This window comes from Pinus tabuliformis, chromosome 9, assembly GCF_031772625.1.
Source record: "Pinus tabuliformis cultivar Carrire ecotype Pingquan chromosome 9, CPIR1, whole genome shotgun sequence".
In the NCBI taxonomy this organism is placed as follows: Eukaryota; Viridiplantae; Streptophyta; class Pinopsida; order Pinales; family Pinaceae; genus Pinus; species Pinus tabuliformis.
Window position 1 is genome coordinate 1,162,316,978 of NC_142307.1, and position 288,358 is coordinate 1,162,605,335.

Consider the following 288,358-nt stretch of genomic DNA (forward strand, 5'->3'; position numbering starts at 1 on the left):
AGTGTGGGTGCGGACTGCTAGAGATAGAAGACTCCAGAATGGGAGTATGGAGGCGGATCAGTTGACAGACTAAAAAAGTATCTGATGATAAGACAGAGCAGGACAAGTTAACATTCCCCTAGTCAAGAGGGGTGTGTACTGAAACTGGACGTAGGTATCACCAATAAAGATAGACAGAGACTGATAACTATTCGGGAAGATTTTGAATTTTCCGGTCACTGGAAAGATAGGAGAGCCATAACCCGATTCTGGTATACCGGCAGTCATTTGAAACCACTTTTGGAACCAGAAGGGAGATTGAAACTCTATGCAGAAGGATAATCATGACAGTCTATACAACAACAAATAGGCTGAAAAACGCACCACAATTCCCCTATTCTAATGCGGAAATCAGTACAGGGCCTGTAAAAAACTATGGAGTTCTTTATCTTTGTAAGGATTGCCTTCAGCATTTTTATATCATGAACCACTGCTTAGCCTATATCTATACCATATATTGTTAAAACAGATTGCTACCATCCCTGAAAACAAACATCATCATTTCAGAAATTATTTACAGAAAACTATGATGAGAATAGAATAACTAACCTCCTTGAGCTATGACCGGAGCAGCGGGAGAGAGCGTCCAAACCGGTCCAGAGAGAGCCATGCAAGAGTGGACGAGAGCCCCGAAGAATCTGAGACCCAAAGAGGCCCGAATTTTGCACACAGGAAAAAATCAGGTGCAGATTCCTTTTTTTCGAGATTTTGCTTCCAATGACTACGATTTTTGGTGAGTTGAAGCATAAAGGCACTACCAACAAGCCCACCAACTTTCATGGAAACCCAATTTGTAATTTGAGAGAAAATGGATGATCAATTCTATTATATAAAATCTTACAAAGATCTCGTAACCATTTATTCATTTGCATACTAGCACAACATTAAACAAAAATTCACCACATGGGTTTTTTGTGCAAACTTCATAATATGGTTCAGTACCTACTGGACTTGTTTGAAATTCAATAAGGAGGGTGTTAGCTCATGGTCAAATTGGAAGTCAACAACATGCTAGTGACAAGCAATTTGAAAGGTACTTCATAAATTTGGTTTAAGGATTGATGTGATGGATCAAATTATGAGGAGGGAACAAGAAATTTGGTTGATGTACAAACTATTTGGTCATAATTTTGAATTCATGTACATGATTAAATTTTCAAGTTTATATTTTTGCTATTGACTAAAAAAGGGGAGATTCTTTTGGTGCAATGGGAAAGAGGACAAGTCCAAGAGGTAGTTGTTGTTACACAAGAACCGATACTTCCAAAAATTGTGGTTGTCATACAAAAACCAACTTCAAGAAACTTAAATGCCACTCAAATACTTTTAAGAGAAGCAAGACCCCATAACATAGTTCAAGAAATTAGTTGCAAGATTGCATGAGGACATGCACCATCTTTAGTTGGGGGCCATGTTGAGTCATGAAAATGACCATATTTTCACATCATTTTACTCTCTTTTCATATCTTTTCCCTTAACTTTCATCCTTTCCTACCTTCCATAATCTTGTTTTACTCCATTTTTATGTTGATATGTGGGATTAAGTTCAATATTTTTCAATGCATTTATTTTAGTATTTTAAGTGAGTTTATAATTAGATCTTACAAAAATAACCTATTTTCACTTATCTTTGAAAGTTGGGTGATGATTATAGGTATATTTGGAGATTCAAACAACACAAATTTTTACCATGGAGGTCCAAATTCAAATTTGTTTTTCAACACGTGAATATCTAATGAAGATTTGGGAGGATCACTTAAGTATCTTAGATGCAGAAGAATAATGGAATATTTGTTATCAAATATTTTAGAGAGATTTGTGGGAATATTTTTAGAGATATCACTTGCTAATTATTAGCAAATGGTTGTTACCATATGACAGGTAGGTAGATATAAATTTATTGTTAATTGTCTTAGTTCTTGTATAAATAAGAGTAATCACTCTATTCCAAAGGGAGGACTCCTTGGACATATGTCCAATTTATGATGGGATAGAATAAACTTTTTGATATATCCTTTCAGATAGATTATTGTTTTCTTTAGTTTTAGATGTAGTGTGTTTAGTTTAGTTTATGATATTATATAGTAGTTTGCTATTAAACTTACTCCAAACCTCCTCTCTCTCTCTAATGCAATCTCATTTCATAGTTAGTTTTTACATTGATGCAAATGTGGTGTGTTTCCTTTTATCAAAGCTTGTTTAACAACATGATCAATAGTTCATGGAAAATAATGCAAGGAGATAACCTTGTGAAAACAAGATCCCCACTTAGTAGCATAATCGGTGATAAGTACATGAACATTGCCCATAGTGACTAAGCTTTCTCTCCTTTTATCATTTTCTTTGAACTTTTCTCTTATACATTTCATATTCTCCTTAGTTTAGAATTTGAATTAAATGCATTGTTTTAAATTATGATTTTATTTTGCATGACTTATGATTACTTAGGTAAATTCTTCTAATCATTGGTTGAAGTAGTGAAAAGAGTATTGCTACAAGAGACATCTAACCACAAAGTTAGATGAAACCCTATGACCTACATTGATATTATTGAAGCTACAATAGACCTCAATTAGAAGATTAAATTTCATTTTACATTGGCATTATGATAGAATTTATGTTTATGCAAACATATAGATTTAAAAAGATAAATCATATTACAAATAATCTAATTCTGCACATACACTATTTGCCATTTACAAGTTTATGAACCCCTGATTGATTATTAAATGTTACACAACCTTTATGCAAATACATTGCTTGATAGAAGGCCTTGTCCAATAGTCTGATTTATAATTATAATAACGAATACCATTGTGTTTGTGCCACTTTGGTGATAGTTTCTCTACCATTATCAAGACCCCCTTGGCTAGTCAAAATTAAAGCAATATCCATCTATCAATATTTAGATTTATTTATTTTTTAAAACATCACCTTCAAAATAGAGATTATTAGCCATTTCATATCTTTTGCGCAATCATAAGAGTCTTTTCAAATTTCAAGAAAATATGAAAAAATCCATTTAAAAATTAGGGTCTCAAAACAAAAACACAAACACAAACACAAACTTCCAACTTAAAATAATTAAAATAACTAACATAACCATAACTTAAAATAATTAAAATAACTAGCATAGCCATAAATTAAATGATTAGTAAATAGACATCAATCCATGATAGACATCAACACACTTACCTCATGATATATTTCATATTGAAAAAAAAAATCATAAAAATTAACTAAGACACACACACACACACATAACGTGACAAAATTCTTAACCATAGAGATTCACTCCACTTTATCGCAAAGATCAACCTCCCTCTAAGCTCGAGGGGCTCATCATATCACTAGTGAAGATTTGAACCTGGGTAGGGAAAATAACAACCATTCCATCCAACCACTCAAGATAGCCCCATCTAACATGGAAATTATTAATTTGCAAATTGACTTTATTACAATACCATGACTTATCAATAACACATGCCCAAAAAACCATAACTCATTTCATAGTCAAAGTAGTTTATTACCCGTGTGTATTTTGGAATAGGGCTTCAAAAAGTTTAATTTAATTATCAATTGACAATATTATTGGGTGGATGATAAGGTATAACCTACATGGTATCTTCTAGAATATTCTTAGTAATAGTTGTAAATCAAAGGTTAAGATGTATCTCAAAAATAGTTATGCCCTTTGTGCCCTTTTAATTAAATTGATTAATTAAAAAAATGTCACATGAACATGAATTATGGTTATGGTTTTTTGGGCATGCAATGTTAGTAGGCCATGATAATAGCATATGGTATTGTAACAAAGTCTATTTACAGGTTAAGAATCTCTATCCTACAGTGGGGGTGAATCTCTACTTAAGAATCTTGTTATATGTTTTGTTAAATGTATATATATTCAACTCATAATTTAAAGTTTTTTTTAATAATAATGTAATAATGATAACTTAAAATAAAGTTATAATTTAGTTAGTTTTTATGTTGTTTTTAATCTTGACAATGTGAGATGTATAATAAGGTAAATGTTTTGATGCTTATTGTTTAACTTATATGACAACATTAGTATATATTTTATTTTTATTTAATTTAATAACATTTTTTAATTAAATTGAAAAGGAAAAGGGCATAACTATCTTTGAAATAAATCTGAACCCTCTATCCTTGAATACCATTAAAAATATTTTGTAAATATTCCATAAGGTTAAATCCCTATCATTTGCCTATTAATTATTGATAATTAAATGAAATTCTTGAAGCTCTATTCCAAAATAAACATACTTAATAAAAAGTTGAATCCCTACCATCCACCTGTTAATTATTGATAATTAAATGAAAATTTATGGAAACTTATTCTAAAATAGAGATGTAAAAATTTTAATTAAAAAAATAAAATATTTTAATAATAAAATTATAAAAATCATTATAAAACTTTGTCAATTTCTGGAAAACTTAGATCAAATATTTTTGAAAACTAATTTCTATGATGATGATGATGATGGTTAACGTCCACTGAGACCAAATTGGTCTATCAGACCTACAATTTTCTTAATTTTTACTTGTCTGGCTCCTCGTCTTTCTTGGCGAGATTGGTGTTGTAGCTTTCTTTCTTTTCTCTACGGTCTTCCAACTTCCTTTGTCCTGCATCTCCTTCATCTCTTCTGGTTCTTGGGACATTGGTGTCTTAGCTTCGCGATCTATAGTCGGAGAAGTTTGGTTTAGGAGATCTGCTTTGCTGTTAAATGAAGATTTATTTTCTGCGGTATTCAAATCCTCATAACTGTTGATTTGTTGGGGCGGGCTTTCTCCTTGCTTGCTTTGAGAGTTGTTTCCTTCTTCCTTGATTTCTTGTGACTCAGAGTTTTCGCTAGAATATTCTTCTTTGATGACAGTGTAGTGTTCTTTTTGTGCTCCTTCCCACCATGTAGATCTGTGGAGGTTTTTCCTAGCAAAATTTTTCTCAGAGGCTTTTGGGCAATTTTTGGCTAGATGCCCCGTCTCAAAGCACGATCGACATCTGAAAAGGACACTTTCATAATCAAGCTTCTGGTTCCACACATAGTCTTTACTTGTTAGGTTTATTTCAGCTGGGAATCCGGCGCTGAAATCCATTTCCACACAGATGCGTGCATAGGTGGTTCTGGCATATTCCTCTGTTTCTGGGCACCTACAGTAAAATTTCCCAATTGCATTTCCGATGGCTTTTAGTGAGGGGAGATTCCAGAGATGCAAGGGTAGGCTTGGCAATCTCACCCAAACTGGTGCTGAGGTTATCACTGCTGTAGAGGGGTCGAATGATGGGTTCCATGGCTTCATGAATAGGCCTGATTTTTCCCAAAACCAAGGGCCGGAATCTAGAATACATTGTCTGCTTTCAGGATTTTCAAAATCTACTATAAAGAAACCTCTAGCACAGGGGTAGATATTAATGTCATCAGAAATGATAGGCTTCCATACCTCCGAGATCCAATTGTGGAGTGCTATCAGCCGCGGCCAAAAGCCATTGAACCGGCAAATTAGGGCACTTTCGGAGAACTTCGAAGCTTCATCGAGTGAGTCCTGGACCACTTGGATAGTGGGAGCTGGGGCTTCACTCACGATATGGGCGGGAGATTGCCCTCCAGAGGCGGATGAGCCACCAGTTATTTTTGCGAAGCTCGGAGCCATATTTTACGCAGATCTGCACCAGATCGAAAGAATGCTGGAACAACAGCAAATATTTGAACCGCAGACCCTAAGAATGCTGGATATTCAGATCTGCGAAAAAACTGCGAGAAACTGCGAGAGATCTGCGAGATATACCATGCAACCCTACTGCAAGATCGAAGATCAGAAGAGATCTGCCGGATCCCCTATATAATTCTAGGGGATGTGTAACTTGTACAATCACTTGGGCAAGACCCAAGTTCAAATCCGACACCATAAATCTTAGGTTAGGCCAACCCACAAGTGCCTAATAGATAACTTAAGACTTACCAAGAGCTAAAACTGAGCATGGTGAGAAAGTCTAATTTTTGAGTCTTATCACAATGAACATCTTAGGTTAATGCCAACCCATAACTGCCTAGTAAATAACTTATGACTTACCAAGAGCTAAAACTGAACAACTGAACATGGTGAGAAAGTCTATTTTTGAATCTTATCACAAAAGCCTAATTTTTTAAGTCTTATCACAATGAACATCTTAGATTAATGCCAACCCATAAATACCTAATAAATAACTTATGACTTACCATATGGTGAAAAAGTCTATTTTTAAATCTTATCACAATAAACCAACACATCCCTAGTAAAAAATTAAAACAAATGAATTAACCTACCCCTCCCACCATTAAAAAAAAACTTCATATTAAAACAAAATATAAATTAAACTTCATATTCATATTTACAAAAGCATAATTCCATAATAAACCAACATATCCTCGTAAAAATTGAAACAAGTGAATTAACCTACCTCTCCAAACCGACAAAACTTCATATTAAAACAAAATATAAAATGAACTTCATATTCATATTTACAAAAGCATAAAGAAAACTTTGATGAGAAGACCACACTACCATCCTTAAAACATTATATATCCTTAAGATTGAATTAACCATCTGTATAGTCTAATCGTCATTGGACCGCTCCCTGTGGGCGATAACCCTCCACATACGATATATAATAAACATGCACAATATATTTGGGGGCTCTATTACATCAATTAATGTGCTTGGAAGGAAAGAATGGCTGCATCTCTTCCGGCAGGACTGAACTCTTCAGCTCAGCCTTCTCCACCACCTCGGAGCTCTTCATCAATGCACGCTCCTCCTCCTCCATCCCCTTTGGCTACGTTGCGTCCTTCACGTACGCATACTCTTTTTTTCCCTCTCGTTTTTGAGGTTCTTCATATTTTCCAAGTCTCTCTGTTATTTCTTTTCTCGTTCTCATGATGTCGATATTTCAACTGCAGAAGAAAATATAAGGAAGGAAGTCGAAGATGAGATTAGAAATTTGCATTCGGAGGTAGTTATGAAGCCAATTATGTGTACTTTGCAATATTGCAGGCTTTCATCAGCATATGTTTATTAGAGAATATATTTTAAATTGTTACAGAATCAGGTTACAGTGGCGAAAGCAGCAGCTGCTTTAGTAATGGTGGCCACGTTGCCCAGCGCAGAACCTTATTTGCTACCAGCGGTGAGCCGATTTTCTGCTATTTATTTTGAATGGTTTTTTGATTCACCTGCAAGCGGCACCTCCCGAATATCATAATTTAAATTTTATTGCAATGAAGCTAGTACGTCTTATCATTTACCATTAAGGGATGAGTCTTTTTGCTAAGATACAACAAATGGGCTAAAAAATAGCAATTGGGTAATCCATTCAGCCAATTTGTCCGAAATTGGGTAATCCATTCAACTAATTTGTCCAGGACTTGCACTTGGGGCACTTTGCCCATGAGAGCCGAGCATACTCAAACCCTGGTGGAGGAAATATCAACATCCTTGTTTTACCAACCAACCCAGCCGTTTTGACATTTTTGTGAATTTTGAAGGTTTACGGATTTTTTTATATCTTGGATGTAACAACATCCTTATCATTTTAAGAGACATGAAGGGCTAGCATGTTTGAACCTTGGAGGGAAATATCTGTACCCTTATTTTATGGAACCAACCAAGACCCTTTGGCATTTTTGAATTTGGAACGTCTATAAATTATGTTAAACCTTTGACATAGTAATATTTTGTTATTTTAATATAATTTCAATAATATCAAGACCTCCTTGCATAACAACATATGCATTAAGAGTCTAACATCATGAACGGTATCAGTGTCATGCTTTGCGTATTGTCTTTTGCTTGTGGCTATTATCTAAGGGATGTAGAGACTGTCTTGTTACAGGGACATATTGTTATTTTGGGATTTCACTCGACCTGCAAATAGCTCTTCTAAATTATTGTGTGTGTTGACGTTGCTGTTGGGTGTATGTGTTATGAATAATTCCACATACATACATAACCCTGTAAGATGGAAATGGTTTATAAAATTATAAGGGATTACTTGTACCAAACGCTTTCTTAATCTGGAAGTTGGTTTTGTGGTTTAATTCTCTCACTTGGTACCATCATTATTGGCGGTTTTGCTGTCATGCTTTGTGGGCTTTCTTTGGCTCATGGTTGTTATCTATGTAATGTTACAAGTAATCTTATTACAATGGCATAACTCTAAATTGGTATTTCATTCCACATTGATACTTGTCTTTTAAATTGCATGTGTGTTAAGATTAACACACATTGCTATTGGGTATGCATGTTGTGAATAATTCTATTTACATAACAATTGCAAGACAAAGTTGGTTTATAAGACATTACTTGCACTAGAAGCTTTGTCAATCTAGGAGTTGGCTTTAGGGTGCAAGTCAAGGTTGATGGGATAACATTCTCCCTCATTCCTATACTAATATCATTGATAATTTTCGTGTCATGCCTTTTGGTTGTTATCTATGAGATGCTTTAGGCTATCTTTTTACAATGGCATATTCCTATGATGGAATTTTGCTCCACATGAATATTCCTCTATTAATTTTTATGCATGTTAACATCATCATTGGGTATGTGTTGTGAAAAATACGACACACATAACAATTGTGAGATTGTTTACAGTGCTGGACCTGCCAACATTCAAGGGGTCTCCCCAATATGTGGTCTCAATTAGACCTCACACCGTTTGGGATAGGATCTTCATTTGGAATATGGCTTGGTTGTAAGTTTCTTAAAGATTTTCCTTGGCTCTAACTATCAACAAGAGAGAGGAATGCAAATGTGCCTTCAAAAAGCAAGTGAGTGTGCCTGGTGAGTGTTCGGTTGTAAGTGTGTCAAGGTTCTTCTACTGCGGAGGGAGAAAAGAAAGTGAGCCTCTAAGAGAGAGGTAATAGTACCACCCTAGTAGAGACACATGTAACCAAGAAGGATCCGTCTAACATCTAGCGGAATAGTCCACAAAGATGCGATGGTCAATACAACCAATCAATAAGAGAGATCTGTCTAATATCTAGCAGAATAATCCACAAGGATGTGACAACAATAGTAACCATTACAACACATTCTCAATATGATAAGTATTAAAATAACCAAAATAGTTCAACTACTTTAGCAAAGATGAAAGCAAACATGAATTACAAACATTCACAGAATAGTCTTACAAATATTCACAATCCATGCATGAAGATCCTGCTAGCCATGAGGCTTCTTATATTAAGTAAAAGTTCCAAGACATGTGTATAATGAACACCACTAGCTGCAATAATAGAGCATTGGAGCCACTCCTTGCTCCCCAAAAGAACTAGTTTGTCTCTCTAATGCCTTGCGTGAGGAGCCAAGGTGAAGAGTCCTTTGCTTATACAATGAGGGTGTATATATAACCAATGAGGTGATGCTTCACCTTCTTTGTGACTCTTTGACTACCCTCATGACTCTTTGACTTCCTATGACTTTAAATTTACATGACTCTTCATATTTTGAATGTGTCCTTTGGACTTCCACTTTACAATACATTTTGAATAGATAATTACATAACCCACAATGATGATGTGGCATATGACAACTCATGACATGACACTGCTGACATGGACTGCTTGATGACATGGCAATGTCAAGCCACTTCTGCTGTTGCTTGCTACATGTCTTCTTGAGGATGCTCTTCTATCTACCTCCTTATGGTCTTTAATGATATTAAGTCTTGAGCCGTGACCACAGATTGGTGTCCCGTTTGTCTTCTCTTGATTGATCAGCTTGCATAATCAGCTACACAAGTGTCTTTCAACATGTTTCCCTTGTCCATTTCCTCTTCCATCATCTTGTCATGGTATGATAGAGTACCTGCATTTGCAATTCACTCGTGACGAGACAACATCAATCCGATAAAACCCCTAGTCTAAGATGGCACATGTTGATCCACTGGCTGAGCCGAAACCAAGTTGCAGGGTGGGAGAGAGGCTTAGTGACTGCGCAATTGCACAACTTAGGAGCTTAGGGGTGAAGGTTGAGCCTTGAGACTGCACCATGCGCAGTCTAGGCTGGACTAAGGAAGGAAATTGCGCAGTATAGGGGGTCAATGACACAGGTTGAGGGGATGGGCACTGGTTCAGCCCATTGCGCAGTTCTAGGAGGCAAAGGAGGCTAGGTGATTGCGCAATTACGCAACTCAAGAGCTCAAGGCCTGAGCTTGAGCTCAGCGACTGCACAATGTGTAATTGAGGCTAGGTTGGGGTCTGGATTGCGCAATTCTGGGGGCTAGGGTTGAAGCTTGAGCACTGGAACTGCGCAGTGCGCTGTCTTGGGAGGCAAGAACTGTGCATTGCGCATTGTTAAGGGACAAGGTTGCAACTTGAGGGTTGGAATTGTGCAATGCGCAGTTGGGGAAGGTCGGATGAGGCTAAGTTGCTGGGAAATTTCTGAAAATTGGCTAAGTGTGGGATCAGTGAACTGATGTGATCAGTGACATGACTTGATTGTGACCACACACTTAGAACACTTGACGACACAACAACATAGATCATCCATGACACATAAACCACACATTTTCCTCAGTGCGACAACTCTGTGATGAGTTACGACAAGTGCGATACCAAAGATACACTTTGCGACGACCGTGACGACACTTGTGCGACAATGCTTAAATGTTAAAATTGGCAACTAGGGTCAAAATCCATGTGGGTCATCTTATTTATGGCAGCTAATATTTTTCTTGGATTCCTCTCGTCGAGAGGTGTAGGATTGATCTAAAGATCATCCGATTCCGACAAGTATTCATGGAGATATGAATTTATTTGTGTTATGGGACAATTCGTCAAGGTCGGCTAGCAACCAAATTGCCCCCACTTGTGCTCAACGTTTTAGTATGAATAGAGGTGCCTTGAAGGTCATTTGTACACACACTTCTTGTTATCTCTTCCTCTCCACTTGTCTTGGGTTGTGGTGGGAGGAGAGATCCTAAGAAGACAATGCTGCCCTAATGGAGATGATGCCCTAAAACATAGTCATGGAGATGATGCCCTAAAAAGCAGTCATGGAGATGATGCCCTAAAATGCTGTTTAAAATGACACATAAACCACACATTTTCCTCAGTGCGACAACTCTGTGATGAGTTACGACAAGTGCGATAACAAAGATACACTTTGCGACGATCGTGACGACAATTGTGTGACAATGCTTAAATGTTAAAATTGGCAACTAGGGCCAAACTCCATGTGGGTCATCTTATTTATGGCAGCTGATATTTTTCTTAGATTCCTCTCGTCGAGAGGTGTAGGATTGATCTAAAGATCATCCGATTCTGACAAGTATTCATGGAGATATGAATTTATTTGTGTTATGGGACAATTCGTCAAGGTCGGCTAGCAACCAAATTGCCCCCACTTGTGCTCAACGTTTTAGTATAAATAGAGGTGCCTTGAAGGTCATTTGTACACACACTTCTTGTGATCTCTTCCTCTCCACTTGTCTTGGGTTTTGGTGGGAGGAGAGATCCTAAGAAGACAATGCTGCCCTAATGGAGATGATGCCCTAAAACGCAGTCATGGAGATGATGCCCTAAAACGCTGTTCAAAATGAAGCTGCCCTAAATGCTGTCCACAATAAATCTGCCCTAAATGCTGTCCATAATGAAGCTGCCCTAAACGCTGTCCACAATGAAGCTGCCCTAAACACTGTTCATGATGAAGCTGCCCTAAACGCAGTTATGGTGAAGTCCTAAACGCAGGTCTAAGAGACCCTATGACGCTGATCTATGAGACCCTAAATTTGTTGTCAATGTGCCCTAGCCGCAGGCTTGTGAGAAGATTTATTAACAGAAAGAGGAGACATATATACAACCTATCTAACGCTGAAAGCAAGTCTAATAAGAGACCTTAAGACACTGTCAAAAGGAAGGCTATTTGTTGTCCTAGTTATCTACAACAATCCTATATTACTATTCTGAAGAGTTATCTACAACAATCTGAAGACACCTAGCCGCAGCAAGATGATCTCTCGGAGGAAAGACTTCAGACGAGGACAGTATATGGATCTGCCTTCTTGCAATGTATATCAGTTATATGTGTGTGTGTGTACTCTTCCATGGTTTGATGAAAGTAAAGTTTGAAGACAGCATGATGATGAATGCTGCAACATAATAAGGTGTTGCATAATGCAAAGAGGTGTAGCATGATGTGATGGATGCAGCAACATGGTATATTGCAACAACATGGTTTATTGCTGCAACATGGTGCAACACTATGGTACAGCATGATGATGGGCATGGATGTATAGCAGCAGCTCGATATTGCAATAGCTTGTTGGTGTTGGGTACAACAGTGATGGAATGGTGCAGCAATATGATATGATGGGACAACATAGTGATAGGGTGCAACAATATGATATGATGGGACAACATAGTAATAGGGTACAACAACATGAATGTATTGAAGTGTAGCATGAAGGATGCAACGTGTGTATGATGGGTGCAACATAGTGCACAGTGATGGGTACACCAATCATTGGTGCAACATAGTGCACAGTGATGGGTACAACAGTGAATAGGTGCAGCATAGTGCACAATATAGTGATGCATAGTGCAGCATGATGATGAAGAGCAGCATGTTGGGTACAACATGATGAGGTACAACTCAGTGATGGTGCAGCACAGTGATGATGGACATGGTATGATGGTGCAACATGGTGCAACACAGTGATAGGTACAACAAGGTGATGGAATCACCTGTGCTTGGATCAACTACCTCATGTGTCATCTTCTTAGAGAAGATCTCTGTTCTTATTATGACAAGTCAAAATGTTGACTTCTGATGTATACATACTATCTCTCTCTCTCTGTGTTGAACTATTGAAGAACATATAAGAAGAATTGATCAAGGATTTCCCCACATTGGGGTTTGTCCCTGGCTGGCGCCACATCTTGTGTCCTCTTGTCTTGGCTTGTCTTCTGCGATTTATGTTTATGTTCTATCTGCATTTTACTATCATGCTAAATGTGATTGCTAATCTAGAATTGATATTGAGTTAATGTGAAAAATTGAAGTAAATTGCTCTCAGCATAGAACATACCTAAAATTAACATGGTATCAGAGCTGAGGTGAAGACAAAGCCCAAGCAAGAGTGAAAGAGCAATCACCGAAGATAGTTGGGAAAGGACAAAATGATCAATGGATTCCTCATCCCTCTTCAAATTCACCAAGGGTGAAGTCGAAGCAGAGAATATTATCCGAGTGGCACAGCGGAAGCTTCTGATGGCCTACCTAAAGATCACTTCAATGGGAAGTCCAGGTCTAAGGATGGAAGGAAAGGCAGATGCCTTGTTTGTAATAAGTTCGGCCATTATGCAAAGGAGTGTCCGAATGGCAGGGACACATCACTTGATGATGATAACAATCATTCCAGGGACATCTTCAATGATCAGAGGAATGACAGGTAATGCGGGTCATCAAGGAAATAGCCGACTCTTCAAAGAAAGCAAGGAACCCCATGTATGGAGAATCAAATGTTGTTTCTAATAAGATAAAGAAGTATTATCTTATATTGGCCCTCTCCTAGACTCTTTGGGAATCTGGCTTATTGATTGTAGTGCATCAAGACACTTCATCAGATAGAAGGGTGCTCTCTCTAATTTGGTAGAGATGGAAACAATCGTGGGAATATACTTGGAGTTAATGCCACCTATCCCGGAAAGGGTGTAGGGAATGTTACCCCTCAATTGAATGAGGATAACTCGATTCATTTACAAGAATCTATTTTATGTACCTGATCGCAAGAAGAACCTGGTGTCCATTTCGACAATGGAAGTCAAAGGTTTCAAGGTGGCATTCATCAATGGAAAGGTACGTGTTTGAAAATGGAATTTTCAAAGATGCTTTTATTCAGGGTTGTCAATTTGTATCAAGTTGCAGGAAGTCCATTGGGGACCATGTCAGTTGACACATCTCATCTATAGCACCAAAGGTATGCTTATTAGGGGCCCTACTCGATGTGAGTCAGATGGTGTCAGGGATGCCTGAATTCAAGAAGAGCATGAAGGTACATGTCCGAGATGTACCAAAGGAAAATCTTACAAGGGGACTATTCCCCTCATGTAGCAGGTTGACAGGTTTGGAACAACATGAGGGGTTTGAGATTCATGATCGGGAATCTCATGTATGCAGGTGGAAGAAAGCCCTCTATGGCTTGAAGCAAAACACCCCGGGCATAGTATGAGAGTATTGATAGCTGTCTGATGAAGCTGAGATTCACTAGGAGTCAAGTCGATCCAAACCATTTCTTGAAGGTTGTGGATGATAGACCTCTCATACCGGCACCTTCTGAGGACGACCTCTTTCTGACAAGTGCAGACCCTCTCATTTGCAAAAGTAATAGGGAGTTGGATTTCGGATTTGGAATGATAAACTACAAGCCCGTGACTACCTCGATGGAGCCTAACTTTCAGAAGTTATGTGGTAGTAACGCCGGACCAGATTTGGGAAATGCCTCCGAGTTTCATAAACTCATGAGCATTGATGTTCTTGGTGAACTTCCGTCCGGACATATGTTTTGAAGTTAGCATGGTGAGCTCATATATGGTTGAGCCTCACTAGATTGGTGCCAAGGGTCTTCTGAGATATCTTCAGGGCATAATCACTCATAGATTGAGATACACTACCGGAAATATGAAGCTGCATGATTATTCGACCACTGATTGGGCAGGCAGTGTGGAGGATCACAAGTGCACTTTTGAGTGTTGTTTCTCTTTGGGTTTTGCTTCGATATCCTGAATGAGTAGGAAACAAAAGTTGGTTGCTTTAAGCACCGCTGAGATCGAATACATAGCTACGAGTATGATCTCGTGTGAAGCTGCCTGGTTGAAGAAGCTCTTAAGTGAGTTGTTTGACACATGATGGATACCACCGCGATCTTCTTTGTCAACCAGGGGGGGATTCGATTGTTGAAGAATCTCGTATTCTATGATTGCTCCAACATATAGACATCAAATACTACCTTATCTAGGATATGGTATGTCGATGAGTGAGGAGGCTCCATCGCATTGAGACTGATGTACAGGTCGTAGACATTCTGTCAAAGCCCCGATAAAAGATCAAATTTGTGACTTTCCAAGAACGACTTGGAGTACTTCTTGGAGCAACAAGCGATCATAGGGCGACTCACCCTCCCCTAATGGTGCACTGTGTATAGGGTGAATGGTTCAGCCTTCCCCTGTGATACCCTGTGGCGACTTATGGACAGGATGAGTGGTTCTCCTGTCGAGGCATCTTACCCATGCAGTCTGGAACTCATGGGAAGTACCTCTCATCTGAACAATGAGTAGGGAAATGGGGTTAGGGACCATAGTAGTACTATCGATGGATGCATCGTTGTATCTACCGTACTCCCTATGCTAGGATGACCTCCATTGATTTGGGATCAATGAAACTGATCTGGGATCAGAATGAGTGGTTTGAGACACTCTCTTTTGATATTGATTTGGGATCAACGAAATTGACTTCGGGTCAGTAAGAGTGACATAACTCACTCTCTTTTGGAACTGATCTGGGATTAGTAAGAGTGGTATGACACACTCTCTTCATATGGAACTGACTTCGGGTCAGTAGAGAATGGTATGAGACATTCTCGATCAATTCTTCTTCTTCATGGTTCAGCAGAGCAGAGTAGAGCAGTGCAGGGCACTGATGGCAGAGATAGTACAGTCTGGCAGATGGATCAGCAGATGGAGTTCTCCCTAGTTGAGAGGGAGTGTTAAAATTGGCAACTAGGGCCAAACTCCATGTGGGTCATCTTATTTGTGGCAGCTGATATTTTTCTTGGATTCCTCTCGTCGAGAGGTGTAGGATTGATCTAAAGATCATCCAATTTCGACAAGTATTCATGGTGATATGAATTTATTTGTGTTATGGGACAATTCGTCAAGGTCTGCCAACAACCAAATTGCCCCCACTTGTGCTCAACATTTTAGTATAAATAGAGTTGCCTTGAAGGTCATTTGTACACACACTTCTTGTGATCTCTTCTCTCCACTTGTCTTGGGTTTTGGTGGGAGGAGAGATCCTAAGAAGACAATGCTGCCCTAAAACATAGTCATGGAGGTGACACCTTAAAACGCAGTCATGGAGATGATGCCCTAAAACGCTGTTCAAAATGAAGCTGCCCTAAACGCTGTCCACAATAAATCTGCCATAAATGCTATCCATAATGAAGATGCCCTAAACGCTCTCCACAATGAAGCTGCCCTAAACGCTTTCCACAATGAAGCTGCCCTAAACGCAGTTATTGTGAAGTCCTAAACGCAGGTTTAAGAGACCCTATGACGCTGATCTATGATACCCTAAATCTGCTGTCAATGTGCCCTAGCCGCATGCTTGTGAGAAGATTTATTAACAGAAAGAGGAGACATATATACAACCTATCTAACGCTGAAAGCAGGTCTAATAAAAGACCTTAAGACGCTGTCAAAAGAAAGTCTATTTGTTGTCCTAGTTATATACAACAATCCTATATTACTGTTCTGAAGAGTTATTTGCAGCAATTTGAAGACCCTAGCCGCAACAAGATGTTCTCTCGGAGGAAAGACTTCAGACGAGGACAATATATGGATCTGCCTTCTTGCAATGTATATCAGTTATATATATATGTGTGTGTGTGTGTATGTCTGTACTCTTCCATGGTTTGATGAAAGTAAAGTTTGAAGACAGCATGATGATGAATGCTGCAACATAATAAGGTGCTGCATAATGTAAAGAGGTGCAACATGATGTGATGGATGCAACAACATGGTATATTGCAGCAACATGGTTTATTGCTGCAGCATGGTGCATCACTATGGTACAACATGGTGATGGCATGGATGTATAGCAACAACTCGATATTGAAGCAACTTGTTGGTGTTGGGTACAGCAGTGATGGAATGGTGCAACAATATGATATGATGGGACAACATAGTGATAGGGTGCAACAATATGATATGATGGGACAACATAGTAATAGGGTACAACATCATGACTGCATTGAAGTGCAACATGAAGGATGTAGCATGTGTATGATGGGTGCAGCATAGTGCACAGTGATGGGTACAACAATCATTGGTGCAGCATAGTGAATAGTGATGGGTACAACAGTGGATAGGTGCAGCATAGTGCACAATACAGTGATGCATAGTGCAACATGATGATGAAGAGCAGCATTTTGGGTACAACATGATCAGGTACAACTCAGTGATGGTGCAGCACAATGATGATGGACATGGTATGATGGTGCAGCATGGTGCAGCACAGTGATAGGTACAGCAAGGTGATGGAATCACCTGTGTTCGGATCAACTACCTCATGTGTCATCTTCTTAGAGAAGATCTCTGCTCTTATTATGACAAGTCAAAATGTTGACTTTTGATGTATACATACTATCTCTCTCTCTCTGTTGAACTATTGAAGAACATATAAGAAGAATTGATCAAGGGTTTCCCCACATTGGGGTTTGTCCCTGGCTGGCGCCACATCTTGTGTCCTCTTGTCTTGGCTTGTCTTCTGCGATTTATGTTTATATTCTATCTGCATTTTACTATCATGCTAAATGTGATTGCTAATCTAGAATTGATATTGAGTTAATGTGAAAAATTAAAGTAAATTGCTCTCAGCATAGAACATACCTAAAATTAACATGGTATAAGAGCTGAGGTGAAGCCCAAGCCCAAGCAAGAGTGAAGGAGCAATCACCGAAGACAGTTGGGAAAGGACAAAAGGATCAATGGATTCCTCATCCCTCTTCAAATTCACCAAGGGTGAAGTCGAAGCAGAGAATATTATCCAAGTGGCGCAGTGGAAGCTTCTGATGGCCTACCTAAAGATCACTTCAATGGGAAGTCCAGGTCTAAGGGTGGAAGGAAAGGCTGATGCCTTGTTTGTAATAAGTTCGACAATTATGCAAAGGAGTGCCCGAATGGCAGGGACACAACACTTGATGATGATAACAATCATTCCAGGGACATCTTCAATGATCAGAGGAATGACAGGTAATGCGGGTCATCAAGGAAATAGCCGACTCTTCAAAGAAAGCAAGGAACCCCAGGTATGGAGAATCGAATGTTGTTTCTAATAAGATAAAGAAGCATTATCTTATATTGGCCCTCTCCTTCGGACTCTTTGGGAATCTGGCTTATTGATTGTAGTGCATCAAGGCACTTCATCGGATAGAAGGGTGCTCTCTCTAATTTGGTAGAGATGGAAACAATCGTGGGATTATACTTGGAGTCAATGCCACCTATCTCGGAAAGGGTGTAGGGAATGTTACCCCTCAATTGAATGAGGATAACTCGATTCATTTACAAGAATCTATTTTATGTACCTGATCGTAAGAAGAACCTGGTGTCCATTTCGGCAATGGAAGTCAAAGGTTTCAAGGTGGCATTCATTGATGGAAAGGTACGTGCTTGAAAATGGAATTTTCAAAGATGCTTTTATTCAGGGTTGGAAATTTGTATCAAGTTGCAGGAAGTCCATTGGGGACCATGTCAGTTGACACATCTCATCTATAGCACCGAAGGTATGCTTATTATGGGGCCCTACTCGATGTGAGTCAGATGGTGTCAGGGATGCCTGAATTCAAGAAGAGCATGAAGGTACATGTCCGAGATGTACGAAAGGAAAATCTTACAAGGGGATCATTCCCCTCATGTAGTAGGTCGACATGTTTGGAACAACTCGAGGGGTTTGAGATTCATGATCGGGAATCTCATGTATGCAGGTGGAAGAAAGCCCTCTATGGCTTGAAGCAAAACACCCCGGGCATAGTATGAGAGGATTGATAGCTGTCTGATGAAGCTGAGATTCACTAGGAGTCAAGTCGATCCAAACCATTGCTTGAAGGTTGTGGATGATAGACCTCTCATATCGGTGCCTTCTGAGGACGACCTCTTTCTGACAAGTGCAGACCCTCTCATTTGCAAAAGTAAGAGGGAGTTGGATTCCAGATTTGGAATGATAAACTACAAGCCCATGACTACCTCGATGGAGCCTAACTTTCAGAAGTTATGTGGTAGTAATGTTGGACCAGATTTGGGAAAGGCCTCTGAGTTTCATAAACTCATTAGCATTGATGTTCTTGGCGAACTTCCGTCTAGACATATGTTTTGCAGTTAGCATGGTGAGCTCATATATGGTTGAGCCTCACTAGATTGGTGCCAAGGATCTTCTGAGATATCTTCGGGCACAATCACTCATAGATTAAGATACATTGTCGGAAATATGAAGCTGCATGATTATTCGAATGTTGATTGGGCAGGCATTGTGGAGGATCACAAGAGCACTTCTAAGTGTTGTTTCTCTTTGGGTTCTTCTTCAATATCCTGAATGAGCAGGAAGCAGAAGTCGATTGCTTTAAGCACCGCTGAGACCAAATACATAGCTACGAGTATGATCTCATGTGAAGCTGCCTGGTTGAGGAAGCTCTTAAGTGAGCTGTTTGACACATGATGGATACCACCGTGATTTTCTGTGTCAACCAGGGGGGATTCAATTGTTGAGGAATCTCGTATTCTATGATTGTTCCAACATATAGACATCAGATACTACCTTATCTGCGATATGGTATGTTGATGAGTGAGGAGGCTCCATCGCATTGAGATTGATGTACAAGTCGCAGACATTCTGTCAAAGCCCCAAGGAAAGATCAAATTTGTGACTTTCCAAGAACGACTTGGAGTTATTGAGAGACCCTCTTATGAGGGTCCTGCATGTTGCATGCATTGAGCTCTCGGAATGTCGGGGGGCTTGGGGTACTTCTTGGAGCAACAAGCGACCATAAGGTGACTCACCCTCCCCTAATGGTGCATTGTGTATAGGGTGAATGGTTCAGCCTTCTCCTGTGATACCCCGTGGCGACTTATGGACAAGATGAGTGGTTCTCCTGTCGAGGCATCCTACCCATGTAGTGTGGGACTCTTGGGAAGTACCTCTCATCTGGCCAATGAGTAGGGAAATGGGGTTAGGGACCATAGTAGTACTATCGATGGACACATCGTTGTATCTATCGTACTCCCTATGCTAGGATGACCTCCATTGATCTGGGATCAATGAAACTGATCTGGGATCAGTATGAGTGGTTTGAGACACTCTTTTGATATTGATCTGGGATCAATGAAATTGACTTCGGGTCAGTAAGAGTGACATAACTCACTCTCTTTTGGAACTGATCTGGGATCAGTAAGAGTGGTATGACACACTCTCTTCATATGGAACTGACTTCGGGTCAGTAGAGAATGGTATGAGACATTCTCGATCAATTCTTCTTCTTCATGGTTCAGCAGAGCAGAGTAGTGCAGGGCACTGATGGCAGAGATAGTACAGTCTGGTAGATGGATCAGCGGATGGAGTTCTCCCTAGTTGAGAGGGAGTGTTAAAATTGGCAACTAGGGCCAAACTCCATGTGGGTCATCTTATTTATGGCAGCTGATATTTTTCTTGGATTCTTGTCATCGAGAGGTGTAGGATTGATCTAAAGATCATCCGATTCCGACAAGTATTCATGGAGATATGAATTTATTTGTGTTATGGGACAATTCGTCAAGGTCGGCCAGCAACCAAATTGCCCCCACTTGTGCTCAACGTTTTAGTATAAATAGAGGTGCCTTGAAGGTCATTTGTACACACACTTCTTGTGATCTCTTCCTCTCCACTTGTCTTGGGTTTTGGTGGGAGGAGAGATCCTAAGAAGACAATGCTGCCCTAATGGAGATGATGCCCTAAAACATAGTCATGGAGATGATGCCCTAAAACGCAGTCATGGAGATGATGCCATAAAACACAATCATGGAGATGATGCCCATAAATCGCAATCATGGAGATGATGCCCTAAAATGCTTTTCAAAATGAAGCTGCCCTAAATGCTGTCCACAATAAATCTGCCCTAAATGTTGTCCATAATGAAGATGCCCTAAACACTGTCCACAATGAAGCTGCCCTAAACGTTGTTCATGATGAAGCTGCCCTAAATGCAGTTATGGTGAAGTCCTAAACGTAGGTCTAAGAGACCCTATGATGCTGATCTATGAGATCCTAAATCTGCTGTCAATGTGCCCTAGCCGCAGGCTTGTGAGAAGATTTATTAACAGAAAGAGGAGACATATATACAGCCTATCTAACGCTGAAAGCAGGTCTAATAAGAGACCTTAGGACACTATCAAAAGGAAGGCTATTCGTTGTCCTAGTTATATACAAAATCCTATATTACTGTTTTGAAGAGTTATCTACAACAATCTGAAGACACCTAGCCGCAGCAAGATGATCTCTCGGAGGAAAGACTTCAGACGAGGACAGTATATGGATCTGCCTTCTTGCAATGTATATCAGTTATATATATGTGTGTGTGTGTATGTCTGTACTCTTTCATGGTTTGATGAAAGTAAAGTTTGAAGACAACATGATGATGAATGCTGCAACATAATAAGGTGCTGCATAATGCAAAGAGGTGCAACATGATGTGATGGATGCAGCAGCATGGTATATAGCAGCAGCATGGTTTATTGTTGCAACATGGTGCAACACTATGGTAGAACATGATGATAGGCATGGATGTATAGAAACAGCTTGATATTGCAACAACTTGTTGGTGTTGGGTATAATAGTGATGGAATGGTGCAACAATATTATATGATGGGACAACATAGTGATGGGGTGTAGCAATATGATATGAATGGACAACATAGTAATAGGGTACAACAACATGAATGTATTGAAGTGCAACATGAAGGATGCAACATGTGTATGATGGGTGCAACATAGTGCACAGTGATGGGTACAACAGTGAATAGGTGCAGCATAGTTCATAGTGCAGCATAGTGCATAGTGCAACATGATGATGAAGAGCAGCATGTTGGGTACAACATGATGAGGTACAACTCAGTGATGGTGCAACACAGTGATGATGAACATGGTATGATGGCGCAGCATGGTGCAACACAATGATAGGTACAGCAAGGTGATTGAATCACCTGTGCTCGGATCAGCTACCTCATGTGTCATCTTCTTAGAGAAGATCTCTGCACTTATTATGACAAGTCAAAATGTTGACTTCTGATGTATACATACTATCTCTCTCTCTCCGCTGAACTATTGAAGAACATATAAGAAGAATTGATCAAGGGTTTCCCCACATTGGGGTTTGTCCCTGGCTGGCGCCACATCTTGTGTCCTCTTGTCTTGGCTTGTCTTCTGCGATTTATGTTTATGTTCTATTTGCATTTTACTATCATGCTAAATGTGATTGCTAATCTAGATTTGATATTGAGTTAATGTGAAAAATCGAAGTAAATTGCTCTCAACATAGAACATACCTAAAATTAACATAAAAACTTTGGGAATGAGTGCGACGAATGTTTACATGGTTAGATCAACTCATTCACACAAAGATAACCCCTTGAAACCACCAAAACAAGCTTCCACACATTATGCGACAACTAACATGCGAAAAAACGACTTTTTGCCTTTCTTGCAAAAGGGACCAAAACACTTAAAGAAAACACATGAAATGGACTTCAATGTTTGCGATGACAAAATGCAAGACCGAGGTAGGCTCCGAAATTTGGTGCAGGTCAAAATTTTGGAGGGTGTTGTAGCAGCGACAACAGAGACAAAGATGGTTTATAAGGTGTCACCTACACCAAAAGGTTTGCAAATATAGATGTTGGCTTTGAGATGCAAGTCCTTGAGTTGATGTGATAACATCCTATCTCACTTCAGTACTAACATCACTAAAAGTATTGGTGTCATGCCTTGTGGGCTGTCTTTTGTTTGTGGTTGTTATCTATGTGAGATTCCAATCTTGCTACAATAACATATACCTCTGTTGGGATTTCATTATACATTTATACTTCTCTTCTAAATTGTGTGTGTGTTAACATTGTTGTTAGTTGTGTGTGCTGTGAATGGATCCCTCATACATAAAAATTGTAATATCCTTAGGGATTTTTTTCCTTTAAGGGTTTCTCTTTTGGCTAGGGTTTCCAATAAATCTGAAGACATACAAAGCAATGCACATTCATTTAATCATCAAAATAGGCATTCATCTATGTAACGCATGAACATAAAGGATCTTTAACACAGTAATATAATTCTTCCACAACTTCAGGAGATTAGGGCTGATGTGCCCAATGAAATAGAGCACATACTCAACCAAGATGCACAATATAGTTTTGACTATATCAGACAGTAGTTATGATTCTTCAACAAATCCACAGATGGTAGGGTTGGCTGCCCACAACAACAAATCTATCCAAGATCCACCAATACAACACTGTTTGCAATCTTTGCAATTTAGAAAACTAGACCCCATTGCAACTATGCTATTAAATCAAATCCAGGTGAGCTAATTTAAATCTAATATACTAGTTAGGTTTACTGCATAGTAGTCTTATTGTCTTGAAAATAATCCACAGAATAGGTCCCCGAATTGTCTTTCCTGAGGCTACTGCAGCTTAGAAAGTATCTTGTTCACAGTTCAACTCACTGTCCAGGATGTTCGAAATAGGGTGGATATACCAAAACATTTGGCCCTGTGGCCCTTGGGCTTGTGGCTGTGGCCCTGTGGCATGCGGCTGTGGTCCTGTGGCTGCAGCCCTGCGATCTCCAAATCTATGCCCATTGCCACCATTAGCACCAATACCAACCACTGTGTTTGGGCTCTTAATGTCAGCCTCAGGGGACTTCAATGTGATTACAATGGCTTAATTGAGTGTGTTTCCACAAAGGATGTTTTCTTCCTTGTGCTTGTCGAATAAAACCGAGATTGTTTAAGAAAATAAGTTGTGACGGACCAATCCAAGCTATTCAAGAAGAAACACTGTGCCAAAACAAGGAAAAATCGTCAATCCTCAAAACCAAACTAGAACTGCTCCAATGCTGTGCTAGAACAAGGAAAATAGGTGTCTAGTTAGTGTGGGATCAACTCCACCAAAAATAGACAAAAGGATTAGATATAATGGGATCACCTTTACCAAAGCTAATCAAGAAGAAAGGGGTCTTAAACCCTCAAAGCCTTAGCTCAAGAAAACAAAGATATCAAATCCAAATAGATGATGAAAATGTGATTCCAACTCTCCTTTATTTATAGATTCCCTTATGGGGTTTCTCAAATGTGAGGGGTTGCAATTACCACCCCAATTTGGGATTTTTGCCCCATCCAACTCAAAATTTACCCAATGTTGCGCCAACCATTGGATAATTGGGTTTTCTCCCTTTATCAAGACTATAGCTTACAAGGTTGGATAGACTACTTCGTCCTCCCATTGGCAATTAATCCATTGGGGACATTACAGTCCCCCCTTCTTGGTTTAGGTGCCTCACAATTGTCATATTGAGCATACAAGCACACCCTTTTTCCTCCTGCAATCTGATTACCATAATGCTGGTGGAACATATCATCATGCAATAGTTTCCGCTCCCTCTTACTGAATCATACGTGGAAAAAGCTCAATTGTGTATTGCTACTGATGTATATTTTAATTCTCTTGGTGTAGCAACAATCTTCCATAGTTCTAACAATAAATGGTGTAAAATGGATCTCTTTACTGGAGATTAAAAAACTCATATTACTTTCCCCATGTTGCTTCTGTTTTACTGCTCTCTTCACATTACTTGTAGGTGACCTGTTTTCTTTTTTGTTCTCATTCTTATGGACTAGACCTTCCTCCTCCATAGTATTTATTATCCAAAGATAATTTGCAGTATAACGAAATGCAGAAACATTGTAGGCATTGAGTGCAAGACTAAGTTGCACGAAACGGGGAAACGGGGAAGCGAAACGAAACGCGGAAGCGAAACGAAACGCGACCTCCCCAAATTTTGGAAACGGGGAAACGCGAATATATATAATAATATATATATATATATAACTATAACTTTAGAAATGGTTGGACAGATATGAGGCGCAGACTTTTACTATGGTACTGGGGTTAGCACTGCTCTTTTATAACTTTAGAAATGGTTTCTAGAACAGCTTAGAAACCCTAAAAAAATTTAAAAACTAATTAGAAAAAAAAATAAAAATTAAAAAACAAGTCATTTTTTTGGGGAAACGGGGCCCGTACGGCCTGGAAACGCGTTTCCGGCCGTACGGGCACGTTTCCATTTCGGGAAACGTGCCCGTACGGCCGGAAACGCGTTTCCAGGCCGTACGGTACGCGGAAATGCGTTTCCGTTTCGTTTCCGGCCGGAAACGGACCCTGTACCTGCGTTTCCTGCAACTTAGGTGCAAGACCAACCCCATAACATAATTTGGCACATAGTTCAAGGGCATGGGACCCTCCTAGAAATTCAACAACCTTCACTACCAAATTCTATAAACAGTGACTTTTACCCAAAATAGAGTACTTGTGCAGATGAAACTTAGCATTTTCCTTATTTATTTCTATTGCCACATACCTTTATCCATGTTTTTTCGGTGTTTCTTACAGCCAATATGTTTTGTGTTCCTCCTTTTTATATGACTTCCTTCAACTTCAGGAGAATCTGCTGCCGCGATAATATTTTCTTCAGGTTTTTTTCCATCCATCTTTGACCTGTTTTTGCCAACTTTCCGTTCCATATTTGTGAAATTACTGATTTGAGGGCGAAGCTCCAATGTGCCTTCAATTGGTCTGTCATGTGAAACTCTAATGAACTTTTTGCTGAGTGTCGATCTGGGGACAAAATATATCTCATTTCCATAGAAGATGATCTCATCTTCTACCTTGTACTTATCATCATGAATGAGTTCGTCCAACAACTTGTAGGCGAACTTATTTTTGGAGTACACTACTAAGAGGTGGGATCTCCAATCTCTTAAGAATGTGCATGTATTTGGGGTTTGTACTTCTATGAGCTGCCATGCAAATTACCTCACCTTGCTTGGGTGTGACCTCCATTTGCTTGGCTATTACAACTCGGGGGCCACCATTGGTAATGCCTCATAGTACTACCTTGCTACCATTTGGGTCTCAAAATTCCATTTCCATCGCTTGGTAGTTCATTACGAATCTTCCTAGCGAGTACAACCATTGTACTCCCAACACCACATTAGTATCTGCCAATTCTATCACATAAAAATCATCAGTAAGTGTATACTACCTAATGTGATGCTCAAACGTGGAACTACCCGTGTGCATGTCATATGATACCCTTCAACTGCCCATACCTCAAAATCTTTGAATTCTTAGGTAGGGATGCCTCTCCTTACCACTATAGCTGCATCAATGAAGTTATGAGTTGCTCCACATCAATCAATGCTATGATTCATTTCCCTCATATGGCACCCTTGATTTTGAAGGTGTGATATTTAGGGACTCCTGAGAGAGTGGTGATAGTACCTCCTTCAATTCTTGGACATGGCTTCCTAGCCTCTTATAGGGATGGTGCTTCTTTGGAAATGCTACGCTCCTTGCTTGGTGCTTGTGTTGTATAACTCTCATTGTTGCTATCGGGCAATACTTCAATGTAGTGAATCTTTCCCTTTCCCAATCATCGGTGACCAGGTTCCCATGGCTCTTTGCAAGTAAAATTGAGCTTCTTTCTTCTATGCTCGTTTCGAGCTTCTTCATCGAATCGATCCTTCTTGGTTTTGTCCTTTTCAGATGTCTTCTTGTTCTTGTCCTTAAGAGGGATTTGTGATATGAGTGGAGTCTTCAAGTCTTGGTGCTGGACCTACCATATCTCAAGTCTTGGTGAAGGCCTCTTGTATGGTAGTGGCCCTGAAGGCCTTGACCCACCCATGTTGGGGTTTGGCTAACCTTTTGTGAAAAGCATAATTAACCTCTGTTTGGATATGTCCATCACCATGACTGCTATTCGTTTAAATTTTGCGATGTAGGCCTTTGGTGATCCGCTCTGTTTGAGTTGTGTTTGTTGGAAATACTAAGAGGGGGGTGAATCAATATTTCACTTCAATTAGTTAATTTTAACTTCCCAGAGCATTAATTATCATTAGCATTAGATTAAAAACATAACTTAGCATCACATCACATGAACAAATAACAAAACCATTCAACAATGCACAACATCCAAGACAGTAGACACAAGATTTTTAGGTGGAAACCCTTTCAGGAGAAAAACCACCAAACACTTCTTAATATAGGTCTTCAAAATTTAAATCAATAGGAAACTCCAACTTCCAAATTTATTAGATTTAACTGAAGGGATGCTCCAACACCCTGATTCACTAGCTCCAACTGGAAGGATGATCCAATGCCCTGCTTTACCAACTCCAACTGGAAGGACGCTCCAACGCCTTGGTTTACCATATCCATTGGAAGGACGCTCCAACGCCCTAGTTTACCGACTCCAACTGGAAGGATGCTCCAATGCCATGGTTTACTACCTCTAATTGGAAGGACGCTCTAATGCCCTGCACAGGCTCCAACCTGCCCTAGCACCACTTTGCCGCCCTAAAGTGTTCTCATGCTCCAACCTGAAGGAGACTTCAATCTTTGCCTTGCACCACCCTGCTTCCCTGAAGATAGAAGATGAAAGAGATAAGGTAGATCACGCTAGTTTCATTGCTCAGTCACTGCATGTGATCAACAGTACTCTCTGCTCAACATGCACATCAAGCTGTTAAACCCTAGTGTCACTCTTGTCAATATCACGTATTGTCACTGTACTATATCTGCTTCAATTCAACTGTCATAATACTGTCACAAATCTATTGTCATTGCCACTGCTGTCTCAACACATGTTCAATCAATTCAGGTTTCTGCAGACTCTGTCCTCATAAGAGCTCATAGTCATGCCCTAGGAGCAACATGCACAATTGTTCAACAATTATTGACAACTCCAACCTTTGTAGTAGCAGCATGTCGTGCCGAACCCTAACAATACATCCAACCCTAGGAACAATATCCTCACAATATTGTGCTCAACAATGATACGACCAACAGTAGCAAAACACTAAACAATATCTTTGGCAATGTTCTGTTCCTCATAGCCTTTGCTATATAATTCATGCCATCTACTTTGTCTCTTGCTCCAATATATTTACTAGCAAGACTAACAACAACATGCACATAGCGATGCTTGCATACAAATCCTAGCAATATATTTGACAGCAACAGTACTCTCAAGGCACAATAGTAATGTAAACATCATATACATAGCAGCACTACAATACCTCTGTCTTTTGACTTCAACCAACGTCTTAGCACTCAACAAGCAGCAACCTCACTCTCAAAACTCTCTGCTCAAACACTGCTGTCAATAACCCTGGAAGACTTCAACAACTTTGTCTTCTCAACATCCAACAATACTCAATAACGCATCCTGGCAGTAGCGTATGATGAAAATATGGACATTACATAGGCTTAAGACAATACAGGGAGGCTATGTAACTCTCTGCGTTAAACTCACTAACAAACCCTGCATCAACAAACAACTTTACCCAAAAGACCATACTGCCAAAGACTAGCAGCACACTTAGACTTGTTTGACACTCGTCCGCCTGCAAACTCAGCCATAACCCTAGCAACGACATAGATTTTTGGTGTCCCCAATCTTTGGTATGCCAATTATCAATGTGCCTAGTGGCCGGAAATTCTTGGCATTTTCAAAATGATTTGCATATGAAGTTCATTTTCTTCCAGTCTGCCAGTTGTCACAATAGACTTCAACATATCAAGCCTCCTGAACTACAGAAAATGATTCCATCTCCCCAAACCAAAAAAAAACTCTATCCTTGAAGCGGAGAGGAATTCTCAAGATATTTCACTACAAAATTCTCTGTTTATCCTCCAGAACAACTCTAACAAATAGCATTAACAATGAATACTCAACCGTAACCAATACCCCTTTAGGGCTCATACAATGCGGCATATTAGTAACTACTTCCAATCATTACGTAAATACAAATACTCCCTCTGTCTATTTATTTGTATGTGTCTGCAACTGTTTATTTTATTATCTCGATTGGATATACAGGGCTAGAATACTGACTTCAGTTGACTAACGAAACCTTTGGCTAAAGTGTGGCTTGCATTTTCTCAATCGTTGGTAATTGCATATGGTCTTTTATTGTAAGATTGCAGATACCAACGTCCTCTAGAGATGTCCGATGGTCAGCAGGAGCATGGATCATAAAAGGTTGGATTCCATTTGTTTTTTTTAATAGTAGATAGTAAGATACCACCTTGGCTGTGACTGTGGATCAACATTCTCTGTATATGAAATTGAATGGGAATGTCCGTGCTAGGTAAATTAAACTATGGCCGGTCTACTAAACATAGTGCCCAACAATACTCAAACCAATTTGCAAATCAAGCTCTTTTAGCCTCGTTTGCAATGATGTGCTGTCCACCACAGGAGCCACAGATCTGGTGCGAAAAACCTCAAGAAAGGAGCTGAGATCTGATCATAATTCTCCACAGAAAATGACTTCAGTCCAGAACTCAAATACGCCTTAAGGCTACCATAATTTGACTCAGTAAAGGTCTGCGTTAGAGATTAGAAGGTGCTCAGAAAAAGCCAGCGAAGTCCCTCCGTAAAAAAAACAAGGAAACAATCCCCAGAAAACTCTCTGCTGAAACTCGGCCTCCTGATTTGTGTGACAGCTGGCCTCAGAGATCTCAGAGATAAAAACATTTTCAAGATTGATCGAATGAGGGCTAAACGAGCCATACTTATACTTGTTGAGGATGCTTCTAGAGGGGGCTGACATGCCCTTAATGCTGGAGCCAACCTTAGTAAAATTTGAATTTTCAAAATGTTTTGGAGCCAAAACCAAATTCCTTTGAGGTCGACTTAAATTCAAATTTTTGGTTAATTGCCCTTGATAAAAGTCTTTTTTGTAATAAGACTTTGACTAGGATAGGCCCATCAAAATTTTAAATTAATTTTCTTGAATGATTTCACTAATAACCAATCAATATGTTGTCCTTATCATCTCGTTGAGGGGCTTCTGAACCAAACTTTGGGGCTTCAACTTTGAACATCGATATCTCCTCAATCGTGAGGAGTTGTGAGGTGTGCTACATACCGTGGGAATCGTCACGACGAGGAGAATCAAGTGATGATGGTCTCACAATCAAAATCATTGTCCTTTACATTCATTTTCCTCAACAAGTGTGGGGTATCTAGGGCGTCCCTTCCTTTCTTCCAGGGCTTCTTGTCATTTGTAACTTCCAATCAATGCAAACTAGATGAATATTAAGAGCGTTCAAGGACCGACGACATCAATGACAACACCATTCAATAGTGCCAACTCTCTAAAACGTATATTAGGATCCTTCCGATCAAAACATTCTATCAACCTCTGGGTGAAGTCCACATAAGAGGTTATGTTGGAACTTGGAGTGCCCCAGGGTGACCAGTCCATGGTACCACCATTCATGTGCTTCCCCTTTGAAATGCAATGTGGCAAATTGGATAGCGTTCACTTGCTGCATTGGATTAAGTCAGAAATAGGTGTCCAACTTTTGTACCGAAGCCCTAGCTGAACTTTTGGTTGATTCATCGAAGGATTGAATGGAAAATTTCCCCATCTTGCACAATAGATCATGATTATGCTATGCCTTGGCCTTGCTCCTGTACTTAATGCTGTTGTATTCCTTGAACGTCATGTGTGCTGAAACATCTTCTCCCAAAGCTGCATATTCTTGGAAATACTTTGTAAAGTTGTTTTGTTCTGCTGTTCCTTGGTTGGCTGCTGCTTGGCTGTCCAAAAAATGAGGAAGGGTCTATGATTACTTCCATTGGTTGTCCTTTAGACTAAGTAGGAGTATTGAAAGGGCCAGGATTATGGCTATTGCTCCCTTCGGCACTAGTCTTGTTGCTAACATTCAGACCATTAGTAACAATGCTACCTAGATTGTTTAAGGCCTGGACAATGAGATGCGTCATCTGCTGTTGTCCTTGAATTAGCATATTAGTCATTTGTTGTTGCCCATGGATTAGTGCCTATAAGAGATCATTGGGTTCGTGTACTCCTTGGCCTCCCCTATCTCCCATAGCTGAATGGTGGGTGATCCTCTTTCTTCTTATTGTAACATTGCTTGTATCTTCTAGAAGCTTACAAGGTTCATTCCCTCACAAGCTGGTTGGATGCACAACTTTGATAGCATTGTAATATCCTTAGGGAATTTTTTTTGCCCTTAGGGTTTCTATTTTGGCTAGGTTTTCCAATAAATCAGAGAAAGACATACACAACAGTGCACATTCATTTAATCATCAAACAATAGGCATTCATCTATGTAACATATGAACATAAAGGATCTTTAACAATAATATAATTCTTCCACAACTTCAGTAGATTAGGGCAGTGTTGGCGGTTTTTAGGCTCAAGGTTTTGAGTCTTGACAACCCATGGTTTTGCCAATGGTATTATTATGTAAGAAGATATATATATATATATATATATATATATATATCTACCAACCTAGATCCATCTTAACTTCGGATCTGCCAAGTGCTAAGAGGGATCAAATCTTAGGTGAAAATCTCTTTTAGAGTGAAAAGAGATTTGATCCTTCTCAGTGCTTGGTAGATCCAAAGTTAAGATGGATCTAGGCTGGTTGTAAATATGGGAAAACATTGGAAGGCATAAACTTAAAATAAAAAACTTGGAAATATTGACACCTTAAAAAAATAAAAAAAAAGATATTGAGAGAAATTATAGATATTTGCAACATCGGTCCACATACCACCCCACATGAGAAACAATGCTTTTTTTTGGTAACTGGAGGAATCAACAACTTGGTTGGGCTTGTACTTGCATGACACGGGGTCAATCCTTGTTGATGTTTGTAGCTTTGGCAGGTACTTTTGCACAGGCCTAAGTGTTTAGGCATGCAAAAGTCGCCCCAGGTCTGCTTAGGGCACTTGCTTGAGTATGAGTAAGTTGTTATTGTAACTTAGCCCAAGTCTAAGTTAAGAAAAACACATAATCAATTATGTTAACTATTGAGCTAAAAAACTAAACAAATGTAAAGTATTTACTTTAGTGATTAAGTTTTAATCTCAACCATTGATCTCAAGTGAGGTGAGATCTAATTTCAACAGTCGATCACTTTGGAGATTAGAGTTAAGGATTTAGTTCAATGTGAAGCTATAAAAGCAAAGCTAAGGAGAGAAGAAAGACACCATACAATGGAACAAGCCATTGTGAGAGGGATTTTCTCAAGTGAAGAGTGTGATAATTGTGTTGGGTCCGAGAAAGGTGCAAGGGTGCAACATAGGATATCTAGATCAACCAAGGATATTAGAGATAGATTAGATGGATTGGATCTAGGGTACATCGCAATGTTATTAGAACTGGACCGGTAGACCCCCCGAACTGGGAACCAGTTAGAACCATTCCGGAACCAGTAAGAAAACAACACCAAAAAACTGGTCAACCGAAAACGCGTAAAATATTCAAATTTTAAAGAAATACATATATATTCATGTGCATCCCAATGAATCCAAACCATTTATACCCAAATAAACAAAAGTTTTCATTTAAATAGCATGTAAGGGTGAACATAACCAAAATAAAACTGAGTGCAATCCACCCCTAGATCGAAAATACATCAACAAACAGGTCCTAGATGGCCTCTAACATCCAAAAAAAAATCATGCTACGACAAATACCTATATATCATAAAAATCTTTGCTTATATTGGGATTTCCATCATCAATATTAGTCTCTAAGCATTAAAATAAGATAGAAAAAGCTTAGCATGTCAAGTCAAGATTTTGTTTTGAGTGATGGGTACATTTTTAGTAGGATCATGATAAAGGAGTTCAACAATCAATGCCACTAATGTCAAGGTACATAGAGGGTTGGTGCTCTTGATTAAATGCTAGTTCCATACCTTCGTACATGACAAAATCCAATGGAAACATTGCAATCCCCCTAATCTTGAAATTCTAAAAAACTATTAAGTCTGCTAAATTTTGAGTGGGATCTAAAATTCTATTTTCACCATATGAAATCCAATGAGTTTGCAACTACTTTTAAACATCCTGAGTCAATTAATGGTAATGTTAAAAATTTAAGTAAAAGGTCACTTTTACTTTAAGAATTTAACATTACCATTAATTGCATAGCATTAACAGGGCAATATGGTCAAATACTAGGCTTCTCTAGTCATAAATCATTGCTTCAAAAAAAAAATTGTTCAAAGGGTCCTTGGCGGTTTAGTGAAAAAAGGCCGGTTCGGTAGCGAACTGATCGAGAACGATTTGATTCAACGGTTCGAACCAATTTTGCCATCAAGTCGGTCGATCCAAGCAATTTTGACTGATCGGTCAGGTTTTGATAACATTGCAAATACCTTTGTCAAATGGTTCCCATGAAGTTGGGAAACCATTTAGTACCATATTCACTAGCTCCGTAGTTGCATCCTTCTCCCCAATCTCTACAAGTTGATCATGAATTTGTGTGATCTTCATAAAGTAATTGATGATTGTGATTGATTTGGTCATATCTATGGATTTGAGTTTGTTCTGCAATATCATCCTCTTGTTTATGTTTTGACTTTGGAAAATATTAACTAGGTTATCAAACATGTCCTTTGTTGTATTTTTCTTGGACACTCGAGGGATCAGATCATCCTTTATGGCATCCAAGATCATTTGCTTGGCCTTTACTTCCTTTTTGTTGTGAGTTGCCAAACCCTGTGGATCTGTAGACAGAGTCAACATCCTTGATAACATCCGATAGATCATTCTCTTTTAGTAAGAGTGTAACTCCCACTTTCCATGCTACAAAGTTTGTGGTACCATCCAATCTATCCTCAAACCAGAGGTTTGTTGCTGCCATATCTGACATCTATTGCACAAACTCTCATATCAAAAAAACAAAACTTCACAAAATTCTCTTACTCTTGGTCCTCCTTCCTTGCAATAGATTTATTAGAGTAGTTCCTTGAAAATCTCTATCAGAGATCATGCTTTGATACCATGTTAGAAGTTCAATCCCTAGGTGGCTAAGGTCCTTATGATCTCCATCAAACAAATAGATTGTTGAATTTAATTAATGTTGAATTCAAATTGCAGACCATAGCATCAATCACACAATAGCTAGAAATTAAATAGTAGAAGCATAAAAGTTGAATTTCTGACACACGTAGGTAATTACTCCTTCAAGTCAGATTTTCATGCTCAAATCTAAAGCGTTTTTTGGTATTTATGCATTTTTTTTGTTTTTATTCCTTTGAAAAATCTTACAAGAAAATCTATACATGGTGCCTTGTTACTACAAAATCTAGCACTCTAGGTTAAGGGCAACAATGAGATCAACCACCACTGACACCCTAGTAACTATTCCCCTACTACTTTGTATATGGGTAATATCTCCTCAAGGGAGGGTTCCCTAGTGGATCTCGGAGATGAGGTATCTCAACATTTTTTAGGCTAATTACCCTCCAAGGATTCCACTAAATAAAACACCCAAGGATAATGTTCAATAAAGAAGGGCGCTGGGTGAGATGATGTAATGAATTCAAAGGACCTATGGCTAAATATAGAGGGTTAGGATAGTTGTGGAGAGGCTCAAATAGATTCCAAACACATGTTACCTTTAAATTAATGGTTGTTGTTATAAATTAGGGTTTTTAACAAGCACAATGTATAACATGCAAAATTCTGACAACAATAACGAAACAACCTAGAATTAATGATAAATGATAAATAAGCAAAGGATATTGAACGAGTAAACAAAGAAAAATGTTGCAACAATTTTTCAATGGCTGAAAATGCATAAAACAACTACAAAAACCCCGGATGTCAACCCTAAATGGGTGTTTGAAAGATGCATATAAACTAATATTTTGCTTTTTCAATCTAATAGATGCAAAGCCTAACCCTATGAATATGAGGTCTAAGATATTTTAGCTATTAAATGTATATTTTTCCGTAACTTAACCCTAATTTACCCCAAAAAAGGAAAAATTAGGTTTTACTTTTTTTATGAGGATTGACACACTAAATAGACTAGTGCCTTTCTCAATCCTGGGCACATGGAGTCAAAGGGTGAGGTCAATGGCAGAAGACTTGATTGGAGCAAGTGAAGAGAGAGAAACCTCTCAATTAAAACCTTGGTGGCTTTCAATCAATTGGAGAATTAAGGTCAATGAAGCTATTCTAAGGTTCCTTGATGGATACATTGGTGAATTTTGCAAAAGGAGATGTTAGAGCTGTAAAAGATTCAATACATTAAGATGAAATTATTAGTGAAACCCTAATTCTACAACACTTGCAAAATGGAAGAAGATTATTCACAATAAAGTTGCACAAATTACCATAGAATCACTTCATTAATCCTAAAGAAAATCCCTCCAAGCATAATATCCCCCCCAAGACAATTTGCTGTTGAAGTGTGTAGCTTGGGAGGTATTCCACAAAACTCGACGAGTTGGGTTTGTGTCAATTTGCACCTCAAAAGGGTTTGTGGGCAAAGAACCCAAGTGAAGGGGTTTAAAATCTAAAAGGACAATTAAAAGGAAAAAATAATTCCCAAGTCTAGAGGACCAAAACCCTAAGATCTAGAGGGTTCCTAAGAGGCTAAGGAAGATCTATTTAAAGAGGCCTAGATCTAGCCTAAGGAAATCACGAAAAAGGGAGATCATCTTGATCAAGTAGGCTTGTGGAGATGTAGTCCTAAAGGAGGCCGAGCTGGCCTCGTAGGGCTACAAGGAGAGACTGAGTAATCCATCAAGGGTACTTTTAGTCAAGAGGAGGATCATATCTGAGATAGCCACATTCTATTGGGAGGCAACCGAGTTTGTGATTTGTTCTGGGCATAGTTTATGGGCAACATATCTCTGTGTAATAGGCCGCAGCTGTAGAAGAATCAAGGTAAGGGCCGAGACCCTTGTGCATGGAAGATTAGAGGGCCGTAATGCCTAATCTTGGACAGGAAAGAAGGTGGCACAACTTTATGGGCTAGCACAGGTGTATGAGGCCTTGTTGAAGGGATGCCGAAGTCTGAAGAGGAACTGAATAGGCTGGGGTTTAGGGCTATCTTGTAGGAGCCCTAATGGAGGATTGTTGTACCTCAGTAATGCACGTAACAATGAGTTACTTTAGACAAATCTAAACGTCTAGATGAAGTAAACTTGATCTGTTCCTCAAGTTGATTGAATGCCAAGAGATGGAGGGTTGGTCTTAAAGTATTTAGGACAACAGATATCAAGCTCAAGTTTAGGGTAACATGGAAGAAGAACCAATTAAAGGAGGCCACAAACCTATTGGAGCTTAACTGAAGTTGAGAAAAGGACTGTTTGTATCCTATCTTGTGATTGGTTGAAGGCTTAGTTAGCTAGAGTGTTGGCCGTGTGGAATAGAAGTAGATTTGGGCATGCATTTGGGCTTGAGTCCTCTTAGAACAATGCCGAGATTTCCTGTGTTGATTGCAGGTAGGGCCAAGCCCTGAAGCATCTTGTTTGGAAGGCCGAAAGGTCTAGTTTGGAAGTTCAAACAACCAAGTAAGTAGTTGGGAAAGGGCTGAGCAATAGAGCTGGAAAGGAAGGTTGGTAGGGTGGGTTGAGCGCAAAGGTTGCAGAGGTGTTGAGGCCAAGATGTGGGCTGGTTCGGTGCCCTAACTAGGGCCGAAATATCTCAGACCTGTAATATGCACAAAGCCAAGTATGGTGGTAGGTTGTGACGCCCTATTTCAGAGGTATGAGTCTTCCATGTATGTTGATATTGCCAAGTGGATGAGGTCTAGATTGGGACATAGGTTGGCAGTTCGTGTACAAATGGGAGGACTGTTAGAGGGCTACCAAAAGGGAAGGTGTATTCAAGGCCTAGGAACAATCATTTGAGAAGGAATACAAGACTGTTAGGAGGGAAAACTTGAAGGCCTATGGAGCTGAGCTTTGAAGGACTAAAGAGCAGCCAAGAGGGCTAGTGAATTAGCCCTAGTTCACTGAGTTACAGAGGTATTCTCCAGTGGAAAGAGGGTAGCCTCCATAGTGCTAGACTTGTCATCTTGTAGCAGCTGAGGGGCAGAAGTGGACAAACCAAAGAGCTGTTCACAAACAGAGTTGTGAACAGTTGATCGAAGACCCTATGTGCTGGTGACCTTGAAGGACAAAGGAGAGAAGCTAGAGGGTAGATTGACTTAGCCGATGTTCAGTGACCTAAAGTAGTTGTGATCACTAATAGAGGTAGATTGAGGAGCTGCAAATCAGGAGACAAAGGACAACCAATTATGTTCAAGGCACATGCACTGAAAGGATTGAGCGTGGCCACCATTAACAAGTAGGTCAAGTGTTGTCTTGTTAAAGGTAGATTGGTAGTCAAAGTGTCTGACACCAAACCCTAGTTGTATTCTTGTATCATGTTGATTGTATGAGGGCCATGATCCTTGGTACGAGAGTCCTAAGATTGTTGTATTATAGTTTGTAATATAATGAAGAAGGGTTGAAAATGTTAAAATAGTGTCATGTTCACTAGTTGATTCACTGATGTGTGTTTATTCCACTGTGCAGAGTAGTTTGTTGTGGCATTTGAGTGAGTTTGTGTCAGAGATTTTAAGACCCAAATCAGATTCTCGTGCCTTGAAAAATCAACATGGGATCAAAGTGACTTTGAAGGGCTAGTGGATTAGAGTGTGCACAGTGGAAGCGTGTGAGCTAGTGGAGATTGTGTAGACTCATAGGGAGTCCAGCGTTAGATGGAGCAACCCTATGGAAGTTTGAGATCTTCAGGTTTAGAGAAGGCAAAGACATTACTGAGATTGCATGATCCAATTTACAGGGTATGCTGCAGAGGTGGATGCTTGCTGGGCTAGTGTTGCTGGTGATGATGTTGGATACTTCAGTGGAAGTACCTCCCTCATTAAGTGCGAGTGCTGAATTGTGTAGCTCGGGAGGTATTCCACAAAACCGAAGGAGTTGGGTTTGTGGGCAAATAACCCAAGCGAAGGGGTATTAGACCCAAGAAGGGGTTTAAAATCTAAAAAGAAAATTAAAAGGAAAAATTAATTCTTAAGTCTAGAGGACCAAAACCTGAAGATCTAGAGGGTTCCTATGAGGCAAAGGAAGATCTATTTAAAGAGGGCTAGATCTAGCCTAAGGAAATCAAGGAAGTGGGAAATCATCTTGATCAAGTAGGCTCGTGGAGATGTAGTTTTAAAGGAGGCCGAGTTGGCCTAGTCGGGCTATAAGGAGACGCTGAGTAATCCATCAAGGGTATTTTCAGTCAAGAGGAGGATTAGATCTAAGGCAACCGCATTCTATTGGGAGGCAACCAAGTTTGTGATGTGTTATGGGCATAGTTTATGGGCAACATATCTCTTTGTAACAAGTTGCAGTTCTACAAGACTCAAGGTAAGGGCCGAGACCCTTGTGCATGGAATATTAGAGGGCCGTAAGGCCTAATCTTGGACAGGAAAGAAGGCCGCACACCTTGATGGGCTAGCACAAGTGTATGAGGTCTTGTTGAAGGGATGACGAAGTCTGAAGAGGAGCTGGACAAGCTAAGGTTTAGGGCTATCCTATAGGAGCCCTAAGGGAGGAATGTTGTACCTCAATAATGCACAAAACAATGAGTTACTTCAGACAGATATGGACATCTAGATGAAGTAATCTTGATCTGCTCCTCAAGTTGATTGAATGCCAAGAGATGGAGGGATGGTCCTAAAGTATTTAGGGCAATAGATATTAAGCCCTAGTTCAGGGAAACATGGAAGAAGAACCATCTAAAGGAGGCTGCAGACCTATTGGAGCCTAATCGAAGTTGAGAAAAGGACTATTTGTATCCTATCTTGTGTTTGCTTGAAGGCCGAGTTAGGTAGAGTATTGGTTGTGTGGAATAGACGCAGATCTAGGCATGCGTTTGGGATTGAATCCTCTTAGAACAGTGTTGAGATTTCCTGTTTCGATTGTAGGTAGGGCCAAGCCCTGAAGCATCTTGTTTGGAAGCCCGAAAGGTCCGGTTGGGGGTTCAAACAACCAGGAAAGCAGTTGGGAAAGGGCCGAGTAGTAGAGCTGGAAAGAAAGGCTGATAGAGAGGGTTGAGTGTAAATATTGCAGAGGTATTGAGGCCAAGACGTGGGTTGGTTTGGTGCCCTAACGAGGGCTGAAATACCTTAGACTTGTAGCATGCAGAGAGCCAAGTATGGTGGCAGGTTGTGATGCCCTATTTCAAAGGTATGCGTCTTCCATGTATGATGATATTGCTAAGTGGATGAGGACCAGATTGGGACGAAGGTTGGCTGTTCGTGTACAGATGGGAGGACTGTTAGAGGTTTGCCAAAAGTGCCCTAAGTCCAACAATTGTGAAGGACAACAAGTTTGGTAGAAGGGAAGGTGTATTCAAGCCCTAGGAACAACCATTTGAGAAGGAATACAAGACTATTAGGTGGGCAGACTTGAATGCCTATGGAGCTGATCTTTGAAGGACTAAAGAGCAACCAAGAGGGCTATTGAATCAACCCTTGTTCACTGAGTTACAGAGGTATTCTTTAGTGGAAAGAGGGAAATTTCCATTGCTCTAGACTTGTCATCTTGTAGCAGTTGAATGGCAGAAATGGGCAAAACAAAGAGCTGTTCACAAATGGAGTTGTGAATAGCTGATCAAAGACCCTATGTGCTGGTGACCTTGAAGGACAAAGAAGAGGAGCTAGAGGGTAGATTGACTTAGCGGATGTTCAGTGACCTGAAGGAGCTATGATCACTGATAGAGGCAAATTGAGGAGCTGCAGACTGGGAGGCAAAGGACAATCAGTTGTGTTCAGGGCACGTGGACTAAAAGGGCTATGTGTGGCCACCACCAGCAAGTAGGTCAAGTGTTGTCTTGTTCAGGGTAAATTGGTAGTCAAAGTGACTGACACGAAACCCTAGTTGTATTCTTGTATCAGGTTGATTATATGAGGGCCATGATCCCTGGTATGGGAGCCCTAAGACTGTTGTATTATAGTTTGTAATATAACGAAGAAGGGTTGAAAAAGTTAAAAAAAAAATTGTGTCATGTGCACTAGTTGATTCACTGATATGTGTTTATTCCACTGTACAAAGTAGCTTGTTGTGGCATTTGAGTTAGTTTGTGTCAGAGATTTTAAGACCCAAACCAGATTCTCATGTGTTGTGGAAAATCAACATTTGCTACATGAATGCTCCATTGTGTCCAAGAGAAAACTAGGCTACTTCTCTATTTCATAAGTGAGCGTCTTACAATGAATCCTCCTAAATTGACTTCCCTCTATTTATATGAGGGCGACCAAGTCGATTTAGGTCTAAAATTGACTAAAAGCCCTAAAAATAATAAATTCAGTAGTTACAAGTTAAGTAGTTCACAAACCTACCTAATAGATAGCTTTGTAAATGATAAAACATAACAAAAAGCCTCGTTTTAGACCACACGTGAACAAAAGGTCCTCCAAGGGTGATGTCATTCTCTAAAGATAAAATTCTCAATCAAAATGTGCCATGGATGGGCCAAAAGAGTGCTCCTCACTCAAAATCCATCTCCTCATCAACAAGTTCACTCATCAAGCAAAACCCTCATTGCCATGTCATCATCAACCAAGCCCATGTCATCACTCTAAGCCATATGAGAGTGATGTCACAAGGCTAGGGCATGATGTCATCATCTAGAAATGTGTACCATTGCTTCAAGAGGGATCTCCAATCATCATCGTCATCATCAAATTAGCCTAGAAATAGGACAATGTCCATCAAAAAGGTACAATGCCAGCTTGGGGGCATCCACTTTGGGTAACATCTTCCTTCTAAGCAATTTCTAGTCATTAGTGTCCAATGTTCTAGGCTTTGGATGTTGAGAAATGTAACTAGTTTCGGTCTTCATAATTGTTCTACTCATTTCAATATGTATCCTATGTAACAAACAAGAAAAAAAAGAGAAAAAGTATTGTTATTAAAGCATAGATTTCATGCTCATTATTTATGGTCTTTTAGGTAAAAGCATGTTCTTCGTGCTTCTAGGGTTTGTTAGATCTTAGGATTTATTGTCATGAGTCAAAGGAGTCAACATCATGTTTATAAGATCCTTTCGGGCAATTTGTAATCGTAAATTGAATTATTTTTGAGTCTAGAAAGTCTTGGAATCTCCAGAAGTACAAGTCGGCCTTGGGATCTTCAAGTCGGCCTAAGGGAGAGAATTCGACCCCTTGACAAGGCTATAAAAGGAAGTAGCTCGATCTCATTTGGACACAATCACTCACAAGTTTGATCTGTCAAGGAAAGAGTTCGATTTGTAGCTGGGAAGCTGGGAAAAGGAGAGCGAAAGTCTAGGAGAAGCTGAAAGGATGAAATTTGTTGTTTCTGGGATCTATCTCTCTCACACATGCGAAGAAGCTAGGGTTTCTACGACCAGAAAGAGGCTGAAGTTGCAAGTTCAAATTGCTAGGGAGAAAAGTTGTTGCGAGGGTGCAGAATTGCAGGAACAAGTTGCTGGATAGAGAAAAATCCTTCTCTTGACCTTGTTGACCTTGGGGAGAGCTGTTTTGCTCCAGGAAGGTCTCAAAAGGAAGATAGATTAGGGTTTCTGTAGCAGTTGTTGGGACAAAGTTGCCGGAGGACGAAGTTGCTGGGTCAAGTAGCTGGGCAGTTGCTGGCAGGTTGAAGTTGCAAGGAAGAAGCAATTTGAGGGAAGGTCTTGAGGAAGGGTTGACTTGGTACTAGGAGAAGGACTTGGTCTAGGGATTGGGTCACTGTATCTCATTTGAAGCAGATTCTAAGAAGAGAAGAGTTTTCAGGTTTTCCCCTTGGAGGGGTTTTTCCCTGGCTGAGAGCCTATATCTGTGTCCTCTTTTGTTGTTACTGTTTCTTGATATTGTTTGATGAAAAGATCTAACTAAAGAACATAAAGAAGATAACTAAGTTTCACAAGCAAGTATCAAGGTTGAAGAAATAAGTTATAATTGCTGCCACTTTACATTTTCTAACATGGTATTAGAGCTAAGGTGAGCAAGGAAGGCAACCAGAAGGACACTAGAAAGAATTGTTGATCAAGGGATAGGAAGCTCTCAAGGCCTAAAAGAAGAAGATTGTCTCTTGAAGGGATTTGGTTAAAGACTTGTTGGTAGAAGACCCTTCGGATCTAGGGTTTCTACATTGAAGAAAATCAAGAACTACCACAATCTCGAAAGAAGGGTGTTGATCTCACAAAAGGAAGTTTACTGGGAAGGCATCAATCTTGGAAGTTGTTCGTGGAAGAATCCCAAGGAACATCTTTCAAGGGCATCATCAAGAACTCTCTGAAGGTCTTGAATACATCAAGAAGGTTGGAAATACTATTCAGGTAAGTGCTGTACTATCTCATAATGGTTGAATCTTCATGTCATGTAAGTTCTTTCTGCAAGATGAGCAACAAGCTCATTGGGGTAGTAAACTATCTAGCATGGAAGAAGAGCATTGGTTTGATACTCACATAACAAGATGTAATGGGATATGTTACTGGAGAAATTACTGCACTTTGGAAAGACAAGGCACAAGAACTTACAAGATACAAGATAGGGGAAATGAGAGCTTAAGGGATCATGGTAGAATCAATCAAGGATTCTCTTGTTCCATTTGTGGCAAACTTGAAGACTTCCAAGCTCGTGTGCGACAAGCTAGTGAATTTGTACTCTGTAAGTACAGCAGGTCGAAAGATGTCTTTGGGGAACAAGCTATATATAATGAAGAAATCGAAGGATGAAGATATGACATCCTTCCTTATGAGAGTCTTTTAGTTAAGGGACCATTTACAATGACTTGGGGAGCCGATCATTGATTCAGAGGTGGCCATATGTGTTCTCAATGCATTGCCACCAGAATGGAGCAGCTTTGCAACAAGTCTCTACTCGAAGAAAGATTCAACTCCCTTTGATGAGTTGTGGGCACAATGCATTCTAGAAGAATCAAGGATCAAGGTCAAGGACGACATTGGATCCGATGAGCAGTCTCAAGCCTTTCTAGCTCGAGTCAAGAAGATGAAGAAGGGAAAGTTTGGCAAGTCCAAGAAGAAAGATATGTCCAAGGTGCAATGCTTCAAGTGTCAAGAATTTGGATATTACAAAAGGGTCTATCCGAATCAACAGAACAAAAAGAGAAAGGATAGGAGTGAAGCTCATGTAGTCGAAGCCGTGGGAGAAACTGAGAAGAAGGCAAAGAAGGAAGAAGTGAAAGATCCTTATTACTAAAGAAGGTTCACTAACTTCTAGGTTCTTTATGAGTGTTTTTCTTTTGGATGATATGTTTTACATAAGCATCATAGGATATAAGCATATGAGTAGCATGTCTTGAAATTATATGATTATGTTACACAATAGAGATCATCTAGGATAAAATGTTAGAACTTTTTGCACAATGACCATCCATATATTATCTAACATTAGGTTAGAGGTTGTCATCTTGCTTATGATTCAAGAAGGACCTTCATCTTGGAAAGTCCTTGGGAAGAGCATCATGACAAGAATAGTATGTATTCTATGTAATGTGGAAACATGCTGGTAAAGTGGGATGAAGGATTGCAATGGGTCAAGATACAAGATTTTTGTGAAATATATGAATAGCTAGATGATTGGATGAAAGCATGGGAATGCATGTTGTAAAGAAAACTTTGGATAAGATTCATGTATAAGAATCTTGTGGAATGAAGTTGGCTAGAAAGATATGCTTAAGTATTTATGATGTTGAACTTGCTTACTTGAGAATGTATAAAAGATTCGGACTTTGTCTAGAATATGTATGTGATATTGATTAACATCTAGTATAATCTTCGAAAGAAAAGTTGCAACTTGGTAATCAAGTTCTATCCTTGGGCACTCCGATGCAAGAAGGAAAGTTTGAGTGGAGATGGTTAATGAAGATGTTGATGAAAAGAGAAGGTCATTGTTACACAGTAATTTGTCACTGTCTTCACTCCAGTCTTCCTACTGTGTCATGTGTCCAAGTCATACATGTTCATGTTAGACTAATGCTCTCTGATGTTGCCAAATGACCCACTTTTCCAAAGGTTTCTACATCATCGCGTCTATTGGCTAAATAAACGCGCTGATGGGCGCTCCAAAACAGTCCAGAAGCGCTGCCATCGCGGAAGTACACGTGATTCCTGCGATGGTCGAATTTCATGTGCCAGCGCAACTGTCGCTTGTAGTTTCCCGCGATGACATGACTAGCTACGTTATTCAATAGCGATGTCAGCGCGACAGACCAGTTATGTGCCCGCGATGATCCAGATTGGGCGAATTTGTTCCAACAGTCGGCCTTCTAGATGACTCCAGACCTGGTTGTTGGCCTAGTTTATGTCGCCCTCCTTTCTCTGGCGTGGCTGTTCCGTCATTTGTGCTACCTTCCTTGGAGATAAGCTCATCCTCCCACCTTTCATGGAGACTCCTTCTCCTATTTAAACTCTCACCATTGCTATGTGCTGCTAGTTTTTAGATAGTTTGGAATTCTTAGTCCTTGGCATAGTTGCTGATAGTGCTGTTAGTGCTTGTGAGTTTGCTAGATAGCTGGTGTGAGTGTGACAAGTGTGGGATTGTTGATAGCTTGAGGAAGGTTGTGAAGTGCCCTTAATCTTGTGTAAAACTTGTGAGTGAGAGAGACTTGTGTATTGGGAGATCCATCTTCAAAGAGTGAATGCTTGAGGAACATGCTGGCTGGATCCCTCTGAGAAGGCTTGCGACGTCAAGACTTTGATTGTAAGCTTACTCTTATTTCATTATTAATGCAATCAATGATGTTTTCCTATGTCTTGTATGCAATGTACTTGATAGCTCATGACTTCTTGACTTTGTGAGTAAATAGATCATTTGTTGTTCCGGTTACGTGCTTTGTTGTATTTCCTTTGCAGTGTTTCAGGTTGATCACTCATTAGGAGAAGGAAGCGGAAGCTGAAGCAGCGCAACGGAACTCCATCGACCACCGATTGAGGTAGGCCTCCAACTATGACTGTTTAAGGAAAGCTATTGTTGATCTGTCCTTGTTTGTGACTAGACCCACTCTAGGGCTAGAGGGGTTGCCTCTGTCCACAGAGGGAACACTTTCCTGCATCACAGTCATCATGGTAAGGCAAGTCTATTTCATCTTGGTTTGTTTATTTGGTTAACATATTATATTGCTACCTAGTAGAATGGTGCAAGAATACATGATGACAGTTGAGGCAAAGACAACTGTATGAATGAAAAGTATTGAGGGAAGCTCAATATCTGGCACTTGACAATTATGAAGTCTAAGATGTGTTCATCTTGGAGGGTAGCAATGTGAGGAAGATCACTTTCATGAGGAAGCCGTGATCAGATAGAAGTTTGGGAAGGCTCAATACAATGCCTTCATGTCAAAGATGGAAAGTGATGAGCAAGAAATATGACCTGGATCCTGTCACAAGAATGAAGAGTGGAGATGGTTCCATGATACCTTGGAAAGAATCAGGCTCGGTACAAGAGATGCGAAGGAAAGAGGGATCCATGTAGCTATGGAAAATTGGTAGCTGATACTCTGATGAAGACAAGCTATAAGGCTTGTGGTGTTGGCTTCCATTATTGGAAGGAAGTCCGAAATCTCCTCTGGTTTTGAGAGGGAGCAAAAGGAGTCTCCTTGAATAAGGAGCAAGGATCTATTCTCAAGATTAAGGGAGAATAGGGATGTCCTCTTGGTTTGAGAGGGAGTGATATTTGATATCACATGTGCATTCTTCTCTTCAGGTGATGAAGAGAGAATGACGGAGGATTGGATAAGCATTTGTGGTTTCCTTGAGGATAGACCATCCAAGAAAGGAAAGGGGACCGATACTCCTTGAGGATTTGAATCCAGGAGAGGTAGTAATCCCAAGGATATACACTCTTTGTGGATAGGGTAGGAATCCAAGAGAAGAGTGGTTGAAGAGAACCGATATTCTTTGATGACTCAGGTATGGAGATCCAAGATAAGAATAGTCTTGAAAGGACATACCTTGTGGACATTCGGATGGGGTATGTAACTTAGAGAGGTAGTGCGGTATCACACATAAAACCTCCTAGCATAATGCTCTTGAATTAAAGAAGAGCTTGTCCAGTTAGGCCTCAGGGATAGTGTTGGTCATAATGATGATGCTTACAGTATGGCTTATCAATCCGACTCTTCTTGAGAACTCTTCTGTTCAAGAAATGTGATGTTGTGATGGTTGTACAATTATGAAGACCTCCCTAGTTAAGAGGGAGTGTTGAGAAATGTAACTAGTTTCGGTCTTCATAATTGTTGTACTAATTTCAATATGTATCCTATGTAACAAATAAGAAAAAGAATCCTATGGGTTTCTTGCTCATTATTGATGGTCTTTTAGGTAAAAGCATGTTCTTCATGCTTTTAGGGTTTGTTAGATCTTAGGATTTATTGTCACGAGTCAAAGGAATCAACATCATGTTTAAAGACCCTTTCGGGCAATTTGTAATTGTAAAAATAATTGTTTTTGAGTCTAGAAAGTCCTGGAATCTCCAAAAGTACAAGTCGCCCCTAGGAACCTCAAGTCGGCCTAAAGGAGGGAATTTGACCCCTTGAGAAGGCTATAAAAGGAAGCAACTTGACCTCATTTGGACACTCACTCACGAGTTCGATCTATCAAGGAAAGAGTTCGATCTATAGTTGGGAAGCTGGGAAAAGGAGAGTGAAAGTCGAGGAGAAGCTGGGAGGACGAAATTTGTTGTTTATGGGCTTTATCTCTCTCACACATGTGAAGAAGTTAGGGTGTCTGCAAATAGAAAGAGGCCGAAGTTGCAGGTCCGAATTGTTGGGGAGCGAAGTTGTTGCTAGGGAGCAGAATTGCAGGAACAAGTTGCTGGATAGAGTGAAATCCTTCTCTTGACCTTGTTGACCTTGGGGAGAGATGTTTTGCTCCAGGAAGGTCTCAAAAGGAAAATAGATTAGGGTTTCTGCAGTGGTTGCTAGGACGAAGTTGCTGGGTCAAGTAGCTGGGCAGTTGCTGGCAGGTCGAAGTTGCAAGGAAGAAGCAGTTTGAGGGAAGATTGTGAGGAAGGACTGACTTGGTACTAGGAGAAGGACTTGGTCTAAGGATTGGGTCACTATATCTCATTTGAAGTAGATTCTAAGAAGAGAAGAGTTTAAGGATTTCCCCTTGGAGGGGTTTTGCCTTGGCTGATAGTCTATATCTGTGTCCTATTTTGTTGTTACTGTTTCTTGATATTGTTTGATGAAAAGATCTAACTAAATAACACAAAGAAGATAACTAAGTTTCACAAGAAAGTATCAAGGGTGAAGAAATAAGATATAATTGCTACCACTTTACACTTTCTAACACTGGAGGGGGAGGAGAAGGTCATTATTAATGCAGGAAACATCCTAAGGTCAACGCTCCTCATAAAGTGGTCAACACAATGGCTCTAATGCCCAGAAGGGTCATCAAGTGGGGCTAGACGTTCTTTTTGAAGTGCTAGAGAAGTCTCAATCAATTCCTCAAAGAATGGTAGCTGTACTCAAGAGCAAGCATCTAAAACATACCCTCAAAATCAAGTGAGATCATCATCATAGGTAAAGTTACCATAAGCGTATCAAAGCGGGCCATATCGGGAAAAGGCACCAAAGTACTTCAAACAAGCATTATCTTCAAATGTCTTCCTAGCTTAGGGTTTGTAAACAAGTTACCATGCTTAGATATGGGAGGGTTATCAGAGGGCTCTATTAGGTGCTTCCAACCTAGGGGGAGGAACATTTCCTAGGCCGACCCCTCACTTAGTAGGCGCAAGTTATTAATGATATGGTAGGGGTTTACTTCATGGAGGATGCCACCATCTTTATATTGGCTATGAAATTCCATCATTCTTGAGCATTATAATGTGAAGAGGGAGCAATTGTGGTACTTGAGTTATCCCTTGGCTTATTTTTATGACCCCTCTTGTGCACCTTCATTGATTTTTTTTATTGCATGGTTTGTGTTACAAGCTTTATTTATGCTTCATTGACCCCTTAAATATGAAGTGGTTTACAGTTCATTGAGGTTGGAATATTCAAAGTTCTAGTTATTTTAATGGTTCATGCATTTGGTAGGAGCTCAATGAGGGCTAATGAGGCGGTAGAGCTTAGGCTAGGCTTTTTTCCATGCACTTTATTATATCCCAACCAATTTTTTACATCTTATCATCATGGCTTATGCTCTTTCCTTAATTTTTTGTTGCATCAACCTCTTAGGGCAAAGTTTTCAGGCCCTTACTCAAGAATGAGGAAAATAGGGAACCAATATTAGTGATAGATAGTAATCAACTTGAAGATGGGATGTGGATATAGAGGATATGTGGAAAATGTTAAGTATGGATTACTATTTATATGCAACATCAATCAATGCTTCCTATTTGTGCCCCTCTTGGACAACGGAAGTAAATGCCTCAACAAAGGTCACATTGGACTAGGGACAAGGGATAACCACCAAGGTGAAGCATGGGAACAAGAATACAACCAAAAGCGGTCTATCATCCAATTCAACCCATGATCCATACCATAATGCACTCAAACATGAAATGAAAGCACTTGATTACAAAAATGGTTAATGTACCTTATAATAGATAATGCACTTTCATTTAATGAGCAAGCTAGATGAAATAAAGTACTGACCAATTGAGGGACTTTGAAACTAGCTATTTGTGGATCATCATAGGGCTACTGGTTGGCAAGCTGAACACATGGATTTTTTTTTCTCCTAGGGGTTACTCACTTGGGTGAGTGACATCCCCCCAAAAAAACATGCACAAATACCAACTATGTCTTGGATTTGAGGTTCTACAAGCTATTTGAGAGGTACAATTGTTGGAAAATCAATAATAACAATTATCTGTTATACAACACTGCTATATAGATTGTACGACCACTGTATGACGTTGTTGTATGGATTTTGTACGATTGTATGAATCTATATGGTACCATCCATATGACTATACAAAATTGTTGTCTTGAATTGTGTGCTGCCAAGGAATGCCTCTTCCATAGCTTCCTTCTCTCTCTCTCTTTCTCACTCAAGGTAACTGTGAAAATTCCAAACTGGAATCCTATTGTAGCAACTGGAAATTATTCTCCTAATTGGTAATTTAATTTAACAATTTATTCGCTGTTTGCTACTGCAAATACTAAATAAATGACACTATAGTCTACACAAATAAAACTGTGGAAGAATAACATTGGAAGAAATGCTAGCACACACATAAAAATAACACAGTTATTTTTGGACAAAAGTCCCGAGAAAAACCCAACTTGGGAAAACCGATGCAACAACTGAGGGTTTTATTATTAAGCAACAGTGAAATAATCTGAGTACAATCTAGATGCCGAATATTGGCAATCCTGCAGAGAAAATACTGGCAAAAATCTTGTGAGGAATTTTCCTCACCCCACAGGGAAATCAGGGCTCTGACTGCAGCTCAAAGTGAGTCGTCCACACTACCTCTGCATTGGCTCTGCGTCACCCTATTGCAATCCCTTTTGCTCTAAGTCTGGATCAGCCTCTCCTCAAGCCGTCTAGTCTGCTATTGTCTAGGAAAATATTTCTCTCGGCCCTTCGAACCTCTGTCTAACCTCTGGCATTAAAACTCGGCTTTTCCCTAGCATAATCGAAACTGCCTGTAGAGGCTACTGCGCTGCCCCAACATCAACCTCTTTGTGGCTCTTCTTCCTCTCTGCAAATGCACTCACTGAATCTGGAAATCTTCCTCCGACTTTGCTGTCTCTTCCCCTCTTTCACTGCTTCGATCTCTAGCTCTCTCTCCGACAATTGACTGCTGTTACTTTGGAAATCGATCTACTCAGAAATCGAATTTCTCAAGTGTATTCTCCATCACCACATCGACCTCCTTTTATAATAGTTTGTTGGAGCACCAATGACTAAGATTAAAACATAATCGATGGCTAGGATCATCTCTGGATTAATCCGTGTGAGCTTTTAGATGATTCTCGCCTTGACTTAATTAATACTGATTAATTAACCATATTCCCTAAGTTTAGACTTTGGAAATATTTAAAAACTGGTTAATAATCTAATTAAGTCATTTCTAGGTGGAATTTCTAGAAACGATTTCTGGGTTTTGGAGATCTCATGTATTCTAGCCTCTCCACAAAATTTCAAGTCTAGAACAGATTTGATGCTACACAAAATAACTCTCCCTCTTAGCGAGGAATGTGCTCTAGTGCTACTGCATACCCTATAGCAACACCCTGTCTCTGCATCATCTCCTCTCATGCTATTGATGTCTGGCCATATTGCCCACCAACCACTACGCAACTCTGATATATGCTGCATCTGTTCTGCTACTGACCCTACTGTACTGCTGCCAACACTGCATCTGCACTGCAACTTCCTTCATCTATTACTGCTACAACTGCAACATCTGCAACTGAAAAGCATCCAAAATATTGAATCAACTTTGATCAGTATAATGCATTTGTCATTCGAGGCTTTGGCTGCTGCCAGTTTCTGCATTGTCACTGAAGAATCTGCGCTGCTGCTGACTCTGCACTGTGCCAGCCGCACTGCTGCCAACTCTATACTGCGCTCCCCAGCATCAGACTACTACTAGTCTATGCAACTGTCACTCTGGCATCTGACTGCATCCACTGTCACTGATCCATCCTGCTACTGAATATTGTGGGCCCCCATAGCAAGGTATTGATCCAAGAGGTGGAATCCTCAAGGATCTTGCCCAATCTCTGTAGCTCTCTGGGGCTACAACACCAAATCTCCCCACCTCACTCCTGGAGGTATATCAACAAACATGGCGAAGTCTTCCTCCAGCCTGGAGGAAAGCCTATCGATCTTTGCTGAAGCTGCCTGTTGGTCTTGCTTCTCCTTGTCCTTCTTCCTGAGAGGACACTGGGTACTGTAGTGACCAAGCTCACCACATCTGAAGCACTTGACCTTTGACAAGTCCTTCTTCTTCTTTCTTTACTCCCCCTATCCCTGACTGGGACCCTTTGATGCGAGGGCCACATTCTCCTCCTCCTTTACCTGCTTCTGTTTGTTGTTGCTGCCACCGATGGAGCTCTTTAGCAGAGCTCGCCTCAATTCTTCTTGTTGCAAGTCAACCCACATCCTATCCCAATCTGGTAACTTGTCTCTACCCAATATGCTTTGGACAAAAACTTGCTAGCCCTCGGAGACACTGTTGAGTGCCAATCTCACAAGCTCAGTGGGTTGAGGCTGTTGTAGCTCCCAGAGACAACCTAGGATTTCTTACAAGATCAGTGCCTGGGCACATATAGATTTGTGTGTCTCAAATGATTTACAGGAAACTGGAGACATCGCTTCTATGCTATAGATACATATATTTATAGGAAATGGGTTGGTTCATTTATGCAAAGAATTAAGACATGGATTTCTGGTACTTCTTCACAGGTTCAGATCTCAGAAATATGCATAAAAATAGTGGAGGCCGAGTATTTCAAGGGCTTACAGCTTAATAAGATTTTGCAGAGCAGATGAGAGAGGACAAAGAGAAGGAGCAACTCATCACATAGAGCATAAGGCTTCAAGACATCTACACTTAACACATAGAGCTTGAGGTATTAAGGATTTCTATACTTATTTGAGTTACAAGTAGAAATACTGGATGAAGGAGGAGGGGCTGATTGCTATGATTCATGTGTTGCGGATTTAAAGATATGATTTCAATAGTCCACACAGGTATATGCATTAACAATATTGAGACAGGTGAATCTGTGATATAATTACAGGCACTTGCATTCACATATCAATACAAATAAATCTATGAGGAAGTTTGAAATATTTCTAGCAGCTATAATTGCATGCATACAAAGAAGAAATATGAACACAAAATGGGTTTCAACCAATGTTTTAAAACTCCGAATTCGACTCCGACTCCGACTCGGCCAAGGGTCGACTCCGACTCCGACTCGGTATTGACTCGGCCGATTTGATTTCAATGACTCGGTCGTTGTAAACAATACATTAAATATTTATTTATTTTATTAAAAAAACATAATTTTAAAGATTTTCATTCATGTTTCCAAACACAAAGCCTTAGAATATAGATAGAAGACAACATATGATCAAAGTAGGCTCATGAATATATCCATTATATCAAAATGGCTCCCAGTGCACTGTCCATTACATACATGATGATGATATAGAGATCAAAACAAAAACACATAACCAAGGAGGCTAGAAATGGTCTCTACAACAAAAATAAACTGTGAAACATCACTAGTCACCACTGATCAGTACTACTGGCTACTGCTAGAGGAGCCAACATCATCTGGCTCAACCTCTGAATCAGAGTTAGACAGGGAAGCCCATGGCTCCTCCTCCTCATCATCTCCAACTGCAACTGTAGAAGTGGTAGCACTAGTAGGTTGTGCAGCTGGTGGCTGCTGAGATAGACGAGATATGCGCTTCCATCGTGGTTGAGCAGAGGAAGCGCCTGCAACTGGAGGACTTGGGGCTGGCCCTGAGGCTGGTACAAGTGGATCTGCATTCAACTGAACATTATGTTCGAGTGATGCCACTATCTGTAAATCCAAATCAAGTTCCTCATCAGAATCAAACTCTGCTGGATGACTCTCCACTACCCAATCTGATGTTGGATCAATATCTTCCAACACAATGGGATCTGAATCGGGTCTTTTGTTTAGCAATTGCTTGTGTTTGAGCCGGAGGTTGTATTGAACATAGACTAGATCATTTAACCGTTTTTGATCCAAACGGTTTCTCTTCTTCGTGTGAATCCTCTCAAAGACAGACCAATTGCGCTCACACCCAGTAGCACTGCAAGTTTGACTCAAAATACAAATTGCAAACTTTTGCAATTGAGGACAATGGCTACCAAAAGCCTCCCACCATTGTGTTGCAAAAAACATAGTAGTGTAATGAGTTAGCTCAACAAAATTACAAATTATATCCAACTTTCAAATTATAAACGATTTAACAAAATAAGTATTAAGAATTTGAAAATTGAAATTTTTGTTTACCTGGCTCATCTACTTCCCTTGCAATCTTTGCTAGGTTCTTCCCAAAGGTACCTGTGGCTTTGCTGAAGGTTGTGACCTGTCGGTGTATCTCCAGCTGATCACACTCCAATGGGATCATGCGATCAATGCAGTCAATCAATCCATCTCTAACCTCCCCACTCAAAGCTCCTGCCGCCAGAGCTTTATAATGATACCGTGGGTTCAAAAAATACCCAGCTACATGTATAGGGCGATGGAGTTGATTGTTCCATCTTTCATCAATGATTGCCCAAATGGGCCCATACTTAGCCACTTTATCCTTGTATGCCCTCTTTATTTGCTCCTTTGCTTGATTCATAGCATCATAAATGAAGCCCATAGCCAATCTTTCCCCATCCACCAATTGCAACACCTTAACCAGTGGCTCAGCAACCTTCACAATCTTTGCTGCCTTTCTTCAAAATATTTCTTCATTAACTTTCTTTTTCAATTCTTTGCCTTCCTGTTTGAGAGACCACTGGCTTTGATTCCATTCATCACTGGAAAATATCTTTTGCAAATTTCTATGTTGTGAAAGCATAGATTGCAATGTCAAAAAATGAGTAGCAAATCTAGTGATGGCAGGTCTAATAATATTCCTGCCCCCTGTGTGTCTCCTCGTAAGGCTCAAAATTCATGAATGATTGTAGATAAATTTTGTTATGCTTTTGGCATGATCTAGAGTGTTTTTGACCCAATCTAATTTGCCACTATCCTCAAGCATGAGGTCTATGCAATGTGCATCACATGGAGTCCAAAATATTGTTTTGTGTTTTTCCTCTAACAATTTACTAGCAAGAACATAGTTAGAGGCATTATCTGTGATGAGTTGAACAACATTAGCCACCCCCACCTCCTCAACAACCTCATCCAATAGCTGAAACAACAATTGTCCATTTTTCACCCTATCAGATGCATCAACTGATTTTAGAAACATGGTTCCCTGTGGGCAGAAGATAAGAAAGTTTATGATGGTACGGTTCCTTTGACTAGTCCATCCATTTGACATGATGGTACATCCTGTTCTTGCCCATGAGTCTTTGAAATCTTTCAAATACTCATTAATGGAGGAAATTTCTTTCTGCAAACGATACCCCCTTATCTCATGCATAGTAGGGCCTTTGAAGCCTTTTCCAGTAGCAAATATGGCATCAAACATAGGCTCATAATATGGTGAACGGGAAGCATTGAAGGGGATATCAACATCATACCACCATCTACATATGTAATCACAAGCAGTCTCCCTCAATTCTTTCTTCCAATGGTCATCTAAAGTGGGTTGCAAAGTTCTACTAGCTTCAGGACCATGTGCATTTGATGGAGAGGAGGGTGTGACAATGAAATAACTTTTGATATTCATATCACCCTTCTTTTTCATTTTACCCTTACCCTTTTTTTGAATAGACTCCAAAGAGGGAGGAACATATCGAAAGGGGTTGGATGCATCGGAACAAGGGATAGAAGAAGAACCCTCAAAATCAAAATGGGTGTTGGTAGCCATCATTTTTTGTGTACTTCTCTTCCTCCCAATTTCAGCTTGTATTTCTTTTTGCCTAGCCTTTTCTTCTTTAAACTTCTCAAGGCTATTTAACAACTCCTTCCTAATCTCCCCAATTTCTGGCGATTCACATGGAGTAATTTGGCCTCTAATCCCTGCCAAGTGTTGTTTCAGCCTATTAATGCCCCCAGGACCATCTTTAATTTTTCTATGGCAAAATTTGCAATGCATTTGACTATCAACCATTTCAATATATGCCCAAGCAACATCTTTCACTCTAGGTGCCATTTTTTGACTTGGAAATGAAAGGAAATAAATCTGAAAATGAAAACAAAAAAATAGCATTGCTTCAATGTTCATTTCTTTAACAAAAAACACTCTTTTCAATTTCCAGATTTGCACAAAAATATAAATAAGCAAAAACAGATTTTTAGAAGTGAAAAAAAATACCTCTAGACACACACTGCCTCTTCAAAGTTGATCCAACAAACCAACTCCTCAATGCTGCTCCAATGGTTGCCCAAGAAGCTCCTCACTCTTGCTACAATGCTTGCCTAAGACTCCTCACTGCTGCTCCAAAAACAAACTCCACAACTCTTCACAAACTTCTCACAAATTCTCACTCAAATGCAATGAGATGGCTGTGAGGAAATGAGAGGGGTTGGATAGGTTATATAGGGTTTAGGAGAGGGAAATGGACCCCAAAAAACCCAAAGGCACATTAGAATGGGCTTTGGGGTCCCCAAAATCCAAAGTTAAAAAAAGGACGCATTACGACCACTCCCACCAAGCCGACCGGGTTGTATCCGATTCGGCCAGCTCGGTAAAACCCGGCTGGCTGAACTGAGTTGCCCACCGTTTCGACCCGGTCACCCTTCAACTTAGACTGACTTGGTCGTTTCAGAGTCGATTCGGCTTGGTTTTAAAACAATAGTTTTAACCAATGTTGGGAAAATCGCGATTGGGATTAAATCGACGAGGGGAAAAAATCAGAAAAAATCGGGAAAAAATCGGGAAAAAATCGTAAAATACAAAAGTATTCATTTTTTTTCAATTTTTTTAACATCTAAAGCATCTACAACATAAAATAAATACATTGACACATAAATATGATAAAACAACTAATATATAAGATGTGTAATATCATTTCTAGTGCTACATCACACATAACAGTGAATCATGTCTTGAATAGTAAGTCCTGACTTCTGAGTCCCAACTCAGCCTCAAAATATCAACAAAAAATATAATAATGTATCTCATATCATGATACATAATGTCATATAAAATGAAATGAACCAAATAACTAATACTACTGATTTCCTCTGCCCCTCTTGCGAGAAAATGCAATAGCTTTCCCTTTCCCTCTAGATGTAGATGCCGGTGGAGTTGGTAGTGGACTCTACTGTGCTCTAGAAGCTGAAGAACTAGGAGCTACAGGAGGTAGACCACGTCCTCTACTAGTGGCAGGGGTAGCCTAGGTAGGTGGTGTCACCTCCTCCTGTTGTTGCTCCTCCTCCTCCTCCTCCTCCCCCTCTACGCCTTCCACTACCTCCTGCTCTAACCAATCATTGGCAGACTCCATGAGAGGCCTCTCGACCTCAACCCTCCATGCAACAGTGGTGTCAATCCCATCCAATGAGATGGCCTCCATATCAGGTATCCTCTCAAGTTGCCTCACCCACAATCGAAGATTGTAGTAGACGTAGACCATGTCATTAAGTCGCTGGGACTCCAACCTGTACAAAGATCATAAGATAATAATTATAAAAAAAAATATTATTTTATGAATTCAAAAAATTAACTGGAAATTTGGAATATTTTAAGTTTTAAGTTTAACTTGTTGTGCTTCTTGTTGTGTATTTTTTCAAATACACTCTGGTTGCGCTTGCATCCTGAGGAGCTACATGTTTGGATGAGGATTTGAATGGCAAGCTTTCGCAGATGGGGTACTTTGGCACCATAGCGAGTCCACCATGCATCTACAACAAAATTACAAATAAGATAAACATAAGAAAAAAAATGAAATTTGAAAGTTGAAGCAAAGTATGAAGTTATGAACTTGAAGAGGTAATGAAATTTGAAACAAACTAAAAAATACCTGGCATTTTAGTCTTCCTATCAACCACAACCATCTCAAAGCTAAATGTGCCACCTGCCATCCTGTGTATCTCCATTTCTTTGGAGATTTCCACACGTTTTGCTGGAGATCATACCATCCTCTGAACACAGGTTAAGAATCCATCCTTGATCTCAACATCAAATAAGAACCCACATGGATAAGAAAATGCGGGGTTCAGGTAGATCCCTGCAACATGAATGGGACAATGGAGTGTGTTGTTCCATCGTTCATCGATTACTTCCCATAGGAGGAGTTGTTTCTGAAACCCCTCATCTCCCTTATCATCATAGTAGGCCCGAATGGATTCTTTGACCTTGTCCATGGCCTCATACAAATAGCCCATTGCGGGCTTCTCACCATCAACTAATCGAAGAACCTTTAAGAAAGGTTTAGTAACGCTGCACACCTCCTGCACTCCCGCCCAAAAGTTTTCCCGGTATGAAACTAATCTGCATATGGCCTCTCCCTCTGGTTTGCGGCTAAATGTCAAAGCACGCCACTCATCTGAAAGAAACATTCTCTTCACATCCCACATAGAATTCAAGAGGGATTGAAGAGATATGAAACTGGTGGCAAACCGTGTAATGGCGGGGCGCACCAACTCCTTGTTGTTGGTGAATTTTCTCATCAAGCTAAGCACAGATGCATGATTATATATAAATTTTGTAATGCTTTTTGATGAGTCAACAATATCTTTGACAAAGGAAATTTTTCCTATGTCCTCCAACATCAAATCAATACAATGTGCAACACAAGGTGTTCAAAATAAAGTAGGATGCCTTTCCATAAGCATCTTGCCAGCAGCAACATAATTTGCAGCATTGTCCGTTATGACTTGGACAACATGTTCTGCACCCACCTCCAAAATAAACACATCCAGCAAATCACATAATAATTTTGCATCTTTGATATGTGAAGATGCATCAACAGATTTCATAAACATTGTGCCCTTGAGACAATTAACCAAGAAGTTTACAAGGGTTCTCCCCTTTTGGTCGGTCCAACCATCTGACATCACAGTGCATCCTGTTTGTGCCCATGATGCCCTAAACTCCTCCAATCTTTTGGTGCAGTCAACCTTTTCATCTTGAAGAATGCGGCCTCTAAAGTCATCATAAGAAGGGATTTTGTACCCTGGGCCAACAATTGCAATAGCATCAACAACAGGCTGGAAAAATGGATTATTCCTTGCAACGCTGAAAGGAATATCACTCCAAAGGAGAAACTTGCCCAACAACTTGTCAGCTTGTTCTTTCTCATTTTTTTTAAGCATTGAAGTGATAGATGGTTGTGAACCAACCGTGGTTCTAGGAACAAAAAATGATGAGATAGCTACAGGGTTGGTTGTAGACATTGATGCTGAAGTAGAACGAGTGCCATTTCCATATTCACATCCTAACACACTCCCTGCTAGTTGCTTCTTCAGATCTGCTTTGGTCACTTTGTCTTGCTTTAATTCTTCCAATGATCTCATAGCTCTTTGGATGATTTCCGCATTTGTATTGGTACAAGGCTCTACATCACGTCCAGGGATTTGTGTAAGGTGATACTTCAATCTATAAACTCCCCTTGACATATGCTGCCCACACAACTTGCAAGACAAGTTTATTCTATTAAACCCTCCATCAGGTTCACCAAATTCCCACAGAGGGTCCAATTTTCTTGGCATATTTGTAACTTGGTTGAACTCGAGTTTTAATATAAGATGAAGTTTGAAGTTGAACCTATGGCACAATAAGAATTGCAAGTTAAAAAAATAAAAATAAAAATTACATATATGACACAACACATTGAATTTTTGACAAACAAAAAAAAAAACTCAACTCAATCCAACAATAATAGAAAAATGCACATTCAAACCCAATAAAAAATGATGAAAAAAATAGAGCACAAGAAAAAATTAAATTAATAAATCTAACAATCAAGTTTTTGCATTTTTGACCAAAATGAACCCTCTCCACTCTATGCAACAAAAATGAAAAAAAACACCATCAAATCCACTCAAAATCATTGATAATCAATGGGTTACAGAAACCCAAGCAAAAACAAGAAAAAATCAAAACAAAATGGCCAAATTTGGTGCCCATACCTGGAAACCTAAGTCACATGACACGAGGACACGAGACATGTAGGACACGTAAATACGAGTATTCAATACGAAACGCAGTGACTTGGAAACAGGACACGGGGGACATGTTTTATATATATATATATATATATATATATATATACACCGAAATATAGTTTTTTATCCATATTAAATTGCAGGTTGCAGCTTATCTAATCAAATTAAAATATAATTACTTCTCAAAGTTCATAGTTCACTTTAAAAAAATAAATAGAATCAAAATTTACTATTTAGAAATTAGAATGTGATATGCTTGGTCTTGATTCTTGAATATTCAATGTTCATTGTTCATGTACAACTTACAAGCACATAAGAAACTACTAAGTACTTACTACTAACTATAAATTGAGAACTTAGATATTAAAACCATAAAATGCAGATTTTCCATTAAGTCATCAAAATCAAAATGTATCACTGTTCAATGTTTACAACAATGTTGCATTAATCGTTATTGGGATAATATCGGCGTGAGGAAAAAATTGTAATTATCGGGAAATAATCGGGAAAAAAATCGTTTGGTACAAAAATATTCATTTTTTTTTTCATTTTTTTTCAATTTTTTTAATCTCTAAACCATCTACAACATAAAATAAATACATTGACACATAAATATGATAAAAGAACTAATATATAAGATGTTTAATATAATTTCTAGTGCTAAAATCACACATAACATTGAATCTTGTCTTGAATAGTAAGGCCTGACTCCTAAGTCCCAACTCAGCCTCAAAATATCAACAAAAAATATAATAATGTATCTCATCGTGTCATAATGTCATATACAATAAAATGAAGAAAATAACTAAAGTCTAATCCTATTGATTTCCTCTGCCCCTCTTGCGAGAAAATGCCACAGCTTTCCCTTTCCCTCTAGATGTAGATGCTGGTGCTGGTGGAGTTGGCAGTGGAGTTTGCTATGCTCTAGAAGCTGAAGAACTAGAAGTAGGAGCTATAGGAGGTAGACCACGTCCTCTACTGGTGGCAGGGGTAGCCCGGGCAGGTGGTGTCACCTGGAAACATTACAATCCCCCAATCCTGAAACCTTGAAAAACTGATAAGTCTGTTGCATTTTGAATGAAATCCAAAATTCTACTTTCTCCATATGAAATCCAATGAGGCCGGAACCACTCTCAAACATCCTGAGTCATTTCATGGTAATGTTAAAAATTTAAGTAAAAGGATGAAAATGAAGATTAAGGAGAATGTCACTTTTACTTTAAGAATTTAACATTACCATGAATAGCATATCAATACTAGGGCCTAGACTTGATCATTAAGCTGCCCCACTCAAAATTATTTGTTTCTTTCAAAAAAAATTGCAGCGTATGCAGGCAACGTTTTCTATCAACGGAATACGCGTTTTCTAGATGCAGGACACGACGAAAACTGGCGAATACATTTTACAGGACACGATGAAAAACGTTTTCGACACGTTTTAGGGCCGTTTTCGTGTCCGGCATGTAAAATACGGGACACAGGACCTTGGAGGACGTGTCCTGTGACTTAGCTGGAAACCACTGTTTGCCGAAAAAATTTGGTCCAAACACGAAGTTCTTTTGCTTGGGATGCTAAAATCTCCGTTTTTCTCCTCCTCTGCGCTAGTAGCTGTCTTCCTCTCCTCCTTAGCTCTCAAACAAGTTCGCTCTCTGCGAAAATGAGAAATAAAAATCATCAATTTGCTTATAAAACGCGTTGTCTCGAAGGGTCACGATTTTTTTCCGTTCGAATCACGATTTTTTGGAGAAAATTGCAATTTTTTTCGAAAAAAAACTTTGTAAAAATCAGGCGATAATATCGGCGGAGTCAAAAAATCGCAATTAAATCGCGATTTTTGCAACACTGGTTTTAACAAAGGGAACACATACTGTAATTCTTGAAGAGGGAATCACCACCATTCCCTTGATATTCTGAAAAATCTGTGTTACAAAGAGATACAGTCTGAAAATAGCATGTAGTTTTTTCTATAGAATTTTTGAATCTTTTCTAAGTCTTGCTTTCCCCTATTTATCTGAAGAGGGGAGTAAGAAAATTCATAACAACAAAATATCTTTAGTCTAGACTCAGCTGTCGGGTCGACTAGCTGTCTCAGTCATAAATGGCTCTGTGGCCCAAAATATTATAGAATTAAATGCCTCAGGAAAGGAGGCACGTTACAATACAACAAATAAATAACCATAAGATGAAAAATATACAAAGATCTCCTTTCCCATCCTGTGATCATCTATGCTGCAGGAGTTGTTCTACTTAAGGCATGGCTTCCTGCACTGCTTCACCAACCTTTGTCTTTTCTGCCTTTATTTCCTTCAGCGCTAGCTCCCGGACCCATGTCACAGTGGGCTTCTTCTGGATCAGCCCATCCCGTGCTTTGAATGCACCACCTGTTCTTCTTAAAACCATAGTTGCCGACCCATCACGCCCTTTAAACCTCTGTCCTGCACTATCGGTGCCTTGATGTAGTGTAACAATGAAGTCTCTCAGCTGCGAGCTTTTTACCTCTAAAACAGGCGAAATGGGCACTTTTTGATTTCCCCCTTAGCCCCTCTTTATTATAGCCCCTTGCGTGACTCTACTCATATGACCAGGGGCTGGAACCGGGAGATTAGCCCTTTGGGCGCTAAGGCTTTCAACCATTGCTCAGGGGCCTTTTTCCTTTGTAACTTGAAACACCTTTGATAGCCCCTTACACTGCATTGGTCGATATCCCGGACGCGAAGACCTTATCAAATAGATCGCAATAACTTATCGCATCCGGGGTCCTTTTTCTTTGTTACTTAGAATCCCACATCTCGACGCTAAATGCACTTTTCCTTAAGTTTCTCCCCTAGGCAGCTGCAATCGCCGATATGCGGGATGATGTCATTGTTGCTACGTGTCACCCTGTGAGTGGTGACACATGTCATCCAAAAATGCACGTATAGGACTCTTGAAAACGTCGGAACTACTTGACATGTGTCCACCCGTACTGCCATGTCACTGACGATGTCAGCTGCCATGTGGCCCCCTGGAGGAGAGAGAAAAAGGCCTGCCCGACCTTGTTTTCACATACATTTCCTTTGTTAATGAGTTTTGGGCCTTCTCGGCAACTTTGCATTAAATCACAAGATCGACGTTTTTCCATGGTTTAGAGTGGTGATCCCGCCGATCGCCAATAATGCGGGATGTGGGATTTCCCATCGCCGATATGCCAGACCGCCACGTGGAGGAGAGGGAAGGGGCGGCACGGTCCTGTGTTTTCATGAACTTCCTTTGTATTTGGTTTTCGACCTTTGTTGGAACTTTTGCACTGTATCGCAGAATCGGCCCCCGCACGGTCTTTAAGGTGGCAACCCTTTGCTCTGCCGATATGCCAATGCGCCGATGCCACGTGGAGGAGAGAGAAGGGGCGGCCCTGCCTTGGTTTTACCATGCTTTTCCTTTGTAAATGAATTTCGGCCTTTCCTCGACGATCTAACATTGTATCGCAAATCGGCGATATCACAAGGTTCTTAAATTTAGAACCTCACCGCCACGTCGATCGCCAATATGCGGGATTTACTGTGATACTGCACGACTGCGGGATTGCAGGACTGCGAGACTGCGGGATCACAGTACTATTGGATTGCGGGACTTGCGAGATTGCGATATCGCGGGAATGCATGATGCGATATGGACAATATGCGGGATTGTGGGAATACGGGATTTGCTATGATGTTGTGGGATGCGGGATTACGAGACTGCGGGACTTGTCCACCGCCGATATGTGAGATTTACTGTGCCCGGGGCCCTTGACCTCCGATATGCAATTTGCCTTTGTATTTGGTCCTTTCCTCCTTGCTTTCCAAGTTTTCCAAGGTTATCTTTAATCTGCTTTAACTTCTGATCCAGAAGTCCATTTTTTGACTTCCATATACCGTTGGAAAGCTCTTTCCGAGCACTGTGCAATGGAGGGGGTCCGATTAAGCTCTGATAGCATTCTGTGGCTTGGGAAATGGCTTCAACTTCACTGCCCTTTTGCACTCTTTTCATAGTTGCAAGCATATTTAGCAGTGAGTGACAACATTGGCTCCTACTGGGGACAGTGCCTTGCTGGCAAGGTGCTGAGAACCTGTAGACCAGTATCCTTCACCATTGGGCATGGAGTCAGAAATATATGAACTTTGTAACCAGCAAAATCTCCATGGGACTTTCCTCATCAATCTAAAAAATGCAGAAATAAAAATTCTAACAAGCTGAAAAGAAAATGCTCAGCTGGTGAGCTTATTTATGTACATTCCTACTTATGCACCAGAGCTTAATTCACCTAGGTGAGTTCAACCCTCCAATGGAGCCAGACTAGCATTTGGGTGTTGGACCTAGTGCCTTCATGCTGCTGAAAAATAAAAATAAAAACAAGCATGCACCATGAAAAGTCTTCAAACAAGGAACCTGATACATGTTGCTAAAACAACCTCTGCTGCTGGCTTAAAAATATGCTCATGTACTCAGCCACAGGGTCATGGAATTCACAAGGAAAATTTGCAGCTGCCTCCTTTTCATGAGCAGTTTGCTGACCAATATCCTCTTGGCCAGGGCAGCCACAAACACTTCTCAGCTCCACAGCTTTAGACTTTTCGAGAAAAGCTTGTTGCTGATCATTTGTTACCCATTTGTTGACGGGCCAACCTTCTTGGAAATCTGTAGTAGAATCTTTAATTTTTGAGTTGCAAGAGTCAGAGACGAGAGGGCCTACTAAGACTTCCCGGTAGGGACCTTTCTGCAATAAGTAATCACAGACACTGCTTGGTCCTTCGACTTTGGGCTCTTCTTGAAAGTTTTGCTGCTGGGAGCCTTCTCCCCACTTGCTGGTAAACAACCCCTTTTTGACCCCAACGACCATCTCTTCCTCCTCTGAATAATATGAATCATGCTTTGGAGGAGGGTCTTGGTCTTGTTCTCCAGGTGAAAGATGAGCATTGCGAACTGGAGGCTCTTCGCTGACTTCCTGGTGGGCTTCCTCTTCTTGCGCAACTTCCCCTGACTGGAAGCGTTGTGGCTCTGCATCACTTGACTCTTCACCAGAGTCGTATTCATCATAGGAAGGGGAAACATCACATTCGGCCGAATCAGACCCCTGAGGGTTTGTTGGCAGCTCAATGATGTTTCCTTCTTCACTTTCTCGCTCAGTGGGTGATGCTTCTTGATGCGAGTAGATGTTTTCTTGGAGTGGAGCTCCACAAACATCTTCAGCAGAGTCATCAACCTCGAGAATGTCTTCATCATTAGAAATATGCACAACAATCTTCAAATAGAGCATTCAGTGGATATAATCCTTTGTAATAGTGATTGAACGCTGTATGAAAACTTCTTAGGGAAGATATGCTGCCACAAGGTATTGTTCTGTACCAGACTCTAGCATCCTCATCTAAAGACAATTTGAACAACTTCATTTGTACATCTTCAAGAAGAATACCTTGTTGCTCCATGCATTCATGAAAGTCTTTGAGGTGCTGGTCAGGTCTTCTCTCTGTGTTCCCACTAAATCTAGGCAAATAGGTATTCCACTCATGAAATGCAGGGACATGATTGGGATAACCAGCAATAGAAGAGAAATCCAGTGGGGCAAATTGGTTGGCCCGAAATGCAGGAAGGCCATCTCGAAAACCTCCTTATGTGAGTGATTTCAGTTTCAAAAGTAGGGAAAGTTTTCCGCTGCTATCGCATCAGAGTGGGTATGGCGCTGCTTGAAAGCCAGGATGATCAACTAGAGAAATGGACAGTGGAATCGCCAGGATGTTTACCATAGAATGAAACAGTGGAGTCGCCAAGGTGAGAGATCTTCAACCCACACTTCCCCTGCTCACCTAACAGAGGGAATCTAAATTTTTGTCGTACCCAGGGAAAAATATTCTAATCCGTTCCCCGACAACGGTGCCAAAAGATGTTGTAGCTCCCAGAAACAACCTTGGACTGCTTACAAGACCAGTGCCTGGGCACATCTAGATTTGTGTGTCGCAAATGATTTACATGAAATTGGAGACATCACTTTTATGCTATAGATACATATATTTATAGGAAATGGGTTGGTTCATTTATCCAAAGAAATAAGACATGGATTTCTGGTACTTCACAGGTCCAAATCTAAGAAATATGCATAAAAATAGTGGAGGCTGACTATTTCAAGGGCTTACAACTTAATAAGCTTTTGCAGAGCAGATGAGAGAGCACAAAGAGAAGGAGCAACTCATCACATAGAGCATAAGGCTTCAAGAATTCTACACTTAACACATAGAGCTTGAGGTATTAAGGATTTCTATACTTATATTTGAGTTACAAGTAGAAATACTGGATGAAGGAGGGGCTGAATGCTATGATTCATGTGTTGCGGATTTAAAGATATGATTTCAAAAGTCCACACAAGTATTGAGACAAGTGAATTTGTGATATAATTACAAGCACTTGCATTCACATATCAATACAAATAAACCTACGAGGAAGTTTGAAATATTTATAGCTACTATAATTGCATGAATACAGAGAAGAAATATGAACACAAAATGGGTTTTAACAGAGGGAACACATACCGTAATTATTGAAGAGGGAATCAACACCATTCCAATGATATTTTGAAAAATCTGTGTTACAAAGAGATACAGTCAGAAAATAGCATGTAGTTTTTTCTATAGAATTTTTGAACCTTTTCTAAGTCTTTCTTTCCCCTATTTATCTGGAGAGGGGAGCAAGAACATTCATTACAACAAAATATCTCTAGTCTAGACTCAGCTGTCGGGTCGACTAGCTGTCTCAGTCATAAATGGCTCTGTGGCCCAAAATATTACATAATTAAATGCCTCAGGAAAGGAGGCACGTTACAGTACAACAAATAAATAACCATAAGATGCAAAATATATAAAGATCTCCTTGCCCATCTTGTGATCATCTCTGTTGCAGGAGCTGTTCTACTTAAGGTATGGATTCCTGCACTGCTTCACCAACCTCTGTCTTTTCTGCCTTTATTTCCTTCGGCACTGACTCTCGGACCCGTGTCACAGTGGGCTTCTTCTGGATTAGCCCATCCCGTGCTTTGAATGCACCACTTGTTCTTCTTAAAACCATAGCTGCCGACCCATCACACCCTTTAAACCTTTGTCCTGCACTATTGATGCCTTGATGTAGTGTAACAACGAAGTCTCTTAGCTGCGGGCTTTTTACCTCTAAAACAGGCGAAACAGGCACTTTTTGATTTCCCCCTTAGCCCCTCTTTATTATAGCCCCTTGTGTGACTCTCCTCATATGACCGGGGGTTGGAACCAGGGGCTTAGCCCTTTGGGCGCTAAGGCTTTCAACCACTGCTCGGGGGCCTTTTCCTTTGTAACTTGAAACGCCTTTGATAGCCCCTTACACCGCATCGGCCGATATCCCAGACGCGAAGACCTTATCAAATAGATCGCAATAACTTATCGCATCCGGGGTCCTTTTTCTTTGTTACTTAGAATCCCGCATCCTGGTGCTAAATGCACTTTTCCTTAAGTTTCTCCCCTAGGCAGTTGCGATCACCGATATGCGGGATGACATCATCGTTGCCACGTGTCACCTTGTGAGTGGTGACACGTGTCACCCGGAAATGCGCCTATAGGACCCCTAAAAATGTCGAAACTGCTTGACACGTGTCCACCCGTATTGCGACGTCAGCGTCCGTACTGCGACATCAGCATCTGTATTGCCATGTGAGCATTTGTACTACCATGTCACTGACGACGTCAGCTTCCATGTCAGCTCTGAGGACCAATCATATGCCGCCACGTGGCCCCCTGGAGGAGAGAGAAAAAGGCCTGCCCGACCCTGTTTTCGCATGCATTTCCTTTGTTAATGAATTTTGGCCCTCCTCGGCAACTTTGCATTAAATTGCAAGATCAACGTTTTTCCATGGTTTAGAGTGGTGACCCCGCCATCGTTGATAATGCGGGATTGCGGGATTGCCCATCGTCGATATGTCGTACCACCACGTGGAGGAGAGAGAAGGGGGCGACCCAGTCCTGTTTTTTCATGAAATTCCTTTGTATTTGGTTTTCGGCCTTTCCTAGAACTTTTACACTGTATCACAGAATCGACCCCCGCACGGTCTTTAAAGTGGCAACCCTTTGCTTCGCCGATATGCCGATGCGCCAATCGCCGATATGCCGATATGTCGATGCGCCGATGCCACATGGAGGACAGAGAAGGGGGCGACCTTGCCTTGGTTTTACCATGCTTTTCCTTTGTAAATGAATTTCGGCCTTTCCCCGACGATCTAACATTGTATCGCAAATTGGCGATATCACAAGGTTCTTAAAGTTAGAACCTCACCGCCACGCTGATCGCCAATATGCGGGATTTACTGTGATACTGCGGGATTGTGGTACTGCGGGATCACGGTACTGCGGGACTGCGGTACTGTGGGACTGCGCTATCGCGGGAATCCGGGATGTGATATGGCTGATATGTGGGATTGCAGGAATGCGGGATTTGCTGTGATGTTGTGGGATGCGGGATTACGGGACTTGTCCACCACCAATATGCGAGATTTACTGTGCTCGGGGCCCCTGACCTCTGATATGCAATTTGCCTTTGTATTTGGTCCTTTCCTTCTTGCTTTATAGGTTTTCCAAGGTTATCTTTAATTTGCTTTAACTTCTGATCCAGAAGTCCATTTTTGGACTCCCATATACCGTTGGAAATCTCTTTCCAAGCACTATGCAATGGAGGGGATTCGATTAAGCTCTGATAGCATTCTATGGCTTGGGAAATGGCTTCAACTTCATTGCCCTTTTGCACTCTTTTCACAACTTTAAGCATATTTAGCAGTGAGTGACAACAGAGGCGTTACCCCAACAACTGACAATTGGTCCCGAACCTTCTGAATCCTGGTGAGGAAGGGGTCTATGCCTTCCCCCTTCTGCATTTGGATGAGCCTCAGCTTCTCCTCGGGGTACATCTTTTGCTGCTCGGAACTACCCAGATATAATGTGGTGAGAGCATCCCACATCTGCTTGGCAGTTTCTTTGGCAGCTATATGTGAAACAACATGACCCTAGACTCCATTTAGGATCAACCATTTCGTCCGTGTCATCTCCTTATTGTACTCTTTCAACTGATCTGAATCCATGGGAATTGCTACCATTGCATCAATATATGCTTTCAGGCCATATTCATCTAGAAGGAAGGACATCCTTGCCTTCCAGATGACGTAGTTGGAAGCTCCATCCAACCTGTCCTAATCACAAAGCCCAGTAGTGGCCATCTCAATGAATTGTCAAAAATTTCCTCTTTTCTTCTGCTCGATTGCTGCTCCGCTATTCGCACTCCCCTCTAGAGTGAGAAAATCTGCTCACATATACTGCCGATCTGCAAGAAAAAAAAACAAACTTCTTGAGACTAGAAGTTCCCTAAGGAAAATTTTCTCTTTGTATGTGCTCTTCTCTCTTCCACCACAACGCTGCCTTTGCTCTAACAAACTGCTGCAAAAACCACTACGTCCAGCTGGAGATTTGCTCAACGAAAAATCTGGGCTGCTCCCTCTGCCTCTAGAGTCTCTCGATCTGGTAGGATCGAATTTTTTTGCCCCACTCAGAAAAATCGAACCTCCACAAGTAACTCTGCCTCTTGACAGAATGACTGCGCTGCCCCTGGGAATTTCGGCCTGCTGCCCTTGCTGAATGGCGAAATTCCTTTCCTTATTTTTCTTGAGCTCTCTGGCTGATCAACTGCGCTCTAATACCATGTGAAAATTCCGAATTGGAATCCTATTGCAGCAACATGAAACTATTCTCCTAATTGTTAATTTAATTTAACAATTTATTTGCTGTTTGCTACGACAAATACTGAATAAATCACACTACAATCTACACAAATAAAACTGTGGAAGAATAAACGCTAGAAGAAATGCTAGCACACACACATAAAAATAACACGGTTATTTTTGGACAAAAGTCCTCGGAAAAACCCAACTTGTGAAACCAGTGCAGCAGTTGAGGGTTTTATTATTAAGCAAGAGTGAAATAATATGAGTACAATCTGGATGCCAAACACTGGCAATTCTGCAGAGAAAATACTGGCAAAAATATAGTGAGGAATTTTCCTTACCCCACAAGGAAATCCGGACTCTGACTGCAGCTCCAAGTGAGCCATCCAAATTGCCTCTGCGCTAGCTTTGCGTCACCCTAGCGCAGTCCCTTCTGCGCTTAGTTTGGATCAGCCTCTCCTCAAGCCGTCTAGTCTACTGTTGTCTTGGAAAATGTTTCTCCTGGCCCCTGGAACCTCTGTCCAGCCTCTGGCACTAAAACTCAACTTTTCCCTAACAGAATCGAAACTGCCTCTAGAGGCTACTGCGTTGCCCCAGCGTCAGCCTCTCTGTGGCTCTTTTGCCTCTTTGCAAATGCACTCACCAGATCTGGAAATCTTCCTCTGGCTTCACTGTCTCTACCCCTCTCTCACTGCTTCGATCTCTAGCTCTCTCTCCGGCAACTGACTGCTGCTACTCTGGAAATTGATCTGCTTAGAAATCGAACCTCTCAAGTGTATTCTCCATCACCACATCGACCTCCTCTTATAATCCTCTATTGGAGCACCAACGACCAAAATTAAAACATAATCGATGGCTAGGATCATTTCTGGATTGATCGGTTTGAGTTTTTAGATGATTCTCACCTTGACTTAATTAATACTAATTAATTAACCATATTCCATAAGTTTAGACTTAGGAAATATTTAAAAATTGGTTAATAATCTAATAAAGTCATTTCTACGCAGAATTTTCAGAAACGATTTTGGGTTTTGAAGATCTCATGTATTCTAGCATCTCCACAAAATTTCAAGGCTAGAACACATCCGATGCTACAATAATTAATAGTAACCAGCAAGCTGAATACATGTAATTTTTTCCTCCTAGGGGTCACTCAATTGGGTGAGTGACCCGCCCCAGAAAAACAACATGCACAAATACCAACTACGCCTTGGATTTGAGGTTCTACAAGCTGTTTGAGAGGTACAATTGTTGGAAAATCAATAATAACAATTATTTATTATACAACACTGCTATATAGATTGTGCGACCACTGTATGACGTTGCTGTATGGATTTTGTATGATTGTACGAATTTGTATGGTACCATCCATATGACTACACAAAATTGTTGTCTTGAATTGTGTACTGCCTAGGAATGCTTCTTCCATAGCTTCCTTCTTTCACTCTTTCTCACTCAAAGTATGTGAGAAAGCCTCTACCTTGCCTTATCTTTATAGTTTTGGGGATTTTATTCAAAATTACTCCCATTCTAAGTGCAATTTTAGACTCAACTACTAAATATAAGACTTTCACTTTTTTATTAAAGTAGATTACAAAATAGAATACTTTTTCCAAAACTAGAATTGCTTTCAATTTTTTTGAAATATCTCGAACTACTTTTCGCATGTTCACATTTAACATGTGCGAAAGTTCTTGTTTGGGCTATAATTCTCAACATATTTGTGGTATAGGGGGGATCAAGAAGAGCTTGGTTGCTTGACCTTCAACAAGAACCACATCACCATTCTTTTGTTCTAAGAGTAGAACGTGGGCACTCCCTTCAATTTATTATGTCCCTAAACTATAGAAACGAATGAGGTGGACAGGTTTGTGGGCAAGGATTAGTGGAGTTACAAACCCTTTAGCATTGCCAAGAACAATCTATGCAACCAAACAATGTGCGATGTTGTTGTTGGCCTAGGATCATAGGGAGAGTTTGTAAGCTTTCTCAGATTGTCTCCTCATGAATTCAATGACGAGCTTTTGTAGTTCTTGTTGGAGCGAAGCAAATAAAGATGAAAATAAGTTTTGTCGATTGAAGTTCCAGTTGGTGTAGTAGGAAGGAGAAATACAAGTTTATTTGTGGTAGTGGGGGGATAGAAAAGGGCTTGGTTGCTTTACCTTTAACAAGAACCACATCACCATTCTTTTGTTTTAAGAGTAGAACATGGGCACTTCCTTCAATTCATTCGGTCCCAAAAATATGGAAATGGATGAGGTGGATAAGGTTGTGGGCAAGGATTAATGGAGTGTCATGCCCTTTAAAATTCCCAAGAACGATCTATTCAACCAAACAATGTGGGATGCTGTTGCTATCGCTGGCACAGGATATAAGGGCCCTACTTATGATAGGTTTGTTGCTGCAAAATCTAACAAGCCTTGGAGAGGGAAACCCTACAAGGTATAAACTAGACCTATAAGTAACAATGGGGTAGTGGCCCACTATCACCATAGCCAAAACTCCTTGCTCTTTACAGACTTTCACCGATGGGAGGAGTCCTGGTAGGAAAGAGATCACTTATAATAGATATTCTAGGGTTAGAGTATGAAATGATCTCGCTAGGATGTCTTCAAGAAAGACACAATCTTGGTTTGAGGCTTCACTATGAAGTAATTTGCTTTCTATGAAGATACCTAGAAATGAAGGCACAAGACCTAGGGTTTGGTTGATTTGACAAGTGTGGGAGTAACTCAAAGTCAAGGCAAAGAGAAAATGTTTCTTACAATGAATATTAGCTAAGCCAAGGCTCATGAAACCTTCAATAAAGTCCTTAAGTTGAGGGGAGAAAAGCTAGGGTTTCCCTCTTAGGGCAAACACCTAGGGCAAGAGAATTTATGGATGAAATTGAAGTGGATGCCCACAAAATTGATAGGTTTTGTGGCAAACCCTACCTACTTAATGTTTAGGCTCTCCAACCACCAAAATCTTCTCTCCCTAGAAATTTGCACCAAGCCCTAGATTTTTTCTCTAGCCTTGAAAGGACCGAAATTAAGAGATAGAAAAGATGGATAAAAGATGTGATTGATGACCAACAAGTTGGGCTAGTGCCTTCTTTGGGGGAATGGAGTCTACGATGATTTAGGTTAGCTAAACTTGTTTTCAAGGAGGTTGAAATTTGATGCCCTAGCAAGCAAATTTTGAGCATTTACCCACTCTACAAAAAATGGATTTTTATTGGAGAGCTATAATGAGTTCACCACTAGGACTATTCTTCACATGTTATACATGAGTAATGTATGCAAAGCTCATCTAGAAATTAATTCAATTAATTTTCAACAAATTAGGGCACAATTTTACCATGATCTAGAATCAATAATTCCATGCATTAGACATAGAAAATAGATTTTCAACAATAAATAACACTTACAAGATAACGTGCAAAATTTCCTTCCATTCTCCAAAGAATATCTCCAAGAAATATCTAAGAATAAGCTCCAAATGTCAAAATGCATCCAATAGATCCAAATCTTCCACAAAGAGAACAAGTGCGAATTCAGTAGATAGGTTGAATTCTCCAAAGAGGCTGAATTTCCAAGTGTGATGATGTTGAGAGATCAAATGAAATGATCTCTAATATATACATGTCCTACTAACTTTAATTTTAGCCTATAAGCTCCATAAATCATAAAATATTGGGCTAAAACTAGCCAAGGTCACATGTTGACCATGTAGCCAATGTAAAAATAAAATAAATGTCCAAAAGGAGGGCCAAAATCCCGACTTCATGCTGTCGTAGGCCCTTCTAGGGCATGCATTGAGCTCCTCTAGTGCCATGATGAGTGTAGAGGTCTCCTAAAATCAAGGTCTAGGGGTTGGCCCCTAGATTTCTCTGCAAATCATCCTGTAGCCCTCAAATAAGGGTTTGGGACACAAAACTGGGTCTCATGGGTCTCCAAGTGATGAATAAGCCTGAATTTGCGCCAACGTTGAGGGCACTGAAGATGGTGCTAGCCCTCCCATGTCTCCAGGCACGAGACAAACCTCATCTGGGACCCGGATCAATTTGCTAAGCTGGCTCGGGCATACTGGTCTAGGTGCATCAACCCATGAGTAACAAGGCAAATGCAGGAACACTGTGGGTGTTGAAGGTGCCCATGGCTATAAATGATGCTCTATAACTTCGCGGAGTCCCGTGGCTCTCAACGCATCACCTGTAGGTGTCAATATGTCCCTCTAGAGGATCTAGACCCTAGTTAAGTTGCCAAGATCTATAGATGGAACCACCTGCCAATCACACACACTATCCAATGCTGCAACTTTCATCATCAGGTACATCAATCATTATTGCATCTAAGTGAACCAAGCTTGAAAGAAATGGGCATAATAATACTTCATATGTGGCTTCTCTTCCAAAATTGGGGCATCGTTCTAGGCCCTACCCAAAGTGTGGACAAGGGGAGGCTCACACCTTGTGGACCCAATGGACAAATGTGGACCTAGATGGGAAAAATGTAAAAGGGCTTGTAATGAGCGGAGGGGGTGAAATATATGGTGTTGGGAAGCAGGACCACACAACCAAAATTAGGGCTTCCCATGTAGTGCCACTCTTAAAGCTAGTAGCTAATAGAGGAGATCCCATGGGACTAGGATACAAGATTAACCCTAGGTTGGGACAAGGGAACAAGAGTACAATCCAAGCCCATTCTTTTCGCCGAATCCCCCCACTAATCCATGTCCAAATGTGCCCAAGAAAAGCAAGCATAAACACCCAATTACATAATGAAAAGTCATACCTTCGGGGTTGGAAGACCCACCTTCAAACATACAATCATAACAGATGAGCGAGGGCACAATGGTTGGCTCAGGTGGCAAGGAATAATGGCACATCGAGCTATCTGGTGACTGCAAGTGGCTGCTTGCTGAAGACAAATCTAGGAGAAATTTTCTCCTATAGGGGTCACCCACTGGTGGTGGGTAACAATGTGCTTACATGGTCTCCTAAGTTTCACAAATTAGTATGGTTTATTATTTGATTGATTGCACCTTGAGTGAGGGTGCCAACACTCATGGCACACATATATAAAGTGCTAAACTTGGATTGGTTATTTGATTCCTAATAATTGCTTTGTCCAAGGAGCCTCTCACATCCTCTTGTTGTCGACTCTTTCATGAGTTTTGGCGCATTTATTGAAGGTGTCGCCCTTTTTCTTTGATGGCCTTTGGTGGTTGAATTGTCAAGATCCTATGTGTTGGGACAATTTTCTAGAGCACTCTAGCTTTGTTTATGATTTTGAGTATTTTTAGGTGCTAGATTCCTTAAAATAGTGGATCATGTTGGAAATATTGAGAGGGGGCTGAATCAATATTTCTCTTCAATTAGTATTTTTAACTTCACAGAACATTAATTATCATTAACATTAAATCAACATAATTCAACATCACATTAACAGTAAACAACACCATTCAACAATGCACAAACATCAAGACAATAGACAACAAGTTTTTTAGGTGGAAACCTTCTAGGATAAAACCGATCGAACACTTCTTAATATTTTGTCTTCAATAAAATGTACATCAATATTTTCAACTCCAACTGAGGGAGACTCCAACCCCCTGATTTACAGGCTCCAATTGGAAGGACGCTCCAATGCCCTAGTTCACCAGTTGCAACTAGAAGGACACTTCAACGCCCTAGTTTATAGGCTCCAACCTAAAGGATGCTCCAACACCCTATTTACTAGCTGCAATCCGAAGGACGCTTTGACGCCCTATGCAAGCTCCTACCTACCTCCCTAATCAACAGGTGGACCATGTTTCACAATTTTACTATGTTGCACGGGTTCCCAAACCCAGGGTGGGGTTCTCGAATCCGTCCCGGGTTCCCGTCCCCACGTTCTGGGTGCTGGAACGGGTACCTCTGAGAAGAACCCTGAAGAACCCGGTTCTTCTTGAAAGAACCCGAGACTTTGAAATCATAAACCGGGTTCTTTTGATACATCAGAAAGGATTGCAAAGTGTCGATATAGATGTAATATTCCCAACTCAAATATACTCAATTTTCTCTTAAAATTTCTGAGTTTTTAATTGAGTTTCAATGAGTCTAAATTGAGGTATTTTATCAAATAGTTGAAGGACAACTATTGTCGATGTTGGTTTTATATTTTCTCTCAAGTGACACGAACAGGGGTCATTGCAGCAATGGGAAAATGCTTCAAATAACTAGACAACTTATTTATAAACTTAGAATTATACTTTCGCTGCTGTTACAACTTAAAATGATGAAAATTTCTGAGCATAAACAACCATGCAATTAATTAGACACCAATAGATGTAGTGAACAGTGTTTATAGACTGTCCCCCCCCCAAGGATCCAAAGGCAGATCCGCGTCCCGTACAGATCCGCCACCGATCATTTAGCGGAACCGCGGATCAAAAAATCGGATCCGCGGATCGTCTTTTTTTTGGCGGTTCTTGCAAAATTGGATTCGTGGGGCCCCGATCCGCGGATCTGGAAAGGATCGGGTGTGGATCTGTGGAGGTTTGGACGTGTATCCACCACGGATAGCGAGTGGATCCAAGAGAAGGTGGACGGTTCTGCGGGGTTTTTTTTGTTTTTGGAAATTTCGAACTATTTTGTGAGGAACTACACTTTCCAAATACTCCCAAGGTGCTCCCTAATGGTAATGTTAAATTCTTAAAGTAAAAGTGACATTCTCCTTTATCTTTCATTTCCATCCTTTTACTTAAATTTTTAACATTACCATGAAATGACTCAGGATGTTTGAGAGTGGTTCCAACCTCATCAGACTTCATATGGAGAAAATAGAATTTCATATCCCATTCAAAATTCAGTAGACTTAATAGTTTTCAGGATGGGATTGTGGCGTTTCATTGGATTATATCATGTATGAGGGCATGTGATTGGCATTTAATCAAGAGCAACAAGCCCTATATGTACCCCACCAGTGTTGGTGTTATTGATTGTTGAACTCCTTTGTCATGGCCTTAGCAATTATGTAACCTTCACTCAAGTCAAAATCATTGATTAGGCATGTTAAACTTTCTCTACCATATTATAAGGCTTGGATTATGCTGTTTGATCAAAATTAGGCAATATTGACTAAAATCCCTATAGAATTGAAGTAGAGGCAAAGGCTAGACAAGAGAAGAGGAATCTAGATTGTAGATGGTTGATGCTGGAATAATTAATCATTGATGTACAATGGATGCCATATCTATCTTGATTTATGTAAAAATATGCATGTTTTCATGACTTCTACAACCAATTTGGTATTTTGGATGTTTTTTTAATATAAATGCAAAAAAATATAAAATATATATATATATATATATATATATAGTAGATGCTTCCGAGACGCTTCGCTTCCTAGATTTTTGGAAAATGACGCTTCCACGTCCCTGCTTCCAAAAAACGTCCCCGTTTCATCCCCGCTTCGTGCAACATTGGTAGTGAAGGTCAAAACAGTTGAACCTAGTAGCATTACAACAGTATATAAATGGAATATCAGCCTTTAAATAGTAGATCTTCAGCCATTAAAATCAGTGTTCTGTAGCAGAGATGGATCAGCGATAAACATAGCTTGTTCTCTGAAAAATCGTTGTTTAACAAGGCAAAGTCAGATATTGTTTAAGAGAAAATTTCCCAAATTTTACAATGCCATTGCGAAGGACATTCCTGAAACATGCTCCATGTCATAAGAAATTAAACTTGCTGATTGCCAGAGCTTCTGCAATTTTTCTAGAGTAGGCAAGTTGCTACAGGATTTGGCAAAAATCTTGAAATCTGGACAGTGAATAAGGATACATAAATTGGGCTCTATTATCTCTTGAAAGAGGATATTCGATCAACCTTTAACCTCTGAAATCAATACGGCTAAATCATAAATATTTTAGTTTTCTTGTTTAAAGTTGAAAAATATACAAATTCATATATATTATTATTTATAATTTATAAATTATAATATTTATATATTATATATATAAATTATAATATACCCCGACGAACCCACACACCCTGTTTCAAAAAATGACCTACTCGTCCCCGTCCCCGTCCCTGTCCCCACGTTTCCTAGCAACATAGCAATTTTAAGACTGGATCCACCTGTGTTCAGAATCAACACAAAATAACTGCAATATAAGAAACTACTATACAATCTCTATCAACCAATTTTGCCTCTTCTCAATCTGCATATCAAACCCTAGCTGCACCAAACATCAAACTCAATCAATTTGCTGCCACAATGTACTTGACATACAATCCCATAACACTGCTATACTGCGCTTGTGCTTTCACTTCTGCGAATGTACCACTTCACTGCCTCTGCTTCTGCACCAAACATCAAACTCTATCAATTCACTGCTTAGCATCAGTGTTCCAAGGGGTCACGTCCGCCCACTTGGGGGTCGAGTTTCCTAGCTCCCTCGCGCTTCGGGGACTTGGGGACGATTGGGGGTCGTTTCCCCATGCTCCCAAAAAGCAGGGTACGCGTGGAAACTTGTAAGGGCATGTTTCCTCGATTTTCGGGGTCGAATCCTCCAAATGGGGTCGTTTCCTAGGCGAAAGGGGTCATGTGGGGTCATGAGGGGTCGTTTCCTAGGTGAAAGGGGTCATGTGGGGTCATGAGGGCTTGTTTCCCTATACAAAAATCACAATTTTTTTTAATGACACAAAAAATCCTATTTTTTATGAACTGGGAAGGGTTTAAATTTTATTTTCAATGTTCATTTCACATTGTTTCATCTTTTTATGATATCACTCTGCTCAGTCGTCCTCTCGCTGAATGGTGCGTGCCATCGCCAAGACACATCCTCTCGCTGAAGTTCGAACCTCTGCCTGCTGACTCGGTGAACCTCTGCCTTGACTTGACTTTTATTTCAATATTCATTATTCATAGTTGGAACTTCAACATGGTTTAAACTTTAAATTTTAAAACTTTAAACATTTATTTTCATTGTACATTGTTAGTAGTTACACTGTACAGTTACAAACTTACATGTATGATGTATGATTATATGATATCATGCTTTTGGTTTTAAATTTGTTTCAGAATTCAGTTATATGATTCATCAATTTATCATTTATCCTTCATGATGTAAGTGTTATATATTATATAATGATAAAGAGAATTACAATATAAATATTAAATTTTCAATGATATATCATATATATGTAAGTTTTTAAGACCCCGCTCCCTCACCCCCATGTCCTGGAAACTTGGTGGAACATTGCTTAGCATCAAACTGTCATCAAACATTCGACCATATAAACTTGGTTCAAACAAGCAAGTTAGAGGCACTAAAAACCATGGCATTCATCAGCTATCCACACATTGCAACCATCATGCTATCATATACTCTAAAACTTGTGCCATACTGCAACCACTGTCTTACAACCTCTATCAATGTTACTGCTAGCTCTGTCACTGTTGACTAATGCTCCCATGCACAATCTAATGTGCCACAAGTATATCCTATGCCCAGCTTGAGCTGTCTCAACTGTTACACCAAAATCATGAAAGTACTCGCTGTTGTCTCAAACCTTAAATGCTTAGATTAGCAATATTCAAGTAAACTAACAACACCACAATCAGCCCTGCAACGTTATTGTCACAACTTGCAAGCACTATCATTGCTATTACTATAACTACTTCAAATGCTTCAACAAGGTTTGTACTTGAGTTTTGATCACAATGCTTTTTCTGATTTTTAATTTGAATCAAAATTGGCTCCACTAATACATAAAACATATAATGAATTAATCGTTCTATAGTTTCATAATTTCCAGACATTGTTCTACAAATCATACAAGTTATGGTGCTGGTGCTACAAAGTGGCTATTTTCTGGCTAACTATTTATTCGACAAAATGAAACTTCATAAAATAAAGTTTAATTTTTATGAAACTTCGTAAAAATTAAATAACTCGGATCCCTCAATGTCTGTTATGAATATAATTTATATAAAAGTAAAATAAATATAAACAAATATAAATCATAAATAATCATAATGATTAATTAAATAGGCGTTAGTTAAATGGGGAGGTATGTCTAAAGGACATGACCAATCATGAAGGGGCACTTGCCCAGGTATATAAGCAGGCCCTCATTGTAACATTCAACATACTTGTACATTCATCTTATTAGTAAAAAATATTACTTGCAATACATTGTGTCTTTTACATTTAAAAGCACAAACAACTATAAATTTTGTCGCTTCAGTGGTATCAGATCCATTCGAGCCTTCAGATGTTATCCGCTGCACAATCTGCGATTAAATTTAGATCCTGAAATCATAGAATTAAGTGAATATCATGAATCTAAACTGTTAAATGAAATTGGAGATCATGGAATTAAGTGAATATCATGAATCTAAACTGTTAAATAAAATTGGAGAAGCATTACAACAAATACAACAAATAAAAAAAATCATTTGCAGTGACATTAAAGGCTTTCAAAACACCAGATTCAACACCTACAATGGAAGAGGACATTGGCATGAAAGAGACTAACAATGAAAGATGTTCTAACCAGGAAAAAGGTTGTGTCATAGAGAAGGAAAGTGATTTTGACAGTGATTCAAATGCATAATTATCCGATGATGATTTTGAAGATGGCGATTATATAGATCAAGTTGATGATGCAGATGAAGTTGATCTTGATGTGGATGAGGATTCTGTGAAAATTTGGAAGCCCAAATTTCTACTGCAACAACTGATTATGTTTCTTCTATTTGTTAATTACTAAACAAAATTATGAACACCGAAAGTAATACACTGTAGCCTTCACCATTTAAATAAAATGCGGAAACAAGAAACTGAACAAGAAAGAAATACACCACATCTACACAGTTATTTTTGGACAAACATCCCCGGAAAAACCCAATGCAGGAAAACTGGTGCAGCAGCCGAGGGTTATATTATTATGTAGTAGTAATTCTGAATACAATCTCTGGATGCCCTGCCGGCTATCCAAAACAGAGAATATCACTAATACAGAGATAAGTGAGATTACCTCACACTATCACAGGAGATCCTGGCTGATCCAGCCACTAAATGGACTGCCCCTGGTTGCTGTTTTGCCTTTGTGCAGTCACTGCGTCTGCCCAGCGTCACAGCCTCTAGGGACAACGTCACCCCTTTTGTTGATCGATTTGCTGCCCAGGAACCTCGAATTTCACCTCTCGATCTCACACCCCGACTTCCGGCTTTTGATATTGATTCCTCCAGCAAATTTTCGGACCTCCTCAAGGCTCTGCGCTGCCTCTGCATCAACCTATGCTGGTCAGCTTAGCCACAATGCTGCCTCTCCCGGATCTCTCTTTGCCTTCTCTGCTAAGTATTCTCAGATCAGGAGAAATCTCCAACCGGAACCATCCCTGCCCCTCACTGCAAAAGATCACTTTGAATTCTCTTCCTGGCAACTGCGGTGCTTTAGAAATTCAATCCTCTGATCTCCCCCTCAATATCTTTTCCAAATGCCCATCAAGCCTCGTCTCATAATCCTTTTGTTGAGAACCAACGACCCAGATTAGATCCTAATCAATGGCTCAGATCATTTTGGCTTGATCCTCGTCTTCTTCTAGAAGTTTCACCCGCAGTTAGATTATACCCTTTAATTATTTTAATTTCCTAAGATTAGACTTAGGTACCCATTAAAAATAATTAATTATTTTAATAAAACTGTCTCCAAGCGGAATTTACCAAAACGATTTCTGGGTATTGTGAAATACATGTGTTCAAGCCTCCCTGCAAATTTTGAGGCTTAGAGCACATCCGATGCTACCAGAAATCAACACTCCCTCTTAGCAAGGAATGTGCTCTAATAATGAAACTTGCTGAAGCATCACCCTGTTTTGTAACATCTCTCTCTGCGCTGTTGATGTCTGACATCATTGCTCACCAACTACTGCGCAAATGCTGTAGGATGCATCTGTACTGCTGTTGACACTACCACTGCCAACACTGCATCCGTATTGCAACTCCCTCTCAATTCTGCATCCGTGCTGCTGGCACTGCCACTGCCAACACTGCATCTGCACTGCTACCTTCTCCCACTGCCTCTGCTACTGCGTCAACAACGGAAAAGCATCCAAAATTACTGAACTGGTGTTCAACATGATGCATCTGTTGTTGGAGTTCTGACTACTGCTAGTCTCTACGCTGACCCTCTAAATGCTCTGCGTTGCTGCTGACTCTGCTCTGTGCCAACTACAATGCTGCCAGCTCTAGCTCTGCACTGCTAAGTCTCTGGCGCTCCTAGCCATTGCAACTATCACTTCGACACTCCTCTGCACCAACTGACACTAGTCCATCCTGCTACTTTTGATCTGGGCTCCTATAGCAAGGTATTGATAAGAGAGGTGGACTCCTCAAGGATCCTTCCCATCTGCAGTTCTTTCGAACTATAGTTCTATATCACCCCACCTCTGGGCGATCATGGCAAACTCATTCTCCTCGATCTGTGCGGATGCAGCCTTCAGATCATGCTTCATGTCCTTGTCCTTCTTCTTGAGAGGACACTGTGTAGCGTAATGATCAAGTTTTCCACACCTGAAGCACTTGATCTTCGAAATATCTTTCTTCTTCTTCAGCTGCTCCCACTGCCCCTTAGATGCAAGGGCTGCATTCTCATCCTCCTCCTTGGGCTTCGACCCACTGCTACTGCTGCCATCAAGTTTACACTTGACCAAGTCTCTCCTCATCTCTTCTTGCTGAAGAGCGACCCACATTCCTTCCCAGTCTGGCAATTTCTCCTTGCCCAGGATGCTCTGGACAAATACTTGCCATTCTTTTGAGACTGAATTTAGAGCCAACCTCACCATCTCGGTAGGCTAAGGTGTTGACCCCACAGCTGCCAACTCATCTCGGGTCTCCTGAAGCTTTGCAAGGAACGGATCAATGCATTCCCCCTTCTGCATCTGCGTGGATCTCATCTTTTGCTCCAAGTACATCTTCTGCTGCTCGGAAGATCCCTGATATAGCATGGACAAGGCATCCCACATCTCCTTGGATGTCCCTTTGCCTGAGATGTGACAAACTACATGATCCTTCACTTTGTCGAGGATCATCCGCTTGGCCTTTGCCATCTCTCCCTTGTACTTTTGAGCAGATCTAGATCTGCGGGCTCAACTACCACACTGTCGACATAGATCTTGAGAAAATGTTCATCCAGAAGGCATGACATCCTTGCCTTCCAGATCACATAGTTGGATGCACCATCCAACCGATTCTGCTCTCGCAATCCACTGGCTGCCATCTCTGCCAATCGAAAAAGTCGAATGGCCTCCTCTCTCCTCTGCACTGCTACTAGGCTAGCCTACACACTCCCTACTGGAGTTAGTAGATCCGTTGCCCCTTGCTGCTGCTCAACAAATGAGAATTTGAATTCCTGGCTAGGAATTCTCTGAGGGAGAAATTCCCTCAAGTGTCTCTTCTTCCTTTTGACGTCTTTCTGCATAGCAACTGCCTGCAGAAAATTGCGCCACACCAGAAACCCCTCTTCGCTAAAGCTACTGCTGTGCTGCTCCCTCTGTCGCTGACAAATTTCGATATGGAAATCCTTCCTCCCTGTCGACTCACTTAGATATTTTCCACGAAGATCTTGCCCTCTTGGCCTGGACTGCGCAAACCCTCTAGGGATTCGATTTGCTACTTACGCAACACTTCGATTTCCCTTCTTCCTTCAGTGCTGGGCTCTTTCGGCTTTGTTCCATTGTTTCACCTGCAGCTCTGATACCATGTGAAAATTCGGAAGCCCAAATTTCTACTGCAACAATTGATTACGTTTCTTCTATTTGTTAATTATTGAACAAAATTATTTACTGTTTCCTATAGTAAACACCGAAACTAATACACTGTAGCCTTCACCATTTAAATAAAATGCAGAAACAAGAAACTGAACAAGAAAGAAATACACAACACATCTACACAGTTATTTTTGGACAAATGTCCCCGGAAAAACCCAATGCGGGAAAACCGGTGCAACAGCTGAGGGTTTTATTATTATGCAGTAGTAATTCTGAATACAATCTCTGGATGCCCTGCTGGCTATCAAATGCAGATAATATCACTGACAGAGAGATAAGTGAGATTACCTCACACTATCATAGGAGATCCTGGCTGATCCAGCCATTGAATGGACTGCCCCTCGCTGCCTCTATGCTGCCTTTTTGCAGTCACATCATCTGCCTAGCGTCACAGCCTCTAGGGACAACGTCACCCTTTCTGCTGATCGATTTGCTTCCTAGGAACTTCGAATTTCACCTCCCAGTCTCGGGTAAAGGAACCCAAGCATTTTTTGACTTAGGAACTTAGGAGCAAGGAAGGCTGAATTAGATTGCTAGTGAAAGGTGGGGGCCACCCATGTGGGAAAACGCGCTTGGGAAATTCGAATTGCCTTGGAGGGGAATCGAATGGCTTGGAGAAGGGTCCACATGGGGAAAGGAAGGCCCACGAAGTTATAAGGAGGAGGAGCTCCCCAACTCAAGGTATTCATTTGCACATCGAATTCATTTGTGTTGCTCGAGCTGCCTAGCCGAGTTACCTGGTTGTTTAGCATCAAGTTTCTTAGGCGGGAGACTAACCTTTCCTTCGGGGGACTTCAAGTGCCACCCTAGGAAGGAATCTCACAGTACCTTGGAGGAGAACTGGAGGAGATTTGTGGCCACACCACTTAGCCTTCGATCCAGCAGAGCATATATTTTTGGAACACGCAGAAGGGGAACATGCTATAAGGTGATTGGGAGTTCATTTGGGCAGCGCTTGCTGGCAAAGTTTGGGGTGTTGGAGTACAACAGAGGATCAACCTTTGGGAGGAGTTTTGGAGCAGGAGGTTGCTGCATTTGGGTAGCTCGACTTACAACTATTGTGGACTGCGCAGAGGGCCATTCTGGGGCTCACATGGCGGTTGGTGGAGAGAGCTACGGAGCTGGGGTCAAATGGGAAAAGGGAGGAAAGCCATAGGGGATAGCATCTCAATATTTGGGGCAGATTTGGAGGGCTTTCCCATCCATTTCCAGATAGGCCGAGATTGCCAACATAAGGAGGAGGATGTGGTCCTTGGAGGTCGATTTTCAGAGGTTTGAACTAGGCCAAACCCTTTTTGGGTTTTGGTGGGTTTTTGTTGAGGAGCCGGGAGTTGAAGTTGTTGAATTTTCTCCGCATAGGAAGTGGGGTTTCCAGCACATCCTTTTCAGCAGGCAGCACAATTTTCTAGGTAGCGTAGATCATATTTGGAGAAGCAGTTGGGCGACACTAGGATCACCATTTGCTCACCTAGGTTTTGCTTGTCCTTGGAGACAAGCCCAGGTGCACCATTCCATCACGATTGTATTTGCTCTAGAGAGATTTAATAAAAATGGCTCAGATGTTCTCTATTTCCAGTGTTTTCCTGGGTGTTTATTGATTGTATCTCATTTCTGGATGTTGGTTTGTCTATTTGCTTTGTGTATCACTGAATTTCCTAGTTAGGAACATTATAGTGGTATCAGAGCCCAATTCTTGGCTCTGTCATGGGGAGTTTCTCCTATGAGTGAGGAGGTCTAAAAAAATATTACGTACAAGAGGCAGAGGTACCAAAGCAGAGAAAGAGAGATGGAAATCACTCCAGACACGGAGGATAGGGGAAAGGCAGTAGTAGTAGAAGACATGGGAGAGCCCAAGAGCAGGGAAGAGATGGCCTTTGATAGCCTCTTGAAGGCTCTGAATGATTTAGCAAAGGGTTAGAAGGAAATGCTAGAGGAGATCAAAACGCAGAACCGGGAGAGAAGCACTCCTAGGGGGTTTCTATTTGGAGAGACTTCGGGGGCCTCTCAACAATTCGACCATCCTTCACCCGCTGCACAACCTCCATCAGCGAGTGGGCCAACTCGAGCTACACTGCCCTCTTTCGTGCCTTTGGCACAGAATGAACCAGCAGGGGTCAAAGATCCTTCACAGATGGGAGAGCACTTCAGGGAATGGCAGTCCATGGGAGCAGACTTCAGGGAAGCACTCTCTTTTAGAGATTTCTGCAAGCTCAAGCAGAATGAGAAGAGCAAGGGCTATGGAGGACATGGCACACAGAGCTATGAGTTGCAACGGACTATTGGGAGGATGTACTTCCCCACATACGATGGCACTGCCAAGTGCACACCACGGGCTTGGGTAGAGAAGATGGACACTTATTTCCAGTTCAATCGGATGACGAAGCCGGAGGCCATCAAGATGGCCACGCTGCACTTGGAAGGGGAAGCCCACGACTGGTGGTTTCATGGCTTGGCTACCTTGGGGCATGCCATTGTGACTTCATATGAGGATTTCACCCGGAGGGTGGTGGAGCGTTTTGATCAGAGGGATCCAGGGGCTCACTTCAGGGAGCTAACCCAACTTCGACAAACAAGTAACCCAAAGCAGTACATATTGGAGTTCTTAAGAGTCTCAGTGATGGTGCCGGACTTATTAGATGCTCAGAGGGTGTACACTTTCATAGAGGGCCTACTCAAGCCCCTGTGTGGACTGGTGAAGTCACACAGACCCTCCACGTTGCAGGAAGCACTGACATGTGCTAGAGATTTATAGGAGGTCATCCCCAAGTCACGAGCACCCTTTCCTGCACGTACTCCCTACCCCCAGAAGGGGAGTGATGCTAGGCCACCACCACAGAGAGTAGCCTAAGGGTGTGGGTAGCTGGATGATGAGACTCGGAGGGACCTCAAGAGGAGGAAGTTGTGCTTTATGTGTCAGGAGCCGTGGGCAACAGGCCATCAGTGCACAGCTAGCAAAGGCCACTACATTGAGGTCTTCTCAGATAGTGATCAGGAGGACGAGGTGGAGTTTGAGTGTGGTGTGGGAGATGGTGAGAGTCCGACAAAGAGGGTACCTCCACCACCAACTCCACAGGGAGGGGCATCCTTTGCTCCATTCGGGGGAGTCCTTGCTTCTTTATGCGGGGTCCCAAAATTTCTGACATTGAGGATTAGAGGTACGATACAGGGGTAGCGGGTCTTAGTTTTAGTTGACATTGGGGCTACCCACAACTTCATAGATGCCCAGTTGGTTCAGAGGAGGGGCCTCACCACGACCGAGTTTGAGGGCTTTTCAGTCTTGGTGCCAGGTGACCGAACTATGTAGTGCACTCGGTATGTGCTTGCCTTGACGGTGACCATGGGGAACTACTCCATGATGAACCATTTCTTTGTGGTTGATGTGCCAGACACCAATGTGGTGATGGGTGTCCAGTGGTTGTACTCCCTTGGATGAGTTACCATTGATTGGAAGAAGCTGGAGATGGAGTTCGCCAGCTCGGATGACAAGCTGGTGGTCCTCAGAGGCATGCGTTTGTATGTGCCACAGACAGTCTCAACGCATAGGATGGAGGCAGATCTGCGACATGGTGACATAGCGTGGGTAGTAGAGCTGAGGGTTTCAGAGGTTGGGGGACAAACCCAGTCACCACCTCTGGACATACAGGCTTTGTTAGACAGATACTTAGTAGTATTTGGAGATATTCCACTAGGGCAGCCACCAGACAAGGGATTCGAGCACACCATCGAGTTGGAGCCTGGTGTGCAGGCAGTGATTACCACCCCTTATAGGCACCCTAAGGCCTATAAGGACGAGATTGAGCGGGCCATCAAAGAGCTGTTGGCGTTGGGCCACATCAGGCCGAGTTCCAATCCCTTTGCTTCTTTAGTAGTGCTGGTGAAGAAGAAGGATGGAACCTTGTGCATGTGCATTGACTACCGGGCGCTCAATAGGAAGACATTGAAGAACTGATACCCCTTACCTCGCATCGATGAGTTGATGGATGAGCTTAAAAGAGCCAAGTACTTCTCTAAGATAGATCTGAGTTCAAGGTACCATTAGATCAGGGCGAGGGATCAGGACATCCCCAAGACAGCCTTTCGATGCCATTATGGGCACTTCGAGTTTTTGGTCATGCCCGTTGGGTTGACCAATTCCCCGACTACCTTCCAGTCATGTATGAACCATGTGTTTCGTAGGCAGTTGAGGAGGTTTGTATTGGTGTTTTTTGATGACATACTGGTATACAACAGAACTTGGGAGGAGCATCTCCAACACCTAGAGGAGGTGCTGCGTATTTTGGAGGAACAACAGTTCTCTGCCAAGCTATCTAAGTGTGAGTTTGGCTTGACTGAGATGCTTTACTTGGGGCACATTATTGGTGCAAATTGGGTGAAGGTACATGAGGAGAAAATACAAGCTATCCGTGATTGGTCGGTACCCAGAGATGTGACAACGCATAGGGGCTTCTTGGGCATTTGCACGTATTACCGGAAGTTTGTCAAGGGGTTTTCGCAGTTAGCAACTCCTCTCACAGATTTGACTAATAAAGGGGCCTTCGCATGGATAGATGGGGCACAGTCAGCTCTTGACCGCCTTAAGGAGGTGATGAGCAATTGTCCAGTATTGGCACTTCCGGACTTCTTCCAGCCCTTCAACATGGAGTGTGATGCATCCAGAGAGGGAATCAGGGCAGTGTTATCTCAGGATGGGCACCCCATTGCTTTCGAGAGTCGGAAACTCTTACCCCATGAGAGGTCATATTCTATATATGACAAGGAGATGTTGGCCATCATGCATACCTTGGCCAAATTTCGACAGTATTTGGTGGGTAACAGATTTCGAGTGAAGACTGATCACAACACTCTTCGTCACTTCATGGGGCAGGAGGGCCTCAACGAAAAACATCAGGTATGGGTCAGCAAGGTGCAAGCCTATGATTTTGACGTGGAGTATGTGCAGGGGAAACACAATGTAGTGGTCGATGACCTATCTAGGAGACCCGTAGGCCTTTCACTCATGAGCATTTGCTATGATTGGAAGGCCCAGTTGTTGGTAGAGTATTCCAAAGACAGGAGGGCATGTGAGATTCTGGAGGGGACCCACACAGATGAGCGCTACTGGGTGATGGACGAGGTCATCTACTACAAGGGGCGCATATTTCTGGTTCCCAGCTTGCAGTTGAGGGAGAGAGTGCTCTAGGCAGCACATGACTCGCCATTGTCAGGGCATCAGGGGTTCAAAAGAACATACATGGCAGTCACGGAGCGTTTCACATGGAAGGCCCTCAAGGGGGACGTGTTGAGGCACGCACAGGAGTGTGAGGCATGTCAAAGGAACAAAGGGGAACTGATTCACCCCGTCGGGTTATTGCAGTCGCTCTCCATCCCTGAGTGGAAATGGGAGAGTATCTCCATGGATTTCATCACTAGGCTCCCCACAGTACAGGGCAAGGATTACATCTATGTGGTAGTTGATCGATTGATGAAGTATACCCACTTCTTCGCCATCCCAACCGGGTATTCAACTTCACAGGTTGCAGAGCTGTTCTTTAGGGAAGTCTTCTGGTTGCGCGGGCTTCCTAAGAACATAGTGAGTGACCAGGAGAACAGGTTCAAAGGGAAGATTCTGGCAGGAGCTCTTCAGATTGGTTGGTACTGAGCTCACCCCTAGCACGAGCTACCACCCCAGACAGATGGCCAGATCGAGCGAGTTAATCAGTGGCTGGAAGGTTATCTTAGGAACTACGTGACTGGGCAACAGAGGGCTTGGATTCGATGGCTGCACTTAGGCAAGTATTACTACAACACCACCCATCACATGTCCATCGGTATGACTCCTTTCCATGCTTTGTATGGTTATGATGCATTATCTTTTGCTCACATTGTTTTTGGAGACAGCAGGGCCCCAAAGGCCAAAGACTGGATCGTAGAGAGCCAAGACATTCTCAAGGTTCTCAAGGACAACTTAGTAACATCACAAGATCAACAGAAGATGTATGCTGACAGGCATCGGACTGAGAGACACTTTGAGGAGGGGGATTTGGTGTATCTCCGGTTATAGCCATATAGACAGCTCACCTTGAAGCAAAAGGGGGCCGAGAAACTACAACCACGTTTTAATGGGCCGTACAGGTTGGTCAGACGAGTTGGAGAGGTGGCCTACAAGCTGGAGCTGCCTCAGGGAGTAGGATTCACAACATCTTTCATGTCTCATGCCTCAAAAAGGTGTTGGGACAACAGGTGACAACAACAGTAGAGTTACCCCCACTGGATGATGAGGGACATCTGGTTTTGGAGCTTGAGGCCATTTTGGAGACTAGCAAAATCATTAAGGAGTTTTTGGTGCGATGGAAGAACCTGCCGGATGAGGATGCCACATGGGAGGGTGAGCACATTTTGGAGCACCTAGCGCTGGAGTTGCATGAGGGCAAGCAACAGTTGGGAGGGGAGGTCTTTCATGTCCCTTCCCAATTAAATTTGTAACAGGTTTTGGTCTCCAACAATTTTGCATAAATTTTGACGAGTAAAGGAACCAAACATTTTTGACTTAGGAACTTAGGAGAAAGGAAAGCTGAATTAGATTGCTAGTTGAAGGTGGGGGCCACCCACGTGGGAAAACGCACTTGGGAAATTCAAATTGCCTTGGAGGGGAATCAAATGGCTTGGAGAGGGGCCCACATGGGGAAAGGAAGGCCCACGAAGATATAAGGAGGAGGAGCTCCCCAACTCAAGGTATCCATTTGCACATCGAATTCATTTGTGTTGCTCGCACTGCTTAGCCAAGTTACCTAGTTGTTTAGCATCGAGTTTCTCAAGTGGGAGACTCAACCTTTCCTTCGGGGGACTTCGAGTGCCACCCTAGGAAGGCATCTCACACTACCTTGGAGGAGAACTGGAGAAGATTTGTGGCCACACCACTCAATCTTCGATCCAACAGAGCGTATTTTTGGAACACGCAGAAGGGGAACACGCATAGGTGATTGGGAGTTCATTCAGGCAACACTTGCTGGGAAAGTTTTGGGGAGTTGGAGTACAACAAAGGATCAACCTTTGGGAGGAGTCTTGGAGCAGGATGTTGCTGTGTTTGGGCAGCTCAATTGACAGCTATTGTGGATTGCGCAGAGGGTCATTTTGGGGCTTACATGGGAGTTGGTGGAGAGAGCTACGGAGTTGGGGTCAGCGGGGAAAAGGGAGGAAAGCCATAGGGGATAACATCTTAGTATTTGGGGCAGATTTGGAGGGCCTTCCCAGCCATGTCCAGACAGGTCGAGATTGCCAGCATAAGGAGGAGGACATGGTCCTTGGAGGCCAATTTTCAGAGGTCTAAACTAGGCCAAACCCTTTCTGGGTTTTGATGGGTTTTGTTGAGGATCTAGGCGCTGAAGTTGCAGAATTTTCTGAGCATAGGAAGCAGGGTTTCCAACACATCATTTTCAGCAGGCAATGCAGTTTTCTGCGCAGCATAGATCACATTTGGAGAAGTAGTTGGGCAGCACTAGGATCACCATTTTCTCACCTAGGTTTTGTCACTCTTGTCCTTAGAGACAAGCCCAGGTGCACCATTCCATCACTATTGTATTTGCTCTAGAGAGATTTAATAAAATGGCTCAGATGTTCTCTATTTCCAGTGTTTTCCCGGGTGTTTATTGATTGTATCTCATTTCTGGATGTTGGTATGTCTATTTGCTCTGTGTATCACTGAATTTCCCAGTTTGGAACATTACATTTTGATATCGATTCCTCTAGAAAATTTTCAGACCTCCTCAAGGCTCTGCGTTGCCTTTGCGTCAGCCTACGCTGGCTAGCTTAGCCACAGTGCTGCCTCTCCCGGATCTCTCTCTGCCTTCTCTGCTAAGTATTTCCAGATCAGGAGAAATCTCTAACCGAACCTATCCCTGTCCCTCACTGCAAAAGATCACTTCGAATTCTCTTCCCGGCAATTGTTGTGCTTCAAAAATTCGATCTTCTGATCTCCCCGCCGATATCTTTTCCAAATGCCCATCAAGCCTCCTCTTATAGTCCTTCTGTTGAGAACCAACAACCCAGATTAGATCCTAATAAATGGCTCAGATCATTTTGGCTTGATCCTCGTCTTCTTCTAGAAGATCCACCCACAGTTAGATTAATACCTTTTAATTATTTTAATTTTCTAAGTTTAGACTTAGGCACCCATTAAAAATAATTAATTATTTTAATAAAACTGTTTCCAGGTGGAATTTTCCAAAATGATTTCTGGGTATTGTGAAATACATGTGTCCAAGCCTCCCTGCAAATTTTGAGGCTTAGAGCACATCTGATGCTACCAAAAATCAACAGATTCATCATATGATAGTCCATCTTCAAATGATGATAATAACTTAGAAGAAGTTGGAATCTGCAAAATAGACGAACTATATGCATCTAGATGTTTTGTGTATGATCCTTTGAAAGGAAAATCTGGCATAAGTTACACAATTCACAATCATATGGGATACTCCCACCATTCTCGAGAAGTTATAGACAAGAGATCAAAAACATAATGAGAAGTTGGTCCACCATAGTTCTTTTCATACAAAGAGCGTGTTGCTTACTGCCAGAAAAATGAGAAAAAACGATTTCGATTTGGGGAATCTGGAGTTCATGGAAATGGTCTTTTTAATGTCAAACCCATTCGAAGAGGGGAGACAACTGCTCTAGATGTTGCTGAATAGAGCATTTTGCAAGTTGCATTTGGTTCGAACAATGAATCTAAGAGAAAAAACATAACGATGGAGGGAATGCTTAATCATAGAAGAGCATGGGAAAACCCAATAAACAATTCCTTCAAATGGCCACTTATTAAAGGTGATCTGTGTTTAAGTAGTAGTATTAATTTAGGGTACAATGAGCAAAGTAAATTTCCTAAGTTGAGAAATTTCACAGATGCACACCTTCTAAGAGAGGCCTATAATGTGCTGCCTGTGGGCTTGTCATCATACAAAGAATATATAGTTGAAATTCATGATTCTTCTAGGAAATCATGGAGGGTCGCTGCAACACTATCCCAGAATGTTTCAGTGTGGTCTCTGTGCGAGGGGTTCATATTTTGCAATGACTTCTTCTATTTGCCTATGTTCCGCCGAAACCACCCGCGTTTGGGCATCACGAGATTCAATATGCAAGAAGGGACTCACTTGGCCGCGGTCATTTTTGTGCCCATCAGTGAACTTATTTACAAAATACGTGGTTCACAACGCAAACGTTTTCTGGGGGGAAAGGCTCCTCACAAGGGGAAGGACAAGAGGAAAAAAACAACAATAAGTGTTGTATTCTCTTCTTCCTATGACGATTTAGGGTTCGAATCCCTCTTCATTTCATTAGCGACACCTTTCTCCACAAGCCTTTTCCATATAACATTGGATTCCTCAGCCGGTTAGCCCTAGTTTCAATACACGTAGTCTTCGTCGAAAGTTTTGCACCTCATAAATCTTTCTTGGGAATGTACTGAGGGGGAGCTTATTGAGCTGTGCAAGCCATTCGGTAAAATCGTAAATATCGAGTGCAATATGGGAGCCAACCATAATCGAGCTTTTGTTGAATTTGCAGATTTGAATGAAGCCATTGCGATGGTTTCATATGATGCTTCATCATCAGAACCTGCTCAGGTACGAGGCAAAAGTCTTTACCTGCAATGCTCAAATAGGCAAGATATCGTAAACAATAAAAACACTGGAGATATTGCCAACAATATATTATTGGTGACAATGGAGGGAGTCGATTCGGGGGTGTTATCTAATTATATGTTAAACAAGGCGGCGACTTTTGAACCTAGTCCCAATATGAAAGTCGAGAGAAGCACAAACCAATTTTCTCGATGGCATGTACCGATATAGACACATACACTGCTATACATGAATGATGAACCTGCTGTTAGGTTCCTATACCAATAGGAGTCATAATTTTTGAATGACTGAGATTGAACCTGTAATATGTACATACCTTTGCTTTTTGTAAATGTTTTCCATATTCAAAAAATTAAAAAATGTAAAGAGGGTATGTCCTAAAAGAAAAATCAAATAACAAAAACAATAAAAAGGTCAAAAAAGATGAAAAGTATGAGCCCCAAGAAAAGAAAAAGACCATGATAGTAAAAATGTTTAAGCTTGTCTATTTCATGTTTCAATTTCATGTCTATAGGTAGAGAATAAAAATCTGGCCAAACAGTGTAACCTTGGCAGATAAGTAGATAGGTAGAGTAAATAAAAGGAGCTCAATTGTTTAATTTGAGCGCTTGGATGTAATAAGGTTAGATTTAGTTAGTTTACTATTGTAAAAAGAAAGAAAAATGATTGATGAGGGTTTGCTAGCTCAAATGCACCCTAATAAAGAAAAGTGAAAATGGTAGGATGAGTAGGTGGGTAAGTAGAAGAAAGGTTGCAGAAGTATGATGATTGATTAGACCAAAGCATATATATTATTGTCATCATAAGTTCCAAATGTGAATGTGCACTCAAGCATGCAGATGGATATCAAAGTCAATTAGTTAACTTCCCTCATTCATTTCATCTTTCACTTAACTAATTTCCCACAATAAATTTCAAAGTGCTTAAAAACCCTAAGTCAATGAGGCTCAGAGCATTTCTTTGACTTTTGGAGGGACCGGACCCTCGGCTCAATGACTTATAGGCAATAAGTACTAAAACCCCCTCACAAAAATTCATCCCCCCTTCAGTTCATTCATTTTCCTAATAATTCTCTTTTCCTAAGGTTAAAATACTTTTACCTAGGAAAAGTATTTATTCCCCCACATAACTCATTTTCATATCAAAAACCCACACAAAAACTATATCCTAAGTTTTTATGTTATTATCGGAAAAGCATTAAAACATGAAGTATCATATACTTAGGGTATTGTGCCCCTTTTCGCTTATTTTATTAATTACTAATTTATTTATTAAATCCAAACAAAAAACCGTTTCCCGTATATATTTAACTCCCGCAATATTAATTAACCCTACCCTAGTTTAATTATATAAACTATGATTTTTTACCCAAACCCGCTAACTAATCGATTCGCGATTAAGTTAGTCAAAAACCCAATTAAAACCCTTCGCTAATGACCCCGACGCCTTAACCCTGCCTTAATCCCTCATTAACTTAAAACCGCTGCACTTAATTACCTGTTGGGCCCCCCCCACTACCCTCCGTGCAACTCCATTGCCCGATCACCGCACGATCGTTCCCCTCCACATCGGGCGACCCTCATCCATTTTGAATGGGCCCCGACGTCCAAACATTACCCGCCCGAAAAGAGTTGTTTTCCGCTGGGCCCCTGAGGCTACGTGTCGCTCAATGTATGGAATCAGGCGGCCTCCCCCCAATACCACCAAGCACCCAAAAGCGGTGTGATGGAAACCACTTACTGCCCGCTCGCTACGCGCCAAAAAAGCCACTGTTCACCCTGCTACACGACAAACGACCACTGTTCACCTGTACCTGCCAAAATTGACTTTTGCACATAAAGCCAAAAAAGCCCCAAATCATTTGTTTTATCGTTTTTTCAACTGAAAAGCTCCATGCACGCACCTGCGAACGTCGAAGTTGTCAACCTACATCCAATTGCACCCTAAAGACGCCACAGAGCACCCAGTTTGCTCTCCAGCCTACTCAGAACCTTTTCAACCATTCACAGTTGCCAGTTTCCCTGTTCAGAGCCAGTTCTCCTAAATTCCAGGTATTTAAGCCATAATTCATTGGAAAACCTCTCAATTTCAGAACCAATTACTGAGTTTGTTAGTTAAAGTAAAAAATTAATTAAAGAAACTCAAGTGACTTAAGCTTACTCTGACTCAACCACCATTGCCCTAAAAAACTGAAAATCACCTCCCCATTCTCAAATCCACAAGAACTGAGAATGGCTGCCCCAATTGCCATGGATGTGAGACCTATTTCCACTCGTCATCGAGACCTAGACCATCTCCCCCTGGCAGACAAGGATTTCCAGTTAAAGAACACCTCTGTACATGAATCCCCTCTCAAACTCTACTGCCGATACAGAGACCAATACCTGAACCATGCTGACAAAATAGCTTTTTGGAAGTCCAATTTTCCCAAGTACCAATTCCCTGAAGTTCACATTTTCTCATAAATTGTCCATTACTGCCATGCAAACTATATCCCCAGCCAAAGAGCAGTGATGTCTCCTAACCAGACTATACTTTTCACCATCACTGCTAAATCAATAAATGAGATGCTGCAACTTCAACCTGGCCAAAACTTGACTCCCCTCTCCATTGGAGATCTATTGGACTTATTTCCCAAGCTTAACCCTGCAAGATTGGCCCAAATAATCCAAACCTACATTGTAGAAGAGAAGTATACCCCCAAAGAACCTCCTCCATATGTGTATACCATATTTTCCCCATTTGGCCAAGACATTGTAGCAATGATATCCAGTGTCCTAGGTTATACCATCAGTGAGTATATAGATGAGATCATCTTGGCTTTCATGTCCATATACACTCCAGGACAACCTCCTGCTGTTATTTATGACTATGCCAAGTTTATCGCTGATAGGATGCATGACCAGTTCTTTAAGATGAGTAATGAGCGAGTCTTCAAGTACTCCTCTGTTTTGTATCACCTCTTTCTATACTACCAAGCTGATAAGTTCCCATTTACTCTTCAGAAGCTTGACATAAAAGGTCACCCTAGATCAGTAATTTTCTGGACTCCATTGATCCACAAATATGATTCCCCATATTCATATACAGACTTCATAGACCTATTTGTGCATCACCTATTTGTGCATCCCATTGTGACAATGCTGATAGGCAACCCTCCTCCAAGAATCAGTTTAGATATAAGAAGGATCTTGCAACTCTCAAAACAATCCAAAGTGGGGGATTGGTACTTGTACCAAAACCACACTGAGATTAGAATTTATGGCTATGAGCTGGCCCCATACAAACTACCTAAATACCTCTCAATGAGGTTATTTGCTCTGGAGTACTGCAGGCAGATAATCAATTTAGATGAGGTACACTTTGTCAAAGCCAAAAAGAAGGCCCAACTCAGGATCAAAGACCAATTAGGTCCCTTTATTTGTAATAGCCGAGAAGCTGGAAAGGAGGCAGACCAAATCCTTCAAAGGTTAAATCTAAAACAGAGCTTCATATGGAGGTATGATCCCTTGGATTTGATCTGCAACAGAAGACAGAAAAAAAGATGGCTCCCTACATTCATCACCGTATCCCTGAAATAGAAAAGTATGCCAATCAACTGGAATGGGTGGAAAACACTTTAGAAGACAGGGATAGCACTGAAGTTGCTGTGGAAAACACTTTAATTGATCTAGAGAAATAGCTTGATGAGGGTTCTTTCCTGCAGGTCCAAGAAGAATCTGATGGGGTGTAAATCACTCTAAGGCAATAAACCCCTCATTTACCGTCACTCAAGCGTAGACTTGTGGTTATAAACCCACATTCTATTGGAAGTGTTAATTATATGCTTTTGCCTTAAAACCTCGGGACCACACATCTTATAGGAATACACGGAAAATATACGAAATCTTACCTTTTTCAACAGCCCTTGCACATTTCTCGATATATACCTTTATCGCTATCGCAATCGGGCGATAACGTGCCTTCCCTTCTTTCTACCGATATGCGATAATACACAAAATACATATAGGAAACATGGAAACCCCGCAGTCAACGCCTAAGCCGGACTTCAAATATTATACACCCGCATTTAGAACTCCGTCGGGTCCGCTCTCGGCTTCAATCCTTTCCGCCTTCTCCGATCACCGATCGCGCCTCATCGCATATCAGCGATATCGCTTAATCGCATATCGGCATTCCACCTGCCCGCCAGCCTTAACTCCTCCAGTTTGCGATTAGCGATTAAATCGCGACCGTCGATCTGGCACTTGATCCGACGGTCTACACTTAATCACCTGATCGCAATCGCTTGCTCCTATGGCCGGGTCCGATAACGCATAAAGGTTCCGCCGATGCGATATATCGGCAATCGCTCATTGGCATTTCTTGAAGCCTGAGGTCCGCCCTTTATAAACCATATTTGCCGATGCGATATCAATTGACTCTGTCCTCAGCGATATGATCCTGTCCGTTGATCATATCGATCCAACGGATCCTGTGCATCACTCTTCACTTCTCGTTCTATTGATGGACTTACGCTACACTCGGGTTTCCTCTGCCATACTTTGGTTTTAAACACGATATCCATATAACAATCATTCATTTAATCAATGGATCGCCATCGATCCTTCTAGTGATCGATGGTCGATCAACATGCCTACTAATGGGATTTTAGTCATCAACGCATATATACAACATAATTACTTGAAAAGGCAAAATACACAGTTCCTCTGCCTGCACACTCCTCTCTGTGTTTGCCGAATTCCGCCTGGATACATATGCTAAACAGAATCACTAATACAAACAGAATTTATCATTTCATAATGAATCACACTATTCCACACGCAGAATCAACTCTCTGTATATTAACATACAAACACATGATTGCATATTGAGGCTCTCCGTCCCTCTTTGGCCTGATTCTTCTAATTAGAGCCTTTGTTTCCTAAACTGCCCGTAGGCTTACGATTCCATTGTGAATCCTCTCAAATCCCCTCTCTCTCTCTCTGTCTCTTCAGAAAAGACAGGAAAATACATATATGCTCTATCTAACAGTCTCCTTCCACATATGAAGGAATTCACTATATATTTAGAAATCATATCCTACCCTAACTAATCAATATAACTACTTGGCTTGATCTCCACGCAGGGAGGATCACTTGCCACTTATTCTCTAATTTCTTTAGTATTTGCAACAATATAACTACTTACATACTTTGAAATTAATAAAAATTAAATAACCAATTCTTCCTCCAATTCTCATTAGCCACAACATGTGACCACACCATCACATTGCTGGCTAGGCCAAGATGCTCCTACATTAGAATCACAGGCACAAGAATAATCAAAAGCACCAGACCAATCAGATATACCAGAACAATCAGAGAAAACAGACAGACTAGAGGCCACCATGAGTACCCCCCCAGTCTTACAGACTCCTCTAAATGAGGAGAAAAACCTCAAGAGAAACAGGGAAGGGGCCACTCCTTCAGGAAGAACAACATCTCAAGCCTATGCAGAGACAAGCCAGGCAAAGAGACAAAGAATGAATCATGTCTCTGAACAGGAATATACAGAGGAGATAGCTGAGGTTACCAGCACAGAAAGAGATAGGAGTAGGCATGCCACTCCATCTGGAGGCATCCTAGAACCTTCCACATCACACACTCAGATGTTGGAAAGGCAACAAAGTGTTGAGGTATCCTCTTTCAGAATGCCAACAGATAAAGACCAAGACATCAAAGAGAGATACAAAGAGATAAAGGCCAGGAATGAGAGGTTGAAAGCCCAAACTTATGCACAGTATTTGAAGATGACCCTTACCAATCAAACAAGGCTCAGGTCAGCCTATGATGTTAAAGAGGGGAAAATGCAAATGACCTTCATCAAGCCGACCACTCAGCAGCCAAGGCCGGCGATAGATTTCAAAAGAGTGGATTTTGAAAAATTGAAGTACTGGCAAGGGATATTCATCCCATTGACCAGATTGAGCTACATAAGCAAACTGGTGAAATGATTTATTCTACATTGACAGGGAAAGCCATAGCAGCCCACCAGTTGCAGAACTCTTTAAACAATATGTCAGCTCAGTTTTAGTTGGAGAAGGCCTCTTCATAGGCCAAAGATACAAGAATCAAGTCCTTAGAGGACTTAGTGATAGGATTGGGACATGATCCCAAGGATGTGAAAGCAACAGAGCAGCTGATAAAAAAGAAGAATGATGACATTGTTGCACTGAAGAAGCAGCTCAAAATTCCTCAGCTGCATCACCCTCAAACAATGGAAGTCCTAGAAGCACAAAAAGGACATGAAGAGCTTATGGACCTAGTCCTAAAGCTAAATGATCAGCTTAAAGAAACAAAGAAGGAGTTGGACATTTTGATTTAGTCCAAACAAAGTGACCTGGCAACAACTTCCACAACTGCCATTCCCACAGTGACAACAACAGTTCCTTCCACAATGGCAGCATTGTTGGCACCTACAGCTCCACTTGCCACAACATTGCCAATTTCAACTGAGTCCACTACAGCAGCAGGCACTTCAATTGAAAAAATAGCAGAACTGGTAAAGGCTATGGAGGAGATGTCCATTCAAGCTACAGAGCTCAAAAGATTAAAGGAAAAAGTGGTAAGTTTGGAAATTCGCTGTAAACTTGCCCAAATTCAGCAAAGAGAAGAAACACAGAAATCCCTAAGGATGGGTGAGAAAATCAAAGTCCTAGAGAAAGATTTGACACTGCAGAAGCCATTAGGATAGACTAAAGAAATGCTCTAGGCCAATATCATTGACTCTGTCAATGATATTTGGCCATCAATTCAAGTTATATTTGAGCAAACTGAATTGGTGAAGGTAGCCACTGAGGCTATCTAGAAAGTAAGGGAAGAGTTAGGAGACCAACCTGAGGATGCAAATCGACTCATCCACTTCCTAAACAGTAAGAATAGGTATGAGCTCCATGAGCTTGGTGTAGAGGATAGGACTGAAGCCATCCTAGAGATTAAAAAGGTTCTTTCCAAAAGAAACTTTATGCTTAACTTAGAAGAAAAGTGCCACAACATGCAGGTGGCCATTGACAGGTTTATGGCCAAATTTCAATTTTTGAGGGACAAAGGCCTTCCGAGTCCTATGGTCATCAATGATAAACTCATGACCCAATTGGACTATAGTGATAGACTTAGGAGGCTGGCCAAGGAACAAGCCAGCTCTTCAGGCATTAAAGCTTTGCCTATTGGAAAAGTACTGTATGATACATTAGAGAACCTCTTTTTCTTAGAACATGAGGTGAAGCATTTGTTTCTCACCAAGCCCAATTTTGCAAAATACACAGAGGTAGACGAAATTTACAGGAGAATGTTAAAGGTGAGATTGCCTGAAGCAGAATGGTGGGAAAAAATGACAGATTTACTTTGAAAAAGTTTTACATCAGAAATTTACCACAGTAAATTTGAAGGCAACAAGGTGAAACAGGTGAAAGACAGATAAGCAGGGTAAAAGAGTAACAGAGTCAGAGTATCAGTGAAAGATCAAAGTAAAGAAGACTCCAACGTGGAAATACCACAACCATCAGCCAACTTAAAGGGCTTAAAACTCAATAGAAACAGCCAGCAACACCACAATAAAAGGGATAGCAAGAAGCAGTTTCACATCTGTCTCTATCTTCATGCATGAAGATATTTTATTTCCTAGATTAAATCTCAAACTGTTATGAGATATTTTGTAATTATTTTTTGTATAAATACTTCATATTTTGAAGTATGTAGGGTGGATTCCATGACATTTCTATAGACTTTTTCTCTCAAATCAAAATTCTATTGTATCAATGACTGGATTGGCTTGCTGGATCAAGGAATAAAGATCAGATATTTTACAGGATTCTTGTGTAAAGCGAAATACAAATAAGTATTCTCTCATGTTTATTGTTGTTTTTTCTTATGTTTCTTCATAATCTTGTTTGTTTCTCTAAAATCTAAATGTATAACAAGGAATGATATTTCAGAAATTGCTTGAATGCACTCTGTCTTGACTGTTTACATTCTAAATGTTTTCTGCTAAACTATCTTAGTTAGGGAATTCTTAACTGCTCCTTAGCTTCTGTAGTTTCTCCCATGGTCTATAGAAAAGGATTTTTAATTGCCCTTTGTTCATGATCAGCCTCTGTTTTCCATTCTGATCCCGGTCCAAGGATTCTTCATTGCCTTTTCACTTTGGTTAGAATCATTTCATCCATTAGACCTGAAGATTTGCCTTTTGTTTTGCTAGCCTGCCCTGTGAACATTTCCTTTAATGATCTGGTCCAGTTAAGCTATCCATTGATTGACTCCATAGCCCAATGGTTTGAAGACCTAGCTCGATCCATCTGCGCTAAGAATTCCACCACCCAACCTTCAATTCAAAACAAAACCCTATGAACACTAAGAACTAGCCTAAAATCCCATAAAACAAAGCTAAATTATAAAGAGAGAGCCCTCTCTGGACTTAGGTTGGCTAGAACCTAAGCCTAAAAGATTGGTTTGTGGTTACCTCGGATGATTCCTTCTTTTGATAACTTCTAGGGAAAACTTCTAAGTGATAACATAGTGGCGACCATACTGGGGACTCAAATCCTCAGTCTTAATAAACCTTTGAGAAAATTTCAAATCTTTATTTCAAGCCTCTTGAAGGGTTTATTAGAAGTTATTTACAAAATTTCATAAAAAGAAAGTAACTAGAAAAGCTCGAAACTCTGGCTTCAAGGAGAACTCACTATACTAGGGCCAATCCAGATCCAAATCCTGCCCCAGTAGTGGATAATCCCAACCTGATTTCGAGAAGATCCAAAAAACAAGAAAGTTCAGTAAGTCCAACACCTTCAATCAAAGCAAATTCATGCCCTGATGAGTGGTTGTTTTTAGAAGACCTCCCCTTTGATGAGTCATTTGACCTTTCCCTATTTAGAACCAGGTCTGAAAGTGCACTTGATGACATAGTTCTAGATCTAGAGTTTATTGCAGACCTCGAAGTCCAAAAGGAAAACCAATCAATTGATGAGTATATTCTAAATTCCCCTCAGTCATCCCTTACTACTGCTAAGATCCCTGAGCTTTCTGAACCAGTGTCAACTACCCTTAGTTCACCATTATTCCCTTCCACCTCTGAAGTTCATTCCTCACCTCCATTTATACCTTCACTTCCCTACCAACCTATCATTACACATCAATCACCTATTACTCCCAGTTCTCCATCAACTACTGTATCATCTCCTGGTACCCCAACCCCACTTCTTAGCCCTGCCCAACTTAGAGCCATGGCAAATAGATATGCTCCTCTTGTGTTACCTGCCCCACTTGGTCCCATGCCACAAGATTACCAGAACAAAATTGTCCAATTTGATGGCATAGGACCTTATACAACACAACATCATGTAAACAAAATGACAAACTACTTTGAATTACATGAAATTGATATTGGAGATGTTCAGATGAGACTTTTTGCTCAGACTCTAGCTGGCGATGTTAGGAAATGGTTTAGAGCTTTACCTGCTAATAGCATAGATAGTTTAGAAATATTTTATCAACAATTTTTAAATAGATGGGAAAAGAAAAAGAACCCTCTGCAGATCCTTTCAGAATATGAAAACATCAGGAGAGGACCAAATGAAACAGTCCAAGATTACTGTACCAGATTTAACAATATATACAATGCAATACCAGTCAATCTTAGACCCCCACCTGGCTTAGCTCTGATAAAGTTTCCTGATGGGTTTGATACTGATATGGCCTTCCAACTCAGAGAGAGAAATCCTCCAACTTTAGAAGACATGCAGAGTGTAGCAGTTAGTGTAGAAGCTAACTTGCTAGCAAAAAGAGCTAGGGTTAGGAATGAAAGAAGAGGACCCGTGAAAGATGAAGCCTCACCCTCTGACCTTAAAATAGATGTTCTAACCAAGGGTATGGAAAAACTGATGGATAGGATAGAGAACATTGAGAGGAAGCCTCAATGGGATAATCAACAGGCACCTCCAGTGAGAAATCCAAACTTTAGAAAGAATCAAAATCAAAATACTAGAAAGAATGGACCTGATCAGAATATTAGGCCTCCCTTTCAAGAAAACTATGCTGAAACATCCCATCCAGATGACCCTGAACAAGATACACACATTAACTTGATGGGATTGGATGATGAGGAAACTGTCTTCTTGACCCAAGATGAGCAAGAACTGCATATGCTGCAGTAATTGCAGACCCAATCTGGAGAATCATTTGATTATAAGCAAGGGTATGATTCTGCCATTTTTGAAGTACATAAACAATACAACCTAAGGAGTAAAAAGAATTCTGATACTCCTGACCAGGCCAAGAAAACAGTGCCAAATCAACCCAAAAAGATCAAAGCAGCTCCAGTTACTAAGACTCTCCAAATCCTCCCTATACCAAATCAGAACCCTTCTGGCCCCACCATTGTAGATATAACCCATGACCGACCCCCTAATGATCAACCATCCACTTCAATCCCCTCCAAGGAGACAATGGAGAAATCTCCAGACACCATATTAGAAAATCCATAGAAAAAGAACTCAAATGCAGAAAAAGAAGAGCAACCTACCCCAATTCCTGCTACAAAAATTCCAAGCACTCAAACAGAAAAAGCCCCTTTACCTTTCAATTTGGGAGTACAGGTGGCTAAACTAAAAATTTCAGTTCCCTTAACAGAGTTGATCAAAAGTGAAACTTATAAGTCTCAAATAAACAAAACCTTAAACTTTGTTGAGAACGGAGACATTGTCAATTTGTTTGATGATCAACCTGAGCTTATATTCGATCTTGATGTTAATGGCAAACCATTAGAAGGAGGGATACCACCCTTTTATATTAGCATTAACATTCATGATAAAATCTTACACAATGCAATGTTAAATTCAGGAGCTTCACACAATTTAATGCCTAAATCAGTTATGGAAAAATTAAACTTGGAAATTACTAGACCTTACAAGGATTTATTTTCATTTGATTCAAGTCAAGTGAAATGTCTAGGGTTAATCAAAGACTTGTGTGTTTCCTTAGTACAATATCCTGCTAAGACTATTCTCATGGATATAGTAGTAGCTGACATCCCACCTAAATATGGCATGCTATTGTCTAGATCATGGGGGGCTAAACTCCAAGGATCTTTGCAACTTGACATGTCATATGCCACAATCTTAGTCTTTGGACAACCTAAAAAGCTGTACAGAGAAACCCTAATGAAATATGTGGTGAGTAGCCGGGATAGACCTCAAAACTTCCCTATCTACTCCCTGCATTTGGACATTGATTCTTTTATTTTGTATAATGCTGAACAAACACAACAAACCACTTCAAACAGTATTAGTTTAGAACCAAAAGAAATTGCAGTTACAACTAAAAATGAAACTGTCCAAACTCAAGGGATTTCCAATAAACAAGATAATCAAAATGCAACAAACAAGGAAAATTTTCTTCCCCCTGACAGTGAAAATTATGAACATGAAATATTATTGCACCTTGAATTTGATGGATCAGTGAACAAGTTAGGAGCAGGAGCAGGAGTGTGGATATATAATCTGGAGAATGATCACTCAGAGGGCCATGCTTACAGACTAAATTTCAAATGCACTAATGACATGGTTGAGTATGAAACACTTCTTTTAGGTCTTAAATTAGATAGAAAGTTAGGAGCTATAAGAGTTTTTATCATGGGAGACTCTGAATTATTGATGAATCAGATCAAAGCTGTATATATGACCAAAGACCCTAGATTAAGTTGTTACAGAGGAACCATTATAGAAATACTAAACACTTTCCTAGAAACCAAAGTTGCTGTAATTCCTAGGAAGCATAATATGCAGGCTCATAGTTTAGCAATGTTTGCCAGCACTTGTAAGTTACCATTTCAACCTAACCATCAGTACACTGCTGAGGTCAGGCACAGACCTGCTATCCCAGATAACTTGAAAAACTGGCAAGTATTTGCTAATGACCAACAGATAAACAATTTTTTAACCTTAGAGGAGGAATTTGTAAATAGCAATATAGATACTGACATAACATTAGATCCTGATTTCAAAGATGAAATAGAAATTAATGAGATAGAAGATGAAGAGATAGATAGATTTCATCCCACTAAATTTACAAAATTAGATGTACAAAACCTAAAGCAAGTTGAAATTGATGAGATAATTAACGAAGACTCTGAAATCATTAATCTCAAAGACAACTTTTTGCCCAAAGGATTAACCCCTTTGGAAGACTTGTTTGATTCAAATGATGTCCCTAGAAAACCAAAGATGGAACCCTTAAAATCTGATATAGAGGAGTGTAATATAGGCACTAAGGAAAATCCAAAATTGATCAAACTTTCAAAGTCCTTACCTCCTACCGAAAAAGTGAAATACATTGAACTATTAAAGGAATTCCAAGATGTCTTTGCTTGGAGTTATGAGGACCTCAAATCCTATGACACCAGCATCATACAACACACTATCCCCATAAAAGAAAACCAGAAACCTTTCAGGCAGAAGCTTAGGAGGATCAATCCCATCCTATTGCCTTCTATTGAAAAGGAAATCCGAAGGATGTATGAGGCCAAGATAATAACACCAATTAGATTCTCTGATTGGGTTTCAAATTTGGTGCCAACAAGGAAGAAAATTGGTGAGATCAGACTTTGTGTTGATCTCAAGAACCTTAATAAAGTTTCACTCAGACAATTACCCTCTCCCTAAAATGGATCATATATTACAAAGGGTAGTAGGGTCAACTAGAATCTCATTGTTGGATGGGTTTTCTGGTTACAATCAGATTTTAGTTCACCCAGATGACCAGGCTAAAACTGCGTTTACTACTCCTTGGGACATATTCATGTATGTGAAGATGCTTTTTGGATTAAAGAATGCAGGGGCCACTTTCCAAAGAGCCATGGACATAGCTTTTGCTAAGGAAATTCATGACTTCCTAGTAATATACTTAGATGACATCACTGTATTCTCAAAATCTGATAAACAACACTTAGATCATCTAAGGCAGGTTTTCATCAAATGTAGGAAGTATGGAATTTCTTTGAATCCTAAAAATTCTTTATTTGGGTTAGAAGAGGGAAAATTATTAGGCCATATAATCTCTAAAGATGGTATCAGAATAGATCCTACAAGAATTGAAGCCATTTTACAGATACAACATCCTAGGAGCATCAGGGAATTACAAGCCTTTTTAGGGAAAATTAACTTTCTTAGGAGATTTATTTCTAACTTAGCAGAATTAATTAGATCATTAAACAATATGTTGAAAAAAGATTCGACCATAAAATGGACTGTTGAGGCTAAGAAATCCTTTGAAGACATTAAGCTAGCCTTAACTAAAACACCAATTTTGATCAGTCCAAAATTTGACAGGGACTTCATTTTATTTTCCTTTGCCTCAGAACATACAATTGCTGCAGTTCTACTGCAGAAGAATGATGAGGGTTATGAACAACCTATTGCTTTTTTTAGCAAAGCCCTGAGAGATGCCCCCTTAAAATATAACATAATGGAAAAGCAAGCCTTTGCTTTGGTCAAAGCTATCAAAGATTTTAGAGTTTACATTTTATATTCTCATATAATAGCCTATGTCCCCAATTCAGTAGTCAAGGATATCCTAACTCAGGATGGTCCAGATGGAAAGAGAGGGAAATGGATTGCTACTATATTAGAATATGACCTAGAAATCAAACCAACAAAGTTAATCAAAGGCCAAGGTTTAGCCAAGCTCATGGCTGAATCGAACTGTCAAGCCTTAGATATAAATTTTATTGCAGAAATGGATAATGGAGAGGAGATGGCGACTCCACCAATCAGCCAGGCCTTTATTGAATCACCATGGTATGCTAACATCATATATGTTTTACAAAATCTACAAGCTCCTCTTGAATTATCCAGGACCAAAAGCAGATTTTTAAAAATGAAATCTTTAAAATTTTGCATAATTGACAATGCTTTGTTTTGGAGGAATCATGAAGGTATCCTTCTTAACTGTTTATTGAAAGAAGAATCTGACAAGGTGTTACAAGAGTTTCATGTAGGTGACTGTGGAGGACATCTTTACTGGAAAACCACTGCTGACAAGATTCTTAGAGCCGGTTTCTATTGGCCTACTTTGTTTTCTGATGTAAAGAAATTTGTAACCTCATGTCATAAATGTCAAATTTTTGAAGGAAAGAAAAAGCTTTTACCCCTGCCCCTAAAACCAATCTCTGCTGAAGCACCTTTTCAACAATGGGGTCTTGACTTCATTGGTGAAATCCACCCACCTTCCTCTGCCCAACACAAATGGATCCTCACTGCTACAGATTATTTTACCAAATGGATAGAAGCCATACCATCAAGGCAAGCCACTGACATTGTTATAATAACCTTCCTTGAGGCCAACATCCTATCAAGATTTGGGTGCCCAACCAAAATCATCATTGATAATGCAACAACTTTCAAATCTAGGAGAATGATTGATTTCTGTAATAAGTATCATATAACCCTGGGCCACTCCACAACTTATTACCCTCAAGGAAATGGACTAGCAGAGTCCTCAAACAAAAGTCTGGTAAATATCATCAAAAAACTGTTAGAAGATAACAAGAAAACATGGAACAAAAAGCTAATAAATGCCTTGTGGGCAGACAGGCTAACCACAAAGAAATCCATTGGTATTAGTCTTTATCAATTAGTTTATGGAATGGAAGTTGTTTTCCCATCTTCCTTGGGAACACCAATGATGAAGCTGCTCCAAGAGTTGTGGGTTGAACCAAATGAAATCCAAAGAATAATCAACCAAACAATTCTTTTACAACAGACCAGGGAAGAAGTGTACATCAGATCTCAAGTTGTGCAGGAAAGGATCAAGAAGACTTTTGATAAAAGGACTAAGGCAGAAGATTTTTACCTAGGGGACAAAGTTCTAAAATGGGATTCAAGAAGAGAGGATAAAGGCAAACATATGAAATTTGATTTTCTTTGGAAAGGCCCATATATCATTTATGCTTTTAGAGGTAATAATGCTTTCTTCTTCAAAGAAATGGATGGCATAGAAGCAAAAGGAGGACCAGTTAATGGTCGAATGCTCAAACACTATATTGAGATTAGTTACTGATTTTACTAATCATTTGTACATACTTTACTTTCAAAAGTCTAGAGTGGATTGGATGGTGATTTTTGAAGTTGAAGCCCGAAGAGAAGGCCCTAAGCTTCAAAAGTTTTACTGTCATAAATAGTAATAATGCAGGAACATGAAAATTAAAAGTTGCAGGATAACATCACAGTAATTCAGAAGGCCATTGGTCTACAAAGTTCTTGACATTTCACCAGGAAATGCCATCCCCAAGTGGAGCCACTATTAGGTTCCTATACCAATAAGAGTCATAATTTTTAAATGACTGAGATTGAACCTGTAATATGTACATACCTTTGCTTTCTGCAAATGTTTTCCATATTCAAAAAATTAAAAAATGTAAAGAGGATATGTCCTAAAAGAAAAATCAAAGGACAAAAACAGTAAAAAGGTAAAAAAAGATTAAAAATATGAACCCCAAGAAAAGAAAAGGACCATGAAAGTGAGCAAGCCAAAATGCCACTACTATTTATAAGCATAATAAATGATTGTGTGCAGTTTGTAACTTTTGCCACAATCCATGATAGTCAAAATGTTTAAACTTGGCTATTTCATGTTTCAATTTCATGTCTATAGGTAGAGAATAAAAATCTGGCCAAACAATGTAACCTTGGCGGATAAGTAGATAGGTAGAGTAAATAAAAGGAGCTCAACTGTTTAATTTGAGCCCTTGGATGTAATAAGGTTAGATTTAGTCAGTTTACTATTGTAAAAAGAAAGAAAAATGATTGATGAGGGTTTACTAGCTCAAATGCACCCTAATAAAGTGAAAATGGTAGGATGAGTAGGTGGGTAAGTAGAATAAAGGTTGCAGAAGTATGATGATTGATTAGACCAAAGCATATTTATTATTCTCATCATAAAAGTTCCAAATGTGAATGGGCACTCAAGCATGCAGATGGATATCAAAGTCAATTAATTAACTTCCCTCATTCATTTCACCTTTCACTTAACTAATTTCCCACAATAAATTTCAAAGTGCTTAAAAACCCTAAGTCAATAAGGCTTAGAGCATTTCTCTGACTTTTGGAGGGACCGGACTCTTGGCTCAACGACTTATAGGCAATAAGCACTAAAACCCCTTCATAAAAATTCATCCCCCCTTCAGTTCATTCATTTTCCTAATAATTCTCTTTTCCTAAGGTTAAAATACTTTAACCTAAGAAAAGTATTTATTCCTTCACATAACTCAATTTCATATCAAAAACCCACACAAAAACTATATCCTAAGTTTTTATGTTATTATCGGAAAAGCATTAAAACATGAAATATCATATACTTAAGGTATTGTGCCCCTTTCCGCTCATTTTGTTAATTACTAATTTATTTATTAAATCCCAAACAAAAACCTGTTTCCCGTATATATTTAACTCCCGCAATATTAATTAACCCTACCCTAGTTTAATTATATAAACTATGATTTTCTACCCAAACCCGCTAACTAATTGATCCGCGATTAAGTTAGTCAAAAGCCCAATTAAAACCCTTCGCTAATGACCCCGACGCCTTAACCCCGCCTTAATCCCTCATTAACTAAAAACCGCTGCACTTAATTACCCGTCGGCCCCCCCCACTACCCTCCGTGCAACTCCATTGCCCGATCACCGCACGATCGCTCCCCTCCACATCGGACGACCCTCATCCATTTCGGACGGGCCTCGACGTTCGAACATTACTCGCCTGAAAAGAGTTGTTTTCCGCTGGGCCCTTGAGGCTACGTGTTGCTCAATGTATGGAATCAGGCGGCCTCCCCCCAATACCACCAAGCGCCCAAAAGCAATGCAATGGAAACCACTTACTGCCTGCCCGCTACGCGCCAAAAAAGCTACTGTTCACCCCGCTACACGACAAACGATCACTGTTCACCCATACCCGCCAAAATTGACTTTTGCGCATAAAGCCATAAAAGCCCCAAATCATTTGTTTTATCTTTTTTCAACTGGAAAGCTCCATGCACGCACTTGCGAATGTCGAAGTTGTCAACCTACGTCCAATTGCACCCTAAAGACGCCATAGAGCACCCGGTTTGCTCTCCAGCCTACTCAGAACCTTTTCAACCATTCGCAGTTGCCAGTTTCCCTGTTCAGAGCCAATTCTCCTAAATTCGAGGTATTTAAGCCATAATTCATTGGAAAACTTCTCAATTTCAGAACCAGTGACTGAGTTTGTTAGTTAAAGTAAAAAATTAATTAAAGAAAGTCAAGTGACTTAAGCTTGCATTGACACAACCACCATTGCCCTAAAAAACTGAAAATCACCTCCTCCATTCTCAAATCCATAAGAAATGAGAATGGCTGCCCCAATTGCCATGGATGTGAGACCTATTTCCTCTCCTCATCTAGACCTAGACCATTTCCCCCTGGCAGACAAGAATTTCCAGATAAAGAACACCTTTGTCCATGAATCCCCTCTCAAACTTTACTGCCGATACAGAGACCAATACCTGAACCATGCTGACAAAATAGGTTTTTGGGAGTCCAATTTTCCCAAGTATCAATTCCCTGAAGTTCACTTTTTCCCAGAAATTGTCCATTACTGCCATGCAAACTATATCCCCGTCGAAAAAGCAGTGATGTCCCCTAACCAAACTATACTTTTCACCATCATTGCTGAATCAATAAATGAGATGCTGCAACTTCAACCTGGCCAAAACTTGACTCCCCTCTCCATTGGAGATCTATTGGACTTATTTCCCAAGCTTAGCCCTGCAAGATTGGCCCAAATAATCCAAACCTACATTGTAGAAGAGAAGTATACCCCCAAAGAACCTCCTCCATATGTGTATACCATATTTTCCCCATTTGGCCAAGACATTGTAGCAATGATATCCAATGTCCTAGGTTATACCACCAGTGAGTATATAGATGAGATCATCTTGGCTTTCATGTCCATATACACTCCAGGACAACCTCCTGCTGTTATTTATGATTATGCCAAGTTTATAGCTGATAGGATGCATGACCAGTTCCTTAGGATGAGTAATGAGTGAGTCTTCAAGTACTCCTCTGTTTTGTATCACCTCTTTCTATACTACCAAGCTGATAAGTTCCCATTTACTCTTCAGAAGCTTGACACAAAAGGTCACCCTAGATCAGTAATTTTCTGGACTCCATTGATCCACAAATATGACTCCCCATATTCATATACAGACTTCATAGACCTATTTGTGCATCCCATTGTGACAATGTTGATAGGCAACCCTCCTCCAAGAATCAGTTCACATATAAGGAGGATCCTGCAACTCTCAAAACAATCCAAAGTGGGGATTGGTACTTGTACCAAAACCACACTGAGATTAGAATTTATGGCTGTGAGCTGGCCCCATACAAACTACCTAAATACCTCCCAATGAGGTTATTTGCTCTGGAGTACTACAGGCAAATAATCAATTCAGATGAGGTACACTTTGTCAAAGCCAAAAAGAAGGCCCAACTCAGGATCAAAGACCAATTAGGTCCCTTTATTTGTAATAGCCGAGAAGCTGGAAAGGAGGCAGACGAAATCCTTCAAAGGTTAAATCTAAAACAGAGCTTCATATGGAGTTATGATCCCTTGGATTTCATCTGCAACAGAAGACAAAAAAACAAGATGGCTCCCTACATTCATCACCGTATCCCTGAAATAGAAAAGTATGCCAACCAACTGGAATGGGTGGAAAACACTTTAGAAGACAGGGATAGCACTGAAGTTGCTGTGGAAAACACTTTAATTGATCTAGAGAAATAGCTTGATGAGGGTTCTTTCCTGCAGGTCCAAGTAGAATCACAAGCACAAGAAGAATCAGAAGCACCAGACCAATCAGAGATACCAGAACAATAAGAGAAAACAGACAGACCAGAGGCCACCATGAGTACCCCCCCAGTCTTACAGACTCCTCTAAATGAGGAGAAAAACCTCAAGAGAAACAGGGAAGGGGCCACTCCTTCAGGAAGAACAACATCTCAAGCCTATGAAGAGACAAGCCAGCGTAGAGACAAAGAATGAATTCTGTCTCTGAACAGGAATATACAGAGGAGACAGCTGAGGTTACCAGCATAGAAAGAGATAGGAGCAGGCATGCCACTCCATCTGGAGGCATCCTAGAACCTTCCACATCACACACTCAGATGTTGGAAAGGCAGCAAAGTGTTGAGGTATCCTCTTTCAGAATGCCAACAGATAAAGACCAAGACATCAAAGAGAGATACAAAAAGATAAAGGCCGGGAATGAGAGGCTGAAAGCCCAAACTTATGCACAGTATTTGAAGATGACCCCTACTAATCAAACAAGGTTCATGTCAACCTATGATGTTAAAGAGCGGAAAATGCAAATGACCTTCATCAAGCCGACCACTTAGCAGCCAAGGACAGCAACAGATTTCAAAAGAGTGGATTTTGAAGTACTGGCAAGGGATATTCATCCCATTGACCAGATTGAGCTACATAAGCAAACTGGTGAAATGATTTATTCTACATTGACAGGGAAAGCCATAGCAGCCCACCAGTTGCAGAACTCTTTAAACAATATGTCAACTCAGTTTCAGTTGGAGAAAGCCTCTTCACAGGCCAAAGATACAAGAATCAAGTCCTTAGAGGACTTAGTGATAGGATTGGGACATGATCCCAAGGATGTGAAAGCAACAGAGCAGCTAATCAAAAAGAAGAATGATGACATTGCTGCACTGAAGAAGCAACTCAAAATTCCTCTGTTGCATCACCCTCAAACAATGGAAGTCCTAGAAGCACAAAAAGGACATGAAGAGCTTATGGACCTAGTCCTAAAGCTAAATGATCAGCTTAAAGAAACAGAGAAGGAGTTGGACATTTTGATTCAGTCCAAACAAAGTGACCTGGCAACAACTTCCACAACTGCCATTCCCACAGTGACAACAACAGTTCCTTCCACAATGGCAGCATCGTTGGCACCTATAGCTCCACCTGCCACAACACTGCCAATTTCAACTGAGTCCACTACAACAGTAGGCACTTCAACTGAAAAAACAGTAGAACTGGTAAAGGCTATGGAGGAGATGTCCATTCAAGCTACAGAGCTCAAAAGATTAAAGGAAAAAGTGGCAAGTTTAGAAACTAACTATAAACTTGCCCAAATTCAGCAAAGAGAAGAAACACAGAAAGCCCTAAGGATGGGTGAGAAAATCAAAGTCCTAGAGAAAGATCTGACACTGTAGAAGCCACTAGGAGTCTAGGACAGACTAAAGAAATGCTCTGGGCCAATATCATTGACTCTGTCAATGATATCTGACCATCAATTCAAGTTATATTTTAACAAACTGAATTGGTGAAGGTAGCCACTGAGGCTATCCAGAAAGTAAGGGAAGAGTTAGGAGACCAACCTGAGGATGCAAATCAACTCATCCACCTCCTAAACAGGAAGAACATGTATGTGCTCCATGAGCTTGGTGTAGAGGATAGGACTGAAGCCATCCTAGAGATTAAAAAGGTTCTTTCCAAAAGAAACCTTATGCTCAACTTAGAAGAAAAGTGCCACAACATGCAGGTGGCCATTGACAGGTTTATGGCCAAATTTCAAATTTTGAGGGACAAAGGCCTTCCCAGTCCTATGGTCATCAATGATAAACTCATGACCCAATTGGACTATAGTGATAGACTTAGGAGGCTGGCCAAGGAACAAGCCAACTCTTCAGGCATTAAAGCTTTGCCTACTAGAAAAGTACTGTATGATACATTAGAGAACCTCTTTTTCTTAGAACATGAGGTGAAACATCTGTTTCTCACCAAGCCCAATTTTGCAAAATACACAGAGGCAGACGAAATTTACAGGAGAATGTTAAAGATGAGATTGCCTGAAGCAGAATGGTGGGAAAAAATGATAGATTTACTTTGAAAAAGTTTTACATCAGAAAGTTACCACAGTAAATCTAAAGGCAGGGTCAAAGAGTAACAAAGTCAAAGAGTATCAATGAAAGATCAAAGTAAAGAAGACTCCAGCGTGGAAATACCACAACCATCAGCCAACTTAAAGGGCTTAAAACTCAACAGAAACAACCAACAACACCACAATAAAATGGACAACAAGAAGCAGTTTCACATCGGTCTCTATCTTCATGCATGAAGATATTTTATTTACTAGATTAAATCTCAAACTGTTATGAGATATTTTGTAACTATTTTTTGTATAAATACTTCACATTTTGAAGTATGTAGGGTGAAACAAACAAGATTATGAAGAAACATAAGAAAAAACAACAATAAACATGAGAGAATACTTATTTGTATTTCGCTTTACACAAGAATCCTGTAAAATATCTGATCTTTATTCCTTGATCTAGCAAGCCAATCCAGTCATTGATAAAATAGAAATGTATAACAAGGAATGATATTTCAGAAATTGCTTGAATGCACTCTGTCTTGATTGTTTACATTCTAAATTTTTTCTGCTAAACTATCTTAGTTAGGGAATTCTTAACTGCTCCTTAGCTTCCGTAGTTTCTCCCCTGGTCTATAGCAAAGGATTCTTAATTGCCCTTTGTTCATGATCACCCTCTGTTCTCCATTCTAATCCCGGTCCAAGGATTCTTCATTGCCCTTTCACCCTGGTTAGAATCATTTCATCCATTAGACCTGAAGATTTGCCTTTTGCTTTGCTAGCTTGCCCTGTGAACATTCCCTTTAATGATTTGGTCCAGTTATGCTATCCATTGATTGACTCCATAGCCCAATGGCTTGAAGACCTAGCTCTATCCATCTGCTCTAAGAATTCCACCACCCAACCTTCAATTCAAAACAAAACCCTATGAACACTAAGAACTAGCCTAAAATCCCGTAAAAACAAAGCTAAATTATAAAGAGAGAGCCCTCTTTGGACTTAGGTTGGCTAGAACCTAAGCCTAAAAGATTGGTTTGTGGTTACCTCGGATGATTCCTTTTTTTGATAACTTTTAGGGAAAACTTCTAAGTGATAACACCTGCAAACCTACAAGCCAAGTAATAATATGCAAACTCGTCTCGGTTAAACCAAGCTTCGGTTTGTCGCAACCATAGGAATGTGTTGCGTGACTATCGGGGCATATCAAAACAAATTAAATAATTGAATAACCTTATAAATTTATCTTAGAATAAGTTTTTATAAAGTTACTTCAATTAATTAAATACATATATATTAATATATAATAATTAATTAAATTATATGATAATAATCAATTCATATTAAAAAAAACGTAATTCCAAGGGAGTGTCATTGACAAATTATACATGCCTATATGACAAACGCAAACGTGAAGGAAATTGTCAGCAATTAAGCTTTGAGGATAAAGATTTTTGAAGAGGGGCAATGTTATGAATATAATTTGTATAAAAATAAAATAAATATAAACAAATGTAAATCATAAATAATCATAATGATTAATTAAATAGTCATTAGTTAAATGGGGAGGCATTTCTAAAGGACATGACCAATCATGAAGGGGCACTTGCTTAGGTATATAAGTGGGCCCTCATTGTAACATTCAACATACTTATACATTCATCTTATTAGTAAAAATATTACTTACAATACATTGTGTATTTTACATTTAAAAGAACAAACAACTATAAATTTTGTCGCTTCAATGTCAAATGTTAATCAGTAGTCTGACAGTCAATATGACAAATTAGATACACGTATGAAAGAATAATTGAGCACCTGTACATTGAAGTCATCAACTCATGAGGCATTTAACCATGGATGTGTCAAATTTAAGTCCAAATTGATGTCTCAACCTTTGATCTTTGCGGCCCATAAATTATGTTTGCATCTGTAGCGTCTGCTATACTCTTGCTTGGTTTGGTACTACATTTCGATATTATGTATGCCCACCTGGAATCGTTGCTTATGTTTCATTTACTGACTCAATTGGAAGAGAAGCCGGGTATAGACATGAATGCCTGGAGCAATAATCAATAATGATGGAAGCCTCTGTCCAAAATTCGCTTGTCTACATTCTGTGCAAATTAATAGCCCAGTTTGATAAGTAACATGTCACAAAAATTCCAAGCCCTTGGTTTGAGATACTTAGTGTTAATAAGGCCGCATAGGCTATATTTGAAAATATGTATTAAATATAGATTTGACAATTCAGATTATTGCCTAGAAGTTTGCCGCAAGGGATAGTCATTTAGGTCGTTATACATCTGCCAATAAGCATGTCTAGAAGGTCAAGGATTCAATGAATTTAATCTCAGGACCTTCGTTGGTTTTATCTCTTAAATTGCTTCAGAACTTCTCCTGCTTCATGCCCCAGCCTTAGACTTCAAACGAACCAAGAATTCTGAAATTCCATAAAACAATGCTGAAATATTAATGGACAGTTTCAGGGATGCCCTAATTCAAGGGCTGAAACTTTAGTAACCCTCTTCCAGGTCAAGAAATCACCGCACAGGGGTCTGCCCTAATGAAATGGTTGAACCACACCACAGAAAGGATCCTATTTTCAACAAGAATCAAAACACAAGTACCATGCCATACAAAACTTAAAACTTTCTGAAGTAACCTCGTCCTGTGCAAATCCACCAATCCTTGCGTAGTGAGAGCTTCAGAAGATAATGATCCACGTCAACAAATAATCACAAGTCTGGAAGTCTAAACTTGTCAAAACTCTGCTCAGAGTCAAGCCCTAATAGGGCCGAGAATTCAGAGGATATATCACCTACAAAATAACGGTACACAAAGACCCAGTGAGACCTTTTACCCAACAGGAAAAGACAACCAAAACTGATAATCATGATAGCCTAGCCATAGATGAATTTCATAATCTCTCTTGCTCTTTAGATCCATATCGCGATGAGAGAGATGGGAGTCTTTATATAGATTTGAAGAGCCATCTTTGAAGGGGGCCGACTCACATTTTTGGAGGGAACATGGAAATTCAAAACTTAACCTTGTTTTTGGAGCCAAAAATCATATGAGGCCGACTTCCCTTGCAAGTTTGAAATATGCCACTTAAATGTCTATCTTGAATATTTTATTTGGCATTTTCCTTCAAGATTTGATAAGAAAAAAAATTGTAATCCCTTCCCTTTCTTATGAATGTGCCATAATTTACTTTGCCAAATTTGCCCAATAGCACTTTGCCACATCATCTCCCTTTTGGGGTTTTTTCCCACTTGACGGGGTTTTGATCATTAAACAATCACATTTCTCAAACCGTGTGGGATCTCATGACGAGCCACATACCGTTGGAATGTCCAATGAGGATGGTCTTGAGCCCAAGATCCTTGATCTTCATCCCCAAATGCTTCAACAAGTGTGGGGCTTCTGGGGTTTTCCAAGGTCTTTGACCAATGTAGCTTCCAATTGATGATGAATATTAAGAGCATTCAATCATTAATGTTGGCATCAATGACAACACCATTCAACTAATGACTCCCCTTGTTATGGCATCACTGGCGCATTTATTGATGACAACATAACTGCTCTTGTACATTATCTAGAGTGCCCTTCTTGACCCATAGTTTTGAGATAGTTGATGGTTTTGGTATGTGGTTTTGGGCTATTTTATGCTTGTATTGGAGAATGTCCCACATCCATGCACATTCTCCTAGGTTGTACCATTGTGACATTATTGGGAGGAGTTGGTGCATTGGATAGAGTCATCTAGCTACTATTCCTTTTTTGGTATGTGGTTGGCTTTTCAAGGTTATTGTTGGTGTGTTTGTTGAGGACGGTATAACTTCCTTGTGCATCTATCTAGGGCACTCAAATTTTGGAGGACAATTTTATTGTTGTGGCCCTAAATCCAAGGGAGGCAACAACTACTATTGGTGCAATCTTCAAGGGCAAAACCTCCATGGACTATTTTATTAATGTGGCCCTAGATCTAATGAAGGTAATGACTGCTATTGGCACTCTCTCAAGGCCGCGCCCTCCATGTACTATTTTATATTATTTTGACTTGGTCAATGTGGTCCCATATCCAGCTTATTGCACACTTCTCAATAGCGCATTATTTTCATGGATTATTTATACTGTATGGTTAAGTCAAAGTGGCCCAAAGACTCCTTGCACTCGTTTCAAGGGCACACGTCATCAAGGGAATGTGTTACATTATATTATTGTGGTTAAAGTCCCTTCTTGGAGAGCACCTTCTTTATAGGAGATTGACTCTTGGCATTTACACAATTTCAAGAAAGAACAAGTCCTCTTGGAGAGCACTCTCTTCCTTTTGACTTGGAAAATATACTATTTTAATGAAGAATGGCTATTGAGTGCTATTCGTGATAAGTGCTTCATGGAGGAAGAGGACAAGTGGCATGAAGAATTCACTTGCTTGGTCAAAGTGACCTTAATAAGGAAGACGTTTTGCACATAGAGTACATATGGCATCCCTTCTTCATTATTGAACTATTTTAGTTTTTTGTTTGAGTTTTTTGTCTTGTAGAGCCCATTATGTAGTGTTTTAATGCTTTTCTAGTGTCTTTCCCAGTAGGAATTAGTGGATCTAGATTTCACTAAACAATATTTAGCTCAAATCTATATAAGGATTCACTCCCTCCATTGTTAATCATGGATGGATTTGTGAGGAGATTCCTTTCAAGAACTTTGTTGAATATCTTATAAAAGTAATGGAAAGTTAAGGGTTCTTGTTGTTGACGTGAAGTATATGTTTTGGATCCAAACATGTTTGATATGAATGCTGGAAATTACTTGCAAATAAATTTATTTTGAAGAGATAAATTCCAGGTGATACTGTCACTTTAGAATTGTTTAATTGTGGGTCATTTCCCTCTTTTGATAGGTCTGTTGTTTATTGCTGGAAGTGATAAAATTGTATCTTTCTTAATTTGACTTAATGTAAGTTTACATATCCATTGATAGGCACACCCTCGTGCATGTTTGAGAAGTTCTCCTTCATTAGGGCTCATCTAAGTGAATTTTCTGCATTTATTAGTAGCAAGATGACGATAGCTGTAGCTTGTTCATCCCAGCTCTATTTTGTCTTTATCTCATAAGAAAACGACCCTTAAGCTTGACTCTATTGGCCATTGTTTGAACAAGCACTAGTCTGGATCCACCCATCCATCTGGTTCTAAAGTTAATCATACACTTTCCTAAAGAAACCTCCCTTGTGCCAAAGGAGAGTCTGCCTAAGGTGAGATATGGCATTGTCGTGGTTAGAATGGACAACCCCTCATAGTTCCCCTAAAGTTGCACTTGTGTTTTAGGGCTTTACCACTTAAAGGTGCAGGTTTGGGAGTTAACAGGCACTTTGTTTCTTTGTTGGTATAGTACAAATGTTCAAATAAATGCTTTTGATATTTTAACCATTTACTTTTTATTATCTGTAAATAAGCTTTGTTAAAGCATACTATTTATGTTGTTTCTAAATTATCACTTTAATGCCTGATTGGTTGCACCTACTTGTTTTGAACAGCTTTTCATAGATTGCATTTCTTTTCAATTAATAGTCCCATTCCTCCATGTATATACCTGTCCATAATTTGCATGTATATATGATAATGAAATGAACAAAGCTCATTTACTAAGTAATATCCGACATAAAAGGGATATACAATCGAAATAAATAATATAAATAATAATTAAATATGAGATATATGATAAGTTGATACGATGCCATGTGATGGTGTACTTACCGCATTGACTGGTCACAATGGTTGATATGCCATGTCCCTTGATTAGGTCATGTCTTTTAGTTTGGATGCGGCACTTCATTGATTGTCGTTATTTATTATTTGTTATTATTTATTTGATATTTATTTATATCTTTATGTTCATTACAGATAACTAGTTTGACAAAGGTGTAAGATAAATCAATTTCACTGTCCTCTACACAAACACTATTTTCATAGCAAAATATTATGGAGTGGATGAGGCATTGTGTCCTGAATTCCACCTTCATACTTGTCAGGCTTTCCAAACATGGTTTGACATAACTCATCCCAAGGTAAAGCGCTGGTTACTTCTGATTACCCATTTTAAATCACCTTTGTTTCACTGATTTTCCCATTTTAAATCACCTTTGTATCATGGAAGAAAGGAAGGAAGAAAGAAAAACATGTCTGCAGATTAGCTCTGTCAGCATTACCATCCAGTGCTCAATTCTGTCCTTTGAAACAGATGATGATATGAACACCAGTTAATTAAAACTGCTTTTGAAATTTTGTACCAAGGGATGTTGCTGTATAATGTAATTTTAGTAATTTTAATTCTCTGTTCAACTGTGTCAAAAGTTCCCCATCGGCTACCTTGCTTGTTAATTTGAACTTTGGTAGCCTATTTCAATGAGAATTTATTGTAAAATGTCTTGAACCTTAGATTGGAACTTTACTGATGCAACATTGTGTGGATGAAGATAAAGTATTTGTTTTGCTGTATAGCATTTTGATGTGTACTTGCTTATCGTTTGAATACTGATATCTTCTCTCCCTCGAGGTTACAGGTAACTCAATTATCATCATTATTGGAAAATGCAGGGTCTATTCATGTTCGGGTAAATATGCACACTATTTTTTCAATCCTTTTAAACTGACTTTAAGCATGCATATTGTCATTAAGCTAAAAGAAGGCTCAAATTTATTGAGATGCTGATGATATTTTTCTTTTGCTAGTGTGTATGCATTACATTATACTACCAAGCTATAACATATGGTAGCATCTATGAAATGTGTTGTTAGATGAAATTAATATATGGTGAAACGTCAATGACATAATGCCCTGAATGACTTACCTTACATTCCAATGAATCCCACTAATTCTTCAATCCTTTTTAGCTGAAATGACTTTAATCATGCATGTTGTCTTTAAGCTAAATGTGTTAGATACTTAATCCTTGGGGTTATGGTATATTGTAAATATTAATTTAGGAATATGAAGACTCATAGGTTAATGTCAAGAATCATCGAAGCTCTTGGAAGTTGAAACCAAGAGTAATCTCTCAATGTATTTATCTATGGCTCACATCAATAAACCTTTTTAATGTGTTGAGCTATTCAATCCCCAACTTGTCAATGGTATTAGAGTAGGATTTTTTTTTTTTGATAGTTCCATGAAATTGAATAGTTTGTTTGTGGTAAAGTCATTTGTTTCTACCAAGATTAAAACAGAAAATTTGGACAAAGATGCAGTCACTCTAATTGCATTGGCTGAGGAATGACCAATATACTTTTAACCACATCTCCTCTTCTCAAGCATCCAGGAATATTTGCTCTTCTTCGACATTTGGGTTTTGACCTACGCTAGACATTATTATGTGCAAATGCCAAGCCTTGAACTATGCTAGACATTATTATGTGTAAATGCCAGGTTTTGACCTACATAGACATTATTATATGCAAACATTGGACTTTGACCTATGCTAGGATTCAAAAGTCGACTGTTTCTGTTAATGGTGTCAGTATACTTATTGGAATTAGTGAAACTGTTGGTATCCTACTTCCCTTATTCCTTGCTTCTCACATGGCCTTGCTGGAATCCCCAACATCTTCCATGGGATGAAGTTCCACTTTTGTGCCAAATGATTTGCATCCTCTATCATCTCGCTATACTAGCAAGATTAGGTTTAGGGTTGGGACACCTCGCCCGTTGAGTGGTGGATAGCGAATACACATGTGATGACACTTGGGAAGGGAAGCAAGATTATGTTCAGGGTTGGGACACCTCACCCGTTGAGTGGTGGATAGCGAATACACATGTGGTGACACTTGGGAAGGGAAAGTCAAATGATTGCCATGCTTTTCGAAATCGAATTGTTTGAATTTCTACATTGGATTGTTTTGTTGGATGGTGTTGTCATTGATGTCAACCCATGGAGTTGACTGGGTTTGAATTTGAATAAAAACATCAGTCATTGATGTCAATTTATTAATGAACACTTCTTATTAATTGTCGGATTACATCAAGTTGGAAGACACACTGTTGGGTGGTTGAAAACCCAAGACCTAGGGTTTGGGTTCCCTGGACTGAGGATGTACCCCGACCTTGTTGAGGGTTTTTGAAGGGTCAAATATTTGAGTTTGACCTGGAGATCTATGTCATTAGATTCTCCTGGTCGAGATCTTTCTGATGGTATGTGGTATGCCACATAAGTCCTCTTGGTTTAAGAGAAAATTGCATTTGAAGTTTGTGACCCAATTTTATGGGCTAAAACGCTAAAGGGTAGTGAGATGACACCCTATCATTAATTCACCTATGATTTTCAATATATGACAATAATTCTCGCCGCAATCTCATTGTGTATAAGTTGAATAATTTCAAGAACTAAAGGCAATAAACTAGTCGTTGACTTCACAACCTTGGTAGGACCATATGCACTAAGCCAATCATTGAGTTCAAACTTTAAATAGGGTTCTTAAGGGTTAGTTACTATTATTTATTAATTATTAAAGTGTGCTTATTGATTTTTGACATAACATTAATTTAAGAAGGGTAATTAACATCACAAAACCCTTACACAAATCTAATTCCTTCACAAAAGGGTAAGTAGCCTTTGCTTAAGAATAAAGGTAATTAATTAAGTGTTTTCTTGAATAAGATAAATAAAAATAAAAGAAAGATATTTTAAAGCCCTAATCTACTCCAACGTCTATCTAATAAAGCCCCTATTTAGCCCTTACATATGACTATAAAAGAACCTAATATACTCTACAATACATAAAATCTCAACCAAATTCCTCATGCGTATCTTTGAAATTTTTGGGCTAGTGAAGGATCTCTGAGGCAGTTTAATGTTCAGTCTTCCTGGGGCAGCTAGGGCTGAGAAATACTTGTTGATTGGACTCAAAATTCCTTCCTCCACTCGGCCTTCAAGGTAAGTCGCCCCCTTAAATCCTGCGGTTAGGGTACATGTTTTTTTAGGAACAACGAAGTAGATTAAGGTTGTAAAAGGTAAGGTTTCCTTCGTGTTGATGTACTTTTGTCTTTCAGACCTTCGACCCTCTAATAAGGCACTGTTTCATGATTCGTTAGGGCTTGACTGTAGCAAACAACCCTACTCCTTATTGTATCTCGGCCTCCTTATCTTGCAGATCTAGGGCACAACTTAGGATTGAGTTTCAAGTTTAATTATTGGACTTATTTGGCTGTAGGATTAGTTCAGGACAATGAAGGATTTTTCCTTTTTCCTTTTATGTCTTCTCTGGAATCTGTTTTGTTGGGCTCCATTCTTGGAACAACAAGGGTATAGGTCTGTTTTAGGCACCTCGACCTTCATCAAGTAAGCTCAGAATCTCTTTGCAAGGATTAGTTCTCTATGATGAGGCATGTCTCTTAGCCTATTCGTATATGTTTACTAGATTTTAAGGAGCTCATTTATTAAGGTTTGGATTGTAGTTATTAATATTTGAAGTCAGATTCTAGGGTTGGAGTAACTACAATAGTGAGTTGATTTGACACATATTGACACATGAGCTTGACACAGTAACCCTAAGTTGTGTTGGCTATCGATGACTTATACCAACAAATGATAAAACTGTATATGATAAGTTTGACATATGCATTAACTATATACATTGTCTGTTAGTCCTTATATGATATGACAATTGACCAATATTGTTGACACAAATTCATAATGACAATAAACCTTAATGAGTGTGAGAGGTTATGGAGTGGTTGGCTAAGTCTGTGTGTTGTAGTTTTGTCATGACCTACAGTTGAGATTCTTGACAGTGACTCTGAAGCTTGCTTTTAAAGTGACAACGACATTGGTGGCTTGACTGTGATAATATATGAAGCAACAACACCTTTGGACTATAGGGTATTGAGCTATGCAAGTGTGAATTGATTGAACACCTAGACATAACTAATAGACATGACATATAGATGCTTGACATTTGACTTGATACCTTAATATGACACGTACCTTGATTATAATGTTGACATAGTGAGCATTCTATGATATGTTTGACTTTGACTTTACTTGACTGTGACATGACAATAATACCTAGATATGACTTTGAGTTGACACCTTAACTTTGACTTAACTCTTTTGATAAGACTTAACTATGACACTTTAGTGAAACAATTACATGACTTTGACATGACCTGTTGATTTGACACCTAGATAAGATATTAACAGTGAGTTGACACCTTGATTTTTTCTTGACCTATAGATTGAGGTACATATACCTATGACAGTGATGACCTAGGGATTTGTGTACAGTGGCATAATTGTAGCCTTGCAGGGCAGCAGGTATTGAAGGCAATATCATCTAGTTGTACAAGCATATTGACATAAAGAGGGATAACAAGGTTTGACCAATTGAGCAACAATGTTTACACATACACTGGTAGCTCTCTGTGGACAGAGCTTGAGAGCATCGGTAGCAGGTCATAGGGATGACTTGATGCACCTTGGTTTGTGCCATCATTTGATAGTAGTGTTAGATGGTTGCAGCGTTGTGAGCAGTTTGTGTTAAAATTGGAAACTAGGGCCAACTTCCAACTTAGGACAACTCATATGATGAAGATGATTATTGCATTGGATTCTTGTTTCTGAGAGGTACAATTTTGATATAAAGATCATCTCATTATGACAAGTGGAAATGGAATTTTGAATTTATTCTTTCTCATGGACAAATTGTCAAGGTCAGCCTCAGTCAAATGTAGGCTCATGAAGCTCAATGGATGTGTCTCCTCACCCTCAACAAATTGTATAAATAAGAGTGACTCTTCTCTCATTTGGACATCAATCATCTCATCACATCATCTTTTCTCTCCTCTCTTGATTGGTTCGTACACTTGGAGGCTCTCTCTTCTTCGCACGTGTGGAAGGAAGGCAGATTTCCGGACTGGTTTTGAAGGTCGAAATTTTTGAGATTAGGGTAGCGTTGACTTGCGTAGTTTGACCTTGCATTGACTTCTATTTTGGGGCAGAATTTCAATATTTTCAGTTCGCATTCTTTGGCACGAAAATTGAGGTGATTGGGGACTGTTTGACTGTGTTGACTTCATCGTTTACTTTCTTGTTTGACTGCAGAAATTACAAGAAGGTTTGTCTAGGTTGACCGAGCTGTTTTGGGTTGACTTTGACCCTCTTTGGAGGCCGCATTTTTCTGTTGTTGACTGAGCTGATTAGAGGATGATTTGGGACAACTTTGACCACCGTTGACTTTTTGGTAAGGTTGCATTCACTGTTGATTTGGCAGATCTGTTTTGGGCTTGTATTTATGATATTTGTACTCTCTCTCTCTCTGCTGAACTATTGAAGAATAATAAGAAGATTTGATCAAAGGGTTTCCCCACATTGGGGTTTGTCCCTGGCATCCGCCACATCTTGTGTCCTCTTGTCTTGAGTTGTTTTCTGCATATGATTTTACGTTCTATCTGCATTTACTGTCAATGTTCATAAGTTAATGTGATTGCTACTGGATATAATTGGAAATTGTCATTGGGATGTGTTGTCGCACAAAGTGTCCAGGCACCGCGACAACGCTCAGAGTAAGCGCTGTCACTCTAATCCTTACTCACTCCATTTAGACTCTCTCCTAGACAAGACAAGGGGGGGCGTCTCTAGGGTGAATGAATGAGGGTAGCCTGTGGAACACAGGCTCTAGGAGACTTAAGGATGAACAACTTGACGAATGTAAAACAAGTCCTGGTTAACCGAGATGGATAGATCAAACAATTAAGACAAATACAACCACAAGATAGAAATGATTTTAGACTAGTCCCTTAATATTCAGTTAATCATAAACTAAATGAAAACAAAATAGTTAGAGAAATTTGTAAATGTAATAGAAGTGATGATCATGAACAATTAGATCAAAACCTTAGCATGCAAAAATATTCTAGCAATTAAATTTCAAAAAAAAAAAATTAAATACCATGAAGAACCATGAAATTCAAATGCTAAGCAATGCACAATCCTATAGTTAAAATGATTTTCTTTAATGACCCAAATCTAGAAAAATTTGTCGTTCTCCTATAGTTTATCTTTAGAGATGATTTAAAAAATTATTAAGCGTGTTTGACTATAGAGAAATAAAAATGCCAATCCCACAAAATTCTTTCCTTTAGATTTTACTCCTAACACAAAAAGAAACCAAAAAGGAACTTTAGATTAAAATTGTAATTATTCCTTAGGCAATTTTGAATGTGCTAAGCTTATGAAGCAAATTTAATGTGGCAATTGATCAATTAAAATTTTTTAATGTGACAAAAATAGAGAAATCAAAAGGCTTTAATAAGTCAAATTTTTAATGGGCCAAAGGCCACATAAAAAATTATTTTTTTAATGTGAAAACACAGTCTTCTTTTGATTTAATTTTTTGGAAATATCAAAGTCACATTAATGAAATTTTGTTAAATTTTTTGTTTTTATTATCAAAAGCAATATAAAATCAAAGTCATAAAAAATAAAATGAAATCAAAACTAAAAATAAATCAAAACAAAAGAAATAAAAAAAAGGCAAACTAAAAAGAAATCGAATTATTTACAAAGGAGCTAACCTTAACACATACACAAAATATAAAACAGATGAAACAAAAAAGAAATTGAATGTTTGTATGCAGGACGACGACAACCAATGAGTAGTGACAATGAGCAACGAGCAAGGCTTCGACGACAGTGGAGGGAGAGAAAGGTCGATGAGGAGAGGGATATGGCAGCGTGGAGTGCAGGTCGATGGAACTAGGGAGACGCAGGTCTGCAGAAGGGAGGAAGGAGAGGTGGCAGAAGCTCAGGAGCGATGATGCAAGGGAAGGAGCTGCGGGCCAGGAAGGATGCGCGAGAGCAGTAGATGAAGGCTGCGGGTTTGAGCAATTGTAGCGTTTGAAAGTGAATATAGTTTGATGCAGGTTGAGGGAGCTTGGTAGTGACGACGATGACAAAAAGGATGACGCAGGTTGAAGAGGGAGCCGAAGATGCAGGTCTGCGGAGAGGGTTTAGGAACAAAAAAAATTCGAAATTTATAGTAGACAGAGTTCAAATTTCAAAAAGGAAATGGAAAATCCCAGGCAACAGAGAAAAGAGAGACTTCCAGGCAGTAAATGGTAGCCTCAAAAACCCCAAAACAAACCCATAAAAATCAAATTTCACACCAATATATTTTTTGCTTCAGATTTCCTTCCAGGAGAAACTTATAACAACCACGATTTAAATTTTTCAAACCCTCGAACTGTAAAAAGAATAATGCCCCTGCAAAATGATGTTGAGGCCAGATCTTACTCTCCAAGGCCTAGATTTAGCTTCAAATAAAATTTTCCTTTCAAATCTGTACCTGCAATAACAGAAACAAAACACCCAGAACCTAGATATACAAATAAAATTGAAAAGCCCAAAATCCCACTTAGATAACTGTAATAATTACAAACTGAAGGCTCTAATTAGCCAGACCTATCATTATGATGCACATAAATTAGAAATTTTTAAATTTTTAAAGGAGGTGTTAGCTCGAAACCCTCATGCATCACAAAACAAAAATCTTATGATAAGCCTGGAGTTAATTTAGCTGGGCTCTTCAAGAAATATAGATCGGGAATTGGTTGGTCCAACTGAAAACTACCCCTAACGCCCGATAATTTATCTCAAGATTTCCCTGCAAAACTCTATCCAACCTTTAAAAATACAATGAGAAAATAATAATTAAATTCAAACAAATAGAGATATTGCTATTATGTTCAAAATTTAAATTATTATTCAAACCCCAACAACTGAGCAAGATACCTGTACTCAAATCACTCTTCAGAAGCTATTATCAATGGCTTTAGAAAAAATTATGCATGAAATAAAACATCTTACAGCATTCCCATGAAGAGTAACACCAACAGAATTTAACCCCAAAGTCTTTCTTTATTATCCAGAAAAAAGATTACACGAGAGCTTCTTGTTAAGCACATGATTCAGAGATCGGATAGATCGACTGACAAATGAACTTCTATTTAAAGATAAATCCTTCAACGGCTAGTTCGAGTGATCCTCGTCAAAGTAATCTCAACTGTTGATGAAAATCAAAATTTCTTTTAATCTCATCCATCGAAATATTTAAATTTTGAGGAAATTCGAAATTTTTATTTAAATGCATTTTAATTAACTCAAAAATAGAAATTTTGAGTTAATTTCTCAAAAAATTTGACTTTGACTTAACCCACGGGGATCAAAGGTTTTAAATTGATCAAAATAATTAATTTACCTTAGTCCCGGGACCTTTTAAAATTTAATTTTTTAGGACCGACGAATTTTGCCTTTGGAGAATTTAAATTTACCTAAGACTTAGAATTAATTAAATTTTTGGCTTAGGATTTTAATTAATTTTGGGCCAGAAAATTTAATTAATTAACCTATGAGGGGATAAATTATTTTTCCAACTCTCAAGGCACTTTACATCATAATTTACATATTTTTTAAATCATAAGGGAGAAAACTTATTTGTAATAAACCCTCACAAACTACCCATTTCTAAGACACTAGTATAATCCAACAAATCAAGTAATTTGTAATAAAATAATCTAACAAAATAGTTAGGATTATTCCCAAATTACTTTTACATAGACTCAGTCTAGAACACTAGGACTCGCCTAAGATCCTAATGACAAAATCCATTCTAGCTTTGGGGTAAGACTAGAGTGAAAAACTCTGCCGACCATCCGGAAATGGATCGGTGAGATAAAAAATCTCCCAGAATGGAGATCGTCACTAAAAAGGTAGGTTTACCTAGGTTGTTACATACATGACACGGTTCTGCTGAGATTATTTACATCATATACATGCAGAATGGGTTTACATTATAACATGATGATTAGGTTGATGATGATAGCTGGACGACACAGACACATCGATCAGACGATATCCCTTTTGCAAAAAAGGGGGTGTACTGCTATGTGGATGTTGACACGGGGTGGTCAACATCTGGCTCTACTTGGAGACACATTGCTGCATCGGAGGAATGTGAGAATCCAGAATCTGCATCCATGCAACACACAAGATAACATAATTAGTGTCTATCCAAAAATCATCATATAACATTAAACACATGAAAGATATAAGCTCTTCATCTGTTGACTAGTCTAGTAACATGAAACATAAATCTGACATAACTACAAAATGAAATGCTGAAATGAAACGGTGTAGGGTTAGGAATACAATACAAAGGATGCCCAGTGGCATCAGATGTCCTCTCTAAAGTAGAATTTGAGCATTTGGCCGTTCACGGGTAAATCCAGTGGTTCGCCTTCCAACGTGCTCAAATGGAATGAGTTGGGTCCAGCGATGCCTCGAATGATGTATGGTCCCAGCCACAAACTGTCAAATTTGTTATGCTTTCCTAGTTTTTCATTCTTTAGATCCCACATTAAGACCATATCTCCAACCAGCAAAGATCTAGGACAAGATTTTTTGTCAAAGCTTTTCTTAATGTTAGATTGATTCTTATACATATTATCAAAAGCCTTCCTACGAGTTTCATCCAACTCTACGAGTTGATCAATCCTATTTTGGACAACAATATTATCGTTAGTAAAGTGTTGAAGGAGTTGGTAAGCTGGCAATTTAAGGTGTACCGGCAAAGTTGCATCCAGGCCATAGACTAATTCAAAGGGACTTTTACCAGTAACTTTCTTTTTCGTTATCCTATCTGCCCACAAAGCATACTTTATTTTACTTTCCCAAGATCGCTTGTTATCTCCTACTATTTTCTTGATAATGGTTATGAGATTTTTATTACTTGATTCAACTAGGCCATTACCTTGAGGAGGCGGTGACACAACCTACCCAGGCTACCCTTGTCACCAGTAGAGGACGTGGTCTACCTCTTGTAGCTTCTAGACCACAACAGAGTCCACTGCCAACTTCACTGGCATCTACATCTAGAGGGGCAGAGGAAATCAGTAGTATTAGACTTTAGTCATTTGGTTCATTTCATTGTATATGACATTATGACTCATGATATGAGATACATTATTATATTTTTTGTTGATATTTTGAGGTTGAGTTGGGACTCAGGACTCAGGGGTTAGGACTTACTATTCAGGACATGATTCACTTTTATGTGTGATGTAGCACTAGAAATGATATTACACATCTTATATATTAGTTCTTTTATCATATTTATGTGTCAATATATTTATTTTATGTTGTAGATGCTTTAGATATTAAAAAAATTGAAAAAAATGAATATTTTTGTATGTTACGATTTTTTCCTGATTTTTTTTTTAAATTTTATTTATTTATTTATTTATTTTTCCGATTTTTATGATTTTTTCCTTTCGCCGATAATATCCTGATAACGATTACTGCAACATTGGGGTAAACCGACATATGGACTTGCAAGTCTTATTTTAACCCATGAACTTCAATTTTCTTCGAATCCATGGCACATATGTTATAGTAAGGCCTAGATATCCTCAAGTTAAGTTGTTCCATGACTCTCTTAGTCATCACACAAGCGGAAGCACCCGAGTCAATCATGCAGTTGTATAACCGATAATTGTTCACAAGCAAAGTAATGAAGAACGGAGAGTGTTCTTTATTATCAATATCCATACTCTACGAGTATATGGGAGCATCTTGATAGAAAGCCTCAGGAGGTTCCTCTTGAGCTGCATTTACCTAGGTACTACTAATAGCATTCAATAACTTAGTCCTTTGGGAGGGGATATTTACTATTTCAGTGACAAGGACCAAAACTTTAGAGTTATTAAACCAACCTTCTAAATCAATATTCATACCAGAAGCTCACCCAAAGTTAAGACTTCGAGAATTAACCGGATTATCATTTTGATTTTTCCTTTGATAAGTTAACCCCTTGTCCTTAGCGATTTCAAGGACTCGCTCAGGGGGAGGTTTCTCACTAGAGAGTTTAACTAAGACATCAATTTCTTGACCAAAATTATTGATACTATATGAAGGCGTTGTTGTAGCTCCTAGAGACAGCGTTGGATTGCTTACAAGACTAGTGCCTGAGCACATCTAAATTTGGAGTGTCTCAAATGATTCTCAGTAAAGGGAAACCTCACTTATATTCTATATGTATATATAATGGGTTGGTTCATTCACCTAAAGGTGTAAGACATGAATTTCTGGTACTTCTTCACATATACAAATCTCAGAAATATGCATAAAACGGTGGAGGCCGAGTAGTCGAAGGACTTACAGTTTAATAAGATTTTGTGGAGCAATGATAGAGGATGAGGAGGATGAACAACTCATCATGTGGAGCTTACAACATCAAGAATTCTATGCTTAGCAAATAGAGCTTGCAGCTTTAAGAATTCCTACATTTATTTGAGTTATAGGTAGATATAATGGACAACAAAGAGACGGGGTGCTATGATTCATGGAGCGCAACTATTAAAGATATAATTTCAATGACCCATACAGGCACATAAATGAACAATGTTGATACGAATGAATCTGTGATGAAGTTATAGGCACATGCATTAACATATCAATACAAATGAATCTTTGAGGAAGTTTGAACTATTCCTAGCAGCTATGATTACATGAATTTAGAGAAGAAACATGAACATAAAATGGGTTTTAACAGAGGGATAACATACTGTAATACTTGAAGGGGGAATCACCACCATTTCCTTGATATTCTAAAAAATCTGTATTGCAAAGCCATACAGTCTGAAAATAACATGTAGTGTTTTCTTTAGAATTTTTGAACTTTTGAAGTCTTGCTTCCTCCTATTTATCAGGAGAGGAGGAGCGTTGAATATTCATTACATCAAAAATATCTTCAGCCGAGTCTCAGCTGTCAGATTGACTAGCTGTCTCAGCTGGGGATGGCTCTGTGGCCCAAAAATATTATAGAATTAATGGCCTCATTGAAAGGAGGCAAATTGTAGGACATCAAATAAGTAAACAGTTAGAAAGAAGCATTAATAAACTATCTCGGTGCCCATCCTTGTAATTGCTTCTGCTTCAGGTTGCAATGGGCTCATAGTATGGTCTTTTGTGTTGCTCAACCGACTCCTGTCATTTCTGCCTTTACTGCTCGAGCCATTCATTATTTAAAGCTGGGAGTGGGCACCATCCACTTCATGTCACAGTACTGAAACAGAGGATCCATGGGCAGTACTTCGTCTCTCTCTGTTATGGGACACAATGGCTGAAAATTGAATCCTCCCGAGTTACCAAGTCTCTTTTCATTCTTGTTAGCGCCGACCCTGATTCCATGTCACAATGGGCTTTTCTGAATTAGCCCATGCTGATTTTGAATGCACCACCTGTTTCCCTTAAAGCCACAGCTGTCGACCCATCACGCCTTTAAAGCCCTGCCTTGTACTATCGGCGCCCTGATCTGCCTGGTGATGCTCTCTTGGTGGCAATATGGAGGACTTTCCAATGCTGGTCTTTCGCTAAAGAAACGTTGCAAAACAGATGAGTCCCAATCCTCCTTGGCCCCTTTCACTTTTAGCCCCTTTCCGTGATTTTCTTCATAGGACCGGGGGCTGGAACCAGGTGCTTAGCTTTAGGGTGCTAGAGCCATTGAACTACTTGCCGGGGGGCTTTTTTCTTTGTTATATGAAGTCCCGCATATCGACGGTTTCTGATGTTTTCCCTTTATCTTTCCTCTAGATTCCCACGATCGCCAATCTACGGGGTCGGGCCCACCGAAAGCATCGCATATTGCAATCGGGAGGGGAAACCTCTTTACCTTCATTCATAGCGCTAGCTGACTTGTTTGGACGCAAAATCCTTATAAGACATAACACATGGAATATCGCATCTGGGAGGATCCCTCGCATATCGCAATCGCAAGCTTGGAGGGACTAAGACGGAGGAGGGACTTGACTTGCGCGATCGCCGATATGCGATTGCGATGGGTGACGTCATCACTGCCACATGTCACCCAGAAATTCCCCTAAAGGACCCCTGAAAATGCCGAATCTGCATGCCACGTGTCCTCTGTACTGCCACGTCATCTCCATACTGCCACGTCAGCTGCTATGTGGATCTGTAAAGGATCAATGGTATTCCGCCACATGGCCCCCTGGAGGAGAGAGAGAAAGGCTCACCTGTCCCTATTTTTGCGTTGATTTTCTTTGTTAAAGGTTTTCGGCCCTCCCTGGCGATTTAACATTATATCGGCGCTTCCCCGCAATTTCTTAAAGGATGGCCCATTGGGCCTGCTGATCGCCGATTTACTGAGCTTTGAACCCGCCGATAGCTGATTTGCGATATCAGCGATCGACTGATTGCTGATTTCGCTGCATGTCCTGTTGCTACTTTGGAGAAGCCGCCGATTTTCGATTGCGATGAACTCCCGGGGCCCGCCGATTGCCGATATGCCTGGTCCCGCCGATATGCTCAATAAGCCGATGATGCGGGATGCGGGATTGCGATATGGCCGGTATGCGGGATGCGGGATATGGCAGATATGCGGGATGTGGGACTTGCCCGATATGTGGGATGCGAGACTTGTCCACCGCTGATCACCGATCTGTGAGAAGTTTGATATGCGGGATATGGCTGATATGCGGGATGCGAGACTTGCCCGATATGCGGGATGCATGACTTGCCCACAGCCGATCGCCGATCTGTGAGAAGTCTGATATGCAATGAGCACCGAACCTCTGATATCCTTCTCTTCTTCCCTTTAAAAGGCAACAGACCCTTTGAACTTTAACAAGCCATATCTTTTGATCCAAAAGTCCATTTTCAGACTTCCTTATACCGTTGGAAAGCTCGTTCTGGGCACTATGCAATGGAGAGGTTCCAATTTGGCTTTAAGTGCTCCTGTGGCCTGGAATATGGCTTCAAACTTCACTGCTCTTTGGCAACTTTGATCAACTGAAAACTCATAATGCAGTGAGTGACAACATTGGCTCCAACTAGGGACAGTGCCTTGCTGGCAAGGTGCTGAGAACCTGCAGACCAGTAGCTTTCCTTCCATTGGGCATGGAGTCATTTTTAAACAAACTATAATTCTGTGCAAATGGATTTTTTAACATAAACTGAAAATTACATATAACAATTACAATACACATGCCAGTATTTACAATGGGTGTGAGACAGGTACCTCTAGTTTTGGAAATAAAGTTTGAGGAATTGACCATTTACCGACAGTTCCAGAGATTCACCATCTAGATTCTCAAGCATGTATGTGTTATTTCCTCTTTCTTCTGCAATCTTGAAAGGTCCGAACCATAGCGGGTCAAATTTTCCATGTTTGCCTTTGTCTTCCTGTCGGGTGTCCCAACGGAGAACTAAATCTTCTGATTGAAACGGTCGATCCTTAGCCTTCTTATCAAACAATGATTTCATCTTTTGTTGGTAACTTGACAATTTGGCCCCTACTTGTTCTCTATTCTCCTGAAGTGTTGTGGGGAAAAGTATCCAACACGGAATGACCCTATCCCACTCTAAGGGTGATAGTTCCTTAGCAACAGTCAAAGCAAAGCTATCTAAGATTACTTCTTTATGACATGCAAAAGAGGAAAGGAAGAGATCCACTTACCGATGTCTTGCGCAAATGGTCGATCCAATCTTCTCTCTTTGCTGCTTGCTCCCAGCTCCTTGTCTTCTCACGGGCCCAGCTACACGAGATCCTGCAATCAAGACGAGAAAGGGAAACTACAAGAAGCATGCATTCATAATTGATTCAAGGATTAGCATAAATCAAATACGCAAGTAAGACAATACATCATTGAAACACATGCGAATAGAAGAACCTCAAATGCTTTATTAATGGAAGAAAGTAAGGTTCAGGCGGTGATACAACCATAAGAGGCCCAATCCAGCATCACCTTCCCGACGGAAAGAAATCTCCTCTTCACCTCCCTCAAGCAATCACCCAATACTCTCAACTGTAAACCAACAACAATTCTTTGCACAAAATTCCGGCCTCTAGATCCCATGGGATGAGATCCTTATATAGAGTTTTGGAGTGAAGATAAGTCAGCTTGATGTGTGACTGTTGTCCTCTTCAACCCCAGTTGTTCTTTAGTTCTTGAGTCCACTCGGAGATTCTACCTTCCACTTGGAGTTTTAGAACCTCTTTACTCATCATTAGGCGAATCTTTTGATCCAAGTGTCATTTTGGAAGCTTCCTGGGCACTGACACATTGAGGAAAGATTCCTCCACATGTCCAAACTCGCTCAGCGCAGGTAGCCTTTGATGAAGTTGACATTCAGCGCAGGTACACCATGGAGAAGTTGACATTCAGCGCAGATGCTCAGTGGAGCAGTTGCTTTGATCCAAAATTGACCTGTTTTTGAGTGTTTTTCAGTGGAGAACTGATCTGAAGTGCTGTGGTTTGCTGACCTTGTTCCTCTAGGGGTAGGAACAACATGTTTAGGGACTTTGGATCCCTCAGATTATTGACATTTCATGCTCTATGCTGTAAGGCACAAAAATGTCTATAACAGTTGCCTCCTAAAGTATGAGGTCGTTTATCGGGTGAAATGCTTTATTAGGAGGATCCGAAGTTCATTCAATTGTCGGGAGGTGACCTGTAACAAAATACAAGACAATACATTATTTTTCATACTGCTTTCATGATCTAGCTGATGCGGGCATTTCCCATGCTCAGCTTTATAAATACATTTTCTGTACATAAACAGACGATCGTCTGATAGTAGACTGATAATTCTCTGCTTAAATTATCATCCTTTTAGTAGGATGATCATCTGTTGCACATGTCTATGTCTTTATCTCCTGAATATATGTCGCAGCCCGGATGGATGAAACTAGATCCGGGGTCTTCAAACTTGTCCGATCTTCACTCTAAGTACAAGTCGATCCATGTGAAAATTTCTTGGAGTCGAACATGGAAAGACATCGCTTGATTACCAGTCAATGATGTAAACTGTTAACAAGCGCGAGAGGAATCACCGATAATGATGATGACCCTCAAGGTACTGCAGCACAATTCACGTGGCATGAATATAGGATTTGGCGTCGAACACCACGCAAAGTCTCCCGGTCGAAGGTCATTAATGTATACCTGTCGCCGGAAGTGAGAAACTTGCCATTGAGGCATGCAAGCTTCAAAGTACTGAGGAGGTGTTCCTAGATCAACTTCTTGGATAATGAGCTGATGTCGACAAGAAGCGATCTGTCAAAGGAGGGTCTTAATGAATCCCACATCAGTGACACGGAACGGAGCTAGTAATTGTGATGATGGTGAAAACGATCTGTGAAATATGATTCAGGGTGGCGGCCATGAAAGGATGAAAGATGATGTATGGCAGTGGATGGGACCCGGTTGACACTCTCTGAATGACATCTCTTGAACATATAACGACACTGATGTGATGGATCGGTAGCATTACCCCAAATGTGCATGGTATGGCGAGACCATGGTGAAGGGACCGGTGAATGAAAACAACCCAACCCAATGTTTTTACGGAGGCAAAAGTGTCATGTTCAAGAGCGACTTGCTACCATTAAGCTTTGAGGTTCTCCCAATTTTTCCCTAGTCATTTCTGACCAGTACCTCTTTATTTTTGTCAAGCTTGAGGAGGATAACATATGCTTGTTCTATAACCTGCCCTTCGCGCAAGCCCATCGCTATATTTTAACGAGCCTAGCGATAGGGAAACTCGTTCTCGTCTAAAGACAAGTTTGTCGCTATTCAGTATTTTTAACGAGCCTAGCGACAAAGACAACTCTGTCCTTTTCATTTTTAGAGAGTCTAAAAAGGGTACATAAAGTTAACTCCAAAGGTCCTTTTTCGTCATCTAATCCCTTAAGTCCGAAAAAGTATAAAACAATACAAAAGAGATGAATGTTCGATAGCTTTATCGAGCTGAACTAGACAAGCGCTCGATCTTTTTGTGCAATAATCCCTCAGGTCCAAAAAGATTAAAATCTAGAGGAGGGATAGCTCTTCCGGTCCTTTTAACGAGCTGGAAGGCCAAAACTCGACAAACTTTTCATATTTTATGAGTCAGTGAAAAGAGCTCAAAGAAGACTCGTATTTTGAGGAACGAGTGATAAACAGGGATAGCGGCAGATTCCAGGTACAGGTTGGAATTTTCCAATCACGGCAGTGTCACAAGGATGGCTAGGTGAAATCACTCTTCGCAGCTGTTCCTCAAAATAGGTAAACAATCAAGCGGATGTGAATGATCGGCCAAATGAAAAAGTGGAGGTGACGGTGCAAACACGACCAAGATTTTTATGGCTGAAGAATCTATGGTCTCAAATGGTTATTTACCGGTTCATTTTTTCTTGATGAGCTTGAACTCTGGGGGAAGCTTGCTCACTTGTGCATTTATTTTTTAACGAGCATGAACTCTTGCTAAAACTGCTCGGTTTTGCGTTTATTTTTTAACGAGCATGAACTTTGCCAAAACTGCTCGTTTTGCGTTTATTTTTTAACGAGCATGAACTTTGCCAAAACTGCTCGTTTTGCGTTTATTTTTTAACGAGCATGAACTTTGCCAAAACTGCTCGTTTTATAAGATCAAACTCATATTTTACCATGACTAGTCTTTTCTTTTTCAGAGATAGTACTGTATCATCAATTGCTGCAACAAACTTAGTTAGAAATAGATATTATGAGGTAAAAATGCTAATATTTCACTTTGAACTACGTAAAAAGCAATTAAAAGATGTTTTTACCTCTCATTTTACCATTTCATTTGCATTTGGCTTGTTGGAGCTTTGGAGGTGCCTCTTCCTTTTGATTTTTCACCAGCTGATTTCGGGAGATTCTGTGGACGATTCTCAGCGCCGTCTGGACCAGGTAGGAGCTAAACCTTAGCTCTCTCTTTTCATGGTTTCATTTTCCAGTTTTGTGCCCGTTTTCTTGCCCCCATGAGCCCCTGGGGTTTCATTAGGGCGCTCTGCCATCAGCGCAGGTGCCTCATTCGAAACCTGCGTTGGGGTTCAAGCTGTTTAAGGGCATTTTGTCCCTCAACGCAGGTGGGACCCTTCTCTACCTGCGTTGGGCGTAGAAAAGCTTCTTTGTTGCACAATTTTTCATGGAAATTTTGCCATTTTTTCACCAAGTCAGGGATCTTACTCCTCCTCTTATTTGTTTTGCAGAGTTTATTGGAGCAGAATGACTCTTACATGGCGAGAACGAGAGCATGAAGAGGAGGACATGATTGCCCTCCATGATCCTGTTACGGTGAATGCGCTGCGGAACTGCGGCTTGCTAAAATTCTTCCGCATTTCTAGCATGAGGGCACAGATACTTTTACTGCAGTACCTGCTTGATGCTTGGGATCCTGTTAACCAAGTGTTCCAGATTAGGGGCAAGTCCATCCCCTTGACCATAGTGGACATTTACTTCTTGACTGGGTTGTCAAGGCGGGGTGCCCCCATTTCCTTGTCCGGTTCGGCCCGAGGGAGTGATTCCGTGAGAGACTATGTCCGTCAGTATTGTAGGGAAGGATCCCAGCCGAGCAGAGATGGCAAGGTTACTATCCGTGAGATCACTGACAGGTCTCTCAGGTCTATTCTGTACACGATTTGTAGGATGGCCGGTAGTGCATCCCCTCATGTTGCCAACAGGTCTTATGTGCAGCATGCCCTGGAGTGTCTTCAGCCGAAAGTTTTTAACTGGTGTGATGCGGTACTGGTTCAGATGAAAAGCCAGTTGACCAAAGTAAAGGACGGGAAGCTGAAGAATTTTGGTTTTGGTTCAGTTCTGACTGCCTTCGCTTTGGAGAAGATACCACTGATGCAACCTCAGTACATTGCACTCGACTTGCCTTCTCCCACTGAGCCACGCATGCAGAGGTGGGTTGACCACATGTCCAGACATGCAGGTCAATCTCAGATTACCTTTACTGACACCTTCTTTAGGTGGTTCGAGCGGCAGGATATGGCCTTTTCCGAGTATCCATATATTGGCATGGATTTCCGAGGTGATCCGGATTTGGTGCTACCGGATGGCGAGCAGTGGGGCGATCTTGGTAAAATCTTGACCTTATCACTGTTTACTGTTTCTTTATTTATAATGTCCTTGTGCTTTACTCTATCAAGACTCTAATCAAACTCATGTGTGCATGCAGATGTTGGTCCTGTCCGTCCAGCAGTTCGTCCGAGAGCTCCGGCCGCTGCCCCAGTAGGGGAGGCTCCTGGGAGAGCTATTCTCCGCGACCTTGACTTGGCCGAGACTCTAGCAGCTGTGCAGGAACAGGTCGAGGGTCTTACCCTTGGGATTCCGGATGTACGGATCGACGAGTTGCCTCTACGATTGCAGCGACATACTGCTGGTGTTCCTAGACGATGGACTCGTCTTCTGCGCATGATTGCACAGGCCGTGGCATGTTATCATGAGCATCACTAGGCTAGGGTGCCCCCCAGCCATTTTTTGAGTTTTGGGGTCATATGACCGATTTTGTCTTGGTTACAGAACATTATATGTAAACCTTAAACAGTTATATATATTTTTGATTTTCGGTGTTTATTCCAGTTTTTATGTGATCCATGTATGAAACATCGACGATGCTTCTCTTTTTATCAATTTTGCAAATGTCTATCTAACACATAGTTTGCTAATGAGTCGGTTAATGTGTTTAAGTTTCTGGAAATGTGTTGATACTGGATAAAATCAAACTGTCTTTCCAAGATTTTAACTCTTAGGAACTTGCGATAAATAGCTGGATTTCGGACAGAGTAGGTACCATTGAGTTGTAGTACCACGAGCTGTGAGTCTAACCTGACGACTAGCCGGCGTATGCCATGGGTGATGGCATCAGAGAGGAGCTCTATCAACGCGCTATACTCAGCGATGTTATTCGTTGATTGACCAATACATATCCCCCTGAAACTCACTAACTCGCCGCTTGGGTCAAAAATGGCCCATGCTGCAGAGGATAGGTTCCTCGAACTACGACTCGCTCCATCGGCATATCCAACCCACGGTTCCAATGGATTTGACATCTGCAATAAGTGTAAAAAGCGGATTACTTAAACCGAAACAAACGCTTTAGCGAAAACAAAAATGTAACAAAAGCATACGGGTTACTATTAGGCATAGTAACGCTTAAGGTACAACCCGTTGCGGGGTTGCGCCAGTGGAATCCCGTCATAATCTACCAACTCGTAGGCTCCTTTTGCTAATACTCTCTTAACAATATAAGGGCCCATCCATAAGGACTTAAATTTCCCAGCTCCCAATTTGTCGGATTCTTGGTCATAAAGTAAGACCAAATCACCTTCTGAGAAGACGTGAGGTTTGACATTTTTGTCGAACTGCGCCTTGACTCGTTTCTTATGGGCTTCGTTAGCCAAGGCGGCATCACGACGAGTTTCATCCAACTGGATTAATTCCAAGAAACGAGCCTCTTCTTCCGAAGTTCCGAGGAGGAGATCAATTGCGAGTTTAAGGGACGAAATTTCACATTGGATTGGTAGGATCGCCTCCAGGCCATAGACCAGTTGAAACGGTGTGAACCTAGTGGCATTCCTTACCGATGTTCGGTAGGCCCACAAAGCCGAGTACAGGATCAAATGCCATCTTCGTTTGTGAATCCCCACCATCCTTTGCAGCATGCGCTTCAGGACCTTGTTGATTGCTTCAACTTGTCCGTTAGCTTGCGGATAGTACGGGGTAGAGCTGTCGTGGGACAATCCTAGTTTGGCAGTTAATTCAACCATCATGTGATTGCGAAAATGCGATCCATGATCTGTTACTATGGCCTGTGGTACGCCGAATCTGGCGACTACATGATTGAAAAAGAATAGGGCTGCTGTTTCACTAGTATTATCCAATGTAGGCATCGCCTCGGCCCATTTGGTAAAATAGTCAACTGCGACTATAATATACCCATGCCCCCGGTCGAGGTGGGGTTACATTGCATGAAATCGATGCCCCATTTGGCGAAAGGCCCTACAGCTATTATTGGCTGTAAAGGAGCGGGGGGTCTTCTGGTTTTGCTATCAAAAATCTGACAAGCATGGCAACTTCTGACTGCGGTTATGCAATCTTTGAACATGGTTGGCCAGAAGTATCCTGCTCGTAAGATTTTTTGTGTTGTAGCATATCCAGATTGATGCCCCCCACAGGTGCCTGAATGACATTCATTCAGGGCTTTTTCGGCCTCCTCATGGGTGAGACACCTTCTCAGAACCGTATCGACACCACGACGGTAAAGCGTATCACCGACGATCATGTAGTCTTTTGCTTGGTATCGAATGCGTTTTTGTTCTGAGTGGGAGGTGTCTGGTCGAAACTTTTGGGTTTGGAGATAAACTATTATATCTCCATACCACTCATCACTTGCTGATATCAGAAACAAACTTTCGTCCACGATCGATTCTTTGGACGTTTCATCGTTGGACGATGATGGGAGATCACATAATAATTCCGCGAAAACTAAAGCTTTCTTTGATTTGGATTTCACAAATTCCAGATCAAACTCTTGAAGGATAGCTATCCATTTTGAATATTTGCCCCCAAGCAACTGTCGCGACAGTATATAAGTCATGGGGTTGCAATCTGACAATACGGTGGTCTTCCTGAAGAGGACATAATGGCGAAATCTTTGTATCGCTTGAACAACAGCAAGTGCTAGCTTTTCAACATGAGAATATTTACTTTCTGTATCATTTAAGTTTTTACTTAAATAATATATAGGGTGTTCAATTCCGTCGACTTCTTGAACTAAAACCATTGCAATGGTCGTATCTGCTGCAGCCAGATACAGGTTAAAGTCTCTTTGATAGTCCGGGGCGTACATTAATGATGCTTTTACTAGCGCTTCTTTCAGAGCATCAAAGGAAGCTTGCGCAACCTGGTCCCAGACGAAAGGTACATCCTTTTTCAAGAGACGAGTATAACCTTTAGCAAGTTCTGCGTAATTTGGAATGAACCTCCTCAGAAAGTTTGCTTTCCCTTGGAGTTTCTGAATCTGAAGCAAGTTCGAAGGTGGAGGCAAATTAATGATTGCCTGCACCTTGCAAGGGTCGAGACGAATCCCATCCTTGGAGACTATAAAGCCGAGTAAACGACCAGAACCGACGCAAAACACACATTTGTGTGGATTGAGTCTAATCTTGTAGTGTCGGCAACGCAGAAATATCGCTCTTAAATGTTGCGGATGATCAGTCCGCTTTTGCGAATGAGCCGGAAGATCGTCGAGATAAGGTTGAACGATGTTCTTGATGTCATGGAAAGCATAATTCATTGCTCTCTGAAACGTCGCCCCTGCGTTCTTTAAACCAAAGGGTAATTTTCGATAAGCGAACGTGCCCCACGGACAAATAAATGCAGTCTTTGACTGGTCCTGTGGGCGGATATTTATCTGATTATACCCGGAAAATCCGTCCATAAAAGAAAAGATTTCACATCCGGCGCATTCATCAATTATCTGGTCGATGAAGGGTGTAGGGTAGTTGTCCTTTGGACAAGCTTGATTCACATCCCTATAGTCGACGCACACTCGTATTGTTCCCTGTTTTTTCATCACGGGGACAATATTCGATACCCAATCGGTCAGAGGAACTGGATAGACGAAACCAGCATGGAGGAGTTTCTCAACTTCTGCCTTAATGGCAGCGGCTTTCTTGGGGTGCACCTGCCGAAGCCGTTGTCTTACTGGTTTGACATCAGGATACATCTTAATTTCATGTTCAACGATACTCGAGTCAATGCCTGGCATTTCATCATATGACCAAGCAAAGACATCTCTAAATTCGCGGAAAAGAGCTTTATATATTTCCTGTTCTGAAGGGGAACAACCTTTGCCGACATAAATATTCTCTACAATGTCTGTTTTGGTCGAGATATTTATGGCTATAGTCTCTTCTATATTGGATAGGTTTCTCTCGGAATCCACCGTATTTACAGTATTTGTTAGGAATTCAAATACTGAAGGGTGATACAGGTCGCCTTGAGTATCTTCCTGAGGAAGGGAACGATGGTGGTTATCATCCCATGGTGCCCCCTCAATCAACATTGACTGCAGGATTCCTTCGTCACTTGCATGCACTCGTGACCAAGGATCCAAAGGGGTACCACATTCTCCTGACCTATCTACCCAAACGCTTGACGAGCGTTGATTTGGGCTCGCCTCCCATGCCTGAAACATTGATTGCTACAATATTTCGATTGGGCTCGGGTGCAACACCATTGCACGATCCATGATGACTTTGTCTTTTGCGACTTTCGTGGAAGATATCATGTTGCAGGTTGCTACCAACGGTACATTCCCTATGTACATAGGATTCGGTAGCGAGAAAGTCCCCATCATCGTGGGGTCTTTCAGCAGGCCTACTCCGATATCTTGGATTGAATGGTCGTTCTCATGGATCATGGGAATGCTTCCCGTAACTTGTGAACCATTAAGGAGGAAGTTCTGTTGGTCGACGACCGTAATCCCTCCTTCAAACGGGAATGCGATCTTTCTAAAATAAGTCGACACGACAGCTGCCATGGCATAAATCCATGGTCTTCCCAGTAGGATGTTGTAATCCAGATTTCCATCTATGACTTCAACATCAATCTCTACTGTTTTTCCACCTAGTTCAACCTTCAAGTTACTTAGAATACCGTAAGGGGTATATGTCCTACCGTCGAATGCTTTTAGTGTTGTCGAAGATCTTGACAAGGTTGGCGACCCTAATGTTTTCCAGCAACTCATCGACATAATACATGTAGATGCCCCCTCATCAATAATTGTTCGATGAACAGTTTTGTTGAGGGCTTTCACTTGAATAAGGAAAGCTAGTTGAGCTGGTAACTGAGGGTCATATCCCTTGTGATCAAAGGACACAAGATCAGAATCCTTAGGATCAACCCCCCCTATTGCCGATAACAATGCTTGCCTTTGGGATGGACAATTTTGTAGTACCTCTAGAGTCGACATAGCGGATGGCGATTGGGCCAAATCTTCTACTATGTTATAATGCTGCGCCGCTCTGGCGCGAGGATTAAAGGTCGACTTGTGTACTACACCCTTAGGCGGTTTTATTGTTAACTCTGGCATTATGGGTGGGACAACTTCTGTCGAAGTCGTTGTCGAACTACTAGGTTGATCTTTACCTTTTTCGTTTGACAGTTGTGGATTCCCGTAATCTTTGTTCCTTGTCGAAATCAAAGCATCATTCTGCTGCTTGGAGATCGATAACATTAGCACTTGTGACGGGGAAGCATTTCCACTATCAACCATATTTTGACCTGGATTGGGAAATGGATCTGTCAACACAGCTGGGTTCTTTGGACTTTTAAAGAATCTCTTGAGCTCAGCTTTGTATGGACAATCTGTTGTCTTGTGATCTTCGTCACATATCATACAAGGCCATTTCTTTTTCCCTTTCTCAGGAGGGTTTGAAGAAGTTTTTTCAGGTGACTGATCGTCCTGTTGCTTCTTCTTCCCTTTGTTTTGCTTCTTCTTGCTTCCTGGTTGATTGGTTTCTTTGCCTTTATCTGCTGATATGGCATTTACTTCCGAAGCAAGAATCTCTTCATGGGCATTTTGATCTGAAGTCTTACGGGCTTTCTGGGATGAAGCCTTTTTCGATTTTGCGCTTGCAGTGCCAATCACGCCATCTCCGGCATGAGAGTCAATATTCGATTTAGGAGGTGGAGGAATTGAAAATTCAGGTCTAGGGGCGTCAGGTATTTTGTCGTAGAGCGTGCCAGACTGAGTATATACTAAGTCTAAATATTGAGCACGAGCGATGACTTGCTCCTCTGTTACGACTCCCCCCTTGGCCACATCTTCCATTATAGCCGGAAGTAATGACTTTATAAACCATTCAGCTAATAGCTGATCAGGAACGTATGTTTTAACCATCCTACGACGGCGACGCCACTCATGTATATGATCCGATATGTGAGTAGCTGTCGTCTGTTTGAAGTTGGTCAGTATCTCGGTTCCTGTTTCATACCTGATTGGTAATTGAAAATGGGTTAAGAAAGTCGTGGCTAAGGAGCTGAAATTGTTGAAAGAGGCCCTCGGCAATTCTATATACCATTTGGCCGCCGGACCTGTCAATGTCCTCTGGAAGAGGCGAAGTCTTATCGAATCATCGTTTAGAGTGTTCGACGAACACCACAGATGAAAAGTCATGACGTGATTCGACGGGGCTTCACCTGGATTTCCATTGAATTTAGGAATGTCGGAGGGAAGTTTGTGAGGAATCGCTGGCCACCAAGGGGCATAAGCAATCGGATCGTTCGTCAACCGATGTAAATCGGGTAACTCTAGAGTTGCCATGAATGGCAGCTGTTGACTCAGATTAGGCGAAGCGTACCCAGGATACGATGGGATCGCCTGAGCAGTTGGTCTTTGCATACCGGCATAATGTACTTGATGCTGGTATGATTGATACGGTTGGTGGACTACCCCACTGTAAAGTGGTTGGTTTAGACCGTTTTGTATGTACGGTTGCCCACTGTTCGCAAAAATCTGCTGCTCGGTACCTTGGTACACTTGCTGGAATTGCGGTTGTTGATACTGCACCAACCATGGTTGTGACGCCATGGGTTGTTGTGCTATACTAACCACTGGACCAAGATGAGGGGTAATGGTACCCGTTTGTGCTTGTGCCGCCCCGCCAGTTGGCGATTGTGGTTGAGTTGCAGGGTCAAAGGGCTGTTGCATTACAACCTGAGGAAACTGAGGTTGACATACAACAGGCATCGTTTGAACTTGCGACACGGTTACAATCGCTGGTGTCGTCGGGATGTTCGTCACAGGCATTTGTTGTTGCATAGAATACACAACTCTTGGTTGCTGGGGTAGCATAGGTATCCAACCACTTGTAGTTATTCCAGTATAACCTGAATATGGTTGTGAACTCCCGTATGGGTAACCTCCTGGAGGGGGTAACGAAAAAGCATATTGCCCCCCATACGGTGGTGGTCCGGAACTGAAAGGATTTATCAAACCTTGAGGACCGGATTGCCCAAACTGATTTCCGAAAGGATCAATTTGTTGAGTTCCAACATAGGAGTTACCGGGTATTATCCCGGGAGAACAAACAGGAACAGACCATATTGTCGTCATGGCCCCCGAAGGGGCTCCCTCCAGCTGTTGAGAGCTGGGGACAGATGGTATGCCGGCGAACATTGTCGGAGTGACTGCAGGGGGTTCTGCTGTCGCTGTGTCATTTGGCACAGTCCTAGATGTTGACGGTTGTTCAGACATTTTGAGTCTATCCAGTAGATTGCCTAGTGATTCTCCAGGAACCTCCCTGGGTGATAGGCTAGCTTCTGATGCAGAAGGAAATAGAGTGATCCCTGCTCCAAAATGGGTTGGAGTAGTTGCTTGCGGATCTTCTACAATTTCCTCTATTGCGATCAGACCAGGTGGAAGAGGAAGACCGTCAGGTCCGTAAAATATTTCTGGTGCCGAAGAAGGGGTTGTTTCGACAGCGACAGTTGTTTGAGGAGCAAGACTCTCTGAACCGATCACCGATGGAACTGATTCAGTAACACAAGTATTTGCTCTCAGACTAGGATCAGTGTTACCGTCCTTCTGGGGCTGTTGAACTTCTTCAATATGGGCAGGGTTTCCAGAAATGTTTGGAATAACCGGAACCTTAGATGTCGTTGGAACACTTGTTCTAACTTTGACAGGTGATTTGGAACCGGTTGAACGAGTTCGCTTTGCCCGGGTTGTTTTCGATTCCGGAGACAAAGACGGTTGACTCGTAAGCTTCCGCGAACGACGGGTCATCGATTGACTTTCTTCCACGATTGCGGATTACTTGATCAACCAACAATACACAGGGTAAAATGTGTTTTCGAATTGAATTAATTTTAGACGCTTTTTAAAGACACAACTTGCTTTTTCACTTTTTAAGAGTCGAGAAAAAGCTAAAGATGACTCTAGTCTCCTTCGATGTATTAACGAGCCCGAAGTGACAAATGCTCGGATGGACTTTTTCAGTTATAGAGTTTGAAAAAGGCCAAAAGAAACTACTCTGGAGTTCTAGGCAGAGGGTGTGCCAAACCTTTCGCGAAACCACAGAATACGTTTTACGGTACGAGTGGTCGATCTTCGTGAATGCTGTGTTCACTGCATCGCGATCAGTAGGGCGGCCGACACGGCTTCCTATGGATAAAGGCTTTGTTCCTATAGGGGTCTCCCAATATACGCGACGGTACGCGGGAGCACAAGTCCGTATTAGTGCTATCGTCCCTCAGGAGGAATCACCCACCTTCGTAGAGATCGACAGTCACTATGTTTAACGACGCCGGAACACGTCTCTACCTAGACCTCTACTGTGTTTCGTTATGTTTCAAAGCGTTGTTATGTAAATTCAGTTCGTTTTAGGTTGATCTTGCTTAGCAGTTTGCCTTTATGGATCACCACGTGATGTATGATACAACTCCTAAATGCAGTCTAAGAATGATAAGCAAGCTTTTTCAATTCTTTCAACTTATGAAAATCTTAACTACTGAGGGAAAAGAAAGACATCATCTTTTCAAACAGATCATAGAGCACACACTGATGCACTTTCCTAAATCGACATGCAAACTGTCAAAATGCACATGCACAATGCAAGTATTTCTTTTCTTCTTCCTTAATGTTGATGTATTACAAAAAGAAAGCTGTTGTATGATTTCGAATTCAATTTCAAGCGAAAGTAAACAAGCTTTTGTCCAATAATCAAAAGAACACCTTAAGATTCACTCGTTTCAACACAAGAAATACTGAAATCCGAACCATATAACGAAAGCAAATGCTCAAGTAGCTATGAACAGCAATAAACTAGCTCTTAGAATCACAACGACACTTTATCACAGGTCTAGATTCAAGAGGCCACAGCAAGACTAGTTCACTTTCGCTACGGGAAACTGTGAATGAAAGTAAGAAATACAATAAGAACAATCACGGTTTCTTCACACAACTGAGGCGGAATGATGGCAAAGAAAGATAGTTTCAGATGGGTATACAAGTTGACAACAGGCTGCAAAAACAATACTGAAAACTGGGCAACAGAAGGCAGGGAACCCCAGTTGCACAATGCAAAACTGGTTCAGCGCAGGTAAGACACTGTCAGTTTGACATTCAGCGCAGGTAGCCCCTTCGGGACCTGCGTTGCAGCGCAGGTAGCCTTCACTGCAGCTGCACTGAAGAGAAAACTCTCGTCTCTCTTTGGTTCCGGGTCACAGATTGCTCAAAAATCGACTGTTTTAGGCCAAATCAGAGGCTATCAACCAGGTATACACTAGAGGATGATTAAAGGAAGATGAACACTATCACAAAGAGCTAATAAGAGTCCTTGTGGATCAGCTCTTCAAATCATAAACACGCCCAGAACTGAGCTAGAGTAGCTGCCCTCTACTTTGCCTTCGAAGGATTCGAATGCAGTTCGATTCGGTACTCCCTTTGTTTAGGAAATGAATAGAAAGAAACACAAGCTACCAACAAGACACGATCCCCAGCGGAGTCGCCAGTTTGTTGTGGGGAAAAGTATCCAACACGGAATGACCCTATCCCACTCTAAGGGTGATAGTTCCTTAGCAACAGTCAAAGCAAAGCTATCTAAGATTACTTCTTTATGACATGCAAAAGAGGAAAGGAAGAGATCCACTTACCGATGTCTTGCGCAAATGGTCGATCCAATCTTCTCTCTTTGCTGCTTGCTCCCAGCTCCTTGTCTTCTCACGGGCCCAGCTACACGAGATCCTGCAATCAAGACGAGAAAGGGAAACTACAAGAAGCATGCATTCATAATTGATTCAAGGATTAGCATAAATCAAATACGCAAGTAAGACAATACATCATTGAAACACATGCGAATAGAAGAACCTCAAATGCTTTATTAATGGAAGAAAGTAAGGTTCAGGCGGTGATACAACCATAAGAGGCCCAATCCAGCATCACCTTCCCGACGGAAAGAAATCTCCTCTTCACCTCCCTCAAGCAATCACCCAATACTCTCAACTGTAAACCAACAACAATTCTTTGCACAAAATTCCGGCCTCTAGATCCCATGGGATGAGATCCTTATATAGAGTTTTGGAGTGAAGATAAGTCAGCTTGATGTGTGACTGTTGTCCTCTTCAACCCCAGTTGTTCTTTAGTTCTTGAGTCCACTCGGAGATTCTACCTTCCACTTGGAGTTTTAGAACCTCTTTACTCATCATTAGGCGAATCTTTTGATCCAAGTGTCATTTTGGAAGCTTCCTGGGCATTGACACATTGAGGAAAGATTCCTCCACATGTCCAAACTCGCTCAGCGCAGGTAGCCTTTGATGAAGTTGACATTCAGCGCAGGTACACCATGGAGAAGTTGACATTCAGCGCAGATGCTCAGTGGAGCAGTTGCTTTGATCCAAAATTGACCTGTTTTTGAGTGTTTTTCAGTGGAGAACTGATCTGAAGTGCTGTGGTTTGCTGACCTTGTTCCTCTAGGGGTAGGAACAACATGTTTAGGGACTTTGGATCCCTCAGATTATTGACATTTCATGCTCTATGCTGTAAGGCACAAAAATGTCTATAACATGAAGCTCGACCAACTGATTTATCCTTCGCGTTAAGGCACTTGGCTCTTCCTCCGCTTCTTGTAGTAATCTTGTCACCGACATTGCTAATTAGATCGGGAAGACTATAGCCTTACTGTACACTAGCTCAAAAGGTGATCTCCTCGTGGATCTTTTAGGAGTTACCCAGTTGGCCCATAGGGCAAACTTCAGTTGGGAGTCCTAGTTCCTCTGATTTTCAATGATGGTCTTCTTCAGCACCCTCACCAAAGTTTTGTTTGAGGACTTGGTCAAGCCATTACCTTGAGGGTAGTATGTAGTGGAGTGCCCAATGATGATGTTGAATTTATGGCAGAAGCTGGTGAACTTGGAAGATTTGAAGACTTGAGCATTATTAGTGATAATTTTGAAAGGACAACCAAAGCAGGATAGTATGTTCTCCTCCATGAATTTTATCACCACTGAGTCTGTAGCATTTCTAGTTGGGATGACCTCTACCCACTTGGTGAAATAATCTGTGGCCGTCAATATCCACTTGTGTTGGCCACTGGATGGTGGGTTTATTTCTCCTATGAAATCTAGTCCCCACTGTCTGAAAGGTTCTTCCACATATACAAGAATCAGGGGGAAAGGAGAAGGCTTTTGCCTCTTAGCAAACACTTGACACTTCTGACATGACCTTACCTAGGAATGAACATTCCCAAACAATGTGGGCCAGTAGAATCCCATCTTGAGGATTTTATGTGTTGTGGTATTCCAGCTGTAGCGTCCTCCACAAACTCCCCCGTGAAAGTCCTCAATCACCTTCTGAGTTTCACCCTCTACCAAACATAACAACAATACCCCCACTGGGTCCTTCCAATAGAGTAGGCCATTGGATATGATATATTTTTGCGCTTGCAATCTTAGAGCTCGGTATTTGGATTTATATAACCCCAACAGGTACCTCAGGAATAAGAGATAATGAATGATGTTCTTATATGAGGGAGATTCCTCATATTTAGCATAGATTTTCTGCTTAGATGTTTTAATCTCGCTCTAATGATCCTCGGGTTTGCCTTCCTCTGTGATCATGTTTATCCCTAGAGCTTGGCAATTGGATTCGGATAAAACCTTGGCCAACCCCTGGCCTTTAATGAGCTTGGTAGGCTTTATTTCTAGCTCATATTCTTGTATTTTTGCTATCCACCTACCCCTCTTTCCTTCCCTGTCTCCTTGCACCAGGATGTCCTTGACTGTTGTCGTTGGGACAAACACTGTGATTTCAATTGCAGTACATACATACGAAATGCCTTCAGAGCCTTGACTCGTGCATAGACTTGTTTCTCCAATATATTATATTTCAGCTCAACATCCCTCAGGACTTGGCTGAAGAAGGCAATGGGTTGTTCATAACCCTCTTTATTTTTCTGTAGCAGCACTGCAACAATAGTATGTGGGGAGGTGAAAGAAAAGATGTAGAAAGGCACTAAATAGTTGGGGCTAACTAATACCGGGGCCTCGACCAAAGCTTCTTTAATTCTGATGAAAGAATCTCTGGGGGCAGAGCTCCACCTGACTTCATTTTCCTTCTTGAGCATGTTCGTAATACCCTTGACAATTTTTGCATAGTTGGGTATGAACCTCCTCAAGAAATTTATTCTCCCTAGAAAGGCTTGAACCTCTTTCTTATTTCTGGGCAGGGGAATATGGCTGATGGCTTTGACTCGTTTAGGATCGATCTTTACTCCTTCCTGCGCTACTATGTGTCCAAGTAGCTTCCCCTCACTCAGGGTGAACTGAGATTTCTTAGGATTCAGAGAGAGACCATACCTCCTACATTTTTCAAAGGTGAGCTTTAAGTGGAGGATGTGCTCTTCATCAGTTTTGGAAAAGACTGTGATGTCGTCCAAGTAGACCACCACGAATTTGTCTTGCTCCCCTACGAAAGCTATGTCCATGGCCCTTTGAAATGTGGCTCCTGCATTAATAAGGCCGAAGGGCATGCGAACGTACATGAATGTCCCCACGAGGTGGTGAAAGTAGTTTTCTTTTGATCTTCAGGGTGGATTGCCACCTGGCTATAGACAGAGAATCCATCCATCATGGACATTCTGGCTGAGCCAACCACCTTCTACAATATATAATCCATCTTGGGCAGCGGGTAGTTGTCTTTCAACGACGCCCTATTTAGATTTCGGAAATTGATACACGGCCTTATTTCTCCGCTCTTTTTCTGGATAGGGACTCGGTTGGCCACCCATTCAGAGTACCTTAAAGGCACTATGATCTTTGCTTGTAGCAATTTTCTCACCTCTTTTCCAATGGAGGGGAGTAAGAGTGGATTTATCTGCCTGAGCTTCTGTTTTCATGGATTTATTCCACTCTTCAAAGGAATCTTATGCGGAATGATGTTAGTATCAAATGCTTTCAAATCCTCATAAGATCAAGCAAATACATCCTTATAAATTTTGAATAGATTTAAATACCTTTGTCTGTATTGCCAGGGGATTCCTTTTGATAGCTTGATCATCTGGGGTTCCTCCTCTGATTCGATGTTGCAGTCTTCTACTTGATCATCTATCTCCGGGGCCATTGGTTGGGAGACTATGTCGTCCTTGTTAAAAAGCCTTTCCAGTGGGACTAGTCTGCGAGGGATGGTATTCCCTTTCAGCTGCAAAATTTTGCACCCAGCCACTGTGTCTTTCCACGCAGCGGCTTCTTGATTTGTTTCTTCTTCTTCTTGATCAATGGTGGAGTGGGCGAAATCCCCAATGACTTCTATGAATCTTTTTACTTGCTCGTCATCCTTGAATACTTGCCAGTGCTTGACATTATGAGGTATTGAAGGTCTGATCTGACTTCCAGCTCATATCCGAGGAGCAGATTTTGCGAGGTCCTGAAACTGCTTGCTGCCACGGCAAGGGAGTTAGCCATCCTGTTTCCTTCCCTGGGCAAAAATTGGATACTAAAGGCCAATAGGAAATTATCAATTAGATTCCACACTTCATTCCGGTACGTCCTTAGTCTAGGGTGTTTGGCTTGACATTGATTCTTTATCTACCTTACAACCAGCTCAGAGTCTCCATAGACCGTTAGGCATTCAATATTCATATTTTTTGCCGTTTGTAACCCAAGGAGAAATGCTTCGTACTCCGCCACATTGTTGGTCGCCTCAAATTCCAGCTTGAAAGAGAGGGGTATCAGGCTGCCCTCTGGAGATACCAACAATATTCCAGCTCCATTTCCCTCTTTTGAGTTTGCCCCGTCGAAGTATAACTTCCATACTTCATTTTTATTTGCATGTTGATGCTCTAACTGCTTCGTTAGGTGCACTGATGTTTAATCTAAGAAGGTCTCATCTTCTTCGAGAAATAGTTTGGAGAGGTCACTTTCTTTCCCATGCACTGGGAAATTTTCTGAGCATTTAGCTGGGGTCACCATCTTTACAAACCAGGATTCTCTGTACAACCTCCTTTGCTCGCCTCCAAAAGTCGGAATTGTGTCATAAGTCAGATCTAGCTTGATAGAGCCCCCCACCTTGGAACCCCAAGATCTAGATAAGAGCATGCCGAACCGAGGAGGAATATCAGCCACCACTATGTCCATTACCACACTCTTCACAGGGATCTGAGCCAGGTTTACCACCAGATCCTTTATCATCCCTAAGCACTTGACTCTCTTGGAGTCGAAGGAGTACAGGTCCTTGTATGGTCTGGTGATCTCCAAGCCTAGCTATTCCATCACTGTTAGTGGCATGAGGTTGTGTGAGGCTCCAGAATCCAACATGCAATTATGCAGTAAGAGGTCGTGGATTACTAGGGTCATGTAGAAGGGTGCAGTAGAAGGATCCAACTCTTCCACATGTGGCCCAAAAACAACCATTGGCCTCTCCTCTTGGAGGTTTAAACTATCATGAGTTGGTGCTGAGGTAGGTGGATGCATGAATTGAGAGACTTGAGCTTTATAATTAGGCTGTTTTAGAAGCTCAGTTGAGAGACTTCTGGAGATTGAATGTGGGTTGGACTTTTTCTGTACCTCCTGGCTCTGTTCCTTCTTCCTTCCCACTGGCAGTTTTCAACAAAACAGGTGCCTCCTTTTCTATGTCCCTCAGAACTATTGCTTTCCTTATTTGCAGAGACTTTTATCTTGGAAGGGTCAGGATTTAGCTTACCTTTCCCTTTGGCTGGTACTGGAGGGATAACTTGGGAGTAGTTCCCTCCTGTTGCTCTGGTTCTCTTGACCTCTTCTTTGAAGATCTTAGATTATACTTACGTTGTGGCTGTTCTTGCATGAAATCTGTAAACTGTTTGCAATAATAATCTATATCTTCCTCCTCTGTTGCTGCTTCTCTGAAGTGACTGGCCTCTTGGTGAGCCATATTCTCATGTTCTTCTTCAGAAAAATCAGAATACAAATTTCCCTGCATCTCTTGTGTATCCGACGATTGCTCATCGAGATCCTCTTCTAAATATAGAGGATGAGGGATCTGATTGAGCTATTCCTTCCTTTCCCTTGGAAGTATTTGCAATGGAGGTCTTCTATATTGGGAGTTGTAATCCCGGTTATTGACTTGAGAATTCTGTTTGGAGAGGCTCTTGTTCTCAATTTCAAGCTTCCCAACCTTCTGTGATAAACTCTTGATGAATTTGTCTAGTTTGTCCTACTTCAGGTCTGATGATTCTCTACCTCGACCAGAGTAGGTTCTTGCTTTCCTCTTGACTTTCTTGCTGAGGCGAAATTTGCTTCCACCTCAAGTGCATCGATTTCAAGTTGATCTAGAGTGATAGACTGTCTTTCCCTTAGAGTAAAGCCAAAATCAGATTCAAAGGCTCCCAAAAAAACTACTCGAGCAGCAGCTGGAGGAGGCTTTATTTCAGCTGGCAGGTTATTGTATTGCTTGTTGAACCTCTTTATAAATTTTGAGATATCCTCTTTTGCCTTCTTCTTTATGGCATTAAACTTTGTGAGGAGGTACTCATGATTCCTCTTTTCACTCCCATTTTGTGTGAAAGAGTTTTCAAGTTCCTCCTAGGTGGTGATGGACTCATGGAGGCATTGGGTAGGGATTTGAACCACTTTCTAGCCTCTCCATCACGGGATTGTACAAAAAGTCTCATGACCACATCTAGTTGTTCCACGTTTAGGTTCTCAGCAAAGGCACAAAAGGTCTCAACGTGCCCCTGCGCAGTTTTGTCATCCTCCCCATTGAACCTAGGTAGAAGCTTTAGGTAGTCTTGGGCATAGCGCTTAGAGGCCAAGGTAAATTAAGAGGTGCATATCTATTTAGCAAAAAACCTGGAAGAGCCATCTGGATAAATGGAGGGGGATTGAGGCTTGCATGAGGAACTTGGCCCAAAAACATAGTGGTAGGAGTGGCTAGACTGAATGTAGGGTATGTTAGGGCCTTAGGAACAAGTCTTGAGTAATGAGTAACAGCGCACTGAGAGCTGGATGAGGAAGCTTCAAAGGTTGGTGAGATGGTAGCATAGGCAGAGTTTTCTCTTTCCAGACTTTCATAAATATTAATCTTTCTAGATCAGATACAAATGGGACTTTCTGCTGAGATGTATTTGAGCGAGTGTGAGGCCTTTTAAAATCCAGGATGATGAATAATAATGGGGGTTGTGGAGTCGCCAAGGTGATGATGAATGCAATCAGAACCTCTTTTTTCACCTACGCAAAGAGTGCTCAACTTGTTGTATCCCAGGGGAAAAATCCTTCAATATGTTCCCCGACAACGACACCAGAAAATGTTGTAGCTCCCAGAGACAACCTTGGATTGCTTACAAGACCAATGCTTGAGCACATCTAAATTTGGAGTGTCTCAAATGATTCTCAGTAAAGGGAGACCTCACTTATATTCTATATGTATATATAATGGGTTGGTTCATTCACCTAAAGGAGTAAGACATGAATTTCTGGTACTTCTTCACATATACAAATCTCATAAAATATGCATAAAATGGTGGAGGCCAAGTAGTTGAAGGACTTACAGTTTAATAAGCTTTTGTGGAGCAATGATAGAGGATGAAGAGGATGAGAAACTCATCATGTGGAGCTTACAACATCAAGAATTCTATGCTTAACACATAGAGCTTGCAGCTTTAAGAATTCCTACACTTATTTGAGTTACAGGTAGATATAATGGACAACAGAGAGACGGGGTGCTATGATTCATGGAGCGCAACTATTAAAGATATAATTTCAATGACCCATACGGGAACATCCACAAAGAAGCCCAAACGCTGCCTTACGAAGAAGCCCTAACGTAGCCTATGAAGAAGTCTAATACACAGTCATGAAGGGTAACCTGAACGCTATCATGAAGGACAACTCTTAACACGAAGGAAAGCCCTAAACACAGGATTAGCAAGTGACACTAATCTGCTTTCTAAGCCGCAGTTCTAAAGGAAATTTTAGACTCAGTCAAGGCACTTTGAGAAGCCTATATACGTTGCCCTAGCTGTAGCTCACACAGTTAGACGTTGTCCAAATCATCACATTGACAAGGGGACCTTCCTACGCAGTCATAGGAGAAGCCTTATCACATGTATGGAGATGCACTAGGAGCAGATCGGTGACTAGGTGCAGTCATAAAAGGAAGCCTAGCAGCAGTAGTAAAGACTGCTGTTCTAAGGCATGATTTAGGCATGTTTGGGAGCAACTGTCTCTATATTAGAGGACTGAGTGCAAAGATGTTTGTATGGACCTGTTGAAGGAATTTGAAACTATAGCCTAGCTGCTCTGCTAGGCTGTAAGCCATAGCAAGCAACTAAGGCTGGTATGCATTGAGTGTAAATAGTTGCAGCATATTAGTGCACAGTGACAGTGGTGCAAGATAGTGCAACGTGATGAATGGTGCATAGTGATAGTGGTGCAACATAGTGTAGCATGATGAACGATGCAGCGTAGTGCACAATGACAGTGGTGCAGCATAAAGAATGGTGGAGCATAGTGCACAGTGACAGTGGTGCAACAAAGTGCAACATGATGAATGGTGTAGCATAGTGCATAGTGACAGTGGTGCAACATAGTGCAGCATGATGAACGGTGCAACATAGTGCACAGTGACAGTGGTGCAACATGATGAACAGTGCAACATATTGCACAGTGACAGTGGTGCAACATAGTGCAGCGTGATGAATGGTGCAGCATAGTGCACAATGACAGTGGTGCAGCATAGTGCATAGTGACAGTGGTGCAACACAGTGATGATTAGTGCAACATGTTGAGATGCAACACAGTGATGTGAACAACTCTGTGATGGGTGCAGCATGGTGATGGAATCACCTTGGAGAAACAGTTGAAGCAGTATGCCTTCACCTGAGTTCAGATCAACTACCTCATGTGGTATCTTCTTAGTGAAGATTTCTGTGCTTATTTGGTTAAGTCAAAATGTTGACTTTTGATGTATATGTACTATCTCTCTCTCTCTCTGCTGAACTATTGAAGAACATAAGTAGAATTGATCAAGGGTTCCCCACATTGGGGTTTGTCCCTCGCTGGCGCCACATCTTGTGTCCTCTTGTCTTGGCTTGTTTTCTGCAATTTATGTTTATGTTTTATCTGCATTTTACTATCATGCTAAATGTGATTGCTAATCTGGAATTGATATTGAGCTAATATGGAAAATTGAAGTAAATTTGCTCTTTGCATAGAACATACCTAAAATTAACATGAGTCAACTTCCCCTTGTTCCTCTGGCAAGCCTGACACTCCTGTACATGTCTCAACACACCCCCCTTGAGGCCCTTCCATGTGAAGCGCTCTCTGACTGTCTTGTAGGTCTTCAGGAACCCCTGGTGTCCTGACAATGGTGAATCATGGGCTGCGTGAAGGATCCTCTCCCTCAACACTGAACGGGGAACCAAGTTAATGCGCCCCTTGTAGTAAACAACATCTGCCATCACACGGTAGCACTCATCCCCATAGGTACCTTCCAAGATCTCACACACATGTCGATCCTTCGAGTACTCCACCAACAACTGTGCTTTTCAATCATGGCAGATGCTCATGAGCGAAAGTGTCATGAGCCTCCTAGATAGGGCCTCTGCCCTCACATTATGCTTGCCCTTGACAGACTCAATGTCAAAATCGTAGCCCTGAATCTTGCTGACCCACTTTTGTTATCTGTCATTGAGGCCTTTCTGCCCCAAGAAGTGGCAAACACTGTTGTGATCAGTCTTCTCTCTAAATTTGTTACCAACCAAATACTGTCGGAACTTGGCCAAAGCATGCATGATGGCAAACATCTCCTTATCATAAATCGAATACAGTGTCCCATGTGTAAGGAGCTTCCGACTCTCAAAAACTATAGGGTGGCGCCCTTGTGACAAAACTGCGCCAATGCCTTCACCTGATGCATTGCACTCCAAGGTGAATTGCTGAGTGAAATCGGGCAGAGCCAAAACTGGGCAACTGCCCATCACCTCCTTGAGGTGCTCAAATGCTGCCTATGGCCTATCAGTCCATGCGAATGCCCCCTTCTTGGTTAGGTCGGTGAGGGGTGCGACTAGTTGTAAGAATCTCTTTATGAACTTCCTGTAGTAGGTATAAATGCCTACAAAACCCTTCAGCTTGGTCACATTTCGGGGAACTGACCAATCCCGGATGGCCCTAACCTTCTCCTCATGCACCCACACTCCATCCTCTCTAATGATATGCCCCAAATAGAGCATCCTGGTAAGTCCAAATTCACACTTGGACAACTTTGCATAGAACTGCAGCCCCTCCAAAATGCGAAGCACCTCCTCGAGATGTTGTAGGTGCTCCTCCCACGTCCTGCTATAGATCAATATGTCGTCAAAGAACACCAGTACAAATCTGCGTAACTGCTTGCGAAACACGTGGTTCATGCAAGACTGAAAGGTGGTTGGGGTGTTGGTCAGCCCAAAGGGCATAACCAAAAACTCAAAGTGGCCATAGTGACATCGGAACGCTGTCTTGGGGATATCTTGATCCCTCACTCGAATCTGATGGTACCCCGAACATAGATCTATCTTAGAGAAGTACTTGGCTCCTCTAAGCTCATCCATAAGCTCATCTATGCGGGGAATGGGGTATCGGTTCTTCAACGTCTTCTTGTTGAGGGCTCTGTAGTCGATGCACATCCTCAACGTGTCATCCTTCTTCTTCACTAGGACAACTAATGAAGCAAAGGGGCTAGAGTTGGGCCTGATGTGTCCCAATGCCAACAACTCATGAATAACCCTCTCGATCTCATTTCCATAGGCCTTGGGATGTCGGTAAGGAGTCGTAATCACTGCCTGCACTCCTGGTTTGAGCTCGATAGTGTGCTCAAACCCCCTGTCAGGTGGCCATCCAGGCAGAATGTCCCCAAACACTGCTAGGTACCTGTCTAGAATAGCCTGTACATTTGGGTGTGGTGGTTGGGGCTTACCCCCTACATCAGATATCCTCAGCTCAACTGCCTACTCTATATCACCATGTTTGACATTGATCTCCATCCTGTGCACTGACATTCTCTGTGGAGGGTGTGAGTGCATGCCTCTCAATAAGACCATCTTCTCGTCAAGTCCTGTGAACTCCATCTCTAGCTTCTGCCAGTCAGTAGTAACATGCCCAAGTGAGTACAACCACTGCACACCAAGCACCATGTTGGTGTCCGGAACATCAACTGCAAAGAAGTGGTCCGTCATAGAGTAGTTCCCCATCACTACTGTCATCCCGAGAACGTATCTAGTGCACTGCATGATACGGTCTCCCGGTACCAAAATCGAGAACCCCTCAAAGGACTCCGTGCGTATGCCCCTCCCTGCCACCATCTGGGCATCTACGAACTTGTGGGTAACCCCACTATCTACTAGTACTGAAACACGTTGCCCCTAATCCTCAAAGTGAGGCACTTGACACTTCTTGAAGTGAAGCGATGACCCCCGCTACTGGCAAGAAAGGAGCTCCCCCTGGTGGGGGTGGTGGACCTCTGTCTCCTCCTCCGGCCATAGGTGGACCATCATCTCCAACATCTACCTCTTGCTCCACATCATCCTCCGACTCGCTGTCAGAAAATACCTCTATGAAGTGGGCCTTGCCCTTGGCACACTATTGTCTAGGTGTCCCCGACTCCTGGCAGGTGAAGCACAACTTCCTCCGTCGGAGGTCTCTCCTAGCCTCATCATCCAACTTCCCACACCCCTGAATGTCTCACTGTGGTGGGGGTCTGGTGTCTCTTCCCCTCTGCTGGAATACAGGCCTAGTTGGCATCTGCGCTCTGGCCTTGGACAGAGCATCTTGCAAGTCCCAGGCTTTGCCAACTGCGTCCTGCAACGTGGTGGGTTTGTTGGACCTCACCAAGCCCCTCATTGGCTTTGCTAGCCCCTCCAAAAACATGAAGACCCTCTTGGCCTCTGATAAATCTGGTACCATCACTGAAAATCTCAGAAACTCCGAGATATAGGCCTTCACACTCCTTGTTTGCTTGAGCCGTGTCAACTCTCCAAAGTGCACCTCTGGGTCTCTCCTCTCAAAACACTGCAGTACCCTCCGAGTGAAATCCTCGTAGGCTATAACTCTTGAATGTCCCATCATGGTCAAACCATAGAACCACCAATCATGGGCTTCCCCCTATAAGTGCAGTGAGAAAATTTTGATTGCCTCCCCCTCTGTCATCTGGTTGAGCTGGAAATAGACATCCAACTTCAACAATGTAAACTTTGAAACGGGCACTGATACTGTTACCCGTTTCGTAGAGATAGCAAAAAAGTGACTTGATTTTGAAAAGGGGTGATGCAGAACGAACATGTTTTTTTTAGAGCATAGTTTTTGGAAGGAATGTCATGGGAAGGATAGTTTTATGTACATTACGTTTTAGAATGGTAGTGTTTTTCATGCTGATTTTGAAAAGTGAGTATTTTGCATCACCCCATTTTTTTAAAAGACCTGTTTTTTGGCTTTAAATTTTCTAATGTATAAAATGTAAATAATTATTTTGTAAATTTGATCATTTTTGAAGTGGTCGTTTTCTTCACATTTTCTTGTTTTTTATTTTAATTTTAACTTCTTTTTTAGTGAGGTTTTTATTGTTTTGCATTTTTAAATTAGAAGATCAATATTTAGAATTTTCGATATTCTACATATTTATACATCCTTAATTAATTTTTCAATCCACATGAAATAATTGTTTCTAAAAAACAATATTTTTTAACAATGGACATAAAAATAACCATTTTTAACATAAATATAACTAAAAAACTACACGTTTTGATAATTTTTTGCTAGAATTGACATGTCAAAATCACAATTTTTATACGATAATTTTAACTAAAAATGGTTAAATAATAGTTTTTTTAATGAATTTCATATCTAAAAAATAATAATAATCATTTTTTTCAAAAAATAATGATTAACTTAAAATCAATGCGAAAATCACATATTACAAATATTGAACGGATAACAACCCTAATTGAGTGTTTATTCTTCTCATAAAATGTCCAAGTCAAAACATTACAAAGCTTGATTTACAGCCATAACTTAAATTTAATCAACAATGTCACGTAATCCAAACTCTTCGTCCTTTAGAGTTTCATCATTGTCTTCTTCCACAATATTTTCTGCTTCCTTTTGTTCATTTTCTTCTTTTAATGGATCTTTGATGTCTGCAAATCTCCCAATGTATGTCTTTCCAAACATTCCATGTAATGGTGGTTGGGGTTCCTTTGCCTTTTTTGCTACATGTGATTCACTAAAGTCCATTTCTTCAACCCAATTTCTTGCATTGGATCTGGAAGAAATTGAAGAGCATTAATTCTTTGTTAAATGAAATTGCACTGTAGTGGATCTTTTTCAATTGCAATGCAATTTTTTCCTTTTTGAAGGAAACATGCTAGTGTTGTACCTAAGTATCAAGCACAAAAGAATAATGAACTAAATTTGTACAATGACATATTAATTAAAAAATAACATATTGAAATTCAATTCCATATAATAAAACTTACCTGAGCCAGAAAATAAATCTAGAACCCAATCTCCTTCATTTGAACAAATGTTTATAAGATAGTTAATCAATAATTGTGGTTTTTGATAAATGTTAACTATCTCTCCTTTTGGTTCTTTGTCTTCATATGTTAGTTTTCTCACAATAGCATCATCAGTCAGTATTTGGCTATGACTCTTTCTGTCTACCCGATTAAAAATCATAGACATATGGCTATCATCTTTTGCCTAGCTATCAATGTGAATGAACTCACAATCATTTATAAATTGTTGATCTTCATTGTTAAGAAGATTTGACTTTTGCCTGTAACATGAAATAGTAAAAGTTCAATTAACTTGTACATAAATGAATTTTTCAACATTAATCAAATATACATTTTAAACGTCTTATCATGTAAGCTGCATTCTTGAATTTGTTTCCCCCCTGAAGCTTGACAATATAATTGCCAATTGTGTGTCTGAATGAAATGCCATAAATCTCCATAATGGTGATGACGTGACTTCTACAAATCCCGCAACCACTTTACTAAGAGCTTGATAAGTATAAGGGTCACTATCATAGTCAATGTTTGGAATATTGAAACCATGGGGAATATCTGCAATGACCACCTACCATCGCCCATGCCCTGCCCACCCGCCCTCTCGCCCTACCCCTGCCCACCCGCCCTCTCGCCGACCCCCTCACACACCCACCCACCCCCTCACCTGCTCTCGTCGTCGCCCTCGCCCACCTCTTCACCCGCTCACCTGCTCCCTCACCTGCCCTCGCCCAAGCCCGCGCCACCCCCTCAGCCGCCCTCGCTCGCACCTTCACCCGCTCTTGCCCACGTCCTCGCCTGTGCCACCCCCTCACCTGCCCTCGCCCACATCCTCACCCACCCCAACCCCTCACCCGCCGTCGCCCACGCCACCCCTTCACCTGCCCTTGCCCACGTCCACGCCCACCCTACCCCCTCACTTGCCCATGCCCACGACTGGGGCGCGCCACCTCGGCGGTCCGCCCACCCGCCCGGCTGGTGGCTGGGCGATTACGGGAATCGCCCAGTAGCCGGTGGCTGGGCGATTCCGAGAATCGCCCAGTAGCCGGTGGCTGGGCGATTCCGAGAATCGCCCAGCCACCAGCCGCTCTGGGTGATTCCGGGAATCACCCAGCCACCAGCCGGGCGACCGCCTGGTGGCTGGGTGATTCCGGGTGGTTGGTGGCCGGGTGATTCCGGGAATCACCCAGCCAGCAGCGGGGCGGGCGCCTGGTGGCTGGGTGATTTCCGGCTGGTGGCTGGGTGATTCTCGGAATCACCCAGCCATCGCCCGGCTGGTGGCTGGGTGATTCCGAGAATCACCCAGCCTGCGGCCGCCTAGTGGCTGGGTGATTCCCGGAATCACCCAGCCACCGCCCGCCTGGTGGCTGGGTGATTCCGGGAATCATCCAGCCACCAGCCGGGCGGCCGCTTGGTGGCTCGGTGATTCCGGGAAACATCCAACCACCAGCCGGCCAGGCCGCCCGCCTGGTGGCTCGGTGATTCCGGGAATCATCCAGCCACCAGCCGGGCGGCCGCTTGGTGGCTCGGTGATTCCGGGAATCATCCAGCCACCAGCCGGCCAGGCCACACCACCTCAGCCGGCCAGGCCACCCACCCGGCTGGTGGCTGCGTGATTTCGGGAATCACCCAGCCACCGCCTGGCTGGTGGTTGGGTGATTCTAGGAATCACCCAGCCACTAGCCGGGCGGCCCCCTGGTGGTTGGGTGATTCCGGGAATCACCCAGCCTACGAAGCCTACGACCGCCTGGTCGCTGGGTGATTCCCGGAATCACCCAGCCTGCAGTGGGGCGGGTGGCTGCTGGCGGGGTGATTCCCGGAATCACCCAACCACTAGCCGAGCGCTCGGGTGGTGGCTGGGTGATTCTGGGCGGCTGGATGATTCCTGGAATCACCTAGCCACCAGGGGGCCGACCGTCTGGTCGCTGGGTGATTCCCGGAATCACCCAGCCACCGCCCGGCTGGTGGCTGGGTGATTCCGGGAATGACCCAGCCTGCGGCCGCTTGGTGGCTGGGTGATTCCGGGAATCACCCAGCCACCGCCCGCTTGGTGGCTGGGTGATTCCCGGGCTAGTGGCTGGGTGATTCCGGGAATCACCCAGCCACCAGCCGGCCAGGCCGCGCCACCCCGGCGGCTCGCCTGCCAGCCCGCCTGCCCGGCATGTGGCTGGGTGATTCTCGGAATCACCCAGCCACCAGCCGCCCGCCCGGCTGGTGGCTAGGTGATTCCGAGAATCACCCAGCCACCAGCCGCCCGCTTGGTTGGTGGCTGGGTGATTCCCGAAATCACCCAGCCACAAGGCGGCCGCCCAGCTGGTGGTGGGGTGATTCCGGTAATCACCCAGCGACCAGGCGGTCGCCCAGCTGGTGGCTGGGTGATTCCGGGAATCACCCAGCTGCCTGGTGGTTGGGTGATTCCCGGAATCACCCAACCACTGCTCTCCTGGTGGCTGGGTGATTCCGGGAATCACCCAGCCACCAGGCGGTCGCCTGGCTGGTGGCTGGGTGATTCCCGGGCTAGGAATCACCTAGCCACCACCAGGCTAGTGGCTGGGTGATTCCCGCCGGGCAGGCGGTTGGTGGCTGAGTGATTCCGGGAATCACCCAACAACCAGCTGGGTGGGCGGGCGGGCCGTTAGGGTGGTGCGGCTTGGGCTAGCGCCACCCTGGTGGCCTGCCCGCCCGCCCGGCTGGTGGAATCACCCAGCCACCAACCGGGTGGGCGGGCCAGCCGCTAGGGTGGTGCGGCCTGGGCTAGCGCCACCCTGGTGGCCCGCCCGCCCGCCCGGCTGGTGGCTAGGTGATTCCGGGAATCACTCAGCCACCAGCCACTCGCCTAGTTGGTGGCTGGGTGACTGGTGGTTGGGTGATTCTTGGAATCAGCCAGCCACCAGTCGGGCGGGTGGCTGGTGGCTGGGTGATTCCCGGAATCACCCAGCCACCAGCCGAGCGCTCGGTTGGTGGCTGGGTGATTCTCGGAATCACCCAGGCGGCCGCCCTACTGGTGGCATGGTGATTCCGGGAATCACCATGCCACCAGTAGGGCGGCCGCCTGCGTGATTTCGGGAATCACCTAGCCACCAATCGGGCGGGAGGCAAGGTGATTCGCACCAATCGGGCGCCCCGCTGGTGGCTGGGTGATTTCCGAAATCACCCAGCCACCAAGCGGCCACCCGGCTGGTGGCTGGGTGATTCTGGGAATCACCCAGCCACCAGCCGGATGGGCGGGCGCGAGCGGCTGGTGGCTGGGCAATTCCCGAAATCGCCCAGCCACCAACCGAGCGGGTAGGCGGGCCGCCGGGGTGGCGCGAATCACCCAGCCACCAGCCGGGCAGGCGGGCGGGTCGCCGGGGTGGCGCCGCCTGGGCTGCCGCCACCCCGGTGGCCCGCCCCCCTGCCCGGTTGGTGGCTCGGAAATTCTGGGAATCGCCTAGCCACCAGCCGCCTGCCTGGTTGGCAGCCACCAGCCGGGCAGGGGGGCGGGTCGCCGGGGTGGCGCCGCCTGGGCTGCCGCCACCCCAGTGGCCCGCCCCCCTGCCCGGTTGGTGGCTGGGAAATTCCCGGAATCGCCTAGCCACCAGCCGCCTGCCTGGTTGGTGGCTGGGCAATTTCGGGAATCACCCAGCCACGACACGGGCGGGCGGGCGGGCCGGCGTGGTGGCGCGGCCTGGGCTGGCGCCACCCCGGTGGTCCGCCTGCTCGCCCCGCTGGTGGCTGGGCGATTCTGGGCGGGCCGCCGGGGTGGCGCGGCCTGGGCTGGCGCCACCCGGCAGCCCACCTGCCTGCTTGCCCGGCTGGTGGCTGGGCGATTCTCAGAATCGCCCAGCCACTAGTCGCCCGCCTTACTGGTAGTTGGGCGATTCTGGGAATCACCCAACCACCAGCTGAGCGGGCGGGCGGGCTGCCGGGGTGGCGCAGCCCAAGCTACGCCACCCCGGCAGCCCGCCCGCCCGCCCACCCACCCAGCTTGTGAATTTCCCAGCCACCATCCACCAGCGGGCGGGCCTGGTGGCCCGTCTGGGCTGGCGCCACCCCAGTTGCCCGCCCGCCCACCCGGCTGGTGGCTGGGCAATTCCGAGAATCGCCCAGCCACCAGCCGCGCCACCCCGGCGACCTGCCTGCCTGCCCAACTAGTGGCTAGACGATTCCCGGAATTGCCCAACCACCAGCCGGGTGGGCAGGCTGGCCACCGGGGTGGCGCAGCCTGGGCTAGTGCCACCCCGGGCCCAGCCGGGCGATTCCCGGAATCATTTTTCTTTTGTATCTAGCATGTTATGGTTGAAAACATGTTGAATTTATACTTTGGAAAGAAAAATGATATCCTACCAAAAACATTAATGTGTTTTTTTCCTCATAAACAACTTTGTTTGGCACATAAAAATTTGGTTTTACTAGCATTTTTTAAATTTTTGAAAATTGACCCTAAAAAAAATCATTGTTCCAGTATCATCACTTTCGTTTTGAAGCTATATTTTGCACGAAAATTTCGTAGTAAATTTCATAGTCACTGCCATTTTTAAAACATGTTCAAAATTGACCCCTAAAAAATAAAATCATCGTTCTAGTATACACACTTTTCATTTTTAAAACTGTTTTTGATGTTTTTTCGGGGTTTTTTGGCCAGAGTTCCTGTTTTGAGTTTATAGTTCCCATTTCAAAGTTTACATTGTTCTTCTCAACCCATGCCCTAGTTGAGCTCTTAGGCGATCCATCAAAAGTTGGGAGGAATAACCTCCCCATCATGCGTTGTAAATCGGTGCCATGTGTGTAGCCTCCTCCACCCTGCCCCCTGCTCCGATTGTTGCCCTTAAGCTGACAAAAGTCCTTGAAGGTGATGGCCTCTCTGAAATCAGGCCCATAGGATTGATACTCCTCAAAATAGTCCCCCATGGGCATCTCCTCGTACCCCTACGACCCTCCAACACTTGATGCTAGAAATATGGGGATGGTTGAATTGGGTGGTGTGCTAGAAACAAGAGGTATGTTGGGTGAATTTGCTGCATGGTGTTGTTAAGTACCTAAGCCTTCACTTAGATGAATTTCTCCCTGAATCCCCTTGCCCTTGTTGTTGCTGCAATTTTACTGCCTCAGTTCATCAATGCCCCTAGACAAATCGTTGTTGGCCTTCAAAAGATGTTGAGCAAACTCCTCATCTTTACTCATCTTATCTCCCTCATTATCCCCCATATTTGCCTCTCAACCTTTGGTTCAACGGTCACTGGATCAGGAGTAATTTGTAGCCGCCTTTCTCTACTTCTATACCTTTTCCTCTTGTAAGTGACATTCTGCTTGTCCTCTGGTGTCATAAACTAATAATTGTTCCCACAGGCTGAGCCAAGGCTATGAGCTCTCATACCACTGTAATATCCCCAAGGAAAATTAACAGCGATAAATGAAGCATGCATAGCAAAACACTCATAAATTTACACACAATATTAAACACCTAGAAAAACTCCAAAATTTGCGCAGAACTGAGCCATTTTATTATGATAATTAAGGGGTATAATATGAGATTGGAATGTATGCACCAGGGCTTTCCTAAGGCAAGCTAACAATACCTAGGTGATGAAATCAGCTGTTCAACCACTAGGAACTGTCCCCCACAAAAGATCTGCTCTGGCCCTAGAAAACTACACTGCCTACTGCAAGAAATGGCTGCTAGGTCCTCCTCAGATGCTCAGAAAATTAACCCTAGTCTTTCCACCAATAACCCACCAAAACCTAGAAAGGGTTTGGCCAAATGTCGACCTTCAAAATTCGGCCCAATTTGCACTCACCCCTCCAGCTACTGGGTATATTGACCCACCTGAAAATATCACTGTTGATGGCCCCCAAAATCGCTGCAATACTCAACAAATTCCACTCCGTAATCAACCCACAAGTCTCAACCCTCAAATCTTGCTCCCAAGCTCCCACGTGTGGTATGAAGGTACCACTGCCCAAGCCCACGCAGTCCCTAGTGATGGCTGTTTGGCACAACAAAACCACGCAAAATGGAGCCTCGGAAAGACTCCAAATCTTCAGTAGATGATGGCCCTAAGTTGTCCCTGAAAGCCCAACAAATCTCGGCCCCACAACCAGCTCCTCCAAAGGCAACATATTTCCCTTTCCTACATCCCGCCTACTGAATCAACTCCACAAATTCGCTTGGAAGCTCCCAGATCAAATCAAAATTGATGCAGGTCACCTCCTTGGGTTGGCTCTCAAAGTCCATCGAAGGTAGGATTCTCGCTTGAAAATCTTGTGTGCTCAACAGCAAATGCAGACTTGGCTCTCAGCTCAAGCGTGCTAGTCAAGTGTGAATGTCAAATGATCAAAGATAGCCAAAATGAAGAATGCTCCTCCTATTTTAGTCATTGAGCCTCCAATTTCCCCATGTGGGCCCCATCCCTCAATTTCCCCATCTCTCTTCCCTCCATGAGAGCGTATTAGCCAAGGGGAGCGTATTTCTCTTTGGGGTGCCCCCCATCATCCACTAGCAAATCGATTTCCCCTTTTTCCTTATGTTGGAGCCTTCCTTCACCTCAAAATCACAAGTGGGACCCCACAACCCACTTTTCCTATGTTGCCACCCAAAAATTGACAAAATTGGTCAAAATTGATATTTTGCTTAGCAACCATGCTAAGTGGGAATATCACATTTCTCGACATGGATTGCATGGAGAACTTTTAAAAAGATGTTTGATACTGAATCCAAAGAAAAAAGGGTTTAGCTTCATACTAAATTGCTCAATAAAAATATTGTTGAAGGGGGAGGTCTTTTCGAATACATTTCTCATTTGAAACATATTTGGCGAGAATTCCAGAAATCTCGTTTTAAAGATGTGCAGGTAAGTTTAATGACCCCCATTTTGATGAAAGGTTTGCCCCCCTCCTATAATCATTTTTAGAAACATTACAAATTGCTGATAAATTGGCAAATCAAACTTTTGATTCCCTTAGTGACTTGTTGGTCCAACATGATAATACGTTTGGTAAAAAGGACTCAAGGGAAGATCTTCTCTTTACTAACTACAGGAAAGGAGAAACCTTGGAGAGGATCATCAAATGAAAGAGGAGGAAGAAGCTCATACAATACAAGATGGAGAAGTCATTATAATGAAAATACAAGAGGAAGAGGTTGTTCTAGTGATAATTATAGAGGAAGAGGAAGAAGTCAAAACTTTGGACTTGGACGTGGAAGAAGCCAAGGAAGAAGAAGAAATAATCAACGTAAACACTATTTTAGGAGATCTCAATTTTTTTCAAAAAGGTGAAGAAATGACTCAACCTAAATGCAAAAGATGTATTTTCACATCTGACAAAAGACTATAGGACGAGAAAGGAGAATTTGCCAAACAATAAACAAAATCTCAAACAACATTCCAGGTCTAGTGCTTCAACATCAACTTAGTGTGTAGAAAATGAAGAAGATGATTATGTATTGATAACAACTCTAGAGAATGAAAGTGCAGATTCAATGGCCACCAACAAATTGCCAAGAATGGAATTTGAAAATGATTGGATACTTGATACAATTGCAGCTCAGTGTATGTGCTATATAAAAGCTTATTATGGACATATCAAGATATGGAGCTCAATGTAATCTATTTGGCAGATGACACAACTCAATACACCTCAAGAAAAACGATTAGTTTGCTTTTCTCTTCTAGGATTTGGAAATGTATTACTTTCAAATGTATGGTATGTTCTAAGATTCAAGAAAAATCTGTTGTCCTTGGTGCTCATTAGACAAGGAGGTCATTAGTTTAATGTTCATTTTTCTGGTGTTCCTTATGATATGGTTAGGATGGACTTTCGGAGTTGGGGGAAAACAGGTCACGTGCAGGTTGGTGTCATCGATGGGCCCGGGGGTTTTTGGAGGGGTTTTGAGAAGTTTCTATGAGTTCTGATGGCATTCGTTTGGTGTATTCCATCATTCGCACAATTTGCCTTTCGTTCCGGTGCATTCTGACAAGTTTAAAAAAATAGAGTTATTATTGGACCTGACTCAATTAATTACGCTTAAGGTGGCATTTTGGGGGGAATACTTGACATAAAACCTTATTGTAATAGCTCATTGGAACCGAAACAAGAAGATCTACATGATGGGATGGTTAGCTCTGAGTTTCAGTGACCTGAGGAGACATGGTGGCCAATTTATCCTTTTCCTGCATTAAAAAGAATATTTTAATTGAAATAAAAGATGGAAAAATGCTCCATGATTAAAATAATAATTAATAGGAGGTTCTAGAGGGGTCCATTAGATCGATAAAAGAGGAGGGAGAAGGCCATTGGAGGACATCTTGGATTTGATATTACTTCTTGTATGAGAGGTTGAGAACCTGATTCTCTACTTCAGCAGTAGCCTAGGATGAAAACCCTTGGGTGATTCAGTGGGATTGGGCGAGTTACCATCTCCCCTTGGGAAATTCATCCGAAATTCACAAGAGAGCTCAGTAGTGACATTTCAGTTCAGTTTGGAGGGCCAACACAACATTGGAGTAGATTCTTGAGGCCCATTTCTCATCTCAACTATTTTATTGTATCAGCATGTAAACCTCGGTGTATATTATAATGAAGCTGATATTATTTTATGTTTTTTGTGTTATGGAATTGCATGCATTTTATTTGTTATATTTTATCTGGCAATCTTCTGTTAATTGAATGGTTATTTTATGAAGAATTTTTGGTTAAGCTAGATTTATGCAAAATTATCAAAATTTCTTGTTTGGGACATTACAGCAGTATTAGAGCTGGTCTTCCTGCCAGTTTGAGGGTTTTAGTTGCAGATTGTTTATATTGGAGGTGCTGGAATAAATGTGAAAGGCCCAGTGCTTCAGCCACAGAATGAGAATTTATTTAAAAGGGTTCGACAAATTTTCTTATTAAAAAGTGTGACGAAACTTTTGGCAAATCTTTGCCGGCATAATAAATTTCAACAAATGAGGCCAATAGCCCACACATATTAGAGGGCAATGATTTTATCTATTTGTTTTCAAATGGGGCCATCACATTATTATTTCTGAGTCCAAATACCAAGGTTTGGCGTGAAGAGGCATAAGAAATTTAAAAAGGGGTTGAGGATCATTTTAAAATGCCGATGATTAAAATATTTGAGAGGGGCAAGATGTGGCAGTGTTTTCAAAAAGGGTCGATTCTCATTTTGTAAAGGCCATAGTAAATTAATTTAAAAAAAAAGGACCAAGTCCAAAGTTTAATCTCAAACCAAGTTTCATAAAATTTTAATTCGTCGTCGAAGATTTTTCAGGGCATGCGTGTATTGAAGGGCCAGTTTTTGAGCTGCCGTGTATTGAAGGATGAATTCGGCATAGTAGCAAATTGAAACCTAGCATAGTTTCCGCCGGTCCGAGCATGTTCGTCCAATAATTTTATCTCTAGTCCGAGCAGCCATTTGTTTGATAATTTTATTGCAGAGGCCGTGCTATTCTCTCCCGGAGAGCAAGAATTTGTCAGTACACAATTGCCAGAATTTCATTATCAGGAGGGTCGAGAGATACCTTTGGCATGGGCAAAATCTTCAGCATGGAATTTTGATGACCTGGGCATATTCGTTGTTTAGCAGAAGCGTGGGCTCGTTGATTGTTTGATAGAACCATCAAAATTATAGGAAGCCGACCCATAAATTGTAAAATCCGAGCCGCTTGGGCCGCCATTTCCAATCGAACCAGTTTGGTGAAGCAGGCTTGAGCGAGTTCTTCAAGTCGCTTTTCCAGGTTGAGGGTCAAAATTATTATGAAAAGAGGCCGAAGCACAAAAACTGGATTGAAGAGAGCAATTTCTGAAGTGCCCGAATATCCATAGCTGATTCCGCCAGTTTATATTGTTGTTGTGGGAAACGAGCTGGATCAGTTTAATGCTGAGTTCGAAGACTAGAGGAAATAAGTTTCTTTCCCCTATTCGTGAGTCACTTTATCACTCTCTGACAACACGAGTTTTGGCCAACGTATTCCAACAGTTTGGCGTATTGGAGGGTGGAATGAGCATCGAAAGGTTCCAGGTGGCGTGGCAATTTGTTAAAGATCCGCGTTGAATCTATATCTTCCCAAGGTCGATTTGTCTACTGTGGGAAGGCTGCATTTCTCACTGGTTATTAACAGTCACAAATAGACCACAATCACTCTTTGCTGAACGTGGGGGATGGACGCTGGGATCACTATTCCTGTACGTATAAACTTGCTGAAGGTCGTTGGGCCTGTAGATGTTGTATTTTCCAATGTTCCACTGAGTTTCCGGAACGGGGCAAGGGGAGAGCGGGGATACTCACAAGGGGGACGTATATAAGAAACCCCAAAATTTAGGGAAATTTCGGGTAATGTCATAGTCATAAAAATTATAAATTATTAAAAATTTAATATACAAAAATAAAAAAAACAAAATCCAAAAAATATGTGAATAATTAAATAGAAAATCTTAATAATTATGAAATGTACATTTAAAGACTAAATATGATCATCATTACTTATTAGACTATTATCATTTATGAATTATCGTTTGACATTTCTGCGTTGTAAATCTAAAAGTAAATTACTAAATTGAATCCATCATTTGACATGCAATGTTCTTTCTAAATTCATCATTTGGCATGATGCAAGGTACATCTAAATTAAATTAATAAATTCATCATTTAACAATTGAAATTATGCAATGTGTGTCAAATTTTCAAAAATGATAAAAAGTAAATTCATCATACGACAATGACATTGACATTATGTTAAAGTCTAAGATAGCCATAGAATAATAAACTAAAAGTAAACATAGAAAGCACTGACTAGTGAAATACTAGTAAATTTCTCAAAAAGTACTAAATCATGTTAATAAATACTAAGTCCTAAGTTTTAATATACTTTAGTTTTTTATTTTTTGTTATTGTTTTTATTATATTTTTTGAGTTTTAAATTTTAATATAATATAATTTATTTATTTATTTATTTTTTTAAGTTTTAACAAGTTTTAAGTTTTAATATAGTTCCATTTTTTGTTTGTTTGTTTATTTTATTTTTTTTTCTCATATATTTAAATTTGTATATATTATTGAAATTTTTAATGTTTTATAAAAAATATTATACAAATAAATGGGGGGACGTATATGCGTCCCACCTGCTTCCCCTTGCGTCCCCCTTACGTCCACCTGGCGTCCCCCCGTCCTCTTTGCAAGGGAGTCGCGTTTCGTCGCCAAAAAAATGCCCCCCTTAGAGTTTCCCCAAAAAGGGGACGTGGCGAAACGTTTCCCCAGGAGTTTCCTCGTCCCTAGAGCGTGGGGGAGCGCCGGAGCGCGTCCCCTACCCTAGGGGATGCGTCCTCGTGGAACACTAGTATTTTCATTATTAGACAAGCTATCATCTTGTTGGGACGAGTTTATGCAAATTAAGGACGAGATTAACCCTGAAGCATACAACAACTGCATCGAAGTGTTGAACCAGTCTTTTGAAGGAGACAAAGACATTCAGCCTCTGCTGACATTTATATCGATGATCAAGTCTGAGTTGAATTCTGCCTGCAATACGTGTGACCAGGTTCCACTAACTTTGTTATGCATGGTAATATGTTTGTTTATAGTTGCATCAACAGTGAGAATGTATATTCCAGAGTTTTTAAATGAAGTTTGTTTATCTATTTGAGGCTCCTGATATTGTTGCAATGGTCCCTATATGTGTCAACTGAAACAAATAATGCAATCTACACCCGCAACAACTATCATTAAGAGTGTTTGATAAAACTATTCATTTAGGCTGACCAGAGAATTCGGAAATTCCTAGGGTGTGTTTTGGTAATTTCTAGGGAGGAATCTTACTAATATTTTCACATTCCGTATCTGATTCATTTCTTCTATATTTGTAGCAGCCTATTTAAGAGGCCAAGTGGGTTGTAGCTTTGACCTTTGGCATGTGTTTGCCATAATCATGAGAAGTAGTGTATAGGCGGAGGAGACTCCATTATCAGTACATTGAATAATGGATTTTTTAAAACACCTTATGAACCAACACAACAGTTCCTCCAGGAACTGCAATATGGACCAGAAAACAAAATTGAACAACAGATCTTTCTCAAAAGGTATCTATGCCATTCTCCAAAACGAAGAGCCAAGGGATCTACAGAAAGAGCCAGAGATTGGACACAAAATCTTTGCACTTGGAACAGATTTGAAACACATGAGGGTCACAATGAAATCCCTTTTCATATTAGATGAACTAGATGCACTCATTTATGAAGTGAACCAGTTAGAAGGGAAGAAACTAATGTGGGCTCTAAAACCAACTATGCTTGCTCTCATACAACCCAAGTTTTTGGAATACCCTTGTGAAGGGGTCACACTTCTAGTTGCCTCTTGTCTTAGCCACATCGTGATGCTGATCGCCCCTATAACTCCTTACAATGATGATATTATGAAGAGAGTCTTCAAGCTGATGGTAGAAATATTACGAGACTTGGATAACTCCGTGGGTTCTACATTTGGGAAGAAGCTTAAGGTTTTGGAAATTATGGCCATAACTAGAACTTATGAAGTCATGTTTGACCTAGAGTGTGATGACTTAATCCTACAAATGTTCCAAAGCTTTTTCAGCACTAGGAGACATCATCCTGACTCAGTCATATGCAATCCATCTTATCGTCATGTATGAGAGGTCGCGATGCCATTTGCCTGGAGTTGCAATCTCGATTGTTTATTGTTTGGAGGAGAGAGCAGTTGGTCTCACCTGCTGCTTATGAACTAGCCGAAAGGCTACTTGAGTAGAACATTGAGCTATTTAGAAGACAATTGACTAGGGAGGAGCTGCTCAGGTTTGGTGGATCATGTAGCATGAATGAGCTGAGGAGGAAGGGACTTTGCTTCATCTATAAGATACCTTGGGGACTTGACCACTCATGCTTGAGTGACACTGAGGAGATGACAGAGGTAGAGCAGGTGGAGATTCCTTCTGACCTTCAGGGTGAGGATTCTTCTTTGGACGAGTCCATGGGTTCATACGAGGATGCCTCTGAGGAGCATGAGTCATGTAGAGTTGTTGACAGTAGGCCAGATTTATATGATGAGCAGTCAGTGGACCCTATGGGAGACATTCAGGATGATGAGTCACCAGTGGTGATTCAACATGAGCAGCATATGGTGGAGCATGAGTCAGCTGAGGAGGATGATGTGCACAGTATGCATGATGAGCCTTCTGGGGAGAGCCAGTTGGAGGTTCATATTGAGCCTGTGATGGTGGAGGATGAGCAACCACCCTTGGGGTCAGCCATTGATGAGGAGCAGATAGATGTACAGACAACTTGTAAGGTGGCAGTATTTGCAGACACTTGTCCTCAGGAGGCGTTGGAGGCTGACAAGGTAGTTTTGTGGGAGGCTAGTAGATGGCAAGAGCGCGGAGTTCCCGACCAGAGGGGGGAGGAGTTGTCGGAGATGGTGGTGCATCCATCTTTGGGCCTACCCGTTGCTGCGACGCAGATAGGTGCAGTGGTAGCAAATAGAGCTGTAGTATTTCCAGGATGCAACCCTCTCTAGGAGTACATAAACAGGGCTTGTAGCACATCTTGCCCACTTTTGCCTATTATAGTGAGAGGGGCAAGTTTCCTTAGACAGATCTGGTTGATTGACCAGATAGAGCATCATCAGTTGAGCAGGGACCCATATCAACTTAGTAGACTTGTTCCTTACATAGGTGACCATGCATTAGATTGGCGATAGATCATGTGCTGGTACCCTATTGATGGAGTATCATTTTTAGTCATAAGCATTGTATTGCAGGAGCCCTTAGAGGTGAGGGATATTACATGCTTTAGTTGGCAACAGGATGTAGGCTGGCCACTCATCAATATTTCAGCACAGCATCAGCATGGTGAGATTGACCTTGGCCTATGCCAAGGGTTGGATTGGAGAGAGGTGATGAGTTGGTACGCGGTGGATGGAGCAACACTCATGGTTGGAGTTATAGCACAGTAGGAGCCATGGAGCCTTGATACTTGTTCTTGGTGGCATTGGGATCCAGGAGGATTTGTTGATGACAAGTTTAGTCAGAGATTGGTCTGGGATCCGGGCATTGAGGGGTCCGTTCATGGTGGGTTGACACAAAGGCAGAGCATCACCCAGTGGTTTGTATGGGATTCGGGCATTGGGTCTTAGTTGCATTGGGCCACCAGATTGGTCCACAGGTTTGGATTGCTTGAGGGCAAGCAATCTTGGGGCGGGAGGATTTGTAATGTTCCTTTTTTTGGTGTTCCTTATGACATGGTTAGGATGGACTTTTAGAGTTGGGGGAAGATAGGTCACTGATGCAAGTTGGTGTCATCAACAGGCCCAGGGGCTTTTGGAGGGGTTTTGAGGAGTTTCTATGAGGTTCAATGGCATTCGCTTGGTATATTCCATCATCCACACAGTTTGCCTTTCGTTCCGTTGCATTTCGACAACTTTCAAAAAATAGAGTTATTATTGGACCTGACTCAATTAATTATGCTTAAGGTGGCATTTCAGGAGGAATACTTGAGAAAACACCTTAATGTAATAGCTCGTTGGAACCAGAACGAGAAGATCTACAGGATGGGATGGTTAGATGTGAGTTTCAGTGAACTGAAGAGACATGGTGGCCAATTTACCCTTTTCCCGCATTACAAAGAATATTTTAATTGAAATAAAAGAGGAAAAAGTGCTCCATGATTAAAATAATAATTAATAGGAGGTTCTAGAGTGGTCCATTAGATCTATAAAAGAGGAGGAGGCCATTGGAGGACATCTTGGATTTGATATTACTTCTTGTATGAGAGGTTGAGAACCTGATTCTCTACTTCAACAGTAGCCTCAGGACGAAAACCCTCGGGTGATTCAATGGGATTGGGCGAGTACCCATCTCCCCTTGGTGAATTCATCCATAATTAACAGGAGAGCTCAGCAGTGACATTTCAGTTCACTTTGGAGCAACATTGCATGAAGTGGGGACGCGGAAGTCTCATTTCCCAAAAAACTAGGAAGCGAAGCGTCTCGGAAGAGTCTACCAATCCAAAATACCAAATTAGTTATAGTAGACATGGAAACATGCTTATTTTTACATAAATCAATATAGATATGGCATCCATTGTACATCAATGATTAATTATTCCAACATCAACCATCTAGAATCTAGATTCTCCTTCTCTTGTCTAGCCTTTGCCTCTACTTCAATTCTATAGGGATATTCGTCAACAATGCCTAATTTTGATCAAACAATGTAGTCCAAGCCTTATAATATGGTAGAGAAAGCTTGACATGCCTGATCAATGATTTTGACTTGAGTGAAGGTTACATAATTGCTAAGGCCATGACAAAGGAGTTCAAAAATCAACAACACCAACACTGGGGTACATATAGGGCTTGGTGCTCTTGATTAAATGCCAATCACATGCCCTCATACATGATATAATCCAATGAAATGCCACAATCCCATTGATCTTGAAAACCGTTAAGTCTGCTGAATTTTGAATGGGATATGAACTTCTATTTTCTCCATATGAAATCTGATGAGGTTGGAACCACTCTCAAACATCCTGAGTCATTTCATGGTAATGTTAAAAATTTAAGTAAAAGTGATATTCTCCTTTATCTTTTATTTCCATCATTTTTACTTTAAGAATTTAACATTACCATTCGAGAGCATCTAGGAAGCGTCTAGGGTGCATCAAGGGGCACCTTAGGAGTATTCAAAAAGTGTAGTTCCTCACATAACAGTTCGGAATTTTGAAAAAGAAAACAAAAAAAGCCCCGTGGAACTGTGTGAACCGTCTACCTTCTCTCGGATCCGCTCGCGATCCGTGGTGGATACACACCCGAACCTCCACAAATCCGCACCTGATCATTTTCGGATCCACGGATTGGGAAGCAGGGATCGCGGATCGGGCCCCCACCGATCCAATTTTCCAGGAATCGCCAAAAAAAGGTAGAATCGGGTCTGCGGTTCCGCTGAAGGATCGGTGGTGGATCCGTACGGGACGCGGTTCTGCCTCAGATCCTTGGGGGGGGGAGATGGTTCTTGCAACTATGGTTTGGAGGTCCAACACAACATTGGAGCAGATTCTTGAGGTCAGTTTCCCATCTCAGCTATTTTATTGTATCAGCATGTAAACCCCATTTTATATTATAATGAAGCTAAGATTATTTTTTGCTTATCGTGTTATGGAATTGCATGCATTCTATCTGTTATATTTTACATGGCAATCTTCTGTTAATTGAATAGTTATCTTAAGAAGAATTTTTGGTTAGGTTAAGCTAGATTTCTGCAAAATTAGCAAAATTTCCTGTTTGGGACATTGCTATTAGATTATCATGGAAGATGGATGGATCGGAATCAATTTAGTTAAAAAAATTTCAAGACAATAATGAAGGGATATGAAGATGGGAAACTTCTAAGGTTACAAGGAACAATCATTCCTCACGAACAAGATTGGGTAGCATCAATGGATTTATTTCCTAGCTTTCAAAGATTATGGTATTACAGATTTGGCCATTTGAATTTTGATAGCCTTAGTACACTTAAAGCAGATGAGATGGTCAAAGGATTGCCCCATTTCTAAAAGGAGATTGCTTAGTGTGAAGCTTATATTATTAGAAAACAAAAGAGGGATCCTTTCCTGACAAGTATGTGGTGAGCAAACAAATGTTTACGATTCGTCCATAGTGACATTTGTGGTCCTATGGAGTCATCTCTTGGTGGATGCAGATACTTTATTCTTTTCATAGATGATTTTACAAGGTTGACTTGGGTATTTTTCCTAAAGGAGAAATCAGAAGCCTTTGACAAATTCATAAAATCGTTGAAAATGCCGCCACGGAGAGTATTGCTACTTTGAGAACAGATAATGAGGGTGAATTTGCTTCAAATGAATTCAATGATCATTGCAGGAAAAATGGAATAAAAGGACAGTTGACCAATTCTTATACTTCACAGCAAAATGGAGTCACAGAAAGAATGAATAGAAGTCTGTTGGGATAGCCAGATCTATGTTGCATGTGAACGTTTAGACAAATTATTTGTTAGTAGCAATTAGTGCCTTTTCTACTGACTGATACCTCTAAATACTTTTTTCTTGTTCGTGCTCACCTTGATTGAAAAACAAAATGTATGAACCTGCACATGCAGATGTGTGACAAGAGAACAAGATAAATTAACAACACTAAACAAGACAAAGAAAGAGGAAGAATATTAAATTTATTTTAGTAGTTAGCTATTAATTGTCATTACTAACCTAACTAGTATCTGACACTAATAAAACTGCAGAGAAATGCTTGTGCTGCTCTTACAGCAATCATGAATGCAAGCCTCCATCATTATATAGCTGTTGCAGAGTCACCTCACCTGGTATGCAACTTTAGATATATATGCAATGGATCCTTGCTCATGTCCAATGTTTTTTGTCAATTGTTTTTGACTGATATTGCACTGTTATTCTCAAATTTCAAGATATGTTGTCTTGTGAGTCTTTTGTTGTTGTCAGCTTCTAATCTACCGTTGCTTTTAGATGGAAAGACTTCTGCAGTGCTTTGAAAATCAGGATGGAGATAAAGGGCTTCAAATTAATGTTGTAGCTGCAATAACTGTTTTGGCACAGCGGTAATAGCTATAGCTTCCTATTTGTAATCTATTTTGTTTGTATTTCACAAGTGAAGTGCTGAAGTTGTTTATAAATATGGTACCCTCTTTATGCCTTCCTTACTGTAAGGGGTATGCAGTGGTGAAGGGTTGCAGGTTATAAAAGCAACAGAAGCTGATGTGAAGCTTCTTTCTTTACTGGAGTGCACAGATGATGGTATGTTTTCTGCTTTGCAAACAATCTTATTTTTTATGATTTAATTATGTTAATTATGTGAATTTTTAGGTTTGCTTTATTTATGCTTTTGGGTGCTCCTTTATAATGTTATAAACTTGAATAACTCTATATATAACACCATGTTTAGTTACCTAATTAGAGTATTGCTTTTTGCAGCAAAGTTAGAGGAGGAGATAACTGATGCACTGTGTGCCCTAGCTGTTCACCAGGAAATGAGGTCTCATCTTGTAATGAAGGCAGGCATTTCTCCACCTTTTCTGTAGGCATCATTGTTGATATCTCTCTTGAAAGGGTTCTGTTCAGTTTGTTCAAATTTTAGTTATTGATCTCTGAACAATCTTGATGTGTGTAACAGTAAAACCCATATTCAGATATATCTAAAACATGCTTTCGAGGGAAAAGAAAATTCCATTTGCATTTATTAGTCAAACATATTGACATATATTCCAAATCTCTACATAGCCTTGATAATAATTGAAGGCAATCTTTTGGCAAATTCAAGTTAACTTGGACAGTTTTTTGGCCTCTGCACCCTAAGTTGCACTGAAACAGATATGGGAGTGGATACGAATATGGGGTTTTTGGATACGGAAAATTTAAAAAAATCCAGGTATTGTATGGAAAGGAAACAACATATATATATATATAAATTATTTGTATTTGTCAAATCATTAATATTTATCAAGTCAAAATAAAATAAAATGAGAATTGTTTTTTTATAAATAACAAGGTTAACCATTATTATTAATTAGATCTTTTACAATATATGTATATAAAATCAATCTAGATTTATAATGTATTTAAATAATTAATTTTTTAATATATAGCAATTTAAAAAAATTATATTATAAAAAGTTACTTAAATTTATTTAATATATAATAAAGTTTTATAATTCTATTATAAAAAATTTAATTCATCAAGAATTTTAACAAAGTCCATAATTAAAATAAACTTAATTTTATTGATCTCAACTTTAATTTTCGGATGTGCGATACTATTTTACGTTTCAATTTTTAATACTCATTCTACAATGAAATTCAACATTTAAAAAAGTCTATATCCTTCATAATAAATTCTAAATTATTCAATTATAAGTGAGTGGTTTACCTTCCCGTAAGTTCCTCTTCTCTAACCACGGGTATAGGCAACGATATGTAATTAACAACATGTAATTGACTCATTCTGACAACAATAAAAAAAATTGGGCCGTTTCTGTTAAAAAATCTAATCATATTTAGGAGTATGGAACCAACAACTGGGACCTTAACAAAAAGAACCACCTTTGACTTTAGTTTTGATGCCTGCTTTCAAGTTTCCATTGCAATCTCCACCATTAGAAGGAAGAAAGACACTCAAGTTTTATTTGTTGGCTGGTCTATGGCGGCCATTTCTCCGATGAAGGATTTGCTCAAGTTATCTTGTATTATTAGCAGGCTCCATGGGCGGCTTTTGTTAGGAATTCTCTAAATCTGCGAATTTTCCAGTTATTTTAGTTTAAAAATGTAGTATATAATCTTTTGCAGGCCTGTCATTATGTTTTTGCATACAATGTGAAAATTCCTAGATCTAACTATCTCAGGAATCCTACTGCAACCACTTGAATCTACTTCACCTAGATTGTAAATTATGTTACAAACTTATTTCAGATTTCTTCTTGAAATATTGAAGCAAATTACTGAAGCAACCTACACCAAATTAAATATGAAACATAGAAACTGAGCAAGGAAAATAGACACACATAGGACACCATTATTTTTGGACAATAGTCCCTAGAAAAACCCAATGCAGGAAAACCAGTGCAGCAACTTTGAGGGTTTTATTATTATGCAGGAGAAAATTTGAGTACAACTCTAGGATGCTCAACTAGCAATCTGATACAGAGAGAACACTGAACAAAAAACTTGTGAAATGATCTCACCCTGTCATTGGGAGAGTTAGTGACTGATCCCGCTGAACTGGAGGCTCTGAGTCACCCTCTTCGTGGTCTTTGCACAGAACTGCGTCACTCCTGACAGTTTCTGCGTCACCCCTCCTTGGTATTACGCTGCCCTCTTCCAGATCCTCTGCTGGCTGAGAAAATCGATCTTCTGCCTCTCGGACTCACAACCCGACTTCTCACAACTGAAACTCGACTTCCCTCAGCAGGAAACTCGACTTTCCTCAGCAGGAAACTCGACTTTCCCTCAAGGACTGTGGTGCCTCTACGTCAACACTGTGTGAGCCAACATCAGCCTTCCTCTAGACGTCTTTCTGTCCTCCCTCTGCCTCATACTCTCCGGAAATTCCTTTTTCCGGATTCCCACTGCCCCTCTGCTACAAGAAATCTCCTCAATCGATTTTTCCTCCTGAGAACTTCTCACTTCAGAAAATCGATTTTCTTGATCTCTCTGTGTATCTTCCAAATGACCCTCAAGCCCCTTCTGATATCTTTTTGTTCGACAACCAACGACCTAGATTAAATCTTAATCAAAGGCTCAGATCGTTTTGGCTTGATCCGTGTCTTTTTCTAGAAGTTTCACTCATGATTAGATTAATACCCATTAATATTTTAATTTTCCAAATTTTAGACTTAGGAACCCCATTAAAAATATTAACTATTTTAATAAATCACTTCTGGGTGGAATTACCCAAAACACTTTTTGGGTTCTTTGGAATGCATGTGCCCAAGCCTCCCTGCAAAATTTGAGGCTTAGAGCACATCCAATGCTACCCCAAATCAACACTCCCTCTTAGCGAGGAATGTGCTCTAGCAATATACTGCTTTGACTATGAAGCATCGTCCTCTGCGCTACGCTGTCTGGCATGCTGTCCACCAACTACTGTGCTACTGCTGCAACTGTACTGTTGCTTTTGACATTGCCACTGCCACTACCAATGCTACATCTGTATTACAACTCCCTCTCAAATGCTGCATCTACTATGCTGCTAGCACTGCCACTGCTAACACTGTATCCGTATTGCAACTCAGTTGCTGAGCGAAGCAACTGAAAACACTCAAAACTGAACAAGTATCCAGTGGATACACCTCGGTGCTGAAATCCTGACTGCTACTAGTCCCACGCTGTCTTCTGAAGCCACTGCGCTATTGAAGCTCTGCATTGTGCCTCCACGCACTGCTGCCTCTCTGCTCTGCGCTGCTCACATTCTAGCGCTACTAACTATTGCATCTGTCGAATCAACACTCGATGGCACCAAATGAAAACTCCTCCATCCCGCTACTATTGATCATGGTCTCCCGTAGCAAGGTGATGATCCAAGTGGTGGGCTCCTCAAGGATCCTACATAACCGTAGCTCTATTGAAATACAATTTTATATTAGCCCACCTCCCTCCTGGAGTTATCTTGGCTGTCATAGCGAACTCCTCCTCCTGTTCAATCTTTGCGGCTGCAACCTTAGGATCATGCTTCTCATCCTTGCCCTTTTTCTTTAAAGGACACTGGGATGCATAGTGGTCCATCTCACCACATCTGAAACATTTCACCTTGGAGTTGTCCTTCTTTCGTCTCCGTTGCCCCTGCTGTCCCTTCGATGCAAGGGCTGCATTATCCTCCTCCTCTACTTTGGGCTTTGACTCACTGCTTCTACTACTTCCGTCAAGTTTGACCTTGACCAGGTCTCTCCTCAGCTCTTCTTGTTTCAGAGTTGCCCACATCTCGTCCCAATTTGGCAGTGTTGCTCTGCCCAGGATACTCTGGACAAAGACTTTCCATTCATTCGAGACGGAATTTAGAGCTAGTCTCACTAACTTCGAATCCTGAGGTGTGTGCCCTACAGTTGACAACTCATCACGGGTCTTCTTCAATTTCGTGAGGAATGGATCCACACGTTCTCCCTTCTGCATCTGAGCTGATCTCAACTTCCATTCCAAGTACATCTTTCGCTGCTCGGAAGATCCCTGATACAATGTGGCCAAGGCATCCCACATCTCCTTACCAGTTGCTCTGCTAGCAACGTGGCACACCATGTGATCCTTGACTCCATCCAGGATCATCCTCTTGGCCTTTGCCATCTCAACGTTGTACTTCTTCAGAGGATATGCATCCGTAGGTTTAGCTACCACACTATCAACATACTTCTTGAGGGCATGCTCATCTAGAAGGAAAGAAATTCTAGCCTTCCAGATGACATAGTTGGAAGCCCCGTCCAACTTGTCTTGATCCCTCAAGCCACTGGTTGCCATATCCTCCGAAAAATGTCGAACAACTCCCTCTTTCTCCCTACTGCGTAGCTCCTTGGCTGCCTTATGAACTCCTTGATGGAGCTGGTAATTTTACTGCTCCTCTGCTGCTCAACAAATGAGAAATATTGATTTCCTCAGCAAGTAATCACTGAGGAAGTATTCCCTCACTATGCGATCTACTTCTTCCTTTTGACAACTTTCTGCCCAACATCCAGCGTGCAGAAAACTGTGTCCCTCTAGCTCTACGTGGCTCCTTCTGCCTTGGCAAATTCTCGATCTGGCAGTCTAACCTCTCTGTCGGCTCACTTAGAGAGAGACATCCACGAAAATATAGACCTCCTGGTTAGAACTGCGCAATCTCTTAGGGGATTCGAACTGCTGCAGCAAGTTGGCCCTTGCTTCAGAGCTAGATCTACTCTTCCTTGTTTCACATCAACAACTCTGATACCATGTGAAAATTCCTAGATCTAATAATCTCAGGAATCCTATTGCAACCAACTGAATCTACTTCACCTAGATTCTAAATTATGTTACAAACTTATTTCAGATTTCTTCTTGAAATATTGAAGCAAATTACTGAAACAACTTACACCAAATTAAATATGATTCTGAAACATAGAAACTGAGCAAGGAAAATAGAAACACATAGGACACCGTTATTTTTGGATAATAGTCCCCGGAAAAACCCAATGCGGGAAAACTAGTGCAACAACTCTGAGGGTTTTATTATTATGCAAGAGAAAATTTGAGTACAATTCTAGGATGCTCAACTAGCAATCCGATACCGAGAGAATACTGAACAAAACACTGGTGAAATGATCTCACCCTATCACTGGGAGAGTCGGTGACTGATCCTGTTGAACTGGAGGCTCTATGTCACCTTCTGTGTGGTCTTTGCATAGAACTGCGTCACTCCCGACAGTTTTTGCGTCACCCCAGCTGGGCATTATGCTGCCCCTCTTTTGGATCTTCTACTGGCTGAGAAAATCGATCTTTTGTCTCCCGGACTCATAGCCCGACTTCTCACAACTGAAACTCGACCTCCCTCAACAGTTAACTCGATTTTCCCTCAAGGACTGTGTTGCCTCTGCGTCAGCACTGCGTGAGCCAACATCAACCTTCCTCTAGATGTCTTTCTGTCCTCCCTCTGCCTCATACTCTCTGAAAATTCATTTTTCTGGATTCCCACTGCCCCTCTGCTACAAGAAATCTCCTCAATCGATTTTTCCTCCTGAGAACTTCTTACTTCAGAAAATCGATTTTCTTCATCTCTCTGTGTATCTTCCAAATGACCCTCAAGCCCCTTCTGATATCTTTTTGTTCGACAACCAACGACCTAGATTAAATCTTAATCAAAGGCTCAGATCATTTTGGCTTGATCCATGTCTTTTTCTAGAAGTTTCACCCATGATTAGATTAATACCCATTAATATTTTAATTTTCCAAAGTTTAGACTTAGGAACCCCATTAAAAATATTAATTATTTTAATAAAATCACTTTTGGGTGGAATTTCCCAAAACGCTTTCTGGGTTCTTTGGAATGCATGTGCCCAAGCCTCCTTGCAAAATTTGAGGCTTAGAGCACATCCAATGCTACCCCAAATCAACATACAACCCATGTCTATAAAAACAAGGTTTTTTAAAATTTAGTATTTTTGCATCGATTGCCATGTCTACACATTTCTTGGATTGAAAATTGTGATACGTTTCCCGAATTTTGGAAACGGATTCAAAAATATTTAAAAATATCCAAAACGTTTCAGAATTGAGATTTTCCGTTTCCAAAAATATGAAATGGCTAAGAAACGTATTATTGACATTTCAAAGGCAAATTGTATGGGTTTGCGTTTCCAAAACGCTGAACGACGTTTCTGGGGGTTGGGAGGGTCGTTTCTGATAACTTAGTCTGCACCTAACGATTAAACAAATCTTATCTTTTTCTATGGTTCCAATAGTAAGATATATGCTATATTGTTGGAATTTCTAAGTCTATCCGTTAAAAATTCTTCCTGTACTATCTAATTTATTTCTTCCTACTTGTTCAGTTACTTAAACAAGTTATTTACCATGTAAATACTAAAAATAAATACAAGTACAATATCAACACATACAGATCATCAACTGAAAGAAACAAGCACACAAGTGACATAGTTATTTTTGGACTAATGTCCCCAAAAAAACCCAATGCGGGAAAGCTGATGCAGCTATCAGAGGGTTTTATTATTAAGCAGTTTTAGAATACAATCTGGGTGCCAGAAATGGCTCACCCAACAGAGAATGCCCTTGGCAGTAGGACCTCTCAGTGAGAGACATATATTCTGGCTAAATCACCGGAGGAATGATCCCACAGCAACATTGCAACACTTCTGCTGCTCTCTGTCACTCTGATAGGGATTGCGTCACCTTATCCAGCTCTCTAGCTCCAGTATGCCCAACGAAATCTCCCTGCGTCAGCCTCTAGGGTCTGCGTCAGCCTCTCTGGCCCAGTGTCAGCCTATTTGGCCCAGCGTCAGCCTCTTGGGGCTCTGCGTGGCCTCTGGAGCCTCTACGTCTCCCACGCTGACCCTCCTCAGGGTCTGCGCAACTCTTGGCTGCCTCTATGTGACCTCTAGCTAGCTCTGCGTCAACCCTCTCCCGGCTTCTGCGCTGATGCTTCCTGTACTATCTCTTCCTCTCTGCTACTGTATTCACTGCCCCTCAGCTGCAACTCTGATCACTCCTTTGATTTCCTTAGCAAGCCCTGCCCCAGAAAATCAAATTCTTGATCAACTCAATGTGTTCTCCAACTGACCCTCAAGCCTCTTATACTTTTGTCGTTGGTCCATTAACGTCCGAGATTAAATCTCTAATCAACGACTAAGATTAGATTTGGCTTGATCCTTGACTTTTGGACCATTCTAACTCAGTTTTATATTAATTAACATTAATATTTTATTTTCCCTAAGTTTAGACTTAGGAACTCCTTTAAAAATATTAATTATTTTAATATCTCCCAAACTGGTTAGATTCTACCCAAACCATTTCTGGGTCTCGGAAATCTCATGTGCTATAGCCTCTCCACCAATTTTCGTGGCTAGAGCACATCTGATGCTACCCCAAATCAACACTCTCTCTTAGCGAGGACTGTGCTCTAGTAATACTCCTCACTGAGTATCACCCTAATCATCCAGCGTCGGTCCCTGTGCTGATGCTAGGCCTCCCCACCCAACATCTTCTACACTGCTGCATTTTGTACTGTTGCCCATGGCCGTGCCACTGCCACTGCTGCGTCTATACGACAACTCCCTCTGCATCCGTGCTGCTGCCCATGGCCCTGCCACTGCCACTGCTGCATCTGCACTACATCCCCTCTCATCATGTTGCCCATAGCACTGCCACTGCTAACCGCTGTACTGCAACTCAGTTACGAGAAGTAAGTAACTAATCCTCCCAACTCTGACATCTTTTTCAGGCTAGAAACACTTCGATGCTAAAGCTCCCTTTGTCGCTGACAAGTGCTCCCTCTGCTAACCTCTGCGTTGCTGCAACAACTCCATGCATCTCGCATTGTTGCCTCACGCTGTCCAGGGAATCCTGCACTGTAGCACCCTCTGTCACTTTATCCGCATCCCTCTCTACCGACATTCGCCAGTCCTACTACTTCTCTTCGGGGCTCCTGTAGCAAGGTATAATCCATGAGGTTGGGTACTTCAAGGATCCTGCCCCTCATCGCCTATAGTCTGTTTGACTACAGCTCGATGTCTCCCCACCTCTTTTCTCGAGGTGCATGAGCACTCATGGCACAGTCGTCATCAGTCTCCACTTCCTTCTCCACCTTAGCCGACGCAACCTTGGTCTCAGAAGCCTCTCCCTTGCTCTTCTTCCTAGGACACTGGTTCGCATAGTGACCCAGTTCCCCACAATGGAAGCACTTGACCTTGGAGAGGTCCTTCTTTTTCTGTTTCTCCTGCTTTCCCGCAGATGTGAGAGCCGCATCTTCTTCTTCCTCCTTGATTCTGACCCCTTTTCTGCTACTCCCCGCCTTGGACACCTGTCTGATCTCTTCTTGACGAAGAGTTGCCCACAGTTCCTCCCAATCTGGAAGGCTCGTCGTGCCCAGTATGCTTTGGACAAATACCTCCCAATCCTCTGAAACTACGTTCAATGCGGTCCTCACCATCAGTTCTTGATCCGGTGTGGCCTCAATGGAAGTTAACTGATCACGGATCTCCTTCAATCCACCGAGGAAGACATCTATCTGCTCTCCCTTCTACATCTGATATGACCGCAGTTGGTTTTCAAGTAACATCCTCCTCTGCATAGAAGTATGCTGGTACAATTTCTTCAGGGCCTCCCACATCTCATTTGCCGTCTCCTTCTCGGCAATGTGTGGGACCACATGATCCTTGACACCATCAAGGATGATGCACTTTGCCCTGGCTGTTGCCTCCTCGTACTTGTCATTTTCAGCTTGGTCAAACGGGATCGCTATCGTTTTCAAGGTGAAGTGTTTGATGCAATACCTATCTAGGATGGACAAGATCCTGGCCTTCCAGACTACGAAGGTTGAAGCTCCGTTTAGTCTATCTTGATCTCTTAGCCCATTCACTGCTATCTTGCTGCTCCTCTTTCGACTCTTTCAAGTCTCTCTACTTAACGTCTGGAAGTTCTCGGTTTGACTCCCTCTGAGCCTCAATTTCCCTTCTGGAAATCCTTCTGCCAATCCTCGGCAGCAATTCCATCCTCCTTGGTCTTGCCCTGTTAGGTACTGTTCTGACCACAGTACCCCACCAGCTTCGCTTTGCAACTTACCCACAACCTCCTATGCCTCAACAATCTGAAGGTTAGAGCCTCTAGGCTCTGCGCAATCCCGACACTGACACAATCTGCACCTCCTAGCCACAACGTCGATCCTTCTTGGCTGAGAAAGATGACCGGGCACTGCGTAGGTTAGGTTTGGTCCTTTCTGCCTTAGCGTTGATCCTTCTCTTGGCTCAAACTGACGATGCAGGCTCTTTGCGTCACCCCTTTCTTGTTGCTTTCTGCTAGGAACAACTTCTGTCACTCGGGACAACTGTTTTCGCCAGTGTTGTGAAAATCGCGATAAAATGAAAAAATCACGATTTTTTCCCTATGCCGATAAAATCGCGATAATTAAACGAAAAAATCGCCGGATTTTTTTTTGCCGATTTTTATTGAAAAATCGCGATTTTATGAAAAAATCGCGATAAAAACTTAAAAAATCGTCGGGCAGTCGGGGCAGCGAGGTTTTATAAGGGAAACTAAATGTTTGAAATGCAATTATTTTTGAAAGAAACAAATAATTTGAGTGGGGCAGCTTAATGATCAAGTCTAGGCCCTAGTATTGATATGCTATTCATTGTAATGTTAAATTCTTAAAGTAAAAGTGACATTCTCCTTAATCTTCATTTTCATGAAAATGAAGATTAAGGAGAATGTCACTTTTACTTAAATTTTTAACATTACCATGAAATGACTCAGGATGTTTGAGAGTGGTTTCGGCCTCATTGGATTTCATATGGAGAAAGTAGAATTTTAGATTTCATTCAAAGTCCAACAGACTTATCAGTTTTTCAGAATTTGAGGATTGGGAGATTGTAATGTTTCCAGGTGACACCACCTACCCGGGCTACCCCTGCCAGAGGACGTGGTCTACCTCCTATAGCTCCTACTTCTAGTTCTTCAGCTTCTAGAGCACATCAGACTCCACTGCCATCTCCACCAGCACAGGCACTAGCATCTACATCTAGAGGGAAAGGGAAAGCTGTGGCATTTTCTCGCAAGAGGGGCAGAGGAAATCAATAGGATTAGACTTTCATTTTATTGTATATGACATTATGACATGATGAGATACATTATCATATTTTTTGTTGATATTTTGAGGCTGAGTTGGGACCCAGGACTCAGGACTTCCTATTCAGAACATGATTCAATGTTATGTGTGATTTTAGTGCTAGAAATGATATTAAACATCTTATATATTAGTTTTTTTTATCATATTTATGTGTCAATGTATTTATTTTATGTTGTAGATGGTTTAGATATTAAAAAAATTGAAAAAAAATGAAAAAAAAATGAATATTTTTGTACCAAACGATTTTTTCTCGATTTTGTCCGATAATTTCTCGACAATTTCGATTTTTTCCGATTTTTTCCCCGCGCCGATTTAATCCCGATAAGGATTAATGCAACATTGGTTTTCGCTGCTACTGCTCTGCTCCGCTGATGCCTTCAGTTATCATGTGATCTGCAACCGCCCTTTGATACCATGTTGGAATTTCTAAGTCTATCCGTTAGAAATTCTTCCTGTACTATCTGATTTATTTCTTCCTAGTTGTTCAGTTACTTAACAATTTATTTACCATGTAAATACTGAAAATAAATACAAGTACAGTATCAACACATACAGATCATCAACTGAAAGAAACAAGCACACAAGTGACAGTTATTTTTGGACTAATGTCCCCGGAAAAACCCAATGCGGGAAGACTGGTGCAGCTATCAAAGGGTTTTATTATTAAGCAGTTTTAGAATACAATCTGGGTGCTAGAAATGGCTCACCCAACATAGAATGCCCTCGGTAGTAGTACCTCTCAGTCGGAGACAGATATTCTGGCTAAATCACTGGAGGAACGATCCCCGAACAACATTGCAGCACTTCTGCTGCTCTCTGTCACTCTGATAGGGACTGCGTCACCCTATCCAGCTCTCTAGCTCCAATCTGCCCCATGAAATCTCCATGCGTCAGCCTCTAGGGTCAGCGTCAGCCTCTCTGGCCCAATGTTAGCCCAACGTCAGCCTATTTGGCCCAACGTCAGCCTCTCGGGGCTCTGTGTGTCCTCTGGAGCCTCTGCGTCTCCCACGCTGACCCTCCTCAGGCTCTGTGCAGCTCCTGGCTGCTTCTGCGTGGGCTCTGGCTGTCTCTGCATGGCCTCTAGCTGGCTCTGCGTCAACCTTATCTTGGCTTCTGCGCTGATGCTCTCGATACTATCTCTGCCTCTCTGCTACTGTATTCACTTCCCCTCAGCTGCAACTCTGATCACTCCTTCGATTTCCTCAGCATGCCAGGGCTCCAGAAAATCGAATTCTTGATCAACTCAATGTGTTCTCCAACTGACCCTCAAGCCTCTTATACTTTTCTCGTTGGTCCATCAACGACCGAGATTAAATCTCTAATAAACAACTAAGATTAGATTTGGCTTGATCCATGACTTTTGGACCATTTTAACTCAGTTTTATATTAATTCACATTAATATTTTATGTTGCCTAAGTTTAGACTTAGGAACTCCATTAAAATATTAATTATTTTAATATCTCTAAAACTGGTTAGGTTTTGCCCAATGTAGAAATTCTGTCTACAAATTCAGTTCTATAGATCTGCTGCAGGTTAACCTGATAATGCAATATAACTAAAGCAAAATACTTAATCTACTTCTACAATCAAACTTGTGGAAGCTTAATAGATTTGAGCAAGATCAAGCGGAACACATATAACAGAGAAGAAGAATCAATACACATGAAACATAGAAGAATACTCTGGGGAAAGCCTCGACTAAAAACCCCACTATCTGTATTATCATACAAGGTGGAAATACATCATAATTATACAAAGTCTTAGCTTTCACAGCTAGCCAACTCTCAGTACAATCCTCCTGGATGCTCACAGGCAAACAAGGCTTCTCACAAACCTTCTCCTCTGCACTCCAAGCCTCCTATTTCCTTGTGAAGTTTCTTTGGGTGATCCTCCTGTTACCAAGTGTAACACTGATCACTCACACTGATCTCACACCCTGTAAAACTGTGCAATCTTCAAGGAACGTTGTTCCCTCTGCATGGATGAGTTTCCTTTATCGGAAAATTCCTCCAACTGATAGTACAATGTCCCTATCTTTAATCTTAACTGGGTCTTTGTCTGAACTGACATGCATGAGTTATTTATGAGAGAATCCTCAGTTATCTGAAGTACACTAGTTGCATGCATGCATGCATTAACTGACTGAAATCACAATTAGTTCCTAAAAACTATTTGGAACTAGTTTAACTGGACTTAACTCAGTTAACTGAGCTAACTAATTACAACTCAAATACAACTCATCCTTATCTCCTTAATTAAGGGATAACTTTCTTAATTTACGGGATAACTGTTGCATGACTTCATAAAGACTTCTAGCTTGAATTTCTCCAACTAATTAACTCAAGATGAATTAATTATTTATTTTCCAAGCAGCTGGTGAGACTAAATTGGAATTTTAATTCACAATTCTAATTCAAGGACAAATCAAAATTGGAATATTTTGAATGCTATTTTTAGCATTTCTTGTTGCTATTCTCAACACTCCCTCTCAACAAGAAAGGAATTCAACTCGATCCCGATCCTAAACCTTTGGAATATTTTGCATGCAACACTTCTCTCTAGTGTTGTTGCTCCAGCAACTCCAGAAACAGAAAAAACATCCAACTTGAATCAGTATGATGCATCTGTCATCAAAGTCTCTGACTACTATTGCCTCTGTCAACTGAGAACTCTGCACTTCTGCTAACTCAGCCTTTCTGCACTGTTTTCAATCTTTCTCTGCGCTCTTCAGTATCCGACTGCTCTAGCCTCTGTCACTTTGATCTCTGACTGCTCACAAATGAAAAAGTAAGCCTCTCAATAGGTCAAATAATAATCTATGCATGTCGTAGGGCCCTCTAAGAGGCCTAATGAGGTCCATGGGTGCCATAATGAAGAATAGGACCCTCAAAAGCAGTGGACAAGGGGTTGGCCCCTTGTAATAACCTGTGGTGCTCCAAATGACATGTGGGCTCACACAAGTGTCCTCATGAGTGTCCAAACAAATCGAAGATGCCTGTAGATCGCCTGCAAGGGCCTGGATGATGGTGTAGTTGGTGCCACATCATCGTGCAAGGCCTAGATCCTTTGCCAAGTGTATGATGCAAATCTGGGGCCAACTGGGCATGATGGATCATGTGCATCTTCCTCCTCCAATAAGTGAACTACGAGCAATCTCTGAATGTTGGCCTTTCACCCCTAGCCACAAGTCATCCCCGTATTTTGCCACATACGTGGGTTCTGTGGGGATACATGGAGTGTTGTTTGTTGTTGTGGAGGCCCATGGCTCTCAACGCACACCCTATGTGCCAATGTGGCCCTCTGGAGGATTAGGATATCGTATAGGGAGACCAAACCCAAAATGGAGAGCATTTGCAATACTGAATAAGATACAATGCATTCACTAGCCTTCCAGTACAACAATTCATTAGAGAAATCGAGTAAATGAGCTTACCAAATCATGGACCATAGGTGGGGACTTCATAATGGCCTGCCCTTCCATAATGGGCTTTGGGATGTGCCAATGTCTCCTAAACTTCAAATGGGGTTAACCAATAATCCTATTAGGTGGTTTCTACTTCTAAAGGGGATAATATAGTCAAGGTACATCCTTCAAAAGGTGGTGGCATGTGACAGATAGGTGAATGAAGTAGGGGATGAGAAGGGGCAACCCTGGGTCACATGTTGGGGTACAAGGGTAGCTAACAAGAGGGAAGCCTACACTTGGATTTATAATGTATAGGAGGGTGCAATCGTGGTACATGTGGTTCCTTGACCTTGATTTTTCCACCCTTCTTTATATGCCTTTTGCCTTTTTATGATTTTCTTTGATTAACCCCTCGGGGTTCAAAGGGGTAAGAGCATGATGTATAAGATATAGCAGTGGATGCCTCCTTTTAAAGTGGGGCGGTTCATTTCCCACCAGGGGTTGGGACAATCAGGGGTTCCTATATGATGAAGGAGGTTCATAGAACCTATAGGAACCAAGGTAATGGCCATGATGATGGGGTAGAGCTCATGTATTGGCTTTTGCCCACATGCCAAATGTGTTTGTTCTGACCATCTTTCACATTTTGTGGTACATTTTCCTGTTGAATATGGCAAAATATTTTTTTATCTTTCTTTTTAGCTGCATCAACCTCTGGGCTTCATTCGAGGCCATGACCCAAGGTTTGGGTTAGGGGAAGGGGCATGCTAACCCTACGTGGACCCAGGTGGGAGAAATGATGAATGGGGTGATAATGAATGGAAAGAGGGTAATATAAGCAGATAACAGAGCGGGACCATGCAACCAAAATCGGGGTTTCCCATGAAATACCATTCCTAAATCCAAATGGTCAGTGAAAGAGATCCCACAGGACTAGAATGCAAGGTTAATATCCAAAAGGGGTCTAGGGGACAAGGGCACAGACCTTACCCATTCTTTTCGCCGAATCCCACCATTAATCTATGCCCAAAAGTGTCCATGATAAGCAAACTATAATACTCAACCAAATGACAAGGCATACCTTTAAGTTTGGGAGGCCCACCTTTAAAGATACAATCATGGCAAATTGGCAAGTGACTACATGGCTGGCTCAGGTGGCGAAGAAATTGCACAATGAGCTAGCTGGTGGCTGCTGGCTGAGGATCATCTTGGAGAAAAATAATCTCTTAGGGATATCACCCACAAAATTGTGGGTAACATTCCCAACAGGATGGAGTGGATTACGAGGAGACTGTTACTGGTTAAACTAGTAGTGGTCCTAGGAGGGGATCGTATAGAGCAACTACTAAGTTAAGGAGCAACAATGGAGCGATAGCCCACTGTGAGCTCGGCTAAGGCTCCTTGCTCTTTACGGACTTTCACTGATGGGACGAGACCCGATATAATAAGGATCAATATAATGAATATATCAATGATGGGATGAAAGGTGATCCCAAAAGCCTATTCACAAGAGAGGCTTAGATATGTGGCTTGCTTGCTTGGGAAGCAAGGTGAAAGGCTCTCTAGGAAAGGCTAGAAGGATTTTAGGGGCTAGGGTTTGAAGGTATGACTTGCAAAGGAGATTTCTAGACCTTAAAATCCTTGTGGAAACTTGTTTTCTAAATGGTCTTTGAAGGGTTAGCTTTGATAAGAAGTGGTACCACACGAGACCAAGTGGACTCAAATTTTGGTCAAGGGGATGGAATTGATTAATCAAAGGTGCTTGACCTAATTGAGGAGGAGAAGGGGATCAAAAGAAAAATTTTCTTTGATTTTGATGCGATGACTCCAATGAGGTCACTAGCCAAAGGAAACCAGAGGCAAAAATTGATCTCGGAGCTAGGGCTTGAAGTGTCTCAAGATCCCACCATCAAAATCTCATGAAATTTGGAGGGCACCTAGGAGACACTAGTGCAGTAGTGGGCAAGATATCGAAGGTTTTTGATGGATGAATCATGAGAAAATTGATGCCTTACGTGACTTATGGAGGCTCAGCCTAGAAAAAAAAGTTGAGAGAAATAAGCTTTTAATGTGATCACCTATGGAGGATTAGTGCCTTATCCTTTTGGAGAGATGGAGTCATGGAGAATTTATAGTTTGGAATAAATTCACCTAGTCAAGGAGGCCTCGAAAACAACTTCGCATGGCATTAGGGCATGAGAGAAGCAACTTCAAGGTCTTTACACTTCGATTTACAATATTTGATGATTTATCAAGATAAATTTTGACACAAAATATCTCTAAACCTTCACTCGTTCATACATGGCCCATGACATGATGCAACTCTATAAAAGATCAAATTTCCACAATTTCGCATAAGAAACGCAGTAAATTTCAGCCTGGTATAGTGAAAATCCTAGCAACATTCATGTGACAAAGGTAAATAACAAGAATAGCATTAAAAGAGAACTTACATGTAAGAAAGAGTATATCCAATCATCAACATATGCCAATAGTGAATCTCCAAGACAAAATGAAAGAGATCCAAACCTCAAAATTCATCCATGCATCCAAACTTGTCCTCCAAGAAGGATATAGAAAATATCACAAGAGAAGATGATCCAATCCAAGTGATGATGATTAAAATGAATCATCTCACTTCTATTTATACACTTTCTAATGAATTCGACTTAGCTAAATTGGCCTAATTGAGCACCTAAAATAAAATAATGTGCATGATAACAATACTTTTGGTGACAAGCTAGCTCAACAACATAATAAGAAGCCTCTCAAGAGGGTCGAATGATGAACAAAGTGAGTCGTTGGGCCTTTGAGGAGGCCTAATGAAGTCCAAGGGGTGCCATGATATAGAAATGGACTCCAAACATAGTGGACAAGTGGTTGGCCCCTTGTTTTCCAAGCAAGAACCTATAGTGCTTCCAAGTGGGTGTGAGGGCATAAAGGACATCCTTATGGGTCTCCAAATGGATCGAAGATGCCTGTAAACGATTTGCAAGGGCTAGAATGATTACATAAGCCCTCCCTCTACAACGGGAGAGATCCTCTGGACCCTGGAACATCTGCCAAATGTATGGTGCAAGTGTGGACCTTATCGGGCATGGTGAACCAGGTGCATCCTCATCCAAAAGGTGGAATATGAGCAATCCATGAGCACTGCTGGGGATCCATGAAGTAATTTCTGCTATGTTGGAGGCTTAGGGCTCTCAACGCTCACTCTACAAGTGCCAATGTGGCCCTCTAGAGGGCTAGGACCCTGTATAGCGAGACCAATCCCCAAATGGAGATCTAGTTGTAATCCTACATAAGATCCAATGCGTCCCCTTGCCCTCCAATATAAAAAATCATTAGAATAATCAAGTAAAAGGGCTTACAAGTCATGGAATTAATGGGGCATTTCATGGTGGCATGCCCTTCCATAGTGGGCTTTGGCATGTACAAGTGTCTCCAAGCTCAATAGGGGGTTAACCAAGGACCCTATTAGGTGGTTTCAACCTCTAAAGGAGGTGACATGTCCTTGGTACGTCCCTCAAATGATGGGTGGCAATGATATAATAATGGAGCGGAGTGGGGATCAGGGGAAATCATCCAGACTACATGTCATGGTTCATGTGTAGCTACAATGAGGGAAGCCCACACTTGGGTATGTGATTGTGGGAGGGAGAAAATTGTGGTACATGAGTTACCTCGACCTTTGTTTTTCCACCCTTCTTCGTATGCCTTTTGCCTTTTTTTGATTTTTCTTCACAACTACTCGGGGCTTCAGGGGATGAGAGCATGATGTGTAATATGTAGCAGTGGATACCCCCTTAAGGTGGGGTAGTTCATCGCCCACCAGGGGTTGGGACAGTCATGGGTTCCTTAATGATAAAGGGGGCTCATCTAGGTCCCATAGGAACCAAGGTGATAGCCATGGATAAGGGGTAGAGCTCATGTTTGGCTTTTGCCCACGTGCTAAATTTGTATGTCCCGACCATCTTTTGCATTTTGTGGTACATTTTCTGTTGAGAGTGGCCAAACTATTCTTTTTCTTTTATTTATAGTTGCATCAACTTCTAGGGCATCATTCTAGGTCCGACCCAAGGTGTGGACAAGGGGAGGGGGAGGCTAACCCTATGTGGACCCAGATGGAAAAATAGACGAATGGGGCTAAAATGAGTGGAAGGGGAGTGATGTAGGTGGTATTGGGAAGCGGGACCACACAACCAAAATCAGGGTTTCCCATGTAGTGCCAACCCTAAAGCCAACGGTCAGTAAAGGAGATCCCATGTGACTAGAATACAAGGGTAACCACGAAATCGGGCAATGGAGAGAAGAATACAGACCTAACCCACTCTTTACACTGACTCCCCCACCAATCCATGCTCAAAAGTGTCCATGACAAGGAAAATTATTCAATTATACCAATGAAAAGCCATACCTTTGGGGTCGAGAGGCCCGCCTTCAAACATACATTCATGACAAGTGGTCGAGGGACCACATGGTTGGCTCAAGTGGCAAAGACGATGGCACATTGAGCTATCTGGTGGCTGCAAGGGGTTGATGGCTTGCTGCTGAGGACCATATAGGAGAAAAAATTTCTCCTATATACACTACCCATAGGTGGTGGGTAACATTTGGCTCCAACTGGGACATGAGCTCTCGGGAAAGTGCACGAAGCTACTTGAACGAGAGGTCATGAGAACACCAACAATCTCTTGGTACCATAGACCTGTTACCTGCACATATCAAAGACCAAGCACACGGGGCAGCATGTTTTTGCGGTGTCTTATGATCACCCATGCTTAGTATTAGGCCATAAAAATCAATAGGAAAGTAAAAATATGCAAATTTAATTTAAATGCAACTAATCTACTATGAGAAATATCATATGATGTTAGTTCTAATGAGAAAATTAACATGCAATGCACCCTACCCTAACATGCATATAATACAATGTCAAGTATCAAGGAAAGGGGTGATACGACTTAACTTGACCAATTGTGGCCAAAGTTTGTTGTTGAGTTTGGAAATGTAGTAATAATCCTCCCCAACTTTCCCATGAATCTTGACGGGCATTGGATTTTTATCTACCAAGACCACATCCCCGACCTTGTATTCCCTTTTAGGCTTCCACTTTTTGTTTTCTTTGTGATTTGGTCGCTTGAGAATACAGACTTCTTGTGAAGGGAGAATGGGAGAAGGCTTCTCAATCTCATGTCTCTTGTAGTATGGGATTGGTCCTGGCTTGACCACATGAGTAGAGTATGTAGGCTCTCTATAAAGAATGAAGGGGGTTCCATCAGATTGCGGGATAGTGGCATATGACAAGTCCATTTGGAGATGACCTCCAACAGTGGCTCCCCACTTCCTTGATAGCAACATCCCCCATACATCAGGGATATCTATGACCACAACGTCCATAAGCAATGATATATTAGGGTTCATAGCCAAAGAAACCTTAAGATCTTTTATGAGGCCCTCTACTTCTACAGGCTTGGAGTTAAAACCACACACCTTTTTATATTGTTGAGTGATGTTAAGACCCAATTGCTTCATGACTTTTAGTGGCATGATATTCGTAGAAGCCCCGAATCTAACATGCAATTATGTAATAAAAGGTCATTTATGGCTAAGGTAAGCATGAATGGCTCATGTCCTGGGTTTAAGTTGGGAAGGTGAATGTTTTGCAAGTCTTCGGGTAATTCTTCCTCTTCAAAGCCCAAGGATTTCTTGATTTTCCATTGTTGTCGGGGAAGTTTTGCAATCTCCTTTAATGGAACTGGCACAATCATTTTCCCTATAGCAGTCTCTAGATCAATGTCAAGTCTGACCTCTTTGCCCTTATCCTTTTTCTTGATGGTCTCTTTCTTTTGAGGATCCTTTTTGGGATTGGCTTTCTTCGAAGGATCTTTAGGGAGAGGTTCTTTAGGAGGGACCTGCTTGGGAATTGAGTCGTCTTTGTTGGGTTCCTTGGAGGTTGTGGGGTCTTTATTGTTGTCCTTTCATGAATATTGGACCCCTTTGAATCTTCCACTATCATCAACATTAAGGATTGGCTCTTCCTTTTCTTCTTTGATGGTGACCTCACTAATGGGAGGGTGAATATATGAACCCCCTAGAAAAATGTTGAAGGCTTCAGATTCTACAAGGTTAGTCTGCTCATCAACTTCTTCATCATCACTCTCATCCTCATCACTTTGCTCATCTTCAGAAGATGAATCTTGCTCAACTGCATTAGTTGGAGCCAAAGTGTTGGGAACTTGCGATGAGCTTGGCTTGTCTTCCTCATTTTGTTTCTTAGGGAAAGGCTTTCCTTTTAGGATATAGCTAGATTTTTGGGCCCTTTCCAAGGCAGTGAGTTTGTTCATGTAGAGCCTATCTCGTGAGTTCATTTCTTTGTTGAGCTTTTCCATTTTCTTGAGAAGTACCAGAAGGGTTTCTTCGTGTTGATCTTTGGATTTTTCCTTCTTGACCTCTGCTTTAGCCTTGGGGTGGTCATTAGCATCCATTTTGGAGATTCGTAAGTTTTCCTCAACTTCCATTGCTATCTCTTTAGCCTCAGCCAAGGTTGAAGGTTTCTTGTCCCTTAATGCATAAGTTAGGTGGCCACCCACAACTTTGATGAATTTGTCGAGAATGTTAGCATCAGGGGGCTTCAAATGGTCGGGGATATCCCTAACTACCTTATCAAATTTTTGGATGAATTCTCGGATGTCTTCCCTTCCCCTAGTTATTTGATAGAACTTCTCAATGTTGAAGGTTCCTTGTGCATTACATGACCATCTTCTCATGAACATGTCCTCAAATTGGTCAGAGTCTTCTATGCATGCTAGGGGAAGACTAAGGTACCATTCCCTCGCTTGTCCTTGAAGAGACAAAGCAAAAAGCATCATGAGCCTATCCTCATCGAATATCAACCTAGGAGACATGTTCCAATAGAACTCTTCAACAAAGTCACGGGCACTTATGGTAGCATCGCCTTTGAACTTGGGCAGCCAGTTATTGTATTTCTCAGGTAAAGGTTTGGGGTCATCACTCAATTTCAAAGGGGCAAAGACACTAACCAAATGCCTTTCACTTTTGGTCATTTTGGGTTGGTCTTGTTTTGGGTCAGTGCTAGAACCAGTTGCCATCTTTGGGGTAGGATCACTGACCTTTTCAAATCCTTTGAGAAGGGCGGTTCTAACAAGTGATGGAGTTCATTCTCCCCTTCTTGCCGCGACCGTAGTTAGAGGAGGAATGTTGTCACCTTCAAGTAAACTAGGGGCTTGGAAAATGAATGGAGTCGCTAGAGGAATATTGAATTGTCATTAATGAATCAATTCCTTAATGATTCACAAGGGAGGTAGACTTGTTTCCTCCCCGACAACTGCGCCAAAATGTTACCACTCAAATTAGCAGGGGTCCTAGGAGGGGATCCTGTAGAGCCACTACTAGGTCAAGGGGCAACAATGGACTGATAGCCCACTGTCACCTCAGCTAAGTGTTGAAAAGTGTAACTAGGTTTGGTATTCATAATGACGTGTAATTATGATTTTATGTAATTGACGTAAAGAAGAAAAATAAATTTATTTTTGTAATGCTTGAATCATGGGTTTCCTGATCAAGGAATTTTATTTGTAATTGAAGCTCCCATTGAGAGCCATTAGGATTGGTCATCAAGTCATGATGTCTATTGAGTCAATGTCAAGTTTTCAAGACCCATTTGGGTATGTTACACATTGTAAAAGCTAATTTGATTATTTCATAAACCCTCCAAGACCTTGTCACAAGCTCCTCCTCATGTCAGCCTTCAAAAGAAGAAAAAAATGCTCCTTGGAAGACAAGTCGGCTTACCAGTGGCACAAGTCAGCTTATTTGATGGACAAAACACTATATATATGCAGCTCGACTTTCATTTGGAGAACACAATTTCGGTCAAGGCAATCTGAGTGAGAAAAGGTGCGAAGATCACAAAAGGAGAAGTCTTATTATCAAGCGAAGAAGGAGGAAGATAACCGAAGTTCATTTGGATTTGTTTTAGGGCTAAACTCTTCCACATGTGCGAGATTACAGTATTGTCTATTGCAGAAAGGGTCAAGGTACTACAGTCATCTTAAGAAGGCGGATTTGGGAAGGAATCAAGTGAATCCTCAAGCCGAGTTGAGGAAGGATAATCTCCATCTCAAGCAAAGAAGGTTGAAGGTCAAAGTTTCTCAAGGACCAAATCTAGGGCTTCTAAAGAAGGGCTGAAAAGTGCAGATCTGAGCCAAGGAGTGAAATCTGAAGGTTAGCTGAGGGAAGTGGGAGGAGGAAGAAGTTTGACTATCATTATCTCAAGGAAGAAGAAGTTAAACAAGGGAGTCTTGTGACTTGGTCTTGGAGAGGTAAATAGGTCAAGGGTCTTGGTCTTGGTATTCGTCAATTGAAGTCTCTATAAGAAGAAGAATTTGTTTGGGTTTTCCTCTCAAGTTGGAGAGGTTTTGGCCCTGGCTGATCGCCTACATTCTGTGTCTCTTGTCTCTTTATTGTTTATGCATTAGTAGCTGTTTGATGAAGAAGAATACTATAATAATCTAAGTAAAGAGAAGATCCTAATCTAAAGAATTAAAAAGCATTCACAAGTAGTTATCACAAGAAGATAAATCACCTAATTGCTATGCCCTAGATTTCTCAACACTAAGGCTCCCTGCTCTTTACGAACTTTCACTGATGGGAGGAGACCCGATATAATAAGGATTGCTATAATGAATATATCAATGATAGGATGAAAGGTGATCCCAAAAACTTATTCACAAGAGAGGCGTGGATATGCAGCGTGCTTGCTTGCGAAGCAAGGTAAAAGGCTCTCTAGGAAGGGCTATGAGGATTTTAGGGGCTAGCGTTTGAAGGTATGACTTGCAAAGGAGATTTCTAGACCTTAAAATCCTTGTGGAAACTTGGTCTCTAAATGGTCTTTGAAGGATTAGCTTTGATAAGAAGCGGGACCACACGAGACCAAGGGGATGGAATTGATTAATCAAGGGTGCTTGGCCTAATTGAGGATAAGGGGATCAAAGGAAAAATTTTCTTTGATTTTGATGCGATGATCCCAATGAGGTCACTTGCCAAAATAAACCAGAAGCAAAAATCGATCTGAGAGCTAGGGCTTGAAGTATCTCAAGATCCCACCGTCAAAATCTCATGAAATTTAGAGGGCACCTAGGAGACACACTAGCGCAGGTGTGAGTAAGAGATCGAAGCTTTTTGATGGATGAATCATGAGAAAATTGATGCCCTAGCTGACCTTGGGAGGCTAGGCCTAGAGAAAAAAGGTGAGAGATGGAGGATTAGTGCCTTGTCCTTTGGGAGAGATGGAGTCGTGGAGAATTTATAGTTTGGAATAGATTCACCTAGTCAAGGAGGCCTCATAAACAATTTCGCATGGCATTTAGGGCATAAGAGAAGTAAACTCAAGGTCTTTACACTTTGATTTGCAATATTTGATGACTTATCAAGATAAATTTTGACACAAAATATCTCTAGGAACATTCACTCATTCATACATGGCCATTGACATGATGCAACGCTATAAAAAATCAAATTTCCACAATTTCGCATAAGAAAAGCAGTAAATTTCGGCCTAGTATAGCAAAATTCCCAACAACATGCATGTGACAAAAGTAAATAACAAGAATAACATTAAAATAGCACTTACATGTAAGAAAGAGTATATCCAATCATCGACATATGCCAATAGGGAAGCTCCAAGGCAAAATGAAAGAGTTCCAAACATCAAAATTCATCCAAACTCGTCCTCCAAGAAGGATAGTGAAAATCAATGACCCATATGGGAACATCCATTAATGCTACATATTACACATCATGCTCTCATCCCTTGGAGCCCCAAGAAATTGTGAAGAAAAATCAATAAAAGGCAAAAGGCATATGAAGGGTGGAAAAACAAAGGTCGGGGTAACTCATGTACCACAATTTGCTCCCTCCTACACTCACATACCCAAGTGTGGGCTTCCCTTATTGTAGCTACCCATGAACCATGACATGTGGTTTGGATGATTTCCCTTGATCCCCACTCCACTCCATGATCATATCATTGCCACCCACCATTTGAGGGATGTACCATGGACATGTAACCCCCTTTAGAAGTTGAAACCACCTAATAGGGTCATTGGTTAACCCCCTATTGAGGTTGGAGACACTTGTACATGCCAAAGCCCACGATATGGAAGGGCATGCCACCATGAAATGCCCCATTCATTCCATGACTTGTAAGCTCTTTTACTTGATTATTCTAATGATTTTTTATATTGGAGGGCAAGGGGCCGCATTGGATCTTATGCAAGATTGCAAATGGATCTCTATTTGGGACTTTTCCTCCCTATACGGGGTCCTAGCCCTCTAAAGGGCCACATTGGCACTTGTAGGGTGAGCGTTGAGAGCCCTGAGCCTCCAACATAGTAGAGATTACTTCATGGATCCCTGATAGCGCTCATGGATTTCTCGTATTCCACATTTTGGATGAGGATGATGCACCTGGTTCACCATGCCTAGTCGGCTCCACACTTGCACCATACACTTGGGAGATGTTCTAAGGTCCAGAGTATCTCTACCACTACAAAGGGAGGGCTTATGTAATCATTCTAGCCCTTGCAAATGGTTTACAGGCATCTTCAATCCATTTGGAGACCCATGAGGATATCTTTTATGCCTGCACACCCACTTGGGAGCACTATAGGTTCTTGCTTGGAAAACAAGGGGCCAACCCTTTGTCCACTATGTTTGGAGTCCATTTCTACATAAAGACACCCCTTGGACTTCATTAGGCCTCCTCAAAGACCCAAAGACTCACTTTGTTCATCATTCGACCCTCTTGAGAAGCTTCTTATTATGTTATTGAGCTATTTGGTGGGTTTGTCACCAAAAGTATTGTTATCATGCACATTATTTTATTTTAAGAGCTCAATTAGACCAATTTAGCTAAATCGTATTCATTAGAAAGTGTATAAATAGAAGTGAGATGATTCATTTTCATCATCATCACTTGGATTGAGTTATCTTCTATTGTGAGATTTTCGCTATCCTTCTTGGAGCACGAGTTTGGATGAATTTTGATGTTTGGATCTCTTTCATTTTGCCTTGGAGCTTCCCTATTGGCATATGTTGATGATTGGATATACTCTTTCTTACATGTAAGTGCTATTTTAATGTTATTCTTGTTATTTACTTTTGTCACATGCATGTTGTTGGGAATTTTGCTATACTAGGCGGAAATTCACTGCTTTTCTTATGCGAAATTGTGGAAATTTGATCTTTTATAGCGTTGCATCATGTCAATGGCCATGTATGAATGAGCGAATGTTCCTAGAGATATTTTGTGTCAAGATTTATCTTGATAAGTCATCAAATATTGCAAATTAAAGTGTAAAGACCTTGAGTTTTCTTCTCTCATGCCCTAAATGCCATGCAAAATTGTTTATGAGGCCTCCTTGACTAGGTGAATCTATTCCAAACTATAAATTCTCCATGACTCCATCTCTCCCAAAGGACAAGGCACTAATCCTTCAAAAAACAGCAAAGGTATAATGACACATGAACCTGATATATGGGACAACAAGTGACACATTGACATTGATATAATATCTTGACTTTGACTTGACATATTAGTGAGACAATTACATGACTTTGACATGACCTATTGACTTGACTCATATATTGGAACAATGAGTTTACACTTACAGTTGACAATTGTTTTGACTTTGACTTAACACATTGAGTTGACAATTAGCCTTGACCTTGACTTAGTAAACTGGTAGTATTGGGTCTGGTCAAGCATGTTGTAGCATGCCTAGTTGATGTGATGCATTGATGTAATAGTATTGTAGTTGGTTTATGACAGCCTCATTGGACAGTGATATTGTCACTACAGTGGGTGATGATGGCTCTAGGGCATTGACTATCTGAGCAGTAGTGTTTACACATATGTTGGTAGCCCTTCTTGGGCCAATTTTGAAAGCACTGATTGCAGGTCATCGGGATGACCTGAGGCACCTTGGTTTGTGCCGTTGTCTTATAGCAGTGCTAGATGGTTGCAACATTATTTGTAGCAGCATGAGAAGTTTTGTACAGCGAGGCAGTATGATACGTTGATTATCTCATGAGCATATGAAGCTTATGCTTACATGAGCAGTGCAGTACAGTGAGCATTGCAAGTTGATTTGTTTGGTACAAATTGGATAGTGATAAGTTGGATAAGCATTGTGCATTGATCAGTAGTTGGACAGTGTAGTGGTTAGATTGAGCAGGGTTATGATTAGTAGTGTAGCTACACGATGCGACAAGATATTCATTTTGAGCAAAGAAACATTCTCTTATTTACTATATTCATATATTGATTCAGGGCATAGGGGATTCAGTCTAAAAATTGTGAAATGTGATCTACTGACTCTTTTGGGTGATTGGAGTCACTTTCAGGTTGTGGCTTGAGAACACTTCAAGGTGGCAGGGTGGTGCTAGGGCAAGTTGTGGCTTGCACAGGGTGATGTGGCATCCATTCAGTTGTGGCTGATAAACTAATAGGGAAGCAAAGCATCCTTTCCGACAGCAGCTGGTAAACAAAGTGTTGGGGCACTCATCAGGTTGTGACCTGATCTACGGGGTGTTGGGGCGTCCTTCTGGTTGCAATAGGGTATTAGGGTCTAGTAGCGTCCTACAGGTTGTAACCTGTGAATTAGGGGGTTGACGCCTCCCTCAGTTGTAGCTGAAATCTTGATGTAATCAGTTTTCTTTTAATATGGAGAAGACAATTACTAAAGATCCAAGTAACCTAACATGTGGATTTGGGATTCGTCGGATACAGAAATTCGAGTGTTAGATTCGGACACGTTGACCCCCCGGAACAAGATACTTTGGGATACGTTATATATATATATATATATATATATTAAAAATTAGATATTTCTTACACAAATTCTCATTAATGATACAAATTCATTGATTTCAAACATAGATCTTCATCTAGATGTAAGTTTTACTGTTTACAAAGTAAGTTAGTAACATTATAGCATGCATAGTTCATACAAAATTCAAATACATGTCACATAAATGATAAATCAATGAATCATAAATTCTAAATTCATAAATGATAAATCATAATACATATTCAATTCATCAATGATCCAATAGGAGAAAGACAAGATAGTAAGATAAAGACACTGACAGCTGTAGTTTTCTCATTAAGTCATCAAAATCAAAATGTGTTACATAGGTAGTGTAATGCCAATGGCAAATAGAAATAGAAAATACAAAACAACTACAAGTATACAAGCCTCAAGGCAGTAGGTAGCTCATGACTCATGAGTCACCAATCCTCATAGTCATCATCAAAATCAACATCACTGTCCTCATCATCATGGTCGCCACTACTCTCCTCTGCTGCATCCTCCTCCCCTCTATCCAAAGTTGCCTTTGCATCTGTTGGTGTGGAGGATGACCGCTCTACAGTATCACCATCATTAAATCTAACAGGCTCTAGCACTAGGTCATTGAGATCCATGTTGGCCAATGCCAACTCAACATTGTTGTCCAGAGCCATATCATCAGGAAAGACATCCCACATCTTTGTCTTTCCCTTCAACCACTCTTCCCTTTGCCTGTAAATAAGACAAAGGTTGGTGTGCACATACACCATTGTCTCTGCCTTTGACTACTCAAGCCTGCTCTTCCTAACACTATATAAATTCCCATATGTGCTCCAATTCCTCTTGCAACAAGAGGATGAAGTCACTTGAGAGAGGAGCCTCATGGCTAGCTGTTGTAGAGGAGGGCTAGTTGCCCCATGATTTGCCAACCAAGAGTAGGGCTTCTTAGCTACCCTATCTCTAATCACATCATATCCTGCAAATCGACCAGTGCCAGTGGAAAACTCTGCAAAGGCATCCTCCACCTCATCAAGCGATGATCTATCCTGAAAAACCCGCCTGAATGCATCTTTCCTCCCTTGTGAGATTTCACCATCCATGTGAGGGAATCTGCGGGAAGGTCCACCATTCAGCCACTCATGGTTGTAGTATTTTGGGTTCAATGAGTGAGCCAAACAATGTAAAGGTGTGCAATCTTGTCCCTTCTGCTGACAAGAATATCCTGTATAGTACCATAGAAGGCCTCTAGTGATGTCTCATACTCGGGGCACTCACTCTGTAGAATAATGCTCCTCACCAACTCAATCATGGAATCCCATCTCTCATAAACCTCTCCTAGGATGGGTTGGTCTGTATCTGCAAATCGAAGCAAAGAAATGATAGGGTCTATGATCTAAGTAACTAGATCTACCCTCTCCCAACAAGCATCATCTAGCATTGTGTCCTTCACTCTTTTAGAGGCTACTTGATCTATCGTTCTCCAAAAAGACCAAAACTCTGAAATAACCATGGCCCCAAGAGTGGTCTTGACCTCCCTCAACCTCTTCAACATGATGAATGAAGAGGCAAACCGTGTATCCGCAATCTTCAACAATGATAGATTGGTGTTCTCGTAGATAGTGAGGGCATTTGTATGGTTTTGTACAAAGTTAGAGATATGTCGTGCATCCTCAATAATGTTACCAATCCAAAGCACATCAGAAGCAATGGATTTCAGTGCTAAATTCAATGAATGGACAATGCAAGGTGTCCAAAACACTTGTGGATATTTAGCTTCCACAACCATGCCAGTAGCCTTGCAAACAGGTGCATTATCTGTAATGATTTGCACACAAGAATCAATACCTACATCTTCAATAACTTTAATAAACAACTCACCCATATATTGTGCATCCTTATATTCTCCAAGTGTATCCACTACTTTCAAGACAACTGGACCATTCAAGGAAGACACCATGAAGTTGATGAGTGGGTGCCGTGTTGGATCTGTCCATCCATCAGAAACAATGCTAACCCCAGATGTTGGCCATGATACTTTAATAGGCTCAAGCATTTTTTGCACCTCTTTTTTTGCCTTCGTCAACAATGTGGTTCTAAGTTTCTCTGAACCAGGAGGCATAGACCATGATGGAGTCCCTTGAGCTAGAGCTCGTCACATCTCAATAAATAGAGGTGAGCGTGCAACATTAAAGGATATGAAGTTTTGATAGAAAAAAAAGGCAATGGTGAGATCAAGCTCTTCCCATTTCTCCTTTTGAAAAATCTTGTCCATTGGACCAAGTGAAATTGCCTTTCTTTTTGCTGCTTGTCCCCCACTAGAACTCTAAAATGGGAATTTGTTGTTGCCTTTCCTCAAAAATGGAAGGGGGTCATCATTCTTGGTTTTTTATTTATTTTGCAGCCACCTTTTCCATACCAATAGTGAACTATCTTTCCATTTCTTTCCTCTTTTGTAAAGGAACTTTTGTAGAAGCTCCAACTCCACAACCTAGTAAAGCCATCAAATGGCCTTTCACAAGGTAATATGTGCTTGTGAAAGTACTGTGGCAAAAGTTGCATCTCCAATTCACATTGCCTCCTCCCTTCACCTTGTTGCATGGCCCATCCTTTCTTGTGACATATTTCCACATGGGATATTTCTCAATGTTACCTTTAGGAGGAAATCTTCCCTCAACATTACTTGCAATAGAGGGAATACTTGCAGCAGACTCTGATGAAATTGGGGGAGGGGCATCTCCAATGGGGACATTCTTCCCCTTCATTTTCCCCTTACCTGCTGCCCTTGATTGAGCCATGAATACTGTAAAAAGATAAACAAAACATGCACAAATTTGTAAAAGAAATGCATATACAAATTGCTGTAATACAACTGCAAAAAAATAGAGAGGAAATGCACTTACCTGTTGCTTGAATTTTCTTGAAAACGCTCCAAACCCTTTGCTCCTTGCTCCAAACTCCTCACAACAAACCCACAACCCACCTATTGCAAAAGAAATGAGTGAAAATGATGCAAAGGAAAGGGATTTCCGCCCTTTTATGGCTGCACGGGTCTCATTTTGCCGGATTCGTGTGCGGGAATCATGTTGATTTGGGGTAGCATCGGATGTGCTCTAGCTGTGAAAATTGGTGGAGAGGCGAAGGCACATGTGATCTCCAATACCCAGAAAGGGTTTGGACAAATTCTAAATAGTTTGGGAGATATTAAAATAATTAATGGAGTCCCTAAGTCTAAACTTAGGGAAAATAAAATATTAATGTGTATTAATATAAAACTGTGTTAGAATGGTCCAAAAGTCATGGATCAAGCCAGATCTAATCTTAGCCGTTGATTAGGGACTTAGTTTCGGCCATTGATTTGTCAACGAGAAAAGTATAAGAGGGGAGGCTTGAGGGTCGCTTGGAGAACATACTGAGGGAGACCAGTCAGTTCAATTTCTGGAGCGGGGTTAGCTAAGAAATTGAACTAGTGGTCTGGTGAGCAGTCAAGAGGGCAGAAGCCGGAACTGCCGGGAACAGCCGGGAACTGCTAGAACTGCCGGGAATTGCCGAGAACTATCGGAACTACTGGGAAAGTTGACGCAGAGGGCAAAAGAGGTGACGCAGAAATAACTGGGGTTAGCCAGTCTTGTGCCGGAATTCTCCTGGAATTCTGCTGGGTGAAGTGAGGCAAAACTCACTCAGATTTTCCGCCAGTATTTCTCTGTAAAGGATTGCTAGATGAACATCCTAGATTTGTATTCAGATATTTCTCCTGCATAATAATAAAATCCTCCCTTGCTGCACTGTTTTTCCCACATTGGGTTTTTTTAGGGACTGTTGTCCAAAATATCTGTGCCAATGTGTTGATTCTTGTGCATATGTTTGTTTCTGTATTACGGTGTGATATCTGCAACAATATTTATTTTAATGTTTACTGAAGTAATTTCATAAATAACTTATTGAGGAATAGGTAGGAAAAGGAAATCAGTTGCTGTAGTGATAGAATTTTCACATGGTATCAGAGCAAGTAATCAGAGACAGGAAGAGAAAATCAGTTATGGGTCGAGACCACGATGCAGAGACATCCACATCAGGGGACTCACACAGATTTTTAGAAGATTGCACAAGAGAAAGAGACTTCGATATCTCTATGTTGGCTTCCAGGCTGGAAGAAGAAGTGGCTTGTATGACTAGTTCTACATCATCAAAAGTGTGGTATATAGACAGTGGAGCTTCGTGGCATATGACGGGAATCAGAGAATGTTTCTTAGAATATCAATAAGAGAAGATGAACTTTCATATCACCATGGGGAACAAGGCAAAGTGTACTCCAGTAGGGAAGGGTACCATAGTTTTTCAAACAGAATCGGGAGAACGGTTCCGTGCTGCAAATGTGCTGCATGTGCCAGGATTGGGGATGAACTTACTTTTTGTGTCGCAACTTCAAGGCAACTATGACGTCTACTTCATCAAGGAGAAGGTATACGTCAATCACCCAAGCTGGAAAAAGAAAGTGCAGATCGGGATCAAAAGTAATAGGTTGTATAGATTACAATTAGAATCACCAATGGTACTAATAGGCAATCATGGAGACAAGGACTTGAATGAACTATGGCACAGAAGAATGGGTCACTTGCACCATGGAGCTCTGAGAATTCTCAGGAGCACTGTAACAGGAGTTTCGGATCTGAGTACAGAACGAGATGATGTATGCAGGGGATGCGCTTTAGGAAAGTATGCCAAGGCAACATTTCCTAGGAGCAAACACAGGGCCAAGAGTGTACTAGGATTGATACACTCAGATATCTGCAGACCTATGTCTGTCCAAGCTCTCAGTGGTGTCGAGTATTTCCTTACCTTCATTGATGACCACTAAAGGAAAAATTGGATTTATTTTCTGAAAACCAAGGATGAGGTTTTTTGTCGATTTAAGGAGTTCAAGGCTCTAGTGGAGAATCTGACTAGGAAGAAAATAAAAGTTTTGCGCTCAGATAATGGTGGAGAGTATGTCGATAAGGACTTCACAGATTTTTGCGCTAAGGAGGGCATCAGAAGAGAGTGGACAACTCTATATAATCCAGAGCAGAATGGGGTAGCAGAAAGAAAGAATATGACTATTGTAGAAGCAGCTAGGGCCATGATGTATGATCAGGATATGCCAAAATTCCTGTGGGCAGAAGCATGCAACACAACAGTCTATGTTCAGAACAGGACTCCTCATCAGGCAGTGGGCAAGATTACTTTAGAGAAAGTCTTCACAGGGAAGACACCTGAAGTTAGTCATTTCAGGATATTTGGGAGTCTAGCATATTGCCGTATACTCGAAGAAAAGAGGAAGAAGCTGGATCAGATTGCGGAAAAATGATATCTGGTAGGATATAGTGAGAACGCTAAGGCATACAGAATCTATCTTCCAGGGAGCAGGAAGGTAGTAGTACGACGAGATGTAAAGTTCATGGAGGACAGGGCTTTTAAAAGATCTCGCGAGATGCCTTCCAAGGAGCAGTCGAAAGAGGAGCCGTTGGTTAAGCCTCTTCAACCAACAGAAGTAAAGAATTCTTCCTTAAGACAGGAAGATTTTCAGGATGAGGAGGAGGAGCGAACAAAAGCATCTGTTGGCAGAGGAAGAACTAGCAGGGAACTTCGTCAGATTCTGCGAGATGCAGAGGACTTCATCGGTGCGTCAAGAAACAGTAAGAGGAAGTGAAAACAACCAGATAGATATCAGGCATTAGTAGCTTAGGATGGAGAGCCTGCCAGTTTCAAGGAGGCAGCGCAACATTAGGTTTGGCTAGATGCGATGATAGAGGAATACAAATCCATAATGGTAAATGATGTTTGGGAGGTTGTGCCAAGACCTCGTGACAGATCAGTGGTAGGTTCAAGATGGATCTACAAGATCAAATACGCTGCAGACGACAGTTTTGAGAAATACAAGGCCAAGTTTGTGGCTAAGGGGTATGCTCAAAAGGAAGGGATTGACTATGAAGAGACCTTCGCCCCGGTAGCTAGGTATACATCTATTAGGACCGTGATATCTCTTGCAGCCCAGATGGAATGGGAGATCCATCAGATGGATGTCAAAATGACATTTCTGAATGGGGTAATAGAAGAGGAGGTATACATTGAACAACGAGAGGGCTTTGAAACTCATGAGAAGAAGTCTCATGTATGTAGATTGAAGAAAGCCTTGTATGGGCTGAAACAGGCACCAAGAGCATGGTATGGTCGAATAGATGGCTACTTGCAGAAGATGGGGTTTGTCAAGAGTGACGTGGATCCAAATCTCTGCTATCTGGTTGTAGAGAACGAGCCACTAATCTTAGTATTGTATGTGGATGATCTCTTTCTGACTGGATCATCCAAACTCATTGGGGACTGCAAGAAGGATCTAGCCACAGAATTCGGTATGAAGGATTTGGGACAAATGCACTACTTCCTAGGGTTGGAAGTTTGGCAGCAGAAGGGAGAAACCTTCCTTGGGCAAGGGAGGTATGCTACAGAAATCCTGAAAAGATTCGGGATGGCTACGCCAATGATCACCAACTAGAAGAAGATCGATGCATCAGAAGACAAGGATGTCGATCCCACCCTATATAGGCAGCTCATACGGTCCCTGATGTATTTGGTCAATACCAGGCTAGACATTTGCTACTTTGTCAACACCCTCGGTCAGTTCATGGTGGAACCGAAGAGGGTGCACTGGGCAGCAGCCAAACATGTTCTTAGGTATTTACAGGGAACAGTCGATTATGGACTCTTGTACACCATGAGTAAGGATATCAGATTGAGTGGATTTACTAATGCAGATTGGGCAAGAAGTTCAGTGGATCGGAAAAGTACCTCTAGGTATTGTTTCAACATTGGATTAGGAATGACCTCCTGGTGCAGTAGGAAACAGAAGTCCGTGGCTTTGAGCTCATCTGAGGCAGAATATATGGCGGCAAGCACAGCTTTGTGTGAGGCTATATGGCTTAGAAAACTGCTTGTGAACCTAATAAAAAAGAATATGGAGGCGACCAGGATCATGTGTGATAATCAGAGTTGCATCAAGCTCTCTAAGAATCCAGTGTTTCATGATAGGTCAAAGCATATTGATATCCAGTGTCATTTTGTCAGGGACTGTGTCCAACGAGGAGATGTATAGTTGAGCTACACTCCTACAAGAGAATAGGTGGCAGATATCCTCACCAAGGCCCTTGGAAGGAAAAAATTTCACTGCTTCAGGGAAAATATGGGGATGGTAAAGAACCCGTTTCAGTAGCACAAATGGGAGTGATAACTGCAAAGATGCAGAGGGAGTTGCAGTGTGGATGCATTGTTGGGAGAAAGGACTAGTAGCAGCACGGATGTAGAGGGAGTTGTTGTACAGATGCAACAGTGGTAGTAGCAGAGCCATGGGCAGCAGTACAGGATGCAGCAGTGCAGATGATGGGCAGCAGGCCTAGCATCGGCACAGGGACCGATGCCGGATGATGACGGTGATACTCAGTGAGGAGTATTACTAGAGAACAATCATCGCTAAGGAGTGTTGATTTTGGGTAGCATCGAATGTGCTCTAGCCATGAAAATTGGTGGAGAGGCTAAGGCACATGAGATCTCCAATACCCAGAATTGGCTTGGGCAGATTCTAAACAGTTTGGGAGATATTAAAATAATTAATGGAGTCCCTAAGTCTAAACTTAGGGAAAATAAAATATTAATGTGTATTAATATAAAACTGTGTTAGAATGGTCCAAAAGTCATAGATCAAACTAGATCTAATCTTAGTCATTGATTAGGAACTTAATCTTGGCTGTTGATTTGTCAACGAGAAAAGTATAAGAGGAGGCTTGAGGGTCACTTGGAGAACATACTGAGGGAGACCAGTCAGTTCAATTTCTGGAGCGGGGTTAGCTGAGAAATTGAACCAATGGTCTGGGGAGCAGTCAAGAGGGCAGAAGTTGGAATTGTTGAGAAAGCTGACGCAAGGGCAGACGCCGGAACTGCCAAGAATAGTCGGAATTGCGAGGAACTGTCGGAACAGCCGAGAAAGTTGACGTAGAGGGCAAAAGTCGGAACTGTCGAAACTGCTGGAAAAGCTGACGCAGAGAGTAGAAGCCGGAACTGCCGAGAACAACCGGAATTGCCGGAAAGCTGACGTAGAGGGCAGAAGAGGTGACACAGAAATAGGCGGGGTTAGCCAGTCTTGTGCCGGATCAGCCGGAATTCTGCCGAGTGAAGTGAGGTAAAACTCACTCAGATTTTCTGCCAATATTTTCTCTTTAAAGGATTGCTAGATGAGCATCCTAGATTTGTATTCAGATATTTCTCCTGCATAATAATAAAATCCTCTCTTTCTGCACCGGTTTTCCCACATTGGGTTTTTCTGGGGACTGTGGTCCAAAATATCTATGTCAATGTGTTGATTCTTGTGCATATGTTTGTTTCTGTATTATGGTGTGATATCTGCAGCAATATTTATTTTAATGTTTACTGAAGTAATTTCATAAATAACTTATTGAGGAATAAGTAGGAAAAGTAAATCAATTGCTGCAGTGATAGAATTTTCACAAATTGGGACATGATGTGTTTGATCGGGACATGATCCGGGTTCGATCGTGTCCCAATCAGACACGACAGGTCCCGATTTCCGGACATGATTTAGGTCGAATCGTGTCCGATTCGACAGATTCGGACACGTAGCCCTGTTAGAACAAATCCTCTTTCGGAACTAAAGAAGCATTCAGTGGTCGAATCGGACACGTAGCCCTGTTAGAACAAATCCTCTTTCGGAACTAAAGAAGCATTCAGTGGTTTTTGACTCGAGGGGGTTTTCGACCTAAAATTCTTTGTGCCCTTTGTTTTATCTTTCTGCATTTTTGTATGGTGTTGTCTACTATTGATTATTTTTATGATCATCTGAAGATGAACAATAATAATAACTGAAGATTGACTAATGCTCTGAAAAAGATTAAAAAGTGTTAATTGCTAAGAAATATTGATTCACCCCCCTTAGTATTTTGAAGACCTTGTGTCAATATTGTGGTCCCCTTCAGACCTTCATATTGCAGTATTTGTTTCTGTAAAGCTTTTATCCTTGTGTTCTTTTCCAATTGTCGTGTGGTTGCCACACTGTTGTAAATTGTGGACCTTTACAGCAGACATGACACCGTTTATTAGTATTTTTCAACTACACAGAACCATCACAATATCAACTCTTTGGATTTTGAACAAAACTCTGGCTATATTTCATCAAAATTAATGTTAATCAGTCTATCTAATTATGCCTAAACTTTGGCCTTGGAGAGCTGAGAATTTCAACACTGTATAGCAGAAACTAATTGTTCTTTGAAGTCACCTTCATAAAAGCAATGTAGGAGAGTGTTATGAGTGTACCCCTTCTGGTTAAAAGCAATGTTCATATGGATATACCAGTAAATCTAGATCACTGCGCTCAGAGAATGCCTCTAAACATCTCAATATTGACAAGTCTTATATATCATCTAATTAGTGACTATACAATGGAGGTTGGGATACAAATTTCCAGTTTAATGTCTACTGAGGAGTTTAATTCTTCAAGCATCCATGTTGTTCTCTTTTATTCACAATTTTATGGTTATTTGTTTTTGTTGGTAGAAAGTGTGAGAACCATGTTTAAACCATTAAACAGTATTTTAAATAGCCAAGGTTTTTGTGGAGTCTATAAAATTATTGCACAGATTAATTGCTTACATTCTGATGACAATTCATGCTTGCATGCAATAACTCACCTAGCTTGTTTGTACCCTGCATGTTGACAAAATGTTTCCCAAATTGTATGTTACTATAAAAGTAAAACCAAACTCTTGTACGTGCAATACAATAGCAATACGATACTTTTACTTAAGGAGGCACACATGCACCAAACAATGATGATGTGTGTTGCCTAATATCTCAAATAATGGTAGAAATTCCTTTTTGCCTAATAAAATGGACTGCTGCTTGCTTGTTTTTCTTAGGTGTGCATTTTAAACATAAAGCATATTTTCTGAATGTATTTAATTGAATATTCTATCGGTTTATCTCACATCTTTACAGCTATGTTTTTGCTAATCAGTCTTCGTTGTGCTCCTGTTTTGTTTTCGGAGTAGACATATGTATGAGAATTGCATATCTTACTTTTAACTGTTCGAGTAGACATATGTATGAGAATTGCATATCTTCATTTTATATGTTTTCAGGGTGCTGTTTCGAGACTGGCAGCAAAGTTGAGGACAGACTCTTCAGAAATATGTGTTAGGGTGTTGCTAGGCCTTGGCATGCTATGTGGATCAAGGTATTCAACAGATGGAGTAAGTGTAGAGGTTTTGAACCATGGTTCTGTATTTCTAAATGAAGTCTTACTCGGTTTTGTGTACATGTAGTCAAGAAGCACAAGAGCAGCTTGCAGAAACAGATAGGGCTATTGGTACACTTTTGCATCTTATGAAGTAAGAACATCCCTCTCATGGCATGTGGGAGTTACATGCACTTATTCGTATGGCCTGGTCCCTATGTTTTTGATAAACCATTGAGGTAATCATGAATGATGGCTTTCAACCTCTTGTTTTGCAGGTCAAGTGATCTGGACATTAGGGGTATTGCACATGATCTTTTTGCAGCATTGTGCTCCAACAAAGAAGTCAAACCAAAGATAGAACATTTGTTGAGGAGCGATCGTGCTACTAAAGACATCTAGATCACATTCAGAGTCTTTGTTAAATCATATTTTAACATGAAATATGTCTTTAAAGTGTTCGAGGCCCATTTCTACCATTGAATTATGAGTTTAGCTTCAAGTTTTTAATCACGTCCTTCTGAGTTTATGACTTGTTGGTTAATTGATTATATAAAAAGTTGAGTCAAAGTGGTTCATATATTTAAGGTGGTGTATATGAGATAACAATCCATGCAATGGAAAGCTCTGCCTTCCTTGCTGTTATGTTCAACCTTGTTTAAAAGTAGAACATTTCAACAGTTTGCTTCTTTTGTTTGATAGTTTTCCTAATTTTGCATGCAAAATGACTTTCAAAATGATAGAAATTGAAATCTCAGAAAGTTTTTATTTTTTTATGTTCACATGTATTGAATAACATCATTAAAAATATTGTTTGTATTCATCTTTCCACACAAGAAGGCTTAGAATTTGCTGATATATAAGGTGGTCGAGTTCATTTTTTATGGTTTGGTTGTGGATGCTGCCCTTTAGCAAATGGGTTGGTAGAAATGATCGGGCATTGTATATTTTTACACTATTTGGTGGAGAACTAAGTCGGAGAAAATAACACATCGTATTAAAGCAAGCAAAATCCACATTTTAAATAAGGCTAAATTTGATTGGGTCGCAAGCCTCCAAAAGAAGAGTGGAGGATGAACATGACTAGGAAGAGTTCGACAGCAGAGTCAAAAATAACTTGCTAAGAAAAAGATGTCACCTTAAACTATAAATTGCCCATGATCACATTTTGGAAAAATTGGTTCATATCAATTCAAATTTTTGACAAGGGGTTATCCTATTCTGCATTATGTTCTATAAATTTTTTACATTTAAATGTTTAAAATGCCCTTAGTAGGAATACATCCTATTCTGCATTATGTTCTATAAAAATTTTACATTTAAATGTTTAAAATGCCCTTAGTGGCAATACAGCCATCAAATTTCGATGCTGCAAACAACTATTGAATATCAAATGCCCTTAGTGGGAATACAGCCATCAAATTTCGATGCTGCAAACAACTATTGAATATCATACATGCACAATATTCATATTGGAAAGTTAACATATATACAAGGGTGCGATGTAGGAGATGTAGGAGCATTAAGGTTAACTAAATTTACATTCATGTCTTCAATTGCACTTGCGTTTCAAAAATTCTTGAGGGTAATACTTCTTTATGATAATCATTTATGAGTCTAGATCCAGCTTAACTTCAGATCTATCAAGCACTAGGAGAGGTAAAAATACCATCTACAAACTTCTAATTATTTAGAAAGTATGAGGTTAGGATGGGTCTATGCTAGTTTGTTTATTTATTTTGTTAATATTTATATTAAGACTGTGATGTCAATTGTCTCTTACACAACTTTTCTACCTATAGCATGTATATACAACATCTATCTTTTCTTGGTGAAAAAATTGCCTTTTCTAGCACATCAAAGGTTTTCTTTGGCATTAACCATTTTCATCCTTTATCATCCATGCATTTTTTGTTTTTTGAATTTTTATTTATTTATTTATTTTCTAAATTGAATAGTTAACTATGATTTGTTGAATTTTCATGATCTTCTAGGTTAATAATTACTTCCAATGACTTATTAATCAATTCTTCTTATATCACATTTGTCATTAAGCAATTATACATAGAAAATCTCAACAAAAATGCAATAATGGCAGTAGAATCATAAAGAGACATAATTTTACCTTGGGAAAACCTTAACTAGGGAAAAACCCAACAATGTTTTCTTAGGAGAAATTCATCAATTTTACAGAAGTAAAATTTAAGTTTTTATAAGACAACCTGGGAACTCCTTGGGCTTAATTAGTCATCCTCCCATGAACAGGGTTCTAGGGCTTGACCGACCCTTCTCCCATGAATAGATTTCTCAAATTATCTTCTGGAATTCGCTTTTCTAATTCTTTGGCCTATCCACAACCTGGAGGCAGCTTAGTCTCCCTTTGTCAATGTCTGAAGTTATTCAGATCTCTCAAGATTTGAGGCCTAGCCTCTGAACCAGCTGTGGCCTACCTGGGTCTCTTCTGCTCTTGGAAATTGAGGCTCTCAGTCTGTTGTAGGGCTTCAACCCTCCACAAATACAAGAATGCGTAGCCACAAGAATCTTGGCCTTCTCCAACTAAACAAACTTCATTTTCACATGTGTAAATAAGCCAAAAAATTCTCTTTCTTAACATGAGCGAACATAACAAGATATGATACAAATTGTTGATCAAATGAGGGAGGCCGAGGTTTATTTATAGTAGACTTGAGGAGGCCTATAATGGGGCCAACCTAACCTCTTGAAGAGAGATTTATTTTGGAGCGAACTTTAGAAATTTTAAATTCAAATTTAATTTCCCTCCTTTGGGCATGTTGTTGTTGTCTATCATATTCTTACAAGGATGCCAAGAAACTAGTTTTCACCACGTATGGTTGCGAAAATAATCAAATTGAGCAGGTGGGAAAGCTCAAGTTTGGGGCTTGATGGTACAATCGAAGCCTCAAACACCAAAGCCCAGATCTATGGAATACTTTGCGAAGCAGGTGTGGTAGGGTAAGGAAGTAAATTAACGAAGGAACGACTTTTTAGTTAAAGCTCAAGCAGGTTTCAGGGTGGATCACCATCCATCTCCACACAATCGGCCCCCGAAAACACTTCGGGGACATAACCTGTGCGATAAATAGACCAACACTACCCCTTGGAGTTGAATCATCAAATGAGCGGATTTGCCGATCCAACGGCCCAGAGTAATTCCGACATATCACGACAGCATCCCACCCCCCACTCTTTCACCCACTGGAGGAAGGTGGGGAACACCTGCTACGTCACAATCTCATTAACGTTGTTTTTCAAGTGAGTGGTGAAGGTAAAGGTAAAACGATGATTTCTTCTCCCCCGCTCTTGTTCATGTCACTTGCCACCACCCAATTGTATTCCACCACGTGTTCATGTTGATTTTGGGTAGCATCGGATGTGCTCTAGCTCCGAAATTTTGTGGAGGGGATAGAATACACGAGATCTCCAAGACCCAGAAATCGTTTGGAGAAATTCCATCCAGATTGTGAGCTATTAAAATAATTAATATTTTTGATGGGGTTCCTAAGTCTAAACATAGGAAAATAAAAATATTAATGAGTGTTAATAAAAATATGGGTGAGAAGTTTCTAAGAGACAAGGATCAAGTTTGTTTTAACCTTAGCCGTTGATTAGGGACTTAATCTCGACCGTTGGTTCATCAAAAAGAAAAGTATAAAAGGAGGCTTGAGGGTCAATTGGAGATGCACCAAGTTGATTAGTCAATTCGATTTTTTTTGGGGCGTGGTTTGCTGAGAAAATCGAACAAGTGATTTGAGTTGCAGTGAGAGGGGTAGACGCAGAGATTTGGATCGGAAAGGAGTTTTGAGCCAAAGAGTACGTGATAGAGAGGCAACAGTAGCATCAGAGAGGCAACACAGAGGCCTACGCAGCCCAAGAGGGGCTCACGCAGAGTTGACGCAAGCCAGGAGGGTCTCTTGTAGTGGTAGTGCAGAGTATTTGTCAGAAGTCCGAGATTTTGCTGGAGAAGCAAGTTTCTGAGCTGGGAGGGTTAAACAATAGTCTTCCTCTAGCAAATCGATCTAGTAGGAGGGGTGATACATGTTGAAATTTCGAAGTCTGACACGTCAGAAATACCTACTACATTATCTGGTTTATTTTCTCTTTGTTCTTTTCATTAACAAGTTATTTATAAATATAAATACCGAAAGTAAACACAAATGCAGCGTTAACACACATACAGATCAACAACTGAAATAACTGAGTCAATCCCACGAGGACATTGTTATTTTTGGACAATTGTCCCCGGAAAAACCCAATGCGGGAAAACCGGTGCAACAGATATGAGGGTTTTATTATTATGTAGTTTCTGAATACAACTAGGATGCCAGAAATGACTCACCTAATAGAGAATGCCCTTGGCAGTAATACCTCTCCTCGGAGATAGATATTCCGGCTGATCATTCACCGGATGAGCGATCCCACAGCAACAATGACATCTCCTTAGCTGGACAGCGAAAGCTGCTCCAAGCTTCTCTACTGCTCTGCGACACTCTGTAGGGATTGCGTCACCCTTCCCAGCTCACCAGCGCTCAGTTTGCCCCACGAAAAATCTCCCAGTGCTGTCTCTTGGCCCTGCGTTAGCGCTGCTAACCTCTGCGTAGCTCCCAACTACCTCTGCGTCAGCCTTCCTAGGCTCTGTGCTGTCTCTCTGACACTATCTCTGCCTCTCTGTTATGTATTCTCGGCCTCGTGCCGAACTGCCCCTCGCTGCAACAGATCACTATTTCGATTCTCTCAGCGAACCCCGCTCTAGAAAATCCAACTGACTGATCAATATGGTGTATCTCCAACTGACTCTCAAGCCTCATCTTATACTTTTCTTGTTGAGTCTTCAACGACCGAGATTAAGTCCCTAATCAACAACTAAGATTAGATTTGGCTTGATCCATGTCATTTGGAACATTCTCACCCAGTTTTATATTAATACCCATTAATATTTTAATTTTCCTAAGTTTAGACTTAGGAAGCCCATTAAAAATATTAATTATTTTAATATCTCTCCAACCAAGTCGAATTTCCCCAAACAATTTTTGGGTCTTGGAGATCTTATGTGCCTTAGCCTCTCCACTAATTTTCATGGCTAGAGCACATCTGATGCTACCACAAATCAACACTCTCTCTTAGCGAGAAATGTGCACTAGTAATGTTTCACCATGGAAACATCACACTGATCCTTCGCACTGGTACCTGTGCTGATGCTTGGCTTGCTGCATCACATCATTTGCACTGTTGCTTTCTGTACTGTTGCCCATGACATTGCCACTGCCACTGCTACATCTGTACTGCAACTCCCTCTCAAGATACTGCCCATGCTGCCCCTAGCACTACCACTACTAACTGTTGCACTACAACTCAATTACCGAGAAGTAGGTAACTAACTTCTCCCAAACATTGACATCTTAGTCAGTTTGGAAGCCTCGTGAAACTGAAGCCGCTTCTGCTACTATACTGTGCTCCCTCTGCTGCCACTGCGCTGCTGCATACACCTCTGTGCCTCTCGCATTGCTGCAACCTTCACTGCGTTGCCTCAGATTTCTGCACCCAATAACTGTCTTGTTGCTCCACTACACTTTGCTCCACCTGACATCTGTCATTCTGCCACTATTGTTAAGGGCTCCTATAGCTGGATATGATCCAAGAGTTTGGGTACCTTAAGGATCCTACCCCTAGTACGTAGTCCTCCTGACTACAACATGATGTCTCCCCACCTCTTCTCTAGAGGTGCATGAGCACTCATGGCACAATCGTCATCTGTCTCGACTTCTTTCTCCACCTTAGCTAGAGTTGCCTTGGAATCAGAAGCCTCTCCCTTATTTTTCTTCCTGGGACACTGGGATGCATAATGTCCTAGCTCCTCAGAGTGGAAGCACTTCACCTTGGAGATGTCCTTCTTCTTCCTCTTTCCTTGCTGTCCCGCAGATGCTAGTGTCGCATCTTCCTCCTCCTCTTTTTTGATTCGACTTCCCTTGCCACTACTCCCCGCCTTGGTCATCTACTTGATCTCTTCTTGGCGAAGAGCTACCCACATCTCCTCCCTTCCTAAAAGAGTAGCCCTGCCCAAAATACTTTGGACAAATGTCTTCCACTCCTTGGAGACTGCATTCAAGACAGTCCTGACCATAAATTCTGGATCTGGTGTAGACCCCATAGAAGTAAGTTGGTCGCAAATCTCCTGCAACCTGAGAAGGAATGGATCTATCTGCTCTCCCTTCTGCATCTAATACGATCGCAGCTGGTTTTCCAATAGCATTTTCCACTGCACGGAAATGCCCTAATACAAGGTCTTTAAGGTATCCCACATCTCCTTTGCTGTGTTCTTTTCAGCAATATGTGGTATGACATGATCTTTCCCGTATAGGATCATGCACTTCGCCCTCGCCATTACATCTTCATACTTCTCATTCTCAGCTGGATCGACCGTGATAGCCATGGTTCTCAAGGAAAAGTCCTTGATGTGATGTCGATCAAAGATTGCCAGGATCTTGGCCTTCCAGATGACAAAGTTGGAAGCCCCATCCATCTTGTCCTGATCCCTCAGTCCGTTCACTGCCATTTCAGCTCATCTTCCCTCCCTCTAAGTTTTGACTTCCCTCCTAGAAATCTCCGTAAGTCCTGATTTCCCTCTTGAAATTCCTCTAGCCAGCGGTCGAACCGCTCCTCTCCAATCGTCCTTGCAACTGCAACTCAGATATGGATTTCTTGGCTAGAAATCCGTCAAGGTAGCGACTCCTTCTACATTGGTTCCATCTCCTTAGGTACTGTTTTGTTTTGGCAGAAACAACACCCCACCAGCTTCTTAATCACAATCTGCCCACAGCTTCCCAAGCCTCAGCAACTAAAGAAACTGAGCCTTTCAAGCTTTGCACAATGCCGACAACGACAAAATTTGCTCCTCCTAGCCACAACGTTGATCCTACCTGGCGAAGAAAGATGACCGAGCACTGCGTAGGTCTGATCTGCCCCTTTGCCTCTGTGCTGACCCTCCTCCTAGCTCGAAATGATGACGCAGACCCTCTATGTCACTTCTACTCTGGAACATCATTGTCTCTCTGGACAGCTGCTACTGCTGCAAATTCTCCAGATTATTGTTAGTGCCTTTAGTTCTCCTGTGATCTGCAATGCTCTGATACCATGTTGAAATTTCTATGTCTGACACATCAGAAATCTCTACTGTATTATCTGGTTTATTTTCTCCTACTTGTTCTTTTCATTAACAAGTTATTTATAAATATATATACCAAAAATAAACACAAATGTAGCCTTAACACATATATAGATCAACAACTGAAATAACTGAGACAATCACACAAGGGACATCGTTATTTTTGGACAATCGTCCTCGGAAAAACCCAATGCAGGAAAACCGACGTAGTAGATATGAGGGTTTATTATTATACAGGTTCTGAATACAACTAGGGTACTAGAAATGGATCACCCAACAGAGAATGCCCTCGACAGTAATACCTCTCGTTGGAGACAGATATTCCGGCTGATCAATCATCAGATGAACGATCCCACAGAAACAATGGAAGCTCCTTAGTTGGACAACGAAAGTTGCTCCAAGCTTCTCTAATGCTTTGCATCACTCTGCAGGGACTGCGTCACCCTTCCCAGCTCACCAACACTTAGTCTGCCCCACGAAAAATCTCCCAGTGCTGCATCTTGTCCCCGCGTCAGATCTGCTAGCCTCTGTGCAACTACTGATGCCTCTGCGTCAGCTTCTTGGTTCTCTGTATCAACCCTCAAGCCCTCTGCGTCACCCACGCTGGCCTCTTCATCCTCTACGTAGCTCCCAACTGCCTCTGTGTCAGCCTTCCCAAGATTTGTTCTGTCTCTCTGGCACTATGTCTGCCTCTCTGCTATGTATTCTCGGCTTCGTGCCAAACTGCCCCTCGCTACAACAGATCATTGGTTCGATTCTCTTCGCAAATTCCGCTCTAGAAAATCGAACTGACTGATCAATATGGTGTATCTCCAACTGACCCTCAAGCCTCCTCTTATACTTTTTCTTGTTGAGCCTTGAACGACTGAGATCAAGTCTCTAATCAACGACTAAGATTAGATTTGGCTTGATCCATGTCATTTAGAACATTCTCACCTAGTTTTATATTAATACCTATTAATATTTTAATTTTCCTAAGTTTAAACTTAGGAACCTTATTAAAAATATTAATTATTTTAATATCTCTCCAACCGAGTGGAATTTCCCCAAACGATTTTTGGGTCTTGGAGATCTTATGTGCCTTAGCCTCTCCAACAATTTTCATGGCCAGAGCACATACGATGCTACCACAAATCAACAACGCAGTCTTCTTGTTGGAAATACTGAGAGGGGGGATGAATCAGTGTTTATTTTTCCGACTATTGTTTTGCCAATTAAAACATTTATATTCAGAACACAAGATGAACAACAAGAATAAATGATTTTATTAATATAATCTTTGTAGTAAAATAGATACAATATATAAGTGGTTGCAATCAGTTGCCAAGCACCAACTTGGACTTTTGTGAGGCTCCAACCTCCAAAGCTCTAACTGTGTTTCACCAAGGCAACAATCTTGGACTTAGTAGCACCAACCCCCAAGGACTTCAATCATTTCCATTGCCTGAGACACCAGTCACACAGATACCTATCCTTCCTACTTCTGAGGCATTAACCCCAAGGACTCCAATCCTTCTTGCTTCCAAGGCACCAGCCACAAGGACTCCAATCCTTCTTGCTTCTGAGGCACCAACCCCAAGGGTTCCGACCTAATCTTGTCAAGGCATGTTTGATAGTAATGTTCTGCTCTCAGAACTCTTCATTATTGAGTTCTCTCTGTTTACAACTTCATTGTAGTCTCCATGCTACAGCATCAATGACAGCTAGTCTTCTCATGAAGGAGTCTTTACAACTCTTCATACTACCCACACAGAGTCTCCAATAGCCTTCATGACCTCTGATAATGTCTCCACACAGCTTTAGTGAGTCCACTGTTAGCTGCACTAAGCTCTGCATAAGAACCAACTTTTTGTTCAAGCATATGTTCTTATTGTCACAATGAATGCTTCAGCATGACTGTTTCTCTACTGGCTACTTCTGCCCTTCGACTATCTCCTATCCTGTTGGTCCTTCGGCCCTTTTTCTGTTCTGCTGGACCCTCTCGCTGCCTCTGTTTCCTCCAACTGTATCAACAGCGTTCAACCACACTCTGTTCTTTGTTTTTCCTGTTTTATGCATTCCTCATGCCTCTGTCTATCGGTTTCCTCTTTTTGCTGGCTCTTTGGCTTCCCCCTCGATCTCTGTAGTTTCCTTCGTGTCGCTTGATCCTTCGGCTTCCCTCCTTGGTCGCTGTGGCTTCCTCTGTCTCTTCATGCTCACCAACACCCTTGAGACACGTTGATTCAACGACGAGGATCGAATAATACACAGAGAACACATATTCCAAGTTAAAACTATAACAACGCTCATTTTTTCAATCATCATAGATATACACAGGACTTTATAGTTTAACGGAGATGCCACGTCCTAATCGCAATCACAATCGCCATGATTCAGCCTATTAAACTATCGTTGAGGCCTCCTAAACTATCGAGAGCGTTATTATAGGATTTTGGCCTAAAAACCCCATGCAATACAAATGTTTAAATACACAGGAAATATATGAAAGACCACGAGCGAAGTGCTAAGGGCGGACTTCAAAAATATTACTCTCGCATCTATAACTGCTTCGGGTCCGCCTTGTAATCGCAATCGGCAATCGCCGATGGCCGATGATGCGATATATATATCAACTGTGTTACAATCGGACCATCGGGTCCGCGACATATATCGCAATCGGCACTTTCGAAACGGCAAGGCCTTAAGCTCTTGCGATATGGTGAATGCGACATATTATGAGCTGTTTTTAATGCCTCCGTTGGGTCCGTGTATATACTCCTCTGCTCTTAACTTAACCCATAACTTGATTTCTGCCAATCTTATGTTACATCACATTGTAATGGTCCATGGGTCCACTTATATATATATATATATATATATATATATATATATATATATATCGCAATCGGGGGTTTTGGGTAATGGCACATAACCGAACCTGCCGATTATTATTTCGCCGATATATATGTATACCCTTTATATTCTGATATATACATATTTCTCCGCTCTGATAGAGTAAATTGCATATATGTATTCTTTTCCGCCTCCAATAGTGTATGTACATGTTTTTGCCTCCGATAGTTGATGAGCCCCAGAAATGAGAATTATATGGGCTCATTCAACCTCCTAATTCGACTTAATCCACCATTCTCATTAGTTTATTGCATGTTTTTTATTATATTTATGCTAATAGAGTGAATTGGGTTAGTCATTATGCCAACAAGTCTAATGTGTGCTTTATGCAGATTTTTTGTCAATTTTGAGACAAAATCAAAGGTTTGAATGAGCACTTGGCAGCCAAATTCATGGAGAGGATTTGTAGGAAGGTGTCCCCTTCATTTATGAGCCCTTATCTCGAATTCTCCATCAAAAACTCGGAGCACAAGGGGCAGCCAAGCAAGTCAGGTAGGACTGCTGTTAACTGCAAGTTTTGGCAGCCGAGTCCCTAAAGTTTAGGAGGGCTGTTGGGGTCCTAAATTTGTATAAATAAGAAGGCTTAGGGCCTCATTTCAGTTAGTAATTTTTTAGTCAGATTATAGTCAGATGTTAGTTCGATTTTAGTCAGTGGGTTAGCTCTGCATTTCAGTACATTTTCGAGCTTTTCCTTATAGACAATTTTGGAATGTAACTATTATTTCTTGATCAATAAAGATGAATCCAGCTTTGCACCAGCGCTAATCTTTCTTAGGAGGCTGTAGTTCTTGGGGTTGGGCCCAACCCAAGTGCCCAGTACCTCCTTCATGTACTTTTATGTGTCTTTGCTGCATTCCTAGAATAATTTCTGTTACTTAGATTAACATACTGCTTTGTTATTTAGGTTGCTTTTGATGATTGAAATAACTTTTCATGTTCAGGTTGATTTGATAGGTTGGTAACAGAAAATATCTTCGAAAAAGGCCATCAAGCAACCCTTGATCTCACCTCTCCTTCCTCGGGACCATGAGCTGAGACCAAGGTGTCCTTGCTGCCACAAAAACGTTGTTCTTGCTTCTTCATGCAATTGCTAGTGTTAGATTCTCAGTTGTAAAAGTTGATACCAGTTGTGATTACATGCGTAGATCTATTCTTGCTTAGTTTTCATAGTTATCTTACATGATTTCCTACCAATAAAGTTCTGTTCATCATGATTGCTGGGTTTCTAGGTCAAATTAGGTCAAGATAGCTAGATCTTTGGTTTGCATAGTATTTGTTTGATTAGTTTTGAGAAATAGTGTGCAGAGCATCTCTGATACATCCCTATCTACCCTTCCTCCATCATACAACCTGCTCCATCCCCTAACTTAGATTCTTCCCTTTCATTTGCCACATTTTCTCACTTTGCCCTAATTTCTATATTCTTTATGCAACCTTGCTCCCTCCATCCTTGAACCAAATCCAACCACTTTCCTCACTTCTTAGCTTCATTTACTAGGTCCTAGACCCCTTCGCATCCTCATCCATCCTCCATTTCCACTTTCCCACCATTTTTCCACCATTAACCCTCCAAAATCCTCTCTTGGCCCTTCCTGTAGAACCCCTGCAGACTTCCTGTAGAAGATCACGTGAGCAGTTTCTCGAGATATAATCACTGTGAAACTCTCTGGAAGGGTGCTAGGGACCCCTTAGGCCCTCTTCTCACCTTCCCAACCTCCTACAAGCGCCCTCACCATTTCCTTCCATCAATCAACCTCTGCACAGTCAAAACAGTTAAGCACATGCATAATAATTCTACAAGATTACTCAAAAATACAAAAAGACATTCCTTTTCAGATTTCACTGCAAGAGTAGCTTAGTCACATGCATTCTACATTTCTAGAAGTCAATGGCATCCATTTCCACTGCTTTCATCTCTTTTCTTGCACCGGTAGGGTTAGTCTATAAAACTAGGGTTTGCATTCCTTTTCCACTTTCAGCTTCTTTCTGCAAGTAGACTAGCTTCCTTTGAGTTTGCTTTTGTCCATCACCGTTAAAAGCTTCTTCTAAGAGCTCATAGAAATTGGCTTAAGCTCCTAGCGGACTTGTGCCAGCTGATCTAGTGACAGCCTGCGGCAAGAGCTAGTACTTGTGCATATAGCACCGTCACTTCCAAGTTTGTTATGAACTACCGGGTTGATAAAAGTAAAGAAGGGAGTCCTAGGAGTTGCAGCATTATTGCTGCAATACTAGGGCCCACCAATAGTGTATATAGCCCATGTATATATATATGTCTGTGCCTCCGATGGTGCATTCTTTGAAATACTGTGCTCCGATAGCTTATATATATATATCTGTTTGCGCTCCCGATAGTGCATTCTTTGACATACATTGCTCTAATGGCTCCCGATAGCACTGTGTGCTTCCTCCGATGGCTCCGATAGCTCTGTTTGCTTCCTCCATTACTCCAATAGCTCTGTTTGCTTCCTCCGATGGCTCTGTTTGCTCTTTGCTCCTTCGATATGCTCTCCGATAGCTCTGTTTGCTCCTCTGTTTGCTCTGTTTTCTCCTCTGTATATGGATCCTCCTGTAGCTCCGATTGTGGCGCCTCTTGCTCCAATGTGGCTCCTCTGACTTGGCAATGTCTTTCAAAGACCTTCTCTGATACCTTCATACTTTGATGGCTTCTGCCTTTTCCAATATGCCTCTCTTGCTCTGATATTTTGCAATATGCCTCTCTTGTTAACTCCTCCGTTAACAAACTTTTGCTTATGGCTTGGCTATCCTGATGGCCTTGCTCCTATCTCTTCATGGATCTGCTCTGCTTCCCCTTGGCTTCATATCATCATCTAGTATCTAGAATATTGCCATATTGACATCAATGACAACCTAGGTCAACAATATCCCCCTTTGTTATTGATGGCAATATTCTTCTTCTCTCCCCCTTTGACATCAATGGCAAAGGAGTGCTCAGGGACTCCCCCTATCAAACTGCTTCCGTTCTTCATGAATGTTAGATTTTCATGGGTCTGTGACTCCCCCTGTCATAGTGCTCTTCTTCTTTGTACTCAAGATAGAAGGATTGATGCTTTATCATCAATTAGCACATTATTCCCTCTTCATGTCTCAAAACTACTTTATCACGGCTTCAAAAATGCTTAAAGATGCTCTACTTCAATGCTTTCAATCAGATTGCGGAATAGCAATACACCAAGTGTCCAAGTCCAGGTTTTTATGCTTCAATCCATATTGCTATCTCCACAGGCAGAATTGAGGGGCCTTCATAGTGCGAGAAAAAAAATGCCAGTGAGATTGTCTTTCTTGCTATCTTTCTTCAGATTTGAGTTCCTTTGTGTCTCTGTGCTTCTCCTTAAGTCACTGCTATCCAGTGTTCAACCATCATTGCATTTGGATGAAATGGTGAGGGGTTGTGCCTTACTGTTGCTATATTTTCTAAGTGATCTGTATCATCTTAAGTTATATTTGACTGCACAACATTCTCCTTTCTATGAGCCATCTTTTCCTTGTGTTGTTGTACATATCTCTGCATGTTATTTCTGCTAGCAGATTTAGATATCCAATCTGTGACTGTCTTTTAAATTCATTCTGCTGATTTGCATCTTCTTGCAATGCTTCAGTTTTGTTATACGCTGCCAGCTGCTCTTACTTCAAACTCCATTCCAGATGTATCTGTTTGTTTGAAGATTGCCTCTATTAGTGTCCATAATTTATCTGTTCTCACATTAAATCCCTGAGTCAAGACATAAACTTCTGTGATAACAGCACCATAGTTGTTTGCCCTATTTCTTTAGTATTAGATGACATTCTCTGTTGTTCCAAATACTACTTAGAGATTAAGTGGAAAGCATCTTTAACAACAGTCCAAAGAATGGTTACAGGATCATGTTCTTCAATGGAGTACCCCTGAGAAATGATCTTTATCAAGGAATGACTGTTAATATAGCTCAACAAGGATTTCATAGGGACCCTTTCACTAATAGCTTCTGCAATAATGATCAAGAATCACAGGCTCCCCCTAACTATATGCATCATCTCTTTTGGCAGAGTCTTCCCATCAAATGCTTAGATTGTCAAAATTCAGGCCAATGACATACGTTGTTGGCTAGAGAGCTCAAGGGACTTTCGGATTGTATTTGATTCATTCTCCATACTTGTGTAACTTTCTTCTTTTGCATAGTTCTAGCTTGTGTAAGAGCCCAAGTTAAGTTACAATCACGTGCCATATGACCAATGTTATGACACTTGAAGCATTCTACATTGTTCATGAATAAGAATTCATGATTTCTTCCTGCAAAATTGTTTCTTGGAGATTGTTGGGGACTATAATATCTATCTCTATGAGATGGTTGGGGACCATAACATCTATCTTTATGATATTCTTTACAGTGTTTTTCCATGTGACCAAAGTTTGTACAAGAATAACAATAACCAAAAAATGAACTTTGGTACCTGGGAGATGGAGATTTCCTTGATGTACTTCTGAAGCCTTTCTGCCTTGAGATCCTTTGATGATAGCCATTGCCTCTTGCATCTTTGATATCATCTACATTTCTTCTTGGAGCAGGATTTCTTCTATTTTAGCCTTGATGTTTCTCCTTGCCTTTGCTGGAACTGGGAGCATCACCATTTCTTTCTGGCTTCTTCACATCCCTTTTGTTTGAAGCATTATCATTCTTGCTTGAGGATTCACTTGCATACCTGAGACCTGATTTATCAAATGGACATCTGTGATAGCTAAGCATGTCATCCAAGGACTGAGATCTCTTCAAGATTTTGTTTATCCCTTCAATCTTTGTTCTGAGGAAGACAATCTCTTCTTCAAATCTTTCACACTCATTATTCTTCTTAGCAAGTTGTTTCTCAATTTCTTCCTTGATACGAGTAGCTTCATCTGCTTCTATTTTAAGGAAGATGACATCTAACTTCATTTTGAAGATTTCTTCATCCTTTGCTTTTAGTTGACATATCATGGTGTTTCTTTCCTTTCTTGCTTCACCAACATGTTCTTCTATGACTTCCAATGCTTCCATTGTCTTCTCAGCTCCCTGTGCTTGTTTCCTGGCTTTTTGTAGTTGAGATTTGAGAGAGGAGACCTCTACCTTGTACTGACCAATCTCTTTTTCAAGTTTGTTCAAGCTCTTGTGCCTTTGTTCAAGTTGACTTGACAAGGTATCTTCCTGTTTCTTTGCTTTATCCAATTGATTTGTCATGGATATGACTTATTCATGATGCTTTTTTTTTTTTGATGAAGTTCCTTCTTAAGCTTGGCAAGATCTTCATCCCTTTCTTGTACTTGAAGCTTGACAAGGTAAACTTTCTCCCTTGTTTGATCTCGGTCACCAACTAGTGATCTCTTCTTAAGTTCCTCATTTTCCTTTTTCAATTTGTTAATCTCTTCCATGGCAGCCATAAGTTGAGCGAGGAGATCTTCTACAGAATCTTTTTCATTCACTTCATCTTATAGATCTTCGTTAGCCTGGATATCATCATTCTCATGTTCAGCTTCTATGATGGGTTATGGATTTCCTTCTAGATTTCCATCATCTTCTTGACTGATGGTCATGGTCAATGCTCCTTTTGAGTGAAGGTCATGAAGTTTGTCCCATATACCCTTTGCTGATGAATATTTTCCTAGATTGTTCTTTATAGAATCAGGTAGCCCATTCAAGATTGCCTTCATTGCTTTTGCATTGTAATCCTTGGATTCTCCATCCATCCTGCTATCACCAATCACTGATTTCCAGATTTCAGTGCCTTGAGTCTGTAAGAAATTCCTCCTTCTTGCTTCCCATATATTAAAGTTCCCATTGAGCCTCCTCAAATTGATTGTCTTCTATTTTAGTAGTAGAGGGAGACACATCCTTAGGAGGATTGGAGACTTTCTTCCTTGACTTCGCCATTTGTGTTCTAAAGATCAACCTTCAAGCTGTTAGGCTTTGAATGAAGGTACTGGCTCTGATACCAATTGTTGGAAATAATGAGAGGGGGGTGAATCAATATTTCTTTTTCCGACTATTGTTTTGCCAGTTAAAACATTTATATTAAGAATACAAGATGAACAACAAGAATAAATGCTTTTATTAATATAATCTTTGCAGTAAAATAGATACAATATATGTGGTTGCAATTAGTTGCCAAGCACCAACTTGGACTTTTGTGAGGCTCCAACCTCCAGAGCTCCAACTCTGTTTCACCAAGGTAACAATCTTGAACTTAGTAGCACCAACCCCCAAGGACTTCAATCCTTTCCAGTTCCTGAGACACCAGTCCCAAAGACACTTATCCTTCCTACTTCTGAGGCATCAACCCCAAGGACTCCAATCCTTCTTGCTTCTGAGGCACCAACCCCAAGGACTCCAATCCTTCTTGCTTCTGAGGCACTAGCCCCAAGGGTTCCGACCCAATCTTGTCAAGGCACGTTTGATAGTAATGTTCTGCTCTCAGAACTCTTCATTACTGAGTTCTGTCTATTTACAGCTTCACTGTAGTCTCCATGCTACAACATCAATGACAACCAGTCTTCTCATGAAGGAGTCTTTACAACTCTTCATATTGCCCACACAGAGTCTCCAATAGCCTTCATGACCTCTGATAATGTCTCCACACAGCTTTAGTGAGTCCACTGTTAGCTGCACTAAGCTATGCATAAGAACCAACTTTCTGTTCAAGCATATGTTCTTATTGTCACAATGAATGCTTCAGAATGGCTGTTTCTCTGCTGGCTACTTTTGCCCTTCGGCTATCTCCTATCTTGTTGGTCCTTCAACCCTTTTTCTATTCTTCTAGACCCTCTCGCTGCCTCTGTTTCCTCCAACTGTATCAACAGCGTTCAAACCCACTCTGTTCTATGTTTTTCCTATTTTATGCATTCCTCATGCCTCTGTCTATCGGTTTCCTCTTTTCGCTGGCTCTTTGGCTTCCTCCTCGGTCTCTGTAGTTTCCTCTGCATCACTTGATCCTTCAGCTTCCCTCCTTGGTCACTGTGGCTTCCTCTGTCTCTTCGTGCTCACCAACACTCCTGAGACACGTTGATTCAATGACGAGGACCGAATAATACATAGAGAACACATATTCCAAGTTAAAACTATAACAACTCTCCTTTTTTCAATCATCATAGATATACACAGGACTTTACAGTTTAACGGAGATGCCACGTCCCAATTGCAATTGCAATCGCAATCGCCATGATTCAGTGCACTGAACTATTGTTCAGGCCTCCTGAACTATCAGGAGCGTTATTATAGGCTTTTGGCCTAAAAACCCCGCGCAATACAAATGTTTAAATACATAGGAAATATATGAAAAGCCACGAGCGAAGCGCTAGGGGCGGACTTCAAAAATATTACTCTCGCATCTATAACTGCTTCAAGTCCGCCTTGTAATTGCAATCGACAGTCCCTGATGGCCAATGGCCGTTGGCCAATGGACGTAATATATATATCAACCGTGTTACAATTGGACCATCAGGTCTGCAACATATATCGCAATCGACACTTTCGAAACGGCAAGGCCTTAAGCTCTTGTGATATGGCGAATGCGACATATTATGGGCTGTTTTTAATGCCTCCGTCAGGTCCGTGTATATAATCCTCCGCTCTTAACTTAACCCATAACTTGATTTCTGCCAATCTTATGTTACATCACATTGTAATGGTCCGTGGGTCCACTTATATATATATTTATATAAAAATATATATATGTATCGCAATCGGGGGTTTTGGGTAGTGGCACATAACCGAACCCGCCGATTATTTTTTCGCCGATATATATATGTATGCCCTTTATACTCCAATATATACATATTTCTCCACTCCGATAGAGTAAATTGCATATATGTATTCTTTTTCGCCTTCGATAGTGTATATAGCCCATATATATATGTATATGTTTTTGCCTCCAATAGTGTATATAGCCCATATATACATGTTTTTGCCTCCGATAGTGTGTATAGCCCATATATATATATATATATGTTTGTGCCTCCGATGGTGCATTCTTTGACATACATTGCTCCGATGGCTCCTGATAGCTCTGTCGGCTTCCTCCGATGGCTCCAATAGCTCTGCTTGCTTCCTCCATTGCTCCGATAGCTCTGTTTGCTTCCTCTAATGGCTCTGTTTGCTTCCTCCGATGGCTCTGTTTACTCTTTGCTCCTCTGATATGCTCTCCGATAGCTCTGTTTGCTCCTCTGTTTGCTCTGTTTTCTCCTCTGTATATGGCTCCTCTTGTAGCTCCGATTGTGGTTCCTCTTGCTCCAATGTGGCTCCTCTGGCTTGGCAATGTCTTTCAAAGACCTTCTCTGATACCTTCATACCTTGATGGCTTCTGCGTTTTCCAATATGCCTCTCTTGGTCTGATATTTTGCAATATGTCTCTCTTGTTAACTCCTCCGTTAACAGACTCTTGCTTATGGCTTGGCTATCCTGATGGCCTTGCTCCTGTCTCTTCATGGATATGCTCTGCTTCCCCTTGGCTTCATATTGTTATCTAATATCTAGAATATTGCCATATTGACATCAATGACAACCCAGGCCAACACTTCTGAAGGCAAGACATTGGCCCACGCAGTGATTGCATAGGGACTTCACAATATTTGTCAGGAGGAGCTAGATCACTCATTGGATCAGTTGTGACTTGGGGAACGAGGTAAACCCTCGTATGTATTTCTTGTTGCTGATATTTCTCTGAAAGGTTAGCCAGTGTGAGAGGCAACCTGTTGTATTCAGATTCTGCTTGCTTAATAATACAAACCCTCTATCTATTGCATCGGATTTCCCAAATTGGGGTTTTCCGGGGACGTGTTGTCCAAAAATAATAGTGTCCCTCATGTGTTTGTCTCATCTATTGTTTCAGTTTATGATCTGTATGTCAGTGTAGTCTGCAGTAGTGTTTTTCATAACTGATTATAAATTAAATAACTTGTTGAATGTAATAACAAGTAGAAGATGCTAAACCAGTGATTGCAATAGGATTTTTGTTTGTAAAGATTCAGAAATTTTCACATGGTATCAATTATTGCAGATCATAGGAAGTAGCAAAAATGAGTTAGAGCCAAGAAGGAGTAGGAAGATGTAGCTCTTGCATCATCGGGACAACAAGGGAAACAAAAGAGGAAGAAAAAGGATATAACCAAAGTCAGATGCTTCAGGTGTGGAGAACTAGGACATTTTGCCACACAGTGTCCTCAGAAGGAGGGCAAGGAAGAGAAGTCTGACTCGAAGGATGCTCCCGTGAAAGCCGATGGAGAAGGTGAGGATGACGATTGTGCCAAGAGTGCTCATGCATCTCTAGAGAAGAGGTGGGGCGATATTGAGTTGTAGTCGGGAGGACTACACAAGGGCAGGTTCCTTGAGGTGCCCAAACTCTTGGGTCACATACGGCTATAGGAGCCCTTAATGATAGTAGCAGATTGATGGGAGTCAGTTGGTGCGAGGGATGATGGAGCAATAGTGGCAGAGCTAGAGTGCTAGAGTCCGAAGCAGTGTAGTGAAGGTTGTAGCAGTGCGAGAAGCACAAAGCAGATTGCAAAAGCATAATAGCAGCAAAGGTTCAACAGAGATTAGCAGCAGAGGTAGCTTCAGCATCATGAGGCATCCAAACTGACCAACATGTCAGCTTTTGGGTGTCTTTTCAGTTGCTTACTCGTCAGCAACTGAATTGCAGTGCAACAGTTAGCAGTGATAGTGATATGGGCAGCGATGCATCATATTGAGAGGGAGCTGCAGTACAGATGTAGCAGTGACAGTGGTAGTGTCATGGGTAGCAGTGCAGGTTGCAACAATGCAGTGGATGAAGGGAAGTAGGCCAAGCATCAACAACACAGAGGACCGATGCCATGGATTAGTGTGATGCTTCTATTGGAAGTATTGTTAGAGCACATTCCTCATTAAGAGGGAGTGTTGATTTTGGGTAGCATTGGATGTGCTCTAGCTTCAAAATTTTGTGGAGGGGCTAGAATACATGAGATCTCCAAGACCCAAAAATTGTCTGGAGAAATTCCACCCAGATTGTGAGTTATTAAAATAATTAATATTTTTAATGGGGTTCCTAAGTCTAAACTTAGGAAAAAATTATTAATGGGTATTAATAAAAATATGGGTGATAAGAGACAAGGATCAAGTCCGTTTTAATCTTAGCCATTGATTAGGGACTTAATCTCAGTTGTTGATTCATCAACGATAAAAGTATAAGAGGAGGCTTGAGGGTCAGTTGGAGATACACCAAGTTGATCAATTAGTTCAATTTTTCTGGGGCGTGGTTTGTTGAGAAAATCAAACAAGTGATCTGAGTTGCAGTGAGATGGGTGGAAGCAGAGATTTGGATCGAAAAGGAGTTCTGAGTTAAAGAGTACGTGGTATAGAGACAACAGTAGCATCAGAGAGGCAACACAGATATCTATGGAGCCCAGGAGGGGCTCACACAAAGTTGACGCAATCCAGGAAGGTCTCTTGCAGTGGTAGTGCAGAGTATTCGTTAGAAGTCCAAGATTTTGCTGGAGAAGCAAGTTTCTAAGCCGGGAGGGCTGAACAACAGTCTTCCTCTAGCAAATCGATCCCGCAGGAGGGGTGATGTAGTCTTCTCAAGGCAAGACATTGGCCCACGCAGTGATTGCATAGGGACTTCATAGTATCTGCCGAGAGGAGCTAGATCGCTCATTGGATCAGCTGTGACTTGGGGAACGAGGTAAACCCTCGTATGTATTTCTTGTTGCTGAGATTTCTCTGAAAGGTTAGCCGGTGTGAGAGGCAACTTGTTGTACTTAGATTCTGCTTGCTTGATAATACAAACCCTCTATCTGCTACACTAGTTTTCCCGCATTGGGTTTTTCCGGGGACGTGTTGTCCAAAAATAACGGTGTCCCTTGTGTGTTTGTCTCATCTATTGTTTTAGTTTATGATCTATATGTCAGTGTATTTTGCAGTAGTGTTTTTCATAACTGTTTATAAACTAAATAACTTGTTGAATGTAATAATAAGTAGGAGATGCTAAACCAGTGAATGCAATAAGATTTCTATTTGTAAAGATTCATAAATGATCCAAGTTGCTCATTATGTAATGATTATGGTCATGATGAACAAAATTGTCCATTCAAAAGAGAAGATCTACAAAAGGATGAATCTGCGATTGATAAATGTGACCTAGCCCTATGTGCTCATAGTGATGAAAATCAATGGTTCGTAGACAATGGATGTGCAAGACACGTGAGGTGACTGAAAGAAATTTACCTCCTTAATCAAGAAAGATGGAAATGTGTTTTTTGGAAGTGGATCTGCCAAGATAGTTGGAAAAGGAATTGTTTCTCTCATCAATGGAAAAGGAAAATCCCAAAATGCATTATTGTTGGAAGGACTCAAACACGATCTTTTGAGTGTGAGCCAACTTTGTGATCAAGGACACAAGGTTGTCTTTAGTATGAAAGCTTGTGAGATAAGGAGCTCCTCCTCAGGTGAAATTATAGCTAAAGGAATAAGAACACCAGATAATGTATACATTTTGAACAAAATTCAAGAAGATAAATGTTATGTAAGTCGAGTAGATGAAAGTTGGCTATGGCACAAACGATTGGGACATATAAGCTTTGATAACTTGATCAATATCAGCAAAACAAATGCAGTAAGGGACATTCCAAAAATCATCAAGCCGGATCAAGTTGTCTATGGACCATGTCAACATGGAAAACAAACAAGAATCAATTTCAAGACTAAGGAGTTCTCTACATCAAAACCTTTGGAGATCATACATGCAGATTTATGTGGACCAACCAGAACTCCAACTCTACAAGGCGAAAGGTATTTTTCTTTATTTGTTGATGACTATACTAGAATGATGTGGGCATACTTCATAAAATTCAAATTTGAATCCTTTGAATGTTTCAAAAATCTTAAAGCTCTAGTAGAAAATGAGAAAGAATCAAAGATTAAATGCCTTAGAACAGATAGAGGAGGAGAATTTACTTCAAAAGAATTTGATGAATTTTGTAAAGTACATGGAATCAAGAGAGAGCTCTCTATTGCTAGAACTCCCAAACAAAATGGAGTAGTAGAAAGAAGAAACCAAATTGTACAAGAGATGGCAAGAACAATTCTACTAGCAGTTGATTTGCAACCCAAGTTTTGGAAAGAAGCAGTCGGGACAACAATTTATACCTTGAATCGAACTCAACTAAGACCAAATAACAAGAAGACACCATATGAACTATGGAAAGGGAGACTTGCTTCGGTAAAGTACTTTAGAATCTTTGGAAGCAAATGTTTTATGAAGATCAATGATGACTCACTAGAAAAATTTGATTCTTGGGTTGATGAAGGAATACTCCTTGGGTATTCTACAAGAAGAAAAGCTTACAAATGCTACAATAATCGACTATGAAAAGTAGTAGAATGCATTGATGTAAAAATTGACGAAGCTCTTCCAGAAAAAAGAAATTGAATTCCATGAAGAAGATCCCATCCTTGAAGAATTCGAAGAAGAAAAGTCAACAAAAGAGGAAAAAGATCAAGAAAAACAAAAAGAACCATCTCAAACTCCTTTAAACATGAAATTCCTCCACAAACATCATCTGGAGGAGCGTATTATTGGCAATGTAGATGAGGGAAGACAAACCCGAATAAGGATGACAAGTACACCAAGGAAAGGTGATGTTTCTCTCTTATCTATGATAAAACCAGAAACTTTTACTCAAGCAAGGATCCTCATTGGGTGGAAGCCATGAAAGAAGAAATGTCTCAAATCGAGAAGAATGAGACATGGGAGCTGGTGCCTCATCCAAAAGATAAAAATATAATTGGAACCAAGTGTGTGTTCAAAATAAAAATGAATGAAGATGGACAAATCATTAGAAATAAGGCAAGACTTATTTGTAAAGATTATTCACAAATGGAAGGAATTGACTTTGAAGAAACCTTTGCACCGATAGCTTGTATGGAAGATATAAGGATGTTTTTGGCATTTTATTGCTCAAAAGGATTCAGAGTCTATCAAATGGATGTAAAATCAACATTTCTAAATGGATAACTCAAGGAAGAAGTCTACATGGAGCAACCAGAAGGGTTTGATCTAACAAATGGAAAAGACTTTGTATGTAAGTTTAAAAATGCATTTTATGGGTTGAAACAAGCTCCTTATGCTTGGTACGTAAGATTGGATCACTATCTACAACAACAAGGCTTCAAAAGAGGGTGGCAAGAAATAATGTCTACATGAATATGGACAAGGATAAATTACTAGTCACTCTTGTATATGTTGATGATCTGATTTTTTCTAGCAATGATGATGAGATGAGCCATGAGTTTGCTCAAAATATGTCGAAAGAGTTCGAAATGTCGATGATTGGTGAGTTATCTTACTTCCTTGGACTATAAGCATCTCAAACCACAACAGGCATGTTCATATCTCAAGCAAAATATCTTAAAGACATGCTTAAAATATATGGAATGGAAGAATGTGCACCTATGAGCACACCTATGACCACATACTACAAATTGAGCAAAGATGATGAATCCCCTTCGGTAGATGCAACTCTTTATAGGTCAATAATTGGAGCTCTCCTATAGTTAACTGCTACAAGACACAACATTATGGAATCAGTAGGAATGGTGGCATTAGAGGATTTTTGAGGTCTAAAATGGGCCTTCTAAGGAAATTATAAAATAATATTGGAAATAATAAAATAAGATTAGATTACATCATCAAATATTAGAGGGAAAAAAGAAAAAACTAATTTTTCAACTCGTATTATTAACTTATCTCCCTATGGGTTTACTCAAATTTCGAGTGACAACACTCATCGGATGTAGAATTTGATTCCTCATCCAAGGAGTACCCATGTTGTATACTTTCGATGGACCTTGCTACATGAAATGAGAAATACATGAAAAACATGATTGCAATCACATTTTTCCATGTATTTCTCATTTTTCGTGTAGCAGGGTCCATCGTAAGTATGCTGCATGGGTAATCCTTGGATGAGGAATTAAATTTTGCATCCAACGAATACTCCCACTCAATTTAAGTAAAACCTTAGGGAGATAAGTTGAAAATAAGAGTTGAAAAAGTAGTTTTATTATTTTATTAGTTTTTAATCTTTTTACTTTTTTACTCCAAAAATGGTGAATCATCCCCCATGGTTGACATCATCATTTTGAATCCTGTTGGTTCTTATAAAGTTTATTTTGGTTGTACATTTTTCTTAAGAGGCCCATTTTAGACATCAAAATTCCCCTAATGGAAGATTTCAATCAGCTCCTAAGAAATCCCATTTGTTGGCTGTGAAAAAGAATTCTTAGATAATTGAAAGGAACTCTTGACTTTGGTCTTTGGTATCCCAAAAGAACAACTCTTATAGTGACAACTTGCACCGATGCTGATTGGGATAGAAGCGTGGACGATCGAAAAAGTATCAATGGAAATGCATTCTTCATGGGAGATTGTCTAGAATCTTGGCTCAACAAAAAGAAAACATCTATATCTCTTTCCACAGCTGAAGTCGAATATATACTGTTCTGCTTATTTATTTTCGAGTATTGTTGGAAATACTGAGAGGGGGGGTGAATCAATATTTTTTTTTTTTGTTGTTCTTGTTGTTACCAAAAGCATATATATATATATATATATATATATATATATATATATATATATATATATATGGAACACAGAAATAGATAGTTGGAATTAATACTTTTATTAACACAAAATAGTGCAATAAAATAAATACAATATATATAGCTGGTTGCAATTAGTTGCCAAGCTGCAACTTGGACTTCAGTGAGGCTCCAACCTCCAGAGCACCAACTCTGTCTTGCAATAGTTTTGCACTTAGGAGCACCAACTCCCAAGGATTTCAATCCTGTTCAGTTCTGAGGCTCCAACCTCTTGGGCTCCAACCCAAACTTGATATAAACTGTTCTGCTGTAGTTCTCTGCTCCCAAGCCTGCTAAGCTTCTACTTTTCTCCTGTTCTCTTGCTTCTCTAGCCTCTCCTGCCTCTTGCCTGTTCTTTGGCTTCCTCTCTCTCTGATTATACATCACCATCCATCTCTCCTTGTTTTTCTATTTTTTATGTATTTCAGATGCCCTCTGACTCTTCGTTTCCGCTTTCTACCACCTCTTTGCCTTCCTCCTTGATCGCTGTCATTTCCTCTGACTCGCTTGATCTTTCGGCTTCCCTCCTTGGTCGCTGTGGTTTCTCGGTTTCCTCTACGCTAGCTTTCCATTCAACTTCCTGGCTTTTCGGTAACTATGTGTTAAAATTGTAACACTGCCCCATTTTTTCAATGATAATAGGCATCCACATAGGCTATTTTGTTTAACAGACATGCCACATCCTAATCGCAATCGACATTAGTTCAACCTCATGAACTATCGTTTAGGCCTCTTGAACTATCGGGAGCATTCCTTAGTGTATTTCTGCCTCCAAACACCGCGCAAGCCAAATATTCAATTACACAGGAAATATGAGCAAAAACAGGCAAAAAGACTAAAGGGCGAACTTCAAGAATCAATACACCCGCATTTATACTGTATCGGGTCCGCAGTATAATCACAATCCGCACTGAAGACTTTCGGGGGTCCTTTATACATCGAGACCATGGCATCGCTGATGGCCGATCCTCCACTGGACGCGATATTATATTAAGCCCATCTATAATGTTGCATTGGGTCTGGTCTTGCAATCGCAATCGGCGCTTGCCCTTGGCAGAGGTCCGATGCGATATCACTAATCGCTATCGGCTATTGCAATGGGCCGCTTAACACTTTATGACTTCCGCTCCTGAAGTGTCGATGCGATATACGTCGGCAATCACAAATCGCAAAGGTTCAGGGCTCGACGTTAACGTAGGCCACTCGCTTATAGCGATGCGATAATATGTGCCGGACCTGATAGGACTCAACACTCCCGTGCATAAAATTTCAAGTCCACTTTCCCGAATCCGCTAAGTGTTTAGCGTGATTTCTCTGTGTAAAAGGCATTCGGTGATAAACAAGTAAATACACAAGGGTGATGCTATATGGGTTCTACAGGCCTGATAGCGTTAACACTTCTGCCTCCGATAGTGTATTTGCAATACAACCAAATCTTCTGCCTCTGATAGAGTATTCTTTGCACACATATATAAACTCTGCCTTTCCGCTCCGATAGTGTATTTGCATATATGTATGGTTTTATGCCGCCGATAGTGTATATAGCCCTGTCTATATATGTGTTATGAGTTTTGGCCTCCGATATATGAGTTTGTGGCATATATTGCTCCTTGTAGTGTAAATGCATCCATATATATGATATATGCTCTTGATGGTGTATTCCTTTGGCATTCTTGCTCCTTTAATAGCTTCCGATAGTGTAATCTGTGGCATATATGGCTCCCAATAACTCATTTTCATGCATATGACCCTTTTGTGGCATGCATATATATGTCTGCGCTCCGATATGCTCTCTGATGGCTTTGTTTGCTTCCTCCGATGGCTCTATCTGCTCTTTTCTCTGTTTGCTCCTCTGGTGGCTTTGTCTGCTCCTCTTGGCTCCTCCAATAGCTGTTTGCTTCCTCGAATATTACCATATTGACATCAATGACAATCTGTGTCCAACAATCTCCCCCTTTTTTATTGATGGAAATATTCTTCTACTCTCCCCCTTTGATATCAATGGCAAAGGAATGCATACAGACTCCCCCTGTCGAACCGCTCCCCTTGTCCTGCTACATCTTTATGAATGAACTTGAGTGATGATAAAGAGATAACCCCCATCTTTTGACACATATGTTCAAATGCCTCTCTAGGAAGAGGTTTTGTGAAAATATTAGCTATTTGCTCCTTAGTACTGATATATTCCAAGACGATGTTTTGTTCAGCTACTTGTTCACGAAGGAAATGATACTTGATTGGTATGTGTTTGGTCCTTGAGTGCATCATTGGATTTTTGTTGAGACTGATAGCACTTGTGTTGTCACAATAGATGGTAATCGGTTGATCTGTACCTATGTTGACATATTTTAGAGCTTCCTTCATCCATAGTATTTGAGTACAACAGTCTGTTGTAGCTATATACTCGGCTTCAGCTGTGGATAATGATATGGATGACTGTTTTTTGCTAAGCCAGGATACTAAACAGTCTCCTAGGAAGAATGCATTTCCACTAGTACTTTTCCAATCATCTACACTTCTAGCCCAATCAACATTGGTGTATGCAGTTACAGTCAATGTTGAGCTCTTAGGGTACCAAAGACCGAAATCAGGAGTTCCTTTCAGATATCTGAGAATTCTTTTTACAGCGAATAAATGGGATTGTTTGGGAGCAGATTGAAATCTTCCCACCATTCCTACTGCCTGCATTATGTCGGGTCTTGTAGCTGTTAAGTATAGAAGGGCTCCAATTATTGACCTATAATGAGTTGCATCTACTGGAGGGGAGTCATCATCTTTGCTCAATTTGTAGTTTGTGGTCATAGGTGTGCTCATGGGTGCACAGTCCTCCATTCCATATCTTTTGAGCATGTCTTTTAGATATTTGGCTTGAGATATACACAATCCTGCTCTGGTTTGAGATACTTGAAGTCCAAGGAAGTGAGATAGCTCTCCTATCATTGACATCTCGAACTCTTTTGACATGTTTTGAGAAAATTCATGGCTCATTTCATCATTATTGCTAGCAAAAATCAGATCATCGACATAAACAAGAGTAACTAGTAACTCACCTTCATCTGTCTTTATGTATTGATTACTTCCAGCCACTCCCTTTTTGAAGCCTTGTTGTTGTAGATAGTGATCCAATCATGCATACCAAGCTCTAGGAGCTTGTTTCAACCCATATAAAGCCTTTTACAACTTACAAGCTAAGTCCTTTCATTTTGTTAGATCAAACCCTTCTGGCTACTCCATGTAGACTTCTTCCTTGAGTTCCCCATTTAGAAATGTTGATTTTACATCCATTTGATAGATTTTGAATCCTTTTGAGCAAGCAAATGCCAAGAACATCCTGATAGCTTCCATACGAGCTACTGGTGCAAATTTCTCTTCAAAGTCAATTCCTTCAATTTGTGAATAGCCTTTGCAGACAAGCCTTGCCTTGTTTTTGATAACCTGTCCTTATTAATTCATTTTATTTTTGAACACCCATTTGGTTCCTATTATGTTTTTTTCCTTTGGACGAGGTACCAACTCCCATGTCTCGTTCTTCTCAATTTGGGACATTTCTTCTTCCATGGCTTTTACCCAATGAGGATCCTTACTTGCTTCTGCAAATGTTTCTGGTTCTATCATGGATAGAAGAGCAATAACATTCCTCTTTGGTGTAATTGTCATCCTTCTTCGGGTTTGCATCCCTTCATCTCTATTGCCAATAATATGCTCTTCTGGATGATATTTCTGGATAAACTTCATCTTTGAAGGGGTATGAGGTGGTTCTTTTTCCTCTTCTTCTTCTTCCTGATCTATTTCTTCTTCTTTAGGTTCTTCTTCTTCAATGAGAAGATCATCTTCATGTTCTTCAATTTATTTTTCTGGAAGGTCTTCATCAATCTTTACATCAATGCTTTTGCATTAGCAATGTAGGCTTTCCTCTCGTCTTGATCTGTTGGAAGAGTGGAAGGAATTGGATACTCATTTAGAACTGAATGCCGGACTTTAGGTCCAAGGGACATTAAGTAGTAGGTCATTCTCTTTTTCCAGAAACCAAAATTAGTGCCATCGAACAGAGGAGGTATTCCTGATGCTTCGTGATTTCTCATCATGACTACAAATCCTTCTTCAAGTTGTTAGGCTAATATGAAGAAGCCCGCTCAAATACAAATTGTTGGAAATACTGGGGGGGGGGGGGGTGAATCAGTGTTTCTTTTTTTGGTTGTTCTTGTTGTTACCAAAAGCATATATATGTATGTATGTATGTATGTATGGAACACATAAATAGATAGCTGGAATTAATGCTTTTATTAACATAAAACAATGCAATGAAATAAATACAATACATATATCGCTGGTTTCAATTAGTTACCAAGCTCCAACTTGGACTTCAGTGAGGCTCCAACCTCTAGAGCACCAACTCTGTCTTGCAATAGTTCTGCACTTAGGAGCACCAACTCCCAAGTATTTCAATCCTGTTTAGTTCTAAGGCTCCAACCTCTTGGGCTCCAACCCAAACTTGATATAAACTGTTCTGTTGCAGTTCTCTACTCCCAAGCCTATTGAGCTTCTGCTTTTCTCCTATTCTCTTGCTTCTCTAGCCTCTCCTGCCTCTTGCCTGTTCTTTAGCTTCCTCTCTCACTAATTATACATTACCATCCATCTCTCCTTGTTTTTCTGTTTTTTATGTATTTCAAATGCCCTCTGACTCTTCGTTTCCACTTTCCACCACCTCTTTGGCTTCCTCCTCAGTTGCTGTCATTTCCTCTGACTCACTTGATCTTTCGGCTTCCCTCCTTGGTCGCTGTGGCTTCTCAGTTTCCTCTGCGCTGGCTTTCCATTTAGCTTCTTGGCTTTTCGGTCACAGTGTGTTAAAACTATAACACTGCCCCGTTTTTTCAATAATAATAGGCATCCACGGAGGCTATTTTGTTTAACGGACATGCCACGTCCTAATCACAATCGAAATCGACATTAGTTCAGCTTGTTGAACTATCGTTCAGGCCTCCTGAACTATCGGGAGCATTCCTTAGTGTATTTCTGCCTTAAAACACCGCGCAAGCCAAATATTCAATTACATAGGAAATATGAGCAAAAACAGGCAAAAAGACTGAAGGGCGGACTTTAAGAATCAATACACCCACATCTATACTGAATCGGGTCCGCATTATAATCGCAATCGACGCTCAAGACTTCCGGGGGTCCTTTATACATTGATACCATGGCTTCACCGATGGCCGACGACCGATCCTCCACTAGACGTGATATTATATTAAGCCCATCTATAATGTTGCATCAGGTCCAGTCTTGCAATCGCAATCGACACTTCCCTTGGCGAAGGCCTGATGCGACATCGCTAATCACTATTGGCTATTGAAATGGGCCACTTAACACTTTATGACTTCCGCTCTCGAAGTGCCGATGCGATATACATCGACAATCGCAAATCGCAAAGGTTCAAGGCTCGACGTTAACGTAGGCCACTCGCTTATAGTGATGCGGTAATATGTGCCGGACCTGATAGGACTCAACACTCCCGTGCATAAAATTTCAAGTCCACCTTCCCGAATCTGCTAAGTGTTTAGCATTATTTCTCTGTGTAAAAGGCATTCGGTGATAAACAAGTAAATACACAAGGGTGATGCTATATGGGTTCTGCAAGCCCGATAGCGTTAACACTTCCGCCTCCAATAGTGTATTTGCAGTACACCCAAGTCTTCCACCTCCGATAGAGTATTCTTTGCACACATATATAAACTCTGCCTTTTCGCTCCGATAGTGTATTTGCATATACATATGGTTTTATGCCGTCGATAGTGTATATGGCCCTATCTATATGTGTGTTATGAGTTTTGGCCTCCGATATATGAGTTTGTGGCATACATTTCTCCCTGTAGTGTAAATGCATCCATGTATATGATATATGTTCCCGATAGTGTATTCCCTTGGCATTCTTGCTCCTTTAATAGCTCCCGATAGTGTAATCTATGGCATATATGGCTCCTGATAGCTCATTTGCATGCATATGACCCTTTTGTGGCATGCATATAGATGTCTGCGCTCTGATATGCTCTCCGATGGCTCTGTTTGCTTCCTCCAATGGCTCTGTCTGCTCCTCTTGGCTCCTCCAATAGCTCTGTTTGCTTCCTCGAATATTGCCATATTGACATCAATGACAATCTGTGTCCAACAGATTTCAATCAGCTCCTAAGAAATCCCATTTGTTGGCTGTGAAAAGAATTCTCAAATACTTGAAAGGAACTCTTGACTTTGGTCTTTGGTATCCCAAAAGCACAACTCTTATAGTGACAACTTACACCGATGCTGATTGGGCTAGAAGCATGGACGATCGAAAAAGTATCAATGGAAATGCATTCTTCATGGGAGATTGTCTAGAATCTTGGCTCAACAAAAAGAAATCATCTATATCTCTTTCAATAGCTGAAGCCGAATATATAGCTGCTGTAGATTGTTGTACACAGATACTATGGATGAAGGAAGCTTTGAAGGATGTCAACATAGAAACTAAATAGCCAATCACCATATATTGTGACAACACTAGTGCCATCAGTCTCTTAAAGAATCCAGTAATGCACTCAAAGACCAAACATATTCCAATCAAATATCACTTCCTCCATGAACATGTTGCTAAAAAAAACATCAAGTTGGAATACATCAATACAAAAGAGAAAATTACAAATATCTTTATAAAACCTCTTCCACAAGAATCATTTGAATACCTTCGCCAAAAGATGGGGGTTATTGCTCTTGCATCACATTAAATAATCATCTTCACAATAGTAGGAGCAACATGTCAGGGGGAGCAACATGACAAAGGAAACGGTTTGATAGGGGGAGTACTTGGGCACCCCATTTTCCCATGATGTCAAAGTGGGAGAGAATGGAAAAATATTTCCATCAATGACAAAGGGGGAGATTGTTGGTCAATAATTGTCATTGATGAAATATATATTGTTGAGCTCTCCTAGTAAATGTCACCATGAAGCCTTACATTTCCAAATGGCCTTACTCTCCATGAAGCCATTCTGTCCTACCTCCAATTTTGCACTAATTGATGACTAGTCACATAAAAGAAAAATCACTACCTTAGAGGTAACATCTCAGTATGATACCCATACCATATTTTAGAGCATAACTTTGCCTTTCCAATGAGCTCTTACTTGGCCCGAAACTCCAAATAGTTTGGGAGATATATATTTTTTAAGTTAAGGATATTATTCTAGACAGTGAGCCGACCTATATTGGCCTACTCATGTTAGTGTATTTGTAGTGACATGTCTCTTCGTTCATCATAAACACTATATATTAGGCATACATATTCATTCTTCACTTATTAGTTCGATTATCCACACAGAGAAAAGACAACGAGTTGAAGCTTCACATCTTGTGAATCTTAAGGAAACTGCAAGTAATACATTTATCTTGGGTTGGTGGATTATATCTCAGATTGGGTCTAGGACTCTTACATGTTGGATTGGTACATACTTACATGACATATTTTCGACCTTATTATAGTGACAAAATTTAAACTGTGGACTGTGAGAACTATGGTGGAACAAAATTTGGATTGTGGACTGTGGTGCTTAGACTGTGCACTGTGTGCTCACAAAACAACTCGGACAGGGAGGATTCACCTAAACAGTAGCTCAGACTGTGTTTATCATTCATTACAGGACTGTCTCTCGGCCCTCTTTACAGGACTATGTTTCTTATACACTAGATTTGAGTAGCTCTTCCTACACGGATTGGTGATCATATACTACATACATAACTCGGATTTTTTTTAGACAAAGAACTGTATCTTGGACTGTGCAGTAAGGCTGTCTTTCAGGATTCAGATTAAGTAACAGTTGACTGTAAGGACAAGACTGTAGTGTCATTTAAATAGTGGCACAATGAACCTTCTTTTGGACAGTGTGAAGCCCAGTAATAAAGACAATGCAGTGAAGTGATCTTGGTATTGAAGTCAACATAAGATCAAACAGTGAAGTCAATGTCAACATAAGAAATTATGGAAGCATTTGTGCAATGCCGAATTATGTCAAGGACATTCAAGTAAGTACTACTCTCATTCCTTATTAAAATAAGCAAACATGATTGGTGTCCTAGGGGTTGGTGCTCCTAAATGCAAGGTTGGAGCCTTGGATAAGATAGGGTCAAAACCCTAGAGGTTGGAGCCTCATAAAGTCCAAGTTGGTGCTTGGAAAAAATTCATCATTTGTTGTATTCAATCTTTTCTATATTTAATAAAATCATTATTATACATTTCTCTGATTAAATTGTGAAGAATCTAACTAGTAAAAATAAAAATTGAAAAGAAATACCGATTCAACCCCCTCTTAGTATTTCCAATAGTTTTGATACTAATTTAAAATGAGGAAAGCAGACCCCAAGATCCCCAAAGCCCGGGAATTCAAACCCTCCTCCAATGTCGAACTGCTAATGGACATAGAGACACAAATTATGGACCCTCCTTGTGCTTACCATATGTCGGACCTCCGGTTCGACCTATATGTTCACCATGTCAGAGGAGAAGACCCATTCCGAGTAGTTGACTCGAGTTTATACTATCAAATCGCGCCATTTGTGTTTTATTTCCCCGAGTTTATCTCTTGGTTAACTATTGCATACATTGAAGAAAATAATTTTTTTGTCTCTTCCACTGGAGTCAAAATCTTAGAGGTGACGCCATAATTGATCCAAAAAGATCTGATTTACCCAAGGTCCCCTAAACCCCAAAAATTCACATAAAACACTATGGTCTACAATTATACCACCCTCCTAGTTCCTGAGCAATACTCCTTTCTACAAATGGTCCTGGCCCCTGGCTTGCAGTCTGTTGAAATTTGGTACCGGAGGACAGGTGGTTCCCTTAGGCTTTGATCTTTGGCCTAGGGAAAAGTGTCCAAAAGAATTTAATTTTTCTCCTAAAGTAACTTTATAATTTTTATAAAGTTAAATCTAATTTAAAAGTGACTTTAAGTGATAAAGTTACTAAGTCTAATTTTAAAGTGACCTTTATAAAGTCAATGAAAAATTAGAAAGGAAAAGTGACTAAGTGGGTCTTTATTAAAGTGGGGTGAATTAAAAAATAGAAAGTGAGATTTAAATGATCATTTAATCTTAGCCATTGATCTAAATCTATTTCAGCCATTGGATTTAGGGATCACCCAAAAGTCACTTAGGGTTGGGTTAAGGGAGGAAAAGGAGGAAAAAGATCATTCATTCTTTCATGAGCAGATTGAGAGAATGAGAGCAAGAGAGAAAGGGAGATTTCTGGATAGCTGAAAGCGGAGTTTCAGCAAAGCAGAGTTTCAGCAACTGAGAGTGGAGTTTCAGCAGCTGAGAGCGGAGTTTCAGCAGCTGAAAGCGGTGTAACAACAACAGCCGCAGTGTAACAGCAACTGTCGCGGTGTAACAGAAACAGTCGCGATGTAACAGCAACAGCCGCGGTGTAACAGCAACTGTCGCGGTGTAACAGCAACAATCGCGGTGTAACAACAACAGCTGCGGTGTAACAACAACAGCCGCGGTGTAACAGCAACTGTCGCGGTGTAACAACAACAGTCGAGGTGTAACAACAACAGCCGCGGTGTAACAACAACAGCAGCGGTGTAACAGCAACAACTGTGGTGTAACAACAACAGCAGCAGTGTAATAGCAACAGCCACGGTGTAACAGCAACAGCTGCGGAGTATCAACAGTGGTGTATCAGCAAGGCTGAGTTTCAGCAAGGCTGAGTTTCAGCAAGGCTGAGATAAGTTGTAAAAGTCTGTTTGCTGATTTTTTGCTGAACATTTCTCCTACTGTAAAAAGACATTTTCCAGAAATAAAGAAGAGCTCTCAAACTGGTTTTCTCCAAGAGTTGTAGGGGGTTTTTCCAGGGTCACATTGACCAAAAATCTCAGTGTTTAAATGTGTTTTAATGGCTGTTTATTACTGCTGATTTTTATTTCTGCAATTTCCAGCATTCTGTAAAATTTCCAGAATTTGTGTTTTCAGCAAATTTATTTTTTCCAGCTTGTTAAATGTATGGTTATGGGAAAGGGCATTTAACTATATGGGAGAAATAAGGAGAAACTGAAAACCGGGGTGGGAAAACAGAAATTTCTACATGGTATCAGAGCTTGAGTGCTGAAGGGCAGTTTGGGACAGCAAAAGAAAAAAAATTACAGTTGCTGATTTTTCACTCAGAAAATTCCAGCAAGCTGATTTTTTTTAAAACAACAGTTTTATCTTTACTACAGCAGTGCTATTTTTCAGTTTTAGGACAACAGGATGTCATTGGGATTGAGGGTGGAGGATAGGTTGGATGGGCATACAAATTACAGCGTTTGGAAGGAGAGAATGCAGAGTATCTTTGAGGAGGCAGAAGTCTGGGATATCATGGTGCATACAGCACAACACCCTGTTGTTGTGCCTACTGATGCAACTCAGTTGACAGCTTATAATAGAAAGAACAACAAGGGTAAGAGGCTGATTCTAGACGGAATCAAAGACCATTGCATTCCTCATGTGAGAGGAAAGAGCAATGCCCATGAGATGTGGACAACATTGTCCAATCTCTACCAGAGTACCAATGAGAACCGGAAAATGGTCCTAAAGGAGAAGCTGAAGAACATTAAGATGGGTAATGATAGTGCAGCTGGATATCTCACAAAGATTACTAATGTGAGAGATGAGTTGGCAGCGATTGGAGAGGCCATTCCACCCATTGAGTTGGTGCAGATTGCAGTGAATGGCCTCCCCCGTTCATGGTTGAACTTTGTTGATGGGGTTTGTGCACGTGAGACCCTTCCCACATGGGAGAGGTTTTGGGATGATTGCATTCAGACAGAGATCAGGAAAGGTCAGCTTGGGGCAGCCAAGCGAGTTGAGCAGGATGAGGACGTAGCACTGGTGGCAGGAGGCAAGAAAGGCAAAGGGAAGAAGCAGGCTTCCACAAGCGGTGGTGGGGGCAAAGGCAAAGGTAAAGGTAAATAGGGGAACACACAGAAGGACTATTCCAAGGTGAAGTGTTGGAATTGTCAGAAGATGGGACACTATGCAGTTGTGTGTCCGGAGAAGAAGAAGAAGAAGGGGAAGAACCAGGACGTGGCAGCTTCAGCAGAGATTGAGGACTTTGCAGGTTGTTTTGACCGGGAGTTTGCGTTCACTACATGTGAGTCCTCTAGTGCAGGATCACCTGCCACACAGGTTCAGAGGGAGCATGCTTTTCCCTCGACTAGTGGAGCATCTTCAGGTATCTGGTATGTGGACAGTGGGGCTTCACGTCATATGACAGGAGTCCGGGAGTACTTCTCAGAGCTTTCAGAGAGTGGCAATGATATTGAGGTAGTACTCGGTGATGACAGAGTTGTTAGAGCAGTCGAGGTGGGGACAGTGACATTTCAGAGGGAGTCCAAACCTCCCTTGAAGGTGTCAGAGGTTCTTTATGTGCCAGGGATGAGGAAGAACCTCATATCCGTCTCAGCTTTGGAGGACAGAGGATATGAGGTACTGTTCAGGGGAGGACAGGTGTTGATGTATCCCAGGGGCACTCTAGCTGATTCAGCTAGAGTGATAGGTGTACGCCATGTAAAGGTGTACAAGTTTGCATTCCAGCCCCTTTTGGCATTGAGCAGTAGTACCGACAGCAGAGCTAGCAGTTCTGAGCTGTGTGAGATTTGGCACCGCAGGATGGGACACATGTATCATGGAGCCTTGAGGACATTGCGGGAGATCACTACAGGTGTGCCAGATTTCAGTACTGATCACTTTGATACTTGCAGAGGTTGTGCGATGGGCAAGTTTGCCAAATCCCCTTTTCCCAGCAGTGACAGCAGAGCGACTGGGATACTTGATTTGATTCATTCCAATGTGAGCGGTCGGATGTCTCATGTTTCCTTGAGTGGATATGAGTACTATGTTTTATTCATTGATGATCACTCCAGGAGGACCTGGATTTATTTCTTGAAGACCAAGAGTGAGGTCTTCAAGCGGTTTCAGGAGTTTAGAGCTCTTGTGGAGACACAGACAGGTCGAAAGATCAAGTCCCTGAGGTCGGACAATGGAGGAGAGTACACCCTTGGAGAGTTTGTTGACTATTGTGCGGAGGCAGGCATTAGGAGGGAGTTCACTGTTCCTTACAACCCCCAGCAGAACGGGGTTGCGGAGAGGAAGAACAGATCCATCATAGGGGCTGCCAAAGCCATGTTACATGATCAGGGGTTGCCATTGTTCTTGTGGGCAGAGGCCTGCAACACAGCTGTTTACTTGCAGAACAGGAGTTCGCATCGTGCCTTGGGGCACATGACTCCGGAGGAGGCTTTCTCTGGGAAGAAGCCTGATCTTGGTCATCTTCATATCTTTGGATGCATTACATACTCCTATATACCCAAGGAGAAGAGGACCAAACTAGAGCCCACCGCAGAGAAGGGTATCTTTGTGGGCTACAGTGAGACCTCAAAGGCCTTTCGGATTTACATTCCTGCACAGAGGAGAGTTGTTGTCAGACGGGATGTGAAGTTCGAGGAGGACAGGGCCTTTAGGAGGTCACGGGAGTTAGAGTATCTGGATCAGCCAGACCCTCAGCAGCAGTTGAGTCAGTCGTAGGGATCCAGTGGGCAGGGATCAGGAGGATCCGGAGGTACATCTATGAGGATGTCAGGTCCATCAGTGAGCAGTGGCTCGCCGAGCCAGAGGGGTGGTGCTCCGGGCAGCATGCAGAGCAGTGCACAGAGTAGTTCACTAGGGAGTCCATTGATGGACAGTTCACACGGTACCTCAACTTCTACAGGTTCAGGTGTAGGCAGGAGGATAGCAGACAAACAGTCAGGAGTTCAGGCTACTGATGGTGATGAGGAGGAGGAGTTTCATTCTCCTATGGGAGAAGCATGCTCAGGGAAGAGGAAGCCCAAGTGGCTTCAGGACACCTTGAGAGATGCCACATCTGTTGCTGAGCCGAAGAAGCCGGTCAGAGAGAGTAGACCACCTGAGAGGTTTTGTAGTTATATGGCAATGGTTACCAGCATCCTTGACTCTGAGCCTTCTAGCTATGAGGAGGCAGCTAGCCAGCAGGTCTGGAGAGAGGCCATGCAGGAGGATTATTCTTCCATCATGAAGAATGATGTTTGGGAGGTGGTGCAGAGGCCTGAGGGCAAATCCGTGGTTACTTCCAGATGGCTTTACAAGGTAAAGCATGCTGCAGATGGCAGCATTGAGAAATTCAAAGCAAGGTTTGTGGCTAGAGGGTTCTCCCAGGTAGAGGGAGTTGATTATGAGGAGACCTTCGCTCCTGTGGCTCGATATACTTCGATACGCTCCATTATATCGATAGCAGCAGAGATGGGTTGGAAGATCCACCAGATGGATGTGAAGACCGCATTTCTAAATGGCTTCATACAGGAGGAGGTGTACATTGAGCAGCCACAGGGCTTTGAGGTGCATGGGAAGGAGTCCCATGTGTGCAGATTGAAGAAGGCCCTTTATGGCCTGAAGCAAGCTCCTAGAGCTTGGTACTCCAGGATAGATACATACTTGCAGGGGATGGGTTTCACAAAGAGTGAGGCAAATCCGAACCTTTACTTTATTGTGATTGGTGAGGAGCCTCTCATTCTGGTGCTGTATGTGGATGACTTGGTCATTACAAGTGCAGAGAGACTCATAGAGCACTGCAAGAGAGATCTTGTGGCGGAGTTTGAGATGAAGGACATCGGCTTGATGCATTACTTTTTGGGTTTGGAGGTGTGGCAGGAGGAGGGGCATTTCTTCCTGGGGCAGGGGAAGTATATTGTGGACATCCTTAGCAGATTCCACATGGAGGATTGTAGACCCATGTCGACACCGATGATCACCAACTGGAAGAAGCTTCATGCTTCGGATTCCGAGTTGGTGGATCCCACATTGTACAGGCAGCTGATTGGTTCCTTGATGTATTTGGTCAACACTAGACCAGATATCTGTTTGGCAGTCAACACGATGAGTCAGTTTATGTGTGAGCCTAGGAAGGTTCACTGGGTGGCTGCAAAACACATTTTGCGGTACTTGCAGGGGACAGTGGATTATGGTCTGGACTACAGGCAGGGAGATGGAGTGAGATTGGCAAGATACACTGATTCTGATTGGGCAGGTTGTGCTTCTGATAGGAAGAGCACTTCAGGGTGCTGTTTTGGGTTGGGTTCAGCAGTAGTGTCATGGTTCAGCCAGAAGCAGTAGTCAGTAGCACTGATTTCAGCGGAAGCAGAGTATATGGCAGCCAGTCTAGCTAGTTGTGAGGCCATATGGCTTCGCAAGATGTTGTTTAGCTTATTTGGTCAGCCGTTGAGACCTTCAGTGATTTATTGTGATAATCAGAGTTGCATTAAACTCACGGAGAATCCAGTATTTCATGACAGGTCAAAGCATATCGGGATCATATATCATTTCATCAGAGATTATGTTCAGAAGGGAGCTGTGAAGCTTGAGTATATTTCCACTGATGAGCAGGTTGCAGATATTCTTACCAAAGCCTTACCATGGGGCAAGCATGTCTACTTCAGAGACAAGATGGGTGTGGTGAGGAACACCTTCCTCGGTAAGAGGGAGTGTTGAAATTTGGTACTGGAGGACAGGTGGTTCCCTTAGGCTTTGATCTTTGGCCTAGGGAAAAGTGTCCAAAAGAATTTAATTTTTCTCCTAAAGTAACTTTATAATTTTTATAAAGTTAAATCTAATTTAAAAGTGACTTTAAGTGATAAACTTACTAAGTCTAATTTTAAAGTGACCTTTATAAAGTCAATGAAAAATTAGAAAGGAAAAGTGACTTTGGAAATAAGTGACTAAGTGGGTCTTTATTAAAGTGGGGTGAATTAAAAAATAGAAAGTGAGATTTAAATGATCATTTAATCTCAGCCATTGATCTAAATCTATTTCAGCCATTGGATTTAGGGATCACCCAAAAGTCACTTAGGGTTGGGTTAAGGGAGGAAAAGGAGGAAAAAGATCATTCATTCTTTCATGAGCAGATTGAGAGAAGGAGAGCAAGAGAGCAAGGGAGATTTCTGGACAGCTGAAAGCGGAGTTTCAGCAAAGAGGAGTTTCAGCAGCTGAGAGTGGAGTTTCAGCAGCTGAGAGCGGAGTTTCAGCAGCTGAAAGCGGTGTAACAACAACAGCCGCGGTGTAACAGCAACTGTCGCGGTGTAACAGCAACAGTCGCGGTGTAACAGCAACAGCTGCGGTGTAACAACAACTGTCGCGGTGTAACAGCAACAGTCGCGGTGTAACAGCAACAACTGCGGTGTAACAGCAACAGCCGCGGTGTAACAGCAACAGCCGCGGTGTAACAGCAACAGCCGCGGTGTAACAGCAACAGCCGCGGTGTAACAGCAACTGTCGCGGTGTAACAGCAACAGTCGCGGTGTAACAACAACAGCTGCGGTGTAACAGCAACAGCAGCGGTGTAACAGCAACAGCCGCGGTGTAACAACAACAGCTGCGGAGTATCAACAGTGGTGTATCAGCAAGGCTGAGATAAGTTGTAAAAGTCTGTTTGCTGATTTTTTGCTGAACATTTCTCCTACTGTAAAAAGGCATTTTCCAGAAATAAAGAAGAGCTCTCAAACTAGTTTTCCGCAAGAGTTGTAGGGGGTTTTTCCAGGGTCACATTGACCAAAAATATCAGTGTTTAAATGTGTTTTAATGGCTGTTTATTACTGTTGATTTTTATTTCTGCAATTTCCAGCATTCTGTAAAATTTCCAGAATTTGTGTTTTCAGCAAATTTATTTTTTCCAGCTTGTTAAATGTATGGTTATGGGAAAGGGCATTTAACTATATGGGAGAAATAAGGAGAAACTGAAAACCGGGGTGGGAAAACAGAAATTTCTACACAGTCCTTGCTATTACTGATAGTTTCCCAATAACTATTTTTACAGAGTCTGTGCAGTCTATTATGTCTATAATTGCTCATATTTTTGGGGATGATAATGCCAATATGGCCAATAAAGCCTCCCAATGATTTCTGAGGGAGATGATGATGTCAGACCACCTGTTTGACATACCTTCTTACTTGGTCGAGTCCATAAAATTCCAATTGCATCATTTTTCTACCACCTCCTACTTTAGATAATGATTCTCTAATGTTTTATTTTTTTGTGTACATCCATGCAGATGAGTTTGAGTGCATGGGCCTTAGTCTAATGGCTCCAAACAAGCAGAGGAATTTTGCTTTTGATTAGGATGCTACTGTTAGGAGGAGACCAGTTAATGATGGGTATTCCCAATTCATATCTTCCTACATAGCCATTGCCTATAAAATTATTCACAATGTTTCCCCTCCAAGGATCCTCCCTCAACAAAAAGTAATCCTTCAACTCAGCAAGGACACCATGGTGGGAGACCAGTATCTGTTTGAGGATTACACAATGATTAGGGTTTATGGGTGTGAGCTTCCTCCTCACCGCTTGCCTATGTTCATGCCAATGAGGATATTCGCCCTGGAATTCATTAGACAGAGTACATGTTCAAGTTGGGTAAGATTATAGGACCTTTCATTGTTAACTCTAGACAGGCCTTCCTGGCAGTTGGAATTACTTAAACAAATGAATTTTGACATGGGGGATATTTGGTATTATGATCCTCATGGTGTCATTGTAAAGAAAAGGGAAAGCATAAAGGCTTCAACTTATGATCATGAATATAGGCCTAAGATTGAATGGAAGGCTAACCTTGATTCATGGCCCATTAACATAGAGATGGAGATTGAGACTCCAACAACAAAGGAAAAGGCACATAAAATGACTGTTGATGAAATAGGGGATGTGGAAATGGAAGATGTACACACTAGCAAAAAGGCCAAGACCCTAGAGATGGAAGAAGAAGAAATCAAGACTAGGTTGGTGGAGACAAAACCAGACCAACCAGGCTTCTAGGTGACTTTGGAAGACCCACTGCAAACTTTTGCCTCATCATCTTCAGAGGTAGCCATTCTGAGTTCAGCAAGAAGTGAAACTACGGCTGAGCCTAGTTGCCCTGATGGAAAAGCAATTTAATAAAGGAACAAGAAGATTACGAAAGAGATGAAACAACAAATGACATCACATTTGGTCCCATACCAGACTAAACTTTTGGCTACTATGGACCTAGAGAGAAATCAAATGAAATTCTCACTACCCATTAGGACAATCATTACCATCAGGATCCTAATTCAAAGCTCTAGATGTGTCTTTGGACTTGACAAGAGTCCCTCTACCTCATAAGATCAACTTCCACAAGCAAGTGGAAGAAATGCTATACAATGAGTTGAATCAAAATTCTATGACTATAAGAAAATATGAAAATTTGATGGAGAAGGTTGCAACGAGAGTGAAACAGGAAAGAGCTAACTCAAGATATATACATATGTAGAATGAGAGCTTCAAGGAGTTGATTATGAAGCTGGGAGTGAATCTAGAGGATAAAGCTGCATTTGACACCTTCTTCAAAGCTCACAAGTAGAAGTCCAAGAGTTAAGACACAAGCTAAAGATGACAATTAGCGAACATGTGAATTCCAAGGAACTCACATAGGTGGAGGAAGAGAAAGAAATTTTGGAAAAAGAAATGATTGAAAGGAACAATGAGGTGGTGGCTCTTAAGTAACAGGTATCATACTTCAACAGAAGATAGATATTCACATTTGTGTAGTGCTCGTGCCTGAGAAACCTCAGAATCTCATAGAACAACTCACAAAGACCCTTAACAAGCTCCATCTCTCAGAAGGGGAACTCAAGAAGGTGTAGAAGGACTTAGACACTCCCCAGTGAGCCTTGGCACAAAAGGAAAAACAACTCAAGACTGCGAAGACCAATGCAGAACTAATCAACAAGAACTTGTAGGCAGCTAATCATGAGATTTTCAAACTTAAAGACAAAATGAATGGAAATATGTCCCACTTACAAGCTAAACAACTGATCTGGGATGAGATAATAGCAGAGATGAAAAAAAAATGGTAACACAACTCTGATGGATGAGCAAAGAATTGTGATCAAAGATTATGAGTTCTTCATCCTAGCTACCAAAGAAGAAGGTGAAAAGAATGCCTAGACTGCCAAGAAATTTATCCAATATGTAAATGAGAAGCCACTTAGTGAGTTGAGGGCTATAGATGTGGTGGATAGGGTGTTTGCAATCATGGATATTTCCAAAGTAATCCAGAAGGAGGAGGCTAGAGTCAAAGCTGAAGAATGCATGGAAGTAGTGCTGAAGGATGTGGCTACCTTCAACTCAGAGTTTGAGGAGAGAGTTCTAGCTAGGTTGCCCAGCTGTTGGGATTTCATGGGAGTGTTGAACCCATGGGAAAAATACAGTCAGATGTTGGTAGAGGCCAAAAGCAAGGTTGATTCATCCCACGAGAAGACTGCTACCTTGAAGGGTAAAATTGTGGTAAACTACTTGAGAAGAGATTTTCAACTGTTGGGGTTGGTGAAGACCTTATTCCGACCCATGTTGAACTATGTAGGGTTTACTCATCTTAAAATTGCCCATCAATTATTCTCTTATGCTCCTCTGCCAAGTCCAACATTGTGGCAACGTTATGATCAGTTCATCAATCCTCCACAACTCCAGATCATTGATCCAACAACGTTGCCTCCCAGACCAGCCTGTCGCAATTGAAGATACTGTTGATTGTGTCAATCATGACACTTTTCTATTCTATTTTTTATGTAAATATTTTATTTTAAGAGAATCAATGCCAATTATTTATGATCCAACTAGTACAATTGCGCCACTAAGCACACTGATATCTTTTTTTTATGATGATGCAGTGTAAACTCAAGAAAGAATATTTTGTAAGGGGTGCTCTTACTCAGGCCCTATAAGAAAGAGTTATGACACAAAACCAAGGGTTTTGAATTTTGTTTCAAGAAGGGAAGCTCAACAATTGTCAATGAAATGTATGCTTTGTTGAAGATTAATGAAAGCTTTTGGTGATTCTGGCTCATATGTTATTGTAGTATGCATTTTATTTTGTATTATTCCATATAACTTCACTCTTCTTCTCATATTACATGTAATTGTAGTTGCTAGATAATTTTTTGTTAAATCACAGATTCATCTATGTCTCATGTTGATTTAAGATGCCTGTGACTGATAAAACTTGACTTCCTTAATATGTGCTCCATGTAATCTAACATGTCATTTAATTATTTCTTTCATATGTTTCACGCTAAAATCTAATGCACTGGATTCTTAACTAAGCCCTATGTATTTAGTTTCATTCCTTTATATTTCTTCTCTCCAATTCACTGCAACGACTGATAAACTACATGTTCACGTGATGTTGGCTACCAAAGCTAGGCTTTAATCCTTCTATGAGTATTGTCTTGCTTCTAGTCTTGTATTTCTCCTCTTAAAGAAGGTTCTGAACCAATTTTGTCTTAAATGTGTTAAATATTGAGTGTAAAAGACAATCTCAGCAAATCCGGCATACACTCCTCAATATGTCCTAGGCACTAGTCTCTCCTCAATCCAAGGGTTATCTCTAGGAGCCACAACATCTTCTCGCGTCGTTGCCGGGGACGAATCAAAACATTTTCCCTGGGTACGACACTTGTACACCCTTTGGTTAGGTGAGAAGAAAGGGGTGTGGATTGAAGATCTCTCACCTTGGTGACTCCAATGTTTGAATCTCATTTTGAGTATCATGGCTTTCAAAAGGCCTCACTCTCTCTGACACTTCACAATAGAGAACTCCTCCTGTGTTTGACCCAAAAAAGATTATATCCAGGAGGGTTTGGAAAGAAATAACTCCTATCACTCCAGATCATGTGACCTCTCTTCCTGAAGTGTCAACCTCCAACTCTCAGAAGGTTGTAATAAATTTCTTTGAGTCTTCCTCCAAAGCCTTGGAATATTCTGAGGAATGTTGTGCACTGTTTAGCCCATTTTCCTCAAGAGTCAAAATCAAAGAAGCTTCTGTCAGTTCACCTCCCTTCACATTTCATACCTTCCCAGAACCTGAAGAAGTTAAAGACATTCTCATAAATAATCCAACACATAACATCAATAGCTTTCCAACTTAACTCCCATTATCTATAACTCATACAACGCCTCAGCAAGGCCCTGTAATAAATCTTCTACCACCACCTTTTTAGGCGGTTCCTGGGTTTCTCCTAAATAAATATGCCCCAATGGACTTGCAACAACCCTTAAATGGGATGCCACAAGATTATCTTAAGATCTTGCCAAGATTTATTGGAGAAGATGATATCTCAGCTCAAAGGCACATAGAAACCTTCTGTGCATTTGCAGAAAATCTGAATGTAGAACACCTGGATGTGGTGTTAAGACTCTTTGTCTAGTCCCTAGATGGGGAGGCAAGGAAATGGTTCAAAGCCCTCCCAAATGCTTCAATCACTACCTAGGAGGAGATGGAAAAATCTTTTATGCAGAAGTGGGGGGAGAAAAGGGACCATGGGTACATCCTCACTGAATTCAATGCAATGAAGAAAAAGTATAATGAAGATGTTTCAAAATTTATAAAAAGGTTTAACAAATTATACAATAGTCTTCCTGCTGAAATTAAACCTCCACAGGTTGTTGCCAAAGTGGTATTTGTTGGGGCTTTCGAACCATAATTTGGGTTCACCCTTAGAGAAAGGAAGTCTCGTACCCTAGACCAAATTCAAATAGATTCTCTAGAAGTTGAAGCAAATTTCACCTCCACTAGGAAGTGGAAAGGGAAAACTGAGCATGGAGATAGGAGGAGGGGAAAAGAGGAAGCTAGTTCCTCAAACCATGGAAAGGAAACCCAAGAGCAGAAACTTGAGGAAATGAACAAACTGATAAGAAATATGTCTAACAAGCTTATGAAACTTGAGTTGGAAAACAAAAACCCTCCTCGACAAAGTCAACCAACTCCTAACCAAAATTTCAACCCTCAATATAGGAGGCCACCCTTGCAGCTCTTGCAAAGGGAGAGAAAGGATCAACAGGACCATATTCATCCCCCTCTATATCTAGAAGATGATCATAGAGAATGCTGAAGATACCATAGAGGTCCAAGAAAATCAGTTCTCTTCTCTCTCTGATGAGGAGCAGGGAATAGAAGCACATGAGGAAGAAGGGGATGACTTGGATGCCCCATTGGATGATGGTGAGATTGATAACTATTGTAGATAGTTTTTGAACTTCATGCAGGCTCAATTGCATAGAAAATATGACCTCAGGTCCTCTAGGAAAAGGTCTAGAATGCAAGATCAAAATGAGGAACCCCCTCACTCAAATCCTTCTAAGCCAATAGAGAAAGGAAAGAAACCTCTTGACCAAGTCCCACAAAAAAAAAAAAGAGTCCTCAGATCCTATTCCTTATAATCCTGAAGTCTCAAAAATAGAGCAGTTCTCACCAAAAGTCAAGCTAGTCTGTAATGAGGAAAAAGAACCTATTGATGTTGCAAAAACTGATAGGAGCCCCTCTACTTTCAGTCTTCAAAAAGAGTTGGAAAAAGTCAAAATATTTGTTCCTTTGACTGAATTGTTGAAACAACCTAATTATAAAGCTCAAGTATCTCAGTTCATGAGTTCACCCACCACAACCCCTCTGCAAGATAGCCTGAACCTTCAAGAAGAAACACCCATGGTTGTGTTTGGACCTCATGTTGAGGAGAAAGACTCTTCCATTTCCCCTTTCTATGTTACATTGGTAGTTCATGATCTCCTGCTGCATAACTGTATGCTTGACTCAAGAGCGTCTCATAACCTAATGCAATTGTCTGTCATGGAGCAGTTGGGGCTACAAATATAAAAACCATACAAATATTTGTACTCCTTTGATTCCAAGAGAGTAAAATGCCTAGGGATGATTAAAGACCTGGTGGTCAATTTGGTTCAAATCCTAGTGAAAAGTGTAGTAATGGATATTGTAGTTGTTGATATCCCTGCAAGGTTTGGTATGCTTTTGTCTAGGTCATGGGGATCGAAAATCAGAGGATCCATCAAACTGGATTTGACACATGCTACCATTCCTGTGTTTGGTGGAGAAGAAAGTCAATTGTATAGAGAATCTAGATTTGTGAAGACAGTTACAAGGGCTGATTTTTCAAATAATGCTCCTGTGTATGGTAAAGAGGGATTTTTCTTGCTTGCTTCTAGAACAAAATGATCTAATCATGGATGAAGCTCAGATGGCATGTTCTATCAAGATGAATAAACAATCATTTGAGTCTAACAAAATATGGAAATTATATTTTGATGGTGCTTATTCCAAGGAAGGAAATGGGGCAAGTGTATTTTTAATGTCCCTAGAAAGCAACCTAATTCCTCTCTCTTTCAAGCTAGAGTTTGAAGCCACTAATAATGCCGTTGGATATGAATCTTTGTTGTTAGGGCTGTAGGCTACCAAAAATCTCAACATTGGGTGCTTGGCAGTATTTGGGGATTCAGAGCTAGTGGGATCTCCTTTATTGACCATTTGGTTCTGGGGTGGTACTTCTTGGGAAACTCTGACTTTGGGTGCATGGTCCCGCTCCTTTATCCGCATATATTACTGCCTTTCCACTCACTATACCCCATTCATAATTTCTCCCACTTGGCTCCACATTTCCATGTCGGGTCCACATAGGGCCAACCTCCCTATCCCCTTGCCCCCACCTTGGGTTAGGCCTTGAATGATGCCCCGGAGGTTGAAGCAGTTAAAAGAAAAGAAGTAAGCATAATTGGCCACATTTAACAGGAAATTGTACCACAAAATGAAAAAGATGGTCGGGACAAAATAATTAGCACGTGGGCAAAAGCCAATACATGAGCTCTACCCCAATCCATGGTCATCACCCTGGTTCCATAGGCCCTAGATGAAGCTCCTTTATCAATTAGGAACCCATGATTGTCCCAACCCCTAGAGGGCAATGAACCACCCTACCTCAAAGGGGGTAATCATTGCTATATCTTACACATTAGGTTCTTGTCATTTGAGCCCCAAGTAGTTAATTAAAGAAAATTCATAAAAGGAAAAAGGCATATAAAGAAGGGTGGAAAAATCAAGACCGAGGCACCTTATGTACCACGATTTCTCCCTCCTACACATTACATACACAGTTGTGGGCTTCCACTTATCTAGCTACCCTTATAGCCCAAGATGTGGCCCAGGATTGCCCTTCTCATTCCCTACTTCATTCCACTTATTTATCACTTGCCACCCCCATTAGAGGGATGTACCTTGGACATACTATCCCCCTTAAGGGCCAAAACCACCTAATAAGGTAATTAGTTAACTCCCTTTGGAGCTTGGAGACACTAGAACATGCCAAAGCCCACCACGAAAGGGCATGCCATTATGAAGTTCCCACTTTGTTATCCATGATTTGTAAACACTTTTACCCAATTATATAATGACTGGTTGTACTGGAAGCCTAGGGGATGTATTAGATTTTATGCAGGATTACAGGTGGTTTCCATTTGGGTTTGGTCTCCCTATATGGGATCCTAACCCATAGAGGTCTACATTGCAACATATAGGGTGTGCATAGAGAGCCATGGGTCTCCACAACAACAGACAACACTCCACAGATCTTCATCGATGCTCAGAGACTACTAGCGATCCACTTTTGGGATGATGGTGATATGCTTCGTACATTATGCCCAACAGGCCCTTATAGGAGCTCCACACTCTTGGCAGGGGCCCCAGGACTTGTATGATGTCAGGGAAACATTCATTCCACCACTCAGACCCTTGCAGAGGATCTACAGGAATCTTCGATTCATATGGAGACCCATGGGGTCATTTATCTACCCTCAGACCCACTGGGAGCACCACAAGTCTACTACTTGGAGAATAAGGGGCCACCCCCTTGTCCATCATATTTCGAGGAATTTATTCCTCAGTATGACACTTCAGGACATTATTAGTCCCTTGAAGGGCCCCAGGACATGTACATCTTATTATTTGGCCCTTTGTGACACTTACTTTTACTTATGAGCTAGTTTGGCGGGTTTGTCACCACTAAGGGTTTTATTTACACATTATTTTATCATTAGGGGCTAATGTATGCCCATAGGATAATTCTAACTCCTTAGAAGGCTATATATTGATGTTAGATACATTCATTTGGATGATGACTTGACTTGGGATCTCTCTAATCATAGAGAACTTCACATTTTTTCCTTGGAGGATATTTTTGGGAGATGGATGAATTTTGACGTATGGATTTGGGCTATTTATCTTGTCTTAGAGCTTTGTCTTGTAAATGAAATCCTTGTTGGATATACTCTATAACATTGTAAGTGAATTTTGATGTTATTCTTGTTGCTGCGTATTGCTAAATTTAGGGCTAGTTGCCGCATGATTGAAATGTGGAATTGAGCAAGTTTTAGCTATATTAATGTATGGGCCAATGTTATATAAATGAAATGTCCTAGAGATTATTTTTCTCGATAAGCTTGCATCATTTACTTTTAAGTATAAATGCTTGAAGGTCACTTTTCTTTTCTTTCTCTCAACATTGGATAAAGCTAACTTTCTAGGCGTCCTTGATCAAGAAACCAAGTTCTTACTCATCATCATCCTTGACTCCATATCCCCAAGTGAATTAGGCATTGATCCCTAAAAAAGGATCATCATCCCCTTCACCTTTTTCACCTTTTATCACTTTTTTCGAGGTCTAGCCCTCAAAGGTCACCTAGGGCATCAATTTCCTGGGAATTAACCCAAGGAAAAAATTCGATCTCTTATAGGCTACTGCGTTGGTGGGTTCACTCCCTCTCCTCCAAATTTGAGGAAATTATAACATTGGAATCTCTCGGAATCCCAGGCCTTAGCTCTAGGATCAAATTTTACCTAGGCATCCCCAAGGCTAGATCTCAAAAGGATCAATTTAACCTTTCAAAGTAAATATTCTTGTTTGGTGCTTTCCCTTCACCTTCTCTAGGATAGCAACATCATTGGTCACTGCATTCCATCCTCGAACCTGGGTTGAGTCCACTTGGACCCGTGTGGTCCCACTTCTCAATAAAGATTATTTGTTAAGGACCATTTTGGAATCCAAGTTTCCTAAGGATTATAGGGATTGAGAACCTCATTCGTATGTCTATTCCTTCTACCTCAACCCTCCAGTCCTCAAACCTTACACTTGGAAGACCAAGTCCCTTGCTTAAAGAGAAAGCAAGTTCCATTCTTCACTCCATCCTCAGGAAAGGTATCTAGGGTCACCTTCCACCTATTCATTGACATATACTCTACAAGTGATCCCTACACTACTAGGACTCCTCCCATCGGTGAAATTACGTAAAGAGCAGGGAGACTTAGCTGTGGTGATAGTGGGCTAAGCCTACACCGTTGCCTTGAACCTAGTAGTTTCCTTCTTAGAAACCCCTTTAGGTTCCCTGCTTGTTTGAGTGGTAATTGGGTCACTGATTTCTCACATGGTATCAGAGAATAGATCATAAGCAGAAGGAAGGAGGATTTTAGAATCACTACAGAGGAAATAATTCGAAACCCTCAGGGGAAGCACAATCCTTGGGCCAAAGAGGTCAAAGTTTTGAGGAAAGATCGATTTCTCTGAGTGAATCGACGGAGAAATTCAATTTCGAGATCAGAGGTTTCCAGAGGAAGAAGGGAGCAACATATTTTTCCTTGTAGAGCAGATCTTCGATTGGGATGCAGTTATTTTGTAGCAGTTGCTGGAAGAATAGCGTCAGAAGGAGAGGAGAGGACATACTGAGGGAATTCCTTCCTCAAAGAACTTATAGCCAAGAAGTTCGAATTTTCCTAGTAGAGCAAGAGAAGTTGTGCAGGATTTCTCACTCCAAAAGAAATTGTGAATAGCTGGGCAATAGCTGCGCAGAGGAGAAGAGGAAGCAGTTCGACTTTTTCAAGAGAGATGGCATCAATTGGGTTGAGAGATCAAGATAGGTTGGACGGAGCCTCCAACTATGTCATATGGAAGGCTAGGATCTCCTTCCTTCTAGATGAGCATGATCTCAAAACTTATGTCGATAGTGTGGTAGCTGTACCTACTGATGTAGATCAGCTCAAGAAGTACAAGGTTGAGATAGCGAGATCTAAGAGGATCATTCTCGACAGAGTTCACGATCAAGTGGTATCTAATATATATGGCATGTATACTGCTCGACAAATGTGGGAAACATTAGCTATGCTGTACAACAGATCTTCTGAGCAGTGAAAGATGTACTTAGAGGAGAAGTTGAGATGCACGAGAATGTAGAAAGGGAAGCCTGTAGACCCCTTCCTTAGGAGGCTTCAGGATGTTTGGGACCAATTGGCTTTAGTAGGGTCAGCGCCCCAGCCCTTAGAGTTTGTACAATTAGCGTTGAATATTGTTTCTAAAGATTGGCAAGTTTTTGTCCAAAGCATCCTGGGAAGAGAAAAACTGCCAGATTGGGAACGTGTGTGGGTTGATCTACTGTAGTGAGACGAAGAAAGTGAAGGAAGAGGAGGACATGGCCCTTACATCAAGGGAGCAACAGGAGCATCGTAGAAGAAAGAAGGATATTTTGAAGATCAAGTGCTTTAGGTGTGGTGAGATGGGCCACTACTGCACTCAGTGTCCTCTCAGAAAGAAGGACAAGGAGGAGAAGCACGACCAACAAGCTACATCTGCTGAGATTGACAGGTTGTCCTCTAGATTGGAGGAAGAGTTTTCCATGATTTCTGAGATGCCTCCAGGGGTGAGGTGGGGCGATTTGGAATTGTAGCCCCAGATAGCTACAGGATGGGCTGGATCCTTGAGGAGTCCACATCTTGGATCAAAACCTTGCTACAAGAGCCCATAGTCAGTAGTAGTAGGATGGAGCAGTGGCAGTTGGTGCAGTCATGTGTCAGAGTGACAGATGCAGTAGCTAGTAGCGGTCTGACACTGAGCAATGCAGAATAGAGTTCGCAGCAGTGTAGTTGGCATAGAGCAGAGTTAGCAGCGACACAGAGAGGCTTCAATGACAACGTAGAGGCTAGAAACAGTCAGAACTTGGACATCAGATGTATCATACCGACCAGAGTTGGTTCGGTATTTTGGATGCTTTTCCATTGCAGATGTTGCAGTTGCAGCAACAACAGATGGGATGGGTTCCAGTGCAGATCTAGTGTTGGTAGTAGTTCAGCGGGGCTGACAACAACACAAATGCAACTCATATAAGAGTTATGCAGTAGTTGGTGGGTAGTAGAGCCAGATATCAACAACACAGTAGGAGATGGTGCAGAGATAGAGTGACGCTTCAGTGGTTTGCAGCATGAGAGCACATTCCTCGCTAAGAGGGAGTGTTGATTTTTGTAGCATCAGATGTGCTCCTTCCTCGAGATTTTGTAGAGAGGCTAAGACACATGCATTCTCCAATACCCAGAAATCGTTTGGGAAAATTCCACCTAGAGATGATTAATTAAAATAATTAACTTTTTTAAATGGTTCCCTATGCTAAACTTAGGAAATCTAGTTAATTAAAGGGTATTAATTAAATTAGGTGTGAATGTTCTAGAAGAAGACGAGGATCAACTCCCAGTTAATATTATCCCTTGATGATGTTTTAATCTTGGTTGTTGGTGCTCCAATTAGAGATTATAAGGAGTTCGATGGGCACTTGGAGAACACACTTGTGCAGTTTGATTTTGCTGGGAAGTCGATTTCCTGAGTAGCAATTGTGAGTTTCCGGAAGTTACTTAGTAAGTTGAAGCAGTGAGAGAGGGGCAGGGATAGTAGACCGGAGGAGAGTTTTCCATATCTGGGGAGTGCAAGGCAGTGAAGATAGAGAGAGGTTCAGAGAGGTAGTGCAGAGCTTCAGAGGGAGAGTATGATTCAGTTGGGAAAGTCAAATCCATAGCTAGAAACCGGGGTGTGAGACCGGAGGGCAAGAGGATCAAAGTTCCAACCAGCAGGAGATCTGAGGAGGAGGTGACACAAATCCTAGAGACTGTGACACAAAAGGAATTGGACCACCAATTTTTCACATGGTATCAGAGCACAGATCGTAAGCTGAAGAGCTTAGAAGAAGAAGTAAAGAGGATTTTTGAATCACTACATAGGCAGTAATTGGAAACCCCAGAGGCAATGTAGTCCTTGGGCCAAGGAGGTCGAATTTTTGAGGAAAGATCGATTTCTTTGAGTGAGTCGACAGAGAAATTTGATTTCCAGATCAAAGATTTCCAGAGGCAGAAGGCAGCAACATATTTTTCCTTGTCGAGTAGATCTTTAGCGGGGACACAATTGTTTTGTAGTAGTTGTTGGCATAATAGCATGAAAAGGAGAGAAAAGCACATACTGAGGGGATTCCTTCCTCAGAGGACTTCTAGGTAAGAAGTTCGATTTTTTTTTAGCAGAGCAGCAGTATCTGTGTGCGGGATTTCTCACTCCAGAAGGGAGTGCAAATAGTTGGGCATCAACTACACAGAGGAGAAGAGGAAGCAATTCGACTTTTTCAGGAGAGACGACATCAACTAGGTTGAGAAATCAAGATTAGTTGGATGGAGCCTCCAACTATGTGATCTAGAAGGCTAGGATGTCCTGCCTTTTAGATGAGCATGATCTCAAAACTTATGTTGATAGTGTGGTAATGTACCTGTTGATGCAAATCCGCTCAACAAGTACTAGGTTGAGATGGCGAGAGCTAAGAGGATCATTCTCGACGGTGTTCTAGATCATGTGGTATCCCATATAACTGGCAGGGATACTGCCTGACATATGTGGAAAGAATTAGTTACGTTGTACAAATGATCTTTTGAGTAGAGGAATATGTACTTAGAGGAGAAGCTGAGATGAATGAGGATGCAAAAAGGGGAGCGTGTAGACCCCTTCCTTACAAGGCTTCAGGATGTCCGGAACCAACTAACTTTGATAGGGTCAATGCCCCAACCCTCAGAGTGTGTACGATTAGTGTTGAATAGCGTTTCTGAAGATTGGCAAGTTTTCGTCCAGAGCATCCTGGGTAGAGAAAAACTACCAGATTGGGAACATGTGTGGGCCGATCTATTGCAGGGGAAAATGAGGAGTGATTTGGTGAAGGCCACCATAAGTGGCAGTAGCAGCAGTGGGACGAAGAAATTGAAGGAAGAGGAGGATGTGGCCCTTGCATCAAAGGGGTAGTAGGAGTAGTGCAAAAGAAAGAAGGACATTTTGAAGATCAAGTGCTTCAGGCATGGTGAGTTGGGCCACTACAACACTCAATGTCCTCTCAAAAAGAAGGACAAAGAGGAGAAGCAATATCAGCAAGTTGCATCTGCTGAGATCGACAACTTGTCCTCTAGACTAAAGGAATAGTTTGCCATGATTATTGAGATGCCTCCAAGGGTGAGGTGGGGTGATCTAGAATTGTAGCCCCAGAGAGCTACACATTAGGGGAATTTTAAGGTCTAAATGGACCTCCTAAGAAAAATGTGCGACCAAAATAAACTTTATAAGAACCAATAGGATTCAAGATGGTGATGTCAACCATGAGGGATGATTTACCATTTTTGGAGTAAAAAAGTAAAAAGATAAAAAATAAAAAATAATAAAACTAGTTTTTCAACTCGTATTTTCAACTTATCTCCTTAAGGTTTTACTCAAATTTCGAGCGGGAGTACTAGTTGGATGCAAAATTTAATTCCGCATCACGTTTTTCATGTATTTCAATTGGATTGGAATCACGTTTTTCATGTATTTCTATTTTTTCTTGTAGCAGGGTCCATCAAAAGTATGCAACATGGGTACTCCTTGGATGAGGAATCAAATTATGCTTCCAATGAGTGTTTCCACTCGAAATGTGAGTAAATCCATAGGGAAATAAGTTGAAAATACGAGTTGAAAAAATAGTTTTTTCTTTTTTCCCTCTAAAATTTTGATGATGTCATCTAATCTTATTTTACTATTTCCACTATTATTTTATAATTTCCTTAGCAGGCCCATTTTAGACCTCAAAACTCCCCTAATGTGATGGGCAGGATCCTTGAGGAGTCCACCTCTTGGATCAAGACCTTGCTACGAGATCCCATAGTTAGCAGTAGTAGGATAGACCAGTGACAGTTGGTGCAGTCAGGTACCAGAATGACAGATGTAGTAACTAGTAGCGGTTTGAGGAGCGCAGAGAAAAGTTGGCAGCAATGTAGTTGATACAAAGTAGAGTCAGAAGCAGTGCAAAGGCTTCAGTGACAATGCAGAGGCTAGCAACAGTCATAAATTAGACGACAGATGCATCATACTAACCACAGTTGGTTCAATATTTTGGATTCTTTTTTCATTGTAGATGTTGTAGTTGCAGCAACAACAGATGGGATGGGTTGCCGTGCAGACGCAGTGTTGGAAATAGTTCAGTAGAGTCAACACCAGCATAGATGCAACTCATATCAGAGTTGTGCAGTAGTTGATGGGCAGTAAATCCAGACATCAGCAGCGTAGCAGGAGATGGTGTAGAGACAATGATTCTTCAGTGGGTTGCAGCACATTCCTTGCTAAGAGGGAGTGTTGATTTTTGTAGCATCGGATGTGATCTTGCCTCAAGATTTTGCAGAGAGGCTAAGACAAATGCATTCTACAATACCCATAAATCGTTTGGGAAAATTCCACCTAGAGATGATTTAATTAAAATAATTAAATTTTTAAAATGGTCCCCCAAGTCTAAACTTAGGAAATTTGGTTAATTAAGGGGTATTAATTAAATCAGGTGTGAATCTTCTAGAAGAAGATGAGGATCAAATCCTAGTTAATCTTAGCCCTTGATTATGTTTTAATCTTGGCTGTTGGTGCTCCAACGAGAAATTATAAGAATAAGTTCGATGGGAACTTGGAGAACACACTTGTGCAGTTCGATTTTTCTGGGAAGTTGTTTTCCTAAGTAACAACTGTGAGTTTTCGGAAGTGACTTAGTAAAGTCGAAGCAATGAGAGAGGGGCATGTATAGTAGACTGAAGGAGATTTTTCCCGATTTGGGGAGTGCATGGTAGAGAAGACAGAGAGAGGTTCAGAGAGGCAATGCAGTGCCACATAGGGGTAGCACAGAGCTTCAGAGGGAGTATGAGATTCATCTGGGAAAGTCGAATCCAGAGCCAGAAGCTGGGGTGTGAGACCAGAGGGCTAGAGGATCAAAGTTCCAGCCAGCAGGAGATCCTGAGGAGGAGGTGACGCAGAGCCCAGAGACTGTGACGTAGATTTGCATAGGTTGATGCAGAGGTTGCGTGGGGCCAACCATCCAAAGCTTGGATCAAATTCGGATCGCCAGTGACAGTGTGAGATTTTTCTCACTATCTCCTTATCAGTATTTCTCTGTATCAGATTTCTAGTTTGGGCATATAATGATTTGTACTCAGATTACTACTACATAATAAATAAAACCCTCACTGCTGCACCGGTTTTCCCACATTGGGTTTTTCCAGGGACATTTGTCCAAAAACAATAGTGTATATGTGTGTGTTTATTTCTCTCCAATGTAATATTTAGTTTCTGCAGTATTTTATTTTGTGTAGGTTGCAGTGTATGTATTTCAATATTTTCTCTAGAAAACTGCAAGTAATTTGTTCAAGTAATTTAACAAATAGGAGAAATATCTTCAATTTGCAGCAGTAGGAATCAGATCACCAATTTTTCACATCCAAGACTAAAGGCTTACCAAAATGAGGTATGGGATCTGGTTGAGAACTTTTTGTTAGCATTTAATCTCCAATTTTTTCCAAGAGAAAGAAATCAGATGGTTGACTTCTTGGTAGTTGTTGCTAGCAATTTTAAGCCTCCTCAAAACCCTATGCTCGAATTTGAAGTTGAGGTCAAGTAACGACCTTCAGTACGAGAAAATATAATGTACTGGAAGGTGTTTGAATATGATGAACAAATCAAATGCTTCATGGAGGTTATTGGAGAGTTTTCAAACTCAATGATTGACCAAGAGGATGAGAAAATGACAAATGAACAACAAATCAGTTGGGAAGAAACTATTGTTGGGCACAAGATTTTATAGTTGAAGGGTAATATTATCCCCAGGGGATTGGTCCCATTGGAAAGGTTGTTTAACTCAAATGATGTGGAAGCAAGAGCTTGAAGAGTACTGGTGGAGGATCATAATATTGGCTCATAACAAGACCCCATGATGATAAAGTTGGCTAAAGGAGTTCCTAAAGAGTACAAGCAAAGGTACCTGAACCTTTTTAAGCAATATATGGATGTGTTTGCTTGGTCATATGATGACTTGAAAACGTTTGACACTATCATCATTCAACACAAAGTTCCTTTGAAAAGTGGGGTGAAACCATATAAACATAAATATTGGGTAGCAAATTTAGTCCCTATCAAGAATAAGAATGGAGAAATAAGGTTATGTATTGACTTCATAAATCTACATAAGGCCTCACTAAAAGATAATTACCCTTTACCTAAAATGGACTACATACTGCAGAAGGTGTTAGGGTCTGCTCGAATTTCCATGATGGATGGTTTCTCTGCATACAACCAAGTTGCTGTACATTCCGAAGATCAGAAGAAAATTGCTTTCACTACACCCTGGGGAATGTTTATGTATGTCAAGATGCCTTTTGGCCTCATAAACATTGGAACCGCTTTTCAAACAGCCATGGATATAACATTTGTTGGAAAACAATACAAATTTGTGATAATTTACCTAGATGACATGACCGTCTTCTAGAAAATAGATGAAGAGCACATTAAACATTTGCAGCTCAATTTTGAAAAGTGCAGAAAGTATGGTTTGTCCTTAAACCCCAAGAAATCTCAGTTTACTCTAAGTGAAGGAAAGATACTAGGTCACATTGTGGCAAAGGGAGGAGTAAATATTGATCCTGTGATTCATTATAGCTATACCTGTATAAGTGACAGTTAAGTGGTATTTATTACTGATATATAAGGGATACAACTAATGGGATGAAGTTACATGTCTATAATAGTCTCGATTTCACTATGCTTACTAGTACTACTTATCCAACCAATGAACAAGCGGGTCAACCTCCTTTCTTTGGATATATTTACAGAGATGAACTATACCAAATTCCATCCCTTGGAAGAATCAATCTCTCTCGTAAGGTGATAGCTATATATGTCATTATTGACCGATAAGATGGCGAAGGTTTTCACATCTTTCTCTCCTCTCGATGGCGGCCCTCTACGGGTGGAAGACATTAGCAACATTCCATTAACAAGAAACAGGAAAGAAATTCAGGGCTTCTTAGGTAAAATCAACTTTTTGAGAAGGTTTATACTCAATTATGCTGAAATTTTCAAAGAGATCACATGGATGTTGAAGAAGGATAGGGAAGTCAAGTGGACTGTAGAAGCTCGAGAATCATTCTCCAGAATCAAAAAGGCTTTTGCAGAGGCCCCAATATTATTCAGCCCAGACTATCAAAATTCATTTCTCATTTTTTCTTTTGCTTCTCCTTACCTACTGTCCTGTTGCAGAAAAATAATGAAGGACACAAGCAACCAATTTCATTTTTCAGCCAGTTGCTACGAGATGCTGAGCTAAAATATAATATTTTGGAGAAGCAGGCCTACGCCTTAGTCAAAGCCCTGAAAGATTTCATATTTTATGTCCTAGAATTAAATATAACAACTTATGCTCCTATATCTGTTGTGAAAGATATCCTTGTGCAAGGTGACAGTGAAGGAAAAAGAGGCAAGTGGATTTCCAAGATACAGGAATATGACATGGATATCAAGCCCACCAAGTTGATCAAAGGGCAGGGGTTAGATAAAATTTTGTCTGGAGAAAACTACTAAGTCTTGGGTATAAACTTGTTGGGAGGGAAGGATGGGGAGAGCGGAAAAATAGAGGAACGACAAACAATTGACGCCTCAACACAAAAAATTCAAATGAAGTACCTTGTGTCCAACTAGTATAAACATATAGTTAATTATTTACTTTTTATGAGGTGTGTAGTGAATTTTGATAAAGTTAAATACATAGTTCTGAGGCTGCATGCCCAATTTTTTTTTATCTCAAATGGAAAACTGTATTGGAAAGACCCAATGGGAATTTTTCTTTTATTCCTTGTTGAAGAAGAAATTCATAAAGTGATTGATGAGTTTCATAATTGCATTTGTGGAGGACATTACAATGGAGAACTACAACCCATAAAATTCTCAAAGCAGTGTTTTATTGGCCATAGTTGTTTGGTGAGTTGTATACCTATGTTTGGGCCTGTGAAAAATGTCAAATGTTTGCAGAAAAGCATAGGTTGGCACCCCTTCCTTTAATCCCTATGTTTGTAGAAGATCCCTTTAGGGAATGGGGGTTGAACTTCATTAGATAAATACACCCACCTTCCAGTGGTAAACATAAATGGATACTCACAACCATTGATTATTTCACCAAGTCGGTGGAGGCTAACCCATCCTGAAATGCAACTGATGTAGTGGTCATCAAGTTTATGGAGGAGAACATCCTTGCCAGGTTTAGCTGCCCAAAGAAAATTTTCACTAACAATGCTTAGGTGTTCAAGTCAACCAAATTTATTGATTTTTTCCAAAGGTATGACATTATAGTAGGCCATTCCACCACCTATTACCCACAAGGAAATGGATTGGACGAATCCTCTAACAAAACCTTAGTAATGATTTTGAAGAAGACAATATCAGAAAGTCAGAAGAACTGAAATTCATATCTGAAGTTCACCCATTGGGTTAATAGAGTTACCACCAAGAGGTCCATTGGGAAGTCTCCTTTTGAATTAGTGTATGGGAAAGCTGCAATTTTCCCTATACAATTATCAATGCTAGTAGCTAAGATTATACAAGATGTTGAGGAGGAGCCAAATGCTTTGACCAGAAGGATAAATCAACTGGTATAACTTCAAGAAAACAGGGAACAAGTAAATCAAAATTTGATTAATTATCAAGAAAGAATAAAATCTCTTTTTGACAGAAAAGCAAGGGACAGATCCCTGCAGCCAAGAGATTTAGTACTTAGGTGGGATGTCAGAAGAGAAGATAAAGGAAAACTAGGAAAATTTGATCCTTTGTGGTTTGGACCTTTCAAGATTGCTGAAGCAAAGGGGAACAATACTTTCTTGCTGGAAAATTTAGATGGTGAAGTACTTGGACTGCCTGTAAATGGGCAGTTTCTCAAACTTTATTTTCAACATTAAGGAGGTCTATTCTCACCCATTGTAAATACCAGTGATCCCTTGTACATACCAAAATTGTTTGTGTTCTTGTTGCTTTTGTTTTGTTTTATGAAATTTTAAATGAAATGACTCCATGCCTAAGGAGTCAAACACTAATCTGTAGGTTCTAATTGCATTACATATAATACATTGTCCCTAATTGGAGGCAATGTTGTTGTTGTCTATCATATTATTATAAGGATGCCATGAAACTAGTTTTCACCACCCGTGGTTTCGAAAATAATCAAATTGAGCAGGTGGGAAAGTTCAAGTTTGGGGTCTGATGGTATAATAGAAGCCTCAAACACCAAAGCCAAGATCTATGGAATACTTCATCGAGGAGGCGTGGTAGGGTAAGGAAGTAAATTAATGAAGGGATAGATTTTCAGTTAAAGGTCGAGCAGGTTTCAGGGCGGATTTTCGTCCATCTCCGCACAGCCGGCGCCCGGAAACACTTTGGGGGGGTAACCTGCACGGTAAATAGACCAACACTACCCCCTGGAGTTGAATAGTCAAACGAGAGGATTTGCTGATCTAACAATCCAGATTAACTTCAGGGGCTCATGGCAATATCCCCCTCCCCCACCTCCCCCCCGTCCCCTTCCCCAAACCTCCCCAAACACCCCCCCCCCCCAAATTCTTTCACCTTTCAGAGGAAGGTTGGGACCACTCGCTATGTCACAATCCCACCAACACTGTTTTTTAAGCGAGCGATGAAGGTAAAGGTAAAATGGTAATTTCTTCCCCCCAGTTCTCTCATCCATGTCACCTGCCACCACCCAATTGTCTTCTACCACATGTTCCCCCATGACGTCATCTGACATCAGACAACCGTTGCTCCCCTCCACTATAAAAAACCTTCCCGCTTCAGATTTTTGGATTTTTTGTTTTGTTTTCTTATGCAACTCCTCCCTCCATTCAATTGCTCTACACCTTCGTTCATTCACCAAGCTGGTCCAAAACTCCCCTCCAACGTTGTTTTCATCTATCGCCTAGTCAATCAGGTAACCTGTTGGTCTCCCCCACCTGTAACTTGTTTTGATACTTGTTTAAAATGAAGAAAGTAGCCCCCAAGACCCCCAAATCCCAGGAAGTCAAACCCTCCTCCAATGTCAAACCACTAATGGACATGAAGGCACAAATTATGGACCCTCCTTGTGCTTACCATCTGTCGGACCTTTGGTTCGACCTGTATGGCCACCATGTTAGAGGAGAAGACCCGTTCCGAGTAGTTGACTCAGGTTTATACTATAAAATCTCTCCCTCTTTGTTTTATTTCCTTGAGTTTATCTCTTAGTTAACTACTGCATACATTGAAGAAAATAATTGTTTTGTCTCTTCCACTAGAGTCAAAATCCTAGAGGTGACCCCAGAATTGATCCAAAAAGATATTATTTACCTAAACTCCCATGAACCAAAAAAATTCACAGAAACCACTATGGTCTACAATTATACTACCCTCCCAGCTGCTTAGCAACAATCCTTTCTACAAATGCTCCTGGCCTCGAGCTTGCAGTTCTTGCCCATTACTGATAGTTTCCCAATAACTATTTTTACAAAGTCTGTGTAGCCTATTATGTCTATAATTTCTCATCTTTTTGGGGATGATAATGCCAATATGGCCAATAAATCCTCCCTAGGATTTCTGAGGGAGATGATGCAACCAGACCACCTATTTGACATACCTTCTTACTTGGCCGAGTCCATAAAATTCCAATTGCACCATTTTTCTACCACCTCCTACTTCAGATACTATTCTCTACTATTTTATTTGTTTGTGTACACCCATGTGGATAAGTTTGAGTGCCCGAGCCTTAGTTTGATGGCTCAAAACAAGTAGAGGAAATCTATTTTTGACTGGGATGCTGTTGTGAGGAGTAGACCAGCTATTGATGGTTATTCCCAATTCATATCTTCCTACATGGCCATTGCCTATAAAATTATTTATAATGTTTCTACTCCAAGGATCCTCCATCAGCAAAAAGTAATCCTTAAACTCAGCAAGGTTACCAAGGTGGGAGACTAGTATCTGTTTGAATATTACACAAAGATTAGGGTTTATGGGTGTGAGTTTCCTCCTTATTACTTGCCTGTGTTCATGCCAATCAGGATATTCGCCCTGGAATTCATTAGACAAAGTCTGAATGTGGACCAAGTCCACTTTTGATTAAAATCCACTTACCATAGCACATATGTGGACATCATAAGGTGACACACACATTGCAGACTATGTCAAGGAACACACAAGTACATGTGGAATTAGGAGAATTCAACACAATGAGTGCTTAAAAGGCAACATTGGTGAATGTTTACGCACCACAAAAGTGAGGAAACGCGACCATACAAGCCATAAGGAAATGGTGCATATGACCAAAGAATAATCATTTGGATCCATTAGAAATCTAAGAGGCCATGATGGATTCATGCCAAACAGGTGGGTCGATGGGATTGCATCCCCAAGTAGCATCTAAAAAAGCCATGCATTTTTCAATGCATGCCACCAAATCGTAAAATATATGTCAAGAATGTTACAACAACGCAGGCATACTTTTGATCTAGTTAATAGGTTGTTCGGTTGATTAAACTATCCATGGTTGCAGAGGTACTTTCTAAGAGGCTTCAAGCGCCATAATGATCGACAGACAGAGGAGATGTTAGTGTGGATGCACTTTCCTGTTTATATAGGTACTAATGTTTTTGAAGATGAAGATAGTGATGCATCTAGTGAGGTTATTTTTGTTTTGATCCTTGGAGGTGTAAATATTAAGTGGTCTTTCCCTAATGGATTGGTTGTTCAACGCACAAGTTTGTGTCCCTTTCAGAATGTTCGTGGCTTTCATCTTCCAACTATAAATGACAGAACAATTGAACCAGAGCTATATGTTTCTAGCTTGTTGGCCCTCTTCAACACAATGAATATGGATGAAAAATATATATGGAGCTCCACACACTTTAGTGGTAAGGCCTATGACGAAATGTTTCTTGCAAAGTTGGGGACTATGTATGTAGACTGTAGAGAATGTGGGTTTTCAATGCTTGTATTTAACATGGAACTCTTGGTAAATGAAAAATCATTTACATGGAAGTAACCTTTCACTTTGATATCTAATGTTGCACAGGCATAAATTACAAGAAAATATTTCCTACAATGAAACCAAACAACATACTTGGCATCTCTCTGGATTTTTAATGGTAAATTCACAATCCTAATGGGATGAATTCCCTAAGAACGTCAGCCTGAAAATTGGTTGTCCAAAGGCATGGGAAAATATTTGTGGTGATTGTATGTCTAGGTCCAGGGGAATAATGACGTTGATGAGATAGAAACAAATGTTGCTTTGGGATGGTGAGTTGCTTTGGGTTCATAACAATCCTGTAAATTGAACTTAAACAGTTGCAGCTCCACATTGTGCCTTGAATTGGGTCGCACCTCCAAATTGTGACTTTTATTAGGTCACACTTACAAATTTTTCTTTGAACTAAGTCACACCTCCAAATGCGACTTGAACAATTGCATCATCACTCCTTGGAACACAAATTGCATATGCAACATTCAACTTCACCATAGGAGAATGCGATCTACACTGACTGGACCATTGCATTAATGCTCCAGGTTGAAAATCACATTACATTATGATTACGTGACTTTCCCTGCTTATAAAAAATGTGAACTGTGACAAAGAGGCATAATGCAACCATATTTAGATCGCAAGTTGCATTTACAAGTCACTCCAATTGACAATTTTCCTCCCAATATGTGACTTGCATTATGACTCCAAAATGCAACCTCCTATACTCTTTAAAGTGGCGACCTACCCATCTCCCAGTCACATTTCCATCTCCCATTTGTGGTGTCTCATTATGGAAGGAGATTCAAAGTCATCACACATCATTCTAGGCAAGGAAATTAAGTTTTTCTCATACATTAAATATCATGAAGAAATATTCAAGGGAGATGTGGAGGAAGGCAAAGTTCGTAATATCTCCTCCATATATATGTTGCATCCTTTCGTAGTCTAACATAACGTACCTTGACTTTTTCTATTCAGTACCTCAACAGGGGATTTTATGGTGTCACATTGAAATTGGTAAATGTATGAAAGGATCCCTTATGGAAGCCTTCACAAGTGTATGGTGAACATGCCTATTGTGAATGAGAGAAAGTTGCTATTTCCAATCATAGAAGTGTGAATTGGGGAATTAAAGAGATAGTTCCAAAAATAGGAGACCCATTCCATTCATCACTGGGAAAACTTAAGGTCAAGTTTCCCTTCTATTTTTCATTGGGTGATTACTAGAGTGATGTCGGTCTTTAGGTCTCAAATCGAATTTCAATCCGCCTTTTCAATTAACCCTAGTCACATATCACAATATTGGCATCCATATTAAGATTCAACCAATCCTGTAGATCAAGCTTGTTACCTGTGTTGAGAAATCTAGGGAAGCTAGATTAGGGTGATTTATCTCACTTTGATAACTGCTTGTGGTGTTATTTTACTTAACTTGATGTACTTGTAATTAGCTTCTTCTTTCACTTGACTATTATTGTGTTCTTAACATCAAACAACTACCAAACTATGAATATAAATGAGACAAGAGGACACAAAATATAGGTTGTTAGCTAGGGCCAAAACCTCTCCTCTTGAGAGGAAAACCCACTAGAATTCTTTTGTTCTTATAGAATCTTCAAATGATGAGTTCCAAGACCTAAGACCCAAGACAAAGGCCCCTCCAAGACCAAGTCAACCTCTCCTTTGATCAACTTTTCCTTCACAAAGTCAATGTAATGTCCCAAATGAGAAAATTTTGGAACATACTCTTCAAATAAAACTATCATGCATTTAACAAAAGATTTCCATGTAAAACCCAAACAGATAAAAAGAATGAACCCATAAATTGCATACAAAATCTCATTAAAAGATCACAACATGCGGAACCATGAGAAATGTAGCAACAAAATCCAGCTTTATTATATAGAAATAGATGCCAATACAATAGTTTGGAATGGCCCTCCAAGATATGTAATAATGCTAATGCCGACCTCCAAACTGAAATAGGAAATCAATCACTACACCTGTGGATTTTGAATGAATCCACTAAGGGGAGATGGGTGCTCGCCCAATCTCACTGAATCACTCGAGGGTTTCCATCCTGGGGCTACCAATGCAGTAGAGAATCAGGTTCTCAATCTCTCATACAAGAAATAATATCAAATCCAAGATGTCTCCAAATGACCTTCTCCTCCTCTTTTATAGATCTCATGGATAAATCTCCAAGCCTCTAGAAGCATATTATTTTATTATTTTATTATTATTCTAGAAGATGCTCCATTGAATTTATCAAGTGACCTTTTAATTTTATTTTATTTCACTTAAGTCACTTTTGGTCCTTTTTCTCTGATTAATTATTTTTTCCTTAATTAAATGGCTAATTAAAGTCATTTTTAACTAAGGAAAATGGAAAATCGTCCACCATACTCCCTTGGGCCACTAGAAGTCTCTTCTCAGCTTCCCATCCTGTAGATTTTCTCGCTTTGGTTCCAACGAGCTATTACACTGAGGTTTTCCATCAATTAATCTCCCAGGAATGCCACCTCGAGCATAATTAATTAAGTTATGGGTCCAATAATAACATTGATTTTTGAAAGTTTTCAGAATGCGATGGAACAAAAGACAAATTGTGTAGATGATAGAATATGCCAAGCAAATTCCATCAAATCCCATAAAAAATCCTCAAAACTCCATCGGGACCCCTGATGACATAAACATGCTCCAATGACCTGGCCATCCCCTACCCTGGAAATCCACCCTAGCTGTACTATGAAGAAAAATAAAAATGGGGACATGATAGTCCTCTCGCCCCAAGACTGCTTGCCCTTAAGCAATCCAAATCTATAGACCAATGTGGTGGCCCGACGCAACTGAGACCTAATGCCTAGATCCCATACAAACCATTGGGTGATGCTCTGCTCATGTGTCAACCCATCATGAACAAACCCCTCATTACCTGGATCCCAAACCAATCTCTGATTGAAACCTGTCATCAATGAATCCTCATGGATACCAATGCCGCCAAGAACAAATATTAAGGCTCCATGGCTCATGTTCTGCTATCACTCCAACCAGGAATGCTGCTCCATCCACCACATACCAATTCATCACCTCTCTCGAATCAAACTCTTGGCATAAACCAAGGTCAATCTCATCATGTTGATGCTGTGCTGAGATACTGATGAGTGGCTAGTGTACATCCTGTTGTTAATTTTTGCAACTGCGGTAAAATTCAACCTTGGACAACTCAAATGAACAATATAATGATTGCATTAGATTCCTCTTTTCGAGAGGACCAAAATCGACATAAATATCATCCAATTTGGTTATGCAAAAGTTGAGTTATGAATTGTTTTATTCACACATGTATTATGGAATGAGTTGGCCCTAACCACATGAGTAACTACTTGAGTCAGTCTTAACCCCAAGTGACCCCTCAGAAAATCCTATAAATAGAAGAGACCTCAAGATTCTTTGGACACATCATCTCCTCTATTTTGTTTTGGTTTGCACAGGTTCGACGGAAGGAGTTCGCTCAAGGGTTCAAAATCATAGGCGAAAGGTTCGCTCTGGGTTAGGGTCTTCTGGATCTTGGTCATTGGCACAGAACAGGGCATTCTGGTCCTTGGTCATTAGCACATAAGCCTATGAGAGTGACTATAGACCCTTGGACACTGGCACAGAGGCTTATGGGAGCGACTCTGGGTTCAAAGGCAGATCGGAAGGTTCCGGTCCATGGTCGCTCGCACCAGGTAGCCCTAGGAGAAACCCTGTCATCTCGGTCGCTCGCACAACTCAGAAAGGGTGTGACTTTGGTTTTCCAGTCGCTCGTATAACTCGGATAGGGAGCGACTTTGGGTCTTTGCAGTTCAATGTTAGAGTCGCATGGATAGAGACCTCCTGGGAGCGACTTTGCAGTCACAATCGCTCGCATATTGTATTCATGAGAGCGACCTTGAAGTTTCAGTCGCACACAAACAGTTTGGATGAGAGCGACTCGAGTTCAGATCTAGGGTTTGACATCTTGGCTTCAGTCGACTTCAGTGATCAGGTAGATCTGGGTTCCTCTCTATTGTTATACAGATCTGTAGATCTGATTTGTTAGTTTCCACTCTAAACATATGTATAGGGCTCATTGACAGTGACAACAGTACTAGCAATATTCGACACAGTGATAGTAGTACTCGGTAATGTTCGACACAGTGACAACAATATACAACAGTTGACATCAGTGTGTGACAAGACATTACATTGATCAGTTGAGGGTTCTGATTCCTAGCATGATTAGATCTGTTTTATAGATATCAGTATTGTTTTGTTGCATAGATAAAGTGATGGATCATTGTACTCTCTTTTGTTGCATCATTTGATGACAAATTTCGTTTTTATTTCATGAACCAAATTGAACACATACATACTTACACATAACCTTCACACTTAATAGTGCACTTAGAAGCTCAATCAGCAATTATACCATCTAAAACAAAAACACTAATGGGCATTTTCTTTATGCTATGCTAGCACCTAGGCACTCCAATGTGTCGTGGAAGTTTTATTGGGTGAATTTAATTGCGTCGAGGAGCTCTCTGTCGACACCCAAGTATGCGAGGGTTTGGCATTTTGTTTCATGTTAACACATAAGTGATTAAATTAATGTCGAATGTAAATCTTTCTTAATTAATTATGAACAATTCAAATTACAGCCCAAAGATCATCAATACCAAATATTTCACATTCAGAACTTAATATGTTGTTTAAGATGACATACCTTGACTAACAGCGGAAGATGTAATGGCTGCCATCTTCTGTCTTCTGTCTTCTTCTCAGAATTCGGTTTCTCTCCTCTTGCCCTCACTTCCTTTATGTGTTTCTTGATGGAGAAGAATACAACTCTTGTGTGGGAGAGAGAGGACCCAATCCTTTATATATTATTTAACTCTAATCTGGTACGCCCATCATATACCAATTCAACGCTTAAGATCTAATGCTTTAGATTAGAAACTGCTTTAATGCTTTAATGCTTCTAACGCTTTAATGCTTTAATCGGGTCACATTAAGATTTAGAAACTGCAGATTTCTAACATTCTCCCACTTGACCCGAGTAATCATAATATTAAGTGTTGAACATCATACAATGATAAATTGCTGAGAGTTATGGCGGTTGTGCACTATTAATTCAATGCATTTCCTTCCATATACTACAATACCAGCAAATCATCAATTCATACTCATAATTTATATAAAACAGCATAATGGTCCACATAATGTCTTATATCATAATGATTAAACATAATATCTTTATAAGACTCTTTCTTGTTTAAAATTACATAAAATACGTACTACTACATTAAAACAAGATACACATAATTGTATATCAGAAACACATAAAAGAGCTCAGAATGTCACACATCAATCATTATTAATACAACCAAGACCCATTCTTTGAACATGTTCCTTAAATTGTCTTGGTTGTAACCCTTTCGTCAAAGGGTTTGTAATCATAAGTTCTGTCCTGATGTGCATGATTGACACTCTTTGTTTCTGAACCTCATCTTTCACAACAAGATACTTTAGTTCTATATGTTTGGCACCTTTAGAGTACTTGTCGTTCTTTGAGAAAAATACTGCTGCAGAGTTATCACAATAAATTTTCAGCGGCTTGCTAATGGTGTCGACAACCGCAAGTCCTGAAATAAAGTTCCGCAACCATAATGCATGAATTGTGGCTTCATAACATGCCACAAATTCTGCCTCCATAGTGGATGAAACATCGATAGTCTGTTTCGCACTTTTCCATGATATGGCACCTTGAGCAAACATAAACAGGTAACCAAAAGTCGATTTTCTAGTATCGATGCATCCAGCAAAATCTGAATCGCTATATCCAATCACATAGGATGCCTCTCCCATATCTTTCATTTCAAAGTTCGTCGAGAGAAATTCCTTAGTCTCATGCAATATACTTAAATTATTTGCAGCAAGCAAGATGTCATCAACATAAACGACCAGAAAAATAAACTTGCTCCCACTGATCCTTTTGGTATATATACAGTGATCAACCGCATTTTCCTTAAAACCAAAAGATGTAATAATGGTATTGAACTTAATATACCATTGCCGGGATGCTTGTTTAAGCCCATATTTTGACTTCTTAAGTTTACACACCAATTGTTCTTTACCTTCTACAGAAAAACCCTCAGGTTGATCCATATAAACATCCTCATCAAGATCTCCATTCAGAAACTCCTTGTAATCAACAATTCCAATATCATAATCTGATTCTTGCATATAAACCACATAATCATTAGAAATAGCTGACCTACGATTTCTTTGAGGTCTTCTTAATGCTACTTGTTGTGGTTCATGCATATCAACATTATGTAAGTCATTTCCTTCAGGAAGTACTTATATGTTGTTCATTATCATCATGCTGTTCTACAACAGCTGGAACAACATTTGGAGTAATAGTAGATGGAGGAACTATTCTAGGCAATGTAACATTTACCCTTGTTTCCTTTATTTCTACTATTTCTCTTCTAGTACTCCCACTGACTTCACCATTCTCAATGAATCTTGCATTACCAGTTTCTAATTGCCTCTCAACTTCCTTTACAAACGTCTCAAGGACATTCACAGATTGAGATTTTTTCATGAAGCAAATAGACATAACCATAACGGGAAAAATCGTCAATAAAAGTGATGAAATACTTTTCTCCATTAAAGGCTGGAGTGTCCATAGGTCCGCAAATATCAGTGTGTATTAGTTCAAGAAGCTGGCTGCTTCTAGTGGCTCCTTTAATACAATCCACACATAATTCTAGATCACTAAAGTCCAAATTTGACAAAATTTCATTACTTACTAATCTCATCATTCTTTCTTTGGATATATGACCTAGTCGTTTATGCCACAAGAAAGCAGAATTTTCATTCAACATGCTACGTTTACATCCAACATTATTTACTACATTCAACAAGGAATTCGCATAAGTGTCATTCAGTTTCAATTTATATAAACCATCAATTAGAATACCAGAACCAACATTATCAGTATTCTTATATAAATCAAAACAACCAGATCCAATCATACATCTAAAACTAGAAATATCCAATTTACTTGCGGAAATAAGGTTTCTAGATAATGAAGGTACATAAAGGGTACTGTATAAGTTTAATACATATCCACTTTCTAGAATTAGACAATAAGTCCCAATGCCTTCAATTGAAGATTTCATTCCGTTTCCCATAAACAGAAAACGATCTTCATTTGGATTTATGGTTCGGATCGTAAGAAATCCCTGCACATTGTTGGAAACATGAGTTGTAGCACCAGTATCAAGCCACCATGTATTAATAGGAACTTCAACTAAATTTGATTCAAAACATACGAAAGATAGATAATCACCTCTCTTTTCGAACCAAGCTTTCCTTTTCGGACATTCACTTTGATAATGTCCTTGCTTTTTACAGAAATGACATTGAACATCCTTTAGTTCCTTCTTTTCCTCATCCTGCCCATTCTTAGCAGGTGCCTTTTTCTTCTTGAAATGACTTGATTTTCCTTTCTTTTCTTTACTAGCTTTATTACTCACAAAACTTACTGAGTGATTCACTTGATTTTTCAAACGTCCTTCTTCCTGAACAAGTCTACTGGCCAATTCATTAACATTCCACTTATCCTTTATAGTGTTATAGTTAATCTGAAAAGGTCCATATTCAGAAGGTAGCGAGTTCAGGATGAACTGGACAAGAAAAGAATCCTCTACTGTAAGTCCCAGGGAGTTTAACCTTGCTGCAATATTAGTCATCTCTATAATGTGCTCTTGCATAGTTTGCGACCCATCAAACTTCATGGTCGTGAGTTCTGCCATAAGAGTACCAGCGAGTGACTTATCAGCTGAACGAAAACGCTCTTCCACAAACTGCATATATTCCTTAGCACTTTCTGTTTGTGGAATTGTTGACTTGATGTTGTTAGCAACAGTCATCTTAATAAACATAAGGCTCAATCTGTTACTGCGTTCCCATGCTTTATGGTTTGATTTTTCTGCCTCAGTACTATCTCTTGTAAGAGCAGCAGGCTTATCCACAAGGAGTGCCAAGTCAAGATCCTGAATACCTAAATGGAAATTGACTTGTTCTTTCCATTCAGAAAAATTAACACCAGTGAACAATGTAACAGATGAAGCATGTGTATTCATGGTAACTCCTGCAAATTAAAAATGAAATAACTATAAGCTCATAACTAACGCGATTCAGATGTAGACATAATAGTATAATATAGCACTCCTTTGGGTAGATACTATCTTATACTTAACATAATTAAATACCAAAACATAAGCAGGTAATAAATATATTCAATCAAATAGAACTGACATCTTTGGATGATCAATATTTATTTAATCAAAATATCTATTAAACCTCATCATGTCAACTAGTTATAGAACAAGACTTTCCTTTGGGTAAGTTCTCAAGTTCTATCATTAGTGATGCCAGTTTTAATTGGTATTTTTAACTGGCAATTTCTATCAATAATCATTATGTCACTTATGCACTAAATGATTATTCTGATTTTGACCACTTTGGTGATTAACAAAATCATAAATCTCATGTGCATAAATGATTTATAACACATACTTGATGCGAAACAATCAGTCACAAAACAATTACTATAGAGATCCATCATTATATGGATCCATCATTATATGGCAAAACAATCAAACGTCAATAACTTCTATTATCAACGCAATTACTCTGTGGAAAAAAATAAATTTCCAACACATTATTCTATAGAGCATGTTCTTGGATTATATCAAGATATTTATATGCTGTTATTGATTCCACTATGGGCCAAAATCTTACGCCTCAAGCTAGCAGCAACCAAAACCTTGATTTTTACCACTCAACCACCACGGAACAACTTAGAGTTTCGCTGATTCCATTACAGCAAATACAAAATGATGAAAAAAAATCACAATACGGTGGTTGAGACAGGACGGCAAGTAATAACGATGGTCACGATGAATTTATTCACCATATCGGCCCCATATCGCATTACTTTAGCTTTAGTATTATTGTTTGGGTGGGCATAAAATTCAATACAGTCAATACCCTTATGTGATTATAGTATACATTTCGATATTGAGGGGATTCATAGTTATTCTCCAGAGAAGCCCAAATTTCAAACAATGCCAAAAGTGCATAAATCTTGCCCTTAAAATCCAAAAAAAACGTTCTAAGAATTCAGTCTTGGGTTATACAAATACTGATATTAACTTTTAAATATCATACAATATGACGCATTCAAAACAGAATTAATCCAATAAGGAAAGACGTCACTCCAAACTATATGCCCAGGCACAGAATGTATGATTCGAAGCTGGCAATGCGATGAACTTTTGACAGCGCTGGAAAATTCAGTGGTAGCCTGAGTTTCTCGTGAGCACACCTATCATTCTCAGGAGCTGTCAAAACAGGAGGGATCGGATTTGATTCTTAGTACAGAGGCCGAGCATATTTTTCAGAATTAAAAGCCGGTGGCTGCAGAAGGACGTATTCAAAAGGGCCGACTACTATTTTTCTTCTCAAGTCGAATAGCCAGTGTGGGGATTCGATCCTTCAGTTTGAGGCTATTCTTCAGATCAACGGTTTCATGTTGTCACAGTACCCACCAGCAAGGAAATCGAAAAAACACAGAGATCCAGAATCCCCTTCGGCGTCGACATGCACAGCTTGAAAATCTCTTGATTAATCAAATTTCCATTATATTCATTCGCAAGGGCAATCATAGGAAATATTCAGTTATTGATTTTGGCTCCGATACCAAATGTAAATCTTTCTTAATTAATTATGAACAATTCAAATTACAGCCCAAAGATCATCAATACCAAATATTTCACATTCAGAACTTAATATGTTGTTTAAGATGACATACTTTGACTAACAGCGGAAGATGTAATGGCTGCCATCTTCTGTCTTCTGTCTTCTTCTCAGAATTCGGTTTCTCTCTTCTTGCCCTCACTTCCTTTATGTGTTTCTTGATGGAGAAGAATACAACTCTTGTGTGGGAGAGAGAGGACCCAATCCTTTATATATTATTTAACTCTAATCTGGTACGTCCATCATATACCAATTCAACGCTTAAGATCTAATGCTTTAGATTAGAAACTGCTTTAATGCTTTAATGCTTCTAAAGCTTTAATGCTTTAATCGGGTCACATTAAGATTTAGAAACTGCAGATTTCTAACATCGATAACTCTTGATATACTTAATTCCTGACAAATTCATTTGGCAATCGATGCGAGTAACTTGAGATACTTGCGTAGCGCTCCTTAAGACCTGTAATCGGCACTTTTGTTGACAGATGGCATTCTCCTTCGGATATCTGTATCTTCCATTGGCATGTTGTTTGCATTCCTTGACCATCGACTTGATGTGTTAGCAATTTCAGTTGGAAATGACAACATTTGTTTCCTGTTTGGCGTTTCCTGAGCAAAAATGGCGTTTTTGTTGATTAAAACCCTGAAACCCCTTGCCATCATGGCGTTCACAGCGCTAAAATGGCAGGCAGGAGAGCTTGATACTAGGAAAACAATACCCAACGCAACTCAGTTTTAGACCTTTGGCGTTAAGGTTTCAATAAAATGAACGCTGCGTTTACTATTTGAAAACTGCATTTATATATATTTTTGTTGTTTATTGAAGGTATTAATAGCACATGTGCCGGGAGTTTTGATCTTTTTATAAACGCTGATGGTTTCCACTTTATATGATGCGTTGTGCAAAATCCATGTGGTCTCCTCGCTTGGTGGCTTGGCGCTGCTTTAATATGTTTCACGACTTGTGTTATATGCGTGGCTCGTGACTTGGAGCTATTCTTAAGCATTGGGTTTTGACTTCTGACTTGGAAATCAGATTTCCGATAACATATGCGGCTAATTAGGTTTGGGGCCTAATAAACTTTTGATAAAAAAAATTTAATAACCTAATTTTTTTCTTAAAAAAAATGTTTTTTTTCATTTGAAAAACTAAACAATGACATGCTTTCGAAACAA

The 288,358-nt window shown here is 40.9% G+C and overlaps 1 protein-coding gene across 3 annotated transcripts; it reads left to right on the forward strand.

Moving 5' to 3' along the window:
* The first annotated feature begins 6,694 nt into the window (after window positions 1-6,694).
* On the forward strand, window positions 6,695-215,213 carry LOC149152731 (uncharacterized). 3 transcript variants are annotated; one of them, XM_089438716.1, is made up of 11 exons: window positions 6,705-6,892; window positions 6,999-7,051; window positions 7,142-7,225; window positions 119,334-119,384; window positions 177,390-177,470; window positions 177,631-177,722; window positions 177,842-177,918; window positions 178,096-178,175; window positions 214,439-214,533; window positions 214,622-214,687; window positions 214,812-215,213. In XM_089438716.1, the coding sequence occupies exons 1-11, from the start codon at window positions 6,772-6,774 to the stop codon at window positions 214,933-214,935; spliced, it is 924 nt and encodes a 307-aa protein (XP_089294842.1). In that variant the 5' UTR covers window positions 6,705-6,771; the 3' UTR covers window positions 214,936-215,213. The 3 variants fall into 3 exon arrangements, with proteins under 3 accessions (XP_089294843.1, XP_089294844.1, XP_089294842.1); XM_089438717.1 differs by lacking the exon at window positions 177,390-177,470 and having other exon boundaries at window positions 6,695-6,892; XM_089438718.1 differs by lacking the exon at window positions 214,622-214,687 and having other exon boundaries at window positions 6,699-6,892; window positions 214,439-214,549.
* Window positions 215,214-288,358: the final 73,145 nt, after the last annotated feature.

Coding starts and splice junctions, on each gene's coding strand:
- LOC149152731 (XM_089438716.1), top strand. CDS start 6,772: ATGGCTGCATCTCTTCCGGCAGGACTGAACTCTTCAGCTCAGCCTTCT. Junction 7,052..7,141: donor TTAGAAATTTGCATTCGGAG/GTAGTTATGAAG, acceptor AAATTGTTACAG/AATCAGGTTACAGTGGCGAA. Junction 7,226..119,333: donor AACCTTATTTGCTACCAGCG/GTGAGCCGATTT, acceptor TCGAGGTTACAG/GTAACTCAATTATCATCATT.